This window comes from Ambystoma mexicanum, chromosome 8 (genome assembly GCF_040938575.1).
Source record: "Ambystoma mexicanum isolate Mex_15411 chromosome 8, UKY_AmexF1_1, whole genome shotgun sequence".
NCBI classification, from domain to species: domain Eukaryota; kingdom Metazoa; phylum Chordata; class Amphibia; order Caudata; family Ambystomatidae; genus Ambystoma; species Ambystoma mexicanum.
Genome location: NC_090929.1, coordinates 665,233,013 through 665,518,581, shown reverse-complemented (window position 1 = coordinate 665,518,581; position 285,569 = coordinate 665,233,013). Strand labels below are relative to the sequence as shown.

At 45.1% G+C, this 285,569-nt stretch overlaps 1 protein-coding gene across 1 annotated transcript; it reads left to right on the top strand.

Moving 5' to 3' along the window:
• Positions 1 to 97,842: 97,842 nt before the first annotated feature.
• On the top strand, positions 97,843 to 208,003 carry LOC138472397 (neutral phospholipase A2 ammodytin I2-like). Its single transcript, XM_069610533.1, has 7 exons — positions 97,843 to 98,026; positions 114,238 to 114,383; positions 139,117 to 139,165; positions 159,946 to 160,090; positions 163,335 to 163,441; positions 197,408 to 197,586; positions 202,296 to 208,003. The coding sequence occupies exons 1-6, from the start codon at positions 97,843 to 97,845 to the stop codon at positions 197,551 to 197,553; spliced, it is 777 nt and encodes a 258-aa protein (XP_069466634.1). The 3' UTR covers positions 197,554 to 197,586; positions 202,296 to 208,003.
• The last annotated feature ends 77,566 nt before the right edge of the window (positions 208,004 to 285,569 follow it).

Here is a 285,569-nt window from a genome sequence, read left to right as displayed (position 1 = left end):
ATGGTGGAATCATTTTGTCACCACGCATTATCATCTTTCCCTGGACACACAGATCGTCTATTACATTCCAGAAAGGTAAAAGTCCCAATTCCTAGAAAACTTTTCTTCTGCAAGGATTGTCTTCTTCCAATTTGTGTTTGGGTTTGATTAAGGTAGTATCCTGTCTCATGGCTTCCTCCCATTCTTCCCATGGCCCTGGCACAGAGGTTATTGCTAAAATTACTTCCTGATCTTTCTCCTAATTGTGTAACTCCACTACGGTTGTCAGCCTTGACAGACAATCTGCTGCAAAGTTCTTCACTCTAAGTAAATACTTTACTGTCCAATTGTATTCTTGCAGTTGAGATACCCACCTCCTGACATGGCCTGCCACCTTATCCAGGCCCTTTGAGGTAATTATTTTTGTGATCAGTGCGGAACTTGAAATTCATGCCCAGATGAAATTCCTAAATTTGTCTGCACCCCATTTGATCGCCGCTGCCTCTTTTTCAATGATAGCATACAACTTCTCTGCTCCCTTCAGTAGTCTGGAGGCAAAGGCTATGAGAAATTCCTTTCCATTCTCTTCCTGTGTTACCACTGCACCTAGACCAACTTTGCTGGCATCAGTTGTTATTATCATCTTCCTGTTACTCCTGAAGTTCTGTAGTGCAGGAGCTCTGGCCAGAGTCTTCATAATGAATTCAAACTCTTCTTCACACGTTCTGCTCCAAACGAACGTACTCTTCCCTTTAGTAAGCTCACACATGGACACAGCGTGTTTTGCAAAATCGCAAATAAATTTGGAGTTCTACTCTGCCATTGCTAGAAATGTTCGAACTTCTTCATGAGATACTAGTCTAGGCATGTTTTCAATTGGTTCTACAAGTTGTCTTTCGGGACGTATGCCCTCGGGCAAGATAATGTGTCCTAGATATTCAATTTCTTGTCTATTCACTTTGCATTTTTCCCGACTCAAAGTCATGCCTGCAGCATGTAATTTCTTGAAGACACTGTCCAATCTCTCGTTGTGGAGCTTGAGACTTTCTGCATAGAATAAGATGTCATCTCGGAAGCATAACATTGCTCATCCCCATTGAATAGTTTGTGCATGGCTTTCAGAAATAGTGAGGCAGCGGACATCAAGCTGAAAGGCATCCGTCTGTACTGAAACAGTCCTTTAGGTGTGATGAATGCTGCAAACACTTGGATTCGTCATGTAACTTCACTTGATGATATGCAGGTGCAAGGTCCAGGGTTGAGAAGTATTTTGCCGGACCTATGGTCGATATAATCTCCTTTATGTTGGGCAGTGGACATCTCTCTGGATCTACACATTTATTGAGTTGTCTCATGGCTACACAACTTCTGAGTTTTCCCGTTTCTTCCTCAAAACAACTAGAGGGGAAACCTATTCTGACACATCTATGCTCTCTATGATGCCTTGACTTGCCAGTTTCTTCAATTCTAGTTTGACCTCTTCCCTCATCGACAAAGGGATACTGCACAGTTTATGTGCTACTGGCATGCAGTCATTTTTCATTTTTAGTTTGTGCACAAATCCACATAGACAACCTATTTCTTCTTGAAATATTTCATTTACTACTTTCTCTTCATTGCTAACATTTCCTATGGCGAGTACTGTTTCCTCAGCATTGGGATCTAATTTCACCTTGAGCTTCCTTTGATGTGTCCAGCTCAATAAGGGGGTATTGCCTATCTTCATCAAATACACTTTTTCCTTGGCTTCTCTGTCCTTGACTCTGAAAGTGGCCCATAACTACCCAATTAAATCAATTTCACACCTGCATATGCCTTGGGATTAATATCAATCTAATTCAGAAATTCACGTCTCTGTTTTTCTATTCGCTTTGGGGTAACGCATGTACTTGGCACCTGAATCAGTCATCGTGGACATTAATGTGTCATCCACAAACACTGAAGCTTTGGGGCTGTCTATTTCTTCCTCATCTTTGTACACTACCATAGATATGCATTCTTGGCCCTCTTCCTCACTGTGGTCACTGCTGATCCAATTGGTGGACGGCTTCTTGGTCCTACAGCATCTTGAGAGATGACCTTTGCCTTTGCATATGCGGTGGATTATTTTCAAGGCTAGCCATTCCGGGTTTGCTCTTATAACATAGCACAGTTCTAATTACATGATTTCAACCCCTAATGATCAACCTAGAGCCATTCTACCCTCAACAAGTGCTGTTTTGCCCTTACAAAAGTGAAACACTCCCTACCTTCTTAAAATGCTAGACAAATCCTGACAAGTTGGTTTGATGAAGTCTCTGGGTATATAGAGGAGCATTCTTAACTATTTACCAGGTCAAGTAGGATCAACCTGAAGGGCAAAGTCCATTCCAGACATTAGGCCTCCTAGTTGTCATACTGTACTTCAGAGGTACCTTTGAATCTTTAGTTAAAGAGACAGACATACTTCTGATTGGCAGAGCAGGCTACCAGTCCTGATGCTGTGTGGTCCCTAATGGTAAGTGGAGTGTAGCCTGCTACTGGGATGTAATGAGTAAATAAAGGGTAGTCAAGAAAACCCATCTGAAACCCAGCAAGAAAGCCTTTGGATCATTCACAAACTTCCCAGTAGAGGCTGTCACAGAAGACTTTGCAAATGCCACTTAACATAGGCTGATCTACCTCTGACGAACCAGGACTGTGACTCGCTTGTCCAAGAACTCAACACCACCATCACCACCAAGATCAACCTTTATGCCCCAGTGAAACAACACACGCTTAAGCCTAAACCTTCCACACCATGGTACACTCAATAACTCAACTTCAACAAACTACCCATTAGAAATCAGGAAAAGACTTGGCAAAAAATCCTGCAGCACATCCAACCTAGCCCTGCTCAAGGAACTCCATGATACAGGCAGACGACTGATCACCACCACCAAGGCTAACTATTACCAAAACACCATAGCCAATGCCAACAATGAAAAAACAGCCCTCTTCAAAGATAGCAAGCACTGTATCAACCATTCAGGTGGCCCACCCGTACCACATACCATCAGAAAATCTGCTGCAATCAACTCTTTATTCATCAACAAGATCAGCATGATTCACCAAGAAATAGACACCAACGCTAAAACTGACATTCACAAATTCCACCTCGCAAAATCACCACCACCTGAACAACTTTCAAGGCACTCTCTATGGAAGACCTCACTGCCACTGTAGCATCCCAAAAGGCCACATTGTACGTAGATGAGATCCACCCTGCCTCCGTACTCAAGACCTTTCCTACTGAAGCACTCCTCCCTTACCTGACGATCATCAACAGCTTCCCTAACTCAAGGCACCATCCATCCCCTTAACCCTCAAGACTAGACAAACTCCTGCTTCCCAAGAAACTTACACTGAGCCCTGACAACATCAGCTGCTACCGCCCATCACTCCTCTTCCCTCTCTGGGTAGCATCCTTGAGAAAGCAGTAGCCACACAGCTCCTCCAACCCATCAAAGCCAACAATCTTCTTCAGTCCTACCAAATGCCCTTAAAATCCTTGATGATGACCATCCTTGCCTCCTTGTGCACCTTGACTTCTAAGCAGCATTTGACACAGTAGACCACCAGACACTCACCGACCATATACATCGCTGCATGGTGATCAGAAAAATCATCCTCGCCTAGTTCAAATCTTACCCTGCTAATCGCCACTGGTTTGTACAAATGGATTCCGCCAGATCACCTACTCTACCTATCACCTGTGGAGTTCCTGCAAGGATCATCCTCTTCCCTCATGATCGTCAATCTTTACGTGGAATCACTTGGTACTCTCCTTGCTCATCACAACAACCACACCTCCATCAAGGACATCTACAGGTTCAAGGCCTGCCTCACATGGATCCAGTCTTGGATGTCCAGTGCTTACCTGAAGCTCAACTCCTCCAAGACTGAATTCCTACTCCTGACCAACAACACCAAACACCCTGACATCCAGACCTGGCTCTCTGCTATGCACCTTGAGGACTTTACACCTCAGCAAGCCACATGTGCCATGCCGCTTGTGTTCGACATCGACAGACAGCTCTCCTTCAGACAGCACATAGCGAGGACGACACACACAACTTGGTACCAACCTATGGAAAATCAAGCCCATTATCCCAGAACACAACTTCAGATCTTATGTCCAAGTCTTGGTGCTCCCCCACCTGGATGGTGGCAGTGACCTTTTGGAAGGCCTTCTGGCAACTATCCTAGCACCCCTGAGATGTGTCCTGCATGCTGCATCATGACTCATCAAAGGACTCCGCAATTTGACCACGTCACCAGTACCCTTATTAAACTACACTGGCTCCCGCAGCAAGCCTGTATCCTATTCAAATCCTGCTGCATCATCTATAAGGTGTCCCCCTGAAGTCCCTGAGATACCCTACTGAGAAACATAGCATCTCTCAAGGCCTGTGATCCACCAGAAGTAAGGACATGTGCAGAATTGAACTTTGGCGGTGAAGGAAGGAAAGTACTAGAAGACAGGTCTTCTCTGTCTATGCCCCAAGACTCTGCAACCTCCTTCCCCTCAAAAGCAGACTTGCATCCTTGCTTATACAGTTCAGAAAGGATCTCAAGATGCTCCCTTCAAGGTATGGCTCCTTCCTAACCCCTAGGTCCACACACCCTCAACTCCCCATTCTACCTGAGACTGGGTGATCTGATCCCCATGGTTCCCTCCCCTGGTTGCTTGTAGATCTCTTGCTGCCAAATTGCCTTCCTCCCCCCTCCCCTGTAGCTAGATTCACGCTCTCTGGTTTCTCTGCTCCCCTCACCATGTTGTTTCCCCTGTGATTGTAAAGTACTCTGTTACTTGTCAGATCTAGGCCACTCTCAATAAATAGCCTAATAACCTAATAGCCTGGAACCCCACTCTTTCTCCCCAATGTGTAAGTGTAGAATGTCCTAAGTATGATGTTTTCTACACCATATTACCTCGGTGCGTTTGGATGTGACTCCACAAAAGGGTGACAGGGAACCCCTCTGGAATCCCTTAATAGTACATGTGAATAATGTTCCTTGAAGCAAATGTCACCTTACTAGCCATCACTGAATATCAATTTAAGCTAGTAAAAAACTATAGGACGTTGATGTAAGCATTTTCAAGTGAAAGATATAGTGAAGTTGGGACAATTACGATTTGTAAGTAACAACGACAGTGAAGCCTGAAAAACGTGCACGGAATGTTCTGTGCAAAGTGTTCTTTACCTCCTTTACTTTACTCCTTCTTCAATGCTCAAACACTCCATAAAGTTGTTTCCCCTTCTACAACATTAATTAAGATGCAGTAGGAAACAATGTTAGTAGGATGAGAGCGTAGAGGTTCATAGGGCTCAAAGAATTCCCAGTCACTAAACTACCTTTAATTCAGGCAGTTGCAGTTTGCCAAAAACAACATCTAACAAAGGAGCTACATAGGAACGTTGACCGCCTGATTGAACACTGCCTGTTGCTGCTCTGAGTTGCCCTTTGTAAAATGCTGCCACCAAGCCTGGTAATAAGAGAACACTGGCCTCTAGGCAGCAGGGTGCCAGGCCAGTAGGTGAAACGGAGCATCACTGTCTTTCTATGTTGGTCACTCAAATGGAGGCAAGTGCACTGGGCTTTCCTTGTCGAGAGTCCAGGATGCCCGCTCTCAGTGATATCTGAGAACCTTCCGTCCTGCAAAGCAATGGTGTTTTGAGCTGGGAAGAGCACTCCACCGGGGTGGAATCATTGATGGCCGCTCTTTAGCGCTCTAGCACTCGTGATGCTCTGGTCACACTTGTACTATTGACGCTCAGAGACAGCATCTGCACCATCAGGCACCAGGAGCCCTCTGAGTTTTGGAAGTGAAAGAAAACACCTCTGAGGAGCTGTCTACAAAAGGGCCAGTAAAACTGCAGGCTGTTTGCACAGTTTTGGACAAAACTCTGTCTGGAACGAGGCTGCCTAACTCCTGTTCACCTCACTCAGACTTGATCGCTGTTCTCCTCTTCCGCTCAAACCCCAAACTTCTACTCTTCCGAAAGTGCCCATCATCATTGCAGGCAGAGAGACAGAGAACTCACATGATGAGAATACAGAATAGTTCATAAAGTATTCAATTAGAGCAAATGATCTGACACGTACAGTACATTAAAAGACCTGTTCTACAGTGCTCACTTTATACATTGTGTTCTCCCATTGCAGAATAATCTTCCAGACATCGTGGCATTGTAGATCAGCTATTAAGTACAACAGTGACATCTTTCAAACATTACTACAGGCCAGCTTTCATCTGGCAGAAAACTATCCATGTCAGGGATGGCTCTACACCTTACCGATAGTTGTGAAGGGGGACATCTCACAGGTGATTGTACTTCCTCCCTTCCTGTGCAGCTTTACAATAGGACCGAATATGTAAGATAGGATTACTGTTATGGATTGAATTTTATTTTGAGACTATTCAGGTACCTTTCCAAAGATCCGAGGAGTGGTGGGATTCTCAAGATTGGGTATGTTCAACAATTTCGATCCATTTCCAGTCAACATGCTTGTCCTTGCAAAGTGAGAGGTCTGTTGGGCTGATCCCTGTCTCCTAGTGGTCCAGCAGCTCTGCAAGTGTAGTCCGTGGTCCCACACGGCCCGGCTACATGCTTGTCCCCTGAGGGAACACCTACAAATAAAGACGCAGACACCAGGTTTTTTTAATGTATAGTGTGTGTTTTATTTCTTTGTGTCCTGTGTGTGTGTGTATGTTTTGGACTAAACCATCCAGCCCACCATCGGGGTGAATGGAATGTTTAAAAAGAAAAGAAGAAGAGAAGAATAGAATAGAACTTCCCTGCCCAGGAATGGCCTGGGCAGGTAAGCGAAAGGAACCCAGGGGGATTTAAAAAAGAAAAGACAGTTAGAGGAAGGCAGTTGGCAAATTAACCTGGGGGGTCGCAGCCTCGAGCGCCCCTCAGGGTTTAAATCCATTTAATGGCACCAGGCAGCACATGGGGAGTACCCCCTGAGGAGGGACTCAAGGGGGCTGAGATGCTGTCAAGGGCAGCTCGGCCAACAAGGTAATGTGCCAGATGCTGCCTCTGCCAATTAAGAGCAACCCAGCACGTGACACGCGAGGCGGGCCATTCATTGAAGTCTTCCCATGCTGTGTATGCAAGGCACAGCTCTGGAAGTGAAGTGAGGAGAGCGGCAAAGCTCGCCACACCCAGTAGGGAGGAGCAGTGAAGATAAGCCCAAGGTAAAGAGGAGGAGAGAGGAAGTCCCAGGATGCTCTGTTGAGCAGCCTGGGTGAAGAAAAGCCCCGGGCCGCCCATCGGAGGAACCCAGGTGAAACATGGATCTAATGATGCAATGCTGAGGGGGCGGGCCAAGAGAAGGCAGCGGTGTGCAGTAGAGATCGCGGCAGCATCCCCTATTGCCTAGGGGACATCGCCTGACCTATAAATGTCTGCGGGTGTGGCAGTGATCATGGTGGTGTCCCCGTGACAAAGGGGTTGCCCCCTGATTTCATTATGGCTGCGCGGGCTGTGTGGTGATGGGGGTGGTCCCCAGGCTAATGGGGCCCACCCTGAAGATAAAGAAGGGCCACAGGGCATGGCAGTGAGCGCAGCCCTACACATGCAGGGGGCCGTACACAACTATATTAAAGTGCGGGCTGCCCAGTGAGCACAGGTTGCCCCATGTGGTGGATGGAGCCACCCTGAAACAAGAAGAGGATCAATGTCTCAGTCCTCATCTGTAGGGGATAGGCCCCTGCCAGCCACCATCCAGCCTTTCCACCAGGATCAACAGAACCAGCTAGCCTCCATCCAGCCTTTCCACCAGGATCAACAGAACCAGCTAGCCACCATCCAGCCTTTCCACCAGGATCAACAGAACCAGCTAGCCACCATCCAGCCTTTCCACCAGGATCAACAGAACCAGCTAGCCTGCATCCAGCCTTTCCACCAGGATCAACAGAACCAGCTAGCCTCCATCCAGCCTTTCCACCAGGATCAACAGAACCAGCTAGCCTGCATCCAGCCTTTCCACCAGGATCAACAGAACCAGCTAGCCTCCATCCAGCCTTTCCACCAGGATCAACAGAACCAGCTAGCCACCATCCAGCCTTTCCACCAGGATCAACAGAACCAGCTAGCCTCCATCCAGCCTTTCCACCAGGATCAACAGAACCAGCTAGCCTCCATCCAGCCTTTCCACCAGGATCAACAGAACCAGCTAGCCACCATCCAGCCTTTCCACCAGGATCAACAGAACCAGCTAGCCTGCATCCAGCCTTTCCACCAGGATCAACAGAACCAGCTAGCCTGCATCCAGCCTTTCCACCAGGATCAACAGAACCAGCCAGCCACCATCCAGCCTTTCCACCAGGATCAACAGAACCAGCTAGCCTCCATCCAGCCTTTCCACCAGGATCAACAGAACCAGCTAGCCTCCATCCAGCCTTTCCACCAGGATCAACAGAACCAGCTAGCCTGCATCCAGCCTTTCCACCAGGATCAACAGAACCAGCTAGCCTGCATCCAGCCTTTCCACCAGGATCAACAGAACCAGCTAGCCTGCATCCAGCCTTTCCACCAGGATCAACAGAACCAGCTAGCCACCATCCAGCCTTTCCACCAGGATCAACAGAACCAGCTAGCCTCCATCCAGCCTTTCCACCAGGATCAACAGAACCAGCTAGCCTCCATCCAGCCTTGTCTTCAGCCCTGCGGCAGCCTGCACAGAGTCAGCGCTACCAAGCCCAGACCCACAAAGGTACTGCGAAAAGGGTGACTGACTGCAGCAGTCACCCCATTTTGACATGGTGTTTTATGTATATATGTTGTGACTCAATGTATATATGTATGTGTAGTTATATGTGCATATTTAAGTACTGTTATGTAGGGTCATTGTTATGTAGGGGGACCGTAGTTCTTGGGGTAAGTGGCAGGGGAATGCTAAGTAGGGTTAAGTGTTTATTAGGGTAACATATTAAAATGGTATATAAATGTTAACTAGAGAAAGAGGTTAAAGAGGAGATACTCTGGCGTGTGGTAGTGGGCTAGTGTGGTGGGCTGCCTCAGGCTGCCTACCATGATGGGACCACCGACAGAGGCCGTTCTCTGGCCTCAGACTCCATGTTGGTGGTACTTGAGTTTAGGTAGGGGGTTTGTTGTGCCAGACTCACCCTAAGGGTCTCCGAGACCAGGGTCGGACTGGGACAAGAAATAGGCCCAGACACCCAAAAAAAGTGGCCCACACCTCGCCTCAAAAAAGTGGCCCACCCCTCGTCTCATGATCCTTGACCTCTGATAACATCACCGAAAGTGACGTCATTTGACCCCACCCCAAAGTGAAATCCCAGGAAGCGATGAAACACTACCTTTCACCCCTTGACAAAACAGGAAGTGGCATCAAATAGCATTGTTCCTAAGTACACTACGAAGAATATGGTTATGATTTCACTAATGTGATATACATTTCATGCAAGAATGGATCCCCATATGTATCAATATCTGTGTGTATAGATCCTTATTGTCAAATTACTGTGAATGCAAGTAGACGTCCAAGGCCAAATGATAATATGTTATTGTATAGCACTTACGCTTAAGCTCTTTTTTATAGAACAAATATGCTTACAATATCACCCAACCTGTGTTGGTACTCATTTATCGACCTAAGAAGGATGAAAGGCTGACATGGCCTTGCTGGGATTCAAACCTGCAGATCACACACACATCGCAGCAGCAAGCGCTCAATGCACTGAGCTATCATATTGGCGATAGTAAAATGAGCAATTATTTTGGAGTGGATACCATTAAACTGGTAACTGAGATTTAACAGCAGACCAGTTAGGTTGATCTGGGAGTCTGGTGCAAAGTTGGTCGCATGTCAAGCCTGCATGCATCTACTTTCTGACTTCAGAGGTTGGCAAAATAGGAAAAACAGCGCACTCACAGGATATCCCATGCTCTGAGCACTTGTTACTTCATACATGCAAACAAACATCCTGAACAGCATACCAGGGAGATGGGAAAGATGGACACATTACAACAAAGCATTCATTGTGGCACAATGAAGTCAATGGCCACTCGATGTGCTATGGTCAAATATTCCTACACTGTCCATAAGCCTTTAGGCACAAGGATTTTGTCAAGTGACCGAGGACACTGAGATGGAATGTCTTGTGATGATTGTAACAGAGACAACGGCAGAAAAAAAAACATGCTATTACTGCAACTTGCAAAAGGCAAAATGCATAATCCAAAATGGATGCTTATTCTACTCTAAAATTGGTCGTTTATCACTAATATCACTAATACATATTTATCACTAATACAACAACGCAGCCGCTCCAGGGGGCACCGTGCCCCTAGAGTGGTGACACAGTGGTAGCCGCCAGCCCAGCGGCGGCCCCGGCCCCTCAACCTTTCATGCTGCAGCAGCATGTGAATGATGCATGCATCATAATGTATGATGCACACATCATGCATGTAAATCAATCATCAAAGCAATTGCTTGCCAATCTGATTGTTCACTAAGACAGTGGCCTTATGTCATTAATATCAGCGTGATTGGAAATGCCAAGAAACACACCATCTGTCTGACTAGAAAATGAATGTGCTCTGGGGTGGTTTGCATGAACGCACAATCACAAACAACATGGTTGAGTGCAGTAGGTTACACGCCCACAAGCACTTGAATTTCTTGTAAAATGTTTTAGCACACCTTGAGTAAAGGGCAAATGTCTTTGGTGTACTCAGGTTGTTTGAATGTGTGCTCCTGCATGACTTGGTTGAGTGCAGTAGCTAGCACTCACGAGTACTCAGATTTCTTGTCAATTTTCTTAGCACACTGTGTGGGAACTTCAGAGGTCTTTAGGGCACGCTGCTTGATTGAACGCGTGCTCCCACACGACTTGGCTAAGTGTAGGAGCTGACACACATGAGCATGTGACTTTGTAGTCACATTTCGTAGCACACCTTGATGGATGGGGAACGTCTTTGCAGTCCTGGTTGGTTGCACGTGCGCTTGTGCATGGCTTGGTTGAGCATATCAGTAGACATACATGCACATTTGAGATTCTTCTGAAATGTATTATCAGGTTATCAAATGTCTTAGGTTGCGCTGGATGACTGAACACATGCTTGAGCGTAGTAGCTGACATACATAAGCACTTGAATTTCTAGTGAAATCTCATAGCACAATTGAAGGCAAATATTTTGTTTGTAGGATCTTGTAGTTCTGGACAGGTCTGGCAAGATCACAGCACTAACAAGTTTTGAAAAAACAAACTCCAGCTGCTAGTGTCTGAGTTGTGTGTTGAAATAATGAACAACAAATAAGATGTTCTAAAGGTGAATAGCCAAACGTTGTATGTGGAGAAGAAGGCATGGAAATGTTGCACATAATACAGCAAAATAGCTGCTGCTGAAATTGGTGGAGGCATACAAATCATGGGTTGCAGCATATATAGTAACATGAAGCAACCAGAAGTAGAGCCCCAAAATGGCTACAAGTACTCCGAATGTTGGTGCACATTTTGAGGAGACTAATAGGCCTTCCAATGACATCACTGGTTTGGGTGTGTCTGACGCTGCAATACCGCTTGCCCAAAGCCCACATTCCCTAACATCTGAATCTGGCACACGTGAGAATACATCCCATCATCCCTTGTTTCAACAGATCAGGCTACAGGCCCAGGTTTTGGGGGAGTATGTTGAGGTGCCGGCAAAGGAGCATCCCAGTGAATCTGTTTTTGAAGGGAATTATCTTAATGTTGAGAGTTTGGAGTTTCAGCCCTCAGTAGTAGGTCAGAGACATCAGAGGAGCCATGGTTAATCATTCGTGTCAGTGGTGCAGGTTGTTTCTCAGCTTGGCAGACCCATTGCCTCTCCCCCAACCCCTTCCACTTCTTTGGTCTATGAAACAGAGGAAATCAATGGGGTTGGGGGGGGGAGTTAAATCTGCTCAGGATGATAATAACTGTCAAGATGTTGAATATCACCCACTTTGGCGCAAGAGAAAGGAGACAGATATATTGGAGAACACGGATTATGACTCCTGACCCAGCTGCAGCAGTGAATAACAGGTATTCTGATAGTTAACTTGGCGACAAAAGTTAATAGTAGAATATTTCTCGTCATTTGGATGTGAGAGAGAGTAAACCATCTTATCAACGTACCTATCCTGATTGTACTACTATCCGCTAGTACCTGATCTTTAAATTCAACGTATGTAATGTCTTAGAAATACTAGGGGCAAAAGTCGGTATCCAAAAAGAAATTAGATACTGCAGATTATGTGGAATAAATATATTAGAAACAGCATACCACATAATATGTGAGTGCGAAAGTCTTGTAGAGCTACGCAGTAAACATCTTATGGCATACGATAATAATATGCACAACTGCATTATCAGTGATATTTGGAGAAGATTGCTTGATGGGAATGCTATGAATTAAATTTATATGATGAAATGTATGCGATGATATTAGCTATTTTAAAAGAAATATCAAATGGTATATTGGTGTTTTAATTGTGATGTGTTGATTTTACTGAGGCTTATTGATCCGTTTTATGTGATTATATATGCAAAACTTTTATTGTTGTAAGCATATTATCAATAAATAAATAAATAAATAACAAAAGTACTGATTGAGGAGCAAGCATATTCTGAAGCGGCACTTGCTATGAGTGCAGATATTCTACTCCAAAGTGTCAGTGGAATAACATCTCAAGCAATGCCAGGAACAACCAGGCCATCACAGGAACCAGTGACATGGACCACTCTGGGTACCTCATTGATGCGTGGAAAATGAAGTGATGTCATGCACAAGAATAGGACCAACCTCACAGCAACAGCCACAGGGATCAGTAAACACTTAGTATGATGGCTTAGCCCCACACTGTCACCCCAGGATCAGGATGTGTGTGTTACACCTGCAGCAAAGTATGCCCAGCAACACGCACAGCTATAGTGGCTGACGAACAATGGGTATGTGCCACAGAGCCTTAGTGAGTTACTTGAGCGTAGCCAGAGAAATCATCCTGTCCATCCCTGAGTACAGTGGTTGAATGCTAAACTGGTGATATTGTAGGCAGTAGGACTTCGGTCACACACCTTTATAGAGAACAAAGATTTTAGGGAGCTGGTGGCAAATGTGTTTTCGGTGCTGCTGGGGCAATTGTCTTGACCACAAGAGAAGTTCCTCTGTTCCTCATGTCAAACAACTGACATTCAGCAAAATGAATAAGCACCATAGCCCAGCCAACCACGGAAAGGTTCAGGTGCTTTCACAATCACAGCCAAATTCTCTTCACAGTGGCACATAATTGAGTGTGGGTTGACCCCTGTCCCAGTGGAAGGAAGGTCCGCCACGTCAGTGGAAGGGGTGCCAGACACTTTTGTCATCATGGCTACCACTAGCTCAAGGTTTAAAGATGACATTACACTGTGATGGTGAATGAAGACCAAAGGTGTGGTGAGGAAGATGCAAACCTTGTTGATGCCCAGGAGTTTGACGTTGCAAGCATGCTTTATTTTGTATGTCAAAAGTCAAGAACTGACTAGGTCACACGCAAACACACCTACCATTTGTCTCCCTCCTGCAAGGGAAGGGGGGGCACATACAATTCATAATGCAGTCCTGCTTGGAAGTGGGTGAACAGCTAATGTACTCTGCTCTCCTGCATGGAAGGGGGTGAACAGCTAATGTACTCTGCTCTCCTGCATGGAAGGGGGTGAACAGCTAATGTACTCTGCTCTCCTGCATGGAAGGGGGTGAACAGCTAATGTACTCTGCTCTCCTGCTTGGAAGTGGGTGAACAGCTAATGTACTCTGCTCTCCTGCATGGAAGGGGGTGAACAGCTAATGTACTCTGCTCTCCTGCATGCAAGGGGGTGCACACACACATTTCCAAAGCACCTCCGCAAGAAATAGGATGCACCTCTATGTTTTACTGCACTCCCACAGGGAAGGGGGCGCATATGCAAATTATTACGGACTCCTGTTGTGTAGGGGGCACATCATTTCTAATGCACTCCCGCAGGCAAAGGCATTGGGCACACAATATTTGCTGCACTCCTGCAGGGAAGCGGCTGCACACACAATTTTGAACACACGTTGACAGAGAAGGGGGCGCACACCTTCAGTTTGTTGGCCTGCTGCAGGGAATGGGGCAGACAAACACATTTTGACACACTTTCCTTTGGGGAAGGAGAAGCACACACAATTTGAAACAGTCTTCCACTTGGAAGCCGTGCACACCAATTGTTGCAGCACTTCTAGTGGAGAGGGGCGCACACAACATTTCTAATGAACTCCTGTAGGAAAGAGGATGAACACCTACCTTTTGCTGTACACCTAAAGGGAATGTAGCACATACACCATTTCTAATGCACTCCCACAGGTAAGGGGTCACACACTTAATTGTTGACACACACCTGCAGGAAAATGTATGGGCACACACAATTTCTAATATATACCTGCAGGGAAAGGGGTGCACACCTACCTTTATCTGGACTATTGGAGGAAAAAGGGTGCGCGCGCTTGCGCGCACACACACACGCACGCACGCACGCACGCACGCACGCGCGCACACGCACGCACGCACACGGGCACACACGGGCACACACACACACGTTGACATATTTCAGCAAGGAAGGGGTCACACAATGTGAATGTCTCTGTCATGAGACATGTGGCCGAATGGCGGGAGGAGTTTCTCGATGAACCCACACTGAAGTTGAGCGGAGTACCTTCATGTTTTGGGACTCATTGCAAAACCCTGTTGCCAAAGGTTACAGTCACAGGGACAGCAACAGCATTTCAACAACACTTGAACAGCTGCTCTTGTTTCCCACCATCATTACGCAATCTCTCTTAGGGTGATGATGGACAACTGTCCTTTCTCTCTGTGACACTGACAGTAGGGTCCACATCCACAGGTTTGGAATGAGATAGGAGCGGAGGAGTGAAGCTGCAATACAGTACTGCCAGCGGGCATATCAGGTGGAACCCAGGTTATCATGGTGACGTACCTTCTCTTTATCCTCCCAAGTGCTGCAAGACCAACCTCCTCCTCGTTCCTGTTACTGTGTGCGGGTTTGGGGGGAATTAATATCCAGGGTTCGGGAGGTGGAAAGCGTCCTGGTTCTGGACCAGAGAACAAGGACGTACAGATTGTACACCTCTTCAGTCATTTCTGTGGTTGTCTGCATTCCACTCCCACAACAGGAGTCCGATTTATCACCAATTATTCTTTGTTATGTTGGGAAAGTTAACTGCCCTTATTCATAGGGTCCCTCTCTAGACATCTAGACACGTGAAAAGTGTTTCACCGATCCAAAAGAGGATAGAGAGAATACAAAAGGCCTCAGTGAGTGATTAGTTCTAATCCAGAACAAAAGACGTTCTAATTGCTGAAGGACAATTGCTCCCGATTACTACCCTCATTTGAATCTTTATTCTTCTACAACCAAAACATGTAATTGAACCAAACTATCTTGAGCATAGTCTAACATACCTACTCTTGGGTTGTTTTGACATTGTATTGTGAGGTTTGACCTTTTGAATTTGTTTTGGTTTTTATTTTAAGAAGAAATGGAAGGAGAAAATGAAATCAACCCCATCCCAAACCATATTGGCAGTTCTCCTTACTGCCAGTGCACCACAACGACACTGTCAGATTTTAAAATGTGGTCTGGCAGGGGCTTCATAAAATGCTGAAGCCCACTAGATACTCATGCCTCTTCCAAAAGTTCTCAGAGACAAACCATCTGTGCGCATACTAGGGAGCAGGTCCCCAGCTGCAGGGCAATGTTGTCTGCGTCCCAGCTCTTTGGGACAAGAACTCTGCAACCCACACAGCCGAAAAGCCGCCTGGAAGGTTTTGGGGCCTTTTGTGTGTTGGTATCATACCACTGATGTGGGAACAGGACTCAATCACTGGAGGGACGCACTTATGTTGACAGTGGTGGTACAATCTCACAGTGTTCTGTGAGTGGCCAGCCTCCTCCTCTTCAATTATCTCAGGTTGGGGGTGGACAGTGCCAGCAGAGTAGGCGTTTCTGGAGAGCATTTGCACCCAGTGAATTGCTGGCACAGATCATACCCTTCCCGCGGGACACGTGGCACAGGGTGCACTCAAATGTGTCAACTTCAGATGGTAAAACCTCCTCATGATCATTAAAATAATCCCAGGCCCTGGAGGATGATGATGAAGAGGGGCATCAACTTTCCCTCCATGCACCGCCGAAGAGACTCCTTGGCCTGTCTTGGATCATTATTGGGCTTAGTGAGAGGGCATAGCTCAGGGGCAACGTATTTGTTTTGGAAGCAAGACAACGCAGCACAATACAGGTTTGCATCCTGATCCCACGCTTATAAACCAAAAAGAGCAGTTATAATTATAATGAGTGCCTCTTCCTGACCCTGCACTGCTGGCAGTGCCGCACTTTCCTCCTTCAGCCTCTCACCCGCTTCTGTCTCCTCGATACTGCCCTTGCATGTTCCTGCTCCCTTTCCTTCTCCACCTCCACCCCTGCATGTTCCTCCTCCACCATTTCAACTGCATTCTCCTTTGATCTCTTCGCTCCTCCTCTCACCCCTCATCGTCACAACCACCACCATTTGCACCATCTATAGTCCCTGTCCATCATCAACACCACTGCCACGCTAGTTCCATCATCATCAACCACCATAGTCGCAGCAGCATTGTTTATTGTCTGTTTCCCTCACCATACCAAATATGCTTAACAGCTGTACCTCCGACTCTTCATATTCGAGGTAGGAGGACAAACATTCCAAATTCACCTGAGCCGCTGCATCAATATCGCTGTAGTCACTGATAGACATTTTCATAAAAAATTAAAAAAAACACAATTAAATCCTTCCGTAAAAAATGTTGGCTTCCCAAAACAAACTAATGGTCCAAACCAAACTGGCTTCACAAAACAAAATGGCTTCACAAACTAAGGAAAGAAAATACGGTTTCGAACAGATTAACACGCCCTCCAAAAGAGAGAGAGAGAGAGAGAGAGAGAGAGAGAGAGAAGAGAGAGAGAAGAGAGAGAGAGCACTCAGCTATGCCCCGCTTCTCTTGTCACAATCAATGCTTTCTTTAACTGATTTGGAAATAGCAACATTATCTTGGGGACTATGCTTGATCTCATTTTTGTGCACACCAGGATCCAATTGCTTGAGGAAGTGATGTATACATTCATAACATTTGCATGTTTACCTTGGTGAGTTCTGATATCTGCTCTAGACGATATTTAAGCTCAACTGTGGGTTTATACTTGATCCCGCCTACGACACACAACTTTTTCTTTGGTCCATGTATTATAAAGGGATTCAGGTTTCTTACATATCACATGAATGAAGGCATCCTCCAGTAATATAATTAAATATGTCATGTTCCTTTCGAGCAGAGCTGGAATACCTGCGCTGTGAATTGGTCTGTGGGCCACTTCCAACATTCAAATAGCCTGGTGAACTTCCAGTGTAATGCTAAGCGACTACTGAGGTTTCACAAGGTTTACAGATCCCAAATCACTGTTGCCCCCTTGTGCAGGGGACACACATTAAAGATGAACACACAGGGGGTATCATAAAACCTGGACATAGTCATGCCTACTGGTTCTGACTAGATCAAAGAGAAACAAATATGTTAGTGTTTAGACTGGTGTGACTCGGGTATGCAGCGGGGAGTGGTTCCAGATGTGAGAAACTGTGGGAGACGATCAAAGTTACAGCTAGGTGTGCGTGATGTTACCAGCTGCATCACAGGGTGCTGTGGTCCAATTATGCGGTGGACAGTGGTTCCAGATGAGGTCACGGGGGTATTATGAAAAGTGAAATACACGTGTGCAACCCAGAACCGGAGGCAAACCAACAGAACAATGTCACTCCTACTCTAAAGTCCCTACAGTTGCTCTTAATACCTAAAAGCATCATTTTTACCACGCACCCCATGATGGTCACACTGCCCAAGCTATCCATAATTACGTACCCCTAGGCCACTTAATATCTGCATCAAATAGCAAAATGTGTCCATCCAGCTTCACCCAGAAATCCTACAGCGGCAGGACCTTGGGCCCAGTGAGAACTAAGGCATGGATTGGTCTGAGACCTTTGTTGAGCTTTCTCAGGGCTACTTTCAATTCTCAAAAGGAAGGCTACTCTTTTTTATTCTGATCTTTTGATATGAGACATATATAATGCAAGTGGACCCTCAATTATATCTGAAGGATAACGTGGACACTGCGGGTCAGGGGCACTGAGCCACCAGGAGCCCAGCACCGAGGTGCATTCATGCCTCACTCTAACTCCAAAGGGGTCCCTATATGTGGCCATGAATAATATGTATAAAACAACTGGTATAGGACTTTGCATTTAGCTATGAAGGATTCCTGATGTACTAACTGGTTCTTGGTCTCTGTCCCCTCTTCATTTCCTGTTCTTCATTCAAACCGTGGCACCTTGTAAGTGCTGAGTGGTGCCCTACAATTAACAATTTAAGCTGTTGGGTAAATGTTTCCAATGCTACCCAATGGATCAGAGATAAAGAAAGTGGGTGTCAGGGAAATCATGACTCACCAGTACGGTTGGCAAGGTTTCCATATGGGTGAGCCCAGGCAGTTATAAAACGTATCGCTAAGTCAGCGCAACGCTACAGTCTGGATCGCTGATAAAGGATGTAGGGGCTTGCGCCTAGAAACACTTGTCTACAGGCGCGTTATAAATTACTTATCATATCATACCAAGCTACACTGACCCACTCCTGAAGTGAAGTTTCTATATAAGATTTAAGATGATGTAGTTTAGTTCTAAACTTTTCATTTATCGAAGATATAACATTCTTATGTTTCAGACAAGTGTAAGGAGTGATTCTGTCTCTTGTTATTATTACTGGGTGCGACCTGGTTTGTTCATTTTGTTCTCTTGTTCAGTTCCAATATATTTTGGAGAAATTGGGTGATTGTAAAGATGAGCTTGTTCGATTGTCCATTCAACATCATTGCCCATCTTGTTTCTGTGTCCATGTTATGCGACGAGATCTCAAAGAGTTCTCCAGAGCGGACCCTCTGGGGGGCGAGCTCAGTGCATTCCATCAGAAGGTGGTATAATGTTTCTGGTGTCGCGAGGTCTTGACAGAAGCAACAATGTTGTTCCGAGAAAGGAATCAATCTGGAGTTGGCTAGGTTGGAGCGTGTTGGTATGGTGTTTAGCCGCATCTTTATGTAAATTGTTCTGATCTCCTTATCTTGGAAAATTGCCAAGTATTTTGGTATCTCGTTGATCGCTCGTGTGTCCGTAGAGCATTGCAGGTTCATGTGGTACTTTTCTTTCTGGTTCATGGTGCTTATCCAGTCATTTCTCATCAGTTTTGACTTTGCATTTTGTGGTTGTAAGGGTAGCATTTCGAGTGATATCTCCTCGTTTGCGAGTTCTTGTATTAGGTTGTTTTCCATGCTTGTAACACAAAGTTATTCATGGTGTTCGGGTGAAACCTTAGTATTTGGATGGCAGGAGTTTTCTCATCCGATAGTATCTTGCGGAATATATCAAGCTGTTTCCATAGAACAATTGAGTTGATTGATTGTACCGCTATTCATATCTTATTCTCGCCATTGGGTAGGTCGGCGAGAGCTGTAGAATCTTTCGACAAAAGATTGCTGCACATTTTGTCCAGTTAATGGCTCTTGCCTTGATCATGGCTTCGGCTCCGTAAGTAATAGTTGGGATTACTTTTTGCCTGTAGTATGCGATAATGGGTTTCAAAGAAAATTTACCATACTTGCGGTGTAAAACACAGCCTTGTCTTGCTTAGGATTGAATTTTCTCTTCGAGATCCATTATCCATTGCTTTTCCAACTTAGATTGGTTGATATTGATTCCTAGATACTTGAATGTATTGACTTTGTTAAGTGGGTTTCCGTCTAGAAACAGGTTCAGTCGTTTCCCTTTCTTGAAGCGCTGTTTTGCAAGTGACATGACTTTTGTTTTTTTTGTGTTGATGGATAGTTCATTTAGGTCTATATATTCGCTGAATCGTTGCAAGCTGTTTTGTAGTCCAGATATTGTTTTATCAAGTGAAATGATGTCGTCTGCATATATCATAATTGGGATTGGTGTGGAGTTGATCTTCGGAGGTTTCAAAGCATTATTTGGGAGATGATTCTCAATATCTGCAGTGAACAGATTATAAAGTGTATCGGCCAATGGGCATCCCTGCTTTAGGCCATTAGATGTTAGGATGGCGGAAGTGGTTATGCCTTCCTTGGACAGTCTAATCGTTATTGAGATTTTCGAGTAAAGATGTTTGATGGGCCCAATGATGTCCTTGGGCATTTCCATGTCTCCAGTTTGGTCCATAATTTCTGTCTGGATATTTCATCAAACGCCATATGGAGGTCAATGAATGCTGCATTGACAGTACTCTTATTTTTTATGGCTTCATGCTTGATCAGATTTAGTAGAAGCAAGTTGATGTTTGTGCCAACATTTTCTGTAAAGCCTGTCTGTCTTGTGGCAAAGGAGCTTGTTATCGAAGGCCCATTTCTTGAGTTTTTTCAGAAGGATTGAGGCAAACAGTTTCCCCAATGGGTCAAGTAGAGCAATGCGGCGAATATTTGCTGGATCGTCCCTGGGACCTTGTTTGTAGATCGTTACTATTGTGGCGGTCTGCCACGAAGGCGGGATTTGGTTTAGCTTGTTGATCAGCAAAAGAATATTTCCCATCAGGGTTGCCCAGATTTAAGGGTCTTTCTTGAGAGTCGCATTGGAAATCCCGTCTGGGCCGGGGGCGCGGGACGTGTTTAGTTGCTGTATCATAGCTATGATATCATGGATGTCCCAGTGGACGTGTCATTTTTCTTTTTCACCCATATCAACTGATGCAATCTCTGAGGGCTGGGCCTCATATATGTTGGAATAGTGCTGGATCCATCTTTGTTGTGTGACATTTGCAGTCAGTTTGTGTTGATTTTGGGAGTGGTTGTTCAAAAGATTCCATAATTCTCTCAGATTGTGTGTTTTGTATGTTTCCAACATGGCTTCTGCATCTTTTTGGTGCAAAATCATACAATATGATTTCCTCCAGTTTGAGATTGCTTGTTTCGCTGCTTTCACTTTTGTGGTGGTGTTTTCTGTGTTGTTTTTTCTTAATAAGCAAAGAGTCCTCCGTAGTGTCTTTTTTTTTCTCAGCTATTTCTGGATTGTATGCGTGGGCATGTACTTTCCTGGGGTGCAATGGGTTCTTCTTATAAAAAGGAATAAGGAATCATTGATAATTGAGTTTGTCTGCATCGTCCATAGGTTCTTGTTGGAATTGGTGTGGTAGAATGCCAGTTTGCTTTTGACTTATGCGTAGTCTTCTATTTGCCACCGTAATTTCAAGTTGCAGCATTGGTTGGCTCATTGTTTGTTGTCGCATTCCCCAACCTTGTATTACCATTTGGTTGTGGTCACTTTTCGTCGTTGGAAGAGTGTGTACTTTTTCTATGGACGCTTTTAGGTCAGTGGACAGGTAGATGAAATTGATGATTGCCGTTGAATTCCCTCGTGACCAGGTCGGTGTGATATTGTTTTTCTCATTGGTTGCATGATCAGTTAGCGTGAGGTTACGGATCATTGTTTCCTTGAGCAATCTTCCTGCATGTGCTGACAGATTTTTGTGGTCGATTAGTTGTCTGTCAGGAGCGTGAAAGTGAATGTTTAGGTCTCAGCAGATGAAAAATTCCATGGAGTTATGTTTGTTGATTACTTTATCAATCGATAGAAATACTCTGTCCAGGAAGGTGTTGTTATTTATGGCTGTCGGATACCAGTATAGGTTCATGATGGCGATTAGTCGTTCATGGGCATGCTGGACAAGAGGGGTATGTTCAGTGGTCCCCTTAGTTTGAAATTTTATTACAGTGTTTTGAGTCAAGGCGTTGATATTCTCTGAATATGTCAATTTTGATCAGCGTAAGTAGTCCTGAGGATGGTCTGCCCTGTGTTCTTTCAGGCACTGGGTTGAGGAAGACTAGGAATCCGTCACAGCATGGTGGTTCTGTAAGCCATGTTTCTTGTAGGCAAATGATGTGATTCAAGTTCAGGAGATGGGTGGTTAAACAAATGTGCATTCCCTCTTGTATTCCATGAACATAGAGACCATTTAGCTTCAGATTGATTTAATGGTTATGATACGTTACTTAAGTTGGTGGAAGTATCCTGGAGGTATCTATCATGATCGTCGTATTCTCGTCTGATTGGTCAGATTTTATTGTCTGGAGACTCTTTGATCTGATCATTTTTCTGGCTGGGAGATGAATGTGATGTTGTTGGTGACCTGTTATGCTGTGTGGGAAGTGCACTGTCGTCGTTGTGTTCTTCTAGATTCAGGGTTTTGTGTGAGGCTTCGCGCCTGTATGGTTTCAAATTCTCCAGGTAGTCCTTATTGCTATTCGTTAGGCTTGTGCATTTGAATCCAAGTTTGCATAGTCTCTTTTCCATCAGCAAGATGTCTTCCATCACATTTTTATCTTGGAATGCTAATCGGATTTTAATGAGGCAGCGGGTGTCTTCAAAAGTTACCAAGTCAATATCTTATGTCCCAATTTTATTGAGTTGTGGTATTGCTTTGAAAAGTGATAGTACATTTATCCTGTTTGGTACTAATGGCACGGATCTGTGTGTGACATTTTCTATTAGCAGGCTATACTTTTGTCTTTGATGGAATGGGTTTACAAATATAGGTTGGTGGGTATCTTCGACTGATAAGCAGCTTTCATTAGTGTCGCCATTTTGAGTCTGCGATTCTGTGAGTGGATTGATTTCCAGAAGGTTGGTTTGATGGAGTTTCGTTGTCGCAGCGCATGCTTATTGAATTGACTAGCGAGACCACTGAGATTTCTTTGTATGTTTCGTTGCTTTTGCTCACTCTGGTTGAGTGCATCAGAGAAATATCTGAGATTTCTTCGCACTTGAAGTTAAAAGTCTCGGGATGTCTAGGGTTGTATTCATCGATGATTATCACAATAGAGTCATTTGTTCGATTGTTTGTCCATGTCGTCTCTGAGACCTGTGGATCCATATGAATTGTTAGGTTAAGTAGATCTTCCATTGTAGGTATGCCTTCTTCTTGAGCTTCTTTAAGCGAGACTGTGGAAGGCTTGGGTAATTATAATTTCTTATACAATTAATAAAAACGTGTTCACATTGCTCTTAAATGGATCACAAAAAATCAAATGGATGGTAGATTAACCCTTTCACGGCCCGCCAGGTATGGCCCATAGTGCTGTGGAAAAAGAAATGTTTTGACTGTGGGTTCTCAGGTCTTTGCTGCGGGGACTGCACATATTCTTCACTTTGCTACTAAGGATATATCAGGATGCATAGAGTCGTCCTAAGGGTTGACAAAGGGTTAATATGGAAAGGGTTCATGAAACGTTAAGGGGCTTATCAGCGTAGAGTTCACATAGATTATGTAAAGCTTGACAAACCAATTTGTCCAACTAGAATTGAATGTTGGCTGTGGGGGGCTGCTCTAAGGCAAAACATTGCTAACCTTGCCTTTCACCTCTATGAAATACACATCAGCAACATCACCCATTTGTATCACATGACCACAAAGGTAACTTTACCACTACTGCCTCGGGAGGATGTACTGAATTTAAAAAGAAGTCCAGTGGTGGGTCATGTGATGTCACTGAAGCTGCACTGCAGCTCCTCTCCTTGATAAATAAAAAACTGAATACAACCTAAACAAGCAACAATGGAGCCAACCACAGACAAATACCTTCTTAGTGTGTGGGACAGAACAAGATAGGTAAAGAATATTTAAAACAGAAATGATATTAAATTAAAATAATATTTAAAACAGTTTACAGATTCCAAAGGAGCAGATCAGAGCAGAGCCAAAGTCCCTTGCCAAAATAATGATTTGCCAAAGAGAAGATAGGAAGAGAGGGCATGCCTTGACTAGTGCCAGGCAAAAATTCTACACACAAAGTGAAACTGGAAAAGTTCACACTGGTTCACACCAGCACGGTTCCGCTGCAAATGGAATTTCGCAAAACAGATTATTTCGCCCTGTGGCGGTCTCACATGGGTTTTCGTGAATTTTGTGCACCATTACCCGTGTTCATCCAGGCAAACCTTTTGCTGATGTAACGGTATGTTTAACGAGCCAGGAAGTTTCATGCGGCGATCCGAGACTTCCATGCACTACTGGTAGATTTCACTTGTGCAAACCACTCTGCAGCGCACCAGCACATTTCACAACCCGGAAGGTTTTGTGTTGCGTGGAACTGCAAAACATTTTGGTCTTTTTAGGTCGCAGGTCTCTATTGGGTGTTAGTAGAAACCATTAGGGAATGGCCAATAGTGGGTGGGTTTTATTTTATCTATTATCTTTGTGCCAATCATTTGAGGCACAAAGGCAAGAGCTTTGCACAGGCCAGTGTACATATCAGTGCTTTTTTTAGTGTGGTCATCAGTAGCAGTTGGCTTTCTTTGTGACTGGTGATCAAGGCAACCTCGACAACCACAACAACACTGACCATGCTGTGCTTGTACTGCTGTTGCACTGCATTGCATTCGTAGGTAAGCATGGTGGGGCCAACTTGAGTATCGTTGCTCATGTAATGGGGGCCTGGGGGCAATGTATGTATCACTCACGCATTGTGGGGGGCTTGTACTTGAGTTGTGTTGTCTCATCAACTTTCCACATGCCCCCCTTAACCTCACTTTCATTAGGGACGAGTGTTGGGTGGCAGGGTCACCTTGTGTATTGCTCATGCAGTGTGGGGGGCTTGTACTTGAGTTGTGTTGTCTCATTGTGCATTCCGTTTGTCCTCTTCCCCTTCTTCAGCCATAGTCCCAGCTAATTTCCAGCCTATTTCTATTCTCCCTTTCCTTATGAAGTTCTTGGAATCTTTGTCCTGTCCTTTACCTAGTACTTTTCTTGAGGAATCTTCTTTCTTCCGTGCATCACAGTCTGGTTTCCGCCCAGGATGGGGCGCAGCGAGAATGTGCTGGTCTCCGTTATGGAAGATCTCACACGGACACATGACAAAATGCGGCATCAGAGCCTTGTTACTGCTTGATCTCTCTGCTTCCTTTGATGCCATTGATCATGGTGTACTGCTGGATCTGCTGGTGGGGGCCGGCCTCTCAGGTACCGTCGTGGGTTGTTTTTCTTCTTTTCTTTCAGTCTGCCATCAGACCCTCTCTCTTCCTCCATTTCATTCCCATGTGGTGCCCCTCACTTTTGGTGTTACCCAAGGGTCTGCCATCTTATTCAATGCCTATGTTCAACCTCTGACAAAACGTATCTTCTCTAATGGCTTCCTTTGCTATTCATAAACTGACAACACCCAGATCCTGGTTCGCCTTGACCTCTTTATTCCTGAGCCGGCGGCCATGTTTCGCGTATGCCTGGAGGCTTTGGGGAATGGATGTGCAACAACTGGCTCAAGTTAAACAGCAAGAAGACCAAAGTGCTGGTGCTGGGCCCCCTTCTGCATCTTCTTTTTGACCCCCTGATTTCTGGCCACCTTCTCTGGGTCCCTTCCCCTTCCCTGTCTCTATTGAAAAAGATCTTGGGGTGAAACTTTCTTCCACTCTTTCTATGGAGCTAGAGATTGGCACAGTGTGTCAGTTGGCCTATTATCAGCTCAAGCTCCTTCGTCGAGTTCTCCCTTTCATTCCTGTGCAGCTCCGTGCCCCTGTGGTCTCTGCTCTTGTCACTTCTTCTATTGACTATTGTAACTCTCTATTCATAGCCCAACTGGGCTACCTCACACAACACTTACAAGTCCTTCAAAATTCTGCAACGTGGCTGGCTACCTCCGCTCATGCTGCGCTCATATTTCCCCGGTCTTACGAAAACTCCATTGGCTCTCGGTAGTTCAGCATATTAAATGTAAAGCCCTCTGTCTTGTACACAGGGATTTCTACGGTCAAGGAGCTGAATATTTACAGGCCACATTTTGACGTTATGTCCCAGGCCGAGCTCTGCAGTCTGCAGATGCCTGTTTGCTGTCTGTTCCCAAGACGAAGTACAGTTGGATTGGGGGCCGCTGGACTGTGAAATGTTCTGCCTCGCCCTCTTTGGACCACAGTAAACCATCTTTCTTTCCACAATGCCCTAAAATGTGACTTTTTTTAGTTTAATTTGTCCGCCCCCTGTTGAGGAGCACCAAGATGCCTTCGGTCGAATTTTGCACTTAATAAATAATAATAACAAAACATAACGTGCTTCCACATGCCCCTTTACCCCTACTTACATTAGGTATAGGTGTAGGGTGGTGGGATCAAATTGTGTATTGCTCATGCATTGTTACCGGCTTCTATTTGAGTTGTGTTGTTTCATCATGCATCCACAAGACCCCCTTAGCCAACTTTAAGTAGGGATGGGTGTTGGGTGGCAGGGTCAGCTTGTGTATTGCTCAAGCATTGTGGTGGTGGGGTCAACTTGTGTATCACACATGCATTGCAGGGGGCTGTACTTGAGTAGTGTTTTTTCATCATGCTTCCACATGTCCCTCTTCCCCTTACTTTCATCAGGGACAAGGGTACGGTGGCAGGGTCAACGTGTGTATCGCTCCTGCATGGTGGGGGGCCTGTACTTGAGTTGTATTGTCTCTTCATGCTTCCAAATGCCCCCCTTATCCCTACTTTCATTACGGCCAGGTGCAGGGCGGCAGATTCAACTTGTGTACCCCTCATGCATTGTTGGGGGCTTGTACTTGAGCTGTGTTGTCTCATCGTGCCTCCAAAAGCCTCCATCGCTCCCACTATCATTAGGGTTAGGTGTAGGGTATCAGGGTCAACCTGCATATCTCTCATGCATTGGGGTGGCAGGGTCAATTTGTGTAACGTTCATGCATCGTGGGGGCTTGCATTTGAGCTGTGTTGTCTCATCATGCTTCCACATGTCTACTTTACCCCACTTTCATTAGGGATCTGTGTAGGGTGGCCCAGCTGCTAATAGGCTGTGCATGTTGCTTTTTCACAGAACCAATGCAAATAAAATAACTTGATGAACTGCACATGCCTTGTGCCTGCTGCATTTGTTTTGGCTGATATAATCGACACAGATGGTGATGCTCCTCTGCATTATTGTGGGTTAACACAGTCACTGGCAGGGATACCGGTGACCAGTGATAGTCGCCATGAGAATGTAAAGTGGCAACACAATGAGGCATTGCGGGCAGTGCCAGCGGACAGAGCCTGCCCAAATAACGAATCAACAAACACACTGTGGGCCTCATTACACTGTAGGTGGTAAGGGTTTACCGGTACCGGTATTTTACCGGTACCGGTAAACCCTTACCGCCTTACTACGAGGTCCCTTTGCGGGTTGGAGAATTTAATGCCTGCTTTTTGCATGCGTTAAAAACCAACCCGCAAAGGGACCAGGGAGCTAATTACGGTACCGCAATTTGCAGTGCCGTAATTAGCACCTTCCCCATTCCCATTATGCCCTATGGGGCAAAAATGGGAATGGGGAAGAGCAATGGGGGAAAGGGGAATTACCGCCCCACCAACCTTGGAATAGGGCGGTAATTCCCCTTTCCACCAAGGCGGTGCCGGTATTTTACCGGCATGGACCAAGGTACTAATAGCACCTTGGTCCACCGCCGTCCGTGTAATGAGGCCCTGTGTCTTTCTGATGAGGACTTTTACAACAAAAGGGTTGAAGAATTTTCTGTCGTTGAAGAACATGAGGAAGTCATTTGCATAGAGTCTGACAACAGGGCTTAGCAGCAGCAAGCGTATACTCTCATGTCACTGGCACCAACCACATGCCCACAAACTGATTGCAACTGTAGCCCATTCAATGGAAAATCAGCAGTGTGGGTTTACTTCACTGCTAACAAAGCAAGGAGTAATATTGCAGTTAGCTCCTTGTTCAAAAGGAGGTGGCACGAGCAAGGCAGGGTCACATCTCTGCACATTGGTCCAGACAGCCCAGATCACAAATGACCACAGGTGGCGATGGAGTCAAGTGGACCAGAAGAGGAGCTGTACGAGTGATGGGCCCCAACTACAAGGTCAACGAACATCCAGTGCTATGACAAAAACACCCACTGCCAGCCACATGTGCCAGCCGACTCTTACAGAGTCTTTGGAGAAACAAATGACTAATGGTGGCAAACATCCGATTGCACAGCAACTAGAGGGTCACACATCAAAGATACCTGTTGTGAAACTGCTGCCCTTCTCCTTTGTAGAGAACCAGGGGTTCAAAGAACTGATGGCATGCGCTGTACCAAAGGTGGAAGATGCCAAGTCAGTATTATTTCTCCATGGTTGCTGTTCCAGCTCTGTATAGAAAGGTGGTGGAAGAGTTGCTCAAGGCACTGCAAGGGTCGGGTACTGAGAAAGTTCACCTTACCATGGACATGTGGACAAGTGCCTGACTTGTTGTCACACAAGACATCAGACATTCGCGTAGAACTTGAATCAGTTACTGCAGAATGGCTTCGTTCACGCTCTCTCAAAGTTGGCTGTGTTACTGCAGACAATGGCCCTCATTCCGAGTAGGGCGGTAAGGGATACCGCACACCGGTAAGGAGACCGGTGCCGGTAATCCCTTACCGCCCTACTACGAGGTCCCTTAGCGGGTCCCTTCCTTAATGTCTGGTCTGACCAGGTGTTATGGACGGGACCCGTTAAGGGACCTGGGCGACCTGGGACCTGGGTGCAAATAACGGGCTTGGCATACGCCGGCCTGTTATTTGCGCCCTCCCCATTCCCATTGAGTCCTATGGGGTCTCAAATGGGAATGGGTAATGGTTTGGTGAATGGGGACCCGCCAAGGTCTGACTAGAGCGATAAGTCCCCATTGCACCAAACCGGACACGGTACCATTGTTGGTGGCAGTCATGGCGCAAATAGCGCCATGACTACCACCAACCTAGGAATGAGGGCCAATGATAGCAATATTGTGTCAGCCCTTTACCAGGCCAATATAACCCACCTTCCATGTTTTACACATTCCAAGTGTCCGTGCAAGATATGTGCACATGTCAGCTGCTCCAATACTGTGCGCAATGCATTGACCCGCTTCCAGGTCACACACCGTCTGCCACACCACCATATCAAAGTGCAGGTTGTCCCTCACTCAGATTCCATCCTCTGTATGTTGGAAGGCCTCCTAGAACAACATCTCACCATATTTGACTATTGCATGGCAACCCAGCAAGCCAAGGCACTGGTTGGCAACGCTGTGTCAGCACGCCTGGGGCACTTGATTGGCATTGTCTGCAAGATACTTCAGTCATTTGAGGAGGCAACTGTGAGGGTGAATTGTGTGGAACTGAGTCTGCATAAACTATTGCCACTCATTGTTCTTCTTGAGAGCATTCTGGAGAACATGCAGTGTGGGTGCACAGTGCAAGAGAATACAGAAGGCGAGGAACTGGGGATGCGGTGCAAGAAAATGTTGTTCTTCGTGCAGGCAGTAGCGCTACCCCGGAAGGCTGGGGCACAATAGGTTGGACACAAAAGCACAATGTGCTGTGCCCAGGCTTCCAGGTCTGTGCTGTCCAGACAGCACAAGGAGGAGGGAAGCAGGCAGCCAGAGTCCAGATTCTGCAACAGGTAAGTGGGCGAGCGAGTGGAAGTGGGTGGATGTTGGCAGAGGGTGCTGCATAGCGGCTGGAGATTCGGTGGGCACCGCCGACAGGGTCCAGGAGAGTGCTGTGCTTTAAATGCTGCACCTGTGGAATGCAGTCTTTGTGCTGCAATCGCTGGTGCAACCTTTTGTCCGATAGCAGAGCAAGTAGAGCGCTCGCTTTGACATCCGTGGAGAGCCTGCTGACACAGATTCGAATCCCGGCAGGGCAAAAATCAACCTTTCATCCTTCCGAGGTTGATAAATGAGCACCACACACTGTGGGCAAAAATAATCAGCGCTCAGATACCTGAGGGTTCGAAGCGCTATACAAATGCTAAATTATTATTATTATTATTATTATTATTATTATTATTATTATTATTATTATTATTATTATTTGTACACGGCCCATAGACATAAAACCTTGCAGGCAGACCCACAGATCTGTGCAATTTGAAGTAATGGCCTATTCCTAACTGCTACTTTTTTTGTACGAAGAGAGCATATACATGTTCTTCTTGCTTAAGAGCAGCCTGTCTCCATATTTGCGAGGTCTCAAAAAACATTTGAGGACAAACTAGGGAAGTCTTCCCCAACACAGGCAGTGGTCCTGCCATTTCAGTTGAGGGTGATGGACGGTCTCCCTGTGACGGTGGATGCAGTAATATGTTAGTTATTGCCACCTTTTGAGTATGGGTCTCTTTGGGGATTTGTCACATGTTGAGGACAGCCCTCGTGCCAGGGCATCAGAGGGTGTAGCGGCACATCTGCAAGATGAATCTATGTCCCAGGCACAACCCCTTTTTGGCCACCAACCCCCCTTCAAGATGGATATACAGGCAGCGATGACAGTGATGGGTTGCAGTCGCGAATACTCCTGCATGTTGTGTTTAGTATTCCCTTCTTCACATCACTACATTCATCTATTGAAAAGTGAAGTCTTTGAAGTAAATGTGGATACCTCATAGTGTGGATTTCTAGTTACTTACTTATGGTTTTGCATAGAAATATATATCGTTGTATTTGTCTACATTTTGTGTTTTTGTGTTATTGTATAAATGACAAATTGTTTGTGAGTATGTGGATATGTGTTGATGGCGTCCTCTCTTTAAGTCTGTGAAATGCCAACATTGAATTGAAAAGAGCCCAATCACCGCCCTATTGCCCCACCAATGGCACTGCCCCCTCGCAATGGGCTCTCGGTGCTGGGAAGAAAACAAAAGACAAAGTGGTGGTTAGTTGGGAAATTGTGTGTATATGTGTGTGTAAAAGACACAGAGAGCGATAGTCAAAAGCAATGAGGTAGGAGTGTTATCAGGTATCCTTCTACCTCAATCTCCATTCACTACTTACCCCACTTCAATCTGGGTTTCGGCTGTCCCACTCGACCGAAACCTCTTTTCTGCATGTCTCCAACTCCCTCCTTTCTGGTCAACCCTCCAAGCTCTCCTTTATTCTTATCCTTCTCAATCTTTCTGCTGTTTTTGACACTGTCGACCCCACAGTTCTTCATTCTACTTTCACCTCTTTGGGTTTCTCTGGTTCTGTTCTCAAATGGTTTCACTCTTATTTATCTAACCATTCCTACTATGTCACTTGGGCTGGTAAGACCTCTGCTCCTCCTATGTTACAAGCCTCACAAAGGTCTGTGCTGGTGCCTCTTTTATTCTCCCTCTATACTTTCCCTTTCTGCCTCTTTTAATCTGTCATTCCATCTCTTTGCGGACAATACACAAATCTTTTTCTCCTTTTCTTCCTTTTCTGAGTCTTTACACTCTAGTGTTTGTAGCTGTTTCTCCTCTGTTCAGGCCTGGATGTCTTCCCACTTTCTCCACCATACTCCATCGAAGACTCAGGTCCTCTTTTTCCCTGCTACATCCATTCCCCACCTTCCCCTACTTCTCTTTCTTTTATTCCTTCCCTCTTCCCCTACTCCTCATCTGCTCGTAACTAGGGTGCCACCTTTGACCCATCTCTTTCATTTTGCCTCCATATTTCTAACATAGCTTGTTCCTCTCGCTATGCCTTATTCAAGATCCATCGTTAACGCCCTTGCCTTTCCTTCCATGCAACCAAACTCCTTATAACCTCTCTGATTTTCTCTCGTATTGATTATTATTCTGCCCTTCTTCTTGGTCTTCCTGCCTCTCACTTGCCCCCCACCGTTCTGTCTTTAAGTCATCTGTTTGTCTTCTTTTTTCCCTCACTACTCGATCTTCCATTTCCTTCTCTCTGTATGTCTCTCCTACCTTTTGAGTCTCATCTTCTCTTTGACTTTCTTTCTATTGCTGTCAGGTGTGTCCATGGTCTTGCCCCCTCACTATCTTCCTTCCCTTATATCGCTTTATTCTCGCAGACACACATAGCACTCCCAGAACCACTTCCATTGTTCTGTCCCCAAACCCCCTTATGCCTCCCCTCGGTTCCGATCCTTCGCTCTACTCGCCCCAAGTACTGGAACGCCCTCCCACTCTCTATCCGTTCCTCTTCTTCCATACATATTTTTCAATCTAATCTCCGATCTCATTTCTTACCTGCTCATTCCAATAAGGGAGCCTTATCCCCCATTATTTCTACTCATTATTTAGAATGTACTCCTTGAATTGACTGCTTTTATCATATTGTTCAGCACTTTGGTGAAGGCTCGGTGTAAATAAAATAAAATACAAATACAGTCAAAAAACAATCAAGGGGTACTTATCATTTCCTGGAGTGCTGGCCTGCCAGGGTTTCCTCCTTGTTTTATGGTGAGGCCCCATCACCACCACTTGCCTTGCCAACGGCACTGCTCCCTTAGAACAGGCTCTCGGTCCTAGGAGAAAACAAACGACAAATTGGTGGTTTGTTGGGAAATTGTGTACATGTGTGTATATATGTGTGTAGCGATCATCCAGCTCCAAATGCCCCTGTCCTTCTCCGCTGCTCTGCTGAGTGTCGGCCGTGGATGGGACAATCGTCTGCTTGATGCGTCGCTTCTCATTCATCATAGCCCTGTATTCTGCAGAGTGATGCTTCTTGATGTGTTTGTGGGAAATACCCAACAAATATTGAAGCAGCATCGCACCACACTCGAGAAGCAACCCACAGAACCGGCATGATTGAATCAAGCCGCCAAGGACCGGCTTGCATCCCTGTGTCGGCACTACTGGGCTCACACAACACAATAGAGCTGGAACATCAGGGACCTTACGAGCATGCTTCTGTGGCATGCTCGTCATCATCACCAGAGGTTTCAGTCTCTTTGCTGAGGCACTTTGAGAAGCGCTGTCCCTCATTGATGCTGTGTCAGTTGTTGTGATGGAGGTCATCATTCTTGGGTTGCTGGTGGATGCACTGCCTCTGGTCGTCGTCATCAGTAGTGCTGCTGGGCCCTTGGAACTTCTGGGGATCTTGTGTATCCTTTTCAGGTGTAGGGACATGGCTGATGTGCCTAGCAACAATGTGCAAACGACTTCCCTTCGAACTTCTTAACCATAGTGGAGGCGGATGACAGTTGCAGCAGCCATAATCATGTCAACTCCGGGTGGAAAGGTGAAGTGCTTCCAGGTCCATTACTTGCCTCCAGATGTGTTGCTGGTGGCGACTGCTGGTCTGGAAATGTTGATCTGAAGGTGCTAGCAGTGCCTGATGTTCCCGTAGTTCTGGTGGGAGCCAATTGTCCAGCAGTGTTGGTGGGAGCTGACGATCCAGCGGATACTTGTCCTGTTGTGTGATTGGTGGCTGCTGGCTCTGTGGTGCGGTTGACAGCATTCTGTGGTGCAGGGGGTGGCAGCTGGTCCTGTAGTGTGGTACGGCTGCTGGTTTGGCAAATGTTGGTGCTCTGGTGCTGATGCAAGCTTCTGGACTAATGGTAGTCGTTGCTGCCCTTCTCTGCTTCTTTGCTGCTGGTGGCACTCGGTACCCGTCTTACTCTTCCTGCATGCTGTCGCTGATGCAGACTCTGCTTGACTGGTAAAGGAAGGTGATGCATCGTGAAGGATGTCTCCGCCTTATCATCCTCCAGGACGATGATGGTGACTTCCTCAGAGTCTGATTCGGTGGTAGTGTCGTCTGCTGGTGCAGTGGTGGCTACTGGTCCAGTGGTGATGGTGTCTTCTGCTGGTGTGGTGGTGGTGATAGCTGATGGTGCAGTGGTGGCAGTGGTGGGTTCCCTCTTCCACCTCTGTACTGTTGGTGCCTGCTGTGAGTCCTCCTCAGGTCCCTTGACTGGCGACATACAATCGGGAGATGCGAAGTAGTAGGTTGAAGGAGTGGTACCCTGGTTTGGCTCCTTCTCCTCCTCCTCCCCCTCTTCTGCTTGATCTTTCTGTCCGATGATGGTGGCCTCCATGGACTCTGATTCCATGGTGGTGGTGGGGCAGAATGTAGGCGGAGTTGCTGGGTTGCCAAACATTCTCTTGCTGAAGCCCACATCGAACAGCAGGATACCAAGGCTTTCGTATGCTGACATTGCTGTGCTTCAAGGAAAAAGGTCCTGCTCCCCCTCTGGTAGTGTGCTGCTGCCGCTTGTGGCTACATGCGATGGGGAATCGTCTCCTGTCGCCATTATGAGCTGGTACCTGCTGAGGGTGCTCCTCCTGGTTGCTGCTGGTGGTCATGATGCTGGTGTTCCTTCTGCTAGTTGTCCTCACTGCTGGTCCTGCTGGTGGCCCTGGCTGCTAGTCTTGCTGCTCCTGCAAGAAGGGGTTGTGCTGCTGGTGCTGTCAGTGCTGCTGCTACTCCTCCTCTCCCAAACAGAAGAGGTGTTGTGGATACTTGGATGTAAGGCTTAATTTATATAGTCAGGGCCACAAACAATGTAGCCAATAACAGCACACCGTTTCATGTGCTTACCGTTGTGTGTGCATGAGAAACGTATGCTTCCCAGTCCGCTGCAAAACAATAAGCAAAGTGCATGCACAAAGTGGTTGGCAACATGGTTGGCATCACACATGATGTATTAATCGTGCACACGGCCGTGGCATAACACAAAATGTGGGGGTCCCCCTGCGAGCCTTTCTGAGGGCCCCCCCCACCTCGGCAACAAATCACGGGTTGTGCTACACTCTGGCAGGCCTAGATTATCACACTTGCACAATACGCATGAAGGTGCTGCTGAAGGGGTATGCCGCACGCTGTACTAGGAAAAAGATATAAATATGTGTTTTAATGCAATATACAGCACACTTTCTTAGAATAATTGGCTAAAAAGCCAGAGTGTTTTCAATTGTTTTGTAGGGTAACACCAACCCAATACATGCTAGTCACCAACAGTGCACAGGAACATTAATGCTTTGCTATTAATAATGTCATGCCACGTTGGAAACATGTCCCACTGGCTGCAGAATGTAGACCAGTGTAGACACGTTATAACATTACAGTAAAGCATGCCAGGCCACATTTAGACATACCTAGACTGGTTGTCCAAAAATGCCAGTCGAAGCAATAACACTCATCAAGAAGAGAGCACACACTGGAGCCCGGGTCTCTGCTGACTCTAACAACACGGCCAAACCCTTTAAAATCTGCACGGAACTGGTCAATCCTGTTGCCGTCTCCACCTCACCTGTTCCTTCCCAGGCCCTCTGCATGGTTCTGGTCTCTCACTTCTCTGCTAAAACTCAGGACATCCTGTCAACTATCTCCTCTTCCTCTCCCTCTTCCTCTCTTGGCCACCCTTTGGCCATCTCTACCTGTCCTCCTCCTTTCTCCTCTTTCTCTCTGACAACACCTGACAAGGTTTCTAGACAAGTCCGATCCATGAAAGTGTCATCCAAACAGCTGCTAACCTGTAACTCCAGAACCATCAAGGACCATATTGATACCCTCGCTGCACCTTAGCCGATTTCTGTAATCACTCTTTCACCACTGGAACATTCCCCTTTCCCCTTAAGCACTCCCTTGTGCACCCACTCCTCAAGAAGCCGTCTGCCGATCCTACCTGGCCGGCAAACTATCGCCTAATCTCCATCACCACTTTCCTGGGCAAACTCTTGGAAAAAAGATGGCCATCTCCCAGCCTACTCTCCACATTGAATCTGTTGGTTGTCTCCATGACCATCAGTCTGACTTCAGAGCTGCCAGAGGCACAGAAACTTCTCTCATGAACACTCGTGAAGATCTGCTCTCTAACCTTGATTCCAGCATTTCTTCTGTCCTAATCCTCCCTGATCTTTCCTCTACTTTTGACACAGTCAACCACGCCATCCTGACCAATCCACTACGTGAGAACCTGGACATCACAGATCAGGCCCTGGAGTGGCTGGCCTCCTTCCTCTTGGACTGCCCCCCAGCCCCTCCAGGTCCAACTTGGTCCCTTTCTCTCTGCCACCTCTCTTTCTACCTGTGGCCTTCCCCAGGGCTCTATCTTCTCACCCTGGTTTATCAACCTCTACTTGGCCCCTTTGGCCCACTGATCTCTACCTTCTCCTCTAACTTTCAGTCTTAAGCGGATGGCACTCAGCTTTCCTTCAGGCTCCTCTCATCTCTTGCTCATTCTTAACTGTCTATCCGTGATTCAGGATTGGTGCACCTCCAACGATATCTACCTTAGTGACATTAAGATGGAGATCCTTCTCATTGGGACCCCTGCCCCTGCTTTCCCTCTCTCACTCAGGCCGACTACCTTGGGCCCTCTTCCTTCGCCTTCCTGCGAGGCAAAAAACCTTTCGTGTCATCTTCGACTCCACTCTCTCTTTCTCTCCTTGCATCTCGGACGTCGCCAAGAAGTCCCACTACCTACCAGCTGCTCCTCCTCAAAGGGACTCTTCCCTTTCTCACTTTCCCCCAGAAGCTCACTGTCTCAAGAGCCCTGTTTCTCTCCAGGCTGGACTACTGCAAACAGCCTCTATCTCAAGCTGCCTTCCTATACTCTCCGCCCTCTACAACTAATCCAGAACAGGACAGCGAGACTTATCCTTGGCCACAAGCCCATGGATCATATCTCTACAACCCTGAAGTCTCTCCACTGGCTCCCGGTGGTTGCAAGAATCAAGTTTAAGACCCTTTGCATTATCTACAAGGCTTTCTGGGGTCGGGCCCACACTACATCCAATGCTCTCTTCCAAAATACCTTTTTTCTCGAGCCCTTCCCCTGGATACCTCCAACTCTGTAAGGGCTAGACGCTTCTTCACACAGAGAGTGGGGGGTAGATCTTTCTCCTCTGCAGATGCCTCCCTCTTGAATAGCCCGCCTGCCCCTCTCAAACTTTAGCGGACCACCTGATGTTCCGGAAGCAGCTCAAAACTTTCCTCTTCTCCTCTGCTTTCGCTCTCTCCCTCCCCTGCTGACCTACCTGTCTGCTGTACCGACTGGTTGCTTGGCTACCCTCAGAGTCTCACTGAGTCGAGGCTCTTTCTTGATCAGTCACCCTTGCACTGCCTCCAGCCTACAACTCACCAAGGGACTGTAACTGTAACCCTACAGTCCCTTGTTCTCCGTGCACTACCCAGAGCTGCACTGTCCTGGCTGCACTTACTCAGAGCATTACAGCCCTGTTTTCCCCTCCCTTCTTCCTTGCACTTCCCCCTTCCCTTTCCCCTGCATATCTCATTCTCGTACTTGCACGATTTGAATGACACAAGGCCTAGTAAGATCATGTGTCTTGTCCACCCTCTATCTTCACTCCATTGCTCTTCGCGCCAAGAAACTCTTGTGTACAGGCGTGTTGTGATAGACTTATATCATATTTTATCACAGATGCTTCAAAAAATATACAATGCTGCAGTAAGAAATGGCTAGTCTGGCAGCACCCAAATGCCAATCTAGCCAGGTAATTACATGTAGCAGGACTGCTTTATCAGACATGCGCAGTTAAAAAAAAGTCATACCAAACTGAGGAATAACTAGACTGGCTGCACCAAAATGCCTCTCTAGCCACTAATACCACATATAATGCCTGCTTAGCCTGGACATGGACAACCATTATGATTTATCGCACAATCCCACTTCCCACACATCCCCTCTCCTTCTTATGCCCTACCCCAACCTCCAAAGTCAGCTCCTTGGCCCAGAATTACCTTCACGTCCCTCTTCCATGTCCCAGAGCTTACGTTTGAGGCTCCTTGCCTCATAGGTAACTACTGGGATGAGAAAGAGTGGCATTAGGAGTAATGAACATACAGGTAGCTAAGTCAGGCATTACCTCCATGTACCTACCTCATCCCAGTGCTTGTGTATGAGGCATACTGCCTCACACACAAGTACTACCTCATACACAAGCACAGGGACAAGGAAGAATAGGGCTAGGAGTAATGACGATTACCAATAAGTAATTAAGGCATTAAACACAAGTAGGGGTTTAACAATATTCAGTTGACTGGGCTGCAGCACTCACCCCAAGAAATTTTGGGCTATGTTGACTCAACCTGGCTGACTTTCAGAGCAGTTGCCGGACAGAACAGGAGACAGATGTTAAACGGCACCTGGGTTTCGCTGTTAACAAGGCCCCAGCAGTTACTAACGTAAAGCATTTCACTGTTAGTACCTGCATTCAAATGCCAAATGTTTTAGGCAATTGAAATTGTGATGTGTGTTTAGTACTTTCATGCCAGGGAAGTTAATGGAAGGGTAGAAAGGGAACAGGAGACCGTTCATTCTCACAACAGTTCATAAGTGGGTGTTTTCACACTTAAAGGAGAGAGCTAACTGCTTGTAACATTGAAGCTGCACTAGAATAGTCTCATAAAAATGTCTAAAGAAGTTAGATGCCCCTACACAAATAGGTTTGACTCTGCCACCACTCGTGAAGTTAGCGCATCTCCCAACATTTGAAGGATCAGCCCCCGAAATGTAGGTTTTTTTGCGCCCCTAAACACAAGCACAAATACCATTCACTATATACACGCATGCACACCCAGCCATCCTTACATTTAAGTGTGCACTCTTTCACCATACAGGCACACGCAGGCAGCCATTCATACATTTAAGTATGCACCCTTTCACCCTGCAGGCACACGCAGGCAGCCACCCATACATTTAAGTGTGCACCCTTTCACCGTACACGCACACACGCACACCCAGTCACCCTTACATTTGTGTGCACCCTTTCACCATACACTCACACAGGCAGCCACCTCCGCATTTAAGTGTTCACCCTTTCGCAATACGCTCACACACGCACACGTCATGGGGTTGAGGGGAGCACTATTACTTCAAAAAGAAATTGGGCCTCAGTATAAGTTTTCCGGTCTGGTAACAACGGTATCGGTAATCTCGCTGGTACCGTTGTTACCAGACCGGCAAACTGCGAGTTCTGCTCGTGGGTGCCTTCCCGCCCGCCAGGTCTGATCTGGTGGGCGTACCGGCACCCGCGAGCAGAGCATGTTGGATGCACCGGCACCATTCTGAATGGTGCCTGTGCATCTGAGCTCCCCATTCCCATTGAACCCTATAGGGATCAAATGGAAATGGGGAGCATTTTTTCCTGGCGCCCATGAATGGGCAATTACTGGGTACGGCGGGTCCCGGCAAAAAGCGCAGGTTTGGCGGCAGCCTGCTGGTTTTACCGGCAAGGCTACCGCCAAACTTGTAATGAGGATGATTGTTTCTTTTTGAAAGGACCGAACCATAACTGAAATCATTTGTTTATGAAGGCAGAGTGACTTCAAAAATAAACTATTTCTTTTTGAAGTCATAGGGCTCCCCCACCCCATGACATGGAGGCCTCCAGCCTGGGTTCTTCCATGTCATGGGGTACAGGGAGCCCTCAGACTTAAAAGAAAGTTTCTTTTTGTAGTCATTCTGTCTTCATAAAGAAATTATTTCTGTTACAGAAATAATTTCTTTATGAAGGCAAAGTGATTTCAAATAGAAATTAAAAAAATTAAAGATTTTGAAAAAATATTTTTTTTTCCCAAGTGGGGCCCCCTCCCAGGACATGTGCTAGCAGGGCCCCCCGCACCGCGGGGGCTGTTGGGGCCCCTGTTACACCAGTGGCATACGGTACCGAAACTAGAACGCATGGCATAGTGTGCATTTTCAAGATACAGATATTCGGAGTTCAAGTTATTCAGCACGGCGCACAAAGAGAAGCACATGCGTACGATCACAAAACGTGCGTCTCGCGTGAGACAAACCGAAATGGACTGAGGTGGGCATGCGCGCGACAGAGAAACACGCAGGTCACGCGAAATGCGTGAGGGACACTATTGAGAAACACCATGACCGAAACAAAATCGAAATGCATTGTGCATGCAGAGAATCGGCCAAAGCGAAGCCGGTTCATGACTTTCAGCAGAGTTCACTCTAAGGGATAAGAGAGGCCTGTGCGCACCTGCAAACATTTTGCATTTCAAAACCCGATGTATGTACGAGAGCAAAGATTTTGGTTGAATCTGCAGGCCTGGAAATGTTGGAGACGGGTGAAGCAGATTGAAATCCAACAGGTTTTGTTTTCGCGCCTGGCGCAGCGGAACCTAACGATTATGCCCAACACTAGTCTTGACAACATTGCAATCCTTGGGGTGCCTGAAAATGTGTCTTGGGGCCCATGGAACAATTTGTTGAGAAGGTGATTAAAGAAACACTGCCAAGGGCAGGTCTCCCAAAGGTCTTCATGTTGGCATTTGCACACCACCCTAGTGCCCTGCACCCCGAGGCCAAGCATTGCCAAGATAATGATTTTTAAAGACTGAGACGCCATCATCGGGAGAGCATGGTATGTATGGTGAAACAGGAACCTCAACAGCAAAACGCGCCCCACATAAAGAAGACGGCATAAGCTAACAACGGCAACCAGTCCAACACCAGAGTGCCAGGTGAGAAGGGAGGGCTGCTGGAGCAGAAGCACGCTGATGAGAGGAGGACTTCCAACTGGGCAGCTTCTCTGACCGTTTAATACCTTCTAGGCCAGTGACACTTTTGTGGGCGAACGCTGGGTGCAAACAAGGGCAAAGGCAACGTGGTCAAACATGAGAAGGTAGAATAATAAATTAAGACAATATAGTTGGGAGACACAATATTTATGAGTCTGAATATTTCAAAAAATCACTGCTGGTATTCATGGGTTTTCAGTTAAACGCTATTAACCTGATAAATTGTGGCACTGAGAACATTGTTGTAAGCAATACCACAAACGTAGTGGGTATCGTCAGAAAGAAATTATGACAACAGTTAATACATACATCAAGACAGTTGCAACTTAGCAATGTTTCAAAAAAGGTTCTCAAAATGTATAAAGCACACAGACAAAGTTTCAAATCAATTTCTACTACACAATTAGTATATTTAGAAAGTTCTGTGGCAGGTCAGAATCAGGACTCGGACAATGAGGCATAGTTTAAAGGTGTCAATTCCCAAAAAACCTTTCCCAAAGTCTACCACCTCTGTCTATATCCTATAAAAGAAATTCAAAAAGGGTGCTTGTCAGGATTTTCTGTAACACAACAACAAAAGTCCTTGTCCTAAATCCTACTCTAAACTGCTTACTTTCCCTAGCTCAAAAGAGAATCTCAAAACAAAAAAAAGAAAGACTTTTCAGGCCCGAACCATGTCCCTGTTAGTAAAGGCTTGTGACAGTGGTTTAAGATCCAAAAAAATAGACAGTTCTTAGTGTGCTGGAAGAATATCCATGTGTCCCAATCCAGGTCACTCTCTGTATCTTGCCACTTTGGGATTCTTTCAGTCTTTTCTGCCCTTAGGGATTCTTTTACTCTTTCACTCCACCCCCCACCCCCTCACTAGGGTTCTGTCAGTCTCTACTCCTGACTCGGGGGTGTTCTAAGCCTCTCCCCACTCTGGGGTTCTCCTTCTTCTCAATCGCCACTCTGTGTTCTCACGCTCTCCCCACTCTGGAATTCTTCTTCTTCTTACTCCTCATTCTGGGATGTTCTCAGGCTCTCCCCCTTGTAGTGTGTGCTCAGCCTCTGGGTGCTCCGAGGCACTTTCCCTTCTCACTCCCTGGCTCCACGGTGTGCTTTTCCTTTCTCTCTCTTTCACCCACCTCACTTTCTGCTAGATCCACACATAGCTGATATCCTCGAGTCGGGAGAGGCGTTGAGTCAGGTCAGCTCTCGTAATGGAGCTGTTTCCACCAGTATCCCACTGGGCTCCACGCCGGCTTTCCCAGGTCCTTCTCACCTGTTCCTGCAGCTCGGCTTGTGCAGAGTAGCTTATGTGACAGTTCATCTGGGCTCCACTTTCGGTCTTCCGAGGGTCTTCCCAGGACAGCTCTGGCTGGCTGTCAGCTCCAGCAGCACCTCCGGACCTACCCGTCGGCACTGGCGATCTTGCTCCCTCACCGAGCACACCTCCTTTGGTCTGTTTGGCGAGGTTAAACTCTGCTGAGCCTGCATGGTCATGGTATCCGCATAACAAGTTTAAACTAGGTTCAACAGCCCCGGCAGCATCCTAATAGCATCTAATCAGTGCCAAAGTGTACTCCAGTCGTGGAATCAAATGTCTTTTCCAGGTCACGGAATGCTGCATATAAAATGGCCCCCCTGACCCTGCAATATTGATCAATAATTGTACACAAAATGAAACAATGGTCCACCCTGCAGAAACCGGGTCTAAAACCCGCCTTATTGGCCTGCACTATATTATTCTCTAGCAACACAATATAACCATAATAATGCCGTACAATTGAATTATTACCTTGTGGGGAAAAAAAAAACGCCAGGATTTTCCCGACGGTGATCAGCTTTCCCATAATCCTGGGGATTCCATAAAAAAATGGTGCAAATGGTCTATTGCCAAAATTATAGGCAGGTACGCTTTGAGCATACGCTACTGGTCATGTGACTTGTCATATTTTTGGCCCCATTCAAATGATTCACAAGAATGGCCTGACGAAAAGTGGGATCACTGCTATGCACCACTGTGGTACTAACGGTAGTGCTTGGTGTTCCAAGCAATGACACAGTTGCACATATTTTCAAGGGTAGTTATGCAACCTTGTGGTGATAGGATGCTTATCTGATGGTATGGGGAGGGTAGCAACTCACATCATTTGACTTCTTCACATGTTTAGCGCATGGTGTTGCAGCATAGGGGATGAAAGAGATGTGGTGTCCAACTTGACCCCTGGGGTATCCAACTTGACCCCTGCCTTCCCTGGTTACACCGTTTTCCAGCAATGCATGCTAGTGGCCAGTTTTGGTTACTATTTATTCCATATGAAGTACTGCCACACTTTTGGTTTTCTTTTTTGGGCTCTATCACTTTGCCTTGCTTTGTCTCCTTTCCACCTCTTGGCTTACAGGCAGCCCTCATGCTCCTACGTAACTAGGGATTTATTTTATATTCTGCTTTTTCATTTCAAACCCAAATTTCTACTATTTTTCAATCTTGCCATTTCTACCTCTTTAATATCAACAAAATTCACAATTTATTAACTTTTATCTTCTACAAAACTATTATTAAAAACGTGTGTATTGTCTCGTCTTATTTACTGTTGTTCTCTATACATTTGTATTCCTGCTTATGCTCTTTTTTTCCTTTTTGTTGTGTTCTTCATTAGACTGTTAGAATATTGTTTGGATTACAATATACGTCTATTCGCACCCGTGGAAGAGCGCTCAGCCAATCAGGTTGCTGGAACAGCAGGCGAGAATACACAATCCCCGCACACTGTTCCAGCCACCCAAAGCCCTACCCCAGGTGGTGCTTTTTTCCCCCTTTTTCTTTTATTTTCTAACGTGGGGAGGCAACAGGAAGCTTTCAGTATTGCCTCCCCATATTATGAAAATCTAATTCCCCTTCCCCCGACTCCAACTTACCAGACGGGATGTTCCTACCATCTGGCCGTAGCCCTTAAAAAAGAAAAGGGACTAGGTGCCTTGTCGGATGATGGTGGCCATTTTGGAACATGTTTTCCATGGCCGATGTAAATCAAAAAGGGACATAGTCCCTTCTCTATTTTAATGGCAGCAGCCATTTTTTTGGACATTTTTATTTTCTCTGACGGGAGTTGGGCTTGTGCTGAGCTCATCTCCCGTCAGAAGGGAAAAAAAAGAATGCTATCAGCACCCTGATAATTCCCGCGGTGCAAATAGCTTTCACGCCCCGGCTGGGGGGCAGACATGGGGTTTAACAGCCCGCAACCAAAGCTCGGGCTGGCAGGCCATTAAACCCCATGTCTGCCCCTGAGCTATGGCATGAAACTGAAATAGCTCTCCCTTTTTGCTCTTATTTTGTTGACTTCCAATTAAACCACGGTTCCAGTTTAACTTTCTTTCTCTGGTTTTTAAATGCGTTCATGCACTGGCTCTTGAATACATGTTCTCTTTAGTTTCTTTATATTACCCTGCTAGGGCTCTTTGATCTACAACTCCCTTTCCTCTTTCTCTTCCTCGGCCCACAGCCCTTGTGCTTCCTCTCGTTTTCGCTCCTTCCAATTACTTTATTACCTCTGAAGCAATGGAATTCTCTCCCATATTTACTCTCGTTCTAATCTAGCCTCAAACTTTTTAATTTGCAGTCTGCCTTTTTTCATATTGTTTTTTGCTGGCCTTTGGCTGCACCATGACTCTAATTTTCTCGTATGCCTTGGTTGTCATTCACTCTGATTTCTTACTGTGTGTAATATGGACAGCACCTTGGATAAAGGTGCTATAATAATGTAACAAATAAATAATAAATAAACACACAGGCTCGGCTAATCTGGGAGTGATAAAGCAGAAGGTGGTGCTGTTTTAGATGTTATCTATAGATGGATGTACTTTCTGATCTGTGACATGACGGGTGTTCCTCGTAGAGACTGTCCACATGTGTGGGTAAACTTATTTTACTACTATAGACTCTGTATTGTGTGGTTTCATTCTCATCCTTCTCGTTCAGCAGATTGCAGGGGCCTGCTCTCTTAATCAGATGTTTTGAAAAATGCTTGGCAACTAATTAAATAGTGCAAATGGGGCTGCACTGTATTCAATGTACTTGCGTCTGCCAGCGTCCCCGAATTAGAGATATTGTTATTTGCCCGCTGCTGATTGTTTTTCAAGTGAACCTGAAAATTAGGTAATTACCATGTAGGAGCAATGGAGGGATACACATGCTTATTAATAACAAGAAAACAGTGTGAGGAAATTAGTTATAACACTTTCTTTTTTATGTGGCATTCATAGATATGAGCAACAATTGAAGGGGGTGTGAGCAACATGGGAGCTGACATGTGGCCAGTGTTTCGCGTTTAGTACTTTATCAAGTTTATCAAGGTTTGTAGTACTTTATTTTGTATTAATAACAAAAGACAATAATAACAAAACCAGGAATAACCTGTCAAAGTAAAATGAGGAAAAGAAGGAAAGAAAAATGTGTGTTATTATATGCAATTAAGTTGTATCTATACAGCGCAAAGGGGGGAATTATCCCATAAGCAGTGAGGGGAGGGATTAAGAACTTGACTAAAACAAGAGGGTTTGCACTGCAGTGGGTTCAATTAATAATTAGTTCAAGTAACAAGTTATTTGGGATTCCTGGCTCACCACGCGCCTGGCTATCTCCACTGACCCACAGCGAATTGATTTGGTAATTTTTATGCCTTTGGGCGTTTGTCTTTCTCTTTAAGCAATATGGGTAGTTGAACAGAAAGGGTTAATCTCTTTCATATTATTTACTTTGTTTATGTCTGCTTCCCCAAAGGGTCCAGTTGTTGTATGGTATTTCGCCCTGAGGAAGGCAACTTTAACTATGTCATGGAACTATTGGCCAGACAGGTGGCACTTTTGCCGAAACGTGGTTTAATGATGTCAATTTAAATGTACTGTTTATGTCACTAACTTTTGGCACGCACACGTAGGCAGACCTGTCAACAAATCGTAGGACATAGAACAATTTTATTCCTGCCAATTCTTTGAGAACAACTTGTGCAGTGGCCCAATATAAGCCATAAATAAGAATATTGGCTGGGATCTAGGCCACCATACAGTTGTCAGTGTGTTGTCCAGTTTCTTTTAGAATTCTCTTTTGTCTATTTTGTTCAAAAGTTTGAAGAAAAACCTATATTTAGGTTTTTGTGTTTGGTGTCTCTTGACTATTAACCTTCCAACCATCAAACAAATGCATTTATATGTTTGTTATATTGCTTTATGTCTAGTTGTTTATGTATTATTTACACAGCTATTTCTTTGTTAAATAAATATCTTTTACGGTTTTTCAATCATCAGACTACCCTGTTTGCTTTCAGAGTCTGCTACAGCCTACAAATTTGAGTGATACCCTTGTGGTACACCCTGACAAATACCTTGTTACTTGAACTAATTATTAATTGAACCCACAGCAGTGCGGACCCTCTTGTTTTAGTCTGTATCTATACAACGTGCTACGTATTACTCAAACATATCTAGTGATGAAATCTTCGACCAAAATTATTGTTCATTGTGGTAAAATCAAAAAGACAGTTGTTGAACCTATCAATTTAATAGTTAGTGAAGAAATGAGTCATTAACAGATTTCTTGTGAGGGACTGTAATATTTAACCATAATCCAAATTAATACAATTCATGTTGTATTTTTAAAACATTTTTATGTACTGCTTCGTTAAGCTTACTGGGAATGGAATTGGTCATAGTGTCTCATTCTCCATGAAGAAAAGACATTTATAATGTAACTAACATCCATAGTCACTTATTAATATCCGCTCTGGTATTCTGAATTTGATCATCACCAACTCTTCAACACTTTTGATGGCTTCAAATCTTGTGTTCTTTCTAGGGTTATTTGATTCCAATCCCATCTAAGGTTATCTAATATAAATAAACGTGTATAATATTAATTAGAGACTCATCTCGGACCATGAGCAAAGTCAGTATTTGAAACAAGCATTGGCAATGCCAATAGTTTTGGCTTTACTGTTGTTCTTTGCATTATGCATTCATAGGCATCAGGGTGCAAAGAGGAGAGTGCACATTTTCCAAGGAGGATGCGAAAAGAATTGTAAGCAAGGGATAATATTTTCCTTGGAAGATTATATAGACAATTGAAACAATGTAACTAGTAATTTAACATTATGTTGGATAATCGCTTATGCATTAAAAGCGACTGAGTAATATTAAGAGCACTCACACTGGTACAAATGTACAATAAAATCAAATAAAAACTCAGTTAAGGCTGTGTGATATCCTTTTGTGTGATGTCCTTGAACATGATTGGGCCTTTAACATCACTTCTGTGCATCCTGTGATTTTGGTGAAATTGTGCCAAATATCAGTCGCGCCTAAACGTGTGCCTTACGGTGTGCCTCCCTCTTGGAAAAACTGTCCATTCAGGTGGGTAATTAAAATGTACAATGAACAGGTGACGTAATACAGTTACACTCACTGCCTATACACTGTAAAAACATTTTAAAATGAATGTCCATAAAGAATACAGTGAATGACATTTTTAAATATATTGAATTGTTTTCCACCATAAAAAGCTTAGTATCCCTAAACAGGTTTCTGTGCCATGATGGAAAAAGGGGCATTTTAATCAGGTTTTCTACGGTCCAAAAAAACAAGCTTTTGGGACACATTTCAAAATGTTTTCCTTCACTGTTCTAGAGTTCATCTGTGAGGTACTTGTGCATGCAACAAAAATGTTGAAAATCGAATAAGGGAATTTTGAGCTAAAGATAGATTTTTAATAGTGAATTTTTCAGGTGTGATAAACCCCCATATTTTTTGGGGGCATCCACACAGCACAGTGAAACAGAGGCAGAAAACCCACATGCCATATCATTACGGACATCTCACAATTCCAAAATGCGTACGATATGTGGAAAACACAACCGCACGCAGAAGTGGAAAATACTACAGCTAGTTGTGAAAAGAACAAAATCTTGACTCCCACTACACCGCTACTTTATGACACTCAAGTTAAGACTAACTATTTCACCCAATAATATGTACTGATCAATTTAATTTTAGGAGTGTGGCGCTTTGAAGTGTCTGCAATTGACGAAAGCACTATACATTTTTAGGCCTACTGTTTCACAACCTACAAGTGGTTAGGATCTAGGTGCTGCTGGGTGTGGTCTTTCAAACCCGTCATAAGGGATGCTTTAGGTATACCTAGGTTTTCCCATTACGAGTTCCGCGGGCAAACCTTTTATTATGAATCACTTACGGGCGAAGGCTGGATCCCTCATCTGGCAAATTTAATTCATTAAGGTTCGTTGTTGAACATTTTCATACATCCCCTTGGTTATGTATTTTAAGACAAAAGTTATTCCAAACTTTTATATGGAATTGAGTTATTGCAGGAGTGGACGTTGGAGTTTTTAACAACCCTTGAAGATATGATTTTGGCATAACGTGTTGGGGATTCCCAATGCACTGCCCACCGCTGCAATGAGATATGAGCTGGGGACGTCACCCTTGAAAATTATAGGATCCTGGCAAATATTATTGCTATTTCTCAAATGTATGAGCTCACCCGTTAAAACACTAACTATTAATACATGAATCACAAAAGGTACATTTAGCACTACACCCAGCTTGGAAGTCGATAGGGCAATGGCTAGAATCCCGTAAGTAAGGTATGAAGAAAATAATTGAGACACAGGCAAAGTATCATAACGATATGAATGAAGGTGTAGGCTATTTAAAAGAGAAAGTAACCCAATCCAGACCAGCCACATATAGTAATCTGTAGCAATTGGGCTTTGGTTAGATGTTTACTGTAGATAGTCTGGTGATGTGGCCTTCTAACTCATGTTATTGGTGTGTGCTCCATCATCTAAAACCTCATTTCTAGCTCCTTCAGTATGATTTGCGGCACAGGGATCTGGGACTTAGATTATGAAAATTATGAATGTATGCCTTGGTAAACGTTGGTATTTGTGTGTTGTTTGTGTTCACCTGCACACCTGTATATGTATATACCTTTGTATTCATGTTTTAATGTGTTTTAATGTTGTAATGCGTTATGTCATATTTTATATTTTGTAAAGGTTCTTGATGAACTAAAACAAACAAATAACTAACTAAATAAATAAATAATAATAATTAATACACTATATTCTGAGATAGAGATTTTGTTAGAGCACAGCTCTGGTCCAACTCTGGTGGCATACACCGAAAGGTGCATGAGGGTTCTGAATGAATGTGGCCTATCACAAAAGGACCTGCTGGAGGATCCCAATAAGGTAAAAAGGGCTGTTTTTAGCTTAGATTGGTGTCAACCCCTACATATGTTTCACGGCTATGTTAGTTTAAGCCATTTATCATAGGAACATAAACGATTGGGAACCATCGCCTCTTATTTAAAAATCTTTCCATGTCCAAATTTTCGGAAGGCTTTCATTTTAGATGGAATTTGCTTCCGACAGGTCAAGTTCTACTTAAACGTAAGCATATTCAGGCACAAGACCCAAAATATAGATTGTGTAAGCATTTATTAACAGAATGTCCTATCTTGAAATTGCAGCAATTATTGCACTTTAAAAGGTTTATGATATGACTGGTAATATTGAGTGTTTTTTTTCTGGGTGAAATGCTTATCTGCATATTCAGTATCAATGGCTATTTCAGTAGTAAATATTTTTAATAACTTGGAATTGGAGACTTATGAGCAGAAAAAAGAATAAAGCTTGGGTTCTGAATGAGCTTTCTTATTAGTACATATGCAGGAACTTACTACTGAAATAGGTGAATTATTGAGGAATCTTAGAGATGTATGAATTAGGTTGTGTTATTGTAATTTTTATATTTTTAGATCACTTTCTAATTATTTGGAGAACACATTTGACTTGTATGTGGCCAGAGATGATTTTTCATTCGCTTGTTTTAATCAATGTTTTGAATTGTTGAATTTATATTGTGCGTACATCTGTTTTGTTAAGGTTAAGTTTAACCAATAAACAATAACAAATAAAAGAAAAAAGAGATGCTTTAAGTGTACGTGGGTCTGCAATGAAATGTGTATATTGCTGAATGTAGGGCATGTATGCGGCTGTGCCGCTTGCTTGCACGAGCTATTCACATTGTTGTCATGCTTATAAATTTGGTGGTTGCAGAGAGGTGGCCCAGTTGTAAGCACATTGTTCACAAGCCTGACTTGTATGCAATATGAGCTATTCTGTAGACCTTAGCCATTGTGACTTAAATGTGTCAGGTGTGTTGCTCTGCTTCCGCCTGCCAGCGTGAGCTCTCATCCATGGACAGGATTCCGATCTGCCTGTTATACCTGTTCAAGGAGCAGCTCTTTATACAGGACACCTGCCCTTCAAATTGGGAGTGTGTAACTTTTTAAAGCGCTGTAGGCATAGGCCCCTGCAACATCTCAGCAGATACCTGCCTTGTGGCACACAGTCGTCCGCATCGTTCCAGTAAGGTCTACGTTTTTGTGACACGTGCCAACACCGAGTGTGCGCGGGCTGGCAGAGGACCTCCAGGCACACGGAGCAGTAGAAGGTGGAGGGCACCGGTTCCCTGGTGTCCCCCATTGGGTAGGAGGGGACGGCGGCCCCGCTCTCCACCATGCCACGCTGCCGAACATGGAGCCCATCTTCAGTCAAGGCTGTGAGTCCTATGCCCCGGTCTTGTCCGTGGCTGCAGGGGGTAGGCGATGGCCACGCTGTCTGTCCTTTTCCGGTGGCTTTTCGCTGTCAGAAGTTCGCTGTCTTCTTCTCCCCTAGCTTGTAGCTTCTGCCCTGCACACTCAGAGCTATTGTTATGAAGCAGCAGCTGCTGGCAGCCAGCTTTGTGAACACAGGGCTGTGAAGCCCGAAACCTGCTGTCCAGTGGAGCACACTGCACAGGGGACAACCCCGCCCGTCGTGCTGGCACACAACTGAGGCAGCAAGATTAGGCCTCGGAGCTCGGGTGTCCACAAATTACTCCTGCCCAGCACAGCACTCCACATCGTCAAATTGTACACCATTTTTCAGAATGCAAAATAAACACCAGCCATCGCAGTCTCTAAAAGACGGCAAAACAAATGCAACAAAAAACAAGGCCAAGCTGGTGCTTCAGCCATTTCATCGCCAAGCGTCAGCAAGTTGCCATGCCAACGCCATACACTGCTACCAAAATCCCCTCTCTCCTTTCTCTTTCCCAGTACCAATGTTTTGATGATATTTGGTGGCTTAAGCCAACAAAAAGCACCAAAACCAACGAGTCAATGATCTTAAGAAAATGTTGCTGCATACAATTGCACCCATGATGGAGGCATTTTATTTTGAAGCTATTGTAAACATATGTTCACACAGGGGCGCATATGCTGAATGGGATTTTGTCACTCAGAAACCTAGAATTTCCTGTTTGTAATCTTTGAAAATCAAAATAATAAAGTGTCTAATCCCAACAATAGAGTGTCTCATTCAAATTTGCTCACCAAATTTGAACTAGACACTCTATTATTGTGTTAAGGAAATGTAACTTAATAAAGTAATTCCTTTATTAAGTCAAATTTCCTTAACCAATAAATGGCCTGCGTTCATTTTTTCGTCAATTTCTACACATGTAAATAAAAATGGCAGCCTCCATGTAAAATACACAAAAATGGACGGCCTCTATAAAACAAGATGGAAAGTCCTTCCTTGCTTTTCTCTAATGCACCAGTTTAAAGAGCAGCTAGAAAATTGTGACTCAGATCGTCTGTGAACACGTAGCTGGTGCTCTCGAATCCACAAACTGAATTCTTCGCCTTAAGCAACAGGTGAGAATGGTGGGGTATTCTTTAGTTGAGTTAATAAGTATGGTAGCCTTCATGGGAGAAATGGGGTCGTCCTTGCATTTCGCTGATCGATAGGTCAAAAAGATGCTAAAATTGCAGCCACCAACGGAATGATGATAAAGTCTTTTTTCACATTTTATTTTACTCTTACATTCGTTAATACATATTGCTGCTTCCATGGGAGTGGTGGAAAAAGTCCTTCCACGCATTTCTCCAATGCATCGGTCAAAAAGACTTTAAAATGGCAGATTCCGTGGAAATAATAAGAATGTCCTTCTTCCGTTTCTGCTTATTCTTTAGCTGAGTTAATACACATGGTTGCCTCTATGAAAGATGAGGGAATATATTGCCTTGCTTTTCTCCAATGGACAAGTAGGAAGAGACGCTAGAAAATGGTAACTCGGTTGTTGTGGACACGATGTTGGCGCTCTGGAATCCACAAGCTATAATCTTCACCTTAAGCAACAAACGAGACTAGTGGGGCACTTATGTAACTAGCTGTACTCACGCTGCATACATTCATCCCTTCCTCTTTCTTTTGTCCAAAAATAACATTTTCAGTTTCCTTTCGTTCCAGCTATTGCGCTGTTACTAACCATGGGCATGGCAACGCAAGTCAACGCAGCAAAGTAAATAAGCTAAAGGAAACCTACATTGTGCAATTCCAGTTTGAAAAGGAAACAAGCAGCTACTATTGTGGTAATTACCATTGTTTTCTTTTTGTTAACCTTGCAGGGGTTCTTTGCTCCTCCTCACCCTCCCTGGCACGAAGCACAAGCTAGACACGTTTTTTCATGTAGTGTCTGTGTAGATAACAATACATTAAATCCACAGAATGGCTGGTATCTCCTCCCGCTTCCAATAATCACTGGTGTTTTCTTTAGATTTCAATAGGTGCCTCACAGGAAAAGGTCACATATATGTTTCTCTCATGGTTACTCAGTCTGCTCTCACTCTCAGGGGTGCCCTCCAGCCCCCTTATACTTACTGGATTACACTTGTGTTGTGTACCCTCTACAAATCACTGAATGTATCGCACAAGATAAGCAAAACCTACCCTTAATTTAACTCTCTGAGTCTGTGGTTACTCACCACCTCTGTCCTAACTTCTGCCTACTCAGCTACTTTATCTCCTCTCCAATTTATTATTAACCCTTCCCTACATGTCCTAAGCTTACCTTCCCCCAACAACCTATGGCCTCTTTGAAAGCTGAATTGGACTGAAAACAAACTCGGCCCACAGGTGCCTCCTTAAAGCTCTTAAGGTTGAACTTGGTCATTCTTTAAAAAAAAAAGGTTAATCTGAAGAGATTTGAGTTTCTGCTGAATATGTTTGTCCAGTCTAATCCAGTCCCTCACCACCATTGCCCTAATTATATTGATGTCAGTCCAACCTGGACTTAGGAGACAGCAGCATTTCTGCCTCTAGTCACCTCAAACACACTGTACATGCCGGCTACTAACACTTAAGTTGGCCTTCTCAAGAGTTTCAGAGGATAACCTATGGTCGCCCACATATCTTTCAATAGGCTATGTCCATAATCTTTAGAGTTAGCACCTCTTCAGTCACTTTATTCTGCATACATGTCAGGCTGCCCTGAAACTATTACTTCTAAATTGATGGTAGCTCGGCGTCCTTTTCCATTGAAATAGATCGGCTTCTTAATTTGCCTCTGAATCACTTCTGGGCAGTTTACTTGTTAATGTCACTTCATGTCGATATCCAGTTGTTTCTCTCATAGGCCATTAGTAATCTTTAATAATCATGTATACGATTTCCCTGGATTTTTGTAGACTTCTCGGTTCTATGGCTATTGTGTAGTGCTCCCACACCTCTCCCCTCATGATTTCATTCTTGTTCCCTCTCCCCCTCCCTCTCTCCTTGCTATGTGCCCGTGAAATGACTTGTGGCAATTGTGTTCTTTACAAAACATCAATAAAATAGAAAATAAAAAAGTACAGAGGAGTGCCACACCACCGAAGAGCAACGTGTAACTTTTTGAATCTAGTTCCTAGCCATTCTGGAATCAGATGCCTTCCAATACACTGCCCTCCCATAATCTCCTCAGTCACTTAAAACACATACACTAATCAGCAAACAATCAGGAAGCCTCCTCATAAGCACATATTTTCCTGCACTGTCACAACCAGTGTTCAGTCATACATCCTGTGAGTACCACCATGAGGTTCCTCGTATGCAGGGGGCATAGCAGGGATCCCCCCCTGGTTTCGTGCAAACTCGGCAGACCAGCCAATGCAACGTTAAACTCCATTATGTAATCTAGCAACCTTCTGCCCCCACCCACAATCTATCTATGGGCTGCCTCGCAGAAACGGCAGAGGCACACTGGGTTGCAATGACACGGGCATTGCATTCGTTTGGATCACCATTGCCTGCAATCAATATGCACCAATACTTGATTTTGGAATATAATGAGGATGTGAAAGGCTGACTTATTTTACTCTTCCTTTTGTTTTCTTCGTTTGGCGCCCTTTTAAAGATCCACACCATTTTCTTGTTGGATATGGTGTGGGATGGTTTCTTCTTCTTCTGAGCCCTTCTTCTAGTTTCTGCCACAGAAGCCAAGGAATAGGTAGAATGCACAGCTAGCTCCAAACTGCTGGCTTCCTGGAGCTCTTCGTGCCACTCTCTGAAACGTTGCCAAGAATGCAATTACAGCATTGCCAGCAGAATGTACATAGTTGCCTGGAAGGCACGCACACACCGTCAGTAGTAACAAAGGCCACCTTTCACATCAATGTTAAATTTGACAGGTGGGCGTGCCCTTTTGTGACCTTAGTCCCGCCCCCTTTTGCTATCAATTTGATGAGAACCATAATTATTTTGATATTATTTTGATAGGAACCCCAATATTTTTTATATACATTGTATAACAATTTGATAAGCCCTCCAATATTTATGAAATGCCCCTGATACATTTGATATAAATCGTATTGCTCCCAACATTTTTTATATCGATTTTATATACATTTATATTAAAACAAAATACACATTTTAATATAAATTTGATATAAATTGCTGGAGAAGCCCCTGGCCATGGAGCCTGATGGAGCATCTGCAAGCGAAGTGAGCTCTGAAGGCGGTATCACGTGATATTATCCCCAATAAAAATATCGCTGTGTATATGGTCGTCAGGAACGGCCATAGGCGATATTTTTATTGGGGATAATATTTGGGGTTTGGGGAGCAGAGGTTGCGGGGGTGCCCCCCGCTCCCTTTAAAATAATACTAGGATTGCCGGGGTGTCCCCCGCAGGTTCCATGCCTTAATATCGCCGCAAAAATATGGCGATATTTTTGTATGGCGATACTTTTGTGGGGATATTAACACATGGAACCCTGAAGACAAGGACTATGAAGCTAGAGTCATGCAGAGTGACGTGGTTATGATGTCAGAGAGTGACGCCGTCCCTCTGCTTCAGATTAGATCTCCAAAGTGCTACGGTGCCAGGCCTCTTGAGCTCAGCTCCAGACTGGTAAACCTCCTCCTGTTGTGAGCTGAGCCTGGATGGGGCTGTATGTGTTAGCTAATCACCTTTGCCGGGACACCGGCGCAGTACCTCACACGGCCACAGTTATGCAATCGAAGCGCTGTAGCAAACGGGGCATCAGAACCCTTTTTTTATAAGCAAAGTTATATGTTTTTGCAAAGGGGGTTTTTCAGTGCTTTTGACCCCTGGTGCCCTTGGCCGACCCCATTAGCGCAATGTCATTTTAAATGTCTCAAATTGTCTCCCTAAATTGTGTATTATGAGCATGTGATACTCAGCCGTGGGTCTCGTGACATTACCAATTCATCACACCTATTAAAATGACTGTTTAAAGTCCTGGCCGTGACACGAAACACAGGGGTGTTGGGTCCTGTGGGGATACCGTGAATCCCTTGTCATTTTAAATGTTTGATATTGTCTCCTTAAATTGTGTGTTGTGAGCACTCGATACTCTGGGGAAGTTCGAGTGACACTCTCCCCGCCTATTTAAATGCCTGCTTAAACCCCCTGGGAATGACAGAAGCATGGGACCGTGGGTTGACCCGCTGCCTAAATGAAAACTCCACAGGGGGCATAATCCTGCCTTTAAACTCCGCACAGCTGCATTTATTTTAATTAAGCTTTTAAAAGCAGCACAGTACTTGAAACTTTTTCTTTTCTTCAGAAGCCCCTTTGGAGGGTTCGACTATTTCACAAGTTGCATTCTGCAACAGCGAAATCCGGATGTTCGATTAACATGCCCCACAGCCACGCGGCCGAGCGGCATCTTTGTAAACATGTTTCACGATCTTGGCATTCAAGCGCCCCTGAGCATTCCTTCAAGGACCGGCATTGGCAGAACTGGCCGTTTGGACTTTTATATAAGACATGGTAAAGTTTCATCTCTGTGCTTTTACAGGGTGCTGACAAAGTCTGATGGCTGTGTTTTTGTCTAGGCATCCTGTAGCCCGTTCTTTATTTTCTAAAGGGCTATTGTGTTCCAAAAATGCACTTTTCTACAAATACAGTGTGTAGCTTGACTGAGAGGGACTGGCACTGACAAAGCCAGCAGGCTTGACTTTTATATAGGCATGGTGCTGGGAAAGTCTGCGGACCTGACTTTTGTATGGTGCTGACAAAGTTTCGAGGCTGTGCTTTTATAGGGTGCTGACAAAGGCTGTGGCTGTGCTTTTGTCTAGGCATGGGGATCGCAAAGTTTAATAATGCTAGTTGCTTTCAATATTTAAATAGAAACACGCTTTGTCAAAGCCGGCAGTCTGTTTTTTTTTCTATAGGCATTGGGAAAGGTGCTGCCGGTCTAAAGATTGATGGTGAGGGTTTGGACTCAGTGTCAACCTGGTTCAAGATCTCTGTGTCAAAAATGCCATTGCAATTTATTAATAATCAAGCATTGACAAAGATAGCAGTCTGAGCTTTTGTATAGGCTTGGGGAAAGGTGCTGCCAGCCTAAAGTTTGATGGCGAGGGTTGAAGAAAGCAAGCTCAAATGTATAGGGTGTTTAATACATCTCTCTATAAATCCCACAATGGGGGGTTTATCAATTGTATAACAAATTTAAACTGGCCCCTTGATAATCTACAGCTATTTACCCCCTCACTCCATTCCTTTAACTATGATTTTTTTTGGTGTGCCATCAAACGCATAGCGGTTCACCACACAGTGCCCCTTGTTTCCCCCGTTGGCCCCAGAGGGGAGGGTCACCCTCCAACATCATAACTGCATCACTCTACACACTAGATTCAAAGTCTTCGGGCCTCATTAGGACCCTGGCGGTAAGGGGTTTGCGCCAGCGTTAGCTGCGCCGACCCCTTACCGCCAACTACGAGTTTCCAGAGCGCCATGGACACTTTTCCGCCCGCTTTTTGCGGGCGGAAAAATCCATGGCGCTCTGGGACCTTGGTGTTAATTACGCCACCGTATTTTACGGTGGCGTAATTAACTCCTTCCCCACTCCCATTGAGCCCTATGGGGCCGAAATGGGAATGGGGAAGGGTAAATGGGACAATGGGGACTTACCGCCCCGCCGACCTCGGAATGGGGCGGTAAGTCCGCCATCCGCCATGGCGTAAAGGGACTTTGCGCCATGGCCGGAAAGTCCGTGGATGGCGGTAAAAATCCGCCAGGGTCCTAATGAGGGCCTTCGTCTTCAGAGCTCATTTCGTTCGTGGATGCTCGACCAGGCTCCAAGGCCAGGGGCTGCTCCAGCAATTTTTATCCGATTCATACACAATTGATATTCAAAAATATATAATTTTTGTAACATACATTTATATGAAATCGATATAAAAAATGTTGGGGGCAATAAAATATATATCACATATATCCTGGGGATTATCAAAAATATTGGGGGGCTTACCAAATTGATATTAAATGTATATCAAACATTTTGGGGTTTTCTTATAAAAATATCAACATTACTGGGTTCTTATCAAATTGATATCAAAACGTGTCAGGACAAAGATCTCAAAAGGGGTGTGGCCACCTGGCAAATTTAACATTGATGTGAAAGTGGGCCCCTATTACTACTACTGTCCCTGCTGTGCGAATCTCTCCCCAACATGGTCAACCAGCACCCTTTGTGCACATAGTCGTTGTGGCCTGAATACCTTGTGCACAGTTCTGACAATGCTGGGTGGTCCTGGGTGGAGCCCTGATGGATTGGCACAGGGGAAAGCCTCCTCTTCATAAAATGTAAATGTTGCATGGAAGTCCGAGACTTCAGGAGTCGGCCTTATCCGCCTCTGCCATCCCATAACTTTCCACAACAACATTTTACCCAGTAACATTCTTGGAGCAACTCTCCGTCCTGGACGTGCCCTGCCAAGCCCTTCAGCAGGGCCTGTCTCAGGAATGCTAATGAGTTTTCAATGCCTTCCATCAAAACCCCTCACCCAGGAGGAATCTTGAGAGCTTGTCCCACCTCTGTCCCTTACCCGTAGCTCTGCAGGGAGTGTGGAGGATCAGAAGGAGAGTGATATGCTGTCCCCAAAAGGCCAGGAGAAAGTGGATCCTGTAGCAGCATGTGTCCCAGCTACCCACCCAAGTCCCCTATCCAGAAGGCAGGAACATTGTTAACTGATGGATGATGGGATACTCTGGGTATTTAATTCTCAGTGGAGGAGGTGCGGCTTACAGCATTGCAAAATGGGTACCTGCAATGGAGGCTGGTACCTCAAAACTAAGTCCTAGGATGAGGAGGAGGCACTTGGCGGTAAGGCCTTACGCATCAGCTGACTAATGTATAGAGGTGAAGCTGCATGATTACATGCCTATAGAGTGCTGTAGTTCCCCAAACAGCCAACAGATGTCCTCACATTGGCTAACTTACAGCCATGAAACAGAGTCCAGACTATAGCTTTAGACTGCAGTTCACCAAGAAGACAACAGATGTCCTTAGGTTGGATAGCATAGAGCCAAGAGATACCGTTACAATGTGTGATGTAGTCTGCAGTTCACCAAACAAGCAACAAAGGAGTGTTCTGCAACCGACCGGGCATGAGGTGAATAGTGCCTTTTAAGAGTGTCAGTTTTGTGATTGACGTTGGAGCTTCTCACTTCACAAATGGTCAGTGTTAGTGCTGCGCATCAAAAAGTAATACGAGCAGGGACAGACACTATCCCCACCCGAGGGTGCAGCCCCAGCCTTCCACGGTAGCCGCAGACTATGGGGTCCGGCATCAGAGAATCAGCCGAGTGGGCTGCATCGGGGCATCAGAACGCGTGAGCTGCAGCCCGGTGTTGAAAGCGGAGGCCAGAAGGAAGAGATATGCAGAGGATGACTCCTAGGTACAAAAGAGGAAGGAGAAACTCTGCTTCTCTCTTCCAGATGCAATAAAGTGAACCATCTGACTGGGGCATTGCTTCCTATACATTTAAGGGAGGGTTTACAGAGCTCTGTGGGCATGGGTATGCCGATATCTTGCTCCTCAGGGACAGCTGCATAGTGAGAGTCCTTAGCAACCTCACCCTGACATTTTGTGGAAGGAATATGAGAGCCTTTGAACTAATAAGCCCTGGTACTTTGCCAGCACTTGTCTGCACTCTGCAGTGATGGTTTTAAGTGCAGAATCCTGGTCATAACCAATACCGTAGATTTAACTGAACGCAATTTTACCTAAGGAGAAGTGACCGAATCTATTTGACCGAAAATGGTAGATAATGTGGTATATGTGTAGTGCATAATAGGTGGGGTGTGGGGTAAGGGTAAAAGTTAGGTTAGGGAGTGGTAAGGGGAAGCTGTGAGGGATACCCCCCAAACTGCATTAAAAATTTCGATTTTCGGTAAAATAGATCCGGTCACTTCTCCATTAGGTAAAATATTTTCGATCAAATCTACCCCAATCCAGTCACAACAGAAGCAGGGTGCGAACAGGTGGATTCTATTTGTGTTTGTTTCTTGAAAGGGAACTCCTGATGAAGAACACCCCCCTTCCCCTCCCTGAATACCCCCAATCACCGTCAAAGCAGGCATCCAGTCCACTGGGACTGTGCAATACCTATACTGTTCCCTTTTATCGGCTTTAAGTGTGTATTGCTTTCAAAAAGCACCAAAAATGAATAGCGTTGCTCAATGAGAATGCCCTTATTAAGAAAGCAGGTTTTAATTTGCAAGCTGGCTCAGCCAGTACTCCACCTCCAGTTTCCAAAATAATGGGCACAACCCTAACTTTACACAGAGAACATTCACAGAGAGGCAATGCTGCCAAATGCCATTCGGAAATACTTTCTGTCTGGATTGCAGCCCAGCAAAACAGTTTTCATGAAAACATGTGGTGAGAAAAGGAATATATCCTGCTGCTCAGGATGCATACAGCATGGTATGCTTCTACCATTCCTTACCCACCTTTCACAAGAGCCCACTTCAACATGTTCAATACTAGACCCGATTACTTTCTTAGTCCTTATTTTAAATGTGACAGAAGCGCAATGACACACTGCACACTTGCATTTCTATTCTCCAAAAAGGGATAGAAATGTATTTTTATTAACCTTTTTTTTTTTACATTTCACAATATCCCATGTACGGTTCTGTATCTGTGAAATGTGCTTTCATCACCCATATGTGTGCTCGGACCCTGTCATACATGAGTGTTGCGAGCACTCTTCCTGAACGTATTTATTCAAGGGGGCTTGATCATGCTTCTATTGGCCCTGCTGCACAGCCCCCCTGAAATGCACAGGTCACCTTTGACAAAAAGGTGACCTATGCATTTCTCAAACTAATTTAAATAATTTTTTTTAAAACTCCTCTGTGCATTTTTTTATTTGCTTTTGTTTTTTGGAATTTGGGACGAAGTGTTTACGAAAACCTTCAAAATTAAAAGGTATTAAAAAGCAACTTCACAGCGAGGAAAATATCACACGTAATTGACGGAATAATGTCCCTAGAAAGGATTTGGAGAATAAAAGCACTAATCTAGGAGAATTCAGTATTAACTGGAGTGTTACCCAGGGACACATCCAAAATAGATATGGAACTTTTCACTTGGGCTTAAGTCAGGGGTGGCCTTATGTTATTTGAAATAGACTATATTCAGGAATTTGAGAAAAGAAAAAAAATGGACAAAGAAAGGCAAAATGCTAAACAGAATATGCAGTATACGCAGACTTGACTGCAACACCTATTTCTCAGCATAACTCATGATTGCAGAGCCATTGGGCCCCAGTAAAGATGCACAGACTAAACCTAATTTGGGCTTATAGACTGAGGGAAGGGTAGTTGTCGCAGGACAATGACCCTCCACCAAGTTATGGCCCGAGGCAATGCCAAGGGCCATAAGTTGCGCAAGGGTCATTAACACAAGTGATAATGACTGTTCCCGAGGTCTATATGGCTGTTAGCACATGGTGGTACGAGCAATACATGATTTAGAGTTTTTGTGCTGGAGTAAAAATGGTGCTGTAAGAGCGAGTAAAGTAAATAGAAAAACTGGGTTAGTAAATTAAGTGTGGTTTTATTTTGTAGTATTTAAATAACATGGTTGTGTTCAAGGTAAGCATTTTTGTTGCAACTTGGTTGAACTGGAACAGGTTCAACATGAGCAGGCATGAGGTGAAAACATAAATGGTTTCTCTATAAGAAGGTGAAAGCCTCTTCCAATGTTTATTCTCTGTCTCTTTCGTGTGTTAATTAGCATGTTCAGCTAAATAAAAGCCCCTCTCAGAGAGGAAATGTCTTATTGAAACACAATCTTGCCTGGAAATTGCACTGCTGTTTCGCTGCCTGCTCCTGAAAACAGAATAAAAACAGAATGTTCAGAATGCAGTCAACACACAATACACTCTTAACATTCTGATTGGATGAGATGAGGTCAATAACGATTTCTGTGTGCTAATAAACTTGGATACCTGCCTGTGGAAAGATATAATGGAAAGAATTAACTTGATGGCACATTTACACTTAAAAGTGAATAAGATGACTACCCTATTCATTGATGTGAACGAACCAACTAAATGTGATATGGAAGTGGCCTTTGAGTGCCACAAGGCTGAGGCTGAAGGATAAATGAATAAAACAGAGTAAGTCAGAATCCACCAAAATATAATTTATTGACGCATGGGTAGATGAAATGGAGAAAGCGCCATCTATATGTATACTAATTGATTAGAAGTCCAGATATGGAAAGTTAATTTCAATTTAATTGACCTATGTTCGCCTATCTAGTTCCAGATTTGAAGATGTAGATGTACATGTAATCGTCATCCTAAAATCTTTGATATTAATACATTAGTCTTTTTTTGTATGTTGCTTGCCCATAGAAAAATGATGACAAAATATATCGATAAAAGGAAGAATTTTGACGCACCGCCATGCCACCATCGGACGCGCACAGCAGAGCACACTGAGCAGGATCCAGCTGCATAACCTAGAACAGGGGATGTGTGTAAAGCATGCTTGACAGGGAACTCTCCTACTAGCAGGTAACACGCCACTTAACTACACTCTCTCCCTCCGTGCATGCATATCCCTGTGCAGGGGTGTTGCTAGGTCTATAAAAGATCCGGGGCTACGCTAATGTCGGAACTGTCGGGACTGGGGGCTAGCTAGCCATGTGGTTGTAGCTCCTGAGATTCTATCCAGGGCTACGACCAAAAGACCAGGGGCTATGGCTCCCTTAGCCCCCCACCCCCTAGCAACACGAGTGTGGATGTGTTGGTGCAGGTATCTGCTGTACACAAAGAAAAAGGAGATTCCATCATTATGTTATATCATGCTCCGCTCAGCCTCATCGCCTCATTCTGAGACCTTTCAGTATCTTCATGTGCCTGAGACAGGGGCATTAAGAAGCATTGGCTATATCCAGCAGAAAACAAGAACACTGACCATGTTTCTTAGAGACTGTAGACAATAAACAGGAAAATGGAAGGAGCAGACAACATGTATGGTAGTTATCAATTCAAAATTCAATGTGGGGCACCCCATTGCATGGGTCCTACTAAAGTGGGAGTAGAATATAGCCAACATCTCGGAAACAAGTAGGAAGCCCCACCTTCCTATATGTCACTTTTCGAAATACTCAAGTGTAGGGCTGGGCGAGGGCACAACAATGAATTTTCCTTCCCAAAATCAACAATTTGATATGTCCACTAGAAAAAATTCATTCCGTTTTATTTACAACATACCATAAAAACATGTTTACATACTTTAAAAATGAAAACATCAGCCACTAAGGCGATAAAGTGGTTTGGGATTAGTAAAAGTGAGCTTATATTAAATTCCATTGTACCAAAGACATCTCAACATTGCAATGTGCCATCTGAGAAAAAGACCTATTAAGCATATTATTATTTGCGTGCCAGTCCTAAATACCTAATTACAAGTTTCTTGGGAACTTTGAACTGTCCTTAACTGTGCCCTGTACTTGAGTATCTAAAAAAGGCACAGATGGCAAGGTCGGGGTTCCCACCTTTTTTCTAGATTTTGGCTGACTGGTAGTTATGTATGGGATTTATAAAGCACTGACCTAACTGGGAAGGAATGGAGAGCTGTACACAGGGGATGCATTACAGGTGAAGAGCGGTGTAGCAAAGTTAGCTGCAATGGGTAGTGGGGAGGGGTTCCAGTGGGGGTGAAATAGGGGTTTGAGTGGAAGGATTGGCAAGGTGTTCACCAGATCCCCCATTGGTGTGAGTAATGAACTGTTCCACTCCTCAAATTGCTGGTCTCAACCTCTCCTTCCAAGTGGACAAGGTACAAACATTGATTGCAGTGGTTAGTATACAGTAATGCTTTGATTACTTGCCAGTCCTTTAATAAATGAGGTTTAGCCTACCCTACAGACAACATGCCCAGAAAAGCAGGGCAAGTCAACACAAGAGGGCGCCAGCGAGTTTTTTTCCAGGTATTTGATTATCTCCTCTACCCCTTCCAAATTGTCAGACACTATTTCTGGTAATGTAAATGAATACACAGCCATCCCAATCCAAAATGGGGTCCTGGAGGGTATTCAATTTCAGGAGATTTGAATCCTGCTCTCTTGCTGATTCAAGTATTATAGGGGATGTGCACCTACAGTCCATTGCACCCGCAACACCTTTTAGTGTAGCTTGATCCAACCACTATCTTTCTAATTCTTGTTTTTTCATTTCCGGAGTTCATGTGGCTTTCAGACTACTTCAACTTGATCCAATTAATTATTTTTGATCATATGTTTAAGGGGTTTGAGCATGAAAGGGGGTACTGTGCATTACCTGATTTTATTATTATCTTGTTGTCTCTTTACACAAAGTTCATTATTGGGCTCTTTCTTTGCACCCCATATTGGGCTTGGAGGTTTTTTTTTCCCCAGTGTACTTCCTGCATAAATATGTGGGTTTCCTGGCATACACTGCCATTGAGAATCATGCCACATGCTAAGCTTCTCAGGTAATTGCTGAACTCACATCTATATAGTAACATGTATGTATGCCCCATTTACAGCTGACAATATCACTACATTGCATGACAACAGAGATAGTTTTTTTTAGTACTCACAGTGATTATAGGTTTTGCTTCCAGTTCCATGTTTTATTTTGCATCATCATTGTCTAAACCGAGCAGCTCCGTCATAAGATCTTCCTTTCAATACTGCGAAAGTGCTAATTTGTCCTTTGTCCTTTCTAAATTTGACTACTGTGACAGTCTCCTCTGTGGCCTTCCCTACTATGCTTTTTCACCTCGTCCTCTGTCCTCAACTTCACAGTCTGCACACGGTCCGCACACTTTTGAACCTTTCTCACTTTACCACTACTTCCTCTGCCTGTCGCCAGATTGGCTGGCTATCTATGAAACAAAGGGCTAAATATAAATCTCTTTTCATCATCTTCAAAACTATACATGGACTCACCCCACCCTACCCACCTGCTCATCTCTCCCTACTCTTCTTGCTCGTTAAGATCCTCCTGAGCTCACCCCTTTGCCACCACTCGAGCCCCCTGTACTCCCTCTCATTTCCTCTCTCTCTCTCTCTCTCTCTCTCTCTCTCTCTCTCTCTCTCTCTCTCCCTCTCTCCCTCTCTCTCTCTCTCTCTCTCTCTCTGATATCGCTCCCCTTTCTGAAGAACCTGTTTCCTAGCAATCTATGCTACTGCATCACCCTGTTGTCCTCTCCTTCTATCCTTAATGGACAACCCTACAGCACTTTTTCCATCACTCCTCCGTCCATAGTTCAGCACTTTCTCCACTATCCCGTTCCAATGTCTTTCTGCCCGGCCTTCGTCCCTGGTTTATGTTTCCGCCTTCCCGTGCAACATCTGATCTTCAAGACACATTCTCTTACCCATTGCAAAGGACCCATGTCATGCTCTATGTTAACAATGGTCAATTCTGTGGGTGTTTTTGAGTGCCAAAAATGCATTGCGTTCCCTGTGATTTTTTTATAGATACATAAATAAATAAATAAATAAATAAATAAATAAAACCAAAAATAATGTAAAAAGATGTGAAGAACAGAATTTAAAATGTGCCACCATATTAATTGAAAATCATTAAAATACCTGGTTGTGCAATGATATTTGATACAACACTGGGGACATTACAACTGTAATGTGATATGGACCTAAAGTACCCAGTGGTTGAAGAATTTTCGTTTTTTGCTTAATTTTGGGTTTAGCTGTACTGGTATTTTTATCTCTCGCGTGATATACTGGGCACCATTTCTATTGTAATGAGAATTTGTAAATTTGTGTTGCAAGCTTGAGTTTATTCTGTGCTAGTGCCTGTAATGATACAGAGTTATGGGTTTATTGGAAGGAGAGGGCGTGCCAGACAATAGGGTGCCATCTGCATTGAAACCCCTGTGATTGGTGAGACAGTAAAGGAGGTTACTGCACACACGTGGGAAGTCAGGAATTCTGGAGCACACTTCAAGCGCTGGATGGAAAAGAGAATACATGCGTGGAGGATGGCTTCACATTGGTACTTATCAATGAACATACTAGACACGGTTGCATTCCAAGAAAGAGAATCATAAAGGAAACTCTGCATCCATGTTATCATCCTGCTGCAACATCAGTCCACGCGGTAACTGGCGCCAAGTGTTGGTCCATTCCACACTCCGGCGTTCTCCAGTGGCAGACAGTGGTGGTCTCCAGCTATTGTGACAGGCGTGCTGCGCCGCCTTGCTGAGTCTCCTCATTCTCCCCCGGTCAACCACAGGCCCTTCCCGTTTGGCTGTGCAGCCTCCAGTACAGCTGCAGAGGCCTGGAGGGCAGTAGGAGTTCCCTACTTTTGGGCAGCACAGACAAAAGCATCAGCAGTGCAGGAACACACACCTCTTCCCAGGAGTACCCAGGAGCTCTGAATCAAACACAAGCAGGCTGAGCATTGCAAGATATCAACCGTGGTCCGGTAGCCATACAGGGGCCAGCTGCAAGACCACATTCATACGAAATACACAATAGGAGGGTACCTGGTGGCCATTTTAGTTTGGGATACCTCTTACATACTTCTAAAGCTCTGACAATGCACAAGCACAGTGAATACCGTACATTTCTACTGTGGAAGAGTGTTCAAGGCACATTCTCAGCCAGATGACTGTGATAAAAAAATTCCTAAAAACACATGTGAATTTGCGGGCTATACGGTTTCTCTGTGAACTCCACTCCAAAGCCATATTCAGCCCTTACTCCCAGAGACAATTGTGTCTATTATCTAGCATTACTGCAGAGTCTACCATATCAGGTAGCCACTTTACTAGCGAAGTAATGACAAAGATGTGGGAGATACTTGGGGTCAAAAGGAAATTACACATTGCCTACCGGCCAGCCTCTAGTCGTGCAGTAGAGAGATACAATAAAACAATTGTGAGCACATTAAAAAAGTTTGTGGCAGATTCTGGGCCAAGTTGGGATATTCGATTACCTCTTGTTCCAATGGCCATCAGATCTACCCCTTCATCTGCAACTAAAATGTCACCGTTTGAGCTGATGACTGGACGCAGGATGGTGCTTCCCCAGCATCTGCTCTACAGAACCCAAGAGCAGACATTGATCAATGCCTCCACAACTCATGAGTATGTTGAAAGTCTAAGAAAACACCTTCAACATGCTTTTGCCTATGCTCAGCGAAATCTAGAAAGATCTGCAGATGGCATGAAGAGCCACTATGAATTAAAGGCTACTAGATAAGAATACCATGTAGGAGACTGGGTCTACTTATACAATTTCCAAAGGAACCAGACCAAACAGCGCACATTTTTGCTTAGCTGGAGGGGCCCTTTTGAAATTGTAGACAAAATCTCACCAGCCGCCTACAAAATCGGCATCCCCAAAGGCAGTTTGGCAGAGGGGGAAGATAAGTGGGTCCATATTAACCAACTGAAGTGTTGCTATCCTAGGCACACTCTGCAGCAACTGGAGGAGTCTTCTGGAATCCCACTATAAGAAATATTCCATCTATATAGTCAATAAATTACCAATAGAAAAATGTGTCCTGATTTGTCAAAATGTATCTGTCCACCCCACTACATTAATAGTGGTGGGGAAATGTCTACAAATATGTTTTTGCTTTGTCATCCTAGAATTGGAAACCATGGAGACTAAAACCAAGGAGGACCACCCGGGGACCGGAAGGAAAGATCCAAGGGGCCCGGGGTATCGCTTCATACCCACATCAGGACTGGGTGAGGAACTGGTCGGTCCACCCCTGATGGAAGAAAAGATGATGAACTTTGCCATTTTTGGAACCAAAAGAAAAGAGGCTGATCATCACAGTCTTGCGACTTCCCATTGATGGACGATCAACGCCAAATCGCAAGGGGGGCTTGTGGGATGTTCTGACCTACTAGGTTCTGCCCTGCAACATCACTGTGTGCTGCTTTCATCAGAAACAACAGGATGGCCGCCAAAAAGCTCTATGTGCTAAAAATCTCTGAGAAGTGCGCAGGGAAGCCTGAAAAATAGGCCGCCAATCCATTTTGCCTATGTTAGTGGTAACACAGGAGACCACACTGCCAAACCTGTCATTGGGTTGTCCACAGAGTGAAATTGAACTATTTGAAAAGGCAGTGTTGCATTCCAAGGAAAACCCAGAATTCCTTTAAAATCAGTTTTTTCTTGGCTGTTGAAATTGCAAAATCATGTTCCCCAAACAGCAGAGAAGATCCATCATCCTTGTGGAGTGTCCACCATCATCTTATTTAAGGAATCCCCATAAGCACAATGTCAGGAGAAGCACCTTTCATCACAAAAATATCCCCATTCAAAAAGGTGCTTGCCTGGAAAAATATGTCAGATATGGGCGCCGTACCGCCGCTCGCCTGTGTCAGAGCTGTCATTTACTTATACTGGCAGTTTAAAACTTGTGTCTTAAAATCAAATTGTGGAAAGGAAGAGACTTGCCATCAAAAGCAATATAAGTTGCTACAATTCAATCTCTATGTTTGAAAAAGACTAGAATTATGAGATCTGTGGGTATATTTGTTGAAAGTGTAAGGTTTATTTTAGCAAAAGATAATTTTAAACCATGTGTTTTAAAGTTGAACCAATGTCAGCCACGGTACTTCAAAAGCACATTCCATAGTTTGCCCCAAACAAAGGCATAGTCCCCCTGCTCTCTGCTCAGGAACTGTCATTAAGTTGTTAATGGAGGTGGGAGGAGATTTTGGCCTGTCACTCTGAGGACAGACAAAAGACCCCATTGATTGAAAAGATACGCAGATTCAACTGTCAACAGAAAACACCTGCCAGCAGGAAGGGAGCCTGGGAGTGCTCTGGACCCAGCAAACCATGGAGGCGGGACCAGACAGATTTGTGTATCTTATATTACAAGAAAATAGCTTTATGGAAAAAGACTCATAGAAAACTGTGAAAAATTTGTAAAAATCTGCAAATTATAGGTTGTTAATATGAAAATGCTTCTCACCGTTTGAAACTACTTTGAGCTCTGTGCGATGTTCAGAGACAGCGCTACCAAAATGTTGATGTTGTAGCAATTGTGATAATGCTAGAAATATGAAACTTCACAGGATTATGCCCAGATGTCATGCGCATGTATCGAGAAAAATGTGTACAGATCTGACACTGGGTAGGCCACCAAAAGCACGAAAAACTGTCAATTTTGAACCGAAGCTCTCACTAAAATGGAACTCGGACGGATGCTAAATCTGTAATGCGAATATGTATTATTAGCAAGTTGGTGATATTGTAAATATGATTTATGTGAAAACTAGATTTACTGTACTGAAAAAGAGGGGAGGTACTCTCTGGATTGTAAAATGCAGCATCACTATGACACTAGATTTCCTTCTCAAATCAGGAGACGGGAAATACTCTGACCAATCGGATTCCTAGAGCGTGGGCTTAGAATAATTCAGCCTACCCACCCCTTTGGGAAATACATAAATAGGGACAGTTTAGAACCTAGAGGGACACACAGATTCATCCATCAACTGATTTACTGGCGAAGAGCTCTGCAGGAGAACCCAGATCCATGGCTCCAGAACTTGAAAGCAGAAGAGGCCCAATTCCAAAGCTGAACCCTTCTCAGCTTGTCCTTTAAAATCTTGCAACCTGATTTTAACCCCAGACTTCCAAGGGGCACACCAAAATTTGAATAGCCTGGCTGTGCTGTTTCTGCTTTCTTGACAAGAACTCTTGCTAGAACCCAGAGATCCAAACCAGTAGAGGAGAGCTGTAACCAAATAGCTGTAACCCAGAACCAACCCGTCAGATCCAGTCCAGAGGCCGTGCAGAGACCAGAGTGCCGTGCTGAGTGCAGAACCGGGTGCCTGAATCCTGTCCATTGGGCTAGCAGAATTCCAGTTCAGAACCCTTTGACCAGACCTTGATGGGCCTATTCCAAAACCATAGTTGTGAGTATCTATAGCATAAAATTGTCCATAGCCAGTATCTTATCCTTGAGTAATCCTATCCAAAACCATTCTATCATATCCAGAACCGCATTTTAGAATCTCTTTTGTCTTTTCTGAATCTTTCCCTCATCCATATAGTCCTTTGTTAATTGTAGTGATAAATTCATCTTTGCGCTAATATATTTGCTGAAGAAAGACAGGTGTCTCAGCAGATAGAAACCACCCGGAGGCGTCACTGGGTCGGTGGCTGTGCTTTTGTGTAGCCTGTGGCTTCATAGACTCCCTAGTGTAAAGAAAATTCCTGTTTGTAATTTCAAAAGCACATCTTCATTTGTAAATCTTGACTCTTTCTGAAAAAACAACCTCTACTAAAACCTTCATAAATTCTGAACCGTGCATGCTAGAAACGAAATTTAAGTGGCAAATTGAAGCTAACATCCCCGGCTTTCAAACGAACCTGAACATTCCAACTCCTTGTAATTTTGCCACAATCGCGTTTCTCGCACGTGGAAACGTTTGCCGTGGATTTGCATTTGGCTCAATTTCATCACGTGTAAAACAGCTATTCTTTTCAATTGACCTCCGAATTCAGTTTTCAATCTTCTACCTATTCAATCATCAGTGCCAGTGTTTACCTGAAACTATACAAAGACTGTTAAAGGAAGCTCTCAGAGGCAAGAGCAGAGGCTTGGGAGTCACAGATGGAACAAGGGAGAGAGTGTAAACAGTAGATAGAGCAGGCCTGTCAGGTGTTGAGCAAACCACAGTTAAATCACAAGCATGTAATCCCCGGGTCTAAACCTTCTAGTGGGAAGATGCCCTAAAGATACTATCAACTGTTCTCACATGGGGGAGCATGTCTAGCAATCAGACAAAGGTACAGGAACTGTTACAAAAAGAATCATTCTGCAAACGTGTGCAATCCTGCTTCAAAAACAATTTGCAATTATGCAAAACATAGGCAGGTGAGCCGGTCAAGCAACAAAGCAATCTTTCGAATGCATGAAAACCAGGCACCTAACACTTCCTGTTTCACAGTCAGACAGGAGGTCAGAGAAATACATATACATGATGTCGCCTGCTGACCACAAGAAAAAGGTGGACACATTGCTCATGGTCTGTGACCATGTAGCCGGATCCGTAATCAACACTGAAGCTATGCTCAACATCCTGTGTATATCATGGAAGAACCAACCTGGGTTATCTCCTGCAGATTTAAGAGTCTTCAATGCAGAAATATTTCAAGCAAGCACCAAGAAGGAGTTTAAACACATGCAAAATAGTTTTAATTACAGCAGCAGCTTTGGAGTCACTGGAAACGCTGTGGAACGCCACGACAAAGCCATAGAAGAAATGTGCAAAGCACTTGAAGGCATTTGTCAGACTATAGATACAGATGTGAGTTTAGCAAATTGGAATTCAAGTTCTTTGGTCACGTTTTCTCTGGCAGAGGAATGCAATCTGACCCAATGAAGGCTGAGGCCACTGCAAAAACTCCTACTCCCTCTGATGTAAGTGACATTGGCCCTCATTTGGAGGTTGCCGGTAAGCTGCTGGTACTACCGGCGGCTTACCGGCAAACTCTGCTTACTGTTTCCACCACCCGATATCCCGGTAATACCAGAATATTGCAGGCAGCAGAGGAACAGTAAATTCCCAGTCCTGTGACTCCATGGGAATGGGAACACTGAAGTACTGGCACCGTTTCTACACTGACCATTCCACACCCCTCTTAACATCCACCTACCCATCTTTCCTCATCTTGTTCTACCCCACCCAAATATCCTTGCACTTCCCTATGCTACTCACCCACTCTGACTCACCTCTCTACAACTTGCAACTGTTGCTTGATCATCCCTTTACCCTCAAACACCCACCTTTCCTCACATTTCTAAACCCCTCCCATCCCCCTTCCTCATACCTCTCTGCCCCAACCCACCCTTCCTATCCCTTTGTGTCCCACCGTTCCTCTTTCCTCACCTATCTCTATCATCCCCAGCTACACATGCTTCCTCACTCCTCTCTACCCAATGCAGCCTTCCTCATCGCGCTCTACTCCTTACTCACCCACCCTTTCATATCCCTCTCTTCCCCCAACACCCACCATTCTTCACCTGTTTCTACGACCAAATAGCCACCTGTCATTCCCCCTCTCTACCCCATCCACCCACCCCACACTGCCTCCTTGACTCCTACCCACCTAACCTTCCTCCCACATCTACTCCCACCCACCCACCTTTCTTCAACCCTCTATACATCCACCCACCCACCTATCCTTACATTCCTTTACCTCAATTTACGGCCTCTACCCTACCCACCTACAGGCCCTCACTTCTCGCTAACCCCATCTACTCCAGTCACTGTTCCTCAGTTCTACGTCCCCACTCACTGTCCCTTCAGCGGCCTCTTACCCCAGCCACTCTTCCTCATCTCACAACCATCACCCGCTCTTCCTCATCTTCCTCTACCCCACCAACCTTTTCTTGCCTATCTCTACATCCACCCACCCTTCTTCACACCTACACCCCCCCACCCTTTATTATCTATATCCCCCTTTCCACACCACCCCACATCTCTACCACATCAATTCTTCCTCAGCCATTGCTATTGCCACCCAACCCACTCTTACTGCACTCTATCTACCCTAACCCATGCTTTCTGACCCACTCTACTCCTGCCCAACTTTCCTCATCCCTCTCTATTCCCACCACTCTAACTCCATCACTCTAAGCCTTCCACCATGCCTCAAACCCCTCTAGCCATCCACACTGCTTCACTGCTCTGTACCGTAGCATTCTCTACCCCCACCCACCACCCACCTTGCCCCACTCTACCCCACACCACACGGCCTAATCCACTCTATCCACGTCTTTGTTTGCCCACCTGCCCTATCTAAACCAGCCGACACCCATCCACGCTCCCTCATGCCTACCTTTCTGCAACAACCGACCAACCCATGCCCCCCTCTATCTACCTTCCACTTGTGAGAGTTAGCGGGCAGAAGGCGAGAGTAGCCCACACTGGGAAAGTACAATGCTGGCGTACAACGCCTACCTTTCGCAACAACCGACCAACCCTTGCTCCCCTCTATCTAGCTTCCACTTGTGAGAGTTAGCAGGCAGAAGGCGAGAGTAGCCCACACTGGGAAAGTGCAATGCTGGTGTGGGACTACAATCCCCAGCAGTCTATGGGGCAGGCGTGGCGCAGTCACGTTAAAAGCAGGCAATGTGCCTTCCCAGGAGAAGAACATGGAGCACGCCTTAGTAGAGGGTGCCTTTACTTTATTTTTTTTCCTCTCTCTGCTCCCGGGCTGCAGCAGTGATTCATGGAGCATGCCTGCGGCAGTGATATCCACGCTGAGGTGACTGTGGCAGAGAAGTACAGGCGCCTCGGGCTGTGGCGGTGAAGCAAGGCTGACAGGGGTTTTCGTAGACTCAGGGACCGTGGAGTAAACGCCTGATGACAACTGCCTCTGAACTCGTACGTGGATTCAGAGGCCACATATAAGTGGTTTTATCTTGGGGCCAAAGTGGTTAGGGGTCATGATTGGATGCAAAGTTAACATTGGCATTACACTCATTATGGTCTTTTGTTGCAGTGTTTGACCAGGAGTATATGGCAACAGTCTGCAGTTTTCATTTTTCTTCTGAAGTACTGGAGCATAAAGGGGGGAGGGAGTGTATTTTGCACTCGGTGATTGAGGACATGAATTGGCCAGAGTAAAGTATCGTTCATGCCATGTTGAAGGAAACAAAGGTTTAAGAGTGTTGGGCTGGGAAATTGGTGTGAGGTGAGGGCAGTGGGGTAACTTTGCTGAAAATGTTGGGGGGGGACATGACATCTGAAGAAAAGGTGTCACAGCCAAATGAATGGGGACAAAATGGTGTGCCATGAAAGTTGGGGGGGACAAACACCCCTGCCCCCCAACTAAAATTACACCCATGGGTGAGGGTTACCCAGGAAAACTCTTGCAGATGCAGTGTTGAGCTGATATTAAGAATTGCTATAAATATTTTCATGCAATGAAATGTCCATGTGATTAAAAGAACTAAGTTTGCAGGATCAGGATTGGATGGGAGTAACTTGTGAGTTACCAAAATATACAGTACGGGGTGATACTGGAACACAAAATAAGGGTTGCAAGGAATGAGTTACTGAGGGGTGCCAGTTACCTTATTATGTGTGTGGAGATATAAGTGTAAGGAGTGTTATGTGTTGAGTGAAATTGAGGTAGAGTGAACAGGTGTTAGGAAGTACCTGTAGTCTAAATAATGAATTTACCCTTATCCCCCTCCCTACCCACAACCTCTTCCTAACCCTCTTTCTAGTGACCCTAAATCCCCTTACCTATCTAGAACTTCTTCCTAACCCTCTTCCCCCCATTGGTTGCATTGAGGTGGCCTGTGTATCATAGTGGGAATCTCGTGCCAACCAAGGTGGGAGGGTCATGTACATGCGGTTTCCATGGTTAGGTTGAGGGTGCAGATAGCACTGTTGACACCACTCATCCCAGCACCAACCCACCCCTTCTATCCGCACCTTCGCTACATCGCCCCTGCCCACACATGCTTCCATACATACCCTACACCCACCCACCTTACATCACCCTGGCCTTGCCCAATCAACCCACCAACCCTACCTCACCTCTGCCTTCCCTGTATAATGCTAGCCCACCCCATCTCTACCATCCAACCTACTACTTCACCCATTAGCTCACTCCTTCTCCTTTCCACCTTAGCTCACCGCGCCACCTTAGCTCATTCCTAAATATCACCTTGCTTACCTTAAAAGTTCCAAACATGACTGCAATGTAATGTTTGTTGTCATATAACATTTGGTTAACACATAGTAAAAAGACTTAAGCAGTGACAAGAAGTCTCGCCACTTTCTCTATTAATAATGTTATTTGTCTGCAAGCACTTATTTGGAGACATGTTTGGAGCTACTTGATACATGGAGACCAAGTGTTTTCTGCATTCATATGTATAAATGTAAAATGGAACAAACGTATGTGGATGCTAAAACGTTTGACTTTGCCAGTGCTTGTTTTTAAAAAATACTTTTTTAAGTTACCAAGTACACAAAGTACACAAATCCATCAGAACTGTTCTGTCCAGTATTAGTCATAAGGTGCATTAATATTGAAATAAACAGCAAATTCATTACAAAAGAATACAATTCATAGTTTGTAAAAATCCATTCTGTTAATAGAATTATTTATTTATCTGCGTACTGGGCAATAGATTTAACCTTACACAATGCAATGCAAAGTTATGATTTGAAAATGCATAGAATTCGACATAAAATGCTAAAAAAGAAATTCAATGAGTAAATATTGTGGTTGTCATATGTTCATTCTGATGAAACCAAATCCATCAAACAATGGTTAAAAAATACACAGTAAAAATAACATATCAATTAAAAATATAAAAATCTACATTAACAAACATAAAAAGTCATAACAATTCATACAAATGCTTAAAAGGTTCTCAACTATTTAAAACACGTCGCTGTTTAAGAATAACATTCCTGACAAGCATGTCGCTCTTTGGAAACATTAACATTGCCCAAGCAACATACCGAGAGTCTGGGTGTGTCAGAAATAACAGAGCAGGGCAACACTGTCTAAAATTAAAATACTGGAGTACTAGAAACATTGATGCTCAACTGATTTGATCATAGGCAGTGTTAGAATGAATTTCTAAACTCTGGCCTGGGGACTGAAGTTTAGGAGGCCATCCTACTTTAGTGAAATAGGGAACCTTCTGGACAAGCCAGACCAATCACGGTAGCTTGGCAGATGGTCAGGACTAAGTCTCAGGAGGGGTGAGAGTGATCAGAAGCCCACAATGAGCACACACAGTAAAGACACCACAGAATACTCTTACGACAGGTGCATATCAACAATACATATTCATTTATTTTAAGCCCAATAAAACAACACGAAGAACCAAAATAATAATGTAAGTTACCACATAAGTATATCACTTTGTAACATATATACAACTACTGTAGCATAATGCAATGAAGGGAGTAAAACAATCTGTAACAAAAAGAGGGGTTATTACGAATTATGCATTAGGCAGTCTTCAGTATGGAAAATCTAACTTATCCAGACCAGCCCTGCGAAGTGGGGAGCCGTGTGCTCAACGTACAGCAGTGTGTAAAAACGTGCATCGTGTATAAAGCAGAGACAGTACATTTTCAAGATGCTGGGACAACTAGGGAAGGGTCGTGAAGGGGGTAGAAGTTCCAATCATTAGGGAAGGGTCTGCCCTCATGGACAGAGCAGTTTCCAACTTTCGAAACAGGGAAGGGAGCATGGCCTATCCCAGCCAAGAGAGGATCCCAAGGAACCCTAGTGCGCAAAAACAAATGGATGAGCCAAGTGCCACTGGTAAATTATGCAAGTACTCACTTGCTCACTTGGAGCCAAGTGCCCCTTGCTCCAATCCAGACCAAACTATGGCAGTTTAGTCGAGGTCGTATGAAGTTTCAAATCGTGCGTTTGCTCTCCGATCCGGCTCTCAGGTGTTGTGGAACGCGGCAGTAGTCCGTGATGGGACAGTATTCTCAACTCTGCCCACAAAGAGAGCAGAAAGAGCATTGCGTTGCAGCAGGACTCAGGGCACAGCAGAGAAGGCATGGAAGTCACCCACAGCAACCGTCACCAGTGACGCAGGGACCGCAAAGGCTTGCAGCCATGTTATGCACTCTCCTAGCTCGCAAAGGAACCAGGACTATGAAATCTGGTGGGAGAGTGTTGAGAACCACAAGCTAGGGATTCCCAAAGTTTCGAGACCCATCTCAAAATGGCAGCGCTCCTATGCAATGTCCCGGGACAGAGCTGATCAGTTCACTGGATTCCCCAGGAACACTTCTGAAAAGGCTCTTTTGGCAGGAAATCAGGAGACAGTGAGAGTAGTTGTTTGCACTGTGCAAATGGGTCAAAGCGCCCTTGCAGGCCTTCTAAGGTCGAGAACAAAGTAGGGGTCCGACGGAACAACAGCGCACTCAGGGTGCCAAACCTTCCAGCTCATCTCCGGCAGGTCCTCGGGTCTACTTCAGCTCACAGGATACTTGGTTCCTTCTGTAGTTCAAGATGAACCACTGTAGATCGACCTGGAATGAATGCAGGAGCCCTTCTTTTATCCAAAGTTCGATGCGTGATAGAATCTGGACAACCAATGGAAGATCTGCTCCATTGCATGCACGCCTGTCGTAGTCCAGGGTGGTCCTTGTGTATTTGTGCACACCAGACATCCTGGAACCAGTAGTGTGGATTGGGAGGCTACATGCCAAAATAAGTAAGTACCGGGTCAGCTCGACCTGGGGGGAGGCCAAGGGACAAGATGGCCAAAGAACAGAACAAAAGAGTATGTGGCAGAGCCATTTTTGGCACTGGCCACAGTCATGAGCCATCCACGGTAAACACAGTGTGGTTCCCTAAAAAGAAGTAAAGATACTGTGCCTGAAAATTGCATTCAGAGAAATCTTTCCTAACACTCCCCCCCCCAAACCAAGGACAGGGGTAACAAATACAACCCTGGATGGGCCCCATGTTCATTTCAGTTAAACATTCTGGACAACCCATCAGCATTGCTATGTTGCACACCTGACCTGTGCTCAATGGTGAAGTCAAAGCCTTGCAGGCTAATGGACCCCTTGAGCAACTTTGGATTCTCTCCCTTCATGGACAACAGCCACTTTAAGGGTTTATGGTCAGTTTGCACAGTGAAGTGGGTCCCATAGAGGTGGGGCCTCAGCTTCCTTATGGCCCACACGACAGAGAAACATGTTTTCTCTACTATGGACCACCTGAGCTCTCTGTCCTTAAGCTGGTGGCTAATTAATTCAATTGGGTGTTCCTTGCCTTTCTCATCTAACTGTGATAGAACTACACCTATTGCAGTGTCAGAGGCATCTGTCTGCACAATAACAGGTTGCTTGTAGTCACAGGGAGTCTTTTAAGCCTTGGAAGATCTTCTCACACCCTTCAGACCAAGAGTCCTTCTTCGGTTTCTTTGGAGTAGTGAGAGCAGTCAGAGGCGCAGCTATGGTCCCAGAGTCTGCTATGAAATTCCTGTAATACCCAGTGAGGACCAAAAAGTCTCTCATTGGGGTTTGGGTAGTGGGGGTAAGCCAGCCTTGTACTGCGTGCACCTTACTGATAAGAGGCTGAATCCTCCCTCCACCAAACTCATGCCCAAGGTAGACCACTGAGCCCTGACCAATTTGACACCTGCTGGCCTGTATCATCAGGTTGGCCTTCTGAAGAGACTGCAACACTATTCCTAGGCTTCCCACATGATCTTCCCAGGTTGAACTGAAAACTGTAATATCATCCAGATATGCCAGACAGAATTCCTCCAACTTATTTAGAACATGACTAACTAGACTTTGAAAAGTGGCAGATGTATTCTTCAACGAAAATGGCATTGCCCTGAACTGGTAAAGGCCTTCTGGAGTTGAAAATGCTGTCTTCTCCTTGGCATGTTCTGCAAGGGCAAGGGCAATTTGCCAATACCTTGCAGTGAGATCAAAAGTGCTTAGGTCCTTGGAAGCACTCAGCATGTGCACCAACTCATTGGTTCTTGGTAGAAGGTGAGCATCTGTCCCAGTGACAGCATTCAGAGCCCTATAATCCATGCAGGACATCAACTAAGAGGTACCTGCCTTTGGCACCAGAACCACTGGACCATGGACTACTGGAAGTTTCAAACACCCCATGATCCAACATTTAGTTGACCTGAGACTTGATGTAGGATCTTACTTTATCTGACATCCTATAAACCCTACTTTTGGCAGGTACCCTATCTACAGTGTCAATATCATGTTTGCACCAGGTGTCAAACATGGAGTAAGTAAGAACAAAGGGGGAACTGCCTCAGCAAGGTTCTTACTTCCTCTTGTTGCTTAGGAGTCAGCGAATGGGCCAATTTGACACCCTCAATGGAGCCATCTGAAGGGTTACCCTGGAATAAGTCAGGAAGAGGTTCTGATTTCGCTTCTTCTCTGTCTGATGCCAAAAGTTGTGCAGCTATTTCATTGCTAGGGCTGAAAGCCTTCATTCTATTTATGTGGAACACATTTGGGGCATGGCCTTCCAAGCTCCACTAAATAGTTTACCTCAACTAGTTGTTCCACAACTCTGTAAGGGTATGACCATTTATCCTGGAGGGGTCTATGCCTGATAGGATTCATGATGAGAACATATTGGCCTGGGCTAAAGTGAACAAGAGAAGCCTTTTGGTCATACCAATGTTTGACCAATGCTTGTCCAACCTTCAGCGTGTCACTGGCCTGAGCCATCAGGAGGACCATTCTCTCCCTTAAACCCAACACATAGTCCACTACATTGGTAGGGATGGAGGAGTAGGGAGTTCTCAACCTTCCTTGACTATGGTCAGTGGTCCCCTAACAGGGTGTCCTAATAGAAGCTGACAGGGGCTGAAACCAACACCCTCTTGAGGGGCCTCTCGGTAAGCAAAGAGTAAGCATGGTAACAGGAGATCCCACATTCTCCTTTTTCAAGAGCCCCAATCATGCTTTTGAGAGTCCTATTAAACCTCTCAACTAAGCCATTTGTTTGTGGATGATAAGCTGATGAAACCTTATAAGTGAGCCTACACTCCTTCCACATTGATTGCATATACTTGGACATGAAGTTGCTGCCTCTGTCAGACACAACTTCTTTAGGGAAGCCAACCCTATTAAAGATGCCAAATAAAGCTTTAGCAACTGACTTGGCAGTCTCTGTCTTCAATGGGATGGCCTCAGGATACCTGGTGGCATGGTCAAACACCACCAGGATAAACCTGTTCCCGGAGGATGTGTGAGGATCAAGGGGACAACCAATGTCAATCCCTACCCTCTCAAAGGGCACTCCCACCACAGGGAATGGCACCAATGGAGCCTGGAGCGTTGTACCACTTTCCCCAGAAATCTAGCAAGTGGCACAACTCCTACAATGACCTTCTATCTGGACCCCCATCTTGGGCCTGTAGAAATGCATGGATAACCTCTCCTTGGTCTTCATGATCCCACAATGACCTGCAGGGGGAACTTCATCTACCAATTATAGGAGGAAGGCTCTTGCCTGAAGGGGGACCAGGAACCTCCTATGGTCTCCTCCAGTAGACTATCTGTGCTCACTATACAGGAGCCCACCTTCCCAATAAATCATATGTTTGCCAGGAGGTTTACCCTCAAGCTGGGCACAGGGCTGTCTCCTTAGGCCTTCTAAAGATTGGCACTCAAGTTGGCCCTTAATAATGTCATCCCTATAGGACCACCTTCTCCAACCAACAAACTCTGGAGTTCAGGATGGTCATGGTGGTTGATAACTACAGGCAGCACCTCTTCCCTTTCAGGTCCAGGTCCTTGGCCAACTGCCTCCACCTCAGTGGTAGGTGAGTTAGGGGGAATATTTTCTTTCCCTCTTCTGGTTTTCTTGACTCCATTAGCCTTGGGTTTCCCCTTTAGCTCAACTTTGGACTTGGCCAAGGCAGCCTTTGTTTGAGACCCTGTGCATGCTCTTGACCATAGGGCCTTAATTAGGTAGCGTGTCATGCAGGTGAATGGGAGACAGAATAACTCTGTACACCAAATAATCAGACCAAGTCAGGAAGATGGCAAAGTCTGTTTACTGTTTTAATATCAATTATCTAAAACAGGGAGTTATAATGGACATCAACGGATGTCGCACAGGGTTCTCTCAAAACATTTCATAAAAAACAACACTTTTATAGTAAAAACTCATCATACGTGACATCATACTACGTGGCAAATAAAAAAAAAACTACGGGGGATTGTGGTTGGCTCAACAAGGACATCTAAATATACCTTCTATAAGGGGTCTGGTTGTGTTCGATCTCTACAGTCAGGTGAACAACTCATGGCCACCCCTAGTGCAAGTCATCTTCATCAGTTATTAGAAACACAGTACTCTATTGGCTCTCAAACTATAAGGCCCTTCGTTATATGGCCCTCTACAATTGGTTGGCACGCTCGTGCCCTTCTGGAACATTCAGTTCACTTAGCAACATATGAGCTCAGACCCAGGTGCCAGGGAGTATACTGGATTATACCTCCCCATCCAATTAGCCCACCATCTCTCATCACCCATGCCTTCTGCCATGCAGACTGTTTTTGAACTTGGCCTTGCAATGTCTTCTCGTCTCTGGGAAAACAAGGGAGTGTGAGCACACGCTTATCAAAGTTCTGGACTGCATGCCCAACTCTATTCCCACCGTGGGCTCACGTGACAGGAGACCGCAAATTTGGCCCATTTTATAGCATTTCATTGTCTTGAATTAACAAAACATGGCACTCATGGTGCTCTTTTCTTGTACCTTAACAAGGGATGAATCAGCTTCTTATGTTCTCTGCCTTCAAGAATAGATAACTGGCCTTGGCTGCCTCCAGACCTGACACCAAGCCAGACAGCCCTTCTCGTTTCTTCCATGCTCCCAGCTAATTCTCAGCTGTGACACAGCCCTCAGCCTTTCTCTTCATGGTCTGAATTTACTAAAATTGTGGCACCGATGTCCAGCTTCTATATAATGGTGGCTTTGCCTGCAGTCAATTCACTACGTATAGCCAGCTTCTATGATCAATTAGTCTACTTGCATTTCTGCATCTGTACAGTTATCAAACGGCTTGCATTTTCTGCAGTGCTCTTCACACATGCAATCTTCGTTTTGCACATGAAAGTTTACTCAATTCTTTACTTTGTCATTAGTTTCTAAAAGGTCCATCCATTCTCTTCGTCAGCCAGTCTTCTCAGTGCATCACGCTCACTTCGTGTGATGTCACCAACTTCTCTTTCTCTCTTTTTCATATTCCTTCGGGGATCTCCTTCAAGACATTGTCATCTCTTCTGGAATACATCTGATAGGGTTTTCTTAGTGGATACCTTTTCTGAAAGACTCGACGCAGAATAGTCACAACTGCTGGTGCCAGCATGGCACTATTTCAGGCTTCCAGCATACAGGTAGTAGGGGGGGCGGGACTTTCTGCAGGGGCAGTTGGCTGCTCCTCTACACTCCTCCCTCTGGTTGATTCATCAACCACACCTTCATTAATCTCCACATTTTGATTTCCTCTTTTGAAGAAGTGCTTCTTCGGGTCCACATCTTTATTACTCCTTTCAAGGATCCTGCTGATTTTATATGTTCATCAACACTCCAGGTCATGTAGCTGCACTGTCCATTCGGATTACAATAGAGCCATCGTTCCATGTATTTCTTGTGATGCTTTGGATACAGGAACTTCGTTCCCTCAGGTGCTACGATGCTGGCCTGTATGTATTTTCTGATATCTTCATCTTTCAATTTATTGGGTCCAAACCCTGACTCAACATCGATCATAATCTTCATTCCTACTGCCTTCTTTGCTGTCTTCTTGCACTGTGTAATTATTATCCTGGTCACACAGAATCCAAACATCACCATCACCAATATTGCTCCAAGAAACTTGAGAATACATTGGATCCCTGCCTTCGACATCACGACCCAAAAATGTTTGGTCAGAATTTTGTTGCTACTTGAATAGTAGAGATGAGGTGGAATTGACTCCAACTCCCCCACCAGGTCAGCCCGATATGCCATGTGAAGTCTAACTTTTCCTATTGGTTTCTCCTTTCCTGTGTGTGCTTATGGACACCTCTCTGCGTTACCACTCGATGTTATTTTCTGATGGTCATCTTAACCATGGTGGGCTGCCAAATGTGCGGTTATGTTATCAGCTCATTGCTATGTAGGTTGTGCTGTACCTGTCTTAACCTTTATGCCAATAAACAAAAGTCAAAAAAATAAATAATAAAAAAAAGAAACTTGAAGATGTTCGCCATCCACTGTGAAACCAATGAGAAAATGGACGTGATGTCTTCTCTCTCGTCTTCCATCTTGTTGTGCAGTTTTGTCAGCAACGTTATGGCTTCTGTCAAGGTCCCATTCTCATCATCGTGAGACGGTGCGAACGTGCAACATGATGGCCCGATTTTGGTGCAAACTCCTACATCCATCGCTGTGATCATGTCAAGGACATATTTATTCTGCAGGGTCATTAATCAATTGGCTCTCAGCTCTTCCCTGATAGCATTGAATCCCTTTACAGTGGTGTTGAATGTCTGCAGAAGTTCCCATCTGGTAATCTGCAACCATTTGCCATTGGCCATCGTCTGGATCTCCGACATAAAGAACCTGTGAATATTGAGGCAGTCTTACTGAACAACCTGGGCTCATATGGGATAGTATCAAAGGCTTCTATTGATTTGGCTGAGAAATAATTCTCCCTCCTTGTTTGCTTGAGAAATTCGAATTATCTTCTCCCTCTTAAATGGGCATCTGTTTTTGGAAGTTCACAAATGTTCAGGTTACTCTGAGGAATCACTAACGCTGGAACATGGATTAGGACTAAGGAACACGTCCCTCCCCAGTCCTTGGGCAGGTTCATGTAGGCTCTGGACCCACAAGCCCAATAATGATCCATCAGGACGACTGTCCCTTCTTCATAGCTGGTACATCAAAAATTCAGCCACACTGGTGATTCTCTCATACCATTATTTCAGAAACATAAGGAAACAGTCTTCAGGGGTAGTATCTGCAATGGTCCTCCTTCGTCGTCAACCCATGTCAACAATCTTGCAATCTTCAGCCATTGATCTTTGCATTCTTTTTCTGCACCTGCCACAACTGCTTCCCACTGTCCGTTTAATGCTGCTGCCTTGCACACAACCAGTCCACCAATCTATCATTTATGAGTAAGCACTGTTCCTTTGATTTGTAGTTGACCTCTTTCCCAACATTCTTGTATTTCCTTCCCGTTCTTATCTTTGCATTGCAGAATCTTGTTTTCTTCAATCTTGATTCCAGCTCCATTTATTCCAGACTGTTCATAATTTATTATGTGATGCCTTGTTTCTGGCTTCTCTCCTGTCTTTAAATCCTGCATATAATCGTCTCTCTTTGAGATATTGCTTTCTTCATCCACACCATGGATGCTGTTCTGCCTTGGAACTGTCCTCTTGTCAGGCAAAGTGCGAGATGTCTCAGGCATGGGCTTTTTTCACTGGTACGTCTGTGGCTATGAATATTTTGGAGGTTTCCAAAGCATAAGGTCTCAGGGAACACACATAGCAACTGTTACTCACCGCACGGAGAGTGCCTAAAGACAGGATGCCTCGGTTTCTCAAGGATTTGCTTGAAGGAGCCTGGTTGAGGCCTCCAACCAAGCCTCCTCTCTGCGAGGGAAAGAAGACCTTTTTTGCGATATGACTCTCTGTAGTGCCGTATAACTAACAGAGAGACTAATCACATAAAAGAGCGGGGAGAACTGCACTGCCACGGATCCAGCTGAAAAGAAAGGAATAGTGATGAGTCACCAAGGATATAGAAAGTAATGTCCTTATTATTAATAATCGGCTACAATTCCTTTTAAGCCTCTCCCCCCTATCCTATACTGATCGAACAGGAACTGGGCAACAGCCACCCCCTAGAAACAGAGAGCAGAATCAGATAATAAACCCCTTAAAGAAATGAGGATAAGTAAGACGGTGTGTTTCTTACCACTGTGGAGTATAAAGATGACAAAAATCCAAGGGGAAAACAACGAAAGTATAAAATAAAAAAAAGGGAATGTTAGTAGGGTAGCTTTTGCCCGGGCGACACGAGGAGCGCACTAGGGACGGGATGGTGCACTTCAGCAGAGCGTCCCGATGTGCACTGAAAGGTAGGAAGTCCAGGTAACGAAGAGGAATCCCCAAACAGGACAAAGGAGATGAAGTGGTTGACAAGCATACAGTAATTCCTTAGTATCAGCAGAAGGGAGAGTCCTTGGAGCAAGGATGTCACTCTGACTTACCGCTGTGAGTAATCAGTTCCAGAGACTCAAGGGGTTGCTGCTTGTAATCCAAGAACGGTCCAGGGTCGTGATGCAGGGTTTGGAACACAGGAAACAAACAAGGTGAAAATCGAAATCCAAAGGCAGTCCGTATACAATGAGCAGAGTTTGGCACACAGGAGGCAGAACGCAGTTGAGTCAAATCCAAAGGCAGTCCGTATGTGAAAAGCAGAGTCTGGTACACATGAAGCAAAAATGAAGCAGTTTAAACAAGGAGGATGACACGGAGGTCAAAGTAGCGCCGGTAGCAACTGCAAACAGAAGCAGCGTTCAGTAAGCTGCCATTCACTATATCAGGAAGGAGGAGTGACCCGGCGAAAACGAGGCTCTGGTGTCTGCCTACACAGGACTACACCTAGGGTCTAAGGATCATGGGAGTTGTAGTCCGTAAAGGTGAAGCATGCCTTTTCCTCCAGGAAAGCCGCCAGCGGTTCAGAAATGGAGCCACAACATTCCTTATGCCGCGGTGAAGTGCAATGCGACACCTGCAAAACCTGGGTTTGCCCTTATTGTGTGATGACATAGACACAGGAGCCCCTCTGAGTGGAGGCCATAGTGTAACAGCAACTGTCCTTAGATGTTCTCTCTCCCACCGTTTTCATGACCTGATACCACATGTTATTACCCAAGTGTGCTTCATTATCTAGATAAGTGTTTATCCTTTCATTATCTACCTCTGCATTTCTCATGTGTCTCCCAAATGTATGCTTTGTTGTGTAATCCTCATGAAGAAAGTCAAAAACAGTTCTCCCTTTGGGGGGAATCGCAGGGGCATCTATCTCAGTTGAAATAAACAAATCAGAATAGTTCCCATAGTGGAGAGGATCAAAGGCATATCTTCCTTATTTGCATCAATGAAATAGAGAGTGTGAACCAGGAGAAACAGAAAGACAAATATAGAAATTAAACATGCATACAATATACATAAGACTATTGACATCCACCTCTCTCTCGCCATCCTGGTACTGGTCATGCTTGTTCATTCCCTAAAATCGTGTTTGCCTCATCATTCCTCATTTCTACTGTGATCATTTAAGGAAAAAGAAACATTTTTTATCTCCTGAAGTTGAATGTCTCCTGGTGTTGCAGTATATGCTCAATGATTACAATTAACTACCTCCTAATCACTGGGTCATTTTTAGGATCCTGTAAAAAAGTGCAAACTTCAATGTTTCTTCTGACAAGAGCAGAATAACCTTGAAGAATAAATACAGAAATAGCTAAAATAAATAAGCATGTGTATATCCCCATCGGCCAGGACCAAGGGGCTAACCAAATAGGTACTTAGTGAGATAGGAATCAGGGTATTGCTCTCGTTTCCAGTTCTTAATTAGGAACTGTCCTTTAAGCATAACTTTGACATATCCATGTAATTTCTATAGTTCAATCTCTCAAGATTCCTAAGGCTCGCAGCAACGGTTTGCACTCCTGCTATAATATCTGTAAGGAGTGTCCAATTGAACCTTAGTCCAAATGCAAAATCTGCCTTATCAGCTAGTTGGTTCCTCTATCGTCCTTCTTCTTCATCATCGATCGAGTCTGCACACGCTGAAATTCTTATTTTTGTCTTGCTTCAGGATTGGCAATAGTAGGAGGAGTGGTCTCGCTAGGGTACAATTTCATGTCGTTCAAGTGAAATCAAGCTTGCCTGCCTTGGACATTTACTGCTGAGGCGGTTATATTTTCAACGATAAAGGTGCCATTAAAACATGGCTTATGCCACTTTCGGGTGAAGTTTTTAATCCAAACGGTATCACCAACAAACAATTTAGGTGCTGATTAAAGTTCAGGAGATTCAGTTTCTGGATTGTTTTCATCTGTGTTCCGAGACGGACCCCTCCGGCACTTGAATTGATCTGAAATGAGAGAGATGCTAGCGGTCATACATGTCAAATAATTATGCAGCTCATCACCTAACAGTTTTGCTGTTCTCCGGGCATCACTTCTACTCCTCGATGAAGGTGTAAGAGCCGTTCTCATTCGTCTTCCAGTCACTAGTTCATGGGGGGTGAGGTGGTGGTCCAACCCAAGCTGATTCCTTAGGGCATTTAAAGCTTAGGGCAGGCAATATAGCCATCCCTTCTTCAAAGTTAGCTTGATCTTGGCAATCCTTTCTTTAAGGAGGCCGTTAAGCCCCTCACATATATTCCGTTTGCTTGCAGGTGATAAGCAGAAGAAAACTTGTATTTAATATTCAATAATATTCCTATTTGCTCAAATACTTCATTAGCAAAATGTGGCCCATTATTGGATCTGAGCACTTCACACACACCCCATCTTGGAAAGACTTCACATACTAAAACTGTTGCTGCGCAAGTGGCGTCAGGGTGCGTACACGGCCCTGCCTCGATCCACCTAGAAAAGGGACACACCCCCACTATCAGATACCTATATCCATTACATACTTGCAGCATGTCAACATAATCAATATGTAAATGCTGAAAAGGACCATTCGGTCGAGGTATTACTCCTTACATCATTCTCAGTGTATGCCCAGTGGTAAAAGACTGACACACGATGCAATTCACTACAAAGAATGCAACATGCTCTAACATATTTGGAATTAAACAGTCTTCCGCAATTGCTGCAGAAAGACTTTCCCTAGTTACATGTGCGGGGTAATGCAGCTGTTCAAGTGCTATCTTTAACAATGCTACTGGCATCACTGGCTTTCCGGTGCTATGCTGTCACCATAATGCTTCTGTAGGGGATAATGAACACCCCCCTTTGTTTCCATAGCTCCTGTTCTTCCTGCAGTGCACTCCCTTGAATCTCCATTAATTGAGTTTTCGGCAAATGATTAAACCCTTCTTGCATTACCATAAGTGTGAATACATTCTCTTTGACATTTTGAGTGTTAAAACTTGAAATATCTGGAGAATACGCAACCCTTTTGGCTTCTGCATATGAGGCTTCGTTCCTGCAAGAAATACAATTTATTCGCTTAGTGTGAGCTGTGCATTTAATGACTGCTATGGCAACTGGGAGTTGTAGTGCATTGATAAGCCTGTCCAATAAGGATGCGTGCTGCACTGAAGTGCCATCTGCTCAGAGGTAGCTCCTCCTTTTCCAATGCACTAGCCCTGTGTGTACAGTTGACATCACATAGGTGGAGTCACTGTACACTGGCAAATTCTGCCCTTCATGTTTCTCGAGGGCAACAATGAACGCTATCAATTCTGCTGCTCGCGCTGAAAAGTGAGATGGTAGCCTGGCACTTGCTACTATTCCAAACTTGACATTTAATCTATGCCTCACTACAGCTGCACCAGAATGCCTTTCTCCACTAGTCTGATCAATTTTCGAAGAACCATCAATAAAGAGAATTTTCATTCCTGGCAAAGCATTTTCTTTCACACAAAGTATATCATCATTAAATTCAACATAACTTGCACAGTCATGCACACAATCGCCTTCTGTTACTGGCCCAGCTACAAATGTGGCAGGATTCACTATTTTACATCTGACAATGTTGATTGTTGGATTCGAAATCATTACTTCATAGGCTGAGGCTCTCTGATATGTCAATGTACCTTTGGGTTCCTCTAGAATGGCATACAGAGCATGGTCCATGATGAGAGTCATAGAGCAGCTCATGATGCAGCTGCCAATATTTGTTCACAAGAAAAGTGTTCTTTCATAACTGGGTCTAAAGTCTCACTTTAATATGCTAAAGGCTTGTACCCCCATGTAGTCCTCTGTGTAAGCACTGCTGTCATGACTGTCCCATTTGTGTGCACAAATAAGTAAAATATAAGTAAAATTCCTAGCATAATTGGGAATTGCCAAAGGGGGCTGTAGAAATCACTTTTTCAATTCCTCAATCACCGCACTTTTCAAATCAACATTGCCTAGGTCCATCTGGAGGACCCTGTTAAAGATTGATGGAGACTCGCAGTACACCTGGGGCAAACAAGTGTGTGTTTAGATGAGTTTGGCGAAACGTAAATGATGTCAAGTCTTCTGAGTCCTTGTGCAAGAGGATTGAGAAAACCGCATTTTTCAAAACAATCACAGTAAAATATTGTGCTTCCACTCGGATACTGCATAGTATCGTCGCCGGGTTAGGAACTATAGGAAACTCTGCCTCTACAATCTGGTTAATTGGTCTCATATCTTGTATGAATCTCCACGACACTCCCTTTGATTTTTTGATAGGATACACTGCGGTGTTGCACAATGATTCTGATGGCACCAGAATACCTTGTTTCATCAGTGCTGAAATAGTCTGAAATATACCCTCATCAGCCTCTCGAGACATGGGGTACTGTCTTGCTCCAGGTAAAATTGCACCTGGCTTCAGCTTTTTTTTGATTTCCCTATTCCCTTTAATAATTCTGCATCATAAGTCCCTGTAGTCCATAAGACACTTGGCACCTTCTCCAAGTCTTCCTCAAAAAATGCTTGACACTGCCGCATTGTTGCCATTCGCTGTGGGATCTCCCTTTTCTATATTCTTATTCAGTATGTAATGCTCATAAAGAACACTATTTCATCGTCTGTTGGGTCTTCTCTAAACATATCATCATCAGTAATGTCAGTCAACCTGTACCCTTCTTAGAGAGCTATTACTGTCCTCCATGGTCTACCTTCATCATCAGTTACTTCGAGCATTGCCATTTCCCTTTGTACTATGGCTTCTTCTAACTCTAGAGGGATAGACTGTCCCCCCTCTTCGTCCATACGCATCTGTTGTTCAGAACAAGAATTTGTCAGTTATCCTCACAGTCTTCCCCACTAAACCAAGTAGCCATGTCAATAGAATGCTCACTCCATAAAGAAAATCCTCTGGCTCTAATCGAGTGCCTCGCAAAGCCATGTGCACTGTGAACACGAGTATGGATTTGCCCACATTTAAGTAGTGTACTCCGGGAGAGGAACACACTGTTCCTTCGTCAGTAAATGAAATCGTCATGTTAAGTTTTGTCATCAAATCTCTTCCCAAAATGTTAACTGGTGTCTGTCATGAATACAACCATGGAACAGACACGTCACACTCTCGTATAGAGACTGGTAATTTGTCAGTAAAAGGAACTCGACTTGTAGCTCCGAGAACCCTTGAGCATTCATGGCAATTCCCGACATTGGATATTTTCCCTCTCGTATACATGAACGAGTAGCCCTAGCGTCTACTAGAAAAGAAAAAGATTTGTCTCCTATCGTCACATCAATCCTTGGTACCTCTTGGGGATCTGGTGTCACTGATAATACTGAACACATCAGGTTGCCCTGTGTGCTGTCATATTGTGGGTACATACATACCCCCGTACCAGTGAAAGGATTTCCTCCTACGACAGTGGTCTAGGTGTCAGTATTTTTCCAGTGTGTGCATACTGCTGTGTCTGCATGGGGGCATGTTGCGACTGCTCTTGTGGTGGATTCATTTGCACTTGCTCTGGTTGCTGTGTCTGTTGCTTTGGTGGCACTTGTGTCTGATACACTGTCTGATCTTGGGCAAACCCTTCCTTAGGTTGTGTTTTATATAGTGGATGGTAAGCTGTCCCTCCTCTTGAGAATTGGCCATTCTCTACATTCCCTTGGTTCCCACATACACGTGCAATGTGTCCTGTCATCCCGCAAGTCCAACAAACAGGGGGAGGCCGCCTGACTAGTCCCCCATGGTTGATTCTCCTTGCGCATTCTGATTCTCATTCTGTGCATTTTGAAACCCACCTTGATTGTTTTGAAATCCAACCCTTCCTTTGTAACCCACACCTCTGCTTTGTGGCATGAACCCATTCCCTCCTTGGTCCACCTGGCACTGATATTCACCTGCGATGTACCCACTGCTTACTGCATTCCCAATACTTCTCCTCTTGTCAATACCACCCCTTCCATGGCAATTTTTGACAGCTTCTTCTGAACTAATTTAACTTCCTCTATTTTCCTAGTGCCAACTTTAATCTTTTTTCACCTTCAACAGCCGACAGTGATGCACTATTGTCAACTGTATTTCAGCCCATGGCTTTGCTTCCATTCCCACTTGTTTCTTCATTTGCCTCTGCACTTGCTCGGGCAACCCCTGACATAGAATGCAGTAAAATACTGCCACCGTTTTTCCCCAAGGTTCCGGCGTTTCAAGTTGCCAACCCTCCTAAATATCTGGAATGTAAGCAATAGAGTCTTCACCTTCCTTCATCTTACGTGTCATAATCGCACCCATATCTGATGTTTCGGGATACTGCACCCTGAGAGCCCTCCAAACATCTGCTCTACAATTTTTGAATGACGCTCCGTCATGCGCTGTGTTTTGTGCTGTCACACTTGAATAGCCTGCTCTCCTCCATATGTCATCACCCCTGTCTCCTCCCTGCCAAGAGACCCTTAATGTCCCCCATAGCCAGCGTGTTCCCTCCTGTCATTTTCTCTAACTCGTATATCCATTTCACGGCACCAGATGTCAAACTCGGGAGATGCAAATTAAATTATCCTTATCCATCTGCGGCCATGGACTATATTGTGGTCTTGTTCCGCCTTTTTCCAATAAGGGAAACTGCGTAACCCCTAACCCGCAGTCGGTTCCCATCGTCTGCCTATTCATGCCAGGGACAATTATCCCTGTACGTCTCCTTGCTGGTAGCGATCTTAACCTGCTCACATATGGCAGTGATTCTCCCTTCTCTCTATACGATCGTCCTCTGGGAGGCTCTGGATATGCTATGGGATCTGGCGTCCTATACTTAGGTTGCTCTAGATCGGACCATTTTACTTCTTTGTCCGTCTGCAGGCTTTGCTCTGTGATACACGCACTCCCTTCCTCTTCCCCAAGAGAGGATTCTCTTACCTCATCTGACATGTCTAGTCCCCAACTAGTGTGACACTCATCTCCTTCTCCCTTATCTAAGGTTAGTCTTCTTAAGGTTATGCTCTGTGCTCGAGGCTAAATGAATTTTCTTCTTTGCTTCATGATTGGAATACTAGGGACTGATATCCCTTCCCTCGGCTTCCAGATTTGCTACCTTCCTTTAATTCTTGGTAGGCTTTATTGATCATGTCTCTGATACTTCCTATATCAAAATTATTTTCTTCTAATGCTACTCTAGCTGCCCCTGATGTTGCTCCCTTTAACGGAAGGAACTCTTCTATTCTGTGCCATTGTATTGTTGGTTTGGCTCTAGTGGTTCCTTACGAACAAGGCTAATCTCAAAGTCCCGCTGTCTCCTTCTTCATTCTAACTTTTCATCTAATTCTCTTTGTTTTCTCACCTCCCTTCTAATTCTCTCCTCTTCTTGTTTTCGCTCTTCTCTCTACACTTCTGCTCTCCTTTCTTCCTCTTCTCTTCGTCTCTGTATCCTTGTGTCCCTTCATTTCTGCGCTCCCTCCTATCTCTTCCTTTCTTTTCTATCCCTTTCTTCTATTGCTCTCTGCCTATTGTCATACTTTCTTTGCTCCTCTGCCCACTACTGTTTTTTCTCTTGCTCCTCCTGATACATCTGTTCTCGTCGCTCCTTGATCTTTCTTTTGTGTTCATCTTCCGTCAACCTCTTTTCTCGCTCTCTGCCTTTTCTATCCTGTTCATCCTTAACTTCTCTTTGCCTTACTTCCTCAATGCTTTTACCATCTAGCTTGAGTAATATCTATCTTCCCATCCATTTGTTCTGTACAAGTGTTTCCTCGTCAGCATTGTCCTTTTCCCCTTTACATCTCTTAATCTCTCTTTCTAATTCTGTTGATGCGTTTGATCGTTCACTCTTCTTTTCTTTATCTTGTTTGATCTTAAAGATCTCCTCTTTTCTCTTATTCTCCTCTGGACTATCGTCACTGCTATAAGTGGGCGGTTTCATATATGGATTACTATACCTTGTCGCTGCTTTCAGTTCCTTTAACCTTTTAACTGCCATGGGTTTTCCCCCCCAGTGGCAAGGCCTTTTTTGGTGATTTTGGTATTTCACCATTCAATGCCTTCTAACATTTTCTGTTTCATTACCCCCTAAGTGCCAAGGATGAGGTATCTCGTCCTTGGCAACAGGGAGGTAATCCCAAGGACGAGATACCTCTCCCTTGGCACTTAAGGGGTTAAAGGATACAACCCTATTTCTTCCGCACTAGCCCCTTTTACTTCAGGTGAGGTAAGGGGAGCTGAAGGCTTGACACCTTCCTCCTTACACTGGCTAAGCATCCACTCTTCAGGTGGCGGATCTGCCCTTTCTTCCTGGTACATTTTCCAAAGCTTTGGAATAGCTGATCTTTTCTCCAATTTCTTCTCCATGTACGCAGCGTGCCAGTATGTGGTCATGTATTACAATACGGCTTTTGACAGTGATCCCCCTTGTGGCCACGGCATGAACATCTTATCTGCAGTGCATTTCACCCATTCCGCACTATACTGTTTGAGCTTGGGCATGTGCTTTGGCAATGTCTTACATACACGCATCAGGGGAGTGTCTCCCATTTTGACAAGTCTCAATTGACTGTTAATACTCACCAGGTGTTATAGAATACTTTCACCACTTTTTCAATATGCTTAAAACAACAAATATGAGTGCGATCCAACAATCACCGTTCAAGCCTCTATCTTTCCAATTATCTCTGTCTATCTCTGGATTGGTACCAACCACTTCCCTAGATAGTCCCTTTAGCTCCTTAACTTCGTTTCAATTTCTTTACAACATTTATCACTCTTCAACACTTTAACTCAACACAAATATACAGACAGACTAGTCGACTTTACACATTTACCAGAAATACTCTGTGATCACCTTTTTCTTCTCGCCCCTAATTAAATATCCGGTCACAGGATTTAAATCATCTCCTTGTGTAAACCTGTTGACGTGCAGCCTAGGACTCCGACTGGAGTGTGAGATGACTTCTTCTCAAACCCCTTAGGTCAGGTTTCTGGCCGCTTCTAGTTCTATCTCCACACAATATTTCCCGTTACTTTTAAATTACCACAATCCCATCCCCTTAGTTTGCCATTCCCCTCAGTCTACTCACCATTCGGTCATTTGACTCAAGGCCCTCGGTATCATCTCCTCCTCCAACGGACCACTTTCGCCTTCCATCCACACAGCACCCGTTGGAACCAAGTAGGGATTTCATCAAAGAGGGACCCTGCCCACCGTCTTGTGTTTTCTTGCAAGTTTTCTATTCAGCCACTTTCCACAGGAAACCCTGCGATCTTCTGGCTAGATGGCGGAGGTTGTCTAATTGTCCGAAAATCTCGAGCTAAGAGGTCGATGGGTCTGAACCATCCTCTGCTCCCACGTGACCATAGGGCCTTAATTAGCTAGCGTGTCATGCAGGTGGATGGGAAACAGAATAACTCTGTACACCAAATAATCAGACCAACTCAGGAAGATGGTAAAGGTTGCTGTTTTATTAACAATTATCTAAAACACTGAGGTTATAATGGACATCAATTGACGTTCGCTCAGCTCTCGATGAATTTCTCATAAAACATAGACTGGATACTAAAAATACACCAGAAGTGACGTCATACTACGTGGCAAATGAGACAAACCTATCAAGGGTTGGGATTGGCTTAAGGGGAACATCTAAGTATACCTTCTGTAGGGACTAGGATTGGGATTGGATGCCCACTATCAGGTGGACAATTTATGCCTAGCTCTAAAACATGTCATCTTCAACACTATTAAGTACACGGTTTATCACTGGTCTTCAAACTATAAGACCCTTTGTTATACGGCCCTCTATAATTGGTTGGCACGATCGTGCCATGTCTGGAACATTCGGTTCACTTATCAGCACGTAGCTCAGACCCAGGTGCCAGGAGGTGGACTTGACTTTACCTCCCCACCCAATTGGCCCAATGTCTATCATCACCCATGCCTTCTGCCACAAAGATTGTCTTTGAACTTTGCCCTGCAAAGTATCCTTATCTGTGGGAAAATACGGGAGTGCAGGCACTCACTATTGTTGTTCTAGAACTCCAAGCTCAACTTTATTTCCATCCCTGGCTCATGTGACAGGAGACCATGATCTGGACCCTTTCTGCAGCATTTAAATGTCTTAAATGAATAAAACTTGACACTCCCAGTGTTTTTCTTTGCACCATATTAAGGAATGATTCATCCTTTGCACGTTCACTGCTTGCAAGACTAGATAACCAACCTTGGCTGCTTCAGTTTTGATGCCAGGCCAGACAGTCTCGCCAGGCGCTTTCACGATCTCCGCGTATTCGTGCTGCAACACAATTCTCGGTCTTTCCTCTCCATGGCTCCGGGCTTACTAAATTCATGACACTGATGTCCAGCTCCTAGACAATGGCAGCTTCGCCTGCAGTCTATGGACTACATATAGCCAGCTTCAATGATGACTTAGTCTACTTGCGTTTCTGCATCTGTACAATTATTGAACAGTTGATTTTCTGTCGCACTTCACTTCACACATGTGCAATGTTCTTTTCACATCTGAAATTTTACTCGACTCTTAACTCCATTATTAGTTTCAGTGAGATCTATGCATTCTCTTCAGCCAGTATTCTCATGGCGTCACGCTCGTCTCTCATAACATCACCAGTTTCTCTATTCCCTCTTTTCATATTCCTTTGGGGAGTTCCTCCCTCAGATTGTTGTCTCTTCAGCGTTACATTCGATAGGGTTTCCTCAGTGGATACCTTTTCTCAAATATTCGCTGCGGTATTGGCACAACTGCTGGTGTCAAAAATGGCACAGTCTCAGACTTCCAACATATAGAAGGTAAGGGGGTGGGATTTGCTGCAGAGGCATGTAGCTGCTCCTCTACAAGATACCTGGCTCCTTCTGTAGTTCAAGATGAACCACTGTAGTTCGACATAGAATGCACGCAAGGCCCCTCCTCTTATACAAGGTTCGATGCGTAATCGAATCTGGACCACCAATGGAAGATCTGCTGCCTTGCATGCATGCCAGTTGTGGTCCAATCATGGTCCATGGTGGTTCTCATGTATTCATGCACACCAGACATCTTGGCACCAGTAGTGTGGATTGGGAGCAGACAGTCCGAACCCTCTTCCTGGGCACTAGCACACGTGACATGCAGGAGCCAGCGAAAGATGCAGTTTTCATTGGAGGCTGCATCCCTGAATAAGGAAGTTCTGAGTCAGCTCGACTTGGGGGTTAGGCCATGGGACAAGTTGGCCAAAGGACAGAACAAAAGACTACGTGGCACAGCCATTTTCGGCACTGGCCACCGTCATGAGCCATCTGCGTTAATCATGGTGTGGTGTGCTAAAAATAAGTAAAAATACTATTACGGTAAACTGCTGCCACCAGTTTGTCTTTGGCACATTTGTACATTCACCAGAAATTTCTTAGAGGGTGTCTAGGTCCATAAAATAAAAGGACCCCAGCGCACAGTACAGTAATGTACTTTGTGCATTGATAAATGTTACCAAGAAATGGCAACAAAGTAAAAGACTAAGGGAAACATAGTTTCCCAGTACTGACAGCCTAAAGAATGTGTCAGTTTCCCCATAAGGAATGAGCAAAAGCCCAGGGGAGCGCAGCTGAACGCTCTGCTTCACTGGAAAAAGTCAGCTTAGGATAGCCAAACAAAAGCAAAAAGTTTGGGGGAGCCATAATATGGAGGGAAAATTGCACTCAGACAAATGTTTCCTAACAGACAGGACAAAAAATGAAACAATGCAAAACATTCTCCATCAGATGCCCACACAAAGGGCACCTCTTACTACTGGGAAAATCTTTCCCAGTATATTGCCATTGTTTTTTCGTTGCCTAGTTGCATTGGCCCCCAGTCGCTTTCCCAATCTCTGCCCCCACCCATAGATCCCTACATCATCCCCAACCCAATCCCTGAATTACCTGCAGGCAAGGTCGCGGATGCTGCGCTTGCTCCCTCTGTCCGCTCCGGGCCACTGCAAAAGAAACAGTAGAGGGACTAAGTGCTTTATCTATTTACAATGGCAGGGACATCTTTTTTTTTGATTGGGAGATTGAACATGCAGAAAATGAGTGTAGTCTGTCTATTGGCTCAAAAGAAAAAGACATTGGGCCTCATTACACGGTAGGCGGTAAGGGTTTACCGGTACCGGTAAATACTTACCGCCTTACTAAGAGGTCCCTTTGCGGGTTGGGGAATTTAACGCCTGCTTTTTGCAGGCGTTAAAAACCAACCCGCAAAGGGACCAGGGAGCTAATTACGGTACCGCAATTTGCGGTGCCGTAATTACCGCCTTCCCCATTCCCATTATGCCCTATGGGACAAAAATGGGAATGGGGAAGGGCAATGGTGGAAGGGGGAATTACCGCCCCGCCAACCTTGGAATGGGGCGATAATTCCCCTTTCCACCAAGGCGGTGCGGGTATTTTACCGGCATGAACCATGGCGCTAATAGCGCCATGGTTCTCCGCCTACCGTGTAATGAGGCCCATTGAATCTGTTTGCACACAGGGTGCGAATAGCTGTGACCCCAGTGTCCGGGGCTGTACGGCATCAGCAATGACCTACCTAGGCTTAGGCTCGCAGGCCATTACCAGTCCGGTGCGCCCTCAGGACATGGCGAGACTTTTATATTAAAGTTTCCATTTTTCTAGAACCTTGATTGGACATTCTTTTTCTTTGACCCGTTGTACTGAAACTGTTTGGGTTGCTGCTGTTAGCAGCTCACACCACTCCTGAAGCTATAGCTTGCCCTTGGCACACGTTATCAAAAGAGGCTATGGAGGTATGCCTGTTGGGCTGTGCCGGTTTCGCCTTTATGTTTGGGACCGCTGCTGGGTTTAGTGTGGCTGAGTAGGTGGTTTAGCACTACTCATCCCTGTACTCCTGCAGACCTGCAGACCAGTTATCATTTCGATGCACATACACATCACTGATTGGGAACACCGTACATCGAGTGACAGCATGATAATAATGGGAGGAGACGTACCCCAATATTGAACCACCACAGTAGAACAGGGCAGCATTTGTGAAACAATCCAAGGTATACCACTGCACTGCCTTGATAGGTAGGTGTTAGATAATCCCATCATAATTACCTCTCACCCTGCCATGTCTATGGTTAAGCTATGAACCCCAGACTAGAAGGCATGCAGAAGTGAGGGTGTACGCCTGATCTGTGAGCAATATAGTGATGGGTTCAATGAGAGTTCTGCGGAGCGGAGCCGCCTTTGTTCAGGGTTTGCAATGCTGTGATTCCCATTTCAGATTCATGGAAACATGGCACTGAGGCAAACAATGGTGCTAGTCTCTGTGGAATATTACCCGCTCAGATCAGATACGTGTAACTTTGGTTGGTTGCAGTTTAATCTGTAGGAATGGTACTGTAAGTTATGCACAACAACTGAGAAGTGGACGTGTATCATGTTATGCATTCTCTGTTCAATCAAAATCCAAGGTTATAAAGTAATTAAGCGTTCTCCGCTGACACAAAGAAAGATTGGGCGTTTTCCGAAAGAAGCTGGAGGTTTTAGAGAATGTGGAATCACAAATGGCACCAGGAATCAATGGAGGCGGAGGAGAAGAGAACAAATGGCCAGGAATCAATGGAGGCGGAGGAGAAGAGAACAAATGGCCAGGAATCAATGGAGGCGGAGGAGAAGAGAACAAATGGCCAGGAATCAATGGAGGCGGAGGAGAAGAGAACAAATGGCCAGGAATCAATGGAGGCGGAGGAGAAGAGAACAAATGGCCAGGAATCAATGGAGGCGGAGGAGAAGAGAACAAATGGCCAGGAATCAATGGAGGCGGAGGAGAAGAGAACAAATGGCCAGGAATCAATGGAGGCGGAGGAGAAGAGAACAAATGGCCAGGAATGAATGGAGGCGGAGGAGAAGAGAACAAATGGCCAGGAATCAATGGAGGCGGAGGAGAAGAGAACAAATGGCCAGGAATCAATGGAGGCGGAGGAGAAGAGAACAAATGTCCAGGAATCAATGGAGGCGGAGGAGAAGAGAACAAATGGCCAGGAATCAATGGAGGCGGAGGAGAAGAGAACAAATGGCCAGGAATCAATGGAGGCGGAGGAGAAGAGAACAAATGGCCAGGAATCAATGGAGGCGGAGGAGAAGAGAACAAATGGCCAGGAATCAATGGAGGCGGAGGAGAAGAGAACAAATGGCCAGGAATCAATGGAGGCGGAGGAGAAGAGAACAAATGGCCAGGAATCAATGGAGACGGAGGAGAAGAGAACAAATGGCCAGGAATCAATGGAGACGGAGGAGAAGAGAACAAATGGCCAGGAATCAATGGAGGCGGAGGAGAAGAGAACAAATGGCCAGGAATCAATGGAGGCGGAGGAGAAGAGAACAAATGGCCAGGAATCAATGGAGGCGGAGGAGAAGAGAACAAATGGCCAGGAATGAATGGAGGCGGAGGAGAAGAGAACAAATGGCCAGGAATGAATGGAGGCGGAGGAGAAGAGAACAAATGGGCAGGAATGAATGGAGGCGGAGGAGAAGAGAACAAATGGGCAGGAATCAATGGAGGCGGAGGAGAAGAGAACAAATGGCCAGGAATCAATGGAGGCGGAGGAGAAGAGAACAAATGGCCAGGAATCAATGGAGGCGGAGGAGAAGAGAACAAATGGCCAGGAATCAATGGAGGCGGAGGAGAAGAGAACAAATGGCCAGGAATCAATGGAGGCGGAGGAGAAGAGAACAAATGGCCAGGAATCAATGGAGGCGGAGGAGAAGAGAACAAATGGCCAGGAATCAATGGAGGCGGAGGAGAAGAGAACAAATGGCCAGGAATCAATGGAGGCGGAGGAGAAGAGAACAAATGGCCAGGAATCAATGGAGGCGGAGGAGAAGAGAACAAATGGCCAGGAATCAATGGAGGCGGAGGAGAAGAGAACAAATGGCCAGGAATCAATGGAGGCGGAGGAGAAGAGAACAAATGGCCAGGAATCAATGGAGGCGGAGGAGAAGAGAACAAATGGCCAGGAATCAATGGAGGCGGAGGAGAAGAGAACAAATGGCCAGGAATCAATGGAGGCGGAGGAGAAGAGAACAAATGGCCAGGAATCAATGGAGGCGGAGGAGAAGAGAACAAATGGCCAGGAATCAATGGAGGCGGAGGAGAAGAGAACAAATGGCCAGGAATCAATGGAGGCGGAGGAGAAGAGAACAAATGGCCAGAAATCAATGGAGGCGGAGGAGAAGAGAACAAATGGCCAGGAATCAATGGAGGCGGAGGAGAAGAGAACAAATGGCCAGGAATCAATGGAGGCGGAGGAGAAGAGAACAAATGGCCAGGAATCAATGGAGGCGGAGGAGAAGAGAACAAATGGCCAGGAATCAATGGAGGCGGAGGAGAAGAGAACAAATGGCCAGGAATCAATGGAGGCGGAGGAGAAGAGAACAAATGGCCAGGAATCAATGGAGGCGGAGGAGAAGAGAACACATGGCCAGGAATCAATGGAGGCGGAGGAGAAGAGAACACATGGCCAGGAATGAATGGAGGCGGAGGAGAAGAGAACAAATGGCCAGGAATCAATGGAGGCGGAGGAGAAGAGAACAAATGGCCAGGAATCAATGGAGGCGGAGGAGAAGAGAACAAATGTCCAGGAATCAATGGAGGCGGAGGAGAAGAGAACAAATGGCCAGAAATCAATGGAGGCGGAGGAGAAGAGAACAAATGGCCAGGAATCAATGGAGGCGGAGGAGAAGAGAACAAATGGCCAGGAATCAATGGAGGCGGAGGAGAAGAGAACAAATGGCCAGGAATCAATGGAGGCGGAGGAGAAGAGAACAAATGGCCAGGAATGAATGGAGGCGGAGGAGAAGAGAACAAATGGCCAGGAATCAATGGAGGCGGAGGAGAAGAGAACAAATGGCCAGGAATCAATGAAGGCGGAGGAGAAGAGAACAAATGGCTAGGAATCAATGGAGGCGGAGGAGAAGAGAACAAATGGCCAGGAATCAATGGAGGCGGAGGGGAAGAGAACAAATGGCCAGGAATCAATGGAGGCGGAGGAGAAGAGAACAAATGGCCAGGAATCAATGGAGGCGGAGGAGAAGAGAACAAATGGCCAGGAGTCAATGGAGGCGGAGGAGAAGAGAACAAATGGCCAGGAATCAATGGAGGCGGAGGAGAAGAGAACAAATGGCCAGGAATGAATGGAGGCGGAGGAGAAGAGAACAAATGGCCAGGAATCAATGGAGGCGGAGGAGAAGAGAACAAATGGCCAGGAATCAATGGAGGCGGAGGAGAAGAGAACAAATGGCCAGGAATCAATGGAGGCGGAGGGGAAGAGAACAAATGGCCAGGAATCAATGGAGGCGGAGGAGAAGAGAACAAATGGCCAGGAATCAATGGAGGCGGAGGAGAAGAGAACAAATGGCCAGGAATCAATGGAGGCGGAGGAGAAGAGAACAAATGGCCAGGAATGAATGGAGGCGGAGGAGAAGAGAACAAATGGCCAGGAATGAATGGAGGCGGAGGAGAAGAGAACAAATGGCCAGGAATGAATGGAGGCGGAGGAGAAGAGAACAAATGGCCAGGAATCAATGGAGGCGGAGGAGAAGAGAACAAATGGCCAGGAATCAATGGAGGCGGAGGAGAAGAGAACAAATGGCCAGAAATCAATGGAGGCAGAGGAGAAGAGAACAAATGGCCAGGAATCAATGGAGGCGGAGGAGAAGAGAACAAATGGCCAGGAATCAATGGAGGCGGAGGAGAAGAGAACAAATGGCCAGGAATCAATGGAGGCGGAGGAGAAGAGAACAAATGGCCAGGAATCAATGGAGGCGGAGGAGAAGAGAACAAATGGCCAGGAATCAATGGAGGCGGAGGAGAAGAGAACAAATTGCCAGGAATCAATGGAGGCGGAGGAGAAGAGAACAAATGTCCAGGAATCAATGGAGGCGGAGGAGAAGAGAACAAATGGCCAGGAATCAATGGAGGCGGAGGAGAAGAGAACAAATGGCCAGGAATCAATAGAGGCGGAGGAGAAGAGAACAAATGGCCAGGAATCAATGGAGGCGGAGGAGAAGAGAACAAATGGCCAGGAATCAATGGAGGCGGAGGAGAAGAGAACAAATGGCCAGGAATCAATGGAGGCGGAGGAGAAGAGAACAAATGGCCAGGAATCAATGGAGGCGGAGGAGAAGAGAACAAATGGCCAGGAATCAATGGAGGCGGAGGAGAAGAGAACAAATGGCCAGGAATCAATGGAGGCGGAGGAGAAGAGAACAAATGGCTAGGAATCAATGGATGCGGAGGAGAAGAGAACAAATGGCCAGGAATCAATGGAGGCGGAGGAGAAGAGAACAAATGGCCAGGAATCAATGGAGGCGGAGGAGAAGAGAACAAATGGCCAGAAATCAATGGAGGCGGAGGAGAAGAGAACAAATGGCCAGGAATCAATGGAGGCGGAGGAGAAGAGAACAAATGGCCAGGAATCAATGGAGGCGGAGGAGAAGAGAACAAATGGCCAGGAATCAATGGAGGCGGAGGAGAAGAGAACAAATGGCCAGGAATCAATGGAGGCGGAGGAGAAGAGAACAAATGGCCAGGAATCAATGGAGGCGGAGGAGAAGAGAACAAATGGCCGAAAAGGAATGTTCCGAGAGCAGGGGTTTAGAAATCAGCAAAATCAACCTCTGAGCTAATAAACACTGATCAACCTAAGGATCTGTCCGTCAACCGAATCAAGAGTATGATCTTTGACATTAACTTGGACAGCAAGCCGTCATCAATAGTCACAGTCTCTTCAGCCATTTTGTAGTCCCTAAAAATCTTAAAATAAATGATTCTCCTTATTCCCCTGAATTATGTGTAAACAGTGAATACGGACCTGCCACCTGGACTTTGGGAATAGCATATATTTTAGTCATATAAAGTCAAGCAATTTCTTAATCGAGATATTGATCCCCGAAAGAACAAACAGAGAAAATTGTAATGCATTCATCAAATTATAACCTGTGTATATATGAGTTAGACAAGGAACAAATAACATCAAATAAATTAATAATTGCAGCAAAAATTCAACCAACATAACATCATAAAAAACGTTAAAATAAGTTGTTATGGGAATTTCCCTTGTGTCACCAAACTCCTCTTTCCGAACCGCCTCCATTCTTCTCGCCCTCTTCCCGTCTCCTCCCCTCTGATCTCTCTTTCATTCCTCTCCTCTCGTACCACATCTTCCCTCTGCCCTCTCCCCACTTTTCCTCCCCTTTCCTCTTCTTTCCTTTCCTATCCTCTCTCCCATCTCCCTTCTCCACGTACCCCCATCCCCCATCTCTCCATCTTCTTCCCTATATCCTCCTCTCCTCTCCTCTCCTTTCTACCCCCCTTACTGCTTTTCTCCTCCTACTCTCCTTCTTCTCTCCTCCACCTACATCCCACTCCTCTCTTCTCCCCTCACCCCTTTTCTCTACTAGCCGTATCTACCGCTCCTCTCTTCCCCTCCCCCTCTCCACTCTTCACCTGTTCTCCCCTCTCTCCGCTCCTCTCCTCTATCCCCTCCCCCCTGTCACTCTTGTCTCCTCTCACTCACATAGTCCCTCTCACTCACCCCAGCCAACACTCACCCACTGACAGCTTCACTCTCACTATCTGGTTCCACTCTTTCTCTCACTACCAACACCTCCCCTGTAATAATTTCCACCAGAATCTCGTCATCGCTCCACGCCACCATCCTTACTCCGCCTGGTCTCTAGGCCCACCTCCTCTCCTCCCGATCTCACCCGAACACCTCTCACTCTGCTTTGCTTCGGCTGGCCTTTCATAATTCCCCCTTCCTGTTTCTATCCCTCTCAATCCCCTTCATTAGTCTGGCGCCTCACCTGACCCTACGGGCCAAGGCTGCACTTTTCCCCCGTGATCGGCTTTCCTCTTGCAAATATTGATAAGCCCCGTTATGCTTGCCCCCTTTTCCCACACAACATCCGACTTCAACTTGCAGTCAGGAAAATGCTGTATTTGCTCTGCCCTGGCTTCCTCAACTACTGTGCTAAGTATGGTCGGCCATTTCGAGACCTCATCAGGACCTGCCGGTTTCTTCCCTCAAGAAGTGGTGTCCACCAGTAGAAGATGGCCTTGTTGCTTTTTCTGTAGTGAAACAAAAAGAACTGGGGAGAGCTTTGAAATGGCAGTATATGACGTTATCGATGCGGGCACCATATTCATTCAACACAGCAAATACACAGGGGCAGAGACTCAGGCCTTTACAAACTCAATGTATAGCCAAACATTTGAACCTTAATCTGGTAGTCAAGCATCTGTATAACAGGTACTAGCGTGGCCCTGTAGTCTTGACCGCTCGATGAAGGAGTTTGTTCAGCCCAGCCCTCTCTCTTGCGTGTTTACATTCCTGGGCTAGATCCAGCATGGCCTTTGCTTTGTTTGCTTTCATTAAGCTTCTGGATGAGTTCACCATGTCTAACGCACGTACTCTAATACATTTATTAAATACAAACTTCCGCCAGGGAATTTTAGGGACCTTATCAAAGTTCAATACATTCTCAAGGAGCAAGTCAGATTTGTTTTGTTTATTAAGGTACTTAAAGGCAACGAGACTGGAGCTAACCGTATTTGACCTTGAAGAAAGTTAATCCTATCTCGTGGTATGAAGCAAATGTGGGAGCTGAAGCTGAGAGACCTGATACTCTCTTGCTAAATGTTGTATTAGCTGTAATTCACCCACACCGCTGTGGCCCAAATTCCCATTCCATATAAGGCCAAGGACTTCACTTTAGCTTCATATACAATGTAATATCTGTAACCGTTGCCCTTCAAAATACGAGGCAAATGGAAAAATGCAGGCAAGTTATCGTGCGTGCTCCGCGTATTCATGGAATGTTTCCCACAAAGTAACCCCATGATCAAGACGTGGCCGAAAACGCCCCTAACACACCCCGCTGCGAAGCAGAATTAGCCGCTAATAGGTACCTGTGCGCGCTCCTCAGGCCTTATGCTTGCTTTCATGTGGTGGTGTGATCCAGGGATTTGCGTGCTGTTTCCCCCCCCCCCCCCCCCCGACGTGATGTTGTGTGGTCAGTTCCATGAATACCCTTTGTTGTATGCATTTGGGGGCGTGCAGTCTCTTTTTGCGGGTCGTCCCTCGATGTGCCCACATTTTCCCTTGTTCTTCCTCATTCTGTACATCCACCCCCTATTTAGGTATCTGCGTAGGCTCAACCCACACTCTCCGAGGAGTCTCGCGCAAGGGGCTCGACCACTCGCAGAGACGTGCAGGGTCTTTGCGAAGTCCATGCAAAGTCTGAAAAAGACCTGCAAAGTCGATTCCATGAATCAACCAAAGGCGGTTTGCATGCAGAATGGCCTGCAAAGTTCCGGTTTTCCCTGCAAATAATTCCATGAATCGGGCCCTAACGATAGCATTGATGGAAGTGTGGGAGGTAGAAGAAGGCATGAGCAGTATCAGAGAGTAAGAATAGTAGAGAGGTGTGTAGGGACAGGGTGAGGAGATGGGTTTAGAAGAGAAGTGAGGGTGTGAGAATAGTGCAAGTGAGTGTAGTAGAAAGAGTGAGAATAGCAGCGCGAAGGGCGATGAGAGTAGCAGACTAGGAGGGGTGACACTAGTAGAGTGAGGAGTTGAAAGAGAAAAGGAGTTAAGAGGAGATAGAGTGAGAGTATCAAACATCAGAGGGACAGGAGGGAGGGACAGAAGGTGAGAAGAAGTGAGAAGCAAGAGAGAGGACATTTGAGTAGAGTAGAAAGGGGAGGAGAGAAGAGTAGTTTGTCCAAGGGAAATGAGAGAAAGGAGCTGGTGAGTTGAGAAAGGACCAGTTTACTGTAGACAATTTGGATATAAACCTATAGGAGAACTCTGGAGTGAGTAAGATAGATAAGGCTTTGACCCTCAGACTCACCTACAGCCAGCCAGTTACTAGACAGTAAGGGTTACCTATCTCTAGTGAAAATCATCCTAGGGATTAGGGAAGCCTGGGTTAGGGAGGAGGGAGTTTACAGGAGACAAGAGAGAGGACCGGCCTTAAAGTGCCCCCACCTCAACCCAGCCAGAACAACAAACCAGACGTTACCATCTGTTTATTAAAAACCTTAGGATTCTTTTGGAGAGTCTCAGAGTTATTAGAACCATCTATAAGACTCTGTTCCAAGGCCTGACTTGAAGCCCAAATGTGTAGGTGAAAGGAGTTTATAGTCATCTATCTATAATTACAGTATCTCAAAGACTCCTCCTCCCAAGATATTTAATGAGATGTCTAAGAGAGATAAAGGTTTATAACCTTTAGGGCTAAAAAGGGATCACTAGACTATACAAGCTACTGGACAAGGCGAAAAAAGATGACTCCCTCCAATACATGAAAGATTGGGAGCGCGACATAGGAGAGGAGATTATGCAGGAAGAATGGAGTAAAATCTGGAGGAGGGCGCACAAATTATCCAAATCCACGGCAATCAAAGAATCGGCATACAAACTATGTTACCACTGGTATTTACCCCCAAGTAGAATACACAGAATGATCCCCACGTACCCCCCAGAATGCTGGCGGCAGTGTGGAGAAAGAGGAGACATGTTCCATATGTGGTGGTCGTGCCCAAGGATAAAAATATACTGGAAAGAAATACTGAGCCTGATCAGGGACATAACGGGTGCAGACCAACCATGGTCCCCGAAAGTCATTCTGCTGGGGGCAGTGGCAGAAGGGAACTATGCAGCCTCAGGGAACAGGGCAGCCCTCATAACCCACCTTCTGGCTGCAGCAAGGATGACAGTGGCCCAACGATGGAAGACAGTGGAGGGCCCTACAACTCCATGGTGGTGGGTGAAAGTGTGGGGAGTTATGGCAATGGAAAACATTTGCGCCACAAAATCAGGGTCATATCTGAAATTCGTAGCCATATGGGACCCACTCCAGGACTATGTGGGGGAGCGGGAGAATCAATACTTTAAACCCCAGGCTCTCAGAAACATCCATATGAGATAAAGGCAGCAGAAGATATGGCGAGGGCCTACCTCTTGGAACTGTTCTGGTTACAACCATGGTTTTGATTGGTTCAATTAATAAAAGGAATGGGGGGCGGGTGGGGAGGAAAGGGGGGGCGGGGTGGGGAAAAGTATGAAGACAATACTAGACTCTACAAGAAAGTTCAAGGGAGTTGAATAAAAGGTTCATGTTGATAACAATGTTCTTAACATAAGTTGTGACGGAAGCTCAACCATTGTCTTAAGTTAAAAAAAAAAATGAAAATAAAGTTGGTTAAAAAAATGAATTTGGTAGGTCCCAGGCTACTGTGCATGTATGACCAAATACGGCGGTAATTCCGACCCAGTGGAATTACCGTTACCGCGGGATGACTGGCAGAATTTCTGCCATATCATAACCTGACGGTTGCATGCATACCCCCCTGGGTGCAACGACTATACGTCCAGTGGTATTTCTGGCAATAATGGTCATCCGGAAGTAATACCACCCAGAAAAGTTGGTATTACTGTTACTGCCGGCACAACCAGTGGTATTATCGCTGGTGGAAATAACGTCACTGCCAGAAGAGGAAGTACAGCAGCGGCCATCTTTAAAATCTCAATCCACTCCGAATCTCCCATTTTCTGTTGCCATCCGGACATCATGCTTGGCAAATCATCATGTCACAGGGAAAGGGAAAGGCTTGCATTCCAGACCCTAGGCTGCTTAAGCCAAAGTTTACTGAATCAGAGCTAAATGCTTTGGCTGATGAAGTTGTTCACCAAACAGAGAAGCCGTTCAGCAGTAGGCAGCGAAAGACCTATGCTCAGAGGAAGGCAGCAATATGGTCCAACATCAAGGACAAGGTGACAATGGTGGGCACTGTTCCACGTGATGCAGCAAAAGTCTTAAAGTCCAGGGTCCTGCAGACTTATCTCACGCCGCAGGATGTAGAGTGCTGCCATGGGAGGTGGCACTGTGGAACCCCTCACCCTCATGCCGTGAGACGAGAAGGCCAGCTCCATCCCCCACATGGAGGGCATTGAGTGGATCAGGAGCGCAGAGGCCGGAGTAGGACGCTATGGTGATGGTGGTAAGTCTATCAGCACCCACGTATATGTGAATGCATTGCCAAAAGCTTGCATCCCTCAGCATAGAGGAACACAATGGGCAAGGGATTGAGCAAACATTTGGCAATCACAGCATGTGGCAGGGGAGGTGGGGGAAGTATTAATGTACATGCACTGTAGGTGAAATGTGCATACCAACACATGAAAACATGAGAAGCACCCTGGTGTGCAATGATATTCCATGTTGGCAAGTGAAGCCCCAGCACACCTACAACAGCAAGTGACCTTGGCATGCCAACAGGTACACCCTCAGTAGGCACTACCTGCACCTAATAGTAGCAGCACTCATTGGCTTGATATCACCCATGCAATTCATACAAACTGTATGTATGTAGAGCACAGACAATGTTGCATGAGGCATCTTGCAAGCCCGCTGACATGACTGCCAGATGACTGACAGCATGCCATTGTGCTTCCAGCAGGTACACAGTCCAAGAAGGCTGAAGAAGCTGTACCTTCCACTGCTGCCACATTATCCACCTCTACCCCTTCATATGTCGGAACAATAGGCAGTGGGTGTAGCTGGAGGAGCAAGGCAGCAAGGCCACTACATACCACTGCAGTGAAATCATTGGCAAGGTCAGAGAATCGCACCATCCCCACAGTGGTGCGAAGTGGCCCCTCCACCGGCCAAGTAGATGGAACGGCTATCACTGAAGCTGCCACAGCCACACCACAGCTGCCACCTATGACAATCCACATGGTTGCAGTCCCCACCGCGGCACCCACACATCAGGTCACCAGAGCACACCCTCTTCACCATATAAGATAGTGCATCAGCATCCACAGCAACATCGTGGCACTGGCAAACACTGCACCACCGATGAGGAGGAGCAGGACATGGGCTACTGCTCCCCGTGGTTCAGCTTCATCCCTCCCCACAGTCCACCACCTTTACCCATGCACAACATGCCAGCCATTTGGGCTCAGCTAAGCACCATCGAGTGGCGCCGGCATCTCTCGAGACAATGGTGGGCCAACAGGTGGAGCACATTCAGGCCATGAGGAACTGCTTGCAGGAGTCACGCCGCTGCATTTGCAGTTCCCTCTGCCAGGCCACAACTGCATCACCATGGACGGGCAGAGGATGAGGGAACACACCGTGGCAAAGTCGGCCTTCGCAGAGTCCCTAAATGCCTGCAAGCTGCTGACCCTTCAGCATATCAGGGGCTAGTGGTCTGAGCCCTCCACCTTTGTCACCCCACAGAGGGGTCATAATCCAGCACCCAAATGCGGTGCTCAAATCGCTATCTGCATAACGTGCTAGAGCAGGCTTCAAAGCACCAGAGGCACCGGAAGTGACTGCCAACTGTGTGATATTGCAAGGGTGTTTTGAAGATGGTGTTTTGGGATGGTTATTGGGGAGAGTTTTTGAGGAGTGGTGGTGTTGATGGGATGGTGTTTTGGGAACAGTGTTTTGGGAGGGTTTTTGTGAGGGTTTGGGCAGGGTTTTTGGGGAGAGTTGTTTGACATTGTTAATTAAATAGTTGTTCACTTAAAGCAATATGCAGATATTCCTTATTGTGTGAAATTATTTAATTAATAATACAAAGGTGCGTTGCAAGTGCATATCAATTGGCCTCAAAATAAATTGTCAGTTAGTTCTTGCTGAAACAGACATCCATCCCTACCCTATTCCTGCTCAATGCGTGGTTGTGAGTCCTCCTCGTCTGGGGGTGCATGTCTTCAGAGGGCAGGGTAACATTCAGCCTGAGGCAAAACTTGTGCAGCATGCCACAGCAAGGACAATTTGTCTGACCATCGCTGGCCTGTAAATTATGGCCCGTCCACACCGGTGTAGGCATTGGAAATTAGATTTTAACAGGCTGAAGGTCTCCTGTGACGTCTGTGGATTCTGAACAGGTCTCATCAGCCATGTTAGCTGAGTGTATCGAGAGTCACAAGGGCAAAGGTCATATAATGTTATAGATATGTTGCCTGTTACAACTGCATGTTGATAGACAGTCTGTGCATGTATTTCACAAGTATTGTCACACAACATGATTTACCATGCCAGTACTTGCATATAGAGTCATTCATTCAGGGGGTACATTTGCTCGGTTGTGGAACATCATGCACACAGGTCACAGCCAGCAGTCGCCGCTTTCAGGGTCTGTGATTGACAGGGGAGTATGCCATGGTGCCTGTGTTGGGCCTCTGCGTTGCATGATAAGTGTTTTGTTGTACTTGTGTAGTTTGTCTGCATCTATTCCATTATGGCTTCACATCGATGGTCAACTGAGTACATGGCATTACATTTGCCAGTGTTGCGTTCCTTTGTTGCAGTATTGAAGCATGTTGTTCCATGTATGGGGATGTGTAATGTTGCCTTTTGGTTCCTGTAGTCCTATGTGTGTTGCTGGCCTGTTGGATGAACATGCATTGGCGATTTACTGCAGCATTGTCACTCATGTCCTAGTTCTGTGGGTTGTAGTCTGTCATGTGTGGGGTGAGATGGCAGATCCAGCAGGGCCTTGATAGGGCATGCATTCTTCGGTTGTGGTAATCCACCCCTCACATGGCATGTCAATTGTGCTGCAAGAATAGTCTATGTGATGGAACTTGTACTCACCCAGTATCCTCATCAATTGCCCTCTACGCCTCTCCATGTATGCCAGCAGTGTGCTGTTCTGCAGGGCGATGATATTGTGGGTAGAATCAAGGAAGTGGGTACACCAGTGTGTTATGAGGGGGTCAGGGTTGCAGGTGACCTGGACATTCAGGGAGTGGTACTGCTTCCAGTTACGGTATACCTCCACAGACACCTGTGGGTTCACCAATGCCACATGGGTGTAGACCAGTGCAGCTATCATATTGGGCATGTGTGGTGCTTCATAGAATCGTGCCTTCATGACGTTCTCCCGTGCCGAGGTGGTGGGCAGGGAGATGTGCTGGGAGACATGGCACAGGAGTGCTTCCAGCACCTGCACAAGCACATTTGAATATGTGGGATGGGACATGCCGTGCAGCACTCCCACACAGGGTTGGATTGGCCCCTCGGCCTTTCAGCCCGTGGCCGGGCTGAATTCGTCCCTGGGCGGTGGGGGCCGGTTTCTGGCCATGCCTGGCCCGTTTTGTTAAAAAAATATATATTTTGAAAAAAAAACATATTTTTGAAGAAGAAAAATACCTGCAACGGCCTATTTCATCAAAGCAAGGTAACACATGTTACCTTGCTTTGATGATTTATTTGCTTGCATGATGTGTGCATCATAAATTATGATGCATGCATCATTCACATGCTGCTGCAGCATGCAAAGTTGAGGGGCCGGGGCTGCCGCCGGGCCGGTGGCTGTCACCGTGCCACCACTCCAGAGGGCACAGTGTCCCCTGGAGTTGCTGTGCTGTTGTATTAGTGATAAATATGTATTAGTGATATTAGTGATAAGCAACCAATTTTAGAGTAAAATAAGCATCCATTTTGGACTATGTATTTTGCCTTTCGCAAATTGCAGTAATAGCATGTTTTTGTTCTGCCGTTGTCTCTGTTACGATCATCATAAGACATTCCATCTCGGTGTCCTCGGTCACTTGACAAAATCCTTGTGCCTAAAAGCTTCTGTACAGTGTACAAATATATGACCATAGCACATCAAGTTGCCATTGACTTCATTGTGCCACAATGAATGCTTTGTTGTAATGTGTCTATCTTTCCCATTTCACTAACATGCAGTTCAGGATGTTTGTTTGCATGCATGACCTAAGGAGTGCTCAGAGTATGGGATTTCCTGTGAGTGCGCTGATTTCCCTATTGTGCCAACCTCTGAAGCCTGAAAGTAGATCCACACAGGCTTGACATGCTGCCAACTTTGCACCAGACCTGCAGTTGAACTTAACTGGTCTGCTGTTAAATATCACTTACCTGTTCAATGGTATCCACCAGAGAATAATTGCTCATTTTGCTATAGCCGATATGATAGCTCAGTGGGTTGAGCGCTTGCTGCTGCGATGTGTGTGTGATCTGCAGGTTCGAATCCCAGCAAGGCCATGTCAGCCTTTCATCCTTCTTAGGTCGATAAATGAGTACCAACACTGGTTGGGTGATATTGTATGCATATTTGCTCTATAAAAAAGAGCTTAAGTGTAAGTGCTCTACAATAACATTACCATGTGGCATTGGACATCTGCTTGCATTCACAGTAATTTGACAATATGGATCTATACACACAGATATTAATGATACATATGGTGATCCATTCTTGTATGAAATGTATATCACATTAGTGAAATCATAACCATAGTTTTCGCAGTGTCCTTAGGAACAATGCTATTTGATGCCACTTGCTGTTTTGTGAAGGGGTGAAAGTTTTTTGGGTGTCCGGGCCTATTTCTTGTCCCAGTCCGACCCTGTTCCCACAGTGTGCTGGATGGTGCCCATGCCAAAATAAGCAAGACCGACACAATCTTCAGCAGTGGGGGTGAGGCTGTAGTGATGTTGATCCTGCTCTCTATGTCATCCTGGATCAGGGTGAGCAGCTCAGCTTCCCTGCTCAGCCGGCACAAGATGATTAGTTGGTTGTCAGTCAAGGACCAGTGTGAGGGCCTGACCTGGTATATGGCTGCTCACCTTACATGGCGTCTCCTCCCCCTCCCCCTCTTCCTCTCCCCTGAGTCCTGCTCTCCAGCCTCTGCAGCTCTAGCAGTTGCACGTCCATGTTCACAGAAGCCAGTTGCAAAATGATGGTATTGGAAAGTGTTTGGGGAAGGTGTGGGCCTTATGTACCTTTCCTGAGTGGATTGGGTGCACCTGTGGCTTCATTTCCATCACCTGTATGCCTTTAACTCCACTTCTGAGGTGGAGGTAAATGCTCTGTGCTTTTGCAGTATTACCACCCAATTTCAATGGTATTACCTGTATATTCCAGCTTGTAATACAACAGTAATACTGTTTTGTGTTTTTGGCAGTAATGCCATCAGCGTTAATACCGTCGACCCTATTACTGTTGTCTCAACATTTGCAGAATGGTAAAAGTGGCAGTAATACTGTTACCGCTACTTTTACCGTATACTGCCAGGCTTATAATGAGCTCAAATGTTCCTTCCCTCACCTCCTGTGAGTTTCTGTACTGTAAAATAAGAATAATTTTGTGGAGCAAAGGACTAATTTTGTATTATCTATGTCCACCACATCTAATAAATGTCTGATTACAGCTGATTGTAATATGCTGTCTGATGATAGTCTGGATCCTCTTACATCCCCACTTTTGAATTGATTTGTGTCTTTGGGCTTTACTCTTTAAATTCAGGTCCTACTCATAACATCAACAGCTGCTTGACCACTGTTTCCGAGCTCGATTGAACTGACCACATATGTTTGAATTTCGACATATTTCTTCCCAAAGATCCTAATTCTTGAGTCCTGGCTCTAGAATAAGCTCCCATCGTCTCTTAGAGCTGAATCTCACCTGATCAAGCACAGAAGGCCCTCCAATTCCATCTCTTCCTTAACTATTATATTTAAAGTTAAGTGGAAACTTTCTCTTCTGCCCGATTTGATATAGCACTGTCTTGCCTGGCGTTTTTTACGCGCATTAAAAATAGCATTAAACATAAACATAAATGGGGCAACTCGCGAAGAAGGTGGAGACAATACACGAGTTTGGAGAGCAAAGAGGAGTGTGGGGGAGGTTGGAGACAAGAGGGGGAGAAGGAGTCAGAAGGCAATCATAAAGAGGAGTTGGAGAACATCAGAAATAGGTGGTAGGACAAACTAGGAGGTGTTTGAAGAACACCGAAAGAAGGCTGAAGGAGACAATAAGGAAGGTTTCAGAAGAACATCAAAAGGAAGTGATGGAAGAATAAGGAGAAAGTTGGAGACAATTAAGAGGTGAAAGGAGAGTCCAGCTAACAAGAAATGGAAGGTCCACGAGGGCCCGTCTACCCCTAGCCAGGGAATAGGGGAGACCACTCGATTTGAAGGGGTTAACCCCATGGGTGGGACGAGGTATCACCATATGGCATGACGTCAAGGAGGAGCAGGACTAGGCCTAGATTAACGTAAAGGAGGGGAGCAATCAAGGTAATTAGGTCCACTTAAAATCTCCCTTTTGAGACAGGGGAAGGAAAACCTGAGGGGATCTATATGGGCATCCAGAAAAGTCACAAATATACCTGCAGCAGGTGATAGAAACAGAACTATGATTAGAGGAGGTGGGAGTAGAAGGGTGCTGGAAACCCTTATGACACGGACTGCGTCCAAAGCTGTAGAAAGGTGCCGAAAACACCTTAAGTCCAAGTTTGAAGAGTAGGAGCACCCCTTAAATGCTTGAATGTGAATGGAGAGTCGTGGAGGTGAAACTACTTGGATCCTGTTTTTTGTTTCTTGTGTTTACCCATAAAAGGTTTTTGTGTTTAAGAAAACCTACTGTTACCCAAGTGGCCTTCAGTCTCCACTTGGAAATACACACTAGGCATACCCTGGTTTATCATGGGCCGAGGACCTGTTCTTTGGTGCCAGATTGTGGCAATATGTGAATAGCTCAGTGGCAACTTGTTTGTCTTGGACGCAGCAACACACAGAACAACACAAGTTTGAATCCTGGTCCCGCTTGGTCTCTGGTATTAAGCTTGTTATAAAAGATGAATTCATTAATTTTATTATGTTCCATTCCGAGGCCGGAGGTAAGTGTCCAGCAGGCTGCTATGTGCTGGTCATGTATAGAAGCAGAGGCAGATACGTCTCTGTGGTGGCTGCATTACTCTGGAAGTCTCTACACTAGCTATCAGGGAGACTGATGACCATCTCTGCTTTCAAAAACTTGTCAAAACATATCTGTTTGTATAGGATAAAAGCTTTGTTCTCTGACTGCTGAAACCAGGGCTCAAGTCGAGAGACCACGCAGGTGGACGGCGTCCACCCACTTTTTTTGAGAGGCCAGATGCTCTTCCCTTTATGTGTGTAAGAAATAAAAAAATAAAATAAAGAATAACAACAGGCTGCAGTCGGGCTTCAGGGTTCGAACCCCGGCCTAACTGAGAGAAAATAACAAGATAGCGCTGACACTGAAAAACCTTAGATACTCCTAGATGACTCCTCCGCACACCAGGCCTTTCAGAGAGACGGGCAGGCCTGGAAGTGTATGGATGTCCCTATGGGCTAGTTTGGTAAGCAACAGGTATAGTATGTGTAGGGTTTGCCATCAGTAAAGAAGAATTCTACATGCGCCTGTCCTACTCATATAGTGACACTGTTGTCCTTAGCAACAATTCAATTTCCAGGTGGGGGACACATCCCTCAGACTGCCGGCGTGCCCCTTCACCCAAGGTGGCAGGGGGAGGTGGCTGCTCATATGATCGCACCTTCCCACTGCATAACCACACACGCCCACATTATGTGTGCGCTCCTAAATCGCTGCAAGGTTACTGTTACGGGAACCAGGAACTTGAACAGATTCCAAAGTTGGTTTTCAATTTCAGAAATGACAACAGTGGCTCTTCCCCTTTCTCTGGTTCCCAGAATCTGGTAAAAGGGACAGGCAAGAGTGTGCAAACGCCATTCAGCGGGAGGATTTCCAAGTAGCAATTGCCATCCACTCTAAGCGCCTAACCGCGCAAGCTCTTGACACCGTAAGCGCAGAGGTCTTTCTCCTGTACACCTTGTTGGTAAGTTTGGATGGGGGCCTATAATGTGGTTGGCGTATACGAGAATAAGTACGGCTTATTTAGTAGTATTAAAAGTACACTGTGTTCTTGAAGGGAGGGATAATACTTTCTGTAGCATTGAGCGCAATTGAATGGGTACAAATAGCAGTCGGGTGAGAGTTGAGTGTAAGGGGTATGGGTGCAACTACATTAGGACAAGCGGTTAGCAAGGTTTGGATGGAGGAAATATGTGCAGTGTCCATTAATTTAATAGAGAATGGACAGTGGACAGTGGGAATGACTGGTGAGGTCTGTGCTGTTCAGAGGAGTAACAGGATGCATGTAGTGTTGTTAGTGGGCGTGCTATGTATAGTATGATTGCAGTGATGGTACAAATCTAGCGCTTTTAAGAGTGAAGCGATGTGTAACAGTGTTAAACTATGGTTATTTATAACGCGCTTAATACCCAGAGGTTTCAAACCGCGGACCCGGGGATCGAACCCGTATTGCTCAGCATCGTCTTGCTTCCAAGACAAGCGCGTCGCTCCTAAACTATCCTCTTGAAGCCAGTGCAGTGTCACTGATTTTGTTCATGTTCCGTGTAATATCTGTCTCCATTCGAAGTCACCACCAGTTGAAACACTGTCATATGGATCGCAATAAAATGTGCATCCATTTTGAAAAGCACCTTTGACTGAGATTGCTCTTGTTATTGTTGCTGTTCTCAAGTACAGTTTTTCTGGTCTAAGTACTAACCCTGTTTCCACCAATACGTTCAGATTACAAATACAAATTGAACTGGTCTATATTGTCCACTATGGTCACAGCTGGTCCTGATTTTACTGTATGTGCTCAATGCTGTTGAGATTATTTGTCAAGAATAGTGAGAGTGGTCCACTGCCGTGTTCCTAAATTTTGACTATGTATTACCACTTGTATTAGATTTTTTTAAAGTTAGAAGTTTAACCTCACTGACGACCTCTCGCTTTACCATCTTAATGTTCTTTAGCTCGCGCTGCGTTGTGTTACATGTTAGCGCTTTGCAACACCCTATCTTCTGCTTCTTACCACATCTGAGGACGGTCTGAGAGCAAGCAGCGACATAGCGCTGTCAAGTGAACATCTTAGCTACCTCCAAATGATTTCCCAGCCCATCAGGGCTCCCCTGGAAGTGTGCTGATGCCTCTGTAGGCTGGCAGGCCTAGGCAACAGCTATAGTACACGTGTGGTTTGCAGTCAGTGAAGTTCTACACACACCTGTCCTAGTAGCTCTGTGGTCCACAGCAGCATTTAAATTGGGGAAAGGCCCTTGTTACTACAGTTGTGCCCCTCCCACAAACCACAGAATATGCTATCTGCCAGGTAATTATTGCTAGGAAGCAGCTATCATCCAACAGCTACACCAGCTGCACACATATCTGGTGCACCCACGCACCATACGACACTCTCTCTCTCTACTGAATTGAACTACGGTTCCCGAGGGCATTTAACCTACCAGCGCTTTGAGGTCATACCAATGATATATAAGGCACTATATAAATGCCAAGTAACATGACATTCCTGGCAGGAAGTGCTGCACATTATGACCTATCTTCCCTCTGGATAATCACAACATGACACAATTTTCTATATCCATGAAACCCATACTAATTCGCTTCTAGGTGCCCTGGAAGAGCTTAATTTTAGAAATCTCCTAGGTAAATGTACCATGCATTTTGGAGGGCTGATGGTCTTCAAAGGTACTCCTTTCTTAAGGAATGAAGGCCAGTAGTTCCAATAATTCCAAAATAGAAATCATTTGCTGGAACTTCTTTCAGGCTACACCAATTAACACAATTGGACTTGAACAAGGCTTATCCGCACTGTCTGAGAAAGCCATGGTGATGGTATTGAAATATTGTTTTTAGGATAAGATTTAAGAAAAACAAGTCACATTTCAAGGATTATATTTTCGAATAATTGCAAAAAGCATCCCGGAGAATAGTTGCAAGAGAGACGGAAGCGAAAGACAGAGATGGAAAAAAAGGAAATGGCCGACACAGGCTCTGCATCTGAAGTGTGGTCTCTGCGGCCATACCGCGTAACGTTGAATCGGTCTTTTGAATAGGAAATCAAGCAAGACCTTCTAGGGGATAATCTTGCAGTTGAGTGCAATGCTTAAATATAGGTATACATCAGAATTGAAGGGAACAGCAACATCCTCAATAAATGAAATATATGATACATTTTCAGATATTAGGACTATGGATCTATTAGGACAAACCGCTGTTCTGGGCCTTGTAAAGATGTAGTTGTAAGGATTGTATGATTGTGCATCTTGAAAGTTCGGTTCAAATTTGAAGTAAACGAGTTGGCTGGGAGGGCAACGATTCAAATTCCAGTGTCGACGCGAAGCTGGAATTTTTGCAGTGTGGATGCTGAATTGTGTACTGATGTGATGCTTTATCACAAGCACTGCATTTCTCTTACAATCCTTTCGTTAACAAGTTAATTTAGGAAACCACACTTTTGATATGTTCATTGTGCACTTATCAAGAGAGGGATCACAAAATGTGTTGTTTATCAGAAAAATTTGTGAATCTATATCTGCAATGTCAAAATACAGGGCGCCTGGGGACGAATTGAGCGCCTGGGGACGAATTGAGCGCCTAGGGACCAATTCCGTTGGTGACGGTGTGCGGTACAAATACCTTTAACATGTAGAACCAAATAACATTTAATGGATCAGGGCTCATTTTTGAGTCTCCTGGAGCGTGTGTGCAGGGGCTAAAGAGAGGCGTAAAACAGTTCCGCCCGTCTTAACGCCGCCATTCATGCTCCAGGGATTTACGTTATTTTTGAAGGTGGAGGACGGGAACAGGAGTTACGTTTCCGTCTCCCGTTTGCTCGCTATCTTCAAACACAAATTGGTTTTACGCCACCATGAGATTTTCATGCTGGTATAAAACCAATGATTTCCTATGGAAACAGCCTGCTTTTTGCAAAAAGCTGGAGGGACCATTGGAAATCATTCTAAACGCCTGCCTGTCGGCGTTTGCTCTATTTGCAATGCGGGGTGCAAATAGAGAAATGTCAAGAGTCGTCTGTCGTTTCCTTAGAACTCTCATTTCCTTTCCACAGTCCAAATGATGACAATTGCCCGAAGGGGACCTGTTTACACATAAGTGCAAAGATACGCGCTCGCCTCCGGACAATTTACGCATTTGTCGAAATGAGTTCCACGGTGGCTCATTTTCTATTAAAAACGTAATTTGATTGCGTGGAGCTGTTACGTTTGCCCTGTAACATAAGCGTCGTCCCGCCGCCAAATTTTCTTCATTTGCACTACGGAGTGCAAATGTAAAGGGCAAACGGCAGCGTACAAGCGTGTACGATGCCCTTTGCCCTTCACATTTGCACTTTGCAGTGCAAAGTGAGTAAACGCTGCTTGACATGCTGGCATGCAAGGTAGCGTTTACTTTTGTTTGTGAGCTCCGCTTGCCATGAATGGAAAGAGGCGGTCACAAATGAAATGAAACCCTCCCCCGGATGCCAGGGAGGGTTTAATTTCAGCTGGGAACACTACTTACCATGTGTGCATGGTAAGCAGTGTTCCCAATTGAAATGAAACCCTTCCCGACATGCGAGGATGTCAGGAGGGTTTCATTGTTATTGTTCACGCTCCCTGCCATGCTTGCATGGCGAGCAGCTTGTACAATGGATCCCTATGGGGTCTGCCTGCTTTACGCTGCTTCATAAAGCAGGTGGACCCAATAGGGAACCCCAGCATTTGCGCCGGCATGAAAATCTATGCCGGTGTAAATGCTGGACCATTTGTATGGTGGAGAGGAAGGGAGCGGAGGAAATGCAAGTTGGGCTCTGCCCCTCCTCTCCGCCATGCCACTGTTTCAAAATGAGCCGTTTAGTGAACGGAAGGCGCTAACGCCTTTCTCAAGGCTTTTACGCCTTGCAATCACGTTACGGCTCAACGGAATATGAGCCTTGAGGAACCATGTGCTCTTGTGCCTGGTACTTTTATATGATATAAGGTTATTTTTAACGCGCTTAATACCCAGAGGTTTCTAAGCGTGGACCGAGGATTGAACCTGTGTTGCTCCTTGTCGTCTTGTTTCCAAGGCGAGCACGTTGCCCCTGAGCTATCCTCCCGAAATGCTTTGGTATTTCAAATGTTCATTGAAAAAAATACTGACTTCTTCAACTCCCGATGCTGTTGTCAGTTATGCAAGAGAATGGGTTAAAGTAATCTTTACTGCAACGGGTGAGTCCCTTACATAGCATAGCCCCAGAATGTGCTGGTAGTTACGGACAGAAACATTAACATCTTCCATGACAACAGGCCTTGACATGGACTGTTTTTGAGACTGTGACTGTAGGAGAGGGAGGAAGGAAGGAAGGGAGGGATGGAGGGAGGGAGGAAGGAAGGGAGTAAGGGAGGAAGGGAGGGAGGGGAAGGAGAGGGAGGAAATTATGGCATAGGCAAGACTGCAGTAAATATGTGGGCCCTACCTATCCAGTAATTACAAACATGTCTGCAAATTAGTTCTTGAAGAAAAATAGCTTTAGCAATAGACCTAGTAGAAAGGCTTCTCTTCACTGCAGTGTGCAGAAATATTTGTACTATTTTTATTAGTAATGTTACATGCCAGCAAACCCTAACTGTGAGACCTGTGTGTAGCCTTTTAGAGAAACATGGCGATTTGTAGGGTGAGTTAAGGCGGCAGGGATAAGATAAAGCAGCAGGGTGCCGGGGTGAGCATTGCAGGCATGGAAGGGCCGGGATCAGTAAAGGTGGGCAGAAGGAATCTAGTGTCGGCAGCTTGGTGGGGATAAGCAGGGGTGAGGTAGGGTGCATGGGTGAGGTATAGAAGGTGTGGATAGAGTGAAGTGGGGTAGTGTGGCAATGGCCTAGAATTAGGGTGAGCTAGTGTGTGTGGTTGCTGGGGATAGGCAGGAGTGAGGCTGGATGGGATGGTGTAGGGTTGGTATGGTAGGTAGGTGGGCATCAGTGAGGCATAGAAGATGTAGGTAAAGTTGGGTGGGTAGTGTGTGTTAGAGTGGGATGAGGAGGGGTGGAATGGGTAGAAGGGATAAAATGGAGAGAGTGGAGTGAGTTAATGTGGGTGGGTATGAAGGAAGTTTTAGTCTGCTTGAGGTAGAATGTGGTGGGAATAGGGAGGGGCGAGGAAGGGTGAGTGGGAAAGGAGAGGGGCAATGAAGGGTGGCGGTGGGTGGGGTAGAGAGGGGTGAGAAAGCATGGTTGGGAGTAATGCCGGGTGAGGGCTTTTGATGTGGTGTTGGGAAGGGTGGTTGGGGTGGAGACATGAGAAAGGGTGCGTGGAATAGGGGGTTGAGGGAGGGTGGATGGGGTAGAGACGTGAGGAAGGGTGGGTGGCTGTAGAGGGAGGTGTGGAAGGGCTGCAAGAGAAATGGATGAGTAACGGGGGTCAGGAGGGATAGAAAGGGATTAGGAAGGGTGGGTGGGTGGTGATAGGTGTGTGGAAGGGTGGGTGGGGCTAGAAGAGGTGAGGTAGGGTGGGTGGGGATGAGGCAGGATGGATGAGAGAGGGAGGCTGGGAGGGTGGGTGGGGGTCAAGGGGTGAGTAGGAGTGGGTAGGTGGAGGTAGAGGAAGGTGAGAAAGGGTGGGTGGGTGTTGGTTAAGGGGTGAGGCAGAGTTGGTGGGGTAGATGTGGGTGGGGATGGGATAGGCAGGGGTCGAATGGGGGTGGTGAAGGGGTTAAAGTGGGGGTTGAAGGTTAGAGTCGGCTGGGTTACAGTGAGGGGTGAGAGTGGGGCGGGGGGTAGAGTGGTCTGGAAAAGTAGTGTGGGTGAGTGCGATGGAGTGGTGGAATGGAGTGGTGTGAAGTGGTGTGGTGGCATGGAAGTGTGAAGTGGTGTGGTGGCATGGATTGTTGGCATAGAGTGGGGGTGTGGTGATGTGTAATGGGGTGTGATGGTTTTGAATGGTGGAGCGGGGTGTGGATGAGGAGTGTGGTGTGGTGGTGGTCTGGTCATGTGGAGTGGTGGTGTGTGTGTGGGGATAGATATGGTTGTGGAAGGGCAGGTTGGGATAGTAGTGGAGGCTAAGGAAAAGTGGGTGGATATAAGTACAGAGAGTTGAGGATGGGTGAGGGGGAGAGAGGAGGTAGTGTGTGGGCAGAGGGTTAGAGTGGGGTGGGTTAGAGTGAGGCGTTAGAGTGGGGGTGGGGACCTAAGTGTTGTGATGGGGTGGGGCGGGGTGGTTCAGTAGGGTAGACTGGTGGCATGGGGTGGAGGTGTGGAGTGGTGTGGTGGTGTAAATTGGTGGGGGAGAGTGGTACTGTGGAGTGGTGGTATGGAGTTGTGATTTGGGGTGTGGTTATGTGGAATAGGGGTGTGGAGTGGTTTGGTGGTGTGGTGAAGATTGGGGGTGAAGTGATGCAATGTGGTGTTGGCGGTGTTCATGTGTGAATTGGTGAAGCGATGGGTGGGTTTAGAGGGGGTGAGGAAGGGTCAATGGGCTTTGTAGAGGGGAAGAGGAAGGGTGGGCGTGTGAGGTGGAGGGGGCTGGGGAATGTTGCGTAGGTGCTGTAGCTGGAGGTGAGACAGGGTGGGTGGCAGTATAGGGATTTAAGAAAAAGGTGGTTCAGGGTAAGGGGTGCTTAAGAAGGGTTGGTGAGGGTATAAAGGTGAGGAAGGGTGGCTGTAGGGAGCCTTGAGGAAGGGTGACGCCAGAATGTGGGTGGTGGTGGGTGTTGAATGGGTTAGGGGGTTATAGTGGAGGGAATGAGGTGTTAGAGTTGGAGTGGGGCTAGAATGAATGTGGTGGAGAGGTGTGGATGAGTTGGGTGAAGTGTGGTGTTGAGTAGTGGTGCTGTGTTTTGTAGTGGGAATGTTTTAGTGTGGAGGTGAGGAGTGGTGTGGAGGGTGATGCTGGGTAGGGGAGTGGTGGTGCGGATTGGGGTGTGGTGGTATGGATTGGGGTGTAGTGGTGTGGAGTGCAGTGGCGTGCAGGTGTGAAGTAGTGTGGAGATGTGAAGTAGTGCATTGGGGTGGAGTAGTGGTGTTGAGTGACGTGTGGAACAGTGGTCATGGGGAGTGGTTGTCTGTTGGTGGTGTGTGGTGGTGGTGTGGGTGTGTAATGGTGGTGTGGAATGATGATGTGTAGCGGTGGTGGTATGGGTGAGGGTCAGTGGTGGCCGTTTACATAGGACCAGGGGGCGCCAGCAACCAGCCCCAGCCGCAGAGAGAGAAGAGACAACTCTTCTGCTGTGCGTGTAGGCAAATGCAAATCAATGTTGTGCGGTGCAGCAGATTAATTATTTATTTATTAATCTTCCCCTCTGCAGTGTGTATCCTGGGCTGCTGGCCTGAGCCAGGCCTGCTGCTGCACACCCTTCCGAGCGGCGGGTATTAACGTTATTTTCTGCCATGTTGAGTGACCCCATCCTCTCATTCAGGAGGCTGGCAGGGCGCTGCAGGGGTGGCCCTGCACTCTTGGTAATGTGCGCAAACAGCGCACCAGTCTCGGAGCCCTCCACTAGACCTCCTGTAGGCAATGCATGCAGTATGGCAACAACTTGTGGATTGTCATTGGCTTTTTGCCAGCCAATGACAATCCGTGTGTGGGTGGAGTCGTGTTGTGGGCACACTGTGTGCTTCACCTTCTCGTTCTTTCTTGTAGCCTAGGTGTGTGGTGGTGGACTTCTTCGACTAGGACTCCAGCTTCCCAGACCCAGGCCCATTCACGTGTTCTACTGTTGCAGGCCCGACGGTCCGTCGCCAACTCTAAGGTACGTCGTGTGACTCGTCTGGGGCTCGTGCCTTGGTAATTGATTAGTATTAGTTAAGTAAACTGTTAGTCTTCACCATGTGGCGTGAAGACTAAGAGTTTACTTAGCTAAATGGCGGCCGCAGGACGCGACACTCAGCCTACATCTCACTGCGAGATGAGTGCCGGTGTCATGGCTTGCAGTTCTGACCATGTTGTTATTGTGCCCGCTGCTCGCCGCCAGGCCTTCACCAGGTTTCCAAGTGAAGGCCGAGTGGTGGGCCGTGGGCAGTACTGGGAAGCGGCACTGTGCACAGCCCAGGACCGCTCTTAGTCTTGCCTCCTGAGTCTGACTCTGGACCCCGAGGAGGACTAGGCACGCCCAGCCCAGGAGTCTGGGCTTGGCTGGCCAGGTCCTCCTCTGGAGTCCAGAGTCAGACTCAGGACGGGCGATGGAGAGCCCTGGTGGGATGGGCTCAGTCACCACTCACCATCACGCTTGCTCCAGCAGGACCCTCCTCTCCTGGGCTGGCCCTCCTCTGGAGTCCCTCCAGAGGGGAAGACTAGCCCAGGACGGGAGAGCCCTGGCAGTGTGGCTGGTGGCTGGGGATCCCAGACCCAGCAGTGTGACATGGGCTGCTTGGAGGGAGTCGGGACTCTAGTCTAGGAGGCCCTGCCCCTGCATTCCGAATCAGGCCAGAGACGGCCTCTGCTCCGGCTCCGCTCCTATAATTATTCATTCCTTTTGTGGCACTGTATGGATAGTGAGGGGAAGATTTATTCTAAAAAAATATGTATTCAGCAACACTGGTCAAAAGTACAAGCCGCAGAGAGTGAATCAACTCATCAAATTGGCCCAATTGGCCAAGAAAGTGGCCCACTTTAACCAAAAAATGTGACCGACACCAGCATTTTCTGTTTTTGGTTCAACGTGACTACTACTAGTTAATTTAAGTAAACTCTTAGTCTTAAGCCATGCGGCATGACTAAGAGTTTACTTAACTTTCAATTGGTGCCACAGCATTCGGCCTACATCTCACTGCGAGATGCAGTGCCAGTGTCATGGCTCGTGCACACTGACCCTGTTGTTATTGTGCTCACGGGCTGCCGCCCGGCCTTCACCAAGGATCCTGTTGAAGGCCGGGAAGTGGGCCGCGGGCAGGACTCGGAGCACTGTGCATAGCCCAGGACAGCTCGCTGTCTCCTCTCCTGAGTGACCAGGAGTCAGACTAAGGACGGGAGATGGAGAACCCGTGGGGGATGGGCTCAGTGAAGCTCAGTCACCACTCACTACGCTTCATCCAGCCCAGCAGGACCATCATCTCCTGGGCTGGCCCTCCTCTGGAGTCTCTCCAGGAGAGAAGAGCAACCCAGGACGGGAGAGCCCTGGCACTGGCTGGCTGGATAAGAAAAATGTACCACCATTAGTATGTAAAACCTAATGCTTTTTATGTCATATTTCGGTGGATTTGGCAGTAAATTGCACATTTTGGAGGCCATTTATCAAAATATTTCACAGAGGGAGAACCCCCCTGCACCACTCTTGGATGGTGTGGGCTTGCGCTCCTAAATTCCCCGTGGGAAATGTACGCCCCACCAGCTTTCAAACTCACCAGCCGCCACTGGTGAGGGTAGAGGGTTGAGGAAGTGTCAGGAGGAAGTCTATAGGGGCTGAGGAAAGTTGGGCGGTGGGGGTTGATGGAGGTGAAGAAGGTTGGGTGGGTCTAAAGGGATGGTGATAAAAGGTGGGTGGGTCGGGGAAGAGGTGAGTGGGGAAGGGGAGGAAAGGGGCAGAGTGGGCTGCTGAAGGGACAGAGTTACAGTAGGGGGATAGATTGGCATCTGTTAGAGTGAGGGGTTGGAGTGGGGGTGGGTGGCCAGAGTGATGTGGTGAAGTGGAATGGTGTCATTGAGTGGGGTGGACTGGTGGAATGGGTGAAGTGGTGTGGAGTGGAGTGATGATGTGGGGATGTGGTGATGTGGAAGTGTACAGGTGTGGAGTGGCATGAAGGTGTGGTGTAGAGTGGGTGGTGGTGTACAGTGGGGCTGTTGGTGAAGAGGGGCATGGAGTGGTAATGAAGTGGGGATGTGGTGGTTGTGATGTGGAGGTGTTGGATGGTATTGTGGTGGGTGGGGATAGAGTGTTGAATAAAGACTAGTGGGTGGGGTATGAATGGAGGTTGGGTAGTGTGGAGGGGGCTGAGCAAGGTTGGGTTGGTTGTGGTAGAGGTACAGTGGTTTGCGTGTAGTTAGCCACGGGTAAGAGTGGCTAGGTGTACATGTGGGAAGGTGGAGCAGGTGAGTGGTTATGGGAGGTTAGTGTGGTTCTAAGTGGGGTGTAGTGGTGTGGAGGTTGGAGGTGTGGAGTGGTTTAAAGGGGGTGTTGGGTGGGGATGTGGCGGTGCGGATTGGGGTGTGGAGGGAGGTGTGGGCTAGAGTGGTGGGGTGAAGAGGTATGGTTGAGTGGAATAGAGTAGTGGAGTGGGGTGAAGTGATGGAGTGGTTTGGTGGTGTGGAGTTGTGCATTAATGTGTGGTGTGGCATGATGGGGTGTTGGCAAGTGGTGGTGTGGCATTGTGGAGTTGACTGTGGTGGTGTGAAGTGGAAGAGGTGGTATGGAGGTGCAGAGGTGGGGAGTGGTGACGTGGAGTGGTGTCAGTGGGGAGTGATTGTGTGCCTTTTTTGGCATGAAGGAGTGGTGGTGGGGAGTGCTAGTGTGGAGAGGGATGAGGAGTGGGTGTATGATGATGGAATGGTGGGGTGTGGGACTTTTATGGTGGTGGGAAGTGGTGGTGGTGTGGAGTCAGAATGTGGAGTGGTGGTCTGGTGGCGGTGTGGCGGTTTGGAGGTGTGGTGTGGTGAATTATTGTATTAAGCACCACAAGGCAAAATGGGGAAGGAACAAGGGGAGTAAATAACATTGGCGGGAACAGTAAATATGGGATTGTGGTCTAACTAATCCTTGTGGCCTTTGGACGTGCAAGTGCAGTGAAGAGAAGAGAAGTGCAGCAATAGGGATGGTCTGTTTGGGTGAATAAATTATTTAAGGTTATTGTGTGGGGGTTGCAGGGGGTTTTGGATTGGGTGAGGGCTTGCAGGGGGTTTCCTCCACATATATATGTCTAAATTGACCTTTTAAATTCAGTCAATTCTCCTGTGGGCAATTCTCCTGCGAGCAATTCGGAAACTGTCAATTTGTATACAACCGAGTGAAGTGCCAAGGTGAGCCAGGGAGGAGGCCTCAGGCTAAGGGCAGGGCAGTTTATCCCCAGGTAGGGATGCACTACTGCCAGACAGGGAGCATACAGGGGGCAGTTCAGTGGATATGGAGCATCCTGGTGTCGACTGGGTAGAGGGCCTCGTATCCTGGACTATTCATGAGGACCAGGCCACCAGTCTCAGCGGCAGTGGGGTGATTAGCAAGGAAGGGAAGAAGGGAAAGAGATAGCAAAAAGCAGAGTTTCGAGGATTTTCCAGAATTTATGGAGGTCCGACTCAAGTCTGAAAGGGGAAGGAAGGCTACCCCACACTCTCTGCTTGAAGAAGCATTTGACCAGCAGATAGTTGGGATTAGAGGAGCGGAGGGCTGTAGCAGGGGAGTATTTAGGGCTGGAGAGTTGTAGATAGCGTGGTCCCAGGCCCCAGAAAGGCTTATGGATTATGCAGAGGATCATGTATTTAATCCTCGTGGCCACCCGGAGCAAGTAGAGAGATTTTAGGCCTGGAGAGATACAGTCCCTGGGCTTGAGGCCAAGGATAAGTCTTGCAGCCCTATTCTGGATTAGCTGAAGGAGGCATAGGGAGGAAAGGGTGAGATTGAGGAAGAGGATGTTGCTATAGTCCAGCCTGGAGAGGATCAGAGCTCTGGGACATTGAGCTTCTGTGGGAAGGTGAGGAAAGGTAGAATGCCTCTAAGGAGGGGCGGCTTGAAGTGTGCCTTCTTCGCAAGGTCCAAGATGTGAGGGGTGAAGGAGAGAGCAGTGTCAAAGCTGACCCCAAGGTTTTTGACCTCACAGGATGGAGAATATAAAGCGCCCCAGGAAGGTGGCCAGAGGGTAGGAGGAAAACAGGGTACAGGTGTCCCAATGAGAAGGATCTCCATCTTGCTGGCATTAAGACAGAGATCGTTAGCAGCACATCATGCCTGTATGGCCGTCAGACAATTGGGGATGAGAGAGGAGGAAGAGGCGGTAGTAGAGGCAAGTTTGAAGGAAAGCTGTGTGTCCTCAGCATAATCCTGGAAATTAGGAGAGAATGGATGTTGAGAGGGGAGGATGGATAGGTGAGAGAAGTGAAGGGGCTGAGAAAACGTATATCTTTTTTTAAAATGACCATGTCACACAGTTGTACCAAAAAAACTTTTAACACAACATACAAATAACACAAAACAAGCTAGGTATAAAAATCATCAATCCCCAATAGGTGCAGTCCACCATGATCGAGACAATCTTTCTCCAAAAGACAGTAAATAATATAATACAAGGTTGATTGTTTCCACTCGTGAAGAAAGACCACAGGGCTTCCCTTGTGAGAGCAGACCCAAGCCCAGCTGCTTTAAGGGCAATCAGCCTCATTTCCAGCAAATGACACACAGGTAGTCAACAATTTGTCGTAGTACTGAGTCCCTCCTGAAAACCTCTTTGATTTAACGGTATAAGCTTGAGGGCATCTGCCCAATCCCATAGTTCATTTAGCAACAGGCGGGCGAAATGTAAATGCTTGGGTGGCTTATAGAGGGAGGTGAGAAAGGGTGATTGGTTGGGGTAAAAGAGGTGGTGAGGAATGGTGAGCGGGTGTTAGTATGGTGGTGAATTATGGTAGGTGGGTGGTAGAGATGAGTGAGCAAGTGTGTATATGTGCAAAGGTAGGGGGGTCAGTTGTGGTGGACATGGGTAGTTTTCTTCTGTAGAGTTGTCCATAATTGTATGTTTCCTTATGTCCCTATTAATGGGTATGCTCACCATTTACAAAGTTTAGGCATTAAGAGTTATTTACATTTTGGGAATTTCTGATAGCCTTTCGGCGTGACATTGATTTAGGAACATTTCATTGAGTTTTTTTTTATAAATAATCGGTATTTTTATGGATTTTCTTTACTAGGGTTTTCAGGGTTTGGGTGTATTATTTTTTCTATTTATACTTTGTGTTGTAACTTCAGGAAACTGCATTTTGTCTCTTCACTTTGTTGAAGAGTTTGACTTAAATAAAAAGTGCAACCCTCTCACTCCTAGATGAGGTGCCTAGTCCTCAAACTACTACCAAAGGGTGTTAAGAGTTTCATTGGAAGATGCATTTTGGGCCTCTTTTTTAAAGTCCAAGGATTGGCAACTGATGCATAATAAATAATGCATTTATGTATGGTTTTATGCTTCAGCTGCCACTCAAGTTTTTTTTAATTATTTGACAGGTGGAGTAGGGGGCACGAGACATTTATGTTTCCACCACCGTCATATGCTCCACCGTCAAACAAAAATGTATTTCTGCCAGCGTCTGATTTTAATGCTGGCGTAAATGCATTGGACCTATACGGAATCCACATGCTTGCAGATCCTGATAAAAGCTAGCGGATTCCATAGGAACGCGTGTAGCCCCCTACCATGCATATGTATGCCAGAAGGCATTTGAGATTGTTTACACTTTTAAGTGAAAAGAATATATGTAATCCTCTGGATTTCTGTGAAAACTTTGCATTAACAAAATGGCATAGAGGGACAGAAGTGAACATAAGTGCACACATTTGTGGTCCCCTCCGTGCAATTAGAATGTTTTAAAAAATGAGTCCCTTTGGCTCTTTGTGCTGTATAATATCAGTATGATTTGTCTTGTTAACGATGCGCTCCCTCTGTTTTCAGTGAAAGGTTTTAAAGCTTTCACAGCACCAAGGTACACAATCACTGCTACACATGTAATGGGGCAGGCATATATTCAGGTAACACCTACTGCCCTGACTCAGATGAGTATGCCTGTACTGTTTCCCGTCCCTGCCCCTTGCCAGTATCGTCCAGGTGAGAATCGACACAAGCTGAGACAGGCCTAACGCCCAGAGAGTCTGCGGTGAAAGACGAAACAAACTAAGGCCATGAAGTTGCAGTAAGGAATAGAATAGATGGTGTGACAGGCAGAGTGACAGGTAGAGTGACAGGTAGTTATTACCATATGCATAGATAGAGAGTAACCAGATGGTTACATTCATAAAAAAAGAAGTAGAAACGTGTACACGTAGAACTAAAGAGCACCTAGACAGGAAGATTATTCGCACACAGACATGAAAAACACATGTACATAGACACAAAGGATACATACACATATATATGTAACCCCAAAGAACATTAACATGTAAGAGGATGCAGGGTAACAGGTCAAAAGATGAACCAAGGTGTAGCCATTTTCCTAGCACAGAGGCCACAGTGGGTCTAGAAGTAGCAGGGCCTCAGAAAAAGGCTGAACTTACAAAAACACATTTATTTCAGAAGCTGTGAAGCTGTCTAGAGCAGTAGTCATAGCATGTGCCAAGGTTAAGCACAGAAGGGAGTAGTAGACGTGCAGAACGGATGCAACGACCAGATAATAGTTACCAGGAGATGAAGCAGTAACCTTTCAAGTTAATTGAAATAATAAAAACAACCAGCTCTTGATGTCCAGGTGCACGGGAGTAATATGGTAAGAAACTCTATAGAGAATAGGGAAAGGGTGTCCCAAGTGGTCATGGATAACACAACATGCACGTTAGAATTAGCTAAAATCTTAATAAATTGAAGAAAATTAATTCTCAAATACGGTACAGGCACGAAAACACTGGCTATTCATTGCAAGCCAAACAATGAAAAGACACCTGCAGAACTTCCTCAGAGCACATGCAGACACCAGACAGCACACAAGGCCGAGTTCAAAGGAGAGGGAAGGCCTCATCACCTTGGGATAATCAGGAAGTATTCTTTAATTACAATTATGGCAGACAACGGAGTTTGATCCCCCAGTTGTGTCTTGCACATATCTTGATGCTTTGTCAAAAGGACAAAGGTTTTTAAGTTAGATGCCAACCAATAAGATGCCCCTTTGCCACACCACCTATGATGGTGAATGCCAACCAATTAGCTGTCCCTGTAATGATGAATTAATAATGGTATCAGTAGTAGGATGGGTCAAGGCAGAGCCATCAGATAGACAGTGACCAATGAAGTAACTAATCTTTATGCATCCCATATGTAGTTTGGACTATTAACCAACCCAACTTGCCCGTAGATTTTGTAAACTGATATTGTAAGGTGATGTCATTGCTGGCGCAGTTTTGGTACATAACTCGCTTGTAATCATTAAAAGAGCTGAGAGCTATGAGAACGAATGTGCTTGTTTGCTGTCCCGGCTTGGATTCGTGGTTTGAATAAAGCTGGGTTTTGACGTGCACCTGATCCTCCGTCATTGAGAATTATTCTAATTGTGTTATCTTGGGCACACCTTTACACACAGATTTATATATAAAACACTCAGCTATGTACATGGATGTGCAGCAACAGGGCAAGTGTAACCAGGAAATACTGGGAATACTGATACATAATGCACACTCACTGTCAGTCAGCTACAAGGATTAATTACATGTAATTCCAGGCATTGGCACAACTCTAGGGTTCCATGGTATTTACCATTGATAATTTCATCCTCGAACGTTTCATTTTTTTTATTTTCATTGTTTGTAAATTCAGAGCAGCATCAAAATGTATGGGAAAAACTTTGCAGCCCGGCATGAGTCCCACCCCTAAAAACGGAGCCCCCGTTCCCAAACTTGCTATCTGTATCTTCTTTTAAAATTGTGCATTGTATATATATTTTATTTTTATTTTTTTGAGCATGTGCTAGGCGCCTATACAACAGCATTGGGTTTCAAAGCGCAACAAGGCTAAATGGGAAGGGAACAGGGGAAATAATAGCAATGGCAGCAACAGTAAATATACAGGTCAATTTCTTGGTGATTAATATTCTGCACTGAACATTTGCGCGGTGAATGTTCTGCAATTAAATCACTCGATTGTAGATAGCAGTGAACAACGAGAATATATTGCGCCAATGGGTTCCACTTGCGGCATATATGCCTGCTGTTCAGAGCGAAGCTGCAGCAATGTTATGTTGTGTAGGACAAGCCCAATAGCTTGCCTCGTGTTGCCCCCCTCGCTTGTCTCTTGTGTCTTTTGCTTCTCCACAAATGCACACATTTAAAACCTACTTGGTCTCCTGTCACCCTCTCTCTCCTCTTTTGCTTGGCTCCCAACAACTCTTTCTCACCTTAAAATGAAAAATACAAGCCTGCATTCCTGCCAACCCCGCCCCCACACCCCCCCAAGTGTATTCCTCTAGTATACCATGCCTAAACATACTTGCTGCACCTCATCAGCTCCCACTCCATCTTGCCACCACTGTCAGAGCCGAAATGCAAAGCGGGCCTTTGCTCCTTGGGAGGCCACGGCTTCTGGCCCGCGTGGATCTATCAAATTCACTAGTCCAACTATGTTAAGAGAACTGCACCTTTATCAGCATCTGGCTTCTAAGCTTTCGAGGCCTGCTGCGCGTTGTGGGTGTCATGGGATCAGGACTTTGGTCGAGGTCCTGATCCCGCTTAACCATGGACAGCATCAGAACCTTTAAACATTTTCAGTTGAAAGGGGCCTGAGACTCAGGAGAGGACGCAGCTACTGACTCCATTGTTAACGGCCCGCCACCAGGGCGGGTCACACTAAGATACCGGGAGCACCCGGCTTACCAATGTGCACTGCAGGGTTCGCAGTGAGCGGAACGCCGGGGGGCAACCTGCCACTTCCGGAACACCGGACAGACGTACCGTGGCTGGGGCACCCAGCGATGACAGCCTTGGCTCTGGGGGCACCCAGGCCTGGGCTGCGACAATGGGCTGTGGTCACACGGCTAACCGAAACCAATAATGACACAGACACGAGTTGCCACTTCCTGGGGCTCTGCTGCACTGCCGCTCTTGTGCCAGCAGCACTCTTTCTTAAAGGGGCAACGGCCCACAGTTGAATGGGCCACACACCACACCCATGTTGGCAGTGAGCAGTCTTCTAACATGCCAATATAGCCCTTTCATTTGGGACTTTCAATGCATGCTTTCCAGTCTGCTTGTTAAAAGCTGCTTTTGCTGGAGCCCTGAAGGCTGTCTACTCCCTTCGTGTATACAGAAGTGTTCTCATTACCTCCTTCCCTTTTACTCCGGTTTCTCTACATCACTTCCTTGCTTGCTTCCTTTGTCATGTGTTGCTCCAGCACGCCCTGAGCTCAGAACACGCATGCCCAAACAACTGGCGATGAAGGAGAGTTTGTGGAGCTGGCCACCACTGAAGCAGGGCCCTGCAGCAGAGGCACATATACAATTCCTGACACCTGTTTATTGGAGCATGGACCTACATGCATAAAACACAACCCACTGGCTGCTACTTCATCCAAGAACCTTGTGGCCATGCTCACCCAGCATTTCAGAGGGCATGAAGACTTTAACGACCTGTTTTGTGTACAGATGACTGGAAACCCCTTCCAATACAGGACCCTGTGATGCACTTTATTCATCCCAGGCTCCCAAGACACAATATAGTAGTCTTGTGATCGATAAAATGAACCAGAGGAGACAAAGTAATGGCCCTTATGGTAAACTATGTTAATCAATCATTGGCAGCTGTGTAGGGGTACCGGCCCTTCCACTTGTATGTCTTCGGTCGGCCTGTGGTCTTAATCACAGACCATAAGCCCTGCTTCCCATCATGGAAGGATTGCCACAATGCCCATCTGCAATAATAGAACGCTGGTTTCTGTAACTTCAAGAGAAAAATATAACTTTGTGCTATTGTCAAGGAAGTGTTACCCCGGTGGATTTCTTATCTCGACACCCCTGGAACAACCCAAAGCAATGGTTGCTTATTAGGCCACAGCAGAAGAAGCTCATGTCAACACCATTATCACTGCAGCTGTTCCTAAATCCATATTGACCAAGAGATCACTATTGCCACAGAGAAAGATGGCTGCCTCCGACTAATAATGAGGCACGCGAGACTGGGATGCTGGAAGGTATACCTGATCCAATGTGGCCACCACTCTGCCATGTCTAGGGAGAAGTAGACAGGACCTGTCTTGTGCAAAGGGAAGCATCGTAATACAGGACTCCAGAATCACCATCCTTGCCTAGTGGACAAAGTAATGAGCCACATGCACAGTGGGCATCAGGGGCCCACAAAGCTGAGGGAAAAGGATGGGTTCCAGAATTTTGAAGTTAGAGTGGAGGGCTTTGACAAAGAAAGAAACCCCAGAACGCAGTTTGTCCCCATGGCAAAGCGTAAGCCTGGACATATGAATAATATTAACTGATCAGCACTTTCTTGTCATCCTGGATGAGTTCTCCCAACTCCTGTGAGGTAGAATGCATATCCTCCTCATCCGCCGAAGTCGCCCTGCAGAAGCTCAAGAAGAAATGTGCACACCACCGTTTCCCCGAGGTAGTTTGTTCTGAAGATGAGCAACCATTGAACGGCAGCGAACTACACACATTTGTGGAAAACAATGACATTGTGCATAGAAGAATCACTCCGGTGTGGCTGTGTGACAATGGAGATGTGGAGAGACTAATGCACGTCCTGAATAAAGTATTTTGATTTGCTCTAGCAGGAGGCGCGAACCCTCAAAGATTTGATCAATTTTCAGAGAAAACATGGTAAATCTACCCTTTTTGTGTACATCTGGTGCAACTGCATGGGTCCTGCTGGGCCGCAAGGTGAGAGGGCTATCCCATCCCACAGGTCACAGCAGGTTGCTACAGATGATGCCCAGCAAAGGAGACAACAGCAGGCAGCAGCTAAAACATGAAAGAACGTAAGGAGAGGTGCCAACACAGTGACACTACAGAGTGGTGATCAGGTGCTGTTGTGCCCAAAAATCCCTGTCACAAGCTAAGCATGCCCTTAAAAATGAAGCCATGGGCTGTAGTCTCCATGAAAGGAAGCATGATCATGGATAGCGGTGGGAACTCTCTAGTAACCCGAAACAGATCACACTGGAAACGCGTCTGAGTGCACTCTATTGGAGGCTCTCCCCCACACTCACATACCCTGGATGAAGGAGATACTGAACTAGAAGATACAATGATAAAACAGTGTAGGCATACAAACCTGTGAGTGAAGTCCCGGGCAATACGAACTCCTTATCTGCGATTGGCCTGTGCCAAAGTCTGGGTGGTGCATCAGAGGCCGAGAATGCCTGTCCTGAGGAGGCCAGGAACCCACGCCCATTTGAACAGGAGGATGCCAAGCAGGTTCCATGTATGAGAAAATGTTAATTCAAGTACAGCCGAAACGTGTTTCGACCATCAGGTCGTTCTCAAGGCCAAGATGTTGCTGGGAGTTATTCCCTAGAAAGTTTTGCGAGGTAGCTTCATAAATGTAGAGTAATTGTTGAGTTTCATGCAGACTCTTGCCTCTTATAGAGAGTCCTTGAAAAATGCCCACTTAAAGGATGGCTCAATTGCCTTATGCAGAATAAGGTGGCTGCTCATTAGCCTGGTCTTTCAAGAGAATATATTTTTCTATGAAAACAAGGTTCCAATACCTTGTGATCTTTTGAAGGGTTGAGATCCCAACTGAGTTGAGATTGGAATTTTACTCATAGAGTACTGGAAACTATGATTTGTAACTTGTATCTCCTCATCATTATTACACAAATATCCCTCTTTTTTAAATCTAATGTTGGGAGGAATTTTCCTGCTGCCACAGATTGGGGCATTTTGATCTAGGTCTGCAACAATTACTCTACATTTATGAAGCTACCTCGCTAAACTATCTAGGGAATAACTCCCAGCAACATCTTGGCCTTGAGAACGACCTGATGGTCGAAACACGTGTCGGCTGTACTTGAATTAAATCACTCTTCACATACTGGACAGTTTTCATCTATAATTATTGAGTTTGTTATGAGATTGGAATTTTACTCATAGAGTACTGGACACTATGATTTATTAATCTGTTTGCGCAACTTAACTATACAATACAACTACTCTACACATTATTATTTGTGGCACCAAGGGGAACCTCAAGTATAGTTTCTGCTGCATTCCGACAAGATTTAAGAAAGTTGAGCGCACAACATACAGTTACACCCTTGTTCTACCTGATGTATGAATTAAGAAAATAATAAATATAAGCATGCGCCAATTTAAAGATCTGAAAATCAGCACCGTCCCCTCCCTATAGGGTCAGCTGAGAACCATGGGGGACCCAGCATTCCCTATACAGTTTTAGCTGCCGTCTTTTACGATGCCCCAAAACACCACATACATACCCCACCCGTTGCCTCATTGCCACAGGTAGAAAGCATGGCTCTAACATCCCAAAGGTTTGTATTCAGTAGCACTACAGCAGTCAGCAGGGTGCTAAATGACGTAATCACTCCTTTTGAGTGTGAGTGCCTTGCTGGAGCTAGAAGGCTAAAGATTGGAAGGCCCAAAAGGAACATTTGAGAGTACAAGTAGACCCATCCCAGTCTTCCTCCGCAGTGATTGCATAAATGCATTCTATAATTAGGCTAGTCTTAGTTAATGGGTCCTGCCGTCAAGCAACAACCATGAATGCACAAAAATACGAACAGTGCTATTATTGAACGATTTATTTTCTGATAATGTATTCTTTTCATGGTTGACATTAACATCTTCTGTAGACAACAAAGAAGAGAAATGTAATAAAAAATTAATGTACATATTTTAGAGTGTGTTTTTCATTTACAAAGTGTTTTTCTTCTCTACATACCTATCTGAAATGTCGTCAGGCCTAGTATGATAGTCGCTTGTTTTGTTCCTCCCCTCCCTTTCTGCACCCCTCTCCCTCACCTTTTGTTTTTATCCGGCTTTACCAGAAATGTCGTCAGGCCTAGTACGGTAGTCGCCTGTCTGTTTCCATTTCCTTCCCACTCCCCCCCTCCCTTCCTTATCTATGTCTTAGCTCTTGCACTATCTGAAATGTCATAAGGCCGAGTACGATAGTTAATTTCACATCCTTACTTTTCATGGCCTGTAAGAATGTGGCTGTATTTTCCCTTGTTCCCTCCCTTGCCTTGAAGTGCTTTGAAACACATTGTGTATAGGCGCTATATAAATAAATTATCATATCATATCATATCATAACTTTATTCATTAAAAAGGCAACCATTCGGCTTTGTATTCGGCTATGGCCAAATACTTAAATCTACTGTTCGGTACAAGTGCAAGGTTGCATGGTATTAGCACCAGGGTAAAGTTTGCCCACTTTTTAAAAACACTGGGACATATTAAAAAAAACATTGCGCCATGACAAGTGTAGTTTGGCATGGTATAAGCAATTGGGCAAAAATTGCCCCAGTGCAAAAAAGATATAGGGGGGACATTACAAGGTTGGCGTTGAAGGGTTAAAGGCACCGGTAAAGGTGCCTGTGCCATTAACCCCTTATCGCCGCATTACGTGGTCCTTTAGCGGGTCCCACTTAGGGTGGCTCGTTTTACCAGGCGCCCTTAGTGGGAGCCACTAAAGGACCAGCATGCTAACAACGGGCCCTTTATTAATGGGCCTGTTGTTAGCATGGTCCCCATTCCAATTGAGCCCTATGGGGGCTCGAATGGAAATGGGGATGGGTTCCCTGAATGGGGAAATACTGGGTCCTCAAAGGTTGGAATGGCCTGGTAATTCCCCATTCAGGGAACCCAGACCCATTATGCGGTAAGGGGGTAACCATGGCGCTAATAGCACCATGGCTACCTCCAACCTTGTAATGACCCCCATAGTCTCATTGCATTTTTGCACATGGGCAAAGTTTGCCCCAGTGCTAATAGGAATGGTATAGGTGTGAAGGCATCATGAAGCAAGACACAGACAACAGACTTAAAGTTCAAAATAAAATACTTTATTAAATCAAATCTCAGGATGGTAGAAGGCCGAACTGAAGTCCTTACTTCCCCTCTGATAATATTTCAGCTTTTTAACGAAGGAGGGGATTCCCCTGGACCTTATAGCTGTGAGATTTTTTTAAAAGTGAGATGTTTGGGCAACATTTCTATAAGAATATCACACATTGTTTGGAAAGTTTTCTCTTTGCAGCGCCTTTCCTTCACTTTTTAATGGCCCCCAAACGTTCTGCTTTTATTTTTGAATCTGACCTGTTTTTTGCAGTAGAGTGACTACACTGGCTTTTTTTAATTTGTCATGGGGAAACTGACATGTCATTCAGGATATAAGAACTGTGAAACACTGCTTCCCTTAGTCTTGTTACTTTGTCATCATGTTTGGTAACTTTTTATCATTGTACAATGCATCTTACAATGCAGTACAATGGGGTACACTTTTCGTCTTGTCCTAGACTAACACTCAGAGGATTTTTGGTTACTTTAGGTGTGCCTAAGGGACAAGCTGGTGGCAGCAGTTACTTTTTGCTATTTGTTGGTGTATTTTGATTTAGCCTTGCTGTGTTTGGCTCTCTACTCCAAACAGGGCCGTGCCACAAGGTTTGTTGTTTGTACCTTGGCCATCTTGTCGCTAAACCTTCTTCCTGACCTGGGAGGACAGGAAAACCGTTATATGGATTTCCAGTGCCTGGGCAAGCTGCCAGGAAGTGGTGTAGGACTGTCTGGCCCCAATCCACAAACCGGTTACAGTGTGTCTGAATGGTATGTGTGAGTTATGCCACCAGTGGTCCTGATTGGACCACTGCTGGGGTGGGTGTGTGGGCCAGATCTTCGATTGGCTAGTGGGAGTTTCACCTCTTACCTGCTTTTTGAATAAGAAGAGGACCCCTGCACCTGTTCTTCAGAGATCCTGGAAAAAAAACAAAGGAGCCAAGTATCCTATCTTGCTGCAAGATGTGTAGGGAGACAGTGGACCTGTTGGAAGAAGGTCTGGTGACTAACTTCTGCTGCTGTCCTGGAAAAGCCCTGCCTTGTAGGTGATCTTTAGCAGTCTTGCGAAGGAGCTGCGACCCTTGGAGTGTAGGGAACATCCATTCTTGATGTCAGCTCAGAGTCCTGGGAAGAAGAGACCTTGGACGTTCCCCTGGATCATCCAGGGGAACCCCCCCCAACTCAGATTTTGGGCTAGTGTGCTGCAGATGTCGCCGTTCTGCATTGAGGCCTGGAACTTGGGGAATTTACAGCTTATGCTACAAGACCAACCTCTGCCAAGTTTAGTGGTTCCAGCATCAAGGGGAACCGAGATACGAGGCGAAGTCCAACCGCTACAAGTGTGTCCCCCTGCATCGCCGTGCATCGGTGGCCATCATCCAAAACAGCTTTCCTACATCCAGTCCTGTGCTGAGAGGGGCACTGCAGTGAGTTCTCCTGCATTCTCCAACCTGAAGACCATGCGCCAGTATTTGTCACCTACCAAGAGGTGCTTGAACCTGCAACCACAGAGCATCAGGAACCAGAGCTGAAGGTGGGAATTGGGGGTGATTTGTAACAGTACTTACCTGAACCCCTAACTCCCTTTTAAACGTTTGGTAACTTTTAGAAACGTTTACAACAGTTTAGCTTTGCCATTGCTTGCTTGTGCAAGCACTCCTAATTTTGGGGACACTTTTATTAGCTAGAATAACTTGCCCTCTACCCTTTGGAGTTCTTCATTGGTCTCCAGCAGCCCCTCACTAACGTGTTCCCCACTTTTGGGTGCAAGGCCCCAACAATGTAATGGATGGATTTTTAAAGTTAGTGTTGTATCTCTGTGGACCTGTAGTGCTGCATACTAATACTTACCTTCCCTTGCATGAGTTTGTAATATATTTTGCCCTACTCCCGTGATTGTATATATGTATCTTTTACTTTAGTATTGTGTGATAACATTCCATGCAAGTAGTCATTTTTCATAGTGTTATATAGCCATAATTAAATAAGTATTTTCATAACTGATTAGTCTGGAATGTTCTTATGCAAAATAACATACCCCAGTCTCTTAAAAAAGTGGGTTTTGTGATGTCTCCTTTTGACCTTTCTCCCTGGAAAGAGTCCAGGGGTTGAGGTATTGCCCTCCTTTACACTAACTTTCTTTGAAAGGGAGATACAAGTAGTGTTTACTTTTTACCTTATACGTGATACTTCTGCTGGTCCATCATGCACATACCAATGAAGTTGTATACAAGTTTGCATATCATAATTCAACTACTGTTGCATTCATGCTTTGCATAATAGGACGACTACCGTCTCGGCATAGAAAGGCTGATAGCCCTCACAATTGTGTGTGGGGATTTAGATCCTATTAAAAATACATTTACCCAATGCGTTAAACACAGGACACTCGAATATACGGAGGACTTTTTTCTCCAGGAGGGATTCATCCCTGTGAACATCAGCTTCTTCATGCATTATGCAGTGACCTATGAGCTAACCATATAGCCTGGATTTGAAAAAGGCAGCTCTGCCGAAACACGTGTCATCCACAAAGGCTCTAATATCACAAAAATAAAAGGAATTTATAACTCTGATCATAACTACTTGCCTATTCCATTATTTTTCGGCGCACTACGAAGGTATAGCTCAACACAACCAATACATATTGTCACATACGGAGTGGAGGGGCTCTACGTCTCCGTAGTAGCTAAACCTGGTGCGACGCAAGATCTCTAACGTCACCTTAACTCTCAAGGACAAATCCTTCTAAATCAACCGGGTGCGTAGGTACCGCAACAGGTGTCATCACAAACAGTCCCTCACTGGCAATGTATTAAAAATACATGACGATGAGTATTATGAACATGTCTTGTTTTATTTTTCATTGGGAAACATTGGAGGACTGATGTTGGAATAGTTTCTTGATGCTGCAGCAGTTTCTGAGCACCAACGAAAGGAAAGATGGGCAGATAACACACAACACCATTTTAGCGGTGGGCTCTTACTGTGATTGGCTGTTACAGGAGTCATGACTCCAGCTCATCAAGGAGCTCCATTTCACGTTTGTATCAAATCGTTCTTAACATTAATTAATTCTGTTCCCATATATCTCCTTTAACAGGTTCTGCTGGAGATGACGTCCCTCCGGTGTGTTCTTCTTGTGATCTGCAGTAAGTGCCCTTTGGGACTGATTTGAATTTCTGTGTCTAGATTATAAATCGGGCTCCAGCAATTGGGCAAGCTTTAGAGATTTACACTAGATCACTCTAAATCAACCTTTCGACTGTTCGATTTTTGGGTGGGTCGGCATACAACACAGACCTAAGTACTTTTGTGGTGTAAAACTGGTGGTGGATGTCACTCCAATCGGAACCGGATTGTGGCTTTCAAAAATGGAAGGCTACCCATAGAACTGCTGACAAGAGTGGGTGACAGGCGGGTACTATTACATCAGCAGACACATGGCGGACGATGTAGCATCCTGGTAAAGTTTGGGTTCAACCAACTTATTCACATGTCGCTTAAAAGTATGTTGATTTTCTGGAGAAAAAAATATATGATTCATTTTTGTTTTTTTGTGTGCATATGTGGCATAAGTCCCATGAGGAGCCCAAAGTATAGGTGTAGGTTTTCAGGTAAAGAAAGAGATGGCTTTGCCAAGAGCTGTCACTACAAATGCATGTCCATCCACTGCAGACAATAGGTATTGGAATAGCTATGGGTTGCTCCGCCCACTACCCGCTCATCCCGGCCCAAAGAAATGCACATTGAGCTTCAGCAAATGAGGAGAATTTTGTGAGCATGGGATTCAGGCAACATTCAGTTCCTATCAACCGTCAAGGTTTCTCAGCACGCTTTGCCATTTTATGTGTGCCTTCTAAGAGGCGCTTCTTTTGCATGACAGAGGAAGGGGCGGGGGCTGAAGTATGCCTAAAAGACGTAGCTGTGCATGTCAAAATAGCAATGCAAACTTTGGCACACATCAGCTGCTCCCTGAATGAACATGAAAGAAAAGTGTGCCCCTGCTGGTAAGAAAAAGAGACAGGCTTGACGCATTGTTTCAAGCCGTGGAAGCCTCACACTTTTCTTTTCAGAGGTCTGAAGGCGCCATGGAATGATTATTGTCCTGAGATCATTTGTTAATCATTTCTCACGTGTTTCTCCTTTAAAATAGAGATTCGTGACATCCTCTCTCTCCAAATCGTGATCCTTTTGTGAAAACCAATGCAGCCACCAGATCTGGAAAACCCAGCACAGCTCAATTTAGCTTCCAACTCTGTGAAATTTTAAGGACAATAGTGTAACAAAATCACAATAGAATGTGTTTTAAGTAAAAGGCTCTTTTTGACACATTGGCCTCATTACGAGTATGGCGGTAAGGCAACAATGGCGCCGGTATCGCTACTGGCACTGTTGCTACCGTACCACCATACTACCATACTACGAGTTCTGCTCGCGGTGCCTGCGAGCCGAACAGGACTGTAGCACCGGTACCGTCATTAACGGCACCGGTGCTACCACCTTCCCCATTCCCATTGAGCCCTTTGGGGCTCAATGGGAATGGGGAAGAATTTTTTCCGGCGCCCATAAAAAAGGCAATTACCGGGTCCAGCAAGGTCGTAATGACCCGGTTATTGCCCTTTTCTGGGTGCCGGAAAAAAATGAATACCGGCGGCAGCCGTGCCTGTACTAGAGGATTCAGTTAATGATAGGGTGCTCAATTGGTAAGTAGGGCCAGCATAGAGATTGGCATCTAGCCCATGCGTTCAAATAGCTTAGTCTTTGGTGGCTCACCATCAGCAACCTTGTCTTTCTGATGCTTTAGATGGTCTTGAGCCAATGCTATGGTTCTGGGCCACGGCTACAGTGTCATCATGATGGTTAGACAGGCTCAAGAGCACTCAATCACAAGAGCAGTATGTTCAAACCATGCTACCGATGGGCTAGAACATAAGCGACAATTTGTTTGTAGACATGTCTATGATAAAACTATTCAGTAAAATATGGTATTGCTCCATAGTATGTATTCTGAAGTCTTCTGGTGAGGTGTGGTCAAGGGTAAGGAAGTCCAAACAAGTGTTCAGAAATTGGGTTTGTTCCTATAGAACTAATCAGGATATTAGGGACATTAAGTTCAAACTGCAGGTTTTATGGCACCTTATCAACAGTGTTGATGCCTGGTGTTTTTCCTTTTCCTTTGCTTTAGGTAATTATATTTCAGATGCTATTCCTGGTTCAAAGTGTCTTGGCTTAGAGCTCCTCTTTGTTGGTACACGACTCGAGCACTTTAGGTCCCCGGTTGGGTTATGCTACAGAATCTGATTTTGAGACGAAAATAAAGAAGGGTAAATTGTCAAATGTCATGGGCCCTGATGGTTTGCCAGATTTGGTGATGAAAGATAACCCTACTCTTTGGTCGACAATTTTGTTCAAACCTTTTGACAACATTGCACTTCTTGGAATATTTGCTAAATTATGGAGTGCCTGTTATATTGTGCCTATATTTAAAAAAGGAGACTGCTCAAACCCAGCCAATTATAGGCTGATTGCATCGTTGGTACATCCTCAAAAATCTTTGCGTCACTTTTATTGGACGATCTTAATGATTGGGCACAAACGATTAGATGTCTGACCAAAGTTCAAACAGGTTTTAGGATAGGGTATGGAACCTCTCTTTATGGGTCTCTGGTTACATTGCTTCAAAGCCATGCAAGGATTTAGAATCAATCTACGCTTTATATGGCCACAGTAGACCTCTTGTGTGCTTTCGATTGTGTCGACTGTGCCGAACTTTGTAATAAATTGTCAAAGTGGGGTAAATCAAGTGGTATTTTACAAATTTCCATTTTGTTTCATCCTGGGACATCAATGAACATCAGATTGAAAAATGAGGACATTCTGGGCACTAAAGTAATGACGTTTAGAGGTTTGTGACAAGGGTGTGTTCTGTCGCAATGTTTATTTAATTTGTAATGATCAGATTTTACTGATTCTTTATTCCTTCAGAATGTATTTATTCCAAAGTTAGCTCATATCAAGATTCCCGCCCTTTTCGTTGCAGAGAATATTTTTATTTTTTTATTTTTACTGATTTGGTAGAGAAACTCAACCTTACAATTCAAACATAGAACCTTATTTTATACAATAATTTAAAAATATATATAAAAAGAAAAAACTATTTGATAATAGATAAATCTGCCTAGAATACAAAAGAAATATCATAAAACTCTCTATATAAAAGAAGAATATCATAAAATAAACACATTTACATTAGTGCAAAGTAATGCAAGATACGACCAATGTAAAACCAACATTTCATATTCACATTATTTGATAAAAACAATTGCATTGTTATAAAATCACCTACATTAAAACATTGGAAAACCAACATTATGAGGTAACAGCGTTTCCTAGTTGAAACGCTACTCATGCATTTTCAAATTTTTCAGGAAGCTCACTATGGTCAATCTCATGGATGTGGGCTCAGCATTATACAAACCGTGCCACAGTACTTCAGGTGTGATAACAGAATTGTAGTTAGTAAAACATTTATAAAAAATAGTTATTTCGAGAGCTCAGTAGGTTTGGACAGGAAGTTAGTAGATGTTTAGTAGTCTCCGGTTGATTAGGTTGTTGGCAGTGTCTGCAAATATGCTTTGCTCTCTCAGTTATTCTGCGTGTTTCAAGGACATCTTTAGTAGGCCATAAGTTCAAACGGAATCTTAAAAATGTGTGTCTGTATTCTGAATCAGGAAATTTAATTAAATATGTTTCTGGAGAGGAGAAGTTTTTGGTCAAGGATCTGTGTTCTTGTAGCAGTCGACGTTTCAAACATTCCTCTCTGGTGTTAATCCAATCAGAGTACTACATTTTGGTCTTGGCATTGTTTGGATTTGATTTCAACAACTCATCAGTTATTCCAGCCGCTGACTTTTATTCTTAAATCTTTGCTTTCCACAACCTTGTTGCTCTGTGTGTTGAACTATTCACATAATCTGACAAGATATTTAATAAAGTGCCAGTCCATGATGGCATGATGCATTTTCTGTAAAAAAACACACATTTTCCACATGTACATAGGATTTAGAGTGTAAACCAAACTCATGTCTCAGAGTGCACATGCACATGCATTTGGGAAGCTTAAAAACTCTCTTCCAGAGGGATCCCTCTATTTGTAACCAGAAGTTTTCCCGGCGCCATGCTCTGTCTTCTATGCTGTACATAATAATTGAGACGGCTTTTTGCTTATAAAAAGTGAGTACCGGACTCATAGAGAATTTGTGGTATTTTGCATGCAAAATGCATGCTTGGGCAGTTGCTGTTTTTATTTGTATCTGTATTTCATTAAGATATGGGCGATCGCTTGCATGATTATTGGTGTTAAGCCCTAGCTTGTCATCCACAATTTCAAGGGGGTTCCCCTGGAAGAACCATTTGAAAGACTTTTGCTTAATGCTTTGTCCATGTAAAAATTCTTAGCACCTTTGATTTTGTAAGATTTACCTTTAGCTGATTCAACTCAATATATTTCTTAGTTGGGATAATAGAGTCTGCAGTTCCTTTGGGGTTTTAGCCAGCAAGATCAGGTCATCGGCATAAAACAACAAGGGGACTGCATGCCATCCCGATTTCGGAGGGTCAGATACAATATTAGTAAAATGGTGTTCCATGTCGGATATAAAACAGTTAAAAAGCACCAAAGCTAAAAGACACCCTTGTTTCAACCCTCTGAATGTTGAAATTGGGGCAGAGATCCCTTCTATCTAATGTCAAGCGCACTTGAATTGTTGTATCCGTGTGGAATTGGGCTAGCCAATGCTGCAAATAAGTTGGACAAGCCGCTTCATTTAATTTTGTCTTCAAAATATCTCTAGAGACTGAGTCAAATGTGGCTTGGAAATCAACAAATGCTAAATAAAGTGATTGTTTCGTCTACCTCTCATGTGATATGATAGCACGGAGTGCATAGAGGTTAACTGTTGTCCGTAGCCTGGGCACGAAGCCCGTCTGGAAAGGGTCTTGTGGCCTGATTGAAGTGTCCACTGATTACATTTCTCCAGGATTATGAGCGCAAACATTTTTCCAGGGGCGTTAAGCAGCGCTATTGGTTGATAATTCTCTGGGGATTGTTGATTGCCCTTTTTGTAAATTGGTACGATAATAGATTTTCGCCATGAAGGGTGAATTTGGCAATTATGTACCACTCGGGAGAATATTAAATCCTGGCCCATGCCTCTGGATGCAATTTGAGCATTGCATTTGAGAGCCCGTCTGAGCCTGGGGCTCTGGAAGAGCAACATTTTGATATATGAAAAATGATGTCCTCCACAGTGAAAGGGATATCCTCATACTTCATCGATGCATTGTCTAAATTTGTATTAGATAAAGGTGTTGCTGTGTATATAGTTTTATAAAAACAAACCCAGGTTTCTCCTGGGACTGCATTTATTTGAACCTGAGTCTGCATGGTATTATTGGCTTTGTTAAGTAGCCCCCATATTAGTGCTGAATTTTTAGATGCTAAAGCTTGTTGCATTTGCTCGGCATCCAATTGTATCATGATCGCTTTACTGGATTTAACCCAATTTTCATATCTCGTTTTCAGCCAGGTTAGGCAAAACGTTTTAGTTGCCGATGGTACATTATTTAGAGAACGTTTTTCCGCTCTGAATTTTACTTTCATATTCCGTATGGCTTGATCATATGTATGAGAATGGTTTGTCTTATGTATTCACTGCAAACGTGTTGGAGATGTAATATTCCCAGAACAAACCTATCATCATGGCAATTATGTGACGGCTTTGCAATATTTTGCATCTCCAACACGTTTACAGGGAATATATAAGACAAACCATTCTCATGTAATATTCCCAGAACTAACCTATGATCGTGGCAATTATGTGACAGCTTTGCAATTTTTTGCATCAACAGGATATTCTATCAACCCTACTAATTGTTGTAATAGTTTTGGGCTCCATTTAAAACGGTCTCTGCCATTCGATGTAGAAAGCGATTCAGAGTAGTATTTCGATTCTACTGGGGTTACATTGGCGGGCCATACCCACGAGAGAGACAACATATCATGGTCACTCTATTCTTGTTCTAATATATGGACATTTTTAGTCAAGGTGTATAAATTACAATCAACATATATATAATCTATTATACTCATTTGTTTTCCTCTCCACCAAGTGTAATTGGGAGGGGTGTCATCTGGCATTGACCCATTGACCATGGTGAACTGTCTCTCATCCATGAGCAATGACCAGCGCCTTGACAGCTTGGATAATTTAAGGCCAGGAATCGGGCTACATTTGCTGTTTAGATCACCTGCAATAATTGTATAATCAATGGATGAAGCTATAATATCATGAGAATTCAGTGGATTTAATATGGTGGTTGATTAATGTTTATGACCTCTGGTATTCCATGAAGCAAATTTACATTTATGTAATGAATCTTTGTCTGGTTGTTAATTTGAGGAAGTTTGTGCGGAGTAGGATGATGTTGGTTCTACCAGTCGTCCAGATTTTAGCAGACCCTCAGAGGAGGTTATTTTCATAGTAGCTGAAATCGACAATTTGATGGTTATAGTAATTTGTCATTAGTTGTAAGGAGGTGCCCAGAGGAGATTGAAATTGTTGGGTCAATAGAAAACTTAATTGATAGAGATAATTTCTGGCCTTCCAAATCATATTCCTCATTGCCCCTGACGACATCCAAAGTTTGACAATAGAGGCATCGTCTTCTTTAATTAACTCGACTTGTGCAATGTCATTTGAACATTTAGAAAACTGGTTGTATTTAAATCATAGAAAGGAAACACACCACCTCTGCATTGCAGTATCAAATGATGATGAGTATTAGCGTTGCAGTGTATTTTGTTCCTGTTTTGTTTATGGAAGGAGTTTAAATGCTGAGTCTGTTCTTGAGCACTTATACTGGGTTTGGCAAAAGTGGGAAGCATAATTGATTTGGTGGGACCAAAGGTGCACCAAGGTATGTCACCTAGCCCTAGCAATTGTGACTCCCTGGGTTATTCTTAGCGCGTTAGGTGCGGTAACCATTTAAAATCGATTCTTGTTTTGTTTGTGCACTACAATTTAAACGCTTGCGTTTGCTGCACATTGCAAATTTTGTAAAGTTGTGGCTGGCCTTCTGACTGAGCCTCAACCACTCGACCACCATTATAGCACACAAGGCTGAATCCATTCCAAGATGGCCGCCTGTGCCTTCTGAAGCCTCCCCTCCTCTGTGCTTTCTTCACCTGACCTAAGAAGACTGATGATTGGCTCTCCCAGCGTGCCTCTCCACCTATCAGTCGCCGGGAGGCGCAAGCCGGCCCTTCCGGGAAAGGCCCTGAGGGCAAGGCCAAGAACTGTCCAGAGACTGTCCTGAGCTGACCAGAGCCCAGGGCCATACCCCCTGCTCGTTTCTTATGAGGTTGTGAGTAATCCATATTTGTCTTACCTACTCCACCTGCGCCCCTTACCTTGTCCACTCAATCTGTTCCCTTTATTACCTTACCGGCATCTGCTATGTGTCCCAGCCACTGCATTGGACGATAAGGTTGCTTAAAACATTTGCAACAGTACGCCACCTTTAGTCGGACCTATGTACTCTACATTCTGGTAGACATCTCTACTATCCACTCTCCTTATAGACAAATCACATTTATGTGTTTGTTACTAATGCATTTGAACTTGTGCCTCTCTGCATTTTAATCGACTGCCTTTTTGGCTTCCTCTGCTGAAATCGAATCTAGGTATGTTTGGATTATGTATTTGAACTTGTGCCTCTCTGCATTTTAATCGACTGCCTTTTTGGCTCCCTCTGCTAAAATCGAATATAGGTATGTTTGGATTATGTATTTGAACTTGTGCCTCTCTGCATTTTAATCGACTGCCTTTTTGGCTCCCTCTGCTAAAATCGAATCTAGGTATCTAGGTATCTAAGTATCTGTACCCTAATACACTGCTACCACGGTTACTGCTGCCTTACTTTCTGTGCACGCCACTGCATCTACGGTGGTCACTGTTATTATTGTTTAACATTGTGTGCAATTGCCTACAACAGCACCTCTACCTCAACCACCCTTTTTGTAGTTCTGGCAGGCATCTTCTTTTAGACTGTATTAGGCCAACATGCCCTCCACCCTCACTACTCTGTTTGCAAGAATACTGCCCACCCTACTCTACCTCACACGGCACACCGGTGGGACAGCACCCAATTACCCCACTGCCTCCCTCCACTACCCCAATCTTCACAACACCATGACTATGCCGTCCACTGCTCACCACACCAACCCTTACCTCAACAACCCAGCCTTATGGCTCCAACACTTTGCTTCCACACCTTCACCAAACATACCATGTTCCATCACCCTGAGAAATGCCAGACTTGGCTCGCGACTCACGCATGCCTCCCATCACTCTGTGCATCTTAACAAACAGCCTCTGACCTCCACCGCATCCACACACTTGAAAAACCCATCATCACCTCACCCCAACCTCCCTAACACTAGCAAAATTAAGGGTGCATTAATCAATGTCAGATCACTCACGGCTCACGCTCTAGAAGTGGCTGACCTTATTCTTACCCTCGACCTAGACTTTATGGCTATCACCGAAACTTGGCTTCACGCAGCCTCTGGCCCACTACTCTCCCTTGCCATCCCTCCAGGTTACAACATTATCAGACACGATCGTAACTCTAACCAGTCCAAAGGTGGTAGCATTGCCATCATCCATAGAAATGCTCTAAACTTCCACCTCTCCTCTGTGCATCACTATTCCTCTATGGAAGCACTGACAGCCAAACTAGCCGTCACTCCTAACCACTCTATCACCTTCCATCTACTTTACTGGCCACCTGGGCCGCTATCCACCTTCGCTGAGGACCTCTCCAACATCATCACTCATAACACCAAAACCAAATCCCAAGCCTCGATATTAGGGGACTTTAACCTGGGCCTCACTGATCCCAATGACACTGCTGCCATGACTATTGATAATATGCTTATGAATGCAGGATTCATACAGTTTATCAACCAACCTACCCACGTTAAGGGGAGAACCCTCGACTGGCTAGCCTCCCACAATTGTCCTATCCATATCATCTCTAACCAACAGTATGCATGGACCGACCACAACTTAATTACATTTAACATTCAGTCCACACCTGCCAGCCTCTCTCCTACCATTGCACCGGCTACTGCCACCCGCAATAAACGTGACATCACTTGCGACAGACTCCTCCCCCTCCTCCTCCTGGCTCTCAATGACCAGGTTCACTCATGCTCCGACCCCACGGCTATGGTTGACACCTTTAACCTCGCTATGCAAAAAGCCTTAGATATCATCGCCCCATCCAAATTGAGAAAACCCAAACCTCGAGCCCACCTGAACTCTTGGTTCACACCCCAGCTCAGAAACCTGTGCAAAGAAAAACAAATTGCGGAATCACATTGGAAAAGCAACCAGTCCGCAGCCAACAAATCGTGCCTCCTCCTGGGCACCCTTAACTACAAGGAAGCCATATTCCAGGCTAAAAAAGACACTTACAATAAACGTATCGAACAAGCCAAATCCAACACCAAAGAATTGTTTAGAATCCTAAAAGAACTTGAAACCCCTGTCACTGCACCAGACACTTGCATCAAAGATAGCACTTGGTGTACCAAAATCCAAGAGGCTCTCCTCGGCAAGATTGCCACCCTCCAAATTAAAATCAATAACAAACAATCAAGCCTACAATCCAACCCACAACCCAACCCTATCCCCACCCTAAACCACCCCATCCCAGACTCTCTGACTCCTTTTAGCTTCTCTCCACTCTCCATTTCCGAAGTGGAAAAGATCATCACCAGCCTTAAACCGACCAATTGCCAAGGCGACCTCTGCCCGGCAGCTATAATCAAGGAAGCAGCTCATGACCTTGCGCCATTCATTACTAGGCTCATCAACTCTTCCTTTAGCTCTGGGATCGTACCTGACAATCTAAAGGACGCGTGGGTCATCCCCCTATTGAAAAAACCTACCCTGGACGCTAGTATACCCAGAAACTACAGGCCAATCACCACGGTCCCGTTTTTACTAAAAATCCTGGACCGTGAAGCATATCTACAAATTCAAGATTACCTTGAATCTAACAAACTCTTGGGACTTAGGCAATCTGGGTTCCGGCCACGTCACGGCAATGAAACTGCCCTCATAGATTTAAAAACACAGATTGAAGATCTAAAAGACAAAGGCAAACTTGCTCTCTTACTCCTCTTGGACCTTTCGACGGCCTTTGATCTCGTCAATCATGAAATCCTCTGCCACCGCCTTAAATTAGCTGCACACTTCTCCGATAAAGCTACAACCTGGATTAGCTCCTTTTTAGACAATAGATCTATGCGCGTGTTCTGTCCACTAGCAGCCGCCCCTCCTGCACCTGTCTCCTGTGGCGTGCCACAAGGAACTTGTGTTTCACCCACGTTGTATAACGTGTTCACCAAACCTCTCTTCGATATCTTGGACTATCTGGGTGTCACTTACACCAACTACGCCGATGACACCCAGATACTAATCCCTATCTCAGGTCACTGCACGGCTGACTCCCTCGCTATCAATGTCATCTACCAGGTCATCCAGGCGTGGATGGCTCAACACAGACTCTGTCTTAATGATGAAAAGACTGAGCTCCTTATTCTTGTCTCGCCACAAAAACTTACCAAACTCGACCCTGCGTTCATGTCCTTCATCATCGATGGGAATATTATCCCAACCGCCAAGGACACAAAAACCCTAGGGATCTACATTGACTCGACCCTATCCCTGACCAGGCAAACTAACTCAGTCTCTTCCGCAGCGGCATATACCTGCAAGCTTATTACAGCCTGTCGCCCTTTCCTCTCCGCAACCAATTGTGTCACCCTGGCTAGAACACTTGTATTATCCAAGATTGATTACTGCAATGCACTGTACCTAGGCACCAATTGCTGCAACCTAAACAAGTTGCAAATTGTCCAAAACAATGCGATTAGAGCTGCCCTCAACATTCCCAGGCGCCAACACATATCCGACACCAGACGCAATATTCGCTGGCTCTCAGTCCCACACCGTATCTCCCTGAAAACCCTGGCTCTTACCCACAAATGCCTTCATAACCAAGCTCCCTGCTACCTGGCCAACCGATTTGCCCTCCACAACTCCATTAGACCCCGCAGAATGGCTCATTTAAACTGCCTCGAGGTTCCACGTTTCAATCTCCAAAGATCAGGTGGAATTAGCTTCCCTATCTTGGCAGCTAAACTCTGGAACACGCTTCCTAATGAGCTTAGAGCAGAACCCTCATTCCCGAGATTCAAACACCTTACGAAAACCTGGCTGGCCACCCAGGACATTTAGCTCTGGGTTCTCTGCTTAATTTGTACATGTATATATAATCTGCTTGTCCTCTCATTGCTATTATTATACCTGTAAATTCTGTATTATACTTGTAAACTTTGTAATTATGGTTCTGTCTGTTTTTCCTATGTTGTAACTAAGTGATGCGCCCGGTTGCCCCTGGCCTGGTGTGCTATACAAATAAATAAAATACAAAAATACAAATACAAAGAAGTTGTCTATTTTGATGCTTGTTTATATTAGTTTCTTTGGTCAATCGGGTATTGTCAGAATTTGCTACAAATAGGGCTATCGATTTGGCTATCTCCTCTCTTCTCTGTTCTAACGTGGAGAGTTTTCCAATATCATCTTTTCCCGGAGCAAAGGGTAAGAGCGTATTATTTCGTAAGCTTTGACCAGAGTTTACGTTTCCCAGAACAGATGGAATTAGCGTATTGATTCTTAAGCTACGGCCAGAATTAGTGTTTTGCTGTGAATTGGTGCTTTTTCTCATATTATCAACCTCAACAGTTCATCTATGCAGAGGCTCATAGATGAGATTCGAAGCAGCTTTATCCATTTCATTAGTATTATTTTCTTTGTTCTGTACAAGTTTCTTATTACGTGCTAACGCTGCATATTTTTGGGAAACTGCTTTACTAGCCGTTTGAACCTTAATTTTTGGTAGATTCAAGGAATGTATAAAAAAAACGTGAATCAGATTTTGCCGCTGTTGCTGGCTGTTTGAAATTTTTGCTTTTCTTGCTGCATGGCATCAGAGCTGATTTACCTTTTTTTCTTTTGTTTAGTAAATATAGTAAACGCTGGATTACTTAAATGATTCACAGCCTTTGAGGGTTGAGAAAGTATAGTATCTATTTGCTCGAATTTGTCTTCGTCAGACTTAGTCACACATTTGGAATCTGAGGTTGGTACTTACTCTGTGTGATTGAGTTAATTGGTTGTTGTGCTAACATTTATTTTATTATGCTGATCAATAATAGTGGATTGAACCAGTTGTATAATTGAATTGGTGTTCCTGTAATTTAATATCAAGCCTTTCATTTGAAATAATATTTTGATTTCTCATGTGGTTTTTCAGCAAAAGTTCATGTGAACCCAATATTTGGTCCGTGCAAGTCAAATCATTATTTGAGGTTTCAGCCTTCAATTTGCTTTGCAATTGGTTGTTTGTTTGAATCAGTTGCGAAATTAGTCTAGTCTGTTCATTTAATTTGCTATCAAGGGTTTCATAATGTTTTGCTAGGGAAAATAGGGCTGTATTCATAGCATGTAGGGTGATTTATGCATTGGACGTCATGTTTATATGGTATACACGCATTTCGCCAAATGAAATGTCATCGTGGGACATTTCATCGCTGGAATTCTCATCGCCAGAAACCCTTTTTTTAAAAAGATATTTTTGGGGGGTGTTTTGTGCGGGTTGGGGTATGATTATTAAAGTAGGGGGGACTTGGGGGGAACCCCCCCATAAATAAAAAAAATAAAAAATACAGGGTTTCTGGCGATGAGATTCCGGCGATTAAATGTCCCACGATGACATTTCATTCAGCGAAATCACGTAGAACCGTTTATAGGCGAGGCATTGGAGGGGGCGTAATGTTTTCTTTTCTTTTCCTCAGCGTTGGGTTCGTGAATGAAATCGACAATGCTGAGGAATCATGCACCGAGTTTGAAAACATTACTGGTGATAGTAACAATTCTTCCGCAATCAGAGTAAGAGGCAAAGAATCAGCCGTTCTCTGCGAGATGGCGTTATGCATGTTGGTAACATTAATTGGCAAAGAGGTACTTTCATCCTCACAACTATTTTCTATGTTTGCCAGCCCAGTGATTCTCACAGCTTCAGGTGACTTTAGTATTGAATTTGATTCAGCCTCTGGGTTATGCCTTTGTGCTATAGTGTTACATACATTATTATGTACATGCATACCCATGGTGACTTGCTCGGAGTCTATATCCAACGTATACCCTGCGGCTACAAGCGAGTCAGTTGGCAAATCACTTGGCGTGCATAAATTAATTATCGATGACACATTTTCGAGTTCTTTAGTGTCACCGTCTTTCCTCATATCATTTTAGCTGCAAAGTGAAGGAACAAGAAGTGCTGTGAATACACCTTGCGGGCAAACGGTGTCCTAACAGTATTTACGAATACCACTCGTCAGAGAGATAGCGCAAGCTCTTACACTTGAGCCCACGTTTCGCGTTAATTTTATGGATCGTGCTGTACTTTTAGGAGTTTGCTGTGGTTCTGGGAGTAACTTTACTATTTCAGTCAACAGCGGCATCGCAGTTGATGTGCTGCTGACATATCTTTCGTACTCATTATTCTCAAAGTATATTCAAACGATTTTACAGTAACTGCAAACAACCAAACGCCCTCAGCCCCCCAACCAAACAGCACAACAGCCCTTAAGGAGCACTTCACGAATGCGCATGCGCGTCTGTGCTTTTGAGGTGGTGCTGGGAAAATGGGCAGAGCTTGAGGGCTTTCCCACCTAAAAACAATGAAAAGAAGAATATATCAGTTTTCTAATCTGTATTTAGCATATAGCATTAGTCTCTGCGATGTAAAAAGAATATCTGTTAGTCCATGTGGCCCAATGAACGTCCGTACCAGTAATAAAATGCACAGAGCGCCAGCAGGTAATGACAGCAGTAGAACAGAGTATCCCAGCACAACAGCACTTAGGAAGCACTTCTCGACAATATTATTTTGTCTGATAAAACTCAAAAGGTTTGTCAAGAGCACTGTATTGTCTGAATTCTTATTTAAAAAATAACTTATGTTTAAATCCATTTAAATCTTCAATTTTAATAACTACAACTAGGAGGGTAATACTCAAAAGCTCGTGGATTATGGAGGGAACCAAACTAAAAATAGGCAAGAGCATTGTGTACCTTGGTGATTATATTTCAGGCAGGTTCATGGTCCAGCAAATCTTCTAGGTTAGAGATTAAATTTGCTCTGTTACATGCACTGATGCAGGAATTTTATTTTAAATATTGTAAATACTCTCTGATTCCGTTAAGAACATTTTATGTGGGAACAATCTTGCCCTCTGTTTTATGTGGATTAGAGCTATCCATTTTAGATTGGCACAATATTTGCATCATTGAAGATACAGTTTGGAAGATATTACCTGGCCTTCCGTCTTCACTAACTTTGGTTTTTATTAGGTATGGGTTGTGCATTGAATCATGGCAACATTAAACCGAGTGGAAACAATGTAAATTATTGAGAAAGACTTTAGATCATCCTTCTTATTCATTATTTGTTCATTTGAATTATTTAGAGGAGTCTGGAAATTGTGGCATGTTACTTTATTTATAAAGGAAGGTGACACCATTCTAATTCAAAATAATCTAGGTCGTACTTTGATGTTGGAAAATCCGGTTCTCCTCAAAAATAAAATGAAAAGGTTTAACTGGTCTAAGGATCAGGATTCAATTACAAAACATAAGCCATAAGATACATTTAGTAACATTCATAAACCTTTTGAATGTCTTCCTCAATATGCAAAAATGTTTCATAGTCCGACATTTAGACAGATTTTCATGAAGCTCGTGTCTAATTTATTGGGCACCCTTGAGAGATGGGGCCCTATCAGAAATCTGGCCCCATCTATGAGATGTTGTAGGCTCTGCAAAGGGGTAGGGTCCCACGACACTATAGAACATGTCCTACTTGCTTGTGTTGCCACTTTTAAAGAACAGAGGAAGTTCCTGGGGTGTTATCTTCATTCAGGTAACTCTCTTTGTAGAGAAGATTTTTGGAGAAGAATATTTATTTGGGACTGAAACTTCATTAGTGTGCTGCTTAATACAGATGCACTCTCTTTTAAGTAAACATGTCAATTGCATGTCCAATGTAAGATGCAATTTGATGGCTAAGAGTTTTATTTTTACATAATACTAATTAATTTATTTATGATAGCTGAACCTGTATATTTAACGTTATTGTGATATTGAGTGTTTTCAGTATGCATTTATCTATGAGTCTATTTAATGAAATGGTGGAATGTTAATGTAGGTTCCTAATGTAGTGTTTGGCGGTATGCTGTGTTAAAGTTTTAAAAACTATATACACAATTTAAAAAGATGGGCTAGATCACCGGTCTACAACCTCTAGCTCTCCAGATGGGTTGGACTAAAACTCCCATGACTGTCTGCCATTGACTTTGCTTGCTAGGTCTGATGGGAGCTGTAGTACAAGCTATCTGGAAAGCCAAACGTTGCGGACCCCTGGGCTAGATCAATGTCTTAGAAGTGCAAATGGAGATTCAAGAAATTGCCAACAGGGCTGAATGTTGGCTTAATGGGGTTCTATGTCAGTTGAGATGTTCTCGTAGCAGCGGGCTTGACTGGCTTATTCAGCAGTTAGAGGGTGCAAAGCAGGGTTCAAAAGCTCAGTGACGAGCTGTTCAACTGGTGGCACCAACTCGATTTCATAGCTCCATGCTTGCTCGAATGTGGCTTTGGGTCTGCTGGGTCAAAGCTGCAGCCAGAGGGGCCACTTCCTAGCTTTTCGGTGGTTGATGAGGGGTTATGCTTTGAAGAACAAGGGTCAAAGTGAGTGGGTATTAATGGAAGTAGAGTTCAACTACTTTTATTTGTATTGTTTATATTGAAACTACTTTTTATACCCACTTACAGTTCTTTAGATGTTTCCCCTTTGCGGAAGGATCCAGAGATACCTAGATGTAATCTCTCATCATTAGGAGGGTAGAGTACTGGGTGTAAAGCTAATGGACGGTCTCTATGAATTTGCTCCGTTTCATATCAGCATTCCTCTTCTGTCCAATCAGTCTCTTGCACTTAACAATATAATACCCATGGACCCTTAGCCAGTGCTTTAAGTGGGCCGGGGCCTGCCGGGGCCGGGGCCCGGCAGTCTCCAGAAAGTGGGGCTGAGCCGGGGCCCAGCCGGGGCCCCCCGTCCCACACAACATTAGCGGGATGCATTATCCCGCCGCGGCCGCAGCCGCGACGGGAGATGCGCCCGTCATTATGTCGGCCAAGCTGACAGAAGTGCCAGCCAGCCACAGTGATGCTGAGGCTGGCGGCACTTCTGTCAGTTAGTGTAACTCCCTCTGATGACCCCTCATCAGGGTCATCAGAGGAAGTTACTGTCCCTTTGTTTTCCCTCCCCAGGTCACTGACCCCCGCGGGCTCCGTGATCTAATATGCAGATTAAATCACGGAGCCCGCGGGTTCGCAGAGGGTGAAAGACGCCTCGGGCTCTGTGATCTATGTGCTCTGAGCAGATAGATCACAGAGCCCGAGGTGCCTTTCTCCGTCGGCAAAGCTTTATAAAAGATGCCTTGAACTGTGTACGTTTCAAGCCATCTTTTATAAAGGTAAAAATATTTCTATGTTTATAAAAGACGGCTTGAAACGTGCACAATTTAAGGCATCTTTTATAAAGCTTTGTCGACGGACAAGGCCACCTTGCGGTTTGTTTTGTCCGTCATCAACGCTTTATAAAAGATGCCTTGAATTGGTTACGTGTCAAGCCATCTTTTAGAAACATAGAAACCTGTTTCAAATATCTATGTTTATAAAAGGTGGCTTGAAAAGTATACAACCCATAGTAAGGTAAGCACACAAGTGTGTGTACCTTACTATGGTTTGTGCACTTTTCAAGCCACCTTTTATAAACATAGAAATATGTAACATTGCTATGTTTATAAAATATGGCTTGAAAAGTACACACACCATAGTAGTACGCATACAAACATATAAATGCTCACATACATTTATATATTTGTTTGCGCACCTTACTATGATTTGTGCACTTTTAGGCCACACCCACAATGAAAGCCACGCCCCCAAACAAGGGCCCCCCCTCAATTTCTTACCCCACTTAAAGCACTGCCCTTAGCACACTATACACAAACATAACAAATCTGAAAAGAACTGTTCCCTTTGAGATGAAAGCATAACTCTTTAGTTTACTGGATATGCACTTTTAAGATAATTATTTCACTTGACCACTGACTGAGAAGGTAAGCACTAAAACAATGTGCAAGAACATCACTACTACTATATAGCATGTCTTTATTGCTCCTGTGTGAGCGTGTACCGGACGGCACAGAGAGTTTACAGTGAAGGAGAACGTTTCCATCACATTTTGCATTCGATTATATCATCTTAAAAGCAGTGTCAGAATCTTAAGTGGACAAAAAAAATGGAAGTTCATTTTGTAAACAATCGTAAATTGCATGGAGGATACTAACGTGCAAATAAGTCCCCTCAGTGCAATCTTAATCATTTGCACTGTGCAGTGCAAAACAAAGGTGTAAACGCAGGCGTAAATGCCTCCATGTCTATGGAATCCATTTGCTTTTTGCTGGTGTGATAAGCAGGCGGATACCAGAGGAACCCAATGGTTTTACGCCTGCATGAAAATGTCATGCTGGTGTAAAACAAGTGCTTTTTGGTAAGGGAGTGGGAAAGCAAGGCAGAAATATAACTCCCTTTCTTCCTCCCTTCTTCAAAAACCACAAAAATGCTCCAAAGAGTGAACAATGGTATTAAAACACACATAATGCCTTTACATTTTACTTTTATTTACGGCTCTGAGGAATTGCAAAATGTGCTCCATAGCAAAGTTCGTATATCTATGTATCCCTTGGAAGCTATTTTTTCTGACTCCAAGGTGTGCCCATTTATTGCTCATGTAAATTACAATTCTGGAGTGCGTTTTGTGGGACAAATGTAACATGCTACCGGGCAATATAAACTGACATACCTTTGGGATCGACATACAAAATACAAATATAATCCCCACTCATCTATCTGAAACCGCCCTCCAGTACATTTTCCCTTCCCCTTCAGTCGCCTCAATATTTGTTCTCCTGATTTACACAGTCCTGACTATGATTTACTTAAAATGACAGCCATTGGAGAATCCGGCTATCCCTGCTACGAAAGCGTTCAATAAACAGTAAAATGTGTCACATTCTTGGACTCTTCCATTTTTGAGTGTGGGGGATTTCCTCAGGCCCAGTTCCTCATGCTTGTAATCGGGGAGATTGACAATCCCTTGTCTTACTTCAATACATTAATAAAATAGCCACATAAAATGAAAATTTGGAACTGGATGCCCCAGTTCTGCGAAGGAAGGAATCCTGCTATATGCTGATAATAAAGTATTGATAAGCAAGACAAAGTTTGGTACCCAAAAGTCTTTGAATTCATTGGCAGCTCTTTCTTCAAGAATGGGGCTATAGATTATTTTCTAACCCCATTCAGATGGATATAGCAATCCAGCAATCAAACTCCCTCAACCGTCCTGCCTGACCGGTCCGTGGTATCACCACCCCCCTCAGTCCTCACCAATGTTTGTAATTTTGCCCTTACCCACTTTAATATGTCAGACCTCCAACCAGCGAATGCTGGGCCAAAGGGACTATACCACATCATGCCTATGCACCGTTTAGCTAAGATCAATGCCAAATCAATCATTCTATTAACCTGTTTCATTGACTTGCATCTAGGAAATAGCCCCAATATGAACATAGCTGGAGACCATATTCGCTGTGTAGACCCTATGTCATGGATCTTTGCTATCACTGCATTCCTAAAACAATTCAACTTTGGGCATTGCCATACCATATGGAGGAAAGTTGGTTGTAAAGAGCCACATTTGGGACATGCATTGGGCCTCAAGGGGTTTATTATATGTAGACTGGCAGTTGTTAAATCGGTTCTTTATGAGCCTTAGATTGGCGTACATGAGCAGATCCGGTGCTATTGGTCTTCATGGAACGTCAAGTGCAAGTCACTATCCGAATCTTTCAACACCTTGAATTCACCCCTCTTTCTATTTACCAATAGTATTTTGTAAATTGTAGTAATAGGGGGAGCCACCATCAGCGGGTGTACGATCAGAGTTCCATTGAATCTGGCAGCGCATTGTTTCTTCGGATCAAAAGATCCTCTGGGAGCCGAGCAGGATTACATCTGCTCGCTCCGACAGCTAAGCCACGCCCCAAGGAGTCCACATAGATGATAGTGGTCGGTGGGGTAAACAGATCAATAAGTCTCTGTTAAAATTCACGACACAAGCGAAAGCAGTTCAATGTTTCCCGAAACAGTACGGAGGTCAAGCAATCTCCCAACCTTTAGCGATCTTGAGGGCGTGCGCAAACTCCTCTGAGCTCTATAGCTGAGATCTGGGGGCACTCAGACTGCAGGGAGATGGGTATCTTGAAGAAGATCCTCACTTCACCTAAAAGCACGCTTTCTTTTGCTCGCTGATTAGAACAAAGGGTTAACGGGGTAGTGTATGAAGCAAAGCTAAAACCCTGGGTGTACTGGTCCAAGATCATGACCTCTGATTTATTAGTATCCTACAGATCAGCTCTAGGGGATGTCCTTGCACAACGTGGTTCAAAAAAACATCCTTGGGCCCAATATGTTCATGAGTTAAGTACCCAACTGGATTCAGGCCTAACGGGCAACATCCCAAATGCAGCGAACGCATGTCTAAAGCAAATATTACACAGAAATATAAGGATGGGTACTATTGGTACTATGCATCATAAATATCTGCCACTGGTATAACAGAGAGATAACAGAGAGATATATGTCTTTCAAATTACATTTTGGTTTAGAAAGGTATCTCAACTTTCTGGAGGATAGAGAAACATAAATACGCTGAGATTGGGCGTTCTGCCACTAGCGATTGTTACAGAATAATGGTGTTCAGTTAATATGGACAGATGTAAGATATGCCAAATAGTGAGGGAAGAAGGATTGTACATTCTAATATGCTGTCCTTATATGACGTGACAGAAGATCGATACAACACATCAAGTTATCCAGACTTTTAAGTGTACTCAAAACAATTAAGCATTATGTGCTCAGAGTCCATACCTGAAGAAAGCCTGGCGAATACGAAAAAATATATATGGTATATGGAAAATATATGCTATATGGAAAATATATGGGTTTTTGAAACTGCAATCACAAAATTTAGTTAGGAAGCTTTTCAGTTCTTATTTTTAAAATGTTTATTTATGAAATATGATATTATGTAAGTAGTTATATTTTGTAGGTGTTTCAAATTGATAGAATGTGTTTTTAATATGTTGATTTTATGGTTTTTGATACCAAAATAAATCCATTGCTGAGCAAGTGACTAACTGTCTAGAATAGGGAAAGTTTTAAACTCCCAGAGGGAGGTTAGTGAGATATGGCCCAGTGCCTTTAAGTCAACCTCGGTTTATTTAGTGATTAACATACTGAGGGTGAAACAATCGCTATATAATAACCCAGGGCTAAGGACAGGACGTCTGGGCTAAGATCGAGGTCACTTCCAATGAGAGAGGGAGGGAGGGACAGCCATAGAGCCCATCAATAAAAACAATTGATTCTTCAAATATCACAGATGTACTTAGAAATATTGCTGATAATGGCAGTATTTGTAATGAGTCCTCAGACTTTGCCAATAGTGGAACTTTGGGTAATGCATAACACGGGTGGACCTTCAATCTGGTAGCCCATGCCGCACCATGCTCAATAATCATATTCTCTTCATCATGCAGCTGTGACTCCGATCTGGGCAAGCCTTGTCAACTTCATCGTAATGATCCAGCAGACCTCAAAGAAGTATTCCGCAAGCGACTACAATGGATATGGATGCTACTGCGGGCTTGGCGGCAAAGGGCAGCCCCTTGACGCCACAGACTGGTAATTCTATCTAACTTTTGTTGTCAAGCATATCTTAGTGAGGCTTTTGGGCTGCACCACACAAGGCCCCTGCATCTGAAGAGAATCGTGGAGCCATTTTTGGTTAGGCTGAGATTCGTGTAAATTGAGTGTCTACGATAATGAGTATATACTCCCTCTTCCACTTTCTGTGCTTGCTTGAACCTTCCTTATGTTCTGAATATGATCTGCCAAAGTAACATTAGACCAGGGCAAATGAATTGCATGAAACATATTTAAATAGAGCATGACACTTCAGGGGTCTGGTGGACTTATACCCTGAGTGTGAGTGTGGCACGTCTGCGACAAAACCGCAGTTCATTGTGCAAAAGTACATACATGGGGCTGTGCCTTTCCCTTTTTTGAGGCACAGGGATCAGGCATTTATAACTGAGGCACGCAGAGCCCTGGCATCATCCTTGAGGGATTGGCAAAAACTGAGCTTCTTTTCAAACATTGGACACCCACAAGGCTGACCACTATTTGGATGCCAGAGCTAATGTGATGACACCAGCTCTGGAGTTCTTTGAGATGACCTTGTGGTTGATGTCACCTATTCTTCACTTAGAGCAAAGGGCTAAAACCACCTCTAAGGTAGGACCGGTGAGGGGAGGTGTAGGTCTGGGTAATGTATGCATAATACCCATCAATAGTGTCATTGAATGTGATGGTGGAGGTGGATAATGTGAAGCAGTGGTTTCTGCCACTACTGTACATTTCTTTGATGTGTGAATGTGGGCCTCAGGCATGTGCACTTTCACCACACTTCAAATGCCCCCACATAAAAGTGTTTTCTCTGTATTGGTGTAAGGATGCAAAGGCTGTGGGTAAAGGGGGTACACCATTTTCACAAGAAGGCCAGCCAGTGCGTGGAGTTGGACAGAAGCAGTGGGCTTGGATGACTTAGCAGTGTGTGGGGATTCAGCTTGAGACACTTTTGGGGTGGGGGAGTGGAATTCAATGCATGCATCTAGGTGTGCCCTTTGTGCATGGAGGGCACTTGGTTGAGATAGGTATACCACATGCTGGGTCAGAGGATGACACTGTGTTTAACATGCCTTGCCCTAAATGCAATGGATGGAAGGCAGTGGGTTAAGCTATTTCTCTGCATGCGGCGGTGGGTGGCGGTGGGTGCAGCAAGGCATACTCTTTGTGACATCATTGGGAAGTTCCACTAAGTTTGCTCTGTGTGTTTGCAAGGCAGTGGGCTCCTCTTGTTCTGCCATGATTGTATAGGGTTTCGGGTGATGGGTTCATCTGGGTATGGCCTGTGTAAAGTGGTAAGTGGGGTCCACTTCAGCTTGGCGTGCTGGTGGGGGAGGGTGTAGGGTAGTGTTTCCCGGTAGTGGCCGTATGTCTGTGGTGCGTGGAAAGTGATGGGTACAGCAGGTTGCCTGAGGGCGTATGTTGTGTATGAAGTACAAACATTGGGTTACTTTAGGCGTTTCCTGTGTAGGTTGAATGGACAGTAGTATGTGGCCTGTGTGGAGCAGATCACAAGCAATGGGTTTAGCGTGATGTGCCTTTGTGAAGTGGTTGCAAGTTAGTTGAATCAGCTGGTTGTGCTCCGTTTCTGATAAACAGATTTTAGTGGCTTCAACTAGATGTCCCCTGAGTGGGGTGGGCCCAGAGCAATTGCCAGTGGTTTACATTAATTCGAAACCTTCCACCCATCACTTTTGTGGTCAGTTTGTTTCTCCTTGTGAGAGAGGGTATGCCCAGACGTGGGTCCCTTGCTCGCTGCGCCACAGGGAACCAGGCTGCACCTCACTGAGGAGGTCCAACAAGGCCGAAACATGTCTGGGGTTGCTGGGTTTTCTGTGCAGAGGGGACCTGGCCTAGCAGTTCGGGCTGGGCTGCTACCTTCGGTGGCGGCAGCTGCTGACTGATTTGCACATGGCTGGTCCCCTTTTGCAATGGCGCAGACGGGCTAAAAAACGGTGGTGTGGAAGGTTGATCCAGATTGCCAGTGGTTTAGATTAATTCGAAACCTTCCACCCATCACTTTTGTGGTCACCCTGAGTGGGGTGGAGCACATTTTCCTAAGTAGGGCTTTTTGTCTTGGGGTTTATAGTGATTGCATCGAATGCCAAAGCATTGAATGCCTTAGCATCTAAAAAAAAGCAACAAAAAAAAACATCGAATGCATTTTTTTTATGGGGTCCCCCCAACCTCTGCTTTTTTACCCCATAAAACCCATTAAAATGAAAATAAAACCTTTTACTTTGAAATAAATGCATTCAATGCTTTTTTTTTAAGCATTTTTTCCGATGCTTTTGGCATTCAATGCTTTGTATTTGATGCAATGACTGGATACCCCCCAACTCACTCCACACAAAGACAGGTATATTGCATCGAATACAAAGCATTGAATGCCAAAAGAATCGGAAAAAATGCAGCGGAAAAAAAGCATTGAATGCATTTATTTCAAAGGTAAAGGTTTTATTTTAATTTTAATTGGTTTTAAGGGGTAAAAAAGGAGGGTAGAGGGGGAGCTCCCTTAAAAAAATGCATTTGATGTTTTTTTTTCGTTGCTTTTTTTTAGATGCTAAGGCATTCGATGCTTTGGCATTCGATGCAATCACTATAAACCGTTGGGGGTAGTGGGTTCCTGGGTTTAGTGGAAGACCTTTGGTTTAGCTCAGTGAGCACTCGGTGGGATTGTTGAAAGGTGACTTATTCAATTTGTTCACTTGCATTTGACGTTGTGTGCAGGGCAGTAGGTTTAACAAGATATGTGTTTTAGTTCGTTGATGTAGAGTAGTAGATACAGCTGAGGTTTTTTCTAAGGCAGTGAGTTTAACTGACTGTGCTCTGCATGGGTAGAGGGAGCGGTGTTCAGCCCAGGGTGGGCGTTGGAGCTGGGAAGTCTTTGTGCTGGATGTGCTCCGTGCGGGCAAGGTTAGAGGGTAAGTCATAGACAGCTAGGTGTGCCTTGTGCTGTGAGAGAGAAGGTAAGTACATGGGTCTGGTTCTCCAGCAAATGGAGCAGGTGAAAGGCAGGAGGTGCATTTGGGTGCAGGGCGGCAAATGAGTTGTACTGTATGAGATCTGTGCAGATGAATGGCAGTGCATGCAGTGAGGTGGTCCTTGGTTGGGTGAGAGCGGTGGATTCCTTGCAGTGGTGTGGGAGTTAGCCCGGAAGGAGCTGGGTGGCGCTCGGCCTGGGTTTTGAGCAGACGTGAGCATAACGGCTGACCCTTCCTCTGTGAATCTTCCACTGAAGGTGCTGCAGAATACACGACGGCTGCTATGAGGTTGCACTGGTGAATAAGTGTTATCCCTACTGTGACACGTATCTACACACGGTGACCAACGGCCAAGTGACCTGTCGTAAGTACAACCCACACTGTGTCTGTTGGCGCATTTCTATTTCATTTCTTGTCTGATCCCTGAGGAAGAGCTCCTAAGGTGTACTGTTGTTAAGTGAGGAGTTCTGTGATCTAGGTTCCTTCTCTGGGTGCGAGGTGTAGGATGTGAATGCAAGGCAATGTGTAAGCCAAAGCCCCCATACTTCATGAGCAGAGATCACTGCAACCAAGCATTGAAGAACCCAATTGAGGATCGAGTTCTAAAGACAAAGTCCCCACTATGAACTGACGTCCTTCACCCAATTCCCCTTTCATCTATATTAATGGGGAATTCTTCTACTTGTGATGGCACGGCAGGGGCCATGCTCTGTCTCTTCGGGAAATTTGAAGTCTGGGCACACACGCTGCCTGGATCCAACTCGACCATTACTGACAATATGTAAGCCAGCTTTTAGGGCTTCAGACCACTCAGTCCACTCAATTATTGTATAGTCAAGTAGACATTAAAGACACAAAAACAAAAACAAAACATGAAAGCAATCAACATATGAGCACATAGTCCATAGAGCAGAGTTTCCATGGCACATCAACCAGCCTTAAATCCTGAAATCTTCCACGTCACTAACTGATAAATACTCACACGGAAACAGACACACTGCCAATGATGACACCTGGTGGAACAGAATAACAGGGCCCCCTAGCAGTCTCCCCTTGTACATAGCAGGCCAGGCTGGTATTCTCAATCTTGTCCCTCTTCTGTACACGCTCTCCAAATGTCGGTGGGTATTGCAAAAGCTACGGTTGGGGAGTCTAACGTCTCTGTCCTTGAGCATTTTGTAGTAGGGGCAAAGGAAAAGAACATTGATAATTGTTTGTTTCACGCAATCTCCGGTTACAGTTGCCAGGGCAAGTTCCTCACACACTTAAGTCCATGCCCACAGAATGATTTCAGGGATAGGATTCCCAGCCTGAACTTCCTGTATGGGGTTTGCTTTTCTGTATTTGGCATAGATTCCGGTGTTCCTGATTGGCTTCCGGGAGCAATACACAGGGAACCTCAGATTAGTGGAAACCATTGTTAGAATGTCATCGTCCACAAAACCGTAGTACACTCCTGAATGTCCATCCTATTCACCCGCTAGATATGGTCTGGTGGATCTCAGAGCTCTAGTGTTTTCTCTCGGTCGGAGCTCAGGATTTGAGAATGCTGACCTTGATGACCCACTTTCTCAGATCCCAAAAGGGCCTGATTACAGTGATTGGATGCGCGGTACCCTATGCCATTGTACTTTTTCTTTCAGCTCGAGTCATCATAAATCAACATCAATTTTGAGGATGTCTTTGGTGCTTTGGTTTATCTGAAATATGACACTTTCATTAAAGGAAGTGTAAGAGTATTTTTTTCCCTCAGCCTACCTACTCTGACGACTAGTTCCTCTGCGTTATGGTGTTGAAAAGGCAGTTCACTCTGGCATTCCAAAGGAGAAAAAGGCCTCGGAAAATCTTTTACCGTCAAGGCAGCCAAATTATGGAACCTCGTGCCAACCACTTTGACGCAACCTAAAAACCTTTCAGAAAGCACTGAAAACTTATTGTTAAGTTGGGTCCCTGGCCAATAATGACACTGACATCATTGCAGGAGCAATCAACTTCTTTACTGTGCTCCATGTACATCATACAGGTAAGTACAAAGGGACAGTAACATCCACAGGCATCCTCTCTCAGTCACCCCATCATCTCAAGTGACATTCAAGGAACCACTCATAACATAACTTTCTCTCACTCAGCATTCCACATCAGTCACTCACAGCATTCCATCCATACAAAGCAGAGTGCAGGTAAAGCTCAATCACAACATATCTCCCCTCCCCCCTCTACCAACACAAAACAACGCCCACAAAGCAAGGGGCACACAGTCTCATAAACCTTTCTTACATGTTATTAACTGATGCACTAAACTGTGCATTTTAACACATTTTACTCTTATCGTGTTGTCCATAAAGTTCAACCTGGAAATTAAAAGTTAATACAACCTACTTCACAACATGCTGTCCACTGACAGTGCACACTCCCTAAGTTCTGCTAAAAGTCCACCTGTGAAAGGAAAATATTAAGACATTGCTCTAAACATCTCTTTGCAAATAATAATTAATTGCACTCTAAACTTACTTAAGCAAGCACACTCAGAATGCACCCCAACTCAACCTAACATAGGCCACGACTTCATACCCAACACTCATCCTCACCTCACTATCAAACACTTCCAGTAGCATCTGCTTGCAACACCACCACCCGGCAGCACCTCACTGCTCAATACCCAGGACCCACCCGGCCATCCTGAAAACCGCAGCACCTCACTGTTCAATACCCAGGACCCACGACCCACCCGGCCATCCTGAAAACCACAGCACCTCACTGCTCAATACCCAGGACCCACCCGGCCATCCTGAAAACCACAGCACCTCACTGCTCAATACCCAGGACCCACCCGGCCATCCTGAAAACCGCAGCACCTCACTGCTCAATACCCAGGACCCACCCGGCCATCCTGAAAACCACAGCACCTCACTGCTCAATACCCAGGACACACGCATCCATCCGGAAAACCGCAGCACCTCACTCTGCATCACACTGCAGCACCTCACTGCAGCACCTCACTACATGCAGCACCAAACACTCTCCAAAAGGCCTCATATATGTAGCAACAATAATAATACCAGCCCAAAAATCAATGTAAAACTCCGAGACACAACTCAGTATGCCGATTGCCATAAACTTCCACATGGCACTCAATCTCGCCTTGATCGCTGCTCTTCTTGCCAGTATCAGATACAGTTCAGTACCTCCAGGGAACGTGGCCCAGTCTGTCCCCTGACCACTTGTTACCCTCTTGGAAAAAGTGATCCCTTCTCTGTGGGTAGAACCACATCATTCTCTTCAATGGCATCTCTCCGTCTTGCCATGATATGATATGATATGGTATTTGTAACGCGCCTATACACAAGTGTTTCAAGGCGCGAATGTATCACGCAGCCGTGCACCGCGTTTTGCACCTTTCCCTTGCCGCTGGCTCCCCTTCCATATTAACACGCCGTGCCATCTCAAATGGTAACTCACTGCCCCTTCCTCCTTCGCCGCGGCACAGAAGAAACAGCTTTAAGCCAGTTATGTTCCACGAACGTAACATGAACGGGAACGGCAAACACGTCGGAACGTCGCAGGGTCCTTTAATTTTTGTTTTCTTCTTCAAAGTTCAGTGGGAGCGAATGTTAATAACAGTGACGACTTCACTACACCGGAGCGATCGACAACTCCCCCAACATTCCCTTCGACGTCATCACTTTAGATGAACCACATGGGAGGACAGAGCACTCTGCCCCAACGGTCCCCACAATCGGACCTGTAGAACTGCAGCTGGACTCCACGTCCCAGACACAACGCAAGCACAACAGTGCCCCGCCTCCAATTCTCTTTAACAATACAAACAATGCCACCTCGCAGTTCACACCATCTGCTCCAGTGCTGACAGGTAAGGGATACTGCTCCACTGCCATAAGAGTCAGACACTCAGCTAATTTCAGCTGCCCTCAGCATTGCCACTCCCCCCTGCTCTGTTGCTATAACAAAGGGCACGCCCTTCGGTACTCAAGGGCACCTCTTGCCTTTAAAATCGCCAAAGCTACAACAGCTCTCCACTTTTTCTCCTGTGCAAAGTCAGTGAGCCTCAGGCCCCTCCAATGCTCTGAAACGGGCTCCGAGCCCCTGCAATACTCTATAACAGGCTCCTAGCCCCACAATTATCTTCTTCTCCACTCTTTAAGGAACTCACTGTCCTATGGCAACTTGCTGGCTCTTGGCCCTGGAAAATCCTTTGTCTGCTCACTGGCATTCCTCGCTTGCCCTTGGCCCTGGCTCTTCTTCAATACTTTAATAGCTGGGCCTCACTTGCCCCCACTGCAGCTTGCAGCGCTCCTACCTGAGAGAGGATCTTCTCAGCGTTTGGTGGGCAGTGGATGTCCCCTTCGTGGTGCTGTCCCCCCAGCACAGCCAGCATCCTCATTGCCAATGTTAAGTTGGGTCCCTGGCCAATAATGACACTGACATCATTGCAGGAGAAATCAACTTCTTTACTGTGCTCCATGTACATCATACAGGTAAGTACAAAGGGACAGGAACATCCACCGGCATCCTCTCTCAGTCACCCCATCATCTCAAGTGACATTCAAGGAACCACTCATAACATAACTCTCTCTCACTCAGCATTCCACATCAGTCACTCACAGCATTCCATCCATACATAGCAGAGTGCAGGTAAAGCTCAATCACAACACTCATCTGTTTAGGTAAATCCCCCCGCCCCCACACTGAGCCATCTTGAACCCATCCATCATGTACAGTGTTAAATAGATTCTCTTGTGTGTTTTTGTTACAGCGCCCGATGTCCGTGGGCTTTTGGCGCTTTAGAAATACATAAATAAATAAAAAATAAATCGAATCCACTGGAGTTGATGCTTGGAGGCTTCCGTTGGCCTCCCTCATTTGGTGCTGATCCAGGTTTTGACACAGGGTTTTCCTCATGAGCAGAATAGTCTTGCCATGTTTGAAAGTACCATGTGATGTGTCTAATAGCAGATATTTCCCTAGAGTGCTCCCAAAAACGAGATTAACGGCACGAGGGGTTGGCGCACCCTTCCACAAGGATTCCTCCCATGGTGGCCATCAAGTTGTATCTTCTGTTGGTCTACAAGCACCACGAGCATAGCACCCCAGTTCAAAAAAGGAGGCAGCCACTTGGTCCCGATCACTGCTATCAATAACGTAGGGAAGCAGCTATAGGCACGCGCATGGTAGCATGCCAGACATCTCTGGACAAATCCTGAGCGTGACTGTTCATTGTAATTGAGAATTTTTTGTGGAGATAATCGAATACTCTGGATAAAGGCCTTTCAATTGGGTATTTTCTTGACTCACCAATGAATCCTAGAGACAGATTTCACCAGGAGGAGCATGCCTACTGATATTCTCAGATTAAATGAGCGTCTAGTCTCCAGAACACTGTGTGAAAAGAGGCTGAGCTTTCGGAGGAGGTCTTCCAGTACCCGACAGACGAATTTGCTTACGGCTGCAGAGGAGCTGTGCCTAAAGGGACATTGCGAAAGCGTACATCTCTACTGGAGCCTCTCTGGTCCTGGTAGTACCACATGCGTCAGTGCGGATTACGTTGCCTGCACCACATACCTCAGCCAGACCCTCTCTTGCGGTTTCCAATGTACTTTGACACTTAGTTTTAGCATGCCTGGTACTGGGCAGTCACTTCATTCTCTCACCCAGGATTCCATTCCCTTGTAGACGGGGGATAGGAGGAGTGCTTCCTTGGTGGTTTGATTTCCCTAAACACACACAAGAGTTTGACTTACCCACATGGGCATCTGTAGCCAATCAAACGTGCCTTTAGCATGCACCATGTTATTTTCTTGCCCAAAATTGAACTCTATTTTGATCACAAAATATTGACATTAAAGGGATGGTCTAGTAAAAATGTTTATTTAAAAAATAGATAGGCCACATAAAAAAAAATACTAGCATCCTCAGTTTTAAAACTTCCTATGTAAAATTTTGAGTTATTCAAGCTCAAAATTCGAAAAAGCAAGCACAGGGGCGCAGCCATTTTGTGAAATGGAGGCCCTCCTGTGCTGGCTTTTGCTTTTGCGGCACTAATGAAGGAAAAGCCAGCCAGCTGTAGTAAACAAAGTCTACCGCTGGGTAGCTTTCCCTTCATTAGTGCCGGGACTCGGAGGACGCGGACCGGAGACCAGAGTAGGAAAGCTGCAGCTGAATCTCGGTAAGTGCTATTTTTTTTTTTACAAAAAATAAGCACTAGCTGCGTTTTTTTTTCTAAGTTTTCCGGGCTGGAGGAGCCCGGAAAACTTAGAAATAAAACTGCAGCTTTAAAAACGTATTTATGTTTGCGGTCGCTTTTGAAGCGACCGCAAACATAAATACAACGTTATTGTGTTGGAAAACGCTGCGTTTTTTCTTTCCAAGTTTCTCAGGCTCCTCCGGCTCGGAGGAGCCTGAGAAACTTGGAAAGAAAAACCGCTGCGTTTTCCAACACAACCGCGTGTTTGTTTCTGCCTGCTGTGGCTTTCACTTTGGGTCTCCGGTGCTCCCATGAGCCCGAGAGCCCCAAATGCGGGGAGCCCGAGAGCCCCAAATGGTAAAGCAGATTCAGGCAGACAGAACGCGGTTGTTTTCCGCAATGCCGCGTTGTGTCTGCCTGAATCTGCTTTTCCATTTGGAGCTCTCGGGCTCCCCGTGGGGATGTCTACACCAGGAATTGGGTTGCATCACCTCAAGTGAGTGTGTTTAGGTGGATCTGCGTGAAATGACCGAGTTGAAAAATCTGACTACCAAAAGTCAGTTTCCCCCCCATTTGTTCGCTTATATATATGTGGGGGAAGACCCCTCACAGCCCCCCCACCTTACGCCTATACATTTTGTATTAACTTTACCCCCCACATATACATATGTGAACAAAAAGACTTTTGGTACTCAGTCCTTTTGACCGTGGTCATTTTGGCCTAACCCGTTTAGGCGCATATACAAGCCACGCACACTGCAGGCAAGGCAGAGAGTGTGCCAGTAGTTTTAGGTATAGCACAGTTCCTACAGGTACTTGGAGCAATTGATTGCACGCATGTTGCACCACAGCCCCCTCCCCCCGATTGACAGAGCACATTTACCGCAACCAGACGCATTGGCATTCAATTAATGTCCAGGTAATCTGTGATGCAAACTGAGTCATCATTCAAGTCAATGCCAATTTCCCTGGAAGCACACATAATGGCTTCATTTACTGCCAGGCACCACTGTACCGGGCCCTGGCATCTGGAACCTTTGGCAACACCTGGCTAATTGATGAGTATCAACGTGTCATGCACATGCATACAGTCATATGACACACTGAATAACAGACCATGACAATCAATGCCAACAACAACCATTTACACATTTCCAGGGGACAGTGCCCACCCCCTCTCAACATTCCTGCTCACGCCATTCTGAATCCTGCCACACCAGCCAAGGTAAGGTACAATGCAGCACACATAGCCACTAAGGGCCTAGTGGAGCACACATTCAGTGTGCTCAAGTCACGTTTCCGCTGCCTTGACCACTCTGGCATCGTATTGCTATATGCCCCATCAGTAGTATTCGAAATCATTGTGGCAGCTTTTGTCCTGCACAATGTTGTCAAGCGCCATGGCATACCAGTAGAGATGCAGGATGGACATTGCCCTCAACCACAGGCACCACCCATGCACTTGGTTGGCCAAAGGCCACAGGGAGAGGCTGCAATCAGCTCGTGCAAACCTACTTCACATGAATACCAGCCCCTGTGGAGCACACACAGTGAAGCCACATCTCTGGTTCCCTTCAATTATGAATCAGGACTAATCCACCATGACCATAACAACACCCCGAGACTGTGTGTCTGGGAGAGGCAAACTGTGTGTGTCAATAGCCATATAATAAACTGCACCAACCACTGACACAGTCATAGCAAGTGGAAACAACAGTATACTTGTCGCTCACACCAAAGCACACAGCACAATCATTTAAAACCCTTACCACTTTGACATGCCACCCCCACCAACTATTGTGCAAGCAGACCCCCAAAAACACACAGGAGAACACAAGTAGGAAGGCACAGCACAAAATGACAGCAGTAGCTAACACTTGTGAGGATGGCCTTGGCCACCCTAGGAGTGTCTCACAATAATGTACAGGTGGGGTGGCCACCCCATTCCCTGACAACAACTATGCACACAATACACATCTACATCTAAATAGTTATACAGACTGAGAAAATGGCAAGATCACCTCAAGAAAGGTGCAATTCTCACATCTTTCTGCAAGTGACTTCAATCCAGCATTCCAACTAAGTCAATGCCTAGTCTGGGATGCTTATTTATATATTTTATGTCAAAAGTTCTTTAAATCTGGATGATGAACCCTTATATAACGCCCCTCTCTTTGGATCTCCCCGACCTCACTGAGCCAAGAAGTAGATTTGTTTTGCAAATTAAAGGGTTTATTTGAAGAATTGGACAATATATATATATCACACTTTTATGAATAGAATATTATCTGAATAGCACACTTATGAATATGAACAATGATCAGCAATGGGTAATATTACAATATCAACAATCCATTTAATCAGTTAGGAGTAGGAATAGGAAGGATACTGTAGCAGAGAATACTTTATATGGATTCAAGGAAATGCAATAATAGGAAAGAATGCAGCACAGAAATAAAACTTGATATGATTTCCACAAAAGACAATATGATCACTCTTTCCCCTGTGACTACTCACTCCCCACACTATGCAATATGAAGAGATGGAAATGAGGGCACACGTGTTTCAGGAATACAATCAATAATGCAGTTCAATCCCAGTTCCCCCCAGCCAGCTTAGAGAGAACAGGTATGATTTTAAAACAGGTCAATATGCTTATGAATGTGATTGCAATGAATGTGAAAAATGCTAAAAATGACTTTAATTCGAGAGTTACTTTGGATTGGTTCAGGTCAACACTAGCAATGATTATGAATGATTATCAGGTTGAAAACGAAATGAAATTCTGCAGTTGCAAACAAGAAACAGCTATTCTGACATGTGATGAAATTTAACCAAAATGCAATTCGCAGCAACTTTTCCGAGTGCGTGAAACGTGATTACGGAAAAACTATAAGGAATTGAAGAGGTTTTTGTGAAGGTAGATTTTTCAGAAACAGAATCAAGATTTCAAAATGAAAGATTGCGCTTTAAAGATTAGGAATAAATATGGATTTATACTAAGGGCTATGAAACTACAAGATACCCAACGGGACAACCACCAGAAACAGGGCGTCTTCCGCTCTGATTGTTGTGCATCAAGACACTTGAAAAAAATATCAGCGCATTGATGATTGTCGCTACAATTATCACAGACTATACAATGAAAAGGATTCAGGTGGACACAAGATTCTATAATGCAGTTCTAGATAGGTTGGAATGGTTGGATTGGGTTACTCTAAACTAAGAGATTGGTTATGTACAGTTCTAGACTGGATACTCACTCCTATGGCTTTGGAATAGAGTGGGCCCCGTCAAAGATCTGGTCAAGGGTTTGGCTGGGATTCTCTCGCCACGGGACAGTTCTCAGGCACTGGGTTCTGCTCTCCGCACGGCACTCTGGTCTGAATCTGACGGGTTCTGGATACAGCTCTGCTCTCTGGGTATGGATCTGGGTTCTAGGACAGGGTTCTTAGCTAGAATAGCGAAACAGCTCGGCCAAGCTGTTGAATGGTTTGGTTAGGCCCAGTGGAAGTTTAGGGGTTAGAATCAGGTTGCAAAAGATTCTGAAGGCCTGCTGAGAAGGGTTCAGCTTTTGGGTTAGGCCTCTCTGCTTCAAGGTTCTAGAGTTTGGTTCTAGAGCTTGGTTCTGGAATCTGCTTTCTGGATCTATGTCTGGATCTTCCTGGAGCCTGGATCTTCCTGCAGGGTGCTTCGCCAAGAAATCAGTTGATGAGTGGAAAAGTGTGTGTCCTGCCTGTCCTCAGCAGTCCCTATTTATGTATTCCCAAAGTGGGTGGGGAGGCTGATTCTCTATGCCCAACCCTCTAAGGATCTGATAGGTCATAGGATTCCCTGTCCCCTGATTGGAGAAAGGAGCAGTGTGTCATCCTGTGTCATCATGTGTCATGTTTATGGCTTAGGGGAAAAACCCTACCCTTTGTCTCTGTACAGTATATCTTATTTTTCATAAAAAAAACATATTTACAATATGCACAACTTGTTAATATTACATATACACATCACGGATTAATTAAGGTACATTTCTGTTCAACTCTCATCTTCCTAAGAGCTTTGGTTCAGAAATGACAATTTTTTTGCGCTTTTGGTGGGTTTCTCAATGTTAGTTCTGTACCCATTTTTATACATGCATGCATATCCCATCTGAGCACATTTCTGTAATTGTTCATGTTCCTAGCATAAACACAGTAGCTACAATATGAATACATTCCGGGGTTTAGTCTCAGAACATCGCACGGATTCCACCTTAGTCTTAAACTGTGAGCTAATTTTTCATTTTAACAATCTAAAAGTTTCACATTTTTGTCAGTTCAGTGCAATTTGTTATAAGCATGTTTCTAAAACATACATTTACTCCAATGTCAAATCCACATTGTCAGTCTGGTCCGCCTCCAGAGCTGGGCTGACTCAGAGGGTCACATGTCCTTCTTCCTGCCAGCAATTTGTTGTCACTCACACCCGAATTAGCATTCCTATTCAGCCAAAAGACTCCTTTGTCTGCACTCAGAGCAACAGGCCAGGGTGCCCCTCCTAGTTCCTTTTCACAACAGCCTGTCAATTTCTTAGCCAAGGGCAGGGGGAAGTTTCCTTTGTTCAGGGAGAGGTGTGGAATGTGTTTGAAGCACAGTGTGGGAAACTTTAACTCTTAAACCCAATGTCTAAAAATTGTCTTGTCTTATAATATAACACATACATTAACCAATTTCTTACTTCAAGCCTTTTCAGAATATAGTTTTGAATTGTATCCACCTCTTAGCCTTCTGATAGCAAGTCTTTCTTTGGCACAGTTTGAGTTCAATGTACAACTTTACACAAGATGGTTTTAAATCGCCGGCTTCTGATAGAGGTGAGTAATGGTAGAATGATGTTGACCACCCAACAAGGAGGTTGGATCTTTTTGGGTGGTTTGTGAGCCATGATTTTTGCAAATTTGACACCAAATAAAAACGGATTTTTGAAACAGCTCTTTTTCTTTTGCAATGATTTTGCTCTGTGGGCAGCTAAATGGTGGGTTTTGGCAGTGGTCTCCTGTGTTAGCACTGACATTGGCAAACGTGGATGGCGGCCTATTTTTCAGATTTTCACGGCACACTTTCTGGTGATTTCTAGCGAGCCGCATGCTTTCCAGTGGCCATTTCTGAAGTTTCTGCTGCCAGCAATGCACAGTGATGTCTTTTTTTTTTGAAAATTTATTTTCAATGTAGAAACATAAGACATCAACATATAATACAAGAACATATGTATAAAAAATGTATATACAAAGTCACAGAAACCCACCCAACCCTTTGTTCACATCTCATTACCTACAAAATCAAAATTAATAAAGCTCCACAAATTTCCCCCATATCTTTGCAAACAAACCTTCCTTGCCCTGTTTCCTATACAAACGTTCCTCCATAGCTGCCAAATCTCACATCTCACTCAGCCACATTTCTTTATTTATTGTAGCAACAGATTTCCAATTTCGAAGGATAATTTTCTTACCCATTGCAGCCCTTCTAAAAAAACATTTTATTTGGCATTGAGAGAGATCATCCAAGAGGGAATCATTCCCCAGAATTATTGTCTCAAAATTCAAATCAATTGTCACATCAAGTATTTCATCCCATATCTTACCAACATCACTCCAAAACCCTCGGACCTTCACACAATCCCACATCATATGTTCTATCGTACCATCCTCCTGAACACACGCCCAACATTCCGGACCATCCTTCAAACCTCTCCTCCACAGTTTTTCCGGGGTCCAATAGACCCTATTTAGGATCTTAATTCGTCTTGTCCGTTCTGTCAAACCCAAGGAACACAATTTGACATTCTCGCACATCCTTGGTGCTAACGGTCCTCTGTCGCCTAGGGCATTGTTAACAACAGTATCGAAAGGTGTGAAAGATGTATTGACTACTTCATTGAGGATTACCTGGAAGAATTTGAATGTCTTGTTGGGTGTGGATGCATGCAGGGATCCAAATGCATCAATATGGATGAATCCATCTATTAAATTGAGTGGCAAATCCTTTTTTTGGCCTGAATGGTTTTTGGGTGGTATCAGCTGGGTTGGAGACCTTTTCGTTGAGGATGAATGGAAAAGCGCTAGAGATTTACAAAGGGAATTTTGCATTGATGGTTTCAGAGTCTCGGACTACAGGAAACTGAAGCTGGCTGTTGGTGAGATTGATTTTCAGAATAGTCTAAATCTGGAATTTCTGACGAGGAACTCATTGGTGAATGAGGGCGGCTTGGCGAGCCGGATATATAGGCAGATTCTACGCGAATATAAAGGCAATGATTTGCTGAGAATGCACAGTGATGTTGCAGGGCTTGGACCAGTGGGTTAAGACATCCCACAAGCCCCCCTCTTCTGATGGGCATTGATCTTCCATCAATGGAAACTCACAAGACTGGGATGGCAGCCTCATCTCTTTGGATTGCACACATGGCAAAGTTCAACATCTTTTCCTCCATCAGGGGTGGATCGATTGGTTCTCCTCGCCAGTCCTGATGGGAGTACTGAGCGATACTCTGGGCCCCTTGGATATGTGCTCCGGGTCCCGGGTCATCCTCCTTGGTTAGTCTCCATGGTTTATCTCTCTCTCTCTCTCTCTCTCTCTCTCTCTCTCTCTCTCGCTCTCTCACTCTTTCTCTCTTCTCTCTCTCTCTCTCTCTCTCTCTCTCTCTCTCTCTCTCTCTCTCTCTCTCTCTCCTAGGATGACAAAGCAAAAACATATTTGTAGACATTTCCCCACCACTATTAATGTAGTGGGGCGGACATATACATTTGATAAATCAGGACATTTTTATTATTGTATTTTATAGACTATATGTGGAATATTTTAGAGTTGGAATTTTATGGATCTGGAGTGGCCCCCTCTGGAGTTCCAGAAGACTCCTCCAGATGCTGCAGAGTGTGCCTAGGATGCCAACACTTTCTTTGATTAATATGGACCCACTTATCTTCCTCTTCTGCCAAACTGCCTTTGGGGATGCGGATCTTGTAGGCGACTGGTGAGATCTTGTCTACAATTTCAAAAGGTCCCTTCTAGGTAGGCAGAAATTTCCGCTGTTTGGCCTGGTTCATTTGGAAATTGTATAGATAGACCAGGTCTCCTACATTGTATTCTTTCCTGGTAGTCTTTAAGTCATAGTGGGTCTTCATGCTGTCGGCTGATCTTTCTAGATTTCGCTAAGCATAGGCAAAAGCATGTTGAAGGTGTTTTCTTAAATTTTCTACATACTCATGAGTTGTGAAGGCATTGATCAATGTCTGCTCTTGGGTCCTGTAGAGCAGGTGCTGGGGAAGCACCATCCTGTGTACAGTCATCAGCTCAAAAGTTGACATTTTAGTTGCAGATGAGGGGTAGATCTGATGGCCATTAGGACAAGAGGTAATCGAATATCCCAACTTGGCCCAGAATCTGCCACAATTTTTTTTAATATGCTCACAATGGTTTTGTTGTATCGTTCTACTACACCACTAGAGGCTTGCCAGTAAGCAATATGTAGCTTCCTTTTAACCCCAAGTATCTCCCACATCTTGGTCATTACTTTGCTGGTGAAATGGCTACCTCTGTCTGACTCGATCCTTTGAGGTAGTCCAAAACGCGAAAAGATGTGGTTGATCATCAGGGCAGCTACTGTTTCTGCCTTGCAGTTTGGGGCCGGCAGACATTCCACCCATTTAGTAAATAAGCATGTAACGGTCAACTTGTCCTTATTTCCCCTAGAGGAGCGAATCACGGGCCCAATGAAATCTACTTGTAAATCTGACCATGGCAGTGTCATCCCCCTCTTTTGGAGAGGCGCACGGTGTGTGAGGGATGTTGGCTGAAATTGTGCACACACAAGACACCCTTTCAAGTATTGGTCCAGGTCCTGCCCCATGTGTGGCCAGTATGCAACCTCTCTTAAGATTTCAAGTGTTGTATGAAACTCCCTATGACCGGCTGTGGCCGTATCATGAGCGTGACTTAACATCAGGCTTCGGAATGAAGTAGGAACCACCCACTGACCATGGCTAGCTAGGGATTTCCTTACCAACAAACCGTCTTGGATTCAGAACATTTTTGGACATTTCATCAACACTCTGAGGTCCTCTTTCCCTATGTAATCGGTATCCGTCAGGGGAAAGTTCTCAGGGTCCTGAATGTGTTGATAAAACTTACCAATTATTGGATCCCCTTTCTGAGCCGTAATCAAATCAGCATCTGGGGTCTCCTTACTCCATTGTGCAGTTGAGAGATCATTGTGAGCATTTGTCTGGGACCTAGTGATAGCAGTGACCTGGATTTCCCCCAATAGGGACTCAATCTCTATTAGATCCCCTTGGATGGCCCCGGTTTTGGCCAGCTGATCAGCTAAGTCATTTCCAATTTTGTCTGGTCCCTCTACTTTGGAATGACCCTTGATCTTTTTCCAGTAGATGGTCATCCCATTCGAGGTGACCAGATCATCAATATTTTGAATTAATTTCCCATGTTTCAAGGGTTTGTTATTAGCACATAACATGCCTCTGGTTTTCCAGTTAACCAGGTGCTCCACGAACCCGTTCCGAACATAATCCGAATCTGTAATTATGACCAGTTCCTGGAGTTGATGTTGGACAGCAGTGAGGGTGGCTTGACGCACAGCCATCAACTCTGCCACTTGACTACTTTGGGGACCAATCTTGTACCCAGCAGAGGGTTCTGGGGACACATTCACCCATGCATTCCCTACGCCGGCCACAAGTTCTTTTTCCCCGTTGTTGTCAACATGGCAAGAGCATCCTTCCACATAGACAGTGGGCATTCCCTCACACCTGTCTTCTTCAAAGACTTTGTAGGGGGAATTGAGGTATGCCTCCATGTGGTCCTTCATTTTTTAGACTTTCGTCCTCGAGACAGTTTTCTCTGGCACAATCATGCAAGTCAGCCAGAGCTTGCGCGAGGGGACTCTACTTGTTTTGGCCATATCTAACCTCCACAGGGAAGCCTTGCATTGACAAAATCCAGGAAGTAATTTGGGAATTACTCACATTTCTGGCCCGGATTCTGTCAATTTGGAGATATTGCAGAGGCTGGTGTGGAGTCTACACTATGATGTGTTCCCCCTAGATAAATGGGCTGTAATTCTTCAATGCCCACACCGTTGCCAGGAGTGCCTTCTCACAATCGTTGAATGTTTCCTCCACAGAGGATGAAGCTTTACTCACATAGGAGATTACTTTATTGACCTTGTCATGCTTTTGGTATAATACTGCAGTCAAGCAGGTATTAGAGAACCCTGTCTCCAAGAAGAACTCCTTGTTTCTGACACAGTAAGCTAGGCAAGGCGCTTGTGAGAGGCTTCTTTTGAGTTGTCTTACTGCCTCGGCTTGTTCTGGACCCCATTCCCACTTGACCCCCCTTCAAAAGATGAATCAGGGGTCTACTGATCTCTGCGTAGCCCTCAATGAACTTTCTGCTGTAATTAGTCAGTCCAAGGAGGCTCCTTAGTTCCCGCAGAGTCGTAGGGTCTTTCAATTTCTGGAGTGTTTCCATTTTCTTTTCCTGGGGACAGAGACCCTGAGGAGTAATCTCATGCCCCAAGATATTAACACAGGTTCTACACCACTGTGCCTTTTGAAAGGAAAGTTTTGCTCCAGTAGCCCTCAACTGTGTCAGAACATAACGGATTTCCGCTATGTGTTCCTCCACCGTTGAGCTTTTTATGAGGACATCATCTACATAAGCCAGGTTGCCCCTCTCACCCATGTCGGGCATGGCCTTATGTAGAAAAATTTTGAATTCATTGCCGGAGTTGATGCATCCGAAGGCAGTCCGGGTCCATGTGTACTGCTGGCCCCAAAGGTAAAAGCCAGCTTGTATTGGTCCTCCCTACTGACAGGTACAGTCCAGTATCCATTGGTCAGGTCTATTGCAGTGAATACCTGTGACCCCTGGATCTGGGCCAGCCCTTGGTCAATGTAGGGAAGAGGCCATCAGGAAGTATGGACCCATTTGTTGAGCTCCCTAAGGTCGGCGCAGAGTCTCCACTGGCCGTTTGGCTTCAATATCTCCAGCACCGGATTATTGAAGGTGCTGTGGACTGGACATATTATCCCACGGGACTCAAGGTTCTTAATTATTTCAGTAAGGGAATCCATTGATGCGAGAGGCAAGCGATATTGCTTCACAAACACGGGAGTCATGCCAGGGTCCGTGGGAATTGTTGTTGTGTGGATGTCAGTGCGACCACAGTCATATGAGTCCACCACAAAGAGATCTTGAAAATCCAAGAAAACTTGTTTCAACTTTTGCTTCTGCTCCAGAGTCTCACAGGCATCAGCTAGCTTGACTCTCTCTTCAACCATCTGCCTGAAGCCTGGAAAGACTTCTGGTTTCGCTATCTCAGCAGCCTCCTCCAGCTGGTTGGAGAAGTCCCTGGTCAGAGTGCTGATTTGGACTGGTGGATTCAGGTGGAATCCCTCCTAAAGTCACAGGTCACATCTTCCTTACTATAAGGGCAGAGAGTGTACACCAGGAAGTCCCCCCCATGCCGGGTAAAGATCCTGTCTGGTGTTGTGTTGTCATCACTGTCACTGTCAAAACAGTCTTTGGGGATTGGTCCTAACAGTTAATTTTCTAAATCAATGGAAAAATGTTAGTCATCAACCGCCATTCGAATAATGGTTCCTGCGGCTAGAGTGATACTCTTTAAGTCGCTGTTATCCACCTCTATAGGAATGGTGTCATGTTCATATTTACTAATGGTGTTTGGTTTACCCCCAACCCTTGCTGTTGGAGAGAAGCATTTAGATTAATATAGGCATCAGGGTTTTTCAATTTCTGTCCTCTTCTAACTTTCACTTCCAGGGAGAATTGTCAGGTCCTTTCTGGGATGGTGACTTTCTCTCCAATCTGAATTTCAACTGCATAAGGCAGCAGGTGAGCTGACCTAAATGCTTTCTCTGGATCATCAAAGCCCATGGGATTATCCACTAATTGGGACCGAGCTTTGAAGTTTATTAGGTCCAAACTAATGGCAAAGCGATTGAGAATGTCACTACCTAAGTAAAAGCCGGCAGTGACGTCTCGCACGACCCAACAATTATGAACTATGCTCTTGTTGCCTATGGAGATTTTGAGCATACACCTGCTTGGCAGGAGATGTTTGGAATTGGGTGCTTCCAGATCCATTTCCCATTTGTCTATGAGTCTAAATCTGGGAATGGCTGGATCTTTTGGGAGTTGGCGGAACATGGCTTCGCTGATGAAGCTCTTACCGTTGTTCACACACACTCGGGCGAGAACAGAGTCCTTCCCTTCATTTAACTGAACAGGGATGAGCGACTGCTCTCCAATTTGCTGAATATCAGCCAGGCTCTGAGCTGATTTCTCATCTTTCTGGACTATAGGAGTGGGAATGTCTGATTGTGGATTGGTAAAGAATTTCAGAGTGTTTCATTCCAGTGTGGAATACCACCTTAAACTGGAAGGAAGGTTGATTTTCAGAAATAGAGAGGACTCCCCATCACCAGTATGTTGTCCTAATGCTATTACTGTCACGTCTGGAATTTGGTTGTTCTGGAAGTGAAATTCTACTTGGTCAGATTTTTGTTCAACTATGTGGCATGTGCCGTTTAAACTAACATGGTTGACACTCTGTTTAAATTGTATTGGTCGGCTAGTCTGGGTCCAGAGGACCTTGTTTATACAGTCTATTAGGGGTGACAACCTTCTCAGGAGGTCATTCCCTAGTAAACAAGGGGTGCCCTCTGGAGTCACTACTATGACCTGGTGTTTCACCTTGTGTCGCCCAATTTTAATGTCCAAATCTGCAGTCCCCTCAACGGGAATTTCCTTCCTGTCAAAGTTCTGAAGTTGTCCAGGAAGAGAGATGAGAGGAATTTGGTAATTCTCCCCCCTTCCTGAATTTAGTTAATCAAAGGCCTTTTTGGACAGAAGGGTAGCTTGGGATCCAGTGTCCACCAGTGCCAAAATTGTACCCTGTCCCTGTACTTGAACCGGGGCATAGTATCTTCCCTCCTTCTCCGCAAGGGGGCACAGATAATGCACATTTTTGGACAACTGGTGGGCTAATTTTTTAGTTTTGGACATGGAGAGAGAAGAGATTTGGGCAGAATTCTGTGGAGACTCTTAGGAATCTGCAAGAAAAAGGTGACAACTAGAGATGGGAGTAGTTTTGAGTTCCCCTGGTTACGGTTCTGGGTCACCCCCCCTTTTTGGAGGCAGTCACCAGGATGGGTTTGAACCAGGGGATTTTTTGATGCTGTTGGTTCGGGATTGGATGATGGGCGGCGTTAGCTCAGTCCTCACATCTACCTAGTCTGGATTTGAATCCCTTGGGATCCCTCTCCTTCAAATTGGAAGATTTGTACCTCCTCCTCAAAATGGGTCTGTTTGGGTCCTTTGTTTCTCCTACCCCCTCTCTGCTCCTTGGGTGCCAGACTTTTAGGGGCAGGAGATTTTGTTTCCGGTTCCTGGGTTTCCAGGGGCTGTTTACAAGTGGGGAAGGAAGATTCCTCCCAGGCTTTACACCCCCCTTCCCCTTGTGCCTCCTCCCTGGGAACCAGTGATTTGTCGGGGTGCTGCCCCCGTCATTGTTCTGGAGCACCAGGTCCAGAGTCTGGGGCATTCTGTGCCGGCATGCTCATCTGAGGGTTCTGTTGAGCCCTCAGCATGTGACCCAGATCCTGTGCCATGTTTTGGACCTGGCGCTCAAGCTGTGAAACCCTCTCAGGCTGATACAGGGTTCTGTTTTCTCCCCTGGGCTGATCCCGGGAAGGGTAGCTATCCCTTCTCTGGTAGTACCCCGGGTTGAGAAGATTTGGGTACCCCTCCACCCTTGTCCTCCCCTCTCCCGGATTAGGTTGTCTGGGGTCAGGAAAGTGGGGAAAGAAGGATGGATGATTTTGGGGTTGGAAGTTCTGTGGGTACCTGGGGAAAAAGTTCTGCCCAGGATTTGGGGAATTTCTGCCCTCCTGGGGGAAGTTCCCTGGGTTAGGTGCTTGGTTGGATCCCCCCCTTGGGCTTGAGAGTCGACACATAACCCAGGATGGGTCGGTTTCCCTTGTAGCGGGGACTTACATAGTCAGGGGAGTGAGGGATCCCATTTGTGGGACTACCTCCTTGACTCCCTGTCTGTGACTGGCCCGATGGCCTTCTGGGCTTGGAATTATTCTGTGCAGGCAGGTTTTTAGGCACCCCCATCTCCAAATATAAAATGGGGGCAACCTTTACCTCTGCCACCTTGGCAGCAGCAGGGGTGCTGGTTGGTTTGGGGCTTTTCATATTATTTTTGCTTTCTATGGGCTTCTGCACCTCATAGATTCGGGTGGCCTTTTCAATGACCCAGTCTAGTGATCTTTTCTCATGAAAATCTCTCAGTAGCTGGGTCATGATGTATTTGGGTAAGGCATGGAAAAACGTATTAACAAATTCTTTGCTGTCCGTGCGCACCCTTTTGGTAGTCTGCGCAAAGGCACGCTTCAACTCCTGCACAAATTCTTATGGGGCCTGATCCTCCCCACATTGCAAATTGTAGGCTGCCTTGCAAGCCTCTTGGGGATTTCTATGAACAGAAAAGTGCTTTATAATGGCCACTCTATATGTGGACCAACTTGAATGATTTTGATCCTCCAGCCCCGCAAAGAAACTGGAGTATTCTGGGGAGAATGTCCTTTTTACGTACTGAATGAAGCTACTGCTGTCTTTCAAATGGAAAGTCTCCATCATTTGCTACAAAGAGCTCTAAGTGTTCCCACACAGAATAATTGGCATTCTTGTGATGAGGCGTGGTGACACTCCTTATTGCCTTAATCTGTTTTAAGGGGTCCTTAAGCAAGGCCCTTTTTGCCTTATTGGCCTTCTTGGTTCGGGTAACCCTGGTCCATTCATCCTCTGACTCAGAGGCACTGCTCCCAGAGGTGCCTGTCTGATCTTCTAGGTTCTCCTGGATTCTGCGAGCCTGGGAATGGCTGGCAGAATGTGGGGACCTAGTCTCCTGTGTCCTGGGATGCTCAGAGGAGTCTTCTGATTCCTCTTTGCTCCCAGGACCTGATGGGTACCCCCCCTACTGACCTAACTGGGCAGATGTTTTCAGGATGCCCTTAGTGGGCCTACTCTCCTGTGGTTCCCTACTAAACTTCACAGTACTTGGGTGCACATACCCAGATGCCCGCCCATCCATTCCCGGAAGGTAGTGACCTTTGAGCCCCATACTTCTGACTGGATAGTAATCTGCCATCCCCATGGCCCTGGGCTCATGTGCGCCAGGGGACATGGGGGTGGCAGAGTCCAGGGACTGGGAGAGATGAAGGCCTCTGGTACTAGGGTTCCTGAGGTTATGCTCATTTCCCTTTCCCAGCGAACCTCATCTCTATCAGCCCCTGCTCCCTGTTGCCATGCAAGAGCTTGAGCTTTCTGTTCCTCAATCAAGGCCTTACTAGACTCTATCAGTCTCTCTTGCATGGCTACCTGCCGCTGGAGCCTATCATTGTGCTGACAGAGAGCCCCATTTTCTCTCTGTGCTTCCTGGTTTGTCTTTGAATGCTGGGCCAGTCTTTGCTGCAGGAGGGTTACCTCCTGAGTCCCGTCCCTACTGGCCTGCTCCTTTCTTGCCAGAGCATCGTCCACCCTCCTGGTGTGCTCTAACAAGTTTTGATGCTCTTTTTGGAGGTCACCCAGTCCTTGGAGGGCCAGGTGATTTTTTTCCAGTTTCCCTTTTAAGTGGCAGACTTCCTGGCCTAAGGTGTCCCTTTCCTGAGCAAGAGCCTGCCTCTGTGCCGTCAGGTCGTCCCTCTGCCTTTGAAGGGCACCAGCTTTCTGGCGCTTTTCCTCAAATTCTGCCTGGGTGTCCAGGTCTTTCAGAAATAATGTATTGCTCTCTGCCTTCTCTCCATCTAGGTGGCTTTGCAGGATGACTACCTGCTCTGCACATGCCCTATTGAAATCCAGTTGTTGCTCCAGCTTTTTCTAGCTCTGCAGTAGGGAGTCCAAACCTTCTTGGTACTCCTTCTGCAAGGCCAGAATTCTGGTATCCTGGTCTGCCCTTTCCTGTTGCGGGATACCCATATCCTCTTTGATTTTAACTAGATACTGCCTACTTTTGTTTTCTGACTCCTGGCTCCTCTGCAGCCTCTGCTCAGAAGAGTCCAGATCAGATTGGGCCTTCTCTAATGCCATCAGTTGCCTACTTGCCAGATCTTGGCCTTCAGCACATTTGTCCTGTATTGCTCCCATAGATAAATATAAATATGCCGCTATCTTGGCAATCTTATTTTGCTCATCCTTGGCCTTAGGGGCCATATATAGTTCACTCAGGGCCACATGTAAGGGACCCTGATCTCTCCAGATATCTAACCCAGTTGCAGTGATCTGTTGTGTGATTGCCTGCAACCACACATTCTGATCCTGCTCAGTCCACTCACCTCTCACAAATAATGTATGTAAAAGGTGCTCTCTAGCTATCTTGATGTCTACCAATGTCGCCATTCTGGAAATTGATTTACAGAAGTTTATTATTTTATTTTGCAAAATAGACCGTTTCCTTAGAGTGTTCCCTTTTGAGGGGTGCTTTTACAGCGTAACACAGCATGGTAGCCCAATACGATGTATGTATCCTATTAGTTAGCACACTGTATTAAGCTGCACACGTGATCTAATCCAGAAGTCCCGCTACGAGCCCCCAATCTGTAAGTGACTTCAATCCAGCATTCCAACTAAGACAAGGCGTAGTCTGGGATGCCCAATGGAAACCCTTGTTTATATATTTTTATGTCAAAAGTTCTTTAAATCTGGATGATGAACCCTTATATAACGCCCCTCTCTGTGGATCTCCCCGACCTCACTGAGCCAAGAAGTAGGTATGTTTTGCAAATTAAAAGGTTTATTTGAAGAATTGAACAATATATATATCACACTTTTATGAATAGAATGATATCTGAATAGCACACTTATGAATATGAACAATGATCAGCAATGGGTAATATTACAATATCAACAATCTCTTTAATCAGTTAGGAGTAGGAATAGGAAGGATACTGTAGCAGAGAATATATGGATTCAAGGAAATGCAATAATAGGAAATAATGCAGCAAAGAAATAAAACTTGATATGATTTCCACAAAAGACAATATGATCACTCTTTCCCCTGTGACTAATCACTCCCCCCACTATGCAATATGAAGAGATGGAAATGAGGTCACACCGGTTTCAGGAATACAATCAATAATGCAGTTCAATAGTGCATGTCCCCCCAGCTAGCTTAGAGAGAACAGGTATGATTTTAAAACAGGTCAATATGCTTATGAATGTGATTGCAATGAATGTGAAAAATGCCAAAAAATACTTTAATTCGCTAAATGGAATTCAGCACTAGTGAGAGTTACTTTGGATTGGTTCAGGTCAACACTAGCAATGATTATGAATGATTATCAGATTGAAAATGAAATTTAGCAGTTGCAAACAAGAAACAGCTATTCTGACATGTGGTGAAATTTAACCAAAATGCATGCGAGAGTGAAACGCGATTACGGTAAAATTATAAGAAAGCTAATGATCTTAGCTTCAAAATGGCAGTTAAATTTCTGTTCTAGGACGTGCGGTTCAAAAGTTACAGAGGTTTTTGTGAAGGTAGATTTTTCAGAAACAGAATCAAGATTTCAAAATGAAAGATTGTGCTTTAAAGATTAGGAATCAATATGGACTTATACTAAGGGCTATGAAACTACAAGATACCCAACAGGACAACCACCAGAAACAGGGCGTCTTCCGCTCTGATTGTTGTGCGTCAAGACACTAAAAATATCAGCGCATAGATGATTATCGCTACAATTATCACAGACTATACAATGAAAAGGATTCAGGGTGCACACAAGATTCTATAATGCAGTTCTAGATAGGTTGGAATGGTTGGATTGGGTTACTTTAAACTAAGAGATTGGTTATGTACAGTTCTAGACTTTATACTCACTCCTATGGCTTTAGAATGGAGTGGGCCCCGTCAAAGATCTGGTCAAGGGTTTGACTGGGATTCTCTTGCCACCAGACAGTTCTCAGGCACTGGATTCTGCTCTCCGCACGGCACTCTGGTCTGGATCTGACGGGTTCTGGATACAGTTCTGCTCACTGGGTCTGGATCTGGGTTCTAGCACAGGGTTCGTAGCTAGAATAGCAAAACAGCTCAGCCAGGCTGTTGAATGGTTTGGTTAGGCCCCGTGGAAGTTTAGGGGTTAGAATCAGGTTGCAAAAGATTCTGAAGGCCTGCTGAGAAGGGTTCAGCTTTTGGGTTAGGCCTCTCTGCTTCAAAGTTCTAGAGTTTGGTTCTAGAGCTTGGTTCTGGAGTCTGGTTTCTGGATCTATGTCTGGATCTTCCTGGAGCCTGGATCTTCCTGCAGGGTGCTTCGCCAAGAAATCAGTTCATGAGTGGAAAAGTGTGTGTCCTGCCTGTCCTCAGCAGTCCCTATTTATGTATTCCCAAAGTGGGTGGGGAGGCTGGTTCTCTATGCCCAACCCTCTAAGGATCCGATAGGTCATATGATTCCCTGTCCCCTGATTGGAGAAAGGAGCAGTGTGTCATCCTGTGTCATCATGTGTCATGTTTATGGCTTGGGGGAAAAACCCTCCCCTTTGTCTCTGTACAGTATATCTTATTTTTCATAAAAAACATATTTACAATATACACAACTTGTTAATATTACACAAACACATCACAGATTAATTAAGGTACATTTCTGTTCAACTCTCATCTTCCTAAGTGCTTTGGTTCAGAAATGACAACTTTTTCGCACTTTTGGTGGGTTTCTCAAAATTAGTTCTGCACCAATTTGTATACATGCATGCATATCCCATCTGAGCACATTTCTGAAATTTTTCATGTTCCTAGCATAAACACAGTAGCTACAATATGAATACATTCTGGGGTTTAGTCTCAGAACATCGCACGGATTCCAGCTTAGTCTTAAACTGTGAGCTAATTTTTCATTTTAACAATCTAAAAGTTTCACATTTTTGTCAGTTCAGTGCAATTTGTTATAAGCATTTTTGTAAAACATACATTTACTCCAATGTCAAATCCACATTTTCAGTCTGGTCTAGAGCTGGGCTGACTCAGAGGGTCACATGTCCTTCTTCCTGCCAGCAGTTTGTTGTCAGTCAGACCCGAATTAGCATTCCTATTCAGCCCAACGACTCATTTGTCTGCACTCAGAGCAACATGCCAGGATGCCCCTCCTAGTTCCTTTTCACAACAGCCTGTCAATTTCTTAGCCAAGGGCAGGGGGAAGTTTCCTTTGTTCAGGGAGAGATGTGGAATTTGTTTGAAGCACAGTGTGGGAAACTTTAACTCTTAAACCCAATGTCTAAAAAATGTCTTGTCTTATAATATAACTCTCATTTTTAACACATACATTAACCAATTTCTTACTTCAAGCCTTTTCAGAATATAGTTTTGAATTGTATCCACCTCTTAGGCTTCTGATAGCAAGTCTTTCTTTGGCACAGTTTGAGTTCAATGTACAACTTTACACAAGATGGTTTTAAATCGCTGGCGTCTGATTGAGGTGAGTAACGGTATTAAACCCATTTTTTACAGATTTCTTCCAGCAAGCAATCCTCAAAAGTGGACTTTGTTCAGATAACACATACTTCTGCTGACCTTATATTTATGTAGATTCTTGCAGTAGAATGCTGTTGACCACCCAACAAGGAGGTTGGATCTTTTTGGGTGGTTTGTGAGCCATGATTTTTGCAAATTTGACACCAAATAAAAACGGATTTTTGAAACAGCTCTGTTTCTTTTGCAATGATTTTGCTCTGTGGGCAGCCAAATGATGGGTTTTTGCAGTGGTCTCCTGTGTTACCACTGACATAGGCAAAAGTGGATGGCGGCCTATTTTTCCGATTTGCACGGCACACTTTCTGGTGATTTCTAGCGAGCAGCATGCTTTCCAGTGGCCATTTCTGAAGTTTCTGCTGCCAGCAATGCACAGTGATGTTGCAGGGCGTGGACCAGTGGGTTAAGACTTACATCCAACATTTCAACTTGAGAGCCTGCTCCAGCCATACCAGGAATCTATCCATGCTCCCCTCTGTAGGTGTCCAAACTAGCCTATACTGCTGAGGTGTTGTATGCAGGCATCCCACATCACTGTTCCCTTAAATAGCAGCAACCATCAGGCATCAGTAGAGAAAAATAACACCAGGTCAGAGCAGGTAACAAATCCATGCATCCAATGACACCACAACCTGTGCCCCTCTCAGTGCCATGCACAAACTGCAAGCAATGAATTGCCAGCCTCCTATCACCATGTTTCCCCCGCACCCATGCAGCTGGACCTGCTCACCGCAGACCAATAAATAAAACCACCCCACACTGTGACACCATCCCCACCCACAACACCTCCACTGCCTGCCCCCCTGAGTGCTATGCTGTAAAGGACCAGGTTCTACTTACCCCTTGTGCAGTGAGGGAACCTTATCATCCTTCAGATCAGGCTGTAGTCAGAACAACATTAAGAGAACTCCTGAATAGGGATCACTGAGAGGTTGGAAACCCAGGACCTCCTTGAAAACCCTCCAAATGCCATGATATGGCTGCCCCTGATTAACATGGCATCAGGACAGTGTAGGAAACACTGGCAGGGGAGTTGATGATGGAATGTCCATGATGACCGAAGGCGAACTTCTCAGCAATTGCAGTGAGGACAGGATCCGGCAGAAGGCAGCTGGGCAAACAGGCAACAGTCATAAAGGAAGGCAGGGCACAGAGGCAATATTCAGAAAAGAGTCAAGCAGACAAGAGCAAGGAATGAGAAACAGAGGTCAAGGAGACTGGCACACAAAAGGGAGCTTGGAACAGGCAAGATTAAGGGAAGGCAGAGCCCAGCGTTACTGGGCTGAACAGGGCTCAATGAGCTGGGAACTGAAGAGATTATTGAGAGGTACTAAGCAGCTGTCAACGGGTGTATAAATAGCTGCTGGGGTACTGTGTACAGTGTGTGTTGCAATTGCAAACAAGACCAGGCCTATGGTGTGTGCCTTGTGTCCGGGGGCAGGATCTCCACCCTCTTCTGGTTGGACGAACATGGAAGCCCCCAAATGTACTGCAGTGCTGTGCTGGGTGTGGTGTTGTCTGGGGAGTGCACCCCCAGACAGAGCAGAAGCGCCAGGAGTGGACCACCAGCATGGGTGGACACGCCATGAAAAGATTAGTGAATGGGATGCTGCGTGGCAGGCATGGCAAATGCAAAATCTACAGGCAATGACTCGCCAGTCTCGCACCCATGCAGCCATTGAGCCTCCCTCCCACCAATGACACTGCAACCTGTGCCTCTCTAAGCCTCTCTAACTGCCATGCAAATTCTACAAGCAATGACTCGCCAGCCTCGTACCCATGCAGCCAGACCTGCTCACCTCAGGCGAACACAATGAAAAACATACCACGCAGTGACAGACATAATTGAACCTCCTTCCCACCAATGACACCGCAACCTGTGCCTCTCTGAGTGCCATGCAAAACTAAAAGCAATAACTCGCCAGCCTCTCATCTTCAGGTGTTCCCTCACCCATGCAGCCAGACCTGCTCACCTCAGGTCAATGCAATTAAAAACACCCCACACAGTGACTGCATCCCTGCCAGCAATGACACCACAACCTTTGCTCCCTGAGTGCCTTGAACTCACCTGCACACGGTACACACCTGTCTCGCAGCCACAGAATTTCACCTGAAAGAACATTCTTAGCTTGCAAAGACATACATTGCATGTAAGTAAACAAACAGGACAGCCTTGATTAGTCCTGTATAGAACAAGGTGAACTGGAGAACTTCCAGCCCTTTAAGATCGGTCAGCAATACATTTGAGAGGAATGGGGATGCAGAGGTTACTCAAACATCAATAAACAAAGCGACTCAGGAAGTTGGCAAAAAGATAACTGTTTTAATATCAGTCATATAAAACAAGGAGTACAACGAACGTCATCGGACGTATCATAGCAAGGTCTCAACGAACTTCATAAAAAAGCACATTTTTAGGCTACAATCTTGTCGTAGGTGACGTACAACCTGCGAATTACTAACGTCATCCTACGTGGCAAACTACAAAAACCTACTGAAGAGAGTGATAGGGTCTAAGGGAACATCTAAGTATATAATCCATACTCGTCTAATGGGAGTGCGAAAGGTGATAGGTTTCTTAACATCAGGTGGGGCAACTAAGCCCTTCCCTCAAAACATATACAAATACACAACGTCCTATTGGCTAAAAAATTATGGGACCCCTAATCATAAGATCCTCTATCATTGGTTGGCCTCTAACCTCCATCAGCATCCTTCAGCCCATGCTAGCCACACGCAGGACAATCATCCAGGTGCTGGTGAGTTGCTCTTAAACTTCCACTTCCCACCAATTAGAACATCATCCATCATCACTTCAATGGTCGGTTGTCAATTAAAGCTTTAGAACTTGTCCTTGGGAGTGTTATTTTGCTTTGGAAGATAAAGGGGAGTGGAGGCACGCTCTGCCCTCGTGCATAGGCGTGACCATCCTGCTCGTCCAACTCCTTCTCCCCACGTGACTGAAGACCACTAAATTGATCTTTCAGTGTTTTAAAAAGACCATTTTCCAATGAGCCTCTGACGTCTTCTTTGTTCTCTCCAAGCTTCTGAACAGGAGGTTCATTCCTTCACAAGATTGTAACTTATTTCTGTTTTTCTCAGACGAATAGGACCATGGCCTCGTAGCTCGTTCAACCTCGCCTTTCTTAAATTCGCTTGTAATCCATTTGTTTTCTAACTGAACCACGCTGAAAAAAGTGGACTTTTTCCTTTAGCTCAGCTCTGCTTATAGTTCGTAATGGGACCATCCATTCTTTAATCATTCCTATGTATCCATACATTGGCACTTGACGCAATTTATTCACTATAAAGATAGCCTCATGAAAACATTCTGCTTGCGTTACCTTGCATTTGTACATGTGTGAACTGGCTTAATATCTTCATCGTTTCTGTAGCATAATCCTCTTCATCTTGAGCCCAAGATGTTGCTTATCTTTCATACTTTCTTGATGCCCTATAGAATATCTGCATTCTCTCATCTCTGCATCTCTTCTATGTATATCAGCTCGACTCTCGCATGACATCACCAATCTGCTTTGTCATTCAGGCGTCCTGCTTCTTCTGGGATTTTGTTTCAACAGCCATCATACTGTCTTGAATGCAGGTATAGTTTTCTCAACGGGAACCTTGCCTCCAGGATTTCTTTTGACCTCTGTCATTTCAATTGTTCTGTATATATCACATACTCTGGTTTCCAACATATAGGCATTCTGGGTAAAGTGGTTGAGGTGGGGGTACTTACCTCCTTCTCTACACTCCCCCCTCTGGGCGATTCATCAGCCACTATTTCTTTCTCCTTCATATCCAAACATCCTCGTCTGAAGAAATGCTTTTTAGGGACCCATATCTTTATGACCCCCCCCCTCAGGCATTCAGCTGTCATCACATGCTCATCCTTGTTCCAGGTCACAAGCATGCACTGTCCATTTGGACTGCAGTAGATTTATCTTCCCACATACTTCTTATGGTCTTTTGGATACAGGAATTTCGTTCCCTCAGGTGCATGAATATTGGTCTTCACAAAGTCTCTGATTTCTTTATCTGTCAAGTCCTTGAATTTCCATCCTGACTCAACATCGATCATGATCTTCATCCCTATGGCTTTCTTTGCTGCCTTTCTGCATTGTGAGATTATTATTATCTTGATCACACAGAATCCTAGCAACACTATCAAGATCAGTGCGCCAAGAAACTTAAATGTATCTGCCATCCATTGCAGAATCCCAAAAAAGAGTGCTCCAAACTAGCTATCATCAGCAATATCTCCTACTTCCTCTATCATCTCTGCAGTTTGTCAGCATTTCTATGGCCTCTGTCAAGGTGTCATTCTCGTCATCATGAGAAGGTATGAATATGCAACATGATTCTCCGATTTAACACCTCCATCCATAGCTGTATTCATATCCAGCAAGAAAGAGTCACTCACCACAACCTCCCCATCATCTCCTCCATTTACACTGGATACTGATCCTAACAGCCTTAATTACCCCCCACGCTTCAAGTTCACGAAGGTTACTACACTCGAGACTGAAAAAATGATCCTTTCTCTTAAACCTTCCAACTGCAAGGGAGACCTCTGCCCAGCACAACTTATAAAGGACGCTGCTAGAGACCTGGCCCCGTTCATCACTAAACTGATAATCATAACTGCCTCATTCACATCTGGCCAAATCCCAGCTAACCTAAAGGAATCTTGGGTGCTCCTACTTTTAAAAAAACAGACACTGGACCCCACCCTCCTGACCAACTACCGACCCATTACTACTGAGCCATTCCTGCTGAAAATACTAGACAAAATGGCCTATTCACAAATTCAGAAACACTTGGAATCTAATTCCTTACTAGGTTCACGCCAGTCGGGTTTCCGGCCTCAGTATGGAACTGAAACAGCCCTAATAGACCTAAAGACGCAGATTGATGAACTCAGAGATAAGGGGACTCCCATCCTCCTTCTCTTATTAGATCTTTCTGCAGCATTTGATTTAGTTGACCATGGAGTCCTTTGTAGTCACCTGGATACAGCTGCCCACTTCTCTGCGGAAGCCATAGACTGGATACAATCCTTTCTCAATAATAGGACTATGAGATTCTTCTCCCCGACTGAAGCTGCTGACCCGATCCCCATCACTTGTGGAGTGCCCCAGGGGTCTTGTGTCTCCCCTACCCTCTATAAAATGTTCTCTAAGCCCCTTTTCGATGATCTGGACCTTCAGGGTGTCACCTACACTAACTATGCAGATGACACTCTGATCCTCCTACCTCTTTCAGGTGATTATGTTAAGGATTTGGCCTTGGTGAACAAGAGCTATCCCATCATACAGGCATGGATGACCACCCACAGTCTATGCCTGAATGGCGATAAGACGGAGATCATCATCCTGGGCACTTCTGCATCACTTAATAAATGTAATTCTAATTATTCCACCTTCAATATTGATAATAACACTGTCACCGTAGCTAAAGAGGTGAAAACACTGGGCTTTTACCTAGACTCAACTCTATCCCTCAACAAGCAAGTCAATGCGGTGGCTTCATCTACAGCCTACATGTGCAAATTGATTAGGGCTAGCAAATCCTTTCTTTCAAATAGTAGTTGTATCACCTTAGCCGAGCCCTGATTTTATCAAAAGTGGACTATTGCAACGCTTTATTCATAGGTGCCAATAAACAAATCATCAAAAAGGTTCAGACACTGCAAAATAATGCTCTTAGAGCAGCATTAGGAATTGCCAAACGAGAACAAATTTCCGTGATTCGAAGAGCTAATAATTGGCTCTCCACGCTTGACAAAATCAAGCTGAAGGTCACAACTTTGACCTACAAATGCTTGAATAATGCTGCACCTAGCTACTTGGCCGAAAGATTCAACAAAAGGTCTACAACCAGGATTACTAGATTTTCTAACACTAATCACCTTGCTATCCCCAGATTCAAGTTAGCAAGAATCGGGGATGTAGCTTCCCTGTTAAGGCAGCTGAAGTATGGAACTCATTACCACCCTCACTAAGAGTGATGCAGTCTGCCCATAACTTCCGCAAGAGCACTATTAAATGGCTCAAAGTATCTCCAAGGGTCCTCCTCTATCTTCAACCCAGGTCACTAGCTTAGCAAGTCTTGACCATAATGGCTTACATCCATTTTGCACTAGGTCAACAGTTTCTTTATAGAACCCAATGATAAACTAGCATCTGCAAATAACCACTCCTTCTTCCTATCCATATGGTGAAAGTACTGATCCCCAAATCTGCATCTGGCCTCTATTTTTCCATTTACGATCCTCTTCTGCATTTTTTCAGGGATTCTTAAGTCTTTTGTTTACTTCCCATCTGATTCCAGGCCATTTTACTCCAGGCGTTTCATATCTGATCACGTGATTCTTGGTATGGTCCCTATTTCTTATCTTCGTATCCTGGACATAGTCATCTTCATCTGGATTTGTCCATTCAGTTGCCCATTTGAGATAGGCATCTCAGCCCATGAACAGCCTCTTGTTGATGTGTGACAGACAATGAGCTGTCTGAACGTCTATTTCAATAGCTATGAAGATCTTGGACTTCCCCATACTATAGGGCAGGAGTGCACATACAAAGCATTCTTCCTTCGATGACTTCTTCCTACTTCCTTCATATGCTGATACCAAATGTTATTCCCCAAATGCGCTGTACTGTCTGGATAGTTATTAATCTCATAATCATCGTCCTTGGCATTTCTTTTTGATCTTGCTTTTTCCATATGGGCTTCTATTATCAAATCATGAAGCATTTCAGTATAACTCTTCCTTCGTGGACCAATCAATGGAGCATTTGTCAGTGGACTGGGTGCGTTTTCATCTGCTATCTGTCTAGGGGAATGTGCAAAAAGCCTCTCCCTATCCTGCTGTTTTTGTCTAGCAGCAGCAAATGATAACCACATAAGGTCTGCAAACACTCCCATACGTGACCTCTCTACAAAGGGTTAACTTAGTCCAATTATCACAGGATCAGGTGCTCTTGTGGGTACCTTTAGAGTGGGAACAATCATATGAAGTTCCCGCTGCCTAGTAGTTGCCACGTTTGCATCCTCTTTCTCTCTTACAGGAGGATACACCAGAGTTTTTACCTCATTCGTCTCGACATAATATGCTGTTCGTACCGCAAGTGACAGCAGGAGCACTATGAATAAAACACAGGTGTAGATTACACACATGCATGAAAGATCAATCCCGGCAGGTGGTTTGTTTTCCAGCTGGACAAAAGTGGCCAAAACCCTGTTAGTGACATCTGGATCCAGGCGGACTGTCCATAGACACACAGTCACACATAGGCACACACAGTCAGTTTGAGGGAGTTAAATCGCCTATATTTGTCTGCACACATGAGTCTCTAGATATCAAAAAGGATCACCACATTGCCAATAAGGTTGGCTGGGGGCAATAGGGTAGCAGAATGCCCCCCCTGACAATGTGGTTGATGTGAGCATCAAAAAGAGCAAAAGAAAATTAGATTCAACCACTGTGTCAAAAGGCCAGCACTGGGTCCAAGGCCAACCATCCGGGGCAAATTGCAGCCTTATGCGGGTCTCCCTGACCATAGGTGAAGGGGAGTGTAACCTGGGGGATGGAATCTGTCCCCAGATAAAACATGGCTGTCTCGACTGCAGGGTCCTCAGGCCACCAGCAGAGTCTGCAGAAATGAGCCGGGTCTTGGATCTAACTTGAAGCCTATGGACCTGGCTGGTGGTCTGCGAGCCACTAGCAGACCAAGGGGCTACTGGCGATCCAATGCCTGACTACTAACGGGAAGTGGCCATTAGGGCTGCCCACTGGTCCGGTTAAATGGCTACTGTAGCAGGTTGACTGGTTCTGGGGCATGGCCTCTTTAGGTCAGTTCTGGGCGCATGCAATGTGGCCAATTGCCATGGCCGTAGGTATTGTCAGTGCTCAATATGGGCAGGATGTAGGATGTATGACTAAGTCATAAGCCGTACCTCTTGAGCCCACAAGGACACGCATTGTAGACTGTGGCGGGGCAAAGTATCTGCTGGGTATGGCCAAAGGCCATGCCCAGTGTGTCTGGTGGCACAGGGTAGAATGGAGTAAGGCCGAAGCCCTAGCCCTTGCCGAAGTTGCTGCAGGCCACGCCGAGTGGGCACATCGGTGATTGGGGCTTGCCCGTGGCAGAACCGAAGGCCCTACCCTGAAAATTAGCCACTGGCCATGTACTATGGGCCATGTACGGGTGAATCAGGGATGCATTGTCTTACCAGAAGGGCCTGCCTTGAAAAGCGATTGCCTGACAGTTCCACAGACCATGCGTGTAGAGGCCATCTTATATAAGTAACCTAGAAACACTAGAAACACTTGTGTATAGGCGCGTTATAAGCGTTATAAATGCCATATCATATCATCATGTTGCTCCAGAATGCCCAGTCAAAGTACACACTGCATGATCTTTTTGTAACCTTTGCTTTCACTGAGAGATGTTTGCTTCTAATGGATACATACTTGAAGTTTCTGCTATGTTAGAATACTGCTGTTGCATACAGCAGTGGCAGACTTTGAAGTAGGGGATCGCTTCAAGAAAAGGAAGGAAAGGCAAACTATCAGCATTGTGTTTAGGAGCAGAATGGCAGGTTCTTTCAGAGGATGCATAGCCAAGTCTGTCTGACCAGGTTATGGACGTGTTTCAGTCATATCCTGAAGGTCGAAGTGAAACTGTGTGTCATAGGCAACCAAATGGAAGCTGATATTGTATTGTTCAATGCGTGACATCCAAGGAGACATTCATTTATTTATTTTCAGGCTTTGAGAATGCTAAATGCAACTGGTAACCTCCGAGCCATGAGGAAGATAATGGGTGACAATAAGAGGCAGAAAACCATGGGAAGGAGTTGGAATACAACTTGTGTTTCCAACACCTTTCTTCCTCTCTGCCATGCAAATTCTCCATGGATTTTCATGCCGAAGCAAATGCTGGCGATCGCTACGGGGTCCATTGGCTTAATGCATTAGCATAAAGCCGGCAGGCTCCATGGGGATCCATTGTACATGCCTCCGGCCATGTATTGGTAGGCAGCTTGTACATGCAAGCATGGCAAGTGGCACTCACAATTAAATGTAAACACTGCCTAGCATGTGAACATGCCAGTCAGTGTTTACTCACTTTGCACAGTGGAGTGCATAAGAACAGGGCACAAGGTGATGTACTCGGCCTTTTGCAGCGTAAGTCGCTTTTTGCCCTACACATTTGCACTCTGCTGTGCAAATGATGAACAATTGGCGGCGGGTTAGCTGGCTACGCCTGAGCGCAAACGTACCAGGTCCCCGCCATCAAATACCATAATGGTTTGCTGGGCTGGTGTGTGAGTACCGTATGCCTCTTAATGCTGCGCTTCCAGTGGGTTACACAGGGGAAAGGGGATGATTCCGCACAGTTCATCGAGTGATAGTGGTTTGCCGGAAGTAGCTTTCAGCTTTTCCGATGTTCATGCAATGACAATATCTTGCAATCAGCTGGCGAATGACATTGAGTGATTCCTGCTTTCCTTTCATTGCAGTTTCCGCGGGTGCCTGTGGGAAAATGGCCTGTGATTGCGACCGCCAGGCAGTTCTCTGCTTTGCAGCCAACAGCAACACCTTCAATCCAAACTATCGCAATTATCCCAAAGACAACTGTAGTGAAAGCATGACGACAAAATGCTAAGAGCCGGACCAGAACTCCTCAAGTCCACCCACGGTAACCAATGACACGTTTGCCCGCTGTTATCCCTGGATTAAAGAGCACCACTACGTAAATGTTCCAAGCCAGCCACTGCCCCAACGTTATAGAAGGGAAGCCTTACAATGACCAGGCAACCCTCCACTCTCCGCAGATTATAATGCCCAGCTCTCCAAGTTAAATCACTACACGTATTAAAGGCCAGCACAGGTCCAATGGCAAGGCCATAGGGAACTCATACCCTTCATTAAAGATAAGAAAGCCCCCTGACTCCCTTCCTTTACCAGGTTATAGACCAAACTCAGGTCATAGAGGAACTGTTCGCCATAATGGCCAGACCAGAGATCACCCAACATTACAGAGATAGCCTTTACCAGTCATCCAGGCTCAAATGAAGTGCCCAGGCCAGGCCTACCCCCACCAGCAAACAATGGCCACACATGTTTCAACTCAGTGCCTAAGCCAATCATCACTGAAACTGCTGTCAGTGTCTTCACATTTTGACAGAACATTTGCACAGCACCCTTACTCTTCCCCCACTCCTCATTCTCCTGCCTTTTAACTCTATCCATTTAGTGCCTGCCCTTCTCTTCCTTTTCTACGGATTTACACTTTGTTCCCTCAATTATGCAAAATAGAAATCTTTATGACCTGGAACAAAAAGGAGCCCGCCCCGCCCCCACTCCCCGAATTAGATGCCTTAGCTTCCACTTGAACTCACGTGACAAAACTGAGCTATGGACAAAGGATGACTGACCATTGTTTTGCCTCTTGAAACAGAAACAGCAGTAGAGAAAAGTAATGAACGCAAACCACAAAAAAACAGAAACAAAACAATTATCAATCCTGTCACATGGTTCTTCCTCAACTTTCCCCTCCACGTGTGCATGACCTCACTTCCTTTGAGTAAGCTCTTCCTCTTTCTTTGAATTGAACGTCTTGAGGCAAATTCCTAATGGGGAATCCACCACGTAACCAACATGGCAGCACCGGCAGAGTCACAACCATCAACACAGCTCAAAATCCACAGGATCACTACCAAACAAACCAAACCACGCACATCCCTCAGGAAGCAATTAGAGAGGTGGCACAGAAGGCTTCAATAACCAAATAACTCAAGGACCGAGCTGTGAAGTTCAGGATTTTATTTTTAATGGAAGAAGTTCAACTTCAAAGATCCCTAAACAACATTGACTTTGAGATCAACAACCAAGAGCCCACAATGGACAACGGCCATCTTCTTAACTGGGTCGTCTCTAACAATCTCGAAACCCGAGAGTTTAAGACTGAACCCTGCATTTGGTCAGACCATCATAGCATATCCTTCCACATCACCCTGCCTCTTCCCAAACCCAAAACCCCTAACTGCCCGACCCTCTCGACACACCGTAACTACAAAAACATTGATAGGAACCACCTCATACAATGCCTAGCTGAGGTGGATAAAAACCAAACCGAGAATGACTCCTGCGAAACAACGTTAGCAAATCTACTTAGTCACCTCGAGAAACTCACAGACCAAATTGCCCCCCTTCAAACTAAATCAACTAGACCCACCCAAAAAAAACCACAATGGTTCTCCAAAGAACTTGCAGAACAAAAAAAGGACAAACGAAACAGAGAAAATGTATGGCTATAAATCCTTCATCAGCCAATAAAGCCCGTTGGAAGGAAAGCGAAATAATATATAAACATATGATAACCGAGGCCAAAAAAAACTTCTATAACGAACAGATTTCTACAGCCACCAATTCCACCAGCAAACTATTCAATATCCTTAAATCCATAGAAAAACCCAAAGCCATTACCCCTCCTTTCCTACCCTCTCAAGAAGAATGCGATGCCACCCAGATCGCCTTCTTCAACAAAATTTCAAAAGCAGGGACGCCATCATAAATTCCCTGACCAACAAAAAAACGACAGTTACTCTGCCAGCTGAGACTGCAACAGCAGGTATTGGAACTTTCAAGTTCACAGAGATCAACAACAGCGAAATGATCAAAGTACTGGCGACCATGAAACCCACGACCTGTGCAGAGAATATCATTCCACCTAAGATAATATTGGACAACATAGACATTTTCGCCCCCATCCTGACAAAGATCAATAATGCCTCTTTTAGAGACCAGGAAGTCACAGTAACCCCTCTGGTAAAAAAACCCAATCTCGACCAACGCGATCCGAATAATCTCAGACCCATAACAAACTGCAACTTCATCCTCAAAATCATGGATAAGATCGCCACCATGCAGCTCCAGGCACACGTAGAGGAATCTAATTCCCTCCACCCACAGCAGTCTGGTTTTCGCCCCGCACACAGTACCGATACGGCCATGTTAGATCTGCAGACCAAAATGCTCGGTATTATTGACAAGGGTAAGACAGGCCTCCTCGTTCTACTCGACCTCAGCGCCGCATTTGATCTCCTCGACCATAACCTACTCCAGAATACGCTAAAAAAGACCACCAACTGCTCTGATGAAGCCATCAGATGGATAATGTCCTTTCTAAAAAACAGAATATCCAGAGTGCACTGGGGGGACAAGTTCTCCCTCGAAAAAGAAATCCTCTGTGGAGTTCCCCAAGGGGCCAGTATGTCACCCCTACTGTTCAATCTTTACTTAAAATACCTATGCCTTGTTCTAGACCACATAAACACCTATTTCACTAACTATGCTGACGACACGCAGCTTGTATTCGAACTAAGTGGCAATTATCAGAAAGATAGCGAGCAACTTACCACGATATACAACCACGTGGAGCAATGGATGGACTCCAATTGGATGGCCTAAACGGAAAAAAAACGGAACTCATGATTTTCGGCTCATCCTCTGCTCGTGCTAAGCTACCCTCATCCTACACATCCTTCCACATTAAAGATACCCCCATTCCCCATAGGTATGCTGCTAGAAGCATTGTTGGGTGCGGACGCCCAAGTACAGTTCATCAAAAAAAACTGTGCCTACCACCTCCGTCTAATAAAAGCCATCAGACCTTTCATATCCGAGGAAAATTGTGCGACCATAGCAAGAGCCACCATTTTATCGCGCCTTGACTATGGCAACGCTCTAGTCCTGGGTGCCTCCAAGCAATGCCTACAAAGCTACCAAATTGTACAGAACAACGCGGTAAGAATTGTCAAGCTCAAAACTAAAACAGAACATATCAGCAACTCCAGAAGGGAGCTTCATTGGCTGAAAATCGAAGATAGGGTGCATTTCAAAACCTTAACCATCGTTCACAGATGCATCTACGGAAAGGCACCAACCTACTTAAAAACTAGGATCACACCATACGTTCCTAATAGAACACTGAGATCATCCCAACTTGTTAAAATTGCTACGTCACCTCACAAACTCAAAAGTGGCTTAGGTAGAGCCTTTCCAACCCTTGCAGCCAACCTTTGGAACAATCTACCAGACCACCTTAGACTGGAAACCAACTACTTGCGTTTTCGCAAACAGGTAAAAACCCATATCTTCAAATAAACGGCCATCACGGCATATACCTCAGTTAATTCTATGTGACTGTCCCGTCTGCTCTGTCTAATCACTATCTGTTCCGTCCATTCTCGTGTCCTTGTTTCTGCGCCCCGAGGCTCGCGAGCTACCGGCGCAATATAAATATTAAATAAATAAATAAAACAGTTGAATGGCAGTTGAACGGTCAGCCTTCGGGTGTCCCTTGTCTCACCTTCGACTTTCCAATTGGCTCCTTTCACCCTACCCCCGGTGTCCCTACTCCCCAACAAGATGTGATGAAACTAGAAAAAAGATAATTTCTACTGTCTGGCACTAAACTGGTCTATGACTCTCTCTGTGTCTCTCTCTCACTCTCTCTCTCTCTCCATCTCCCTCTCGCCCTCTCTCTCTCTCCTTCTCTCCTCCACCCCTTGACCTCCTTAGGTCCTCTATCTTCTTTCCGTTCCAGGTCACCTCTCTCGCTACTCATCCACTTCACCTCCTTCACTCTCTCTTCCTTGCTACTCCCTCCTCTCTCCCTCTCCCTCCTTCTGCAAATCTTCTCACACTCCTCTTACTCCGACTATCAATGCCTCCTAGTCGCCAACCTCACCAAAATGCCTGCTTTCCGTCTCTCCTCTCTCTCTCTCTCTCTCTCTCTCTCTCTCTCTCTCTCTCTCTCTCTCTCTCTCTCTCTCTCTCTCTCTCTGTACCACTCTCGTCACACATCTTGACACTCACATCTAATGCGCACTACAATACTTCAGACTTGGTACCACTGTCTCTCACACCATTGACCTGCACTTTCATTCACCACTTCATCCGACTCTGCAGAAATCCGCCCCACCTTCTGCTGTATGTGGTGTGGTCGCTCGGTCCACCTCCACTTCTTCTGACCTCACCCGAACACTCCTCATCCTTGCCTTTGACCACAGGGTCTTATATCCCTGCCTGTCATGATGAGGACCACTTCCACCTTCCCATTGGCCCCTACTAGTCTGGGGACTAGTAGGGGCCAATCTACTAGGCTATCTAATAGTCTCCGGAGCTCGCCTTGGAAGCAAGACAACACAGAGCAACACAGGTTCGATTCCCGGGTCCACGCTTAGAAACCACTTGATATTAAGCGCTTTATAAATAACCCATCATATAATACTATCACCTGTTCTACGTAGTCAATCTTCCCCTGTGCTTTCTTCTAAGGGTGCGCTTTCCATGTGAAAAGTTTTCAAATTCATTGTTTTCCTGTCCTTTTTTCACCTGCAGCATTCTGTCCGGTCTCCCTGTGTGGCAAGGCTCCGTCTTTCTGCGTCTACTTTTCTCCATCTGGTTGCTCCTTGGTAGGTGGCATTGCAGATCGGCGGCTGAGTCAGAATAACAGCGGTCCCGCTTCTCCCGTTTGGCGTGGTCTGAAGATGGCGTGGTGGATTCTGGTTGCCGTAGCTCGCAAGAAAAGGAAAACACTTCTGGCCGGAAAAAAAGGCAGCTAGGCACGGTGGAAAAGTCACTTGGATGAATCTTTGAGCAGCACAAGACATGCTCAGGTGGGTCAGGGACTGGGGACACCCTACTCCCTCACCACACCTCTGACGTAGGACAGGCTCCCGCATACGCCCTAGTAGGCCCCTTACTCCAGGTTTTAAGGTGTCCCTCCTCCCGCTTGATAGGGTCGAGACCCTGATCCTGTTAAACGCGAAAGAAAATGAGTACCCAAAAGTACACTCATCACTAGAAAAACAATACATTTTCCAGTTAACAGCCAGCGGGGTATGATAATATTCACCACTATGTCCTTATTAGAATCAGAACTCCCATTTTACTAGTCAGGGCAGGGAACTCTGTATTCCAATTCAAGACACTAACACAAGTGGGTATTGTGCTTATTAAAGGCTGTCACTCTGTCACCAGGCTTTAATAGGTCTTAAGAGATAGTCTCCTGGTCCGCCTGCTGTTACATTCGTTTGTCCTGCTCCCCGCGAGACTAGTGCAAATCCAGCTCCCTCACACCGTCTCAGGCATTCCCGGCACTCGGCACTCAGACACAAATAATACCTAATACCAGAAGTGGGGTGTAAAAGCGCTGTAATGTTAACACACACACCAGGCTCTGGAGGGCTGTATCGACTCTGACCCCTCCCAAATCTGCCTCATACTTATGTGCAATGCAAAGCTACATATTGATCTCCTCCCCTTAGCCGTACGTATTCATAACAATAGGTCATTTTGCCAAAGAGTGTACATTTCGTAACTGGCTGGCTGCTTCTCCGAGGCAGCCTTGGGACTTGAGCCAGCAGCTTCAGGACTGTGTACTTCTCAAAGAGGGAGGGCTATGGTTGCCGATCTCTGAGGCCTGCCTGCGGCGGCATTACACAGTAGCTACTGTTTTCTGCGACATCTGCTTTCATGGCTGTTAGATGTTTAGGCCAGTCCTTATGCCAAATCATTAGGCCAGTCTTCCTGCTTTAGATGTGATGTATCTCAAACCAAAATAAAGTGCAGAATCAGAAATGTACCAGGTAACACCTGCGACCTTCAAAATATCCTTGAACTAGGCTCCAACTGCACTGAAATCTTTGGAAGCAATGGCTCCACTAAAAGAACAAGCTCCAAAATGGGAAGTGTTTATGCACACCTGCACCATGTCAGTGCTCGCACAGCGAGCTCCTGTGATTGAGATCACTGCCTAAAAAAAGGCACCCTCAATGCTAAGAACAACTTACCATTCGATCCAGGAAGGAGAAGTAATTTGATCATACTTGCATGACCCATGAACCATTTAAAGTTGTGGGTGACCTGAAAAGGCTGGGAAAGACCCCACTCTGGGACTAACACAAGTGCATCTAGAAATCACAGAGGAGATGACGAGAAGATCTCTGATAAATGTCCAGGATGTTAACATCAGACATCCTTTGTCCCGAGAGAGCCGCTGCGTGTAACTCAGAAGCCGATCTGACAGGGTTTCTCCCACCAATATGAAACAGCTCAACTAAACTGTAAATGACAAATGGATTATTGACTATGCCCTGATTTGAAAAAGGCCTATGGCCGAAACACGTGTCAATGATTAAAAAACAAAGGGCACCTGGTTGATGCCCTGCTCTACCCAGGAAGGAACAATTCTATGAAAACACAATTGAGCAAGGACATATGAACCCCATGCGCAACTCAACACTGAATCCTAACAGTCAGTGTACACAACAAAGTGCAAAAATTGTGACAGCTACTTTAATTCTGGTTAAGACATGTATAAGTAGCCAGGAGTCACTACAACTAATCAAAGTCGACAAAGGATGCTCCCAGGTACAAAAAAAATGTAGACATAGTATACACATGGAAAAACAGAAACTAAATTCTTTCAGTTAACAATTAAGCAATTACATTTCATATTCATCATTGCAGAACATGACATAATAGAATTATAAAGTAATTGCGATGTAGCGTGTACAAGTATGTATAAGTGACAAAATGTATATGAAGTATTGGGTCAACACAACTGTGTTTCGGCCTCAGGGCTATCTTGGTTAGCGGCAAATGGGTCGGCCTTCATCAGGACAGAGACAAGAAGTATATGTGAGGAATCCTATGAGTTCTGTCAGGAAAGAATAGCCAGAACACAGTGTCAGGAGTTTGTGGGGTTGCAACAATTTTTAGTATATGCGTTATAATGGCAATTAATACCTTATTTATTCAGTGAGTCTCTCGCGGAAGACTGATTCATGTGATCACCGTGCTTACCGTAGTCAGGTGCACAATGGCACAAGATCTGAGAATCCACGTCTTCAGATACAGATAAGGAGAGAATACTCCGGCAAATGTTCCATTCTGAAAAGAATGACCAGATACCAACATCAAGTGGGATGCGTGGTTATGCAATTGCCTAAGCTTACAGTTGATAAGAGTGAAGGAATAAAATGTCTTTCCAAAATTAGGACGGTGTGGTGTATAGATTATTCAACCATCATGCATATATGATCGATCAGCTCGCTTTCTGAGTTCGGGATCCTCAGTGCATTAACAGTGGGGGCCGATTCAACATGTGTCAGCCTATGGAGATAAAATAACCAAAAGCTCAGATGACCAGAGTTGCTAAATCCATTGGCACACAAGTGTCCTGGGTACGCTCCACTAGGTCAATTATCTTGGCAAGAGGTCATCAATATCCAGGACCTTGTCCTGGCACAATTTCCAGAAATAATTTGCCCTCTTATACAAAACCTTGTGATTCTTTCCCACAAAGGTCAGAATCTCTAGAGTAAGCAACACTGTCCCTTCTAGGGTGGGCCTGGGCCAAGTTGCACCTCCTGGTTCAGAGTTTCTGGAGTCTTAATGACATGTTCTCTGAAACATTGGGGGGTGGGAGACCACTCTGTTGACTGTGGGTGGTGCTGGAACATCGCCAATGAGGTATGCTCCATCATCAGAAGCTCTTAGAGGTATAGTCCAAGTAGGCATTGGCACTTGGTTTTGTAACAGTAAAGGCGAGGAAACTGTTCTGCACCCATTTCCTGCAAGGTCAAAGAAACCTGCTCATTGACAGAATGTATCCCTCCACCCCTGTACTATACTCCACAATGGCCAAGGGTAAACTCTTAGCATCTTGCCAATGGCATGGATGCAGCGGCTGAGAATTCCATCCTCTGGGCATGAGCTTCCAGGAGAGACGGAGGGGGACATGGCCATCCGAGCTAAGGAATTTCCTCCTTTGTGGAGCATATTTGAACTATGTGGTGGATATGTGGTGGGTCTAGACATCCCGTGGGTCCTGTGGCCACAGGACCATTCTCAGCTAATGCCATCGAACATTGAAGACATCAACACAAAGGTGACCTCTTGCTTCCAAACTGGCTTTGTAGGATACATTGCTGGTCAGCCCTGGAAGTGGTATTGCGGAGTAAAGCAGGGGCATGTGAGAGTGTCAAGTCGCCTGGGCATCTTCAGAGTTCTGATAAAAATGAAGGTTCAACATGCGCAGCAGTGGCGCGCTGGCAGCCTGAGACTTACTATGTCTATCGTTCAGCACTCAATGCTCTGCTAAGGACAGAGAGCTGTGATTGGGGACTATTTTGGTAGTCAGATGTGAGACGGACACTTTAGGAGCTGAATGCCAAAATCCCAAAGAGCCCTCATTGTCTCTACCAAACTGCTTGAACGTCTGGAAAAGAAACCATCACAGTGAAAACGTACTAGAAGTAAACCTTTTTGTTCCTACAACATCTTAAAGCTGTTGCGCCGAAGTCCATGATGTCTGTTTAGATTTCTTTATGGGATTATACCTTCAAATCACATCAGCAGAAACACGTCTTTATCCAAAGGGATAATTTACGCTGTGCCTTAAAGTCAACAAACATAAAACCAGAGGAGTGTTTAAATAAGGTTTGAGATGATCACCCAATCCAGGCTTTCAGGCGTCCATCACTTTTCCCCACAGTACATATAGTGGGAAAATAAAGACACCATCACTGGACAGGAATGCACAATAATATGAGCTAAAGACTTGGGACTTGATGGGCATATCTGATTGGGTAGTGGGACACTTGAAAGCTGTTTTGTCTGCATATGGGACACCCTTTGGGAAACCCACAAGTCAGCAGCAATAACCAGTTTCCTAGTATCTGCTTAGTGTTGATTTTGCTCTGGGGAACATGCAGCAGAAATGTGGTCCAGCATGACAAGATACATCATGCCTGCAAAAGTGGTTACCTTATGGCCCTCAACCCAACAACATACGCTTTTGAGGGAGTCAATAACATAGGTTAACCAATTGACATTTTCCTTCTTGTTTTAGTCTCTAAACCTATTTAAGTAAAGGACAGAAGTCTTCCCAAACTTTAAGAGGAGAGCCTGCTTTAATTTGTAAAAATCTTTTTGTTTCAGCTTTTGGCAACTCCAGAATGGCACTGTTCCGACTCTGAGCTAGCAAGCAATTGTCTCAGGCTTCCTGCAACTCACAAGCAAATTTAAAAGCAGGTAACCATGCTTTGATATCATTGGGCCTCATTACGGGTCGGGCGGTCTGGAATTAACAGTGGCGGTAAACCCGCCGCCACTGTTAATTCCGGACCGCCCGATCCCGAGTCCTGCAGGCGGAAGGTGATCTTCCACCTCCCGACTGCAGGCGGACGTGGAAACACCGGCACCATCACGAGATGGTGCCGGTGTTTCCACTTCCCCATTCCCATTGAGTCCTATGGGAATGGGGATTAACACCATTCAGCCTCTGTGACTCCCGGGACACCGGGGCTGTAATGCCCTGGTAATTCCGGGAGTCACGGAGGCAGAATGGTAATACGAGTCCGGCGGTAACCAGGCAGTTTTACCGCTGCGGTTACCGCCGGACTCGTAATGAGGCCCATTCTCTTCATCATACACACTAAGCAGATCCTTAAGAAACCTAGGATCAGAGGAGGGCCCACAGCCATTCTCAGGCCCGCCCGGGGGAGTTCTGACCCCCATTCACACCTGCAAGCACCAGCTGAAAAGCCCTGTCATTCTCTTCCTCTCCTTTCTCAGACTCCATCCAAGCCAACTTATGCTTCGCATTCAACTCTTTGATTCTAAATGTCTTCCAAGATGAAACGCAGTGTCTGTATCAACCGTATTAGCAGTAGAAGCCGCTGTGGCAGAGGAACCCTCATCCCCGGTAGTGTCACTTGAACTATTGTCATTAATAAGATTTGCAGGTCCACTAGCACTGGGTCCTGCGCCAGCATTAATGTCACTAGACACTGCTAAAGCTATCTTTCCTGCCAATTTGTAGAAAATCAAGAAGAAAGTCTCATGAACTGATTCAATTTCAAAATTATGTTTTTTGTTGAAAAAATAATTATGTATATGATTTAAATATAGCAATAAACATTTTTGGCCTGCATCGAAACATTAAAATTCTGCAAATTTTTGTCAATTTAATGTTGTTGGAATGATTTCAAACTCAATTATGTGAAACATTTCCCAGAGGAGCAATCCATATATTGTTGATTAAAGAATGTCTTTCTTATCTGTTTTATTTGCTGTTCTATCCAGTGACAATTGCTTTTATGCATGATGTCAAGAAAACATGAATATCCGCAAAAAAACTTGTTTGTGTGTGTGTCAAACATGCAGAGATCCTCGAAATACAGGAGACATTCACAAATTGCAGATTCATTTGCTGACTGTGTTTGTGCTGAGAGAAGACAAAGAATTTGGTAGCTACCGTCTGGAAAAGATCCGGGGCTACGCTATTTTTTGGACTGGGGGGGCTAGCTAGCCTCTTTGGTTGTAATCCCTGAGCTTCTATCCGGGGCTACAACCAAAAGACCCGGGGCTATAGCCCCCTCAACCCCCCTCTAGCAACGCCTCTGGCTACAGTACCGTGTGAGGCTATCCAAAACACATGCGCCATCACACACCCGTCACAAGTTTTATTGCTAGTAAGCATGCACCATAATTAGTCATTATTGGTGGTTTTGCCCCAGGCAAATGTCTTTCAGATAACTCAGTTCCAGGGTTTAGGACAATTGACGGGAGTTGGATGCATGCAGGATCGGACTGGCCTATCGGGTAATTTCAGTTTGTAGTTTTGACCAGTGTTACTGAATGAATATTCTTTGAAATGCACAATTTGCATCACATTTGATCAAAAAACTCCCCTTTGGGTACTACTCAAATGGTCTGTCACAAAAGGAATGAATTGCCCTTTGCAACTGTGGGCCACTTTGTCATTGGTGCTAGAGGCAATTTTATGCCCCAGTCCTACCCTAGATGCATGGTGTTGGATGCTTCTTTTCTTTTAAAAAAAACTATGCCTGAGCTCTGCAGAAGGAGCCCTGGTTTGCATCTAAGGTGTTGGACTGGGGTAGAGGTGGAAACACGAGACAGAACATTATTACAGGTGGCAGTGGGAGGGTTAGAAAAGCAGCTTCTCATTGCATTTGTTTCTGTTTTTTAGGGGGAAGCGGAGACAGGGAAGCCCACCTACCCATGCATTCATTTAAAAAGACTGGCTTAATAGGGATTGTGTCCTGCGTGGGGTTGGTTGCCATTCCCACAGCAGTCGGGATGTGCTCGGGTGGCTTAGCCCAAACGTGGAAAGAGTTTTGAATTTACTTTTGTCAAGCAGGCAGGGCTAGGCCTGTGTTTTGAGCAGGCAGTTGCTTGAAACACAGTGGCAGCTCGTCCGCAATGGACGAGGGGGTGCCGGCCCGCCCATTCCCTCACCTATCATGGAGGAGTTGAGCCAAGCCAGTGTAAAAACTGAGGACTCCCCATGTTGCTTTCTGCCACTGAGGGAGCGCCTCTGGGCTGTCTTAAACTGTCAAAGGGAAACACGTTTCCCTTTGACAGTTTTGTTCCCACAGTGCACATGCTCAATGAGCCATGCGAGGCTTGGTGCATTTTGTTTCTCCTTCCTTGCATGGCCCATTCAGGGTGCAGACTGGGACTCTCACCTTTCAATGTTCACGGGGGTGCTCCCGAGTGTCCCCGCACATTCAAAGGGTCTGTGGTGGCGAAAAGGCAGCACTTAGGCTCTGACATGCATGCACGTGAACCTGTCCACTTCCATTGCTGTGAACTCCAGTGTATATCTATGGAACAGTTGCCTCATTGATTCAACATAAGGATAATTGTGAATTTATAGCTGTATTTCCCTAACAATCATTATTTCAATCAGAAACGAATTATTGAGTCATCGAAAAAGGAGATGCTGACATGCTATTGGTGCAAGTGGTACAAAAAGAGAATTTCCATCTTTAAAACCACAATTTGCCTTGTAGAAATAGAAACGACTGTAGTTTTGCTAAATAAGGTGCTGAAGTTACACATTGGGCAACTGACAAAATTTGAGGAACTCACATAATTTACTATCTAAATACAATTCAACCTAAACTGTATTAAAAGTTTATAAAACATGTATTTAAAATGTCAAATAAATAGTTTACATCTTACCTACACATTAGGCTTCATGGCGACCCTGGCCGTAGCCGTGCCCTTATTAAGGGCATGGCTGCCGCCGGTAATGATTTTTTACCGGAGCCCAGAAAAGTGCAATAACCGGGTCATGCCGACCTTGGCGGACCCGGTAATTGCCCTTTTCTGGGCTCTGGTAAAAATGAATCCCCATTCCATTGAGTCCCATAGGGCTCAATGGGAATGGGGAGGATGCTAACAACGGGCCCGCTAATGACGGGCCCATTGTTAGCATCCTGGTCTGCTAGCGGGTCCCACTAAGGACGCCTGGTCTGATGAGGCCCATTGTCTACTAGCAATCCAGACCCATTACACATTCATATTGCATTACTTCCATATTAAAGAAAATCGAAAGTTGATAGCATAGCCAAAGAAAAATTCTGACTATGTTCTACTAGGCATAACTGATTTGTTAATATATAAGTTAATATTCATCATAAAAAGCAACACAACTCCTCATATATGTTCAACCCTTCTGGCTGCTTTGAGTACTGGTTCAAAATCTACCAACACTTTGGTCTTCTCAAAAACATCTCCATGGTGCTCCTTATCTCTGGAAGTGTGCCACATTCAATACCATACAATCTAAATCCTGGCAACGACCCACCATGGCTTCCCCAAAACTGTGTAGCCACCGGGTATGCATTATTGCAAATCTTGATGGCATTTACAGGCTCTCGTATGCAGATTTTGACAGGTTGTATACTGGACCGAAGGTAGAGGTTCAGGTAGGGGGCGTGAAATCACATACATTAAATTGGAAGTGGTGCATGTTCTAAGATGCTTTATGACCTGCTTCTTACTGTTACTCCTATCCATAAAATTACATTTATTGAGAGGCGCAATCACACATATTGCACGCGCCACAATGGCAAAACCTTGATCACGAGTGCCTAGCAATGTAACTGTCATAGCAAGAACACAGTCTTTTAGACTCGTCTGTGGACGGTAACTAGGGGGAGGAAGCACGTGTCAGATCTGCGTCATGGAAGAAACAATGCCAATGTTTATGCAAGAGTTGGTGCACTGCCATGCTATCACTAGAAAAGTTGGTAATAAAGCATACCTTTATGTAAAGTCCGTTCCTGTCTCACCTTTCATGCTATCAAACTTTTAATCTCCTCCCTCATCTTCTCTCGCCTTCTTTTGTTCTTTTTCCTTGGTCTCCACACCTCCCACCTTGCCCCCCTAAAATCCATCTACCACTCTGCTATCCGTGCCCTCTGCCTTCTATCTCCTTCTCTCTCCCCTTGACTCCATCTCTACCTCTCTATCTAACCTAGGCTGGCTTCATTTCCACTCCCAACTTAAATTTCACTTCCTTTATCTTGTCTTTAAATCTCTTCCTGACCTTTCTCCTTCATATCTCTCCTCTCTTATCTCATTCCACACTCCCTCTCACTCCCTTCGCTCCGCTGATCTCTTCTTACTTTCTGTTCCCCACCCCCTTGTGTCTCTTCTCGTTTCCGCTCCTTTCAGCTCCTTGTCCCTTTACACTGGAACTCCCTGCCTCTTTCTATCCGCTCCATCCCCACCTATTCTTCATTCCGATCCTCCTTGAAATCAATCCTTCTTCATTCCCCCCTGACGCCCTATTCTCTTTTCCCTTTCTTTCTTTCTATCTCTCTCTCCCTCTAGTACCCCCATCTTAGCTCTATTCACGTTCGCCTTCCTTCCTATGACCTCTCTTCCTATTATGTAATTTACTCCCTAATCTCTCTCCCTCATCCTTCCTTCCCCATGCCCCTCCTCTTTTCCTGCTTCTCAGGGGAGCCAAGAGGTAGTGCAGGATTGCAGCTGAACAGGCAGGGAACTGGGCGTGAATTCAGAGGGTGACCATGTGACCAGTGCATGGATCGGGCAGGTGATCAGCAAGGGAGAGGAAGAGCAAATGTCGAAACAAAGAGAAAAGCCTTGAGTTCCTTCAGGAACCAGAGCCGGTTCTGCTCAAGTTTCAGAGAGGCAGGGAGACTATTCCAGTGGAGGACCCAGCCGTAGAAAGAGATCTGCCCTCAACCCTTTGCTTGGATAAGTGACTGACCCTCAGAGAGTTGGAGGTGGAGGAGCGGAGAGCTCAAAAAGGCAGCTATTCAGGAAGAGAAAATGGAGGTAGTGTGGTGGCAGGCCCCAGAAAGCTTTGTGAACAATGCAAAGGGTCTTGAACTTGATCCATGCTGCCACTGGGAGCCAATGAAGGGATTTCAGAGCTGGAGAGATACGATCCCTGGGCTTGAGGCCAAGGACAAGTCTGGCAGTCCTGTTTTGGATGAGTTGTAGACGGCGGAGAATAGAGGCAGAAGATTTAGAAAGGAGCTGTTGCACTAGTCCAGCCTAGAGAAGACCAGAGCTCTGGAGACGGTGAGCTTCTGGGGGAAAGTGAGGAAGGTAAGAATACCTCTGAGAGGGTGCAGCTGGTAGTTTGACTTCTTAGAGACTTCAGAGATGTGAGGAGAGAAGGAGAGTGTGGAGTCGAAGATGACCCCGTGGTTCTTAGCCTCACAGGTAGGAGCAGGAAGAGGGCCCAGGGTGGGCGGCCAGAGAGTTAGAGGAAAGGAGGGAGCTGGTGTTTTTATGAGGAGGATCTCAGCCTTACTGGCATTAAGGCAGAGATCATTGGCGGCACACCACTCCTGAATTGCAGAAAGACAGTCAGGAATGAGAGAAGGAGTAGAGGCGGCTGAGGGGAGCCTGAAGGAGAGCTGAGTGGCATCCGCATAACATGGAAAGTTGGAACCACAAGGCGGCTATGCGGTGGGCAAGAGGTGCCAGGTATAGGTTGAACAGACAGGGAGAAAGATTACACCCCTGCGGAACACCACAGGTAGAAAGTTAGATAAAAGAGATGAAGGACCGCAGTTGGAGCTGGGAGAGTTGGTCAGTGAGAAAGGAGGTCAGCCAGGCCAGGGCCTGATCAGTGATACCCAGGTTATCACGGAGTAGGTTGAGCAGTCTGGCATGGTTGACCATATCGAAAGCAGAGGAAAGATCGAGGAGAATGAGGACAGAAGGAAGGTTAGAATCGAGGTTTGAGAGCAGGTCTTCACGGATGTTCAGGAGAGCACTTTCCATGCTTCTGGCAGCTCTGAAGCCAGACTGATGGCCATGGAGACAACCAACAGATTCAGTGTGAAGGTTAAGCTGGGAGATGGCATCTTTTCCAGGAGTTTGCCCAGGAAAGGAGTAATGGAGATCGGGCAATAGTTGGCCAGACTGGAGGGAACAGCAGAAGGTTTCTTTAGAAAGGGGTGCACAAGGGAGTGCTTTAGAGGGGAGGGGAAGGTTCCAGTGGTGAAAGAGTGGTTTCAGAAATCGGCCAAGGCTGGAACAAGGGTGTCAAAGTGGTCCTTGATGATTTTGGAAGAACAGGGAACAACCTGTCTTTCATAGATCCTACTTCTTTAGAAATGCCATCAGTGGTGAACAAAGGAAAGGAGGAGGAGGGAGGTGAAGAGGCAGCCACAGGAGGGCCAGGAAAGGAGGAGGAGGATGTAGAGGAAGAGATGGTGGATAGGATGTCCTGGGTTTTAGTGATGAAATGAGAAGCCAGGGTGGTGCAAAGAGCCTGAGAGGGGACAGGAGAAGTAGAGACTGCAGCAGGATTGGCCTGCTCCTTGCAGATTTTAAAGAGTTCGGCCGAGTTGTTAGATGCAGCAGAGATGCAGGCTTGGATGTGCGCTCTCTTCTTAGCAAGGACAGAGAGTCGTTATTGCCTTTGGATAAGGCACCAGGCCAGTTTGTCAGAGGTTGTACCTGTTGCCCTCCACTTTCTCTCATCCACCCTACACTTGCGTTTAAGGGTGACAAGGTCTGAGTCGTACCAAGAGTTGCACTGTGGATTTGGGCTTCAAGTGGATCCTCATGACAGGGGGAAGTACATCAAGAGTGTCAGAGATAGAGCACTGAAGGTTAGAAAGGGCTGTGTCAGGGTGTGAGTCAGCCAAAGGTGCAGAAGGAGGAGAGAAAGTGGTGGTGAAAGCCTCAAATGACACACGCTTCATGGGTCGGATTACCGAGAAGGTGGGTGGCAGAGCTGGAGTTGGCTTGGCCTTAGGGGTAGAGATGAGAGGAAAGGAGAAAGTGATCACTCCAGGTGAGAGGAGTGGTGAGAGGGTTAGAGACGGGGAGGTCTGAGGAGATCAGAACATCCAAGATGTGCCCTGCAGAGTGAGTCGGGGCAGAGCGGTGAATAGAGAGACAGAGAGAGAGAGAGAGAGAGAGAGTCGCAGAGGTTGCGAAGAGTACAGAAGGACAGGAAGCATCCAGGTGGATGTTGAGGTTTAGGAGAAGTTGAGAGGGAGGAGGCAAGATCCGCCCACTCGGAGAGGAAGGCTGTTACCTGGCTAGGTTACCTTGCCAGGGGCCGGTTGAAAATGACCACAGTGAGAGAGAGGCCAGGAGAGAGAGAGAGAGTTTGCAGACCAGGCATTCAAAGGAGGAATGTAGAGGCAGGGATCCACTCCAGGGAGATAAAGGCTACACCCCCACCAAGACAGTTGGTTCAGGGTGCAAAGAGGATCTTGTAGCCATCAGGAAGGAGAGTGTCAAAACTCGTGACAGATTTGGACGTGAACCACGTCTCGGCCAGACCAAGAACATCCAAGTCGAGTTATTGAAGGAACCGGTAGATGTCAGAGGAGTGTTTGACAGCTGAGCGAGAGTTGAGAGTGGCAATGTGGAGCAGGTTGCCATCTTTGAAAGACTGCTCTGGGGGGGTACAGGTCTGGGGTACACCCTGAGGAAGTGTAGAAAGAGCCCGAGGATGGTCAGAGGAGGGAGGAGTGGGCAAGGTAGCCAAGGAGGAGGATGTCAGAGAGGTGCCATAAGGGGGAGGCAACAGGGTGGCCAGAGAAACAGTAGAGGGTGACAAAGAGGTGGCAGGGGATGGAGGAGGCATAGAACCAGAGAAGAGAATGAAGGGACAGCAGGAAAAGAAGGGAAGTTGATAAGGTGCAGGAAGTATCTATCAAAAAGGAGGAGGTTGACCTGAGCGCCTTAGACCAAGACGGTACCATTTAGATGAACATTAATGATGGTCTTGAAGGAGTGGAAGGGGGCCAGGAGGGCCTCCCACTGGGTGTCACCATTAATGGATGAAGAGGAAAAAGGAGAGAACACAGAGACCATATGGAGGGTCCATAGGCCTGGAGAGGGAACGACAAAGAGGATGTCGGGAAGGGTCTGTCTGGAGGAAGCACTGCTGTAGGCATCAGCGATAGGGAAGCCTGGGTTGGAGACCAGGCTATCTCTTTTGAACGTCTTCCTCACAGTCTTAGTGAGAAGGACAGGATAGTCAATAGAAAAGCAGTTAGAGAAGATAGAAAGACAGAGAGCACCAAAGAGGATGCAAGTGAGAGGGTGGGGACATGGTGGTGTGGAGAGTGGGGGAGAACACTAGGGTTGGGACACAAAGAGGAAGGGAGCAAGCAGCTAGACAACGATAACTCAGAAGAAATAATAGACAATAAATTCACGTGGGACCTAGATGCAGGAGTGGACACAGCAGATGGGCAATCAATAACAAAACCAAATTAACAGAGCAGACCACCAAGGGAACCTAGAAGAACGAAGTGCACAACATGGATGCAGGCAGAACAATATGAGGAGACCACCATGAGGTAGAACTCAAGTTAAAGAACAACCAATTGAGGGGACCTAGAGGAAAGAGTGAGAACAACAGGAATGCAGACAATACGATGTGAACAGCAATCTGGAGAGCAGTCTACAGAAAAGAGACCTAGAAGAAGAAGGAGCACAACAGAACACAGGGCAGCATGATGTAAACAACAATCAGGATAACAGGGCATCAAAACAATAGAGAAGTCTATGAAAGAAGCATAGAAGAAGGAAGAGCACAGCAGAACACAGAGCAATACACAAAAGGACAGGGAAGTGGCTGATAGGAGGGACAGGGCAGGTGAAGGCAAGGGTAAGGGCCCGCAGGGGAGCAAGCATGCGTGGCTGTTCTAGGACTGAAAGGGATAGCAAGTAATCAAGGGATGTGTTGGAATGCATGCAGCCCTAGGGGCAAGAGGGCTAGTGATCAGGGGAGCGAGGAACCATGTAATCGATGATGCGCGGGAGTGCACGCAGCCTAGAGGGCGAGGGAATGAGTGCACATGATCAAAGATAACGAGGCAACTGTGCGATCAAGGTATGCGCGGGAGAACACCCAGCCTAGTAGGTGAGCGTGCGCACGCGATCAGGGATAGCGAGAGAGCCACATGATTGAGGAATGCATGGGCGTGCAGGTAACAAGGGGTGAGTGAGCTAAATGAACTGAAGGAAAACGAGGGAACCGCGCGAACACAGGATGCGCAGGGGCATGCAGCCAAGGAGGCGAGTGAGCTCACGCGATCAAGGAAAGCTAGGGAACCACGTGATTGAAGGATGCGTGGGAGTGCACTGCGCACGCATCCTAGGGAGGGAGCGAGCGCACACAACCAATGATAATAAGGAATCAGCCCGATCAAGGGATGGTGGGAGAACATGCAGTCTAAGAGGTGAGTGAGCGCACCCGGTCCGGAATAACGACGGAGTCACGTGATCGAGGAATGCGCAGGGCGGGGAAGCAACCCAAGGGGCAAGCGAGCCACATGAATTCAAGGAAAACGAGGGAACCACATGATCACAGGGTGCGCAACAGGGATGAAGCCTAGAGAGGGAGCGAGCACAGTGATCAAGGGTAGCAAGGAACCACACGATTGAGGGATGCGCGGGAGGGGATGCGGCCTGGGATCAGTGGCGTAAAACAATTTTTGTGGTTCCCCTGCAAGCCATGCTGAGGGCACCCCCCCAACTCGACAACAAATCACGGGTCGCGCTACACTCTGGGCCGGCCTATATTACCAGGCCTGCACAAATGCACAAACGTGCTGCTGAAGGGGTATGCTGCACACTGCCCCAGGAGAAAGATATACATATGTGATTTAATGCAATATATATCACACTTTCTGAGAATAATTGGCTAAAAAGCCAGAGTTTTTGCAATTGTTTTGTAGACTAACACCAATCCAGTACATGCAAGTCACCAACAGTGCACAGGAACATTAATGCTTTGCTATTAAAATGCCATGCCACTATGAAAACACATCCAAATGGCTGCACAATGTAGACCAGTGTAGACTCATAATAACATTACAGTAAAGCATGCCAGGCCACATTTAGACATACCTAGACTGGTTGGACCAAAATGGCAGTCAAAGCAATAACACTCATCGAGAAGAGAGCACAAATTCAGGCCCGCATCCATGCGGCCTCTAACAACACGGCTGAACTCTTTCAAATCTGCAAGGAACTGGCCAATCCTGTTGCGGTCTCTACCTCTCCTGTTCCCTCCCAGTCCCTCTTTACGGCTCTGCCTCTCACTTCTCTGCTAGAACTCAGGACATCCTGTCCGCTATCTCCTGTTCCTCTCCCTCTTCCTCTCTCAGCCCCCCGTTGGTCATCTTTCCCTCTCCTCCTCCTTTCTCCTCTTTCTCTCTGGCAACACCTGCACAAGGTTTTTAGACAAGTCTAATCTATGAAAGTGTCATCCAAACAGGTGCTCCCATGTTCCTCCAAAACCATCAAGTACCATATTAACACATTCGCTCCAGCCTTGGCCAATTTCTGTAATCACTCTTTCGCCACTGTAATTTTCCCTTCTCCGCTTAAGCACTCCATTGTGCACCAACTCCTCAAGAAGATGTCTGCCGATCCTACCTGCCCAGCAAACTATCGCCCAACTCCATCATCCCATTCCTGGGAAAACTCTTGGAAAAGCTGCCCATCTCCCTGCTTACTCTCCACACTGAATCTGTTGGTTGTCTCCAGGACCATCAGTCTAGCTCCAGAGCTGCCAGAGCTGCCAGAGCTGCCAGAGGCACGGAACCTGCTCTCCTGAACACACATGAAGATCTGCTCTCTAACCTTGATTCCAGCATTCCTTCTGTTCTTATCCTCCTTGATCTTTCCTCTGCTTTCGACATGGTCAACCACGCCATCCTGATCAATCAACCCTGTGAGAACATGGGCATCATGGATCAGGCTCTGGAGTGACTGACCTCCTTCCTCTTGGACTGCCCCTCCCAATCCAACTTGGTCCCTTTCTCTTCACCACCTCTCTCGCTACCCGTGGCATTCCCCAGGGCTCTATCCTCTCACCCTGGTTTTTCAACCTCTACTTGGCCCCTTTGGCCCACCTGATCTCTACCTTCGCCTCTAACTTTCAGTGTTATGCAGATGACACTCAGATTTCCTTCAGGCTCCCATCACCCTCCTCTCCTCTTTCACTCATTCCTGACTGTCTACCCGTGATTCAGGATTGGTGCACCTCCAACGATCTCTGCCTTAATGCCAGTAAGATGGAGATTCTTCTCATTGGGACCCCTTGCCCTGCTTTCCCTCTCTCAGTCTGGCCATCCGCCTTGGGCCCTCTTCCTTCACCTTCATACGAGGCAAAAAACCTTGGTGTCATCTTCAACTCCACTCTCTCTTTCTCTCCTCACATCTCAGACGTCGCCAAGAAGGCCCACTACAAGCGGCACCTCCTCAAAGGGACTCTTCCCTTTCTCACTTTATCCCAGAAGCTCACTGTTTCCAGAGCCCTGGTTCTCTCTAGGCTGGACTACTGCAACAGCCACTTTCTCAATCTGCCTTCCTGTACTCTCTGCCCTCTGCAACTAATTCTGAACAGGACTGTGTGACTTATCCTTGGCCTCACGCCCAAGGACCAAATCTCTACAGCCCTGAAATCTCTCCACTGGCTCTCGGTGGCTGCAAGGAACAATCAAATTGAAGACCCTTTGCATTGTCCACAGGGTTTTCTGGGGCCGAGGCTTGCACTACATTCAACACTCTCCTCCAAAATACCTTCCTTCTCAAGCCCTTCGCTCAGCTACCTCCAACTCTCTAAGGGTTAGACATTTCTCATAGCAAAGAGTGGGGGGTTGATCCCTCTCCTCTGCAGGTGCATCCCTCTGGAAGGGCCTCCCTGGACCTCTCAAACTTGAGCCAGGCCACCTGAAGTTCCGGAAGCAGCTAAAAACTTTCCACTTCACCTCTGCCTTCTCTCTCTCCCTCCCCTGCTGACCTACCTGGCTTACCTATCTGCTGTACCGAGTGGTGGCTTGGCTACCCTCAGAGTCTCACTGAGTCCAGGCTCTTTCTTAATCAGTCACCCTTGCACTGCTTCCGGGCCTACCATGCTCTTAGGGGCTGTAACTGTTAACCTACAGTCCCTTGTTCTCCTTGCACTACCCAGAGCCGTGCTACCCTGGCTGCACTTACTCACAGCATTGCCGCACTGTTTTCCCCTCCCCTCTCCCTTGCACTTCCCCCTCCCTTTCCCCTTGCACTTCTCGTTCTCACATTTGCACGATCTGAATGACACAAGGCCTAGTAAGATTGTTTGTCTTGTCCTCCCTTTGTCTTCCCTCCCTTGTCTTGTTGCGCCTAGAAACACTTGTGTACAGGCACGTTATAAATGACTTGTCATAAAAATATCATTTTATCACAGATGCCCAGAACAATATACAATGCCACAGTAATAAACAACTATACTAGCAGCACCCAAAGACCAGTTTAGCCAGGTAATTACACTTAGCAGGACTGCTTTATCAGAAATGTACATTAAAAAAAAAATCATACCAAACTGAAGAATGACTAGACTGGCTGCACCAAAAGGCCTCTCTAGCCACTAATACCACATATCATGCCTGCTTAGCCTGGACATGGACAACCATTATGAGTTATCACACCATAGCAACCCCCCCACACATGCCCTCTCCCTCCCACCCCCTACCCCAACTTGCAAAATCAGCTCCTTGGCCCAGAAGTACCTCAAAGCCCCTATTTCTTGTCCCAGTGATTACGTATGAGGCTCCTTGCCTCATAGGTAAGTACTGGGATGAGGAAGAGTGGGACTAGGAGTAATGAATATTACAGGTAGCTAAATCAGGCATTACCCCCATGTACCTCTACCTCATCCCAGTACTTGTATATGAGCCAGAATGCCTCATATACAAGTACCGCCTCAAACACACGTACAGGGACGAGGAAGAATAGGGCTAGGAGTAATGAAGATTACCAATAAGTAATCAAGGCATTAAACCCGAGTAGTGATGCAACACAATTGAGCTGACTGGGCTTCAACACTCCCCCCCCCCGACATTTTGGGCTACTCGACCTGGCAGACCTACAGAGCTGTTAACAAGGACCCAGCAATTACTAACGTAAAGCATTTCACTGTTAGTACCTGCATTCAAATGCCAACATTTTTAGGCAATTGAAATCAATATGTTGGTTTAGTACTTGCTTTCCAGTGGAGTGATTGGAATAGTAGAGAGGGAACAGGGGACCGCTCATTCTCGCAGCAGTCCATAAGTGGGTTCTTTCCGAGTTAAAGGAGATAGTTAACTGCTTGTAACATTAAAGCTGCACTAGAATAGTCTCATTAAAATGCATAAAGAAGATAGATGTCCGCACACAAATAGGTTTGGCCCTCTGCCCGTGACGTTAGCGCCTCTCCCAACATTTGAATGGTTAGCCCCCCAGAAATGTAGGTTTTGATGTGCCCCTGACAACAAGCACATACACCTTCACCATATACACACACGTACAGCCAGCCATCCATACATTTAAGTGTGCATTCTTTCACCATACAGGCACACCCAGGCAGCCACCCATACATTTAAGTGTGCACCCTTTCACCATAAAAGCACACCCAGGCAGCCACCCATACATTTAAGTTTGCACCCTTTCACCATACAGGCACACACACCCAGGCACCCACCCATACATTTAGGTGTACACCCTTTCACCAAACACTCACACAGGCAGCCACCTATACATTTAAGTGTGCAACCTTTCACCATACATTCACACTTGCATATGTCATGGGGAGCCATATCACTTCAAAAAGAAATAGTTTCTTTTTGAAGTCACTCTTTCCCCATAAAGAAAAATTATTTCTGTTATAGAAATAATTTCTTTATGAATACAGAGTTAAAAAAGAAAAATAAAAGTAGTTTTTTTGTTGGTTGACATTTTTTTTGTTGCATTTTTTTACTCAAAGTGGGGCCCCTCCCAGGACATGGGGTGGCGGGGCCCCACACACCACAGGGGTTCCGGGGGCTCCCGTTATGCCAGTGCCTGGGATGCAGGTGAGCGCAGGAACGCACATGTCCAAGGGGGGGCAAAAGTGCGAGTAGGCTGGGGCCGAGGGCAGAGGGATCAGAGCAGGTGGAGGTGGGGAATGCAGGTCAGGGGGGCGAGAGGGCACAGGGTAGGAGGGCTACGTGGAGTGAAAGCAAGTTAATTCTCCCCACAACTCGTAGACAGGAGGGTGAGCTCACTGTCCACACCGCCAAACACCTGCATCGCTCAACACAGCAGCCTTGTCCTGCGAGGGCTTTGCTGGGAGAGTCTGAACCACGTATTTTATAGGCTCGGAAGCGTGGACTTGGCAAACATGCTACTTGTCATCGGGCAGAGTCTCCTGTGCACCGGCATCGCTCAACACTGCAGCCTTGTCCTGCGAGGGATTTGCCGCGTAGGGTCTGAACCTCGGATTTTAAATGCTTGCAAGCGTGGATGCAGCAGACGTGCTACATGTTGGGCAGAGTCTCCTGCGCACCTGCACCGCTCAACATGGTGGCCTTGTTCTGCGAGGGCTTTGCCACAGAGGGTCCGAAACTCGGATTTTATACGCTCGGAAGCGTGGACCACTTGCTTACGGATTCCATTTACAGGACACTAGGGCCCATGTAAAACAGCAAGCAGACAAAGATTGCCACTTGGAACCCACATACCAGAATAGAGACCAAGTATGGTTATTGTCAAAGAATATTTCCCTACGTAATATGACTGTTAAACTGGCCCTCAGATATCTGGGCCCTTTTTTGGTTCTGAAGAAGATCTCATCGGTGGCCTACAAACTCGTGTTGCCGGCTACATTGCGGATACACCCTGTGTTCCATGTTTCTTTGTTGAAACCTTTTGTGCCTGGTCCCTATGGTCGCCTGCCTACCCGGCCTGCCCCGGTGGACATCGATGGCTGTTTGAAGTATGTGGTCTGTTCCAATTTTGACTCTTGTTTCTGCAGGGTGCGTCTGTACTATCTGATTAAGTGGAAAGGGTATGCTTCTGCGGATTGCACTTGGAAACCGGCCTGTCAGGCTCATGCCCCGTGATTGGTTCACCTGTTTCATCTTTGGTCACCCTGGAAACCGATGTTTGGTTGCCTTCCGGGAGGGAGCAAAGTGTCACACAGGGCCGTCATTGCCGATTGCACAACCCGCACCACGTACCTTCTGGTTCCTGGAGACTATACCCTTGGTGGTGCAAGCGGGCACACCAGCATCTGTGGGCCTTGGGATGTATGCGGGAGAGGGGGCACGGGTGGAGAGTCCTGTGGAGGTGTCACGGTCACATGGAAGGCTTCCGGAGGCTTCCGGGGTCGGAGCCACGGCGCGCTTATGTCACAGCATGGCCTTCTAGGTTAGGGTCATGTGACCTTGTTCGAGGCACAACATGCTCCCTATAAATGGCAGTCGGAACACTTCTGCAGCACGTCTTGACCCTCCATTGGCCCCTGGCTCTGCCATGCTGCTCTGTGGTTCTTATGGGTTCTTCCCAGGCCTTTACAGCTTCCTGCTGGTATTTCTCCCAGCTATTTTGCCCTCTGCACTGTATTTGCCTTGCTGCTCTCTTTTCCTTTGCTCGGCTCCTGTTTATCGCCTTCCTTCCAGTCTATTCTAGTTTGTTTAATCCTACTGTCAGAGGGTGGCTCCTTTGACAGTCCTTTTGCCATCCAACATCCACCGCCTGGCTCAGTGAGTGGTACCCTTGTGGCTCTGCTGCCACGCACCACGTTAAATACTGAGAGTTGAGTCTAGTCTGTGGTGTGGGAGAACCAGTCCCGACTTCGCCCAAGTCTATAAATCTGATTGGGACTGCACCCCGAGTCATCCTGGACGACTTGCGTACTGGTGCCCCCAAGAAGAAAGGAAGAAGCCCACCACTGCAAGGACTCAGTAAGCAACGTCCAAGTAATCAAGCTCTTGACACCTCTACGCTTGGTCATAAGTCTGCAATTCGTCGTCTTTTCTCACTTCCTCCTCATTCTTCTATTACCCAGTCCCTTCTGTCCATCTCGTTCCTTCCCTGCGACTCCTGTCTTTTCTTTCATGTTCTCTGTATTGCTCTTAAGTGTCATCATGCCCTGGCTCCCCCTATCTTGCTTCCTGTGTCTCTTTCTATTCACCTTTGCGGTCTCTCCACCCTCAGCCCCTTTATCTTATTTTCTCTCACAAACCACCTTGTGAGCCTTCGCTTTTTCTCTCTTCTAGCCCGCAAATACTGGAACGCACTGCCACCGGACACCTGCGCTTCCCCTTCCCTTGACATATTTCGCTCACACCTTAAGGCTCATCTTTTCTCTTCCCTGTCATCTTCCAAAACACTTGTTCATTTAGAAAAATACCAATGAATACAAATACAATACAAATACCTTTTGCAAGGTTTCAGCCTTGGAGCAGTTTCTCCTGGCTCATATGATTTCACAAAAAGGAACCAATTTAATGGTAGCAGCCGAATGCGCACAAGAGGCATGCAATATGACATTTGCTAATGTTGTACAACATCATAAAACATCTCAGCTGTCAATCTTGTTTTGGATCCTTTCCTACTGAAATTTAACTCTAGGTAAGAGATTGCTATTCTGGATGAATTAATAGTAAACTGACTATTGACCAAGATGTCATTGAGCATGTCAGCGAAGTTGGTTAATTCCACCTCTGATCCTGACCAACACTAGAGTGCTTAGTCAGTTCTAACGACACCATATTGCAATTCGTGACATGACGTGATTAATCAGGACTCCACCATGGCAGCCACATATCAACAAATTTGCGAGGATAGCATAACAGGGTCACATTTGTCTCAATGGTGGCCCCGGAGGCATTGTTAACATGCGCCTTGGTACATGAAAATTCTATTTCTTTAGGATTAACTTCACAATAGAGAGAATAAACTCAACTTGATGGCAATATGAGGTGGAAACGTTTCTCCCAGAAAATTGAGGGCAGTAAGTCCAGTCGAATGGTCTAGGCAGGGTAAAGGGCAACTGCATCCAAAGAAGCCATACTAGGATCATCAGTGATTCCAAAATTCTCTAGGGGAGAACTTGTTTGGTGTCTATCTGTTATGAGGGCACAGCATTCCCCATCGGTGCCAAGAAGACACCAACAAACTGAGATGATTGTTCACATAGGCTACCTTTGGCAGAAGTGATGGACCATCAGGGGGTGGGAAGGGAGTTGAACTGGAGGCTTCCAGCCCTTTAAGATGAGTAGCGGTACCTTTGAGATGGATGGGGATGCAGATATTATTCATACATCAATAATCAAGACGACACAAATAGTTTGGCAAAAGTTTGTCTGTTTTAATGTAAGTATCTAAAACAGGGAGTACAACGAACATCAGCAATCGCTCGATACTCTGACTCTAACTCTTCACAAAAAAAATGGGTTCTTATACCTATAACTGGTCCTAATCAACGTTTTGACCTGTGTCATTACCAATGTCATCCTACGTGGTAAACTACAAAAACCTATTGGGAAGTGGGATTGGTTCTAAGTGAATAACTAAACATAGGTTCTATATCTGTATGGAGTAACAGAGAGAGGTAATTGGATAGTTACCATCAGGTGTGGCAACTAAGCCCTACCTTCAAAATGGCCACTATGAACGTCACTAAATGTATGACGTCCCATTGTCTACACAAACTATAGGACCCCCAACTACGTGGTCCCCTACAATTGGTTGGCTCTAACCCCCTTCAGTATTTTTCCTACCTACGTTAGCAGCACACAGACCGAACAACCAGGTGCGGGTAAGATCGTCTTTGCACGAGCTTCCCACCAATTAAAATATCATCCATCATCACCTGAATGGTCCAGTGTCAATCGGTGCTTTGAAGTTGGCCTTGAGTCTGTACTGTTCTCTGAGAATTTTTAAGAAGTAATGGCTTCCGTGCGTAGGTGTGGTCATCTTGCTTGTCCACCTTTCTTCCATCACATGGCTGGACACCATGAAATTTAGATTTTTCGTGTATTTGATTTTATTTTCAATAGTCCTCTGACGTCTTTTGTTTTTGCTTGACCTCTCTGAACAGGAGCTTCTGTTCGTTCACGTTAATTGTATCCAATGTCAGCCAAATCCAGTGTGATAAGACCATGGCTTTCTTGGCTCAGTGAACTCCTTAGCTGAACTTTTATTCTGTTTAATTCAATTGCTTTTCTCAACTGCAACACTAAAATGAGGCCTTCTTGCGTTGTTCAGTAATGCTTCAGACTTAGTGGAAACATCTATCCTTTACTTGTCCATATGTATCTATAGAGGTATATATTTATATGTTGGCGCTTGCCGCGGTCTAATACATTTAAAAGCATGTGGCTAGCTTCATGATTGCTTTGCTGCTTGCGTTTCATTGCATCTGTACATGTGTAAACTAACTATCTTCATCAGGTTCGTGGCATACGTTTCTTCATCTTGATCCCAAGATGTCACTTATCCTTGGTATTTCTTTGTTCTTTATGAATCATCTGCCTCTCTGGTATGGTTATCTTTCTATATGGGTGTCGATTCAACTTTGTATGACGTCACCATTCATCCTGGTTATTCAGTTTCTTGGCTTCTTCAGGAATCTCATTCAAATGGCCATCATATTGTCTTGGATGCAAGTATGGTTTTCTCAATGGGTACTTTACCTCCTATATTCTCTTAGGTATAGGTATTCTTATGGGTACTGCACAGAGCCCACGCTCTTCTCTCACAAAGGCTCTGATTTCTTCATTAGTTAGATCTTTTGGCTTCCATCCTGGTTCAATATCAATCATGATCTTCATCCCTATTGCTTTCTTGGCTGTCTTCTTGCACTGTGAGATTATCATCTTGATCACACAGAATCCAAGCATCACTAATAATAACAAAGTTCCAAGAAACTTGAACATATCTGCCATCCATTGTGGAACCCACGAGAAGAGTAATCCAAACCAGTTGTCATCAGCAATGTCTTTGACCTCTTCTATCATCTGGCCATGGAGTTCCGTCAACATGTCTATGGCCTCTGTCAAGGTTCCATTCGCGACATCATGAGAAGGTTTAAATGTGCAACATGATTCTCTGATTTTGGCACAAACACCTCCATCCATAGCTGTGAACATGTCCAAAACGTATCTGTTCAGGAGGTTCACCAATCTTACAGCTCTCAGTTCTTCTCTGATTGCATTGAATCCCTTTATGGTAGTATTAATCGTCTGTAGCAATTCCCATCTGGTGATCTGAAGCCACTTGGTATTTGCTCCAACCTGGATCCTTGGCATGAAGATCAACATGAACACTGAAGAAATCTGGCTGAACAGTCTATGTTCATACAGAATAGCATCAAAGGCTTCTATTGATTTGGATGAAAAGTAGTTCTCTCTTTTCATTCGATTTATCAGCTCCACAGATCTCTTCTTCCTTAAAGGAGCATCTGCTTTCAGGAAACTGTCAATGTTCAGGTCATCTTTAGGAATCACCAATGCAGGAACATGGACATTCACCAATGTGCAGATTCCTCCCCACTCTTTAGGCAGTATGATGTAGACCTTGGACCCACAGGCCCAAAAATGATCCATGATTACTGCTCTCCCATGCACCATTCCTGGCACATCGAAGATTCAACCACAGTTCTGATTCTCTCCCATTTTTCTAGTTCCATTGTTTCTGAAGCATATTTTAGAGCTCTCCAATGGTACTATCTGCAAGGGTCCTCCTCTGTCTTCGACCCATGTCAGTACTTTAGCAAGTTTTGGCAATAGTGGCTTGCAGCCATTCTGCACTAACTCAACAGTTTCCTTGTAGAATCCAATGATTACCCATGCTCTGCAGATCACTACTCCTTTTACCCATCCATCCGGTGATAGTACGTTCCCCAGATCTGCATTTGACCTCTGTTCATCCATCTACGAGCTTCTGAGGTTAGTCGTGTGGTCTTCAGTTTTTTTTTACTTCTCTTCTAATTTCTGCTCCTTGTACACCAGGTTTTTCATATCTGATCACCTGATTCATTGTCTTGGCATTATTTCTTGTCTTTCTATCTTGAACATAGTCATCTTCATCTGGATCTGTCTTTTCAGTTGCCCATTTGAGAGAAGCATCACTTCCCATAAATTGACCTCTTGTTTTGCAAAGTGTTATTTGCAAAAGACAATGTGATGTTTTATCCATCTGTCTTTTTCTAGCAACAGCTAAAAACGGCCACAAAGATTCTGCTATAATCTGTGCGCGTGACTTTTCCTTGGGACTTGTGCTCGGGCCTATTGTCACTGGATCAGGTGTGTCTGTATGCATTATCTGTGAAGGTCCAACCTTTATTAAACCCTTACCTTGCCCGATTCCTCGACCCTATCTCTGGCGTTTAAAAGCAAGTTCTGAAACACATGCTGCGTGTGATTGATTGCTAACAACATCCATTTCAAGCTCAGGCATCTTCCCATCTTTTCTTGGGACAGGTATGACTATGTAGGGTCTAGAATGTCTCGTAGTTGCCACGCTCACCCCTTCCTTCTGCTCAGAAACATACACAGGCGTCTTGGCATCATGTGATCCTATATAAAATGCAGTTCTCACTGTCAGTGAAAGCAATATGAGTATGAATATAATGCATGTGTAGATAATACAGTGATAAGTGATTGGACAGCATCCACTTCTTGGACAATGTGTACGTCTGTCTTCCTGGGGCAGCACAATATTACTATTCAGGTTCCCTATCTCAATCATTTGATGCTAAAGAAGGAAAAACAAACTTTAATAGCTCTGCATTTTTAGATTGTTTCTGGAAGCTGTTGTCTCCATTCAGCATTTGTCGATCAACTATCTGCTTTCTGGAGGCTTTAAGGAATGACTTTATCTTCCTCTCTGGAACCAGCTTTTTCACCAGTCGGGATGCAAATGTTCCTTTATCGTGAAGAAGAATGTTCTCTGTGAACCTCTATAAAATCTGCTTAATTTATTAGTTCCCAATCGATGCCTCAAATCTGCTTCAATCCAGATGACATGTTGTTTCCCTGTCAGCATGAATAAAGAGTTTTGTCCTTTATTCACTTCCTCGATCTGTCCCTCAGAGGAACGTTTCTACACAGCTCTGTGATTTCTTTCAGAATAGATTGCCACCTCTATTATAATTCCTTCCAGGATTACATTCAAGTTGGCAGTGTTTCCTTGATCTCTCAAAAATGTTACCACATCTGTGTGTCTTCCAACGAGATGCGGGTATTCTTCAATTAGACGAAAGAACACCACACTGACCAGTCTATGTGCTGCATCAGTTGATAGGGGCATTTGTGTTTTCTTCACTGTACTCAGGCAACTTCGAAAATTCTTCAGTGATGATTATGAGCAATCTTCTTAGGATCTTTTCATTGTCATGATTTTGAATAAAAGCTGGAATGCGACAAGTTCTCCCCACCAACGTAGGATAAGAACGTAACACCAAACTCAAAATAAGTAAGTATGTGCCTAGAAAGGTCATCACTGGGCAACACCATGAGTAGAACCAAACAGGAACTCTGTGTAGAAGGAATCGGGGTATTGTACCCTCTTCCAATTGCTGTGTCCACAATCAGAATCTGGCATATCCTTATTTTTATCAAGGCTTAAGTATGCCTCAGTCAAAAGTCAATAAGCTACTGTGGCTTTAAGAATGCAGATCTTCCCTTAACCCTGCAACTAAGATGCACAGAGTGTTTGAATGTGTCCTTTTAATCTTTTATTTATAGCTCAAAAGAGAGTGTCCAAAATCAAGCCACAGTCCACTAAAGGGTTTTGTACGCTTTCCACTTGGCAGGTTATGCATACTTCTTCTTCATCATAGATCTCGTCTGCACATGCTCTGGTTCTTCCCTGATGATTGTATCTTCTTCGTGGTGGGGTACAGGCAGAGGGGTTTCTCCAGAGTAGATTTTCGTGTCTCCCAGGAAGATCCAAGCTCGCCTACCCTGCAATTTGACAGCAGATGGCGTTACGTCCTCAACGATAAAAGGAGCGTTGAATCTAGGCTCGTCCCACTTTTTCCTTGTGTGGTTACGAACTAAGATCGTATCTCCTGGGTAAATTCTTGGAAGTTGAAATTCGGGAGCTTGGGTTGTTGAAGCATCTCCTTCCGTGTTCTGTACTGCCTAACATCCTCGTCTCTGCAACTGTCCTGAAATTACAGAAAAATTAGATGTTAAACAGTTCAAATAGTTTTGCAATTCAAGTCCTAAAACATTTGATGTTGGCTGAGCATCACTTCTAACTCGGGATGGATGCACTAAAGGTGTTCTCATTCGCCTTCCTGTCACGATTTCATGCGACGTAAGATGGTGGGCAGAACCTATTTCGTTCCTCAATGCATACAATGCCAGTGGTAGGCAGCGCAACCACCCTTTTTTCAGAGTAAACTTCAACTTTGCTATTCTTTCTTTTAACAGGCGGTTGAGCTTTTCACAGATTCCATTTCCTTGCGGATGATAAGCCAAAGAAAACTTGTGTTTTATACCAAGCAGCAAAGTGATCTGCTCGAAAACTGTATTAAGAAAATGAGGTCCATTTTCCGATCTCATTACCTCTCACACTCCCCATCTAGGAAACACCTCCCCCACTAAGAACTTAGCTGCACAGGTAGAGTCTGGGTGTGTGCATGGACCTGCCTCTATCCATCTAGAAAAAGGACACACTACAACTAATAAGTATCTATATCCATTGCATACTTGTATCATGTCGACATAGTTGATATGCAAGTGCTGTTGGTGAGGGCACCCACAATCATCATCACATTCATCCTTTCATTCACATCAATGGTTTCAATGTACATCATCCCTGTATCTGTATTTGCTATGCGCTTGGCTTCAGCGTCTGCTGCTTGATTTCTGTGCGAGATAAAATCTGTCCCTTTCATGTGAGCTGCACATTTGATGACTGCTATGCCCACTGGGAGTTGTAGTGCTTTAATAAGCCTATGCAATAAGGCTGAGTGCTGTACTGGTGTGCAGTCCACTCGGAGGTAGCCCCTCCTTTTCCAGCGCTCTAGTCCTGTGTGCACTGTCAACGTCATGTAGACAGAGTCACTGTACACTGTCAATTCCTGGTCTGCGTGATTCTCAATCGCGAGTATCCATGCCAATAATTCTGCAGCTTGCACTGAATAATGAGATGGCAATCGAGTAATCACGACCACTCGAAATTCTCCATTTGCCAAATGTTTCACTACCGCGACACTTGTATATCTTTGCCCATCATTTTGATCGATTCTTAGGACACGTCAATGAAGACAATCTCTCCCCCTGTGAGCGCATTCTCCTTTACTCTAGAGAACTCATCACAGAACTCTTCATAGTTCACGCAATCATGTATAGGTTCTCCTTCAGTGATTGGCTCAGCTATAAACATGGCTGGGTTCACTATTTTACATCAAACTATTTTAATCGCCGGATTTGATTTGATTACCTCATAGACAGAAGCCCTTTGAGAAGTTAACGTGCCTTTCGGTTTTTCCAAAATAGCAAATAGTGCGTTTTCAACAAATAACGTCATAGAATATCCCATCACTATGCTTGTAGCCTTTTATATGGCGAACCCGGCGCCTGCCAAACTTTGTTTGCATGGAAAGTGACCTCTAATTACTGGGTCCAAAATTCCACTGTAATATGCAAGGGGTATGTACCCCAATGTGGTTCTTTGTGTGAATACTGTGGTCATAAAAGTAGCATCTGTATGCAAGAATAAAAATAGTTCTTCTGCATAATTTGGGATCCCTAGAACTGGGGCTGTACAGATTGCTTTTTTCAATTCATCAAACCCTTCATCCATTGCCTCAGTCCACACAATTTTTCTTTCGTTGCCTGTGCTTTCTTTAAGACCTGTAAGAGAGGCCGTGTATACGAGCTGTAGTCAAAGACCCATACCCTGACATAATTGCATAATCCTAGAAAACTCTGCATCTGTTTTATTGTGTGTGACTTAGCAGGTTTTAAAATGGACTCAGCTCTTTCAGGGGTAACCTTCTTACCCTCATATGAAATAAATTGGCCTATGTACAACACCTCTTTTCATTGTCACCTTATATCCTTTGTCAGCAAGTATAATCCTCAGCTGAATAGAATCGCGTCTGCACTCTTCCTCTGTGCTTTGTGGTGCTGCAAACTAAAATGTCATTTACGTATTGCAGCAAAACGCTTTCTAAAGCAATATTGGTCAAGTCCATCTGGAAGACTCTGTTGAAAATTGATGGGGACTCACAGTATCCCTGGGGCAACCTTGTGCTTTTTAATCACACTTGTCTAAAAGTAAACAATGTCAAATCTTGTGTGTCTTTGTGCAATGGGATTGAGAAAAACATATTTTTCAAGTCAATCACTGTGAAATATCGTGCATCAACAGGTATATTACATAGAATTGTAGACGGGTTCGGGACTAAAGGGAACTCGGCCTCTACAATTTGGTTTATTGGGCGTAGGTCTTGTATTAGTCCCCAAGACCCCCCTTTACTTTTTTTGATCAGATAAACTGACGTATTACATTGTGACTCTGACATCACTAGAATACCTTGGTCCATCATGGCGGAAATCGTCTTGAAAATGCCTTCATCTGCCTCTCGAGACATGGGATATTGCTGTGCTCGAGGTAAAATTGCTCATGATTTCAATTTAATCTTAACTTCCCCAACCCCTTTCAGTAAGCCTACATCATAGGGGCCAGTGGTCCATAATGAAACTGGCACATTTGCCATACCGTCATCAAAATTTTCAGGATGCTTCTTTGCTAGCATCATTCTCTGCGGAACTTCTCTCTTGATCGCCTTTATCCAATAAGTAATACACATTTAAAATATTACAAAATCATCAGATATGTAATATCCAAACAATTCCTCATCAGTGGCATCAGTCACTCTACAGCCTTCCTCAATGGCAATTATTGTGCTCCATCGTCTACCTTTATCATCAGTTGCATCGAGCAAAGCAATATTTCCTCGGACTATAGCTGCTTCTATGTCGAAAGGAAAAATGTGCCCCTCCTCTTCGTCCATGGGTATCTGAGGCCTGAATAGAAATTCATCTGGCATTCTCATGGTTCTGCCTACTAGACCTGGTAGCCATGTTAACAGAATACGTATCACCTAATGGAACACCTCAGGGGTCAAGTGCTATCGCTCTAGGCGCTATCTGCCCTGCGAATGCCATGATAATTTTACACACATTTAAGTAGTGCATTCCCGGTGTTGAGCATATTATGGCTTTGTCTGTAAACGAAATGGTCATATTCATTTTTGTCATTAAATCTCGTCCTAATATGTTGACAGGTGTTTGCCTCGAATAAAGCAGTGGCACCTTCATATCGTATTCTCCTATGCAGGCTGGTAACTCTTCTGTGAAAGGAACTCGACTTGTCGCTCCTGTAAAGCCCCGAGTATTCATCGCATTGGCAGACATTGAAAATGTACCCTCACGTATACACGAGCGTTTTGCGCCTGTGTCCACTAAGAAGAAAAAAGCTTTGCCACCTATGTTTAGGTCTATCCTCGGTTCCTCATGAGGATTCTGCATTACAGATAGGACTGAACACATCAGGTCTCCCAGTGAGCTGTCCTATTTCGGGTACAGTCTCACTCCATCACTCGTGAATGGATGTCCTCCATCAACAGTGACACCTCCTGTTCTCTGCGTCATAGGCGGTTCTTTGTTCGTGTTCTACTGAAGTTGCATGGGAGATTTTTGCATCCTTGCGGTTGATTACCTGTTACTTGCTGTGATTGCAAGCCTTGCTGCACTCTCAGCGCTTGCTGCTGCACTGTTTGATTTTGCACAAATCCATTTCTGCCCTGGTGTGAATATGCAGGTGGATTTGGCATTCCTGTCTCGAAAACGGATCATTCTGCACCATCCCTTGGCTTCTACACACACAAGCTATGTGCCCTGCCATTCCACATGTCCAACATTTAAGCGATGGTCTCCCCATCTGCCCATATTGCATATTCTGATTGCCGTTTTGCATATTCTGAAAACCTGCCTGATTATTCCTCCAATTCTCTTGATTACCTTGCCAACCTCTTCCTCGATATTTGTAATTTTGTAATTTTGTAATTTTGTAATTTTGTTTATTTGTAAAGCGCAGCCAGACCCAGGGGCAACTGGGCGCATCATTTTAAATACAGGTTACAGTGGTTACGTTACAGTTACATATACATGAACAGTACAAGGAGACAAGTCATCAAGGCGGGAGACACCAGCTCTCCCTCTTTACAAGGAGATGGTGGCAAGACACACACAAGTGGTAAAGGTAAAGCAAATAAATAAATAGAGATAGGTACAATAATAAAGTGAGGCAGAGGATAAACAAAGTGATCTGAGGAAGTTAGATTGTCGTAGTGTCCAAGTCCTGAAGCCAGTGTTTAGTGTTACGCTTAAATACATGGAAGGAGGGTTCTGATCTTAGAGAGGCGGGGAGTGTACTCCATAACTTTGAAGCCAGTACAGGAAGCTAGCGCCTCCTGAATTATGGAGTTTGAATCTAGGTATAGACATTGTCTGTGCTTGGGCTGCTCTGAGTGTTCTTGAAGATGTATGCGAAGTGAGTTGATTAGTGAGGTAGGCTGGAGCAAGGTTGGCCCTGGCTTTGTGTGTTAGAGCAAGAGTTTTGAGCGATATTCTATGCTCTACCGGAAGCCAGCGAGGTTACGTCTCGTCTCAGAGATATGCAACTTCTTCGGGATGTTGAGGGCAGCCCTGATGGCATTATTCTGAATTACTTGTCATTTTTTCATATTTTTGTGGCTACTACCTAGGTATAGGGCGTTACAGTAATCGATTTTGGACAGAACTAAAGTTCTGGCAAGTGTGATACAATTAGGTGTGCTGATGAACGGCCTGCAGGCGGTAATTAGTTTACATGTATATGCGGATGAGGCTGCTACCGCGTTAGTTTGTCTGGTGAAGGATAAGGTGGCGTCAAGGTAAATGCCAAGCGTTTTAGTATTGTTGGAGACAGTGATGCAATTGCCATCTATGGTGAAAGATTTGAAGGCAGGATTTAGCTTCTTCAGTTTCGGATGTGTACCAAGGATTAGCAACTCCGTTTTTTCGTCGTTTAGACAAAGACCGTGTTGCGCCATCCATGCTTGTATCACTGAGCAGATTTCGTAGAGGGTTTTGCTGTCAGTTGCATAATCCTCAGAGATGGGGATGAGTATCTGGGTGTCGTCAGCGTAGTTGGTATACGTAACACCCAGATAGTCAAGGATGTCAAACAAAAGCTTAGTAAAGACATTATAAAGTGTGGGGGACATGCAGGAGCCTTGCGGGACCCCACAGGGGACCGGGGAAGGTTCAGCAGTGTCAGTAGGAGAGAAGACCCTCATAGTTCTGTTGGCCAGGAAGGAACTGATCCAGGAAGTGGCAGAGTCGGAGAAGTGGGCTGTGGATTTCAGATGGTGGCAGAGTATTTGGTGATTGACCAGATCAAAAGCTGCTGACAGGTCAAGCAGTAGAAGAAGTGCTAGTTTACCATTGTCTTTTAGTAACTGAATTTGTGTGGTGAGATCTATCAAGGCAGTATCTGTGCCGTGTCTTGGACGGAAGCAAGATTGCCTCAGTCCCAATAGGTTGTTGGATACTAAGTAAGCCTGTATTTGCAGGTAGGCTGCTCTATCCAGTATTTTTAGTAGAAAGGGTACCGTTGTAATAGGCCTGCAGTTGGAAGGGTTACCTCATATACAAGTACCGCCTCAAACACACGTACAGGGACGAGGAAGAATAGGGCTAGGAGTAATGAAGATTACCAATAAGTAATCAAGGCATTAAACCCGAGTAGTGATGCAACACAATTGAGCTGACTGGGCTTCAGCACTCTCCCCCCCCCGACATTTTGGGCTACTCGACCTGGCAGACCTACAGAGCAGTTGCCGAACAGAACAGGACACAGATGTTAAACCACTGTTAACAAGGGCCCAGCAATTACTAACGTAAAGCATTTCACTGTTAGTACCTGCATTCAAATGCCAACATTTTTAGGCAATTGAAATCAATATGTGGGTTTAGTACTTGCTTTCCAGTGGAGTGATTGGAAGAGTAGAGAGGGAACAGGAGACCGCTCATTCTCACAGCAGTCCATAAGTGGGTTCTTTCCGAGTTAAAGGAGATAGTTAACTGCTTGTAACATCAAAGCTGCACTAGAATAGTCTCATTAAAATGCATAAAGAAGATAGATGTCCGCACACAAATAGGTTTGGCCCTCTTCCCGTGACGTTAGCGCCTCTCCCAACATCTGAATGGTTAGCCCCCCAGAAATGTAGGTTTTGATGTGCCCCTGACAACAAGCACATACACCTTCACCATATACACACACGTACAGCCAGCCATCCATACATTTAAGTGTGCATTCTTTCACCATACAGGCACACCCAGGCAGCCACCCATACATTTAAGTGTGCACCCTTTCACCATACAGGCACACACACCCAGGCACCCACCCATACATTTAGGTGTACACCCTTTCACCAAACACTCACACAGGCAGCCACCTATACATTTAAGTGTGCAACCTTTCACCATACATTCACACTTGCATATGTCATGGGGAGCCATATCACTTCAAAAAGAAATAGTTTCTTTTTGAAGTCACTCTTTCCCCATAAAGAAAAATTATTTCTGTTATAGAAATAATTTCTTTATGAATGCAGAGTTAAAAAAGAAAAAGAAAAGTCGTTTTTTTGTTGGTTGACATTTTTTTTGTTGCATTTTTTTACTCAAAGTGGGACCCCTCCCAGGACATCGGGTGGCGGGGCCCCAAACACCACAGGGGTTCCGGGGGCTCCCGTTATGCCAGTGCCTGGGATGCAGGTGAGCGCAGGAATGCACATGTCCAAGGGGGGGCAAAAGTGTGAGTAGGCTGGGGCCGAGGGCAGAGGGATCAGAGCAGGTGGATGTGGGGAATGCAGGTCAGGGGGGCGAGAGGGCACAGGGTAGGAGGGCTACGTGGAGTGAAAGCAAGTTAATTCTCCCCACAACTCGTAGACAGGAGGGTGAGGTCGTCCGCACTCACTGTCCACACCGCCAAACACCTGCATCGCTCAACACAGCAGCCTTGTCCTGCGAGGGCTTTGCTGGGAGAGTCTGAACCACGTATTTTATAGGCTCGGAAGCGTGGACTTGGCAAACGTGCTACTTGTCATCGGGCAGAGTCTCCTGTGCACCTGCATCGCTCAACACTGCAGCCTTGTCCTGCGAGGGATTTGCCGCGTAGGGTCTGAACCTCGGATTTTAAATGCTTGCAAGCGTGGATGCAGCAGACGTGCTACGTGTTGGGCAGCGTCTCCTGCGCACCTGCACCGCTCAACATGGTGGCCTTGTCCTGCGAGGGCTTTGCCACAGAGGGTCCGAAACTCGGATTTTATACGCTCGGAAGTGTGGACCACTTGCTTACGGATTCCATTCTACAGGACACTAGGGCCCATGTAAAACAGCAAGCAGACAAAGATTGCCACTTGGAACCCACATACCAGAATAGAGACCAAGTATGGTTATTGTCAAAGAATCTTTCCCTACGTAATATGACTGTTAAACTGGCCCCCAGATATCTGGGCCCTTTTTTGGTTCTGAAGAAGATCTCATCGGTGGCCTCCAAACTCGTGTTGCCGGCTACATTGCGGATACACCCTGTGTTCCATGTTTCTTTGTTGAAACCTTTTGTGCCTGGTCCCTATGGTCGCCTGCCTACCCGGCCTGCCCCGGTGGACATCGATGGCTGTTTGAAGTATGTGGTCTGTTCCAATTTTGACTCCTGTTTCTGCAGGGTGCGTCTGTACTATCTGATTAAGTGGAAAGGGTATGCTTCTGCGGATTGCACTTGGAAACCGGCCTGTCAGGCTCATGCCCCGTGATTGGTTCACCTGTTTCATCTTTGGTAACCCTGGAAACCGATGTTTGGTTGCCTTCCGGGAGGGAGCAAAGTGTCACACAGGGCCGTCATTGCCGATTGCACAACCCGCACCACGTACCTGCTGGTTCCTGGAGACTATACCCTTGGTGGTGCAGGCGGGCACACCAGCATCTGTGGGCCTTGGGATGTATGCGGGAGAGGGGGCACGGGTGGAGAGTCCTGTGGAGGTGTCACGGTCACATGGGAGGCTTCCGGGGTCGGAGCCACGGCGCGCTTATGTCACAGCACGCCTTCTAGGTTAGGGTCATGTGACCTTGTTCGAGGCACAACATGCTCCCTATAAATGGCAGTCGGAACACTTCTGCAGCGCGTCTTGACCCTCCATTGGCCCCTGGCTCTGCCATGCTGCTCTGTGGTTCTTCTGGGTTCTTCCCAGGCCTTTACAGCTTCCTGCTGGTATTTCTCCCAGCTATTTTGCCCTCTGCACTGTCTCTGCCTTGCTGCTCTCTTTTCCTTTGCTCGGCTCCTGTTTATCGCCTTCCTTCCAGTCTATTCTAGTTTGTTTAATCCTACTGTCAGAGGGTGGCTCCTTTGACAGTCCTTTTGCCATCCAACATCCACCGCCTGGCTCAGTGAGTGGTACCCTTGTGGCTCTGCTGCCACGCACCACGTTAAATACTGAGAGTTGAGTCTAGTCTGTGGTGTGGGAGAACCAGTCCCGACTTCGCCCAAGTCTATAAATCTGATTGGGACTGCACCCCGAGTCATCCTGGACGACTTGCGTACTGGTGCCCCCAAGAAGAAAGGAAGAAGCCCACCACTGCAAGGACTCAGTAAGCAACGTCCAAGTAATCAAGCTCTTGACACCTCTACGCTTGGTCATAAGTCTGCAATTCGTCGTCTTTTCTCACTTCCTCCTCATTCTTCTATTACCCAGTCCCTTCTGTCTATCTCATTCCTTCCCTGCGACTCCTGTCTTTTCTTTCATGTTCTCTGTATTGCTTAAGTGTCATCATGCCCTGGCTCCCCCTATCTTGCTTCCTGTGTCTCTTTCTATTCACCTTTGCAGTCTCTCCACCCTGAGCCCCTTTATCTTCTTTTCTCTCACAAACCACATTGTGAGCCTTCGCTTTTTCTCTCTTCTAGCCTGCAAATACTGGAACGCACTGCCACCGGACACCTGCGCTTCCCCTTCCCTTGACATATTTCGCTCACACCTTAAGGCTCATCTTTTCTCTTCCCTGTCATCTTCCAAAACACTTGTTCATTTAGAAAAATACCAATGAATACAAATACAATACAAATACCTTTTGCAAGGTTTCAGCCTTGGAGCAGTTTCTCCTGGCTCATATGATTTCACAAAAAGGAACCACTTTAATGGTAGCAGCCGAATGCGCACAAGAGCCATGCAATATGACATTTGCTAATGTTGTACAACATCATAAAACATCTCAGCTGTCAATCTTGTTTTGGATCCTTTCCTACTGAAATTTAGGCCCCCAAGAAGAAAGGAAGAAGCCCACCACTGCAAGGACTCAGTAAGCAACGTCCAAGTAATCAAGCTCTTGACACCTCTACGCTTGGTCATAAGTCTGCAATTCGTCGTCTTTTCTCACTTCCTCCTCATTCTTCTATTACCCAGTCCCTTCTGTCTATCTCATTCCTTCCCTGCGACTCCTGTCTTTTCTTTCATGTTCTCTGTATTGCTTAAGTGTCATCATGCCCTGGCTCCCCCTATCTTGCTTCCTGTGTCTCTTTCTATTCACCTTTGCAGTCTCTCCACCCTGAGCCCCTTTATCTTCTTTTCTCTCACAAACCACATTGTGAGCCTTCGCTTTTTCTCTCTTCTAGCCTGCAAATACTGGAACGCACTGCCACCGGACACCTGCGCTTCCCCTTCCCTTGACATATTTCGCTCACACCTTAAGGCTCATCTTTTCTCTTCCCTGTCATCTTCCAAAACACTTGTTCATTTAGAAAAATACCAATGAATACAAATACAATACAAATACCTTTTGCAAGGTTTCAGAGATTGCTATTCTGGATGAATTAATAGTAAACTGACTATTGACCAAGATGTCATTGAGCATGTCAGCGAAGTTGGTTAATTCCACCTCTGATCCTGACCAGCACTAGAGTGCTTAGTCAGTTCTAACGACACCATATTGCAATTCGTGACATGACGTGATTAATCAGGACTCCACCATGGCAGCCACATATCAACAAATTTGCGAGGATAGCATAACAGGGTCACATTTGTCTCAATGGTGGCCCCGGAGGCATTGTTAACATGCGCCTTGGTACATGAAAATTCTATTTCTTTAGGATTAACTTCACAATAGAGAGAATAAACTCAACTTGATGGCAATATGAGGTGGAAACGTTTCTCCCAGAAAATTGAGGGCAGTAAGTCCAGTCGAATGCTCTAGGCAGGGTAAAGGGCAACTGCATCCAAAGAAGCCATACTAGGATCATCAGTGATTCCAAAATTCTCTAGGGGAGAACTTGTTTGGTGTCTATCTGTTATGAGGGCACAGCATTCCCCATCGGTGCCAAGAAGACACCAACAAACTGAGATGATTGTTCACATAGGCTACCTTTGGCAGAAGTGATGGACCATCAGGGGGTGGGAAGGGAGTTGAACTGGAGGCTTCCAGCCCTTTAAGATGAGTAGCGGTACCTTTGAGATGGATGGGGATGCAGATATTATTCATACATCAATAATCAAGACGACACAAATAGTTTGGCAAAAGTTTGTCTGTTTTAATGTAAGTATCTAAAACAGGGAGTACAACGAACATCAGCAATCGCTCGATACTCTGACTCTAACTCTTCACAAAAAAATGGGTTCTTATACCTATAACTGGTCCTAATCAACGTTTTGACCTGTGTCATTACCAATGTCATCCTACGTGGTAAACTACAAAAACCTATTGGGAAGTGGGATTGGTTCTAAGTGAATAACTAAACATAGGTTCTATATTTGTATGGAGTAACAGAGAGAGGTAATTGGATAGTTACCATCAGGTGTGGCAACTAAGCCCTACCTTCAAAATAGCCACTATGAACGTCACTAAATGTATGACGTCCCATTGTCTACACAAACTATAGGACCCCCAACTACCTGGTCCCCTACAATTGGTTGGCTCTAACCCCCTTCAGTATTTTTCCTACCTACGTTAGCAGCACACAGACCGAACAACCAGGTGCGGGTAAGCTCGTCTTTGCACGAGCTTCCCACCAATTAAAATATCATCCATCATCACCTCAATGGTCCAATGTCAATCGGTGCTTTGAAGTTGGCCTTGAGTCTGTACTGTTCTCTGAGAATTTTTAAGAAGTAATGGCTTCCGTGCGTAGGTGTGGTCATCTTGCTTGTCCACCTTTCTTCCATCACATGGCTGGACACCATGAAATTTAGATTTTCCGTGTATTTGATTTTATTTTCAATAGTCCTCTGACGTCTTTTGTTTTTGCTTGACCTCTCTGAACAGGAGCTTCTGTTCGTTCACGTTAATTGTATCCAATGTCAGCCAAATCCAGTGTGATAAGACCATGGCTTTCTTGGCTCAGTGAACTCCTTAGCTGAACTTTTATTCTGTTTAATTCCATTGCTTTTCTCAACTGCAACACTAAAATGAGGCCTTCTTGCGTTGTTCAGTACTGCTTCAGACTTAGTGGAAACATCTATCCTTTACTTGTCCATATGTATCTATAGTGGTATATATTTATATGTTGGCGCTTGCCGCGGTCTAATACATTTAAAAGCATGTGGCTAGCTTCATGATTGCTTTGCTGCTTGCGTTTCATTGCATCTGTACATGTTTAAACTAACTATCTTCATCAGGTTCGTGGCATACGTTTCTTCATCTTGATCCCAAGATGTCACTTATCCTTGGTATTTCATTGTTCTTTATGAATCATCTGCCTCTCTGGTATGGTTATCTTTCTATATGGGTGTCGATTCAACTTTCTATGACGTCACCATTCATCCTGGTTATTCAGTTTCTTGGCTTCTTCAGGAATCTCATTCAAATGGCCATCATATTGTCTTGGATGCAAGTATGGTTTTCTCAATGGGTACTTTACCTCCTATATTCTCTTAGGTATAGGTATTCTTATGGGTACTGCACAGAGCCCACGCTCTTCTCTTTGCTGGTTCACCTGTGCATATACGTTACATACTTTGGTTCATACTTTTCAGGTAATGTAGGCGAGGCAGGTGGAGTGGGGGTACTTGGCTCCTTCTCTACAGTCCCCCCCTCTGGGCGATTTATTGACCACTCTCCCATCATCTTCTGTATCTAGACATCCATGCCTGAAAAAATGCTTCTTGGGGTTCCATATTTTTATGACTCCCTTCAAACATCCAGCTGTTTTCACATGCTCAACCTTGTTCCATGTCATGAGCACACACTGTCCATTTGGACTGCAATAGATCCATCTTCCCACATATTTGTTATGGTCTTTTGGATACGGGAACTTTGTTCCCTCAGGTGCAAGGATACTGGCCTTCACAAAGGCTCTGATTTCTTCATTAGTTAGATCTTTTGGCTTCCCTCCTGGTTCAATATCAATCATGATCTTCATCCCTATTGCTTTCTTGGCTGTCTTCTTGCACTGTGAGATTATCATCTTGATCACACAGAATCCAAGCATCACTAATAATAACAAAGTTCCAAGAAACTTGAACATATCTGCCATCCATTGTGGAACCCACGAGAAGCGTAATCCAAACCAGTTGTCATCAGCAATGTCTTCGACCTCTTCTATCATCTGGCCATGGAGTTCCGTCAACATGTCTACGGCCTCTGTCAAGGTTCCATTCGCGACATCATGAGAAGGTTTAAATGTGCAACATGATTCTCCGATTTTGGCACAAACACCTCCATCCATAGCTGTGAACATGTCCAAAACGTATCTGTTCAGGAGGTTCACCAATCTTACAGCTCTCAGTTCTTCTCTGATTGCATTGAATCCCTTTATGGTAGTATTAATCGTCTGTAGCAATTCCCATCTGGTGATCTGAAGCCACTTGGTATTTGCTCCAACCTGGATCCTTGGCATGAAGATCAACATGAACACTGAAGAAATCTGGCTGAACAGTCTATGTTCATACAGAATAGCATCAAAGGCTTCTATTGATTTGGATGAAAAGTAGTTCTCTCTTTTCATTCGATTTATCAGCTCCACAGATCTCTTCTTCCTTAGAGGAGCATCTGCTTTCAGGAAACTGTCAATGTTCAGGTCATCTTTAGGAATCACCAATGCAGGAACATGGACATTCACCAATGTGCAGATTCCTCCCCACTCTTTAGGCAGTATGATGTAGACCTTGGACCCACAGGCCCAAAAATGATCCATGATTACTGCTGTCCCATGCACCATTCCTGGCACATCGAAGATTCAACCACAGTTCTGATTCGCTCCCATTTTTCTAGTTCCATTGTTTCTGAAGCATATTTTAGAGCTCTCCAATGGTACTATCTGCAAGGGTCCTCCTCTGTCTTCGACCCATGTCAGTAGTTTAGCAAGTTTTGGCAATAGTGGCTTGCAGCCATTCTGCACTAACTCAACAGTTTCCTTGTAGAATCCAATGATTACCCATGCTCTGCAGATCACTACTCCTTTTACCCATCCATCCGGTGATAGTACTGTTCCCCAGATCTGCATTTGACCTCTGTTCATCCATCTACGAGCTTCTGAGGTTAGTCGTGAGGTCTTCAGTTTTTTTTTACTTCTCTTCTAATTTCTGCTCCTTGTACACCAGGTTTTTCATATCTGATCACCTGATTCATTGTCTTGGCATTATTTCTTGTCTTTCTATCTTGAACATAGTCATCTTCATCTGGATCTGTCTTTTCAGTTGCCCATTTGAGAGAAGCATCACTTCCCATAAATTGACCTCTTGTTTTGCAAAGTGCTATGTGCAAAAGACAATGTGATGTTTTATCCATCTGTCTTTTTCTAGCAACAGCTAAAAACGGCCACAAAGATTCTGCTATAATCTCTGCGCGTGACTTTTCCTTGGGACTTGTGCTCGGGCCTATTGTCACTGGATCAGGTGTGTCTGTATGCATTATCTGTGAAGGTCCAACCTTTATTAACCCCTTACCTTGCCTGATTCCTCGACCCTATCTCTGGCGTTTAAAAGCAAGTTCTGAAACACATGCTGCGTGTGATTGATTGCTAACAACATCCATTTCAAGCTCAGGCATCTTCCCATCTTTTCTTGGGACAGGTATGACTATGTAGGGTCTAGAATGTCTCGTAGTTGCCACGCTCACCCCTTCCTTCTGCTCAGAAACATACACAGGCGTCTTGGCATCATGTGATCCTATATAAAATGCAGTTCTCACTGTCAGTGAAAGCAATATGAGTATGAATATAATGCATGTGTAGATATTACAGTGATAAGTGATTGGACAGCATCCACTTCTTGGACAATGTGTACGTCTGTCTTCCTGGGGCAGCACAATATTACTATTCAGGTTCCCTATCTCAATCATTTGATGCTAAAGAAGGAAAAACAAACTTTAATAGCTCTGCATTTTTAGATTGTTTCTGGAAGCTGTTGTCTCCATTCAGCATTTGTCGATCAACTATCTGCTTTCTGGATGCTTTAAGGAATGACTTTATCTTCCTCTCTGGAACCAGCTTTTTCACCAGTCGGGATGCAAATGTTCCTTTATCGTGAAGAAGAATGTTCTCTGTGAACCTCTATAAAATCTGCTTAATTTATTAGTTCCCAATCGATGCCTCAAATCTGCTTCAATCCAGATGACATGTTGTTTCCCTGTCAGCATGAATAAAGAGTTTTGTCCTTTATTCACTTCCTCGATCTGTCCCTCAGAGGAACGTTTCTACACAGCTCTGTGATTTCTTTCAGAATAGATTGCCACCTCTATTATAATTCCTTCCAGGATTACATTCAAGTTGGCAGTGTTTCCTTGATCTCTCAAAAATGTTACCACATCTGTGTGTCTTCCAACGAGATGCGGGTATTCTTCAATTAGACGAAAGAACACCACACTGACCAGTCTATGTGCTGCATCAGTTGATAGGGGCATTTGTGTTTTCTTCACTGTACTCAGGCAACTTCGAAAATTCTTCAGTGATGATTATGAGCAATCTTCTTAGGATCTTTTCATTGTCATGATTTTGAATAAAAGCTGGAATGCGACAAGTTCTCCCCACCAACGTAGGATAAGAACGTAACACCAAACTCAAAATAAGTAAGTATGTGCCTAGAAAGGTAATCACTGGGCAACACCATGAGTAGAACCAAACAGGAACTCTGTGTAGAAGGAATCGGGGTATTGTACCCTCTTCCAATTGCTGTGTCCACAATCAGAATCTGGCATATCCTTATTTTTATCAAGGCTTAAGTATGCCTCAGTCAAAAGTCAATAAGCTACTGTGGCTTTAAGAATGCAGATCTTCCCTTAACCCTGCAACTAAGATGCACAGAGTGTTTGAATGTGTCCTTTTAATCTTTTATTTATAGCTCAAAAGAGAGTGTCCAAAATCAAGCCACAGTCCACTAAAGGGTTTTGTACGCTTTCCACTTGGCAGGTTATGCATACTTCTTCTTCATCATAGATCTCGTCTGCACATGCTCTGGTTCTTCCCTGATGATTGTATCCTCTTCGTGGTGGGGTACAGGCAGAGGGGTTTCTCCAGAGTAGATTTTCCTGTCTCCCAAGAAGATCCAAGCTCGCCTACCCTGCAATTTGACAGCAGATGGCGTTACGTCCTCAACGATAAAAGGAGCGTTGAATCTGGGCTCGTCCCACTTTTTCCTTGTGTGGTTACCAACTAAGATCGTATCTCCTGGGTAAATTCTTGGAAGTTGAAATTCGGGAGCTTGGGTTGTTGAAGCATCTCCTTCCGTGTTCTGTACTGCCTAACATCCTCGTCTCTGCAACTGTCCTGAAATTACAGAAAAATTAGATGTTAAACAGTTCAAATAGTTTTGCAATTCAAGTCCTAAAACATTTGATGTTGGCTGAGCATCACTTCTAACTCGGGATGGATGCATTAAAGGTGTTCTCATTCGCCTTCCTGTCACGATTTCATGCGACGTAAGATGGTGGGCAGAACCTATTTCGTTCCTCAATGCATACAATGCCAGTGGTAGGCAGCGCAACCACCCTTTTTTCAGAGTAAACTTCAACTTTGCTATTCTTTCTTTTAACAGGCGGTTGAGCTTTTCACAGATTCCATTTCCTTGCGGATGATAAGCCAAAGAAAACTTGTGTTTTATACCAAGCAGCGAAGTGATCTGCTCGAAAACTGTATTAAGAAAATGAGGTCCATTTTCCGATCTCATTACCTCTCACACTCCCCATCTAGGAAACACCTCCCCCACTAAGAACGTAGCTGCACAGGTAGAGTCTGGGTGTGTGCATGGACCTGCCTCTATCCATCTAGAAAAAGGACACACTACAACTAATAAGTATCTATATCCATTGCATACTTGTATCATGTCGACATAGTTGATATGCAAGTGCTGAAAAGGGCCATTAGGTCTTGGGATGAATCCTCTCACTATGCGCAGCATATGCCCAGCCGTGAATTGTTGGCAAACAATACAATTTACCATAAGAAATGCAACATGTTCCATTAGGTTTGGCACAAACCAATCCTCAGCAATAATTACTCCCTAGTTGTATGCGCTGGGTAGTGTAACTCTTCTAGTTCTACCCTTAATAACGCTATAGGCATCACTGGTTTACCAGTGCTGTCTTGTCACCACAATGCTTAAGAGGGATTTAAAGAACACCCTCTTAGCTTCCACAAATTCTTTTCCACTTGCAGCGCCTCCCCTTGGAGCTCCAATATCTGTGTTTTAGGCATATTATGAAACCATTGATGTGAATGAAAGGATGAATGTGATGATGATTGTGGGTGAGGGCACCCACAATCATCATCACATTCATCCTTTCATTCACATCAATGGTTTCAATATACATCATCCCTGTATCTGTATTTGCTATGCGCTTGGCTTCAGCGTCTGCTGCTTGATTTCTGTGCGAGATAAAATCTGTCCCTTTCATGTGAGCTGCACATTTGATGACTGCTATGCCCACTGGGAGTTGTAGTGCTTTAATAAGCCTATGCAATAAGGCTGAGTGCTGTACTGGTGTGCAGTCCACTCGGAGGTAGCCCCTCCTTTTCCAGCGCTCTAGTCCTGTGTGCACTGTCAACGTCATGTAGACAGAGTCACTGTACAGTGTCAATTCCTGGTCTGCGTGATTCTCAATCGCGAGTATCCATGCCAATAATTCTGCAGCTTGCACTGAATAATGAGATGGCAATCGAGTAATCACAACCACTCGAAATTCTCCATTTGCCAAATGTTTCACTACCGCAACACTTGTATATCTTTGCCCATCATTTTGATCGATTCTTAGGACACGTCAATGAAGACAATCTCTCCCCCTGTGAGCGCATTCTCCTTTACTCTAGAGAACTCATGACAGAACTCTTCATAGTTCACGCAATCGTGTATAGGTTCTCCTTCAGTGATTGGCTCAGCTATAAACATGGCTGGGTTCACTATTTTACATCAAACTATTTTAATCGCCGGATTTGATTTGATTACCTCATAGACAGAAGCCCTTTGAGAAGTTAACGTGCCTTTCGGTTTTTCCAAAATAGCAAATAGTGCGTTTTCAACAAATAACGTCATAGAATATCCCATCACTATGCTTGTAGCCTTTTATATGGCGAACCCGGCGCCTGCCAAACTTTGTTTGCATGGAAAGTGACCTCTAATTACTGGGTCCAAAATTCCACTGTAATATGCAAGGGGTATGTACCCCAATGTGGTTCTTTGTGTGAATACTGTGGTCATAAAAGTACCATCTGTATGCAAGAATAAAAATAGTTCTTCTGCATAATTTGGGATCCCTAGAACTGGGGCTGTACAGATTGCTTTTTTCAATTCATCAAACCCTTCATCCATTGCCTCAGTCCACACAATTTTTCTTTCGTTGCCTGTGCTTTCTTTAAGACCTGTAACAGAGGCCGTGTATACGAGCTGTAGTCAAAGACCCATACCCTGACATAATTGCATAATCCTAGAAAACTCTGCATCTGTTTTATTGTGTGTGACTTAGCAGGTTTTAAAATGGACTCAGCTCTTTCAGGGGTAACCTTCTTTCCCTCATATGAAATCAATTGGCCTATGTACAACACCTCTTTTCATTGTCACCTTATATCCTTTGTCAGCAAGTATAATCATCAGCTGAATAGAATCGCGTCTGCACTCTTCCTCTGTGCTTTGTGGTGCTGCAAACTAAAATGTCATTGACGTATTGCAGCAAAACGCTTTCTAAAGCAATGTTGGTCAAGTCCATCTGGAAGACTCTGTTGAAAATTGATGGGGACTCACAGTATCCCTGGGGCAACCTTGTGCTTTTTAATCACACTTGTCTAAAAGTAAACAATGTCAAATCTTGTGAGTCTTTGTGCAATGGGATTGAGAAAAACATATTTTTCAAGTCAATCACTGTGAAATATCGTGCATCAACAGGTATATTACATAGAATTGTAGACGGGTTCGGGACTAAAGGGAACTCGGCCTCTACAATTTGGTTTATTGGGCGTAGGTCTTGTATTAGTCCCCAAGACCCCCCTTTACTTTTTTTGATCAGATAAACTGACGTATTACATTGTGACTCTGACATCACTAGAATACCTTGGTCCATCATGGCGGAAATCGTCTTGAAAATGCCTTCATCTGCCTCTCGAGACATGGGATATTGCTGTGCTCGAGGTAAAATTGCTCATGATTTCAATTTAATCTTAACTTCCCCAACCCCTTTCAGTAAGCCTACATCATAGGGGCCAGTGGTCCATAATGAAACTGGCACATTTGCCATACCGTCATCAAAATTTTCAGGATGCTTCTTTGCTAGCATCATTCTCTGCGGAACTTCTCTCTTGATCGCCTTTATCCAATAAGTAATACACATTTAAAATATTACAAAATCATCAGATATGTAATATCCAAACAATTCCTCATCAGTGGCATCAGTCACTCTACAGCCTTCCTCAATGGCAATTATTGTGCTCCATCGTCTACCTTTATCATCAGTTGCATCGAGCAAAGCAATATTTCCTCGGACTATAGCTGCTTCTATGTCGAAAGGAAAAATGTGCCCCTCCTCTTCGTCCATGGGTATCTGAGGCCTGAATAGAAACTCATCTGGCATTCTCATGGTTCTGCCTACTAGACCTGGTAGCCATGTTAACAGAATACGTATCACCTAATGGAACACCTCAGGGGTCAAGTGCTATCGCTCTAGGCGCTATCTGCCCTGCGAATGCCATGATAATTTTACACACATTTAAGTAGTGCATTCCCGGTGTTGAGCATATTATGCCTTTGTCTGTAAACGAAATCGTCATATTCATTTTTGTCATTAAATCTCGTCCTAATATGTTGACAGGTGTTTGCCTCGAATAAAGCAGTGGCACCTTAATATCGTATTCTCCTATGCAGACTGGTAACTCTTCTGTGAAAGGAACTCGACTTGTCGCTCCTGTAAAGCCCCGAGTATTCATCGCATTGGCAGACATTGAAAATGTACCCTCACGTATACACGAGTGTTTTGCACCTGTGTCCACTAAGAAGAAAAAAGCTTTGCCACCTATGTTTAGGTCTATCCTCGGTTCCTCATGAGGATTCTGCATTACAGATAGGACTGAACACATCAGGTCTCGCAGTGAGCTGTCCTATTTCGGGTACAGTCTCACTCCATCACTCGTGAATGGATGTCCTCTATCAACAGTGACACCTCCTGTTCTCTGCGTCATAGGCGGTTCTATGTTCGTGTTCTACTGAAGTTGCATGGGAGATTGTTGCATCCTTGCGGTTGATTACCTGTTACTTGCTGTGATTGCAAGCCTTGCTGCACTCTCAGCGCTTGCTGCTGCACTGTTTGATTTTGCACAAATCCATTTCTGCCCTGCTGTGAATATGCAGGTGGATTTGGCATTCCCTGTCTAGAAAACGGATCATTCTGCACCATCCCTTGGCTTCTACACACACAAGCTATGTGCCCTGCCATTCCACATGTCCAACATTTAAGCGATGGTCTCCCCATCTGCCCATATTGCATATTCTGATTGCCGTTTTGCATATTCTGAAAACCTGCCTGATTATTCCTCCAATTCTCTTGAGTACCTTGCCAACCTCTTCCTCGATATTTGTAATTTTGTAATTTTGTAATTTTGTAAGTTTGTAATTTTGTTTATTTGTAAAGCGCAGCCAGGCCCAGGGGCAACTGGGCGCATCATTTTAAATACAGGTTACAGTGGTTACGTTACAGTTACATATACATGAACAGTACAAGGATACAAGTCATCAAGGCGGGAGACACCAGCTCTCCCTCTTTACAAGGAGATGGTGGCAAGACACACACAAGTGGTAAAGGTAAAGCAAATAAATAAATAGAGATAGGTACAATAATAAAGTGAGGCAGAGGATAAACAAAGTGATCTGAGGAAGTTAGATTGTCGTAGTGTCCAAGTCCTGAAGCCAGTGTTTAGTGTTACGCTTAAATACATGGAAGGAGGGTTCTGATCTTAGAGAGGCGGGGAGTGTATTCCATAACTTTGAAGCCAGTACAGGAAGCTAGCGCCTCCTGAATTATGGAGTTTGAATCTAGGTATAGACATTGTCTGTGCTTGGGCTGCTCTGAGTGGTCTTGAAGATGTATGCGAAGTGAGTTGATTAGTCAGGTAGGCTGGAGCAAGGTTGGCCCTGGCTTTGTGTGTTAGAGCACGAGTTTTGAGCGATATTCTATGCTCTACCGGAAGCCAGCGCAGGTTACGTCTCGTCTCAGAGATATGCAACTTCTTCGGGATGTTGAGGGCAGCCCTGATGGCATTATTCTGAATTACCTGTCATATTTTCATATTTTTGTGGCTACTACCTAGGTATAGGGCGTTACAGTAATCGATTTTGGACAGAACTAAAGTTCTGGCAAGTGTGATACAATTAGGTGTGCTGATGAACGTCCTGCAGGCGGTAATTAGTTTACATGTATATGCGGATGAGGCTGCTACCGCGTTAGTTTGTCTGGTGAAGGATAAGGTGGCGTCAAGGTAAATGCCAAGCGTTTTAGTATTGTTGGAGACAGTGATGCAATTGCCATCTATGGTGAAAGATTTGAAGGCAGGATTTAGCTTCTTCAGTTTCGGATGTGTACCAAGGATTAGCAACTCCGTTTTTTCGTCGTTTAGACAAAGACCGTGTTGCGCCATCCATGCTTTTATCACTGAGTAGATTTCGTAGAGGGTTTTGCTGTCAGTTGCATAATCCCCAGAGATGGGGATGAGTATCTGGGTGTCGTCAGCGTAGTTGGTATACGTAACACCCAGATAGTCAAGGATGTCAAACAAAAGCTTAGTAAAGACATTATAAAGTGTGGGGGACATGCAGGAGCCTTGCGGGACCCCACAGGGGACCGGGGAAGGTTCAGCAGTGTCAGTAGGAGAGAAGACCCTCATAGTTCTGTTGGCCAGGAAGGAACTGATCCAGGAAGTGGCAGAGTCGGAGAAATGGGCTGTGGATTTCAGATGGTGGCAGAGTATTTGGTGATTGACCAGATCAAAAGCTGCTGACAGGTCAAGCAGTAGAAGAAGTGCTAGTTTACCATTGTCTTTTAGTAACTGAATTTGTGTGGTGAGATCTATCAAGGCAGTATCTGTGCCGTGTCTTGGACGGAAGCAAGATTGCCTCAGTCCCAATAGGTTGTTGGATACTAAGTAAGCCTGTATTTGCAGGTAGGCTGCTCTATCCAGTATTTTTAGTAGAAAGGGTACCGTTGTAATAGGCCTGCAGTTGGAAGGCTTGGCAGGGTCAAGAGTCGTTTTTTTTTAATTAGAGGGATGACCCAAGCACCTTTTAAACTATCAGGCACTCCTCCAGTTTTGAAGGAGGCATTGATAAGGTTAGTGATGAACGGTGCAAGGTCATGTGCAGCTGCCTTGACAGTCGGGGCAGGGCAGGCATCACCTTGGCAATTAGAAGGTTTGAGTTTCCTAATGATGTTATCCACTTCCCAGATAGACAAGGGGGATAAGCTGAAGGGTTTGCAATTGGGCTCAAAGGTAGGAAGGTTTTACTAGGATATTGTTTGTAATCAGGATCAGAAAGTAACATACATTTTTTCGCATTGATTTTAGATTGTAGCATAGCTATTTTGTCCAGGAGAGCCTTCTGGATGTTAGTGCACCATACTGCATCTGTGATGCATTTGTCAACAGGAGCAATAGGCGATTCCAATTCTTTTAGTATCTTAAGAAGTTCTTTTGTGTTTGATTCCGCTTGTGAGATCCTATTATTATGGGTGTCCTTTTAGCAAGTATAATGGCCTTTTTATAGTTGGAAGAAGCTAGTGTCTGCTCATTCTTATTAGTTGCTGAGGGGCACTTTTTCCAATGTGCTTCTGCAGTTCTTTTAGTTTTGCGCAATTCCCTTAGGTGCGGCGTGAACCAAGAATTCAAGTGGCGTTGAGGTTTGGATTTCCGCAATTTTAGGGGGGCGATAGTATCCAGTGCTTTAAGTAATGCCTGATTATAAATATCCACTAGGACTGTGGGGTCCGAGGTGGAAGTATTGTTAAGGAGGGGGAGTATGAGGGAGAAGTTTATCTGACGTGATGTCTTTCTTGTTCCTGGTGTAGGTAGGTGGGGCAATGATAGGTGCAGGACATGATTTGTTGGCTTTGATGGAGAAGGTTATTTTGTGGTGAGCGGACCAAATACATGATTCATTAGTTAATAGATTGATAGTGCAGTTAAGGTTGGTGAGCCAGTCCAATGTTCTTCCTTTAATTTGTGTGGGCCCGTGAATGATATGGGTGTGGCCAAGGTCTGATAGGGTGTTGGCTAGGTCAATGGCGTTAGTATTCAGTGGGTCATTAAGTCCAAGGTTGAAGTCACCAAGTAGGATGCTTTGAGAATTAGGTTTGGTGTTGGTAGATATAAGGGACACAATGTCCTCAGAAAACGTGGAGATAGGTCCTGGCGGACGGTAGATGAGGTGCACTGTAGCTGTATGGTTAGGTGATAATGGTAGTTTCATGGACAGGGATTCAGCAGAAGGGATTTGTAGATCCTGGATGACTCTAATGTCGATGGTGTTTTTAAAGATGAAGCCGAGTCCGCCTCCCTTCACCTGGTTGGTGTTTCTATCACATCTGATGATAGCATAGTCATTAGGTATGGCTAGTGCCAAGGAGGGGCCAGATGCTGCGTTTAGCCAGGTTTCAGTGACCGCAAGTAGGTCGAGCTTTTCAGAAGTTATAAAATCAGCAATGTCCAAAGCATGGGCAGAGAGGGACCTAGCATTAACTAAGGCTGCTTTAAAGGCAGTGTCTGTTACAGCAGTTTTCTGCGTAAGTGGGGGAGTGTTAAGCAGAGCGTTAGAAGCTGAACTAATATCTGATTCATTCGCCTGGTTGGCAGGAATGTTTTGCTGATGCAGGTGTTTATTTCTCTTGTGGGGGTGAGGCTGAGGAGTTTTGGTCCATAGTTGGTCTCCTAATCTGAGATTTCTACATGTGATGCTCGGGTGGTATGAACGAGGTGTGATTTGAGCATGATTGCTTGTGATGATGTTGGGGGATGGGCTATTGTGGGGGTTAGAATATAAGCACCATTTTAATGGGGTGACTCTGGAGTTCAGTCTAAGGTTTCTGGTAGGTGATTTGGAGGTGGTCTGGTAGCAAAATGACGAATCCAGAGTGCAGGATCGTCCAGATAAGGGTTGGCACAGTCCATGGTGTTAATCCACAATGTGTGGGTGATAGGTAAGTCGGGAGTGAGGGTAGGCGTATAAAGGCCAGTATGTAGGTGAGATGGGAGTGTGCAGCGTCTGGTGTAGATGTACAGTATGTGAAGAAGAGTGGTAAAGCACCAGTACATAATGGAAGTATAAGAGGTACCTGTAAGCAACAATTGTGAACTAATGCTCTGGATGTGCAGGTCAGAATTGTATGCTAGCTAGTATGACACAGTCAGCCTATAATAAGAGATGTTTTACATACCAAGCATTATGTGTTTTGCAATCCCTTCTATGCTGGGGATACGAGTGGCAGGCACACTATATCTCAATACATATATATATAGCTACATACATACATACTTAAGTATCAATACAGAGTGTAGCTCACTCGAGTTACCATGCACTGCAAAGCAACAGGGATCAAGAGGATTTTATAAACACGCAATCACAGGTGAGGTGCAACGTACTGCTAGGCAACAGAGATCAAGATACCATTCCATAGGCACATATTGTCACGTGTGATGTAGGGCGCTGCAGAGGCAGCAGTAATCAGGATTCACTTTTAAAAGCGAGCAATTGCAGGTGAAGTGCGACTCACTGCTACGCAGTAGTGATCAGGATACAATTCCATAGGCAAATAGTGTCAAGTGTGATGCAGAGTGCTGCGAAGGCAGTAGTAAACAGGATGTTCTTTTAAAAACACACAATCACGGATGAAGTGTAGCACACTGCTAAGCAACAGAGATCAAGATACAAAACTAAAATCACATAATGTGAGATGTGATGCAAAGCGCTGTAGAGGCTACCATAATCAGGATACGCTTTTAAAAGCGCACAATCACAGGTGAGGTGTGACTCACTGCTATGCAATATTGAACAAAATGCCGAAATCAAGAGCCAGCAGCATGAACACGGAATCAAAGCGATGCCAACACATACCGCACAGCTTGTACTTGTGAATAGGCAGCTTAATAGGTATAAATAGTACTGTGTCATGTGGCAAAGGCGGAAAGCTCTACGGGCCGTATCTACTAAGGCGCACTAGCGTAGTGCGGTATGCGCCAAGATATCCCGTTCCTCGTGGAGCATATCCATTATTTGTCTGATCAAACTGTCTTTGGTTATTTATCTGTGACATGTTCACTGCCTGCTGCGAATTTGGTCCACCTACACTAGTTAACATTGCCCCTCAATGCCGTATTTGGACAGTTTTTTCTGAACTAATTTTGCTTCCTCACCTTTTCACGTATCGTCCTTTTTGCGATTTCTTTCCTGTAGGTGTCTGCAATAATGTGCAATGGTTAACCGGATTTCCGTCCATGGTTTAGTTTCTATACCCACTAATTTCTTGTGCTGCTTTTGTACTTGCTCTGGCAGCCCTTGGCATAATATGTGATAAAATACAGGTATGGATTTCCCGCAAGCCTCGCGAGTTTCAAGCATCCAAGCGTCTTGAAAATTTTTAATTTTAAGCAACGGATCCTCTCCTTCTTTCATCTTTCTTGTCATTATAGCTCCCATATCGGATGTGTCTGGATATAGCACTCGAAGTGCTTTCCAAATCACTGACAAACACCTCAACCTCAGGAGAATAAGACTACCACACCCTTCAGATTCAAGACCATCTCCATAATCGACACAGAAAAAATAATACTCTCCCTCAAACCCTCAAACTGCAAGGGCGATTCCTGCCCTGCACAAATAATAAAGGACGCAGCGAGGGACCTAACTCCCTTTATCTCCAAGCTTATAAACTCCTCCTTTAAATCCAACACGGTATCTACCAACCTTAAAGAATCTTGGGTCCTCCCATTACTTAAAAAACAAAGTTTGGACCCCACTATCCCGACTAACTATAGACCAATCACCACCGTGCCATTCTTACTTAAAATCCTACACAGAGCTGCCTACATACAAATCCAGGACTACCTGGAAGCTAACCACCTGCTTGGCTCACGGCAATCTGGCTTCAACCCACTCCATGGCACGGAAACAGCTCTGCTAGACCTCAAGACACAAATTGAGGAACTAAAGGATAATGGAAAAACAGCCTTGCTACTACTACTGGATTTGTCGGCAGCTTTCGTCTTGGTGGACCATGCAGTCTTATGCAACCACCTCATATCTGCTGCCAACTTCACCGGAGATGCCATGGCTTGGGTCCAATCCTTCTTAGCTAATCGCACCATGCGAGTCTTCTCCACGTCCGACTCTGCTGACCCTATTAAAATAACCTGTGGTGTCCCACAGGGATCTTGTGTCTCCCCCACCATGTACAACATCTTCACCAAGCCTTTGTTTGACAAGTTGGACAGACTGGGTGTCACCTACACGAACTATGCAGACAACACCCAGATCCTCACTCCCCTTTTGGGCAGCATCAAGGCAGAGTCAGCCTTGGTGAACAAGATATACACCATCATTCAGGCATGGATGGCCTCCCATGGCCTCTGCCTGAACGACGATAAAACGGAGATACTAATCATAGGCTCTGAAGCTAACATCCAAAAACTAACCCCAAACTACACATCCTTCAACATTGATAACAACCCTATCAAGGTGATGTCTGTGGTTAAAACCCTTGGATTCTATCTGGAAGCAAGTCAACTCCCTTAACTCCTCTACCACCTATACCTGCAAACTCATCCGCGCATCCAGACCGTACCTTTCCAGTGCTAGCTGTATCACTCTAGCCAATGCTCTTATCATGTCTAGGTTAGACTACTGCAATGCCTTGTACTCAGGAGCCAATAAATACATCACAGACAAAATTCAAAGACTGTAGAACAATGCCTTGAGAGCAGCATTAAACTTCCCTCATAGAGAGCACATCACCAAATACAGGAAAGAGGTTAACTGGTTAAAGATAACAGACAGAATCCTACTCAAAACAGCTTCCCTCACCTCTAAATGTTTAGACAACCTAGCTCCCCCGTACCTAGTGGAAAAAACATGAGGAAAACATCCATGCGCCCCACGAGATCTGCTAACACCTTCAAATTAGAGACCCCTAGGTTCAAACGCTCGACTGCGGGAGGAACTACTTTTCCCATCAAAGCGGCCCACTGCTGGAACAAGTTACCACTCGACATCAGAACTGAACAACCGTACCCTAAATTCAGACACAAGATACTTAAATGGCTGCGTGCTAATGACACATAACTTGACTGACACCCAGCCTACTTCTACCTGGCCCATACCAAACCTTTCTGGTTCCATGAACTATCCCGTACTCGAGAAAGCTGAGCATGCTTTAGCACCTACCTACCTAGCCCATATATGATACTTAGACTTATGAGTCTGACTTATAAACCTGATTATACATCTGTCTGTTTAGGTAACTTGCTAGATGCCTTGGACACCTCTAGATGTGCCCTGTACTTGTATATATGTTTGTATATATTCTTGTATATATTTTTTGCCTATATGTGTTATATATTCATGCCAAATACTGTAATAAGCTTAAGATTTCTTGTACACTGCTGCGCCCAGCTACCCAAGGGTTTGGCGTGCTTTACCAAATAAATAAACAACAACAACAAACAACAACTGCTCTACAATTGTTAAATGATGCTCCATTGTGCACGGTGTTGACTGTAGTCACACCAGGATAACCTGCCCGTGTCCACACATCATCAGCTCTTTCACCAAGTATAGCGATTAGAAGACCTATAATATCCCCTATAGCTAATGTATTACCTCCCGTCATTTTTTCTAACTCAGCGCCAGAAGTTAAATTCGGGAGTTTACATTTGACATTTTCCCTGCTGATCTGTGGCCATGGTATATACTGCGGCCTGGCCCCTCTCTTTTCTCACAAGGGGAACTGCGACGCTCCAAACTCATTCTCATCTCTCATCATTTGCCTATCTACCGCCGGAGTACTATTCCCACATCGTCGTCCAACTGGCAATGATCTTAGCCTGATTTTAGCCTGCTTACATAAGGTGGGGACTCCCCCCTCTGACCGTGGGGTTGCCCCTTATGTCGGTCTGACTGTGTCAGTGGCTCTGATGCCTTAGACATAGGTATTTTTAAATCTGACCATCTTACTCCTTTATCCAAAAGCAAATATCCCTCTGGATCACATATATCACTTCTCCCTTCCCTCAGGAAGGTTTCCCTTTCTTCGTCTGATACTTCTTGTGCCCAACTCGTGCAACTTCTCTCATCATCATCTCAATTTAATGTTAGTCTGTCTAAAGACAGCTCCTTATGTCTCGCACTACAGGAGGCTTCCTCTGTGTCATACAACTCAGTGTTTTTGAGACGATAACTTTTTCCCTTCTCTTGTGATTCTTTCTGGGCTTGCATTTTGTGGTAAACTTTATCAATAGTTTCCCCAATACTCTATGAGTCAAACTCATCTTCTAGATTTACTCTAGACGTGCCTGGTAACGACTCGGACTCAGGAAAAAATTCCTCTATGTCTTCCCATGCTACCCGTGGATTGGGATTGTTTACTTCCCTTTCCGGATAATCAAGATTGCATGCTCTCTGTCTTCTTTTATGTTCCATGTCGTCATCGACTTCTCTGTGCTTTCTTGCTACTTCTCTTACTCTGTCTTCCTTTCTTTTTCATATCCCTTTGTTCATATGCCCTTCGTATTTCCTCATCCCTTCGTCTTTGTATTCTTTTCTCTCTTATCCTTTCCTGTTCATCATCTTCTATTCTTTTTCTTTCTAGCCTTTCCTGTTCATCGGCTGTTCTCTTTCTATTGTCACGTTTCCTTTGCTCTTCTGCTCTTTCCTGTTTTTTAGCTTGCTCATCTTGATATGACTATTCTCGTCTTTGTCTAGCTTTTCATTTCGCTCCTTCATCTTTCAATTGTTCCTCCCTCTCTTTGTCTTTTCTGTCTTGTTCGTCTTGGTCTCCCCTTTGTCTTACATCTTTCATGCCTTTACCATTGAGTTTAAGTAAAATCTGACCTCCCATCCACTCGTTCTGTAAGAGAGCTATCTCATCAGTTTTATCCTTATCTCCTTTCCATCTTTTTATTTCTCTCCTTGTATCTAGAGATGTACTTGCTCGATCACTTCTCTCCTTATCGGGTCTCTCCTTGTCACTCAGGACTTTGGAGGTTATATCTTTCTTGGTATCTTTCTCTGGGCCCTCGTCACTACTTTGCGTAGGTGACTCAGATGACAAATTACTAAATCCAGTCACTGCTTTAAGTTCCCTTAATGGGTATAACCCTTTGTCTTTCTTAATCTCATCTTTTATTTCAGACAGGGTCGGCGGAGCAGAAGGCTCTTCACCCCCCCTTTGCATATATTGAGTATCCAATCTAAGGGAGGCTCCTCCTCCTTTTTGTGGTCATACATTTTCCAAAGCTCTAGACTCGCTAGGCGCTTTTCTAACTTTTTTCCTGTGTACGCAGCATGCAAATATGTTGTCATGTGCTGCAGAACTGCTCTCAATAATGACCCGCCTTATGGCCATGGCATAAACATTTTGTCTGCGGTTCCTTTAACCCACTCTGCACTGTACTGTTTAAGTTTAAGCGCATGCTTCGGTAGCTGTTTGCAGAGGTGCACTAATAGAGTAACTTCTTCCATTTCTCACCTTCACTTGTCCCTTTGCTACCACTCGCTTATACTTTAGTTACAATTTTCCAATTTATATCTCAATCAAAATACACTTATGAGCGAGCACCAATCGCCACAAGCTCCAATCTTTAATCTTGCTTTAAAAAACAATCATCAAAGTTCAATTATAAAACAATCAATTTTTGCGTCTCAACTTCACGCTTCTCCTTTACATAACATTTTCTTCTTTCAACTCTGACGTCATCACACCTATTTCAATCACATAAAACAAACAGAAAAACATGACCGGCCACATCTACTACTCATGATCTTTTCTTAAGTCTTGCCTTACCCTCTCCATTTTTCCCCCAATTTGGAACTTAAGCTAATTCCTTTAAGACTGTCTTTAATCAGTCTTGTCTTCTATATGTCCCATGTAAGGGGCTCTAAATTAAACCGTATGCTAGCACTCTTTAAAGCTAAGGAACAGGGCGTATCCTCATAGCGTGGCTACACCCAGGACTATTTTTCCTTATATATTACTAGGCCACACTCAAGTCAATATCTTGTTTCTAAACATACATATATATATATATTGCACTCTTACTCTTGCATTATATGTTATCCCGTCTCCCTCCGTTACTCTGTGTTAGTTACTATGCATGCATCCCTTTGCCACACTCTTTGGTCTATTCACTCACCGTTTGCATGTTTTTCGTGTTCGGACCCTCGGGATCACCGCCTTCGTTACCGCCTCTTCGAGCCACTTTGCGTAGCTGTGGGAGTTGTTTCTATCTTAAAATGGGGGTCCCGTCAAACTGTCCCTTGCAAGGAGTTACCTATTCTAACCACTTCTACAGGGAGCTTCACATCGTGTCAGCCGAATGGCAAAGGTTGTACGATATTGCTGAGAATTTAAAGTTACTTATGTCGACGGCCGATGGCTTATCTTATCTAACCATCTAATCTCTGCTACCAAGTGAACTGGAGGCTTCCAGACCTTTAAGATGAGTAGCGGTACCTTTGAGATAGATGGGAATGCAGATTTTATTCATACATCAATAATAAAGACGACACAAATAGTTTGGCAACAGTTTGTTTGTTTTAATGTTAAGTATCTAAAAGAGGGAAGAGGGAGTACAATGAACATCAGCAATCGCTAGATACTCTGACTCTAACTCTTCATAAAAAAAGTTGGGTTCTTCTACCCATAACTGGTCATAATCAAAGTTTTTACCTACGTCATTACCAATGTCATCCTACGTGGTAAAGTACAAAAAACCTATCGGGAAGTGGGATTGGTTCTAAGTGAATAACTTAACATAGGTTATATATATCTGTATGGAGTAACAGAGAGAGGTCATTGGATAGTTAACATCAGTTGGGGCAACTAAGCCCTCCCTTCAAAAAGGCGACTATGAATGTCACTAAATGTATGACATCCCATTGTCTACACAAGCAATAGGACTCTACAATTGGTTGGCTCTAACCCCCTTCAGTATTTTTCCTACCTACATTAGCAGCACGCAGACTGAAAAACCAGGTGCGGGGCAAGCTCTTCTTTGCACCAGATCCCCACCAATTAAATATCATCTATCATCACCTCAATGGTCCAGTGTCAATCGGTGTTTTGAAGTTGGCCTTGAGTCTGTACTGTTCTCTGAGAATGTTTAAGGAGTATGGGCACTATCTGGCTTCCGTGCGTAGGTTTCATCATCTTGCTCGTCCAACTTTCTTCCATCACATGACTGGACACCATGAAATTGAGTCTTTTGATGTATTTGATTTTATTTTCAATAGTCCTCTGACATCTTTTGTTTTTTGCTTGACCTCTCTGAAGAGGAGCTTCTGTTCTTTCACGTTAATTGTATCCAATGCCAGCCAACTCCAGTTTGATAAGACATTGGCTTTCTTGGTTCAGTGAACTCCTTGCTGAACTTTTATTCTGTTTAATTCAATTGCTTTTCTCAACTGCAACACTAAAATGAAGCCTTCTTGTATTGTTCAGTTCTCCTTCATACGTAGTGGAAACATACATCCTTTACTTGTCCATATGCATCTATAGAGGTATATATGTATATGTTGGTGCTTGCTGCGGTCTAATCTATTTTTAAGCATGTGGCTAGCTTCATGATTTATTTGCTGCTTGTGTTTCATTTCACCTGTACACGTTTAAACTAACAAAGTATCTTCATCAGGTTCGTGGCATATGCTTCTTCTTCTAGATTCCAAGATGTCACTTATCCTTGGTATTCCTTTGTTCTTTATAAATCATCTGCCTCTCTGGTCCGTTTATCTTTCTATATGGGTGTCGATTCAACTTTGTATGACGTCACCATTTATCCTGGTTATTCAGTTTCTTGGCTTCTTCAGGAATCTTGTTCAAATGGCCATCATATTGTCTTGGATGCAAGTATGGTTTTCTCAATGGGTACTTTAACTACCATACTCTCTTAGGTATTGGTATTCTTATGGGTACTGCACAGAGCCCACGCTCTTCTCTTTGCTGGTGCACCTGTTCAGCATACGTCACATACTTTGGTTCATGCTTTTCAGGTAATGTAGGCGGTGCAGGTGGAGTGGGGGTACTTGGCTCCTCCTCTACAGACGGGTCTTTCTTCTGTCTTTATTTCTTTATTTCAGAGTGAGAAAATCCCCCATAAAAGTTCACTCAGTAAATAAACACAAAACAACAGTACAATCATAAAACAAACACCGCGGAAATCTTAAATTCTCTGTAAAAACCCTACTCTTAATTTCACAGCCTTGCAATCAATTAAATCCCAATGCACAGCAAACAGCTGGATTTGTATGCATTAATAAAAAGGAGAGAGCTGGTTGATAAACCATCAACATCATACCCCTTAACATCGGATGGATAGTTTTCTGCCATATATCGTTGCACATTGGGCAGAAAACATAATGTGTACCACATCTTTAGCTACCTTTCAAAGACACATGCACGCGGAAGGCTCCATGCCTTTGCTCCATGTTCTGGTTATGTCTTTAATGGTAAAATATTTCATCTGAGTTTATCTATCAGAGACTGAGAGTAATTATGCGTAACCCAGGATAGATAAGGCTCACAACCCACTGGCCACTTGAGAGATGCATTCATTCTCACCCTTGTATTTGCAAATTAAGAACCTTCTCTCTGGCTGTTACATTTTTCATAGAAGAGGTAGTTGAGTGTGTTTTTCGAGCTAGCAGTCAATTGGCCTGGCTTCTCATACCAGCAAACTAACATCAGATGTTCCTCTTATGGGCTACTTCACTTCTCCGAAGATCTTCCAAAATAGTTTGTGTTAGAACAGCCTGGGGCTTAGTCCAAGTTGAGACCCATCACAAGACCAATAACAAGAGTGGTTTCAGTCTCAAGCAGTCCAATAAATGTATGATTCCCAACTCTAAATTAACAGAAAAGGATGGGGCCCCTTGCAGAACTAATAATAATTTATGAAGGAAGTAATGTTTGCAGTGCCCCACATGAGCCATCTGGGTCTAACCCCAATGCCTGCATCATATGCCACCGTTTCCACCATTTGGCTTCTACACAACCTAGCCATGTGTTGTATCGAGAAACACAGTTGTTTTGGGAAAAACAAATTAAACGATTGAGGTAGTTGCTTGCTTCATGCGAGTTAGGACTTTATCAACCTGGTTCGACCATAATATCGAACCTGAAAAAGTAATCCACAAATGTTTTGAGACCCATTCCAACCTTTGTTTTGTACACCAAATAGCTAAAGTCTGCCATTTTCCTTTTCCTCACTATCATCACTTCAGACTTTGCGCTATTGACTGCTGGTCCTCTTCTGTCCATGAAACCAGTGAATTTATTGACAAGAGTATGGAGGGGCATGCGGGAACGAGCTAACAGGACAGCATTGTCCGCGTAGATTAAAAGTGAATACGAGCGACCCGCTACCCTTGGGACATCGTGAATACCAGCGAGTTCAGCTTGTAGGTCACTGATGTAGAGATTGAAGAAGAGAGGGGCCAGCACACAGCTCTACCATGCTCCTCTTCCTGATGGCAAATTAGCCGAAAGCTTGCAGTTTGGACCATATCTTATCTTAATTGTGAGGTCCGTATGCAAACTAACCAAAACATTTAATAATGGAAGCAGAATCCCTTTGTTCTTCAGCAGCAGTTGCATGCTGTCCACACAGTTAAATGCTGGCAACAGATTCAAGAAAACTAGGTGCCAGGGCAGACTATGGCCCTCTGGTAACTTAATAGTTAGGAGAAGAAGATTCAGAGATGTTTCATTAGGGCCAATCCCTGCCCTAAAACCATGTTGCATCTCAGCTAATGCATAGAATTCCTTCCAAGAGTTGAGGGCTTGTATATCATTCTGCCTTCCAAATAGCATAGCTGCTGCATCAAGCAGAGAGATGGGCCGATAACAAGATGAATCTCCTCTATCAACATTATTGGAAATAGGGACCAATAGGGCCTGTTTCCAGGAAGAAGGAACATCCCCAGATATGCATACTGCTTTAAAGACAGCTGTTGCAATTGGTTCAGCTTAAATACATCAGCTGGGCAAAGATCGAGACGTGAACTGTTGTGATTTGAAACTTTCAAGAGCACTGCCTTAACTTCATCATGGGAAAAGGTAATGGATGCTTCGTTTAGTGGTAGGTCTATGTAATCGAGGTCCGAGTGACCTCTGACGGGCCCATAGGATCAGAGCTTGCCCTCAATTACCTTAAGACGAGATAGCTGCACGTTGAGGTGCGGGATTCTCTTACTCCAACACCAATCAATAAGGACAACTCAATGGTTCGGCAAGGAGACAGTCAAGTTCATCATTCTTTATTTTATGCCAAGCTGATCACAGAGCACAAACACAGAATCGTCGTCAAGTACACAAACTCCAACCACCTACCCTGCGCTCAAAATGGAGCTCCCTCTTATAGCTAGTCAGAGGGAGAATCCAGCACCCACTCTCTCTACCCATGTCTAGGCAAACACTGTGTTTTAGCATTCGCTCACCGGGCAATTATTTTTTAATTTATCTAAACCTTCTAAAATGAAATACATTCTGGCACACATTCTTACTTTTTCCCGCTGCTCTGCCCAAGAATGGTCAATGCACCTGGAACCTTTAGATAAGTTTCCAGACAAGGCCCAATGAATTGTCTGGTTTCAGCACATTTGTCTAATTTCTGACCGCATGGTAGCCTTGAATGTTTCAACTTCAGAATTACCTCATAATACACTCTCTGAACCATTACTTCATTTCACTCATTTTAGCAATATTCTCAGTTACATGCATTTCTAGTAAAAGGCATTTGTCTGAGCTCTTTTCTGTCTTTGTATAGGAGAACCTTAATATGCATTCTGTACTTTGCCTCCTTACTAAACCATGATAAAGACATTGTTGATCTTATAAACATGACACCCTTTAGACGACTAATCTCTACTAACATTATGAATACTATTTTCACTTAATTACAACACCAAATCAGTCCATAAGATTTTCTCTGTTTAGCTTTAGGTGGGGGGGCTGCCCCCCCACGGCATTAAGTTGTTGGTACCCTATCTTCATCTCAACTCCCCCATTACATTTCCCCATCTTTAAAGTTTTTTGTTTGTAAAAAGAATAACCTTTAACCACATCCATGTCTTCTCTCCTTAATATTTATGTAAAACACCCTATCACAATCTTACAATTTGTCACATACTACTGTATTGTTATTTTTCAAACAAAACATGTATGTGTCATCTTCTTCCATTTAAGCCCTACTTCCTGTCCTGTAGCCATTTGTTTTAAAGTAACTGTATGCCTTAGATAATTTCACAGCCATTGTGAGACAAAAGAGGTTGGTAAAGCTTTGAGTTAACCCATTAGCCCATTGTCTCTTGGTATTCCATACCTTGTCTGCAACTCCCACTCCAACAAAGTAAAATCTCTCCTTGATCATCTTCTTCTGCCCATCCATATGAATATATCGTTTTCACTGTGTCCTCCCCTCTATTTCACACTCTTTCTTCTTCCGTATCTTCCACTTTACTCGTCTTTAGTTTGGCGTTGGTGGACCGTCTGTGTCCTGTCGCCTTTGTCCTTTCTTTGAGCTGTTTTCATACTTAGTCTCCCAGGTTCCTTTGACCCTTTTTAAAACCTTATTAAATACTCATTTTACTAAAGCTTTCCGTGGAGAGGTCCTTTAACGCTTAGACCAGGAGTCCATTGTCTCTTTTTTTCCTTTTCACAAGAAGTAAATTTTTTACTAGATTGTCTTTCTTTCAAAAAGGTTCATTGTTCAATGAGTCCAAAAGAGGGGACGTTTTAGCATGGGGACGCAGGGTTGGGGGAGTCTTTTGCAGACACAATTCAGCGTCGTGCTTTCACTGGGTTTCTGTACGACTTCCCTCCTTCCTCATGCGGTTCAACATTAATTTCCCAAGGCATACATGCCCCTCGATGCATACCTGTAATATAAAATGGAATGAGTTTACTTTGTAAAATAAACATGTCTCTGCTATTTAACACAATTCCTACCAACCCATTTCCTTAACCTCTCTTCTTGAGCATTGGGTCTTATACCCTAATCCCTAAAAATCGTGAGACATTCCCTCTTATTTGACACCTCTGCCTCCTAGACAAAGCTACAAAACATTTTTGCCTAACCATTTCCTTTTAGTAGGTCATTCTCACATTACACAAAATACCCCCCATCCCTAGCTCAGTGTCAGCTGGCTAGAACAGGATTTTTGTTTTCAATAACATAAAATACATCTCGTCCTTCATGGGACACATTTTTCCCCCTACGGGTGCCACATGCAACCCTGAGGAGACAACAAAACCAATTAAGGAAAGACATCTTCTTCTTTTCTGGTCTTCTAAGCACGTCCATAGCAGATGATGGAAACGTCCCTGCGGAACCCTTTCCTCTTTTTCTGCTATCAAAAATACTCTCCAGATCATTCTCCCCTATTCGTTGATGCACATAAACAACTATTTTCCAACCACCCCGCAGGATACTTAGTTTAGGCTTGCCTCTTTGTTCAGCTTAGCAGCAACTGCTTCCTGGTTAGCAGTAAATGCTTCCTGGTTAGCAGTAAATGCTTCCTCAGCTCAGCAGCCATTCTTCCTTTTCTCTTTGTGTCATTGGTTGGACCACAGTCTTTACTTTGCGTTCGTCGTATGGAGACAAAACAGAGGTGTTTCGCTGCACACCGTCCCTACCTAACTTAATCTAGCCTACCCCTGTTTCCTAAGACTATGGCACCAATTCTTACTATGTGCTTCCATTTTTATCATTCCCAACAATGTTTGCATAGCCCTATCACAACAATCTTTTTTGACAATATGAACACGAAAATGATTACTCACCTTCAATTTTACTTGTTTTCTGTGGTTGTCTGAAATTGCCATGTTGTCATCCATTTTCTACTCTTTCCACACCTGATTATACCTATCTTGGGAAAAACAGCTAACACTTGAAGGCATTGTGTCTCTTACTACCTTCTTCCTGTTACTCAATTGATCCTCTTACCTTTATTACTGATCAGTTTTTGTGTCCACACCCTTTTAGCGTTAAGGCCATGCAGACATTTCTCGTGCATCCACGCAAAAGGTCCATAACTTTTATCTGTAAAATAAATCAAAATCATTACAGGCACTCAAAAAGTTGTTTTTTACTTGCCTCACTATATTTTCTTAAAATGGCTTGTGTGATTTTCCTTTGTTTAATTGGCCCAATTTTTTGTCAGTCATACTCCTTTTCTTGGTCTTCATGGTCCTTGATGCCTTTTATTGCCCTACGCTTCTTTTTGCTGTTGGCCAGGAAACCTCATAAGTGCATTTGATTTCCAATTTTTTAAAATTTTTGTTTGTTTTATGCTTTTGAGTTTATCCCCTATCCTTTCATTCATTTGCCCAATTGTTCCCTTTCTCAATTTTCCTTTTATTCAAGATAACCAACCATTTTAATCTTTAACTGATTTATTTATTTTTCTTCATTGTTCCTATTGATTTCTAATTTGTCCAGGGATAGTTCCTTATTCCCACTACTTCGGGTAATATCCTGAGTGTCGTAACGCTGGGTGCTCTCTGGACGCTTGTCTTCCCCCTTTGGGGTATTTGTTCCAGCCCCATTTCATCATGTATTCTATCAATCGTTTCCCTGCTAATAATAATAATTTGGCATTTTATATAGCACTAAGAACCCTCAGGTATCTGAGCGCTGCTTATTATTACCCACGGTATGTGGTGCTCATTTATCAACGTCGGAAGGATGAAAGGCTGAGTTTGACCCCGCCGGGATTCGAACCTGCGTTAGCAGGCTATGCACGGATGTCAAAGCGAGCACTCTACTCGCTGTGCCACTTGACGAGCTATGCTTCTGGTGTCAAAGTCATCATCAACATTTTCCGTAGATGTGCCTGGAACTGAATCGCACGCAAGGAAGAATTCTTCAATGTCTTCCCAGTCTGCAATTGGAGCAGGTTTTTTAACCTCTCTCCAACTATTTGAGATTGCGTGCCCTCTGTCTATGCTTACGCTCAATGTCAACATCAAATTCTTTGCGCTTCCTCGCCTCTTCTCTGACCTTATCTTCTTCCCTTCTCTTTTCATTTCTTCGTTCATCTGCCCTTCGAACTTCCTCATCCCTTCATCTCCTTATCCTTTTTTCACGTACCCTTTGCTTTTCTTCTAACCTTTGCTGTTTCTGTCTGTCATGTTCCCAGGCTGCTCTCTGATTTGCAATCAAGCTGCTTTTCTTGCTCTTTGCGATATAGCCGATATCGCCTCAGCCTATCTTTCCTTCTTATCCTATTGTCCCTTATCTCCTTCTCTTTTTCCCTTCTCTGTGCCTCATCTAACCTCTCTGTAGGTCTCACTTCATCACTTCCTTTTCCATCGAGTTTCAGTAATATTTGTCCTCCCATCCATTCGTCTTTTGCGAATGTTATCTCATCAGTTCTGTCTTCACTTCCTTTCCATTTCTTTCCCTCTCTCTCGTTATTGAGAGATGCACTAATCTGTGCCTGATCCTTCCTCTCATCATCGCGTCTCTCCTTGTCCCTCGGGTTTGCGGTGGCAAGATTCTTATCATGATCCTTCCCATTATTTTCATCTCTACTGTACGTAGGTGACTCATATGCGGGGTTTCTGTACCTTGTAGATGCTTTAAGCTCCCTTAATGGGAAGAGTCCCTCAGGCTTATTTCCTTCAGTTTCTGTTTCAGGCGGGGCAGGTGGCGCGGTAGGCATTTCACCCCCTCCGTGCATACATTTAATATCCAGTCTGTAGGTGGCTCTTCCTCCTTTGACTGTTCGAACATTTTCCAAAGTTCTAGAACAGCAAGGCGTTTCTCTAGCTTCTTGCCTGTATATGTGGCATGCAAGTAGGTCGTCATATGCTGCAAGACGGCTTTAGATAAGGGCCCATTTTGTGGCCACGGCATGAACATCTTGTGGTCGGTACCCTTAACCCACTCGGTGCTATATTTCTTAAGCTTGGGTGCATGTTTCGGTAGTTGCTTATATAGGTGTGTTAATGGTGTAATTTGTTCCATGTTTAAATCTGTTCTACTTTCCTCTCAAACACCACTTTTCAATTCTTCCATGCAATTTAACACTATCAACAATATGAGCGAGCACCAAACACTGCAAGCTCCAATCCAATTTTTCCCGCCAAAACCTTTTATTGCCAATTTACTCAAGAATATAAATCCATGTGCGATTCCCTCTCAACTATAGAATCGCGTAAAAACCCTATTTGATTTCAACAACACAAGACAACATTTCTTACGTGTGACATACAACATAACACGTATGACAGACACTTGACAGACTAGACAGACACCACCTGGAGAAAAATATCTCTGCCTCTAATTTGTACCCCGACATGGAATTTAAACAAACTCTTTTTTTACGATGTCTTTAAACGTGGTAGTAGCCTAGTTGTTCCCCATTATGTGGGACTCTGAGTTCACGTTTCCTCTGACCGCTATATTGAAGCGCAGGAACAAAGCGAATCCTCTCTCTCCTCAGGTGTCTGTCCTGGAATCCTCTCTGTTCTTGGGTGTCTAGCCCAGTATCCTCTCTGTTCTCGGGTGTCTAACCCGGTAACCTCTGTCTTCTCGGGTGTCTACCCCGGTAACCTTTGTTTTCTCGGGTGTCTACCCTGGTAACCTTTGTTTTCTCGAGTGACTACCCCGGTAACCTAGTTGGTATCCTTTCACTTCTCGGGTGTCTGACCCAGTATCCTTTTATTTCTCGGGTGTCTGACCTGGTATCCTTTTATATGATCCAATACTGTCCTTCATGATTCTTATTTAATTCTGCTTGTTTCTTAATCATTTGCCATATTTCCCTACGCTATGGCTTCCGTAAATTTCCTAGAGGTCATCTGTCTCTACCTCTTGTTTGCAAATGTTCATAAATATTCACGGTCTGCGCCGGAATGTCTAAAATATTTTCATTATTTCTCCACCAGGTCATACAGCTGGCTATATTTTGCCATGCTGCCACAATGACAAAATCTTTTAATTTTCACCCAAACAATCTCATTGGCCTTCTGCTGCTTTCATGCCTTCAAAATTGTGCTTGTGTCTAATTGGGGCATGTCTTAAATAAAAACATGCTTTCATGCTTTCCTTGGTAACCTAAACACTGTCATCATGCTTTCATGCTTTGTGATTCAAACCTTTCTTCATCCGCCTGAATCCTATAAAACCAAAATCTCAACTGATCGTCTCAAATCAAAAAGGGTTTTTCCCTATTTAATAAAAAATGTTCTCCATTCTGGCCATCAAGGCCTCAAAAATTGTAAAATACCACCCCTGGTATAGCACCATTCAGACTGTCCTATCATTCACAGAGGAGCTCCTAAAAAGGACCTTTAGGAGCACCCCAAAAACCCCCTACAATACATTTGTGCTATCCGCGAAATTCCCCAAAAGCAGGTCACAGAGGACCCAGCAACCCCCTTCAACCTCAGAGGCCATTCTAAGTTAAAATAATAGAAAAAATGAATGGCCTTGGACCATTCGGCTACAAGGCGATGCCTGTTCCGGCCCGCACGTTAGTATAAAAACCCTATGTAAATCACTTGCTCCTCATCTCATGACGTTCATCAATACCTCCTTTAATTCCAACACTATTTCTGTAGCTGTAAAACAACCCTTAGGAGCATCCCTCCACTCACCCTTGTTCATGCCAGGCCAGATTACATACTACTGTCTGTTTTGTTGCACTTATCATTTGAGTGCCATTGCTTCCTTTTCACTACCACATTTACTATGTCACCGGCCCTTTCCTTTCCCGCAATACTTGCAAAACCTGCTCAATCATTTCCTGTGGCATTATCAGTGTTAAATTGGATTACGACATTGCCCTCCTTGCAGGCATCTTACAAAAATCTTCACAGGCTCTAAAAGTGAGGAGTGATGCTGTGTGCAACTCTCAGTATTCTTCAAAAGAATATATATTACTCATGCCATGCGAGCTGCTCACTGGCTACCCATGAAGGAACGGTTCATTTATAATCACACATGTATGTCTAACACAGCACCAGTATATCTGACTGATGCTGTTACTAGAGTCAGTTCATCCTGACCCAAAAGAAGCCACCATGTCTCCCAACTACAAGTCCCATTAACCAAAAGAGCAAATGCCAGACGGCTAAGCTTCCCTGTCTTGTCCCCAAACCAAGGAATGCTTTCTTTACCGAACTGAGAGCAGAACCATCCCTCCTCATTTTTTGCAAAAACCCTCAAACCTACTTTGGTTACCTACCCCTATCAGTTCCCCCAGCAGTGTCTATACTCATCCCTCTGTTGCTAAATTAACCTCTATGCTGTGTTTTACTCAATATCTACTCTATCCAGTGTGAGCTAAACATACAGCTCATTCATTGTAATTACAATATATATTTATCTGTCCTATAACTACAGGCGAAGCTTTGCCATGCAACCACTTGTGTATGCCATTTTTATTGTAATCTGCAAGCCCCTTCTTTGTAATAGCACTACAATGTCTAAGGGCTTCTGTGTGCTCCATGAATTGTAATACATAAATAATTAAAGTTTTTTTTTTTCATGCATTCAACCCTTTCCTTTCTACTAGGAATCGCTCATTCCTTGCCAAACTACAGTAGGCACCAGAGACGTTTTTATGGGAGGGTAAAACGGGGCACTTGCCCAGGGGCCCCACAAGGCTGCCTGATCTAACTTAAGATTCCATTGTTCACCAGACTTAAATACCACATGCCAGGAGATTTTATTGCATGCTTGCTGAGGCTCTAAACCTATTGCCTGCCTGTTTTGGCAAGTACATTCTGCCTTGATCAATTAATCATGTAATGCTTTCTGTTTTCACTGTGGAATACATAGTTTGGGTAGCACAATTTCTGTAGCATTATTATCCTTCCTGTGGGAATATTGCTGATCACGTGTAATAGCCAAAGTTGAAATCCATATTCATAATTGAGTGCCAAGATGGTTCAGAAGTTAGCTCAGTGTGTTAAGCACTCATTGCAGAGATATGTGTTCATATGAAAGATTAGAAAGGCACATTCCAGCAAGCCTGGCTGAACCGTTCCTATGCCTCAAGTTTATAAACATACCTGCATATTTACTTGGTTTTGCAGCACAAGAGGTGCTATTAACAGCACTGTTCCTGCACCAGATAGGGGTTGCTATAAAACTAAAATGTCATTGTATGGTGAAGGTCTAGAAATTAGTTTGTTCCAATGGGGCATTCTTAAAACCTAAGCAATCCCCTCCAAAGATGTGCATAAACTATTAGTCCAAGAGGTAAATAAGTATGCAAATTCAGGACTGTGCAGCCAAAGTGTTCATGCTTGTATCCTGGCTTTGCCAGCAGACGATACAGTGATCCTGGTCAAATCATATAGGATCCCTTGCATTACTGTGCTGTCTTCTGTGAGGTTTGCCTACTTGCAGGCTGGTGGCATCATTTAGCTCATTACTTGGTATTTCTTCTTATGTCTAATGTGCGCCTACAAGTTTAAATGACTACCACTGAAAGGCGCCTATTAAAATTACACCGCAGCTGACATATTTTCCGCAAGAGACTGCTAAACCAATGCCACATCTATAGTCCAAAAGCTGCCTTTGCTACATGGACATACAGTCTCACTGTCTTATCATTAGACCAAAAATCGGTTTTCTTGTCATTTTTCTCCTTGCATTCCAAAACCCTAGTGCCAGTTAATTTTTTAGGCACATCCGGACAACCTCTGGGGCTGTCCTACCGTGATAACACATTCATTTTCCTGTGTTTTGCGAAATAGTCCTCATTTCTAGGTTGACGCTTTTTATTCTCAGTTGTCTCTGTGTATTCTGTGTTTGCATATTGCTGAGCCTATATGTACCCCGACTTAATTGCCCGCTGTTCAACAAATTAATTTGCATCTAATGCACTTTACTGGAACATATAAACCACACTCACTTGAGCATTTTCCTGATCACTGAAATAGCCTAACAATTACATAGGCTGTTAGCGTGTCTTCTTACCACATAGAATTACTGTATGTATTGTTACCGCCCTGCCACACCATGACCACCACGAGTCATAATAAAATGTAATGACCCAACCAGATCTGAGCCCTTCGTTTACCAGCCATCCGACTGAAATATTTAGCTGCTGTCCTCATTAATAAATATCCCCTTAACGCTGGGTTATTGCATGGGTAAGCTGCAACTACACTTGTGAAATTTTCCAATTTCCAAGTGTGGGCATCTTATTCCATAATTTGCATCAATGCTCAGAATGATTCTTTGCATTCTGCGATCTGCATTTCACACCTTGTTTCCTAATGAAATAAATCCTGTCTTTTACAATACTCGTTTGGGTGCGATAAATACAGCCGTGCAAGACATGATCTCACTGTGCTTGGCAGTGCTTATCTCAAAGACTGCCATTGCACATTCCTTTCTTGATGAATCACCGCATTCACTCTCGTGGGCTCTAATGGAAGCATGTTTCATTTCTCTTGTCATCCCGCTTAACCATTAGTTTTCAATTGCGCATTTTTTCAAACAGCTGCTCTGATGTTAAAATATAAAAACCCACTATCTTTTAAACCACGACATGCAACCCCACACAAAACATGCTAACAAAACCAGCCTATATACATTTTAGCACAACATCCTTATAACACTTCACTAGGCTTTGTCTTTGCCTTAAAATCATGCAATCGTTTCTTGCCGGAAAACCCATCATCATACACACTTCACAAGATCACAGTTCCTAATTTTAACTAGATTCTTCTTACACTTTATAATAAAAAGACACTTCTGCACACTGCATTCCTGCCCAAAGCCTTTTCATTTGAGCTCTCGCCTTGCTTTAAATAAAAATGAAAACACATTTTCCATTCGTGTGCCGGTCTGCCCACTTCAATTTACACATGGTAACACTGTTCTTAATCTCAGATGGTTGTTAACTGTGCGCTTTTAAACAGTCTTCTCTGACTTTATATTCAACAATGTTTGTAACACTGCATTCCTCTTTAACAAAAACTGTAGTCTAAGCACAACATAACTTTTCTCTCTTTGTTTCGTGTTTCCAAAAATTACAACCTGCCAGTCCGGGACCGTGCAAAATCCGTGATGGCGGTAAAAACGTTTCCGTGTCCGCAAGGGTGCGGAAAAACCGCCCGATTACACGCTGTCGGTCGCGCGCACCACACGGACTCGGAAACGTTGTTACCGCCGTCACGGAATACCCCACGGAAATGGAAATAACGAAGCCACAAGTGGCGCAAAACCCGTTTCCGCCTCCGCCGCCACGGACACGGAACCGGAAATACCATGATCGCCAAAACAGGAAACAGAGAGGCGGCCATCATATAAAAGCACAATCCATTGCCATCCAGAGCCAGCACAAGCACAATCCTGACTCTGAGAAGCCAAAAGGGACCACAAGCATGTCTGCCAGGATTCCTGCTCAGAGGCAGCGCAAACAGCGCTTCAGCGAGGCGGAGCTAACCGTCTTGGTGGAGCACATTGTGGACAATGCTGAGATGCTGTTCAGCGCCGACCAACGGCGTGCCACACAGCAGCGGAGGAAGGAGGTGTGGGCCGAAGCTGCACGCAAGTGCACCGCTGTGGGCGTGGCAGTGAGGAGCGTGAAGGACTGCCACAAGCGTTGGGACGACCTGAGGCTGAGGGTACGCAACCTCATTTCCACGCACCGCCAACGCAGCAGTGGGACAGGCGGAGGACCCCCTTCCCCACTGAGGCTGCAAGCATGGGAGGAGCGTTGCAGCAGCGTCCTCCACCTAGAGGGAATCCATGGGATTGGGCAGGCTGAGGCAGGAGTGAGCCCACCTGCAGATGCCGGTAAGTGCCCAAACATGAATGCCACGTGTAAATATGCAGTTGTGAGTACTGGGCCAAAGGACCCATGAAGAATCCCCCCCCAGGCAGTGCATGTGTGGGCCAAAGGACCCATTAACAACCCCCCCCCCCCCAGGCAGTGCATGTGTGGGCCAAAGGACCCATTAACAACCCCCCCCCCCAGGCAGTGCATGTGTGGGCCAAAGGACCCATTATGATCCGTATGGCAACCAATATCACTGAATGCAGACACCAGCAATCAGATGCATGTGACCAACACTATTCAATGTACAATCTTAATGATGCATGTGATGCACCCATCTGCCACCACAACAACACTAATTGCATGCCCTTTGTGTCCCCACAGCCGTTTCAAGTGACAGTGATACTGCACAACAGGCCAGCCAATCAGCATCGGCAAGTACACTAGCCACCGCCACCACACAGGAGGATGCTGCCGGCAGTTCTGCACCTCTGGCCACATTACCAGCCACTACAGATGTGCAGCACACCACCACCAACATCCCCACCATCTCCACACTGGCTGAGTCCAGACAGGTGCCACAGGAACCTATCATGGCCACCCAACACAACACCGAAGGCAGCAGCACTGCAGAGGGGGCGGCCTGCAGTGATAACAGTGCCCCGCAAGAGCACTCGGAAACGGGGCCACAGGGGGAGATGCCCACATTGGAAGACCTGGGCTCCTTCCATGAGCTGGGGTTCAGCCCCACTTCACTGGGGAGTCCCATGAGGTCGCCCACCCCATCCATGGCCGAACTGAATGCCCGCATGCAGCGGATGGAGGACCAGCAGGCTACCCTCACCCAGCTGGTGGAGAGGCAGCTAGAGGAATCCAGGCTGCAGAGGGAGAGCTACAGCGCCTCAGTGCGTCGCCTGTCGAGGTCCATAGGACGCTTTGCGAGCACCATAGTGACCCTTGCACGCCATGTGCGGGAGGGCAATGACCACACCTCCAGGCTTGTGGAGGCCATGTTGGTTGGCCAACAGGCAAATCTGGCACGGATGCCCTCAATCCCTGATTCTGGCCAATCAAACACTACCACCCCATCCAGCTCCACCACTGCCAGTCCAAGGAGGCGCTCGAGTAGGCTAACGGGTCCCTTGGGCAAGGTTGCACAGAAGCGCACACGGAAGTGATGGCATGTGTGTGGGGCAGTGCAGGACACATGTGGACTACAAGGGTGTGAGAGGGGTGGTCACGTTTGGGTGGTGGGGTAGGTAGTTTTGGGGGTTCGGACAATGGGCTCTGGGTGGGGGTGGGCACGTTTGGGTGGTGGGTGGCCCCGGGTGTACAGCTTCCCTAACCAATGCACCTTCTTCCCTGTTGTGATTACATCAATACATCACCATTTCAAATCAACACATACATGTGTGGACATTGATCATTTATTTTGCAGTGCAACTATTAATTCATTGTCGTCAACATGTTTGTGCATTACTGTGAATGTGCTGTGACTCAAAAGTAAATGCTAATCAGGGCATCCCGTGCTCTCTGGCCATCATGTGCACCCCCAGGGGGAGGCGGTGCCATCCCATCCCCATCTCCATCTCCATCCCCATCTCCATCCCCATCCCCATCCCCATCCCCATCCCCATCCCCATCTTCCTCATCTGCGTCTGGTGGCATTGGGATGTTCCTGCGCAGGCATATATTGTGCAGCATGGCACATACCAGCGTGATTTTGCCCGTCTTCACTGGGCTGTACAGCAGTGATCCGCCAGATCTGCTCAGACAGCGGAAACGGGCCTTCAGCAGTCCAAATGTCCTCTCAATCATTCCACGTGTGCGGATATGTGCCCTATTGTATGCCTCTTCATGCCTGTTCCTTGGTCTCCGTACAGGTGTCATCAACCATGGCGTGAGTGCATATCCCGCATCACCTACATGGGATGTAGATGGGGGAACATGTCAGTGTTTGTGGCATCATGTCCTCATCTGCTGCTGTGCATTCTTGTATCATCATTCATTCATGCATATGAACCATGCAGTGTCTGGAGGTATGTTTTGGCCATCAGGAGGAATGTCGCTGACTGCATATGGGCCTACACATTAACTTGCATGTTTGCTGTGCCCTGCGGGTGACATTTGATTGTGTGCATGTCATGGTGCAGTGCTGTCCACACATGGCAGAGTGACTCCACTGTACGGAAGTAGTAAATACTCGTCGTATCATTTGCACGCCTCTCGTGCTTTTTGGGGCAGTGTTTCAATTGAGGGTGGGTGTCTGCAGTGGCACAGGGTTCATGGGACAGTGACGGGATTGGCTGTGGCAGCGTGTGCACGGGCACATTGTGGTGCCCTGTCATGTCTTCCTTCATGATGTTTGGCATCCGCAGTGTATTTGGTAGATGGAAGGGGGGTGATGCATGTGCGGTCACAGCGGCACACTCACAATGCTCATTGCCTGGACACACACACACCACTCCGACAGGGTTGTAGCATCGTCAGCTGTACTCACCCAATAGCCATGTGCTTTGTCCGGCATAGCGTTCCATGTACCGTGGCAACGTGGAATTCCGCAGTACCATTGAGTCATGTGATGAGCCTGGGAAACGTGCGCAGCAGTGTGTAATCAGTTGCATGGCATCACAAACCATCTGGACATTCAAGGAGTGATACTGTTTCCTATTGCGGAACACCGCCTCAATTGCATGTGGTACTGTCAGCTCGACGTGGGTGCAGTCAACTGCGCCTATGCAATTTGGCATGCCTGCCATGGCATGGAAGGCCAACTTGGTGGCAATGACCTCGGGGAGGGTGCGGGGTAGGGCTATGTGTTCCGACACATGGCGCAACAGGGCATCCAGTACCTGTACCAGGACTTTTGAGAAACACGGTTGTGATATGCCGTGCAGCTCACCAACCGTGTGTTGATAGGTGCCAGTGCCAAGGAAATGCAGAACTGAGACAACCTTCAAGAGGGGGGGGATGGCGGTGGGGGTGTCAATTAGGCTGCTGATGTTGTCCTCAATCATGGCGGTGATGTGCATGATTGTTGCACGGTCCAGCCGGTATAGGGTGTGGATCTGTCCTGGGGTGAGGTTCCAGGGTGAGGCCCTGATGCGTGGTATTGGTGGCTGGCGGCGGGGTCGGGCTGGCTGGGCAATGGGGTTTGCCATAGCTGCAGGATTGGCTGGTTGCCGCCTGCGCCTCCTCCGCCTACGCCTCCTCCTCTGCACCATTGCTGCCACCATGTGCAGTACTGCCTGTTGGTTGAGTAGGCCCAGTCCCAGTGCTACTAGCCCTGCTGCCTGCATGGTTCTGTGTTGTGTTGGGCTGGGTGTGGCCCTTTTGTAGGCTCCCAGTGGCCTGCTAGGTCCAGCTGGGCTGATTTGGTGCACCTGTGCCCTGATTCAGTTCAGCCGGCAGTGTATAACGCCATGTTCGCGGTGGCGGCGGTTCCGCCACCGTGATCACGGTATTTCCGCTATTTTTTTCCCGGTATTTCCGTGTCCGCGCTAGTTGTGATGCTCACGGTGTTTCGTGTTGCCGGTAACGGAGGGGTTTCCGTGCAGGCGGAATTAAGGGGAACCCTATTTCCGCGGTGGCGGTTTAGGGTGGTGCTATTACCGGGGCCGCGGGTCATGATTGCGCGGACATGCAAACGGTGCCGGTATGGTTTTACCGGCAGTGTTAATTCCGGACCGGAGTACTTGTAATGAGGCCCAATGTATTTTCCTTCACTCTACAGAACAACCGTGTCTACACTTTAAATTCATTTTCTAAAGATGCGCTTAGTTTCAAAACACACACAGACTAAAATTCCACAATACTGCCCTCCTTATTTAAATCCTTCCTTTACATTGGCACTATTCCTTTCCCATTAATCACTGTAAATTCAACGCGATTCTCTGTTCTTTCAACTCTGCGCAGTTTCTGTGCCCACATACAATAGCCCCTTTAAATCACTATAGTTTTGTCATTTAAATGCAAAACTGTATCGTACTTAGCACAATTCATCAGTTATCCTGTCTAGAACTAGAAAATCACAATTTTAGCTCCATAGTTGCTGGTTTGAATTTTTGCGATGACTTTCAAGTGCAACAGTTTTTACACTTATCTCAGAACTGTTTGACTCTTTCGAAATGAAATCGCCACTTATTTGTGTGCCTTAAGTCATAGCATTTTTTATTTCTTCACTCACCTTTCCCACCATTCATCTCCCGCCCTCGCGCCTTCTTCAGGTTTTCATCCGGTCAGCTGCCCGTAGGAATGGAAAGGGATATGTTTTTAAAATGGGTCCCTTCAGGCCCGACTGCAGTCTTGGGTCAATTACACTACCATTGTCCACGGGAAGCTTCCCAGTCTACTCAGCTGAATGGCGAAGGACTCGTGATATTGCGGAAGACCTATAGTTACTTCGTGTCGACGGTCAATAGGTGTTTTATTTTAATCAATAATCAATGGTTTAGAACCATCCCCTGCTACCAAATGTAATCGTGGTCCAAGTGACCTCTGATGGGCCCATAGGATCAGAGCTCGCCCTCGATTGCCTTAAGACAAGATAGCTGCACCTTGAGGTGCATGGGGTGCGGGATTCTCTTACTCCAAAACCAATCAATAAGGACAACTCAGTGGTTTGGCAAGGAGACAGTCAAGTTCATCACTCTTTATTTTATGCCAAGCTGATCACAGAGCAAAAACACAGCATCTTCGTCAAGTACAGGAACTCCAACCACCTCCCCTGAGGTCAAAATGGAGCTCTCTCTTATAGCTAGTCAGAGGGAGAATCCAGCCCCCACTCTCTCTACTCATGTCTAGGCAAACTCTTAATTTTAGCATTCGCTCACCGAGCAATTATTTGTTAATTTATCTAAATCTTCAAAAATGAAATACATTCTGGCACACATTCTTACTTTTTCCCGATGCTCTGCCGAAGTATGGTCAATGCAGCTGGAACCTTTAGATAAGTTTCCAGACAAGGCCCAATTAATTGTCTGGTTTCAGCACATTTGTCTAATTTCTGACCGCATGGTAGCCTTGAATGTTTTAACTTCAGAATTACCTTATAATACACACTCTGAACCATTACCTCATTTCACTCATTTTAGCAATATTGTCAGTTACATGCATTTCTAGTAAAAGGCATTTGTCAGCGCTCTTTTCTGTCTGTGTATAGGAGAACCTTAATATGCATGCTGTACTTTGCCTCCTTACTAAACCATGATAAAGACATTTTCTATCTTATAAACATGACATGACACCCCGTAGACTACTAATCTCTACTAACATTATGAATACCATTTTCACATAATTACAACACCAAATCAGTCCATACGAATTTCTCTGTTTAGCTTTAAGTGGGGGCGGGGGGCTGCCCCCCACTGCATTCAGTTGTTGGTACTTACTCTTCATCTCAGCTCCCCCATTACATTTGTGCTAGCTAATTCACAGCCCTGTAGTGGTGCATGTAATGCAGAGAAGTGTTTTACCCAAGAGGTCCTGATTATGTTACTCTCGAGGCCCTGAAATATGATGTTCACCTCTAGTTACTTCTGCTATTAACGCCAAGTGCCTAGAGGTTAGCTTCCAGAGCGTCATCATTTAGCGTCTCCCATAACTTTCTTTTCTGCTCTTTCTTCCCAGGGTCATTGCCTTCACGTAAGCACACCTTTTGATAGAAACTAACACCATATCTCTTTTTTTCTTTCTTTAATTCAGCCAGGAGTTCCTTTTTTGCACTTCTACATGCCTTATTGTACATGGGGGGAGCCTAATGTTTCCTGCTCCTGGGATGGATTACACTTGACAAAAGGGGGACTAAACTAGCAATTAAATTCAGAACTGATGCAATGATCTCACTGGGGTCCCTTAGCAGCAATAAGGCCCCACCTTTTGTTTGTTTTAAACTCTTGATTTGGGATGAAAGTGGGAAGCTGACCATTTAAGTGCTCGCCTGGTCCTCTCTGCTGGTCTTGGGGTGTGATCCGCGTCCCCTGTAGTGCGTTTGAGATTTAAGTCGATTCCAAGATTGAGCAGCCCAACCAAAGGATTCTGATCGACCTCTGGGCGATCGACCACCCTCATGTATTTTACCATAGATCAGTCCACTAGGAGAAGCAAAAAATAATCCATGGTGCTGCTTTTCCTTGAGCCAACCTTGTAGGTTGACCTCCGGGTACTCGCCCATTAAGTGTTCTTAGCCCCTTCTCATGTAGGTAGGCCAAGAAGTTTGTTCCCAGACCATCCCTCCTGGGATCGGACATCAAAGTGCGCAGGATAATGAACATGCCATCCTCTTCCTTGTCAAAGGGGTCCAGATCACTGTACGAGCCCATCTTCAGGTAAAATCACCCCAATCAATATTTCCCTGTCCTTCCTATCTCTAATAGGTCAATAATCACCTGCATAAAATGATCTAAAGATTTGCAATTAGTCAGACCCCTGTAGCATTGTAAACATTTACAAAAATGAGGCTACGGCAGCATTTAAATGACAGTTTAGTAATTACATCAGTGTTCAGAGTGTCTCTATGGAGAGAATATCTAACGTCGTTCAACTTCCAGTAATATGACCCCCCCCCATTTTGCGACCCCATGAAGTTATTTTTGTTCTTGAATGCACACATGTCAAACCATCCATCAATGGATCAGATTCGACCCAGGTTTCTTGTAGAAGTAAGCCCCAGTGGGAACTCGTATGAAGCAAGATTACTTATTTTGCTATTTTAGACTTCTACCAAGGCTTCTAATTTTACACATGTATCCACCAGTCTGCTTACGTCAGCCTGAGGGAGTTTCACCTCTCTGCTATTTTTGTTGAGGGCCATTTTTAATATATCAATCACCTCCTTCATAATGTGCAATTGATTGGCACAGAGACCCCAGCTCGCCAAGCAATTGACGTTAGGCATAGGCGTGGCAATATGATCCTCGGATGTGTGGCATAGTTACTTCAGGAAAGGTAGTTGCTCCTGGACTTGAACTTGACCTGGGGGTTTCGTTAGCGTAGGTTGCTGGGATCTGTGCAGCCATAAACCCTCTCAAGAAGGTGGTGCACCCACACTAGGCTCCTCTGATTTTCACGGTTGCTGGGGATTGCGCACTTTCCGTACATTTCAGTGGTGTGTGTACCTGGTCCGGCAGCTTTGGACAGGCGACCGCCTTCTCCCCGTGCCTCCCTCAGCCACCAAAAAGGAAAATCTTGGTATAATGTTTCTGAAGTCAGGTCCACAAATCTCCAGTAGTGCCTGTTGATGTGTGTGCGTGACTTCAGAAACTAGAAGATTTTGGTCACCCTGTTGGTTGGGTTGTCTTGGAAGGACTGTAACGCTTGGGCAGGATCACTGTACAAGGAGAATTTAGTTTCCCCCTTCCCAGGCAGCCCTTCAGTAACAGGAATTGTGTTGTGAAATTTTGGGGTGTCTGTTGACTTAAATCTGGTCGGGCAGAGTTATCACGGCGTTGGAGCTGAGCACCTTGTGTGGCCCAGGTGCTGTGGGTGTATCCGGAGTAGCTACAAAAGTAGCGCCTGTGTAATTCCCCTTTAGACCAGACTTTCCACTTCCTTCTAAGTCCCTGTTGGCTTAAAGCTTACTTTAGTGCCTGCTTTGGTGCCTATTCCAAACCTCTTTGAATTCTTCCGAGTCGCCAAAGAGGTAGTGGGCCCAATTGGGGCTTTCCGTTTGCCCAAGATCCAGGACCCTGTAGGGTACTCGGCTACTGACATGGTTCAGAGTCTACTTCTTTCACCCCAAATCCCTTTCAGAACAATCACAGACACGGATGGAGGGTGGCAGGCAGACACACTTTGCAGAAGGTGCTGGAAAAACAATATAAGTGAGGGGGAGCAGCAGTAAGGCAAAGGGAGAAGGTCAGGATTGGGTTAGAGGGGCAACAATAGAGGCAAGACTACTACTTGGTTCTTCTTGACCAGTTCATGCCTGTGCTTACGCCTGGGCAGAGCTGATCATGCACTCTCCCCCGCCTCACATCACCTCCTCCACTTTTTGGAGAATTGGGAACTCGCTCCTTAGCACCTGGCACTTTAGCCCCTCTGGCCTCTCAGGCTCAGAGGGCCCAAGACCGAGGTCCTGCAGCCACAGGGTCAGGGCATCACAGAGGCAATAGATGCACAATGGATGTACGAATGCAGGACTCGCACAGAGTAGAGGAGCGGACAGGAGGCCCTAGAGGAAGGCATCCAACAGTGCGGGGTGTCAAGCCGCACTGTGTGGGAACCGCAGCCGCTTGTGACACAGGCTTCCTTGGGACGGTGGGTCACTTTGTGAATCTTCAGTAAAAGCAGAGGGAAGGGGTGGTAGGATGGGTATGCCAAAGGAAATGAGGTCCTCTTTATTAATGAGGATGTTCAGCATGTCTTGCATCAGTACGGGTTTAAGGGTAATGTGTCTCTGTACAGGGTTACCATCCAATTGTGACTAACTTGGTACAAAATGATTGCTCTCCCAACTGCCTCAGGACTTCTGACTCATATAGAGGTGTCCAGAATAACTAATCCCCCCTGATCTACTTTCATGATTATAACCAGATGATCTGAGAGTCGGGTTTCTGGAACTTCCCTCTGATTAAAGGTCTTATTAGAAGAAACAGCCCCATTACCTCTGTGAGATTCCCTGAAATCATGAGTCACACATTTTCTCTGTAACTAAATTGACCTACCATTGGCACGTATTGGGATGTGTTCTTCAAACTACTATTGATAGAGTTACTTGGTGTTTCCTCTAATGATTCAAATATATCATTAACACTCACCCTTGGCTCTGAGGCCAGATGTCTTTGAGTTACCATTGTCTAATGAACCAATCCAACTTATTCATCATGTCAGAAGTGTTTTGATGACGTGAGAAATGCTTTCTCAACCTAACATGTCTGAATGAATTGGTAAATTTGCCATATGAGTGCTTACACAGCAAATATGAGGTAGAGAAGAAAAGGGCAAACCAAGATTTAACAATTGCATATCATATTTAAGGAATCACTTTGCGGAGAAGTTAACCGCCCTATTACCAGATGAAACTTCTAGAATGTTCCCTCTCATGGTGTGACAGTCCACAAATGATGTCCCATTGTTTGCCGAGAAAAAGTGAGATCTTGGTCACATGCCATTTGTTCCCCTGAATCCTCTTTTCCCCCCTTTTCCCTCTTGCTTTTACATCTTGCACACTGTTCATTGTTTGCTTTTTATGGGAAGGAGTGTCTTTTATCGGTAGTGCAACCACCAGGCTTTCCTTAAAAATTCTTATCCATACTAGTGTTCTGTTCCAGATTCTGAATGACGGGCACCCGAAGACTCACCAGCAGACGTCACTGCGACGCATGGTCAAAAAGCGCCCACATCAAGTTCCGATGTCATGGCCATCTTGGAATCACATTTTTGACAAATGCACAGATGTGACCAGTTTTGGTAGAGTTGAAGGTCACGGAAAAACGTATGAGTTTTATGTTCTTCTTGAAATGTTGCAAGTTTTCGAGCACGCGTTGAATTGCAGCATAAGTTGTCTCTGGTCTGTTCATTGCTTGCAATTCAGTTTTAAAGAAAGCGAGCGAGCCTGTTGTGACATAGAATCTGATACTTTTCGACATATTTTAGCGTGGAGTGTAACCAATTTAGTTGGAAATTCACTAAATAATACTTCCAACTGCTTAACAAGCTCTTATCCCATCTCAGGGGTGTTGCTAGGTCTGGAACAATCAGGGGCTACTCTAATTTTGGGAGTGTTGGGACTGGGGGCTAGCTAGCCTTTTTGGTTGTAACCCTTGAGCTTCTATCCGGGGCTACAAACAAAACACCCGGGGCTATAGCCCCCTCAGCCCCCACCCTAGCAACGCCTCTGTCCCATCTTCATACAAAGAACAATATCTCTCTCAGACTCAATGGGACCCGACCTACCATTAAATAATTACCCAGCGTGGTAAGCTCACAGGTGCTGTGTTGTTCATGCTGCTGACTATTTTGGTAATACTCGCTCCTGGATTGCTCATTGCAATTCTCCAAATTCAGTTTGAGGACTGTGGTGACCGAAAGTATTGATGCCGCTAATGCTGGTGAGCTTCCTAAATCAGCCATCTGCAACCTACGACTCTCACGATGTTTTGGACTACAACTGCTATGATCCATCATCATTGAATTTGCTGACTAAGGCTGGTGGTAGTTGTGTCCAAAACCTCTAGTTGTAGTCCAAAACATCTGGAAAGTCAAAGATTGCAGATGCGATCCTACATGATCCTGGATGGTAGCTTTGAAATAGTTCTCAGCCAAGAAGAAAAGTCAAAGCCGCAGTGGTGAAATGAAAAAGGTGTCAGTTTAAGAAAGCCGGCTTCCATCTGCAAGTTAATTATCAACTAGCAGCACAGCCTGACTGAGTCGGGGTGAATGGGCCTGAAAGGGAAAGCTTATGCAGAACTCCTAATCCTAGGCAGGAAAAAGTCATCCAGTCACATTGATTTAGGTTGCCATTCTGGGACTTGTAGTTTTGTTGTTTGTACTTTAAGTGTAGGACTACAAATCCCAGGATTCCAAGACTTGAAAACTTGAGAGCTCTGCTTATGCACACATTTCAACAGAATAAAGTCACATACTGGACAGCATGCATACACATCAGAAGCCTGTGAGCGTCCGCATTGTCACTCATACTCTGTCACCAGTTCCGTCTGTAGGCGTAACCAAATTAATCCGGATAAGCAGACCAACGACTCTCTGGAATGTTCTATCCGTGTCACCACACAGACCTTTATGGATGCAGATTGGGACAGAGTTTACAGAACTCTCAAGTTTCCCGTGACCATGCGTGAGAAGGCCTCTCAAGTCCTGTTTTATTTTGTTTGGATTCTGGAACTTGTCGTTTTTTTCTTTCCCATTTGAATTCCCACAATTCAAAGTAAAAACAAGACACACTCTGTGTCAAACTTTCAAGTTTCCCATGGCATCACCTGTATGGCCATGGGAAACTTGAAAGAGTCTGAGCTTCCTTTCCTGAGAAAAAGTGCCAGCTGGCATGCAGAGTAAAATCCCAGAAAGAAAGAAAGCAGCTTGTCACTTAATTACAGGAACCTAAATCCTGATGCATTTACTGTCATACACCAAGAAAAGCATAAGACTCATTGCAAAAAGAACCAGGCTGCATTCCCAACATCTCCTTAGTTTCAAGACCTCCAGAATCAGGCAGAAAAATGCTGGTAGGCCCATTTTATTTTTTGCCACAGTTTCCATCAAGCAATGCTGACTGACTCCCACAATGACTAATCTCCTCACTATCTATCAAGGGTTGGGCTTTAGATTCTATCAAAGACACGGAAGTGAGTATTATGCAATTATCATCTTAGTCTATTCATGCATCAGCAAAGAGAAAATATACTTCAAAAAACCTTTAGGTGCTGCATTAATACATTTCAAAAGAAACACGTAACATAGACCCTTAATGAGGAGGGGCCATGGCATCAGCACATTGGATGAGCATAGGTCCCAGCACTCAAAAGCCCATGCCATGAGTACCTCTTATTCTTCTTCTTTAGAGTCTGGAAACAATCTTTACACCTTTCAACATTATTCAGAAAATAAAAACAATCCATCAAAGTGCACATGCATACAAGCAACTACAATAATAAGAAAACATTAACATGCACAAATACAAAAATAGTGTAATAAGATATCGCATAATGCTTTGATTTAAGTAGACACACCATTCTCGTTCAAACTCTTGTCAAGGAGCCTTCAATAAATCAATTGGGCTAGTCAGTTAGGATAAAACACTCTGTAAATACAAATGTTAATTGCCAAGTTCAATATACAAAACGCTCCTGCAGTAACTCTAGCACTAAGACCAAATGTGGATCCCAAACGTCCTTCACATCTCGTCTTCGTTTGTTTATTGACAAAAGAGAAAAAGCAAACCAGGTGGGTGGGAGTTAGAAACCCAACTGCAACTCCACATTCCTGTTCCCAAGAAAATGTCCCGGTTGTTCACTGTGCATCCTTTTAACAATATTGGCGGGAATAACAGTTTCTAATCT

Bases quoted from the DNA above. Each gene is read 5' to 3' on its own strand.
- LOC138472397 (XM_069610533.1), top strand. From the start codon at position 97,843: ATGGAGGCGGAGGAGAAGAGAACAAATGGCCAGGAATCAATGGAGGCG. The intron at 114,384-139,116 runs GTAAGTTTGGAT...CTCCTTTAACAG, and splicing joins TTCTCCTGTACACCTTGTTG to GTTCTGCTGGAGATGACGTC. The intron at 139,166-159,945 runs GTAAGTGCCCTT...TTCATCATGCAG, and splicing joins TGTTCTTCTTGTGATCTGCA to CTGTGACTCCGATCTGGGCA.